The 284,496-nt window shown below is 45.1% G+C and overlaps 8 protein-coding genes, 1 long non-coding RNA gene and 2 pseudogenes across 22 annotated transcripts; 6 read left to right on the top strand and 5 right to left on the bottom strand.

Moving 5' to 3' along the window:
- Nucleotides 1–1,715: 1,715 nt before the first annotated feature.
- PLAAT5 (phospholipase A and acyltransferase 5) lies at nt 1,716–12,066 on the bottom strand. Of its 2 annotated transcripts, none has more exons than XM_059159019.1 (6): nt 11,878–12,066; nt 10,907–10,991; nt 8,819–8,927; nt 5,884–5,992; nt 4,594–4,856; nt 1,716–2,709 (listed from the first exon to the last, which is right to left on the bottom strand). In XM_059159019.1, the coding sequence occupies exons 1-6, from the start codon at nt 11,966–11,968 to the stop codon at nt 2,617–2,619; spliced, it is 750 nt and encodes a 249-aa protein (XP_059015002.1). In that variant the 5' UTR covers nt 11,969–12,066; the 3' UTR covers nt 1,716–2,616. The 2 variants fall into 2 exon arrangements, with proteins under 2 accessions (XP_059015002.1, XP_059015001.1); XM_059159018.1 differs by having other exon boundaries at nt 5,878–5,992.
- A 7,614-nt stretch (nt 12,067–19,680) lies between these two features.
- LGALS12 (galectin 12) lies at nt 19,681–29,560 on the top strand. Of its 7 annotated transcripts, XM_059145123.1 has the most exons (10): nt 19,681–20,210; nt 21,919–22,007; nt 22,134–22,347; nt 23,139–23,258; nt 23,773–23,811; nt 24,433–24,459; nt 24,989–25,077; nt 26,954–27,047; nt 28,310–28,460; nt 28,944–29,560. In XM_059145123.1, the coding sequence occupies exons 1-10, from the start codon at nt 20,142–20,144 to the stop codon at nt 29,144–29,146; spliced, it is 1,095 nt and encodes a 364-aa protein (XP_059001106.1). In that variant the 5' UTR covers nt 19,681–20,141; the 3' UTR covers nt 29,147–29,560. The 7 variants fall into 7 exon arrangements, with proteins under 7 accessions (XP_059001106.1, XP_059001116.1, XP_059001136.1 ...); XM_059145133.1 differs by lacking the exon at nt 23,773–23,811; XM_059145143.1 differs by lacking the exon at nt 26,954–27,047 and having other exon boundaries at nt 19,684–20,210.
- A 16,348-nt stretch (nt 29,561–45,908) lies between these two features.
- Nucleotides 45,909–53,172, top strand: LOC131814359 (phospholipase A and acyltransferase 3-like). Of its 2 annotated transcripts, none has more exons than XM_059145203.1 (4): nt 45,909–46,057; nt 49,347–49,455; nt 50,198–50,466; nt 52,905–53,172. In XM_059145203.1, exons 1-4 carry the CDS (start codon nt 46,049–46,051, stop codon nt 53,004–53,006), a joined length of 489 nt encoding a protein of 162 aa, XP_059001186.1. In that variant the 5' UTR covers nt 45,909–46,048; the 3' UTR covers nt 53,007–53,172. The 2 variants fall into 2 exon arrangements, with proteins under 2 accessions (XP_059001186.1, XP_059001178.1); XM_059145195.1 differs by lacking the exon at nt 45,909–46,057 and adding an exon at nt 49,159–49,239.
- A 14,972-nt stretch (nt 53,173–68,144) lies between these two features.
- LOC131814378 (phospholipase A and acyltransferase 3) lies at nt 68,145–96,897 on the bottom strand. 4 transcript variants are annotated; one of them, XM_059145240.1, is made up of 5 exons: nt 96,737–96,897; nt 96,209–96,286; nt 79,379–79,481; nt 73,491–73,759; nt 68,145–68,412 (listed from the first exon to the last, which is right to left on the bottom strand). In XM_059145240.1, exons 2-5 carry the CDS (start codon nt 96,221–96,223, stop codon nt 68,311–68,313), a joined length of 489 nt encoding a protein of 162 aa, XP_059001223.1. In that variant the 5' UTR covers nt 96,224–96,286; nt 96,737–96,897; the 3' UTR covers nt 68,145–68,310. The 4 variants fall into 4 exon arrangements, with proteins under 4 accessions (XP_059001223.1, XP_059001242.1, XP_059001232.1 ...); XM_059145259.1 differs by lacking the exon at nt 96,737–96,897 and adding an exon at nt 96,504–96,643; XM_059145249.1 differs by lacking the exon at nt 96,737–96,897 and adding an exon at nt 96,475–96,630.
- LOC131818853 (peroxiredoxin-1-like) lies at nt 75,771–76,449 on the top strand (annotated as a pseudogene).
- A 3,581-nt stretch (nt 96,898–100,478) lies between the features above and the next one.
- Nucleotides 100,479–152,337, bottom strand: ATL3 (atlastin GTPase 3). Of its 2 annotated transcripts, none has more exons than XM_059145215.1 (13): nt 152,059–152,337; nt 138,027–138,241; nt 137,753–137,896; nt 130,509–130,613; nt 129,978–130,028; nt 123,893–123,949; nt 122,193–122,285; nt 121,141–121,279; nt 109,151–109,278; nt 108,475–108,531; nt 106,685–106,756; nt 105,873–106,304; nt 100,479–104,893 (listed from the first exon to the last, which is right to left on the bottom strand). In XM_059145215.1, the coding sequence occupies exons 1-13, from the start codon at nt 152,150–152,152 to the stop codon at nt 104,807–104,809; spliced, it is 1,674 nt and encodes a 557-aa protein (XP_059001198.1). In that variant the 5' UTR covers nt 152,153–152,337; the 3' UTR covers nt 100,479–104,806. The 2 variants fall into 2 exon arrangements, with proteins under 2 accessions (XP_059001198.1, XP_059001209.1); XM_059145226.1 differs by lacking the exon at nt 152,059–152,337 and adding an exon at nt 151,702–152,011.
- On the top strand, nt 135,985–136,066 carry LOC131822793 (U4 spliceosomal RNA; annotated as a pseudogene).
- Nucleotides 152,338–157,803: 5,466 nt separating the features above from the next.
- LOC131814408 (uncharacterized) lies at nt 157,804–159,415 on the bottom strand. The gene is made up of 2 exons (XR_009347294.1): nt 159,300–159,415; nt 157,804–158,871 (listed from the first exon to the last, which is right to left on the bottom strand). It is a non-coding gene; the product is annotated as an uncharacterized LOC131814408 (long non-coding RNA).
- Nucleotides 159,416–159,557: 142 nt separating this feature from the next.
- On the top strand, nt 159,558–227,825 carry RTN3 (reticulon 3). Of its 2 annotated transcripts, XM_059145280.1 has the most exons (9): nt 159,558–159,862; nt 175,496–175,552; nt 185,719–188,082; nt 218,696–218,903; nt 221,722–221,860; nt 222,313–222,382; nt 223,163–223,209; nt 224,965–225,023; nt 226,925–227,825. In XM_059145280.1, the coding sequence occupies exons 1-9, from the start codon at nt 159,724–159,726 to the stop codon at nt 226,968–226,970; spliced, it is 3,129 nt and encodes a 1,042-aa protein (XP_059001263.1). In that variant the 5' UTR covers nt 159,558–159,723; the 3' UTR covers nt 226,971–227,825. The 2 variants fall into 2 exon arrangements, with proteins under 2 accessions (XP_059001263.1, XP_059001272.1); XM_059145289.1 differs by lacking the exons at nt 175,496–175,552; nt 185,719–188,082 and having other exon boundaries at nt 159,581–159,862.
- A 1,259-nt stretch (nt 227,826–229,084) lies between these two features.
- Nucleotides 229,085–237,855, bottom strand: ZFTA (zinc finger translocation associated). The gene is made up of 5 exons (XM_059145302.1): nt 237,629–237,855; nt 234,949–235,446; nt 234,023–234,409; nt 233,220–233,777; nt 229,085–232,981 (listed from the first exon to the last, which is right to left on the bottom strand). The coding sequence occupies exons 1-5, from the start codon at nt 237,765–237,767 to the stop codon at nt 232,518–232,520; spliced, it is 2,046 nt and encodes a 681-aa protein (XP_059001285.1). The 5' UTR covers nt 237,768–237,855; the 3' UTR covers nt 229,085–232,517.
- Nucleotides 237,856–242,456: 4,601 nt separating this feature from the next.
- On the top strand, nt 242,457–253,852 carry LOC131812229 (putative monooxygenase p33MONOX). The gene is made up of 2 exons (XM_059141472.1): nt 242,457–242,569; nt 253,295–253,852. Exons 1-2 carry the CDS (start codon nt 242,457–242,459, stop codon nt 253,797–253,799), a joined length of 618 nt encoding a protein of 205 aa, XP_058997455.1. The 3' UTR covers nt 253,800–253,852.
- Nucleotides 253,853–284,496: the final 30,644 nt, after the last annotated feature.

Consider the following 284,496-nt stretch of genomic DNA (forward strand, 5'->3'; position numbering starts at 1 on the left):
GTACCACAGCCTTGCACCCCGGCTCCTTCATCCCTCTTCTCAAGACAAGGCTCGAGAAGAACAAAAGGTGATTGTGAGCATTAGAAGACACTGGGAGCAGATTATCTCTGCTCCCCTCTGCTCATGTCTCCCCTTGGCCTCTGGCCTGATGCCCGAGAGGAGGGCTTCATTCTTTGACTCAGCTGGTATCCTTGACTGACATGTGTTCCACTCTCTCTCTCCCACTTGCAGCCAGTGATAACAAATCCTTTGACCCTCATAATAATCTTCACAGAGCTCATTTAGTGTTTCCTGATGTCGCCCTTTCAATCAGTAAGCCAAGCACCCAGATTGAGAACAGCCCCTGCTGGGTCATGTGTCATGACTACTGGGCCCCCTACTGTGAAGGGACGCAGCACAGTCAAGTTCTTTGACTTTCCCTTTGACGTGCCCAGTGGACCAACACCACCACTGAGCCCACTTCCTTATCCCCGCAAAGGGAAAAGCAATCAAAACACTAAAAAAAAAAAAAAAAAGAAAGAAAGAAAGAAAGAAAAAAGGCAGACAAACAAGAGATCTATGTGTAACATCTCGAAAACATTGGCATTCACATGGCTTTCCCGGAACAGCAGGTATGTGCCTTACAGCTCCAAGACGGGGAAGGCTCACCCGAGTGGTTCCACCCAAAGCAGAGAATGCAGTTATGACCCTAGAAGGCAGGAGCTGCCCCAGGTTTGTAAACAGCACTTTAAGAAACCCTCCTCCCTCCCACCCCACACCTACAAAGTGTAGGGCATGCGTTCCAGAGCTCGCAGCCTTACGCGCACCTGCGAGGCAGGAGGAAACGCTGTCCAGCAGGTGTTCTCCACCCCACGCCCCACACTATGTCTTGTGTCCTTCCAACCGATGCAACTTCTTGCTGCTGTCCCTAAGCGCTGCCGGTGGGTTCAGGCCAACGTGGGGAGAACCAGGATGTGGCACGTGCTAGACGCTCAAAAAGGTTTGTTGCATGAATGAATGAACATAAACCCTGATACACAACTGAGGCCCTCGGCCCCACTGGGTGCAAACTGAAAGAAACCCCAGAAGTGTCCTTCTGTCTCAGACCTAAGCAAGAGATAGATGAGCCCTTAGTTCACAAGTTACTAACCACTCTCTGGCATGGAGGAATTGTCTGTCTGTTTACCAAACAAATCTGTTTTTTTGGATGAGTGATAACTACGGTCTGGGAGGTCAGAGTCAGAATCAAGAAGTTCACTAATATACGACAGAGTTAATTCAAAACTAAAAGGAATATACTTTACAGGAGATGAATTCCTGGTGGTTGGGTTCTACTTCAAAGGAAGCCTCAATCTAGACCATAACGAAAAAGGAGCTGAAGGGAGTAGTATTGGGAGCTCAGGGGATTCTAGGGGGTGGGGAAGAGATGGTTGGAGGGACTCAGGGTAATAATGACTTTATCCTCCTCATAATTCACAGAAATGAGGGCATATGCTCCAGCAACCAACCCCTGGAACCCCCACGCAAAGCAGAGAGAGAGGTCATTGGAAAAGGCAGATGCAATACAGAGACACACATCCAGACAACAGGAGGATGCAGTCAAGTTCGGATTGCTAGGAAAAGAGTGGGAGGGGGAAGAAATGGAAGAGTTTCGCTGAGAGTCTACTTCGTCCAAATAGGAGAAAGGCTCACGGGCCATCCTAACAGATCTCATGTGAAATGCTCATGTGGCTTCTGTCCACATCACTCATGGATCCTAGCCATTCTGAGAGGCCCTGTCTAGCCTTCCTGGATCCCTTCGTCTCTCAGTGAGCACCAACAGGCCCTGGTCTTCATTCTAGATCTGCTTTCATGCCAACAGCAGTCAACACACACACAAAAATCACTCCTTCCTCTCCCTCGTGCTCACAGAAGTCCGCGGAGGAAATTATTTTAAGTATTTCTCTGAAATCAGTGAAAATAACTATTTCCAACTTTCCAGTAATTCTAAGGTAGAAAAGCAAAGTAAATGTTGATCATACTTTAAAGCACGGGGTGTTCAGCAATAGAGAATAAGGCTGGTGTATGATTTTGGATTAAGCACAGGGGACCCTGCATAGCAAGCCGCTGAGCTTCCTTCAAGCCCTCCTGCCCCCGCACAGCGCTGCGGGTCAGGAAGAGCTGGACGCGTGTGAGGGCAACAAGCTAGAGACATTCTAGTTCAAGAACAAGAACTTCTGAAAAAGAGCTCTCTGTTCCTGGGAATGTTCGAGCAGAGGTTTCCAGGATGGCATAGGTGGTATTCATACATCACAGACCAGAGTCAGCCTGAGAAACCAGCAAGACCCTTCCCACCGGGAGGGAGATGACACAAGCCTAGGAAATGCCTAGCACGATGCCTGGTGCCTAACAGAAGCATAATAATAAATATTACATAATAATAAATATTAGTTTCTTCTCACCCCGAGAGTCCACGGATCTAGGATCACATATATTGGATGTATTTCTGGAGGGGTCTTTGGATACATTCTAGATTCTTCCAGAAGTTCACAATTTACTCGAGTGGGGCTATGGAAAAAGAAGGCAAGGGGAGGCAAGGAGGCACGTCGTGCCTGCTGATGAGAGCAGCTCCTCCTCTGCTTGCAGTTCCGAGCTCCTTCAGGCCGTTATGGGCTTGGGCCTAATGCTCTCCACGACGGCTGAGATGACCGCTCCCGCAGCCTTCGCGCCTTCCATGAGTGCGTGCTCCACCTGCAAAGCAGACCAGTCCACAGGACACTCAGGGGTGATCCCAGGCTTGTGCCCTGCCCCATCACTCCCCTTCAGCACCCGGCCTGCCTGGAGGAGGAAGTAACCTGTGCTAGCCTCTATTTCCAAAGATCCTAGCATGGCAAGGGACCTAGAGAAGTCGGGATGGCCCAGAATGGGACATCCGAGGCAGTCGCACTCCCTGTCCCTCCAGGGCATCATCCATGGCTCCTGGCCTCCTTGGTCCCTCAGAGCCATTCACCCAGGGTCTGCCTCTGGAGTAGGGGCAGCGAGGCAAAGGATCTCAGCGTGCCTGAGCCACTGAGACCTTCATCTACATACAGGGAATCTGAGAGCCAGGGAGGGGAACTCACTTGAACAAAGTCATGGTAGGAATCAGTGTCTGAGCGTGGCCCACACTCCAGAGAAGGCTCCCTGGCTTCCATTTGGTTCCTAGGGTCTTGTCATATACAAATGTCGTGGGATGGGAGATCCCTGACACCGGAACCCCCAAGCCCCCCTACACTGGAGCGAGGCCTCTGAGAATGGAGTGCGGGCCGGGAGAGGACAGAAACAAAGGAGGAAGGTGCGCAAAGTGGAGGGGACGGGGGGGGGGGTGGGGGGGGAGTGTGTGTGACCTGCTCACGCTGACTCAGCAACCACAGAGAGACCAGCATTGGGATTTGAGCCCAGTACCCTGAGGGGACACAAGAGCCACAGAAAAAAAGCAGAAAAAAAAAAAAAAAAAAAGGTGTTCCTTCTTTAATTCTTCATGTCTCAATCTATCAAAAAGGGGATAATAAATGCACCTTCCACTCCGCTCATGGGGTTTAGTAAGGATCAAATAGGAAAGAGGGCCGCTCAGATTGTCACAGATCTTTTGAGCTATTTTTCAAAGCCCTTGAACACATGGACTGTGCCTCATTGGGATTATCCCCACCCTGTGTGGTGGGGGGTCACATACCCAAACACAGCACGGGCCAGGCCAGTAAGACAGGCGAAGCTCGCAGGTGGCACGTCGACCCCCACACGCCCCATCTAAAGAGACAGCCACTACTCGGCCAGCAGAACACGGGCCTCAGGGCCTGATCCATCAGTTGTTCTAGAATGGCTGTGAATCCAGATCTTTTTATATAAAATTTCTATATTTGGGGGGCACCTGGATGGCTCAGGGGGTTAAGCCGCTGCCTTTGGCTCAGGTCATGATCTCAGGGTCCTGGGATCGAGTCCCGCATCGGGCTCTCTGCTCAGCAGGGAGCCTGCTTCCCTCTCTCTCTCTCTGCCTCCCTCTCCGTCTACTTGTGATTTCTCTCTGTCAAATAAATAAATAAAATCTTTAAAAAAAAAAATTGTTAAAGCCTGTGCCTTTGGCTCAGGTCATGATCCCAGGGTCCTGGGATCAAGCCCCGTATCAGGCTCTCTGCTCAGCAGGGACCAGTTCCCCTCTCTCTGCCTGCCTCTCTGTCTACTTGTGATCTCTGTCAAATAAACAAATAAAATCTTTCTTAAAAATTTCTATATTTTTAAGTGTTGGTAAGACCTACAAATTAAAAAAACAAAACCCAACAACAACACTACCCAACCAAGCAAAACATGTCTGTGGGCCAGATGTAGCCCCAAACCTCACTTTACCCCCGTTTTGTGAAAGAACAAACAGGAAGAAGAGTCTGACCAAGGGTCCCAGCTCTACAGCCCAGAGCCTCTGCGCTCCTCCACGGGCTGACAGAGGGGAAACCACCTCCTGAACGGTGAAGTCCTGTGGACGGAGAAGGCCCCCGGCTCAGCAAAGAGCATGAAACCACTGACCCCCCGCTCGGATCACCGAGGAGATGACAAGCCCCAAGGAGGCTCAGCCAGAAGCCACTGTCCCAGCCAAAGTCGCCGCACCTGCTGGCTCCGAGGCACGCCGTATCTGAGGTCATTGACAAAGTGCTCGCAGTTCCCTTCGATCAGGCTGTACTGCACGATCTTGTTGATCATCTTTCTCGTGCGCTGGAGGATCTGGTCCACGGGCAGGGGCAGGTACGTCCCGTCCAGCTTGTTGTTGACCTTCCAGGAGCAGCCGTGCAGCACGTCCTCCAGGCGGCTGTACTTCACCACCGCGCGGTTGCTGAAGACGGAAGTGATGCTGCCCACCTCGAATTCCTCACCTGGGGACCAAGAGGAACAGAAGCTGGAAAACTGCGAGGGACTGTGGGGTTGGGGGCGGGGAGGCGGGTAGTGCACTGGCTCATCTAAGATGTGCGTCAAGCGGCTTCCCTCCAAGGCCTCGGCTTTAGCATGGCCGAGGACAGCAAGTGGATGACATGAACTGCGCCCCCGCCTTCGCCACCCCAGTGAGACACCTGTCACCTGGAGATCAGCCCATCAGCATTTTTTTTTTTTAATGACAGATGATGTTGAGCATCTTTTCCTGTAGCGGGGCACAGGAGAGGGCTTCGCCCTGCAGGGGGAGGCGGGACCTGAGGAGGAGGACTGAGCCTTGGGGGTGAGGGCCGTGAGCATGGTGTGGCCACAGGCCTTTGGTCCCAGGACCCTTCTGCAGTTTCATCCTGAGTGGACAGTACTAACACAGGATGCAAAATTCAGAAGGCATCAGAGCATACGCAGGGGTGTCCCCTAGCCTCCCCTTCTCCCAGCGCCTCCTAGTCCCTTCGCCCAAGGGGACCACTGTGACTAAGTGTGTCTCCTGTTCTATCTTCTTCCATCACCACATCCTCCCATCAAATCTCCACTAAATTTTAATTAGTCACCAGTTGAATCTCAGCCTTGTACTAGGCGACCTTGAGGAATGAAAGGAAAGCTGTGTGTCGGGGAACAGTCAGAAAGAGCAGGGCGACGAGCCAGGAAGCTGGAAGCAGCATCTAGGGGCCATCGGAACGTGCAGGCATCTGCACCCCTCCTGGGGAAGCCTCAGAAATAGGAGGAAGGACACCGAGGCTCAACGAACACAGGGCCACCAGGTGCACTGCATCTCCCTTGGGGCTGGACGCTCGGGGGCGTTGGGTGGACAGAGATCAAGCTCCGCACCCAGTCCACTGAGGGCCAGGAATGCGCTGAGTGTTTTTTTGGCGAATGAAGGGCAGCTGCTGAGGAACCCAATAACTAAATGCACTTGTTCTTACTCTGCTAACTTCACTGTGAATATCAATATGTCAATAGAGTATCCACCCTTACTCGGGGCAGCCAGATGCACCACGCAGTCGTCTTCCACGTAGATGGCCCAGTGCTCATAGCCAATTCGAAAAATCTCAATCAGGTCTCCGGGTCTGGGCCTTGGTTTGCCCTGTGAGGGGAGAAATAAGATAAAATAAAGAAGCTACACCTGCCCAAGGAACTCCGGAGACCCTGTCTGGGGGGGATTAGCTAGAGTCGGCCTGAAGACACAGGGTTTTATTGCTTTATAGAAATCCAGGCTGCCAGAAGCTCTCTTCCCATGGACGGTGGGTAGTGGGGGATGGGGGGCTGCTCCCCTCCTGCTGTCACTCGGGTTATTAAAGCCACAGGCTAACTGTGCCAGAGGCCGATGTATTGCCACTGGGCTCCAAATGTGCCCTCCAGATAAGCTCTGTGATATGTGCTGGAGCTCTTTTAAGCTTTTCTCCTTAAAAATGAGCACTTCATTAAGCATTGCAAAAGGGAAGGGTTCTCCTGCAGGTTCTACAGGTTCTAGCTTGCAGCAGGGCGGGGGAGAGGGATGGTCAGTGATGGGTGTGAGGACCTCCGGCGGAGCTCTACCTGAGCCAGAAGCCTCCGACAGTCATTTTCTCAGCCCTTCCACAGAGAAATCAGTGCCCAAACACCTCCAGCACCTGCTGGTGTCTTGACTCCCTCTGCACGGATCCCACATGGACTGATCCAGAGGGTCCCCCCAAGTCTGCATGCTCAAACCACCTGCTGAGAGCCCGCCACCACCACCGCCCCCTGTCCAAACCAAACTTCTCTGATCTCCTCTCTAATGAGGAGGTTAGGAAACCCCTTCCAAGTCTGTCCTTCCCTGAGAATTCTCCCTCAGGCCTGGGAGGCCATGTTGAGTTTCTTCATTTCTTATAGTTACTCTTATATAGTTTAACAATTTTTTAACCTTTCCCCTGTTTAATCTACTGGGTAGTTTCTATCTCTTGATTGGACCCAAAGTGCTGATACTCTATCCCTTCAAAGAGGCCTAGGGAAGAGACAGTGTGTGTGTGTGTGTGTGTGTGTGTGTGTGTGTGTGTGTGTTTGTGCCACACATGCCTGTATGTGGGCACAATGCAATAGTGTGTACTTAAAAATTTATTAAGAGGGTAAATCTCATGTAAAGTGCGCTGTCTTAGCACAATTAAAAAAAAAAAAGAAAAGAAAACCTAGAGCTTTGCAATTGCAAACCCAAACTAAAAAAAAGAAAAAGGAAAAAGAAAAAGAACTCTCTTATCCCCTCCTTCTGTACTATGCATCCCTCCCAAACTGTCCCTAAGTTTGTCGGAGGGGTCCTGGGAAGAAGTTCTGCTCACTGGTTACTCCCTGAGAAAGCACGCTGGGCAGTCAGAGCCCACAGAGACCTGGGGAGCCCTGGAGTGGATCATCTAGCTTCACATTGTGAAGCTAGATGGCCCCACCTACCCATCAGCTTCACAATGGCTTTGTCACTTATTCAACCATTTGCCCACTTTAGTCTAATTTCCTCAAGGTTGTATCTCACCTCCCAGGTGCCAGCTCTATTTTCCTGGTGGAGGACAGCCCTTTGCCTGGCAAAAATTCACAGAAGTAAAAGGGGGTACCTGTTTCTTTTCTGAACTACAATGTACAAAATTTACAAATTTACAAAACCATCACCACCATCCATTGGACTTCATCAAAATTTAAAAACTTTGTTCTTCGAGAGCTCTTGTTAAGAGAATGAAGACACAAGCCACAGACACTGAGAGGATCCTGCAAAGCATGTATCTGATGAAAGGCATGGACACAGAATTTCTGAAGAAACCAAGGGGGGAAACGGGCAAAAGGATTTGGAAGCTTCACCAAGGAAGATGGATATGGAAGATGTTCAACATCGTCAGTCCTTAGAGAAATGCAAATTAAAACCACAATGAGACCCTTACAGACCTGTGACGATACCAACAATTAAAGAGACAACCAAATGCCGATGGGGAGGCACTGGAACTTCCACACTCTGCTGGCGGGAATGTAAAACAACACCACCGGTTTGGAAAATAGGAGGTTAGAAATGCAACTACATATGGGGGAGCCTGGGTTGGCTCAATTAAGCATCTGCCTCTGGCTCAGGGTCCTGAGACTGAGCCCCGGGAGGGCTCTGTGCTCCAAGAGGGAGACTGCTTGAGATTCTCTCTCTCCCTATGCCCCTCCACCCCTTCTCTCTCAAATAAATAAATAAAATTAAAAAAAAAATACTTCTACCGTATGATCTAGCCATTTCATTCCTAGGTATTCACCCAAGAGAAAAGACAAGATCTGTCTGTACAACATCTGACGTGCACACAAATGTTCGTGGCAGTTTTATTTCTAATAGCCAAAAACCGGTAACAGCCCAAATGCCAATCAAGTGATGAATGGACAAACAATGGTGTATTCATACAATGCATTCCTACTCGGTAATAAAAAGGAATGAACTATTAATCACACACAACAATATGGATATAACTTTAATTACAAGAAATTATGTGAAAGGAGATGGACAAAAAGAGCCTAGACAATATGATTCCATTGAGGAATTCTCTAAAAAATGCAAATTAATGTATAGTGACAAGAAGCCAGTCAGGGGCTGCCTGGGGAGGAGGGAGGGGGGAGAAGAGGCGGGATTTACAAAAGAAAACGTTTCGGGAGTTATGGAGATATTCATTATCTTGACTGTGGTGATGGTTTCATGGGTGTACACACACCATACCAAACATATCCAACAGTATATTCTAAAAATGTATACCTTATGTAGTTATAGCTCAGTAAAGCTTAATAGAGTTCAACAAAGCTGTTTTCAAAAAAAATTTTAAGGCACAACCAATATCCCAAATCAATATGCACTTCAACCTGCCACACAATCTAAATAAAGCAAAGAGTCTGTAGAGAAGTCACGGGCATATTAAAGATACACTCAAAGAACTCCTGGGATTCCCACCTCAGCGGCTTGCTTTGCCAATTTCCCGGCGCTCTCAGGCTTCGGGGCTGAATTCAACTCTGCTCTTTTCTCCTGGGGTGTGGTCTCCAAGTTAACTACGGGCTTCTCCCTAGATGAATTTTGTGATCACAGAGTTAACGAATAACAACATTTCACCATTACTGGAAATTCTGTATTACTTCAGACTTGTGATTTTCAGATCTCTTTCAATTTCGAGACCCTAGGAAAGAAACAGTTTCCCCAAAGCGTGTTTCTGTGATCACGCTCTTAGCTGCCTTACAAAATAATTGCCGTTTCCTGCATTTCGAATGATCATTAAACTGCTAATGATAGCACTGAGTAGATTTCAGGATTTTTTTTTTTTTTTTTTACTGCTGATCATCTTTCTTACATTATCAAAATGACACCTGTACATAGGTTTAAAGAAATGGTAACGGTCCATAATGGCTTCTAATGAAATACAACAGGGCTCTATTCCCTCCCTTCCTTCTGCCCATCCTACTGGGAGAGGCAAACCCCTTGAGCTGTTTCTTCCAACAACTAGGTCCATAAATCTGAGAAATCTTATTATGCCTCAATACTGTAACTGCATATATCTTGAAATAAATCAGTATATTTTGTTTCTTGAACCAAAACGTTATTTTGAGAGGACTGAAACCAACGGCAGGAATAAGCTTTGGGATAATATAGTGAAATATAGTGGGGTCAAAAAGGCCTAGGTTTGGGGGGCCTGGCTGGCTCAGTCAGGAGAGTGTTCTAGTGTGTGTCTCTTGATCTCGGGTTTGTGAGTTCAAGCCCTATACTGGATGTGGAGATTACTTAAAAAAAAAAAAATCTTAAAAAAAAAAATACGGGGTTTGAATCCTGGCTCTGATCCTTGCTATCCAACTTTGAGCTAGTAAATGAATGTGTCTGAACATCAATTTGATTATCTATAAAACAGAGATGAGAGTATTTGCATCTCAGAGTTGTCCAGAGGGTCTAGAGGGTTAAAAGAGAGAGGGTCGCCTGGGTGGCTCAGTGGGTTAAAGCCTTTGCCTTCAGCTTGGGTCATGATCCCAGGGTCCTGGGATTAAGCCCCGCATGGGGCTCTCTTCTCGGGAAGCCTGCTTCCCCCCTCCCTCTCTGGATGCCTCTCTGCCTACTTGGGATCTTTGTCAAATAAATAAATAAAATCTTCTAAAAAAAAAGAGAGAGAGAGCATAATATATACACATCTGGTACATTATCAACCAAAAAATGGCATTTTATTTGCCGTTCCCCCATACTTTACTGCTTCTCCAAAGTATAGTGTGCGGGGATGGAGTATAGCTCTTTGGGGAACAGTCAGACCCTCACAATTTTAAAAAGAAGCAAACCATGCTTTATTATTATTATTATTAGGATTAACATATAATGTATTATTTGCCCCAGGGCTACAGGTCTGTGAATCACCAGGCTTAACACAATTCACAGCACTCACCATAGCACTCTCCTCCCCAACATCCACAACTCAGCCACCCTAATCCTCCGGGCTCCAACCCCACCCCTCAGCAAACCTCATTCTGTTTCCTGAGATTAAGAATCTCTTATCCTTTGTCTCCCTGCCCAGTCCCATCTGGTTTCATTTTTTCCCTCCCTAATTCTCACAACCCCCACCCCCGGCTCTCAAATTCCTCATATCAAAGAGATCAAATGATAATCATCTTTCTCTGATTGACTTATTTCGCTTAGCATAATACTCCCTAGTTCCATCCAGGTCCTTGCAAATTGAAGCAAACCTTGTTTTTAATGAAAGTGAACTGAGGCAATTTGCAAGATCACATAATTCATTAGTGAGACCACGTGGCCACGCGGTAAACCAGTTCTCAGGGTTCTGGAGGCCTTGCGGCTAGAAACTGCTGCCCAGCAGGTCCCACCAGCGGGTCCCAGGCCTGGTGGTCATCTATTACCCAGTGCACAGCAGCCCTCCCCTCGCTGGTTAGGGGGCAAGTAGGCTGGTTCCTATGGAAACCAGCTCGGGATTTGCTTTATAGGATTGTTACCAAAGTCGGTTCTCCAAAGTCTTCCCCACCGGAAGACCTAGTCCTTCCACACGGAGACTCTTACCCCTCCTGGCTGCTTCTGCTCAGCTCTGAGGTTCCCTGCTGTGGCTCCTTGGGCGAGAGCTGGACCAACGCTTGAGATGATTCTTCTGATAGGGGGTGGGGGGTGGGGAGGAGGAGGATGCTATTTAAACCACAACTGCCTGGACATCTGGGTGGCTCAGTCCTTAAGTGCCTTCAGACCCAGTCATGATCCCGGGGTCCTGGGATGAAGCCCCACATTAGGCTCCCAGCTCAACAGGGAGCCTGCTTCTCCCCCTCCCTCTGGCACTCCCCCTGCTTGTGCTTTCACGCTCTCCCTCTCTCTCTCTCTAATAAATAAATAAAATCCTTAAAAAAATAAATGAAAAACAAACCACAACTGCCACCTACAAGGAACAAAATCTATGGAAGGATTGTTGGAGCGAGCATCTTGACATCTCTGTGAAGGTGGGCTCAGAGCTCCAGTCGAGAACCGTGCCTGGCCCGGTCAGCCCTCAGATTTGGGGTGAGGAAGTGAGTGGATTGTGAGACTGGGTGCTGGAGAGGTCTCAGTTCCTCTGGAAAGAAGAGACTTTGGAACTCCCAGGGATAAGCTCGGGGAGGGGACGAAGTGAGATCCCAGACATCCGGGGGCTAAACCTGACAGCAGAAGCTTCAGCGGCCCTTGAGTCCTAGAGCCATCGTCAGCTGTCCTGGAGCTGCCAACTCTGCTTCCAGCTCTACCCCGAACAGAGTCAGAGGGGGGACACCCGAGGGAGGCGCTGGACGCCTGGCTCGCTTTGGTTGAATTACCAACGAAAGATCACTCCAAGTATGCGCTCATTCCGGTTAACCGGCATTTCGCACCGCCAGCACCTAGCTAGGAGAAGGAGCCTTGAAGGCATCTCTGGTGCCTTTTCTGGGGTCCGATGGAGGAGCCGGGTTCCTGCGGCCCGACGGAGGAGAGCACAGCGGACCCGCCGGGGGCTGGTGGCCGGTCCCCAAGCAGCGTACCTGCGGCTCCCGGGACGGGGCCGGGGCGGGGCCGGGGTAAGCGAGAGAGGCGACGCCTTCTCTCCCCGCGGGCGGCGGGGCCCAGGCCCATCCCGCTTCTGCGGCTCCGCACCGGCTGGGACCCCGTCGGCTCTGCGCGGGGCTGGCGGAGCCGGCGGGGTGGGGGGCGCTGGCGCGGCGCGGTGAGGACCTGCGGGGGGCAAGGGGGCAGGGGGGCGCCTGGCCGCGAAGCCGGGGCGCGCAGCAAACGGCGGGGGCGCGCGGGCGCCGTGCGCACGGCTGGGGGAACAGACAGGGCGCTCGTGGCGGGGGGCGCGCTTAGAGGCCCAGGAAAGGCGAGGAAAGTCGCGGCGGAGGTCACAGGGGGTGCGGTGGGTTAGGTGGAAGGCCGCGCAAACAGTGGGCACGAAGGCCGGAGGTGCCATCGGACGCGGCTGCAGAAGCGGATGGAGGAGCGACAAACGCACTGATGCCACCTTGGGCAGGCCTGGGGCGGCACGCTCGGGAATGGAGATCTTGAGGGAGTCACGGTTTTTTTTATTTGAATTATTTATATAACTTAAATTATATATTTTGTAACTAATTATATATCCTACGTAATATATACAAAAGAACACAGGGAGGGGCCCTGGGTGCCTCAGTCGGTTAGGCGTCGGACTCCCGATAATGGCTCAGGTCTTTATATCAGGGTGGTGAGTTCTAGACCAAGGATGGCTCCATGCTGGGCGCTGAGCTTACTTAAAAAAAGAAAGAAAGAAAGAAAGGAAGGAAGGAAGAAAGAAAGAAAGAAAGAACACGTGGAATACATGTAATTGTGAAATGTAATAAAATTATTCTCCAGGGACGCACCAGTCTACTTAAGAACGGGAATATACCTAGCACAGATGCTCCCACGGGTGCGCTAGTCCCTTATCCTATCTCCCTGCCTCCCTCTGCCTCAGGAGAGATAACCTCTCCCGACTCTTCTATTACGCCCTTGCTCTTTTTTCCTAAGGATTTTATTTATCTGGAAGAGAGCGAGCACGAGCCGAGGCAGAGGCAAAGGGAAAGGAAACAGCAGACTCCAGGCTGAGTGGGGAGCCCTTCCCGGCGCTCGATCCTGGGATCATGACCTGAATTGAAGGCAACGCTTAACCGGCTGAGCCACCCAGGCGCTCTTGTGCCCTTGCCTTTTTTAAAAGTAGCTTTGTAAAACCCCTTCTTTGTACTTCTCATCCATCCTTTCCTTCTGTATATTGGAAGCTTTATAGAAACGGTATGCTGTATGTTCCGCAACTTGCTTCTTTCGAAGCTGTTTCCATAATACCTACATCTTACTGTATAAATCTGTAAGTCATTTTCCCTGCTGGAAAACAGTCCATTCTGTGAATGTACCACAATTTATCCATCTGGTGCCAAAGCCACATGGTTACTTCTGAATTTGGAATTAGAAATTATTGAAAAGAACCCAAATTGTGCCCTGACGATGCTTGCAGGAGATTCTACAGAATTCAGTACCTGGGAAGGTATGCAAAGATTCAACTTTACGACAAAACATTAAAACATTTCTCCAAGTGATGGCGCCAATTCAATGTCTACCAGTAGCAAGTAAGAATTCCTGTGGACTGGGCTGCCTGGGTGGCTCAGGTGGGTTAAAGCCTCTGCCTTCCTTAGGATCTCAGGGTCCTGGGATTGAGCCCCACATGGGGCTCTCTGCTTGGCAGAGAGCCTGCTCCCCCTCCCCACCCCCTCTCTGCCTACTTGTGATCTCTGTCAAAGAAATAAATTTAAAAAATAAAAAAAATTTTAAAAAAAGAATTCCTGTGGATTTACATCTTCACCAACGCTTAGTACTGTCATATTTGCTTTTTCCAGGCAAATGGATATAAAATAGTATTTTACTAAGAAGTCTTACTGGAAGTTTTTATTTGCTTTTCACTGATCACTAAGATTGAAACATATATGTGTGTGTGTGTGTGTCTATATATATATATATATATATATATATATACACATACATATATGTATATATATAGACACATATATATGTAGATATAGAGAGAGAGATATATAATCAGCCAATTAAATTTCCTCTTGTAAAAAGTGACTTTTCATGTCTTTTGCCCAATTTTCTCTGGAGTCGTCAGTTTTATTTGTTTACACTTATTTTCTTCCAGGTAATGGCTTGTCTTCACTTTCTTTATGAGTCTCCAGTTAAAGAGAACTTTTTAACTTTAATGCGGTAGAGTTTATCAGTCCTCTCTTTTGTGGTTAGCACTCTGCATCTTGCCATGAAGTTCTTTCTTGCTCTGAAGTCAGAAAGATATTCTTCTACATTTTCTTGTAAAAGTTTTAAATGTTGTCGTTTTCATTTAATCTATGTGGACTTGATTTTTTTTCCCCATATGAATAATCCCCGTACTATTTAGCTCAACCTGGCTTATTTGTAGCTTCTTCTTCCCCCAGGAATGAGCAAGACGACCTGTGTTAGGTGTCAGACTTTAGAAAACAAGCAAGAATATCGTTGGCTCTATTCTACTCCACTGGTAAATGTGTCTGTCCTCGTGCTCCTATCAGGTGATCTTAATTATTAAATCTTTATAATAAGTCTCAATATATGGAATTCTGGAGACTCCCCCCCCCCACCTTTATTCTTTCACAGGAGTTTCTTAACTATTCTTGGGCTTTTGCCCTTACATAAAGATAGGTTGCTAAATTGCTCAAAATACTCTGTTGAGGGGCGCCTGGTGACTCAGTGGGTTAAGCCTCTGCCTTTGGCTCAGGTCATGGTCTCAGGGTCCTGGGTTCGAGCCCCACATCCGGCTCTCTCCTCAGCGGGGAGCCTGCTCCCCCCCCCCCAACCTGCCCGCCTCTCTGCCTACTTGTGATCTCTCTCTCTATCAAATAAACAAATAAAAATCTTTAAAAAAAATACTCTGTTGGCATCTTGATTGAAATTACCTTGAATCTGTATGTCAATTTGGCAATTTCGAATCTTTACAAAACAGAGTCTTCCAATCAATTACATAGTATCCCTGTTTGTGAGGTCTTCTTTAACATCTTCCAATGAAGTATTTTTTTATAATTTTTAAAAATTTTTTATAAACATATAATGTATTATTAGACCCAGGGGTATCTGTGAATCGCCAGATTTACACACTTCACAGCACTCACCATAGCATCTACCCTCCCCAGTGTCCATAACCCCACCACCCTCTCCCAACCCCCCCCACCCCCGGGTCACCCTCAGTTTATTTTGTGACATTAAGAGTCTCTTATGGTTTGTCTCCCTCCCAATCCCATCTTGTTTCATTTATTCTTTTCCTACCCCCCAAACCCCTCATGTTGCTTCTCGACTTCTTCATATCAGGGAGATCATATGATAGTTGTCTTTCCAGTGAAGTATTTTTTTGTAAAGACTTCATTTATCCATTTGAGAGAGAGAGAAAGAGAAAGCATGAGAGGGGAGAAGTTCAGAGGGAGAAGCAGACTCTCTGTGGAGCTGGGAGCCCGACGTGGGACTCGTTCCCGGGACTCCTGGGTCATGACCTGAGCTGAAGGCAGTTGCCCAACCAACTGAGCCACCCAGGCGTCCCCAATGAAGTTTTATATTATTCTTCATAAAGATCCGATCTTCAGTATATTGTGTTTTTCCCTCTTCTCGTTGGGAAGTTTACCCAGTATCTTTTCATTTATTGCACTTGAAATTTTAACATGCATGCTCAAAGTCCAAAATTAATATCTTAAACACCCCTCTGCAACAATGCAAGGATGTCAGAACATTCACCTCTGTCTTCCTCTCCCATGTTATTTTAGTTTTGCCCTTTTTTTTTTTAGCCTGAATTCACATAATTACCATTCATATATCACACAGACATTCGTTTAGATTTGCCAGTTGGCCACTACCACTCCTCAGCACTCCTTCTTGCATCGCAAACCTTCCCTCTGACGTCATCTTTCTTCTTCGTAAAACATAGTCCTTAGGAACTCCTACCATATATCTCTCCCGGCTCTCATGGTGCCCGGAGGAGACCCCACACACCCTTCCATCAGGAAGTAAATACGTCTGCTTCTGTTTCTTTCTGCAGTGTCACCAACATCGATGGCCAGTGCTAAACTATATTGGGTTTCAGTAACCGAAAATGATTGGAAAGTGACAGGAACCCAGCAGGAAAAAGAGAGTCAGCCTACATGGTCAAGAGCCATGGGCGAGGAAAAAATCACGCTACATCAAGTTTTTGGTTGAGATTCTTCCCCAAACTTATGTTCCATGGGGGAGGGAAGACTGTTCATAGGATAAACATCAAAGGAATGAAAAGTGTTGTGTTAGCCTACTGAATGAAGTTATGGGGGGTGTTTGTTCTTCCCATTTTACAACACTTCCATCTAGATGGTTCGACCTCTGTGTGGGGGGAGATGAATAAAAAGTGGCTGGCTTTGTCCTATTGGTTTTCTCCTCCAGGTGTATGTCGTCTCTCTTCAAGTCGAAGCTCCTTGAGAGCAAGACGACCTCCCTGTAACGACCACAGCACCTTGTTGCACAAAATGGCAGCAGATGCAAACATTCTCTCACAGGGCAGAGCAGCACCCAAATAAGTTGAAACTGTCTTCTCCAGAGTGTATTAACAAGCTTTCAGGCAATAGCACCTCCATTCCTTCAACAGATGCTGACTAAAATACAAACAATCATAAGAGAATATTATGGACAATTATAGGCCAACAAATTGGGCAATCTGAAAGACAGGGGTAAATTCCTAGAAACGTATAAACTAACAAATGTTCAGGGACTGAACATCCCCTGTCCAGGCCATTTCCTGCACCCTCCCCCTCCCCCAAAATGGTCCTGCCTGGAATTAGCCCACCTTCCAGATTGAACCCACAGCTTCTCTGTTTTTCCATCAGTTTACCAGACTCTTCCCAATCCTTTGGTTCAAGATGTTGGAGGCTTTTTTTTTTTTCTTTTCCCTTTGGTCCCTTTTCCTTATCTTTCTCACCAGCCTGCTGTCCAGTTCTGTCGATCCTTCCTGCCCAGGATTTCTATTCATTATCCTACTGTCTGTTCCAGGATGGTGCAGAACTGGTCCCGAGAGAAGGAGGATCTGTGAGACTCTCCAGGGACCTGGAAGGGAGCCAGAGAGACGGAGGCTCAGATGTAGACCAAAGTAGGTGAATCTGGGCGTTAGTTTCTCCCCAGGCCCAGAGCTATACCCATGCAAGAGCACGGATAGGGGAAGAAGTTGCGAGATCAAAGAATGGGGGAGAAAGTGGCACCCTGAGGTCCCGATTATGATTCCCCGGCTACTAACTGGTTCCTCATAGACAAATAGATAAATTTGCCTCGATGACAATCTGCAGCCGGTGAGAAGAGTAGCCGCCTCCCGTGGGCTTGTGCCAGGACTCCACGGCTGCTGGGGAGAGACAGAAGGTGCTGGTAGCCGGATAGGAGCCCGAAACCACAGCTCCAGGTAGTCAGTCATTCCTTTTTTTTTTTTTTTTTTTTTAAGATTTTATTTATTTGACAGAGATCACAAGCAGGCAGAGAGGCAGGCAGAGAGAGAGGAAGGGAAACAGGCTCCGCACTGAGCAGAGAGTCTGATGGGGGACTCCATCCCAGGACCCTGAGATCATGACCTGAGCCGAAGGCAGAGGCTTTAACCCACTGAGCCACCCAGGCGCCCAGTCATTCATTCTTTAAATACATTTGAGCACTTGGTTGGTGTCAGGCTTGCTTGGTGCTGAGGGTCTAAGTGTAAATTTGCCCTCATGGAATTTATAGCTGGGAAGTAGGGAGAGGGGGAGAAAAACATTAGACAATTCTTTGATATATAATGACCAGTTATGATAAGGGCTCAGAGGGACAAGCCCAGGTCTAGGGAGCTGGAGTGGAGGGGGGGGCACCAGCCTGGGGCAGGGAAACCCCTCCCCCCTCCCATCAAAGTCAGGGTCATTATCAGGCCTTTCCCCTCTCCCACAAGTTCCCCTCCCTCTGGCTCAAGAAAAAGGATTTGTCCTCTCCCACTCCTGGACAGACCCACAGACGCGAAGGCCCTCTCTCACTCTGTAGCCTCGCATGTTCCACAAGCTCTGGAGTCATGCTTTAAGCCCAGCCAGGTCCCTTGCAGCTGTCAAAACCCAAGGAAAGGAGAAATGAAATGCACCACCTTCTACCCTCTGCTTCGGGCCCTCATCTGCCCCCACTCCCAACCCCTGCAACGGTCTTGGCATTCCAGGGGGAGACCAGCTACAACCATTCCTCTGAATTGTGCTCTGCCCCCCAAAATCAGATATTGAAGTCCTCACCCCCAGGAAATAGAATGAGACTCTATTTGGACATAAGGCCCTTTTTAAAAGGGTAATTAAGGTAAAATGAGTTCATATGGGTAGAATTCCAGATGATTTGCCTACTTATAAGAGATTAGGACACACACCGATCAAGGGGCAACCCTCCACAAGCCTCAGTGGGAAAAAAAAAATCCTTGCGGACACCTTGATCTTGGGCTTCTAGCTTCCAGAGTCACGAGAAAATGAACATCTGTGTTTAAGCAGCCCAGTCTGTGTTATTTTGCTATGCTACCCTCCTTCCTCGATTCAGAGGGGGACTGAGGCCCCCCAGGAGGGTGGGGGAGGGCACTTTGCTTCAGGCTGAAAGGACCAAGACCCAGGCCTGCCTCCCAGCGGCAGGGCCCCCTGGCTTGCCCAACAGGATTCTCCACCTCGGTTTCTCCTCCACGGTATGCATCCGGATTATTCTGTCTTAATACACCTCTGATTGAATTTCCCCATACGAGAACCTCCTGCAGCCCAGCTCCTCCTACCCAGCAAGAGCCAAGCAAACTTCCTGGTTCCGCACCCCAGACCCTGCCAGTTAAGGCCCCAGTCAGTGAGGGCTTCTCCAACACCCACATGCATCAGAATCACCTGGGGAGCGGGTGAAAATGCAGATTCCTGGGCCCCCCACCACCAGAGAGATTCCCCTTCCATAGGTCTGGGGTGGGGCCCAGAAGGACACATTTCTAACAAGCTTCCAGGCCACGCTGATGCCACACTTGAGGAGCTCGGGCTCCGCTGTCTTTCCCCAGAACCGCCCCAGAGCCTGCTCTGCCATCAGAGCAGCTTTCTTCTTCCCTCAGCTCTCCAGGCCCTGGAGCCTCTGCCCAGCCTGGGCTGCCGCCAGGAATTCCCTGCCGCCAGGAGGGTCCCACAGGGGGCTCAGATCCTGGGACCTCCCAAATCAGGATAAAGTCGAGGGGTTGTGCCGCCTTTTAAAGGGAAGGCTTTATTGGAATTCGAACCAAAACTGGAGTGACTCCAGTCCAAAGACTGGGGGATCTCAATGAAAAGGCAGACAGCTGGGTCCACCCCCAGACCCCCAGACACAGACCTCCCGTGGAGACACTCTTCAGAAGTCACCGCCTCAATACACAGATGAGCAAAGGGAGTCACAGAGAGGGCAAGTGACTTGGCCCAGGGCACACAGCAGGCGCACGTTAAGCAGAGGCTGAGCTAGAACCCGGATCTCCTTGGGTGTGGAATATTCTGCCCACTGCATCTCACTGCCTCTTCTGAGCCTCCAGGGGGCGCTCCTCTCCTCCTGCCCCTTTCTCACCATCCTCCACCTCCTTTCTGACCACAGCTGGGCCCTGGCATTTGTAGCTAAAGATGAAATGGAGCCCCAGGGGATTATGAATCATGCAAAAGGGGAAAAATGGGGGAAAGGGCAGGGGAAGCTCTCCGCCGGGAGGGGGTCGGGCATGCAAAGCCACTCAGCCAAGTCCCAGAAGCTGGGGCGGGGCTTGTCCTGGGACCTGCCCACATGTGCCACCCACGGACCTCCGACTGGGGAGGGCTCCAAGGGGAGGCCGGGGAACCACAAACAGCAGGCCGGAAGAGAACCTGTCTCTGCCCTCCCTTTGCAACAGCTCGGCGCTTCAGAGCCCAGTGCAAGTGGGGGCAGGGGGCTGGTTAGTTAGCTGCTTAGTTCAAGCTTCTCGCTCCTGGACTCGGATTTCTGCTGACAGCCCCAATCCGGCTGGCGGGACTGGATCTGGGGTGTGCACCAGGGGTGGACCACTGCCCAGTGCTGCCCTCTCAGGCCTGCTGCGAGGGGCACCGGGACCCTGCTGGATCCAGGCTAACCGCCTGGGTTAACTGCTGAGGCTAACCGCTAAGGGAGTTGTCCTGGCACCTCAGATCCTGGCTGGGAAAGGCAAGTCCGGCCAGTGGGGGGCAGGGCCAGGGCTCCTGGAATCTGGATCTGCAGGCCGAGTTGGAGGTGCTCCATTCCCATGTCGCCTGGAGAAAAACTAGACCCACTTCCTGACCCTTTCATCCTGCAGCCGCCCATCTTCCACCCGGTGAGCAGCCACTCTGGTCTGGAATCTCCAGTCCCAGGGCTCCCCCCAACTCCAGCGGGACCCAGACTCCCAGGCGGTGGGTGGAGAGGCCTTTGGGTTTGGGCCATCCCCCCAGCACCTGCTCATAGACTCTGGAAGGCCCTCGTGAGCTTAGCGAAGTGGCCGACCAGCTAATTCCCACTTGGGTGGGAATGATGGGGCTCACCAGGTCCTTTCATTTTAAAAGTAATAGAGCCAGGAGTCAGGGCTGTGCTCCTGTCATGTGAAGGGGGCCAGGCTAGGAGGATCTGGGGCTCCTGGGGCACTGAGTACCTAGGGTGGTCTCATCTCCAGCCTGGAAGAGAGTTACGTTGGAACTTCCAACTCAAGGATGGGTGTAGGGGTCCTCATGTCCTCCTCCTGCTCAGTGCCCACATGGATTTGCTGAAGTCTGGTTTTGCTTTACAGAAGGCTGAACGCCCAGCACACTCCTTCCTCCCATTAATAATGCTAATTATTACTTTCTCTTGACTGCGCTTTCTCCCCCTGGGAGAGCTGGGGCAGCTCGGTAATTACTACAGGCCAGGCCTGGAGCCTGGGAAGTGGGAGGGGCGGCAGGACTGAGCCTGGCTAAGCCTTGGGCCCTCCGACAGCCAGCTGGGAGCTCCAGCACCTTCCCGGATGCCTGAGTAATGGGGTGAAGCAGCTCCCCAGGTTACAAGCTCCCTCCTTGCTCTGCAGGCTGCGAGCTCCTACCTAGAGGGCAGCACTGTTGGGGCTCAGGTCCTTCTAGGTGGTTCGGAGAACACGTGAAAGCCAGTCTTGGTTGTGCTGATGTGTCCCTGGGATATGTTCCCATTCATTCTGCAAACACATATTCACAGCCCACACTGTGCCAGGCGAGGCCCTGAGCACAGAAGGGAAAAACAGGGCTTCAGCTCCGGCTAGCCTGAGCCTCCAGCAGAAACAGCCAGCCCCCTGCTTTCCCTGTAAGCCCGCCAGTGGCCAGGCTGGCCATAGAATGAAGCATTCCGGGAACACAGGGGATGGAAGGAAAAACTCAGTCACCATAGTGGACAGTGCTTGGAGAAGGGTCAGAGAACCTCAAAAGACCAGTTGGATCTCGCAGGGCCAAGGTAGAGCAGAGGAAGCGGCTCTGAAAAGGCAGGGAGTTCTAAACTGTGTGTTGTGTTTTAGGAATTCTGCATAGCTTCTGTGTGGGGAGAGGTGAGCCTGGGAAGGTAGGCTGGGCGGTGGTTGGGTATCTCTGCTGGTATCCATATCAGGGTCCCAACTTGTCCAGCCTTCTGCCTGCTGCCCGTCTCTCCTGCCCCCCCGTTCCTGGGCTTGAGCCAGTAAACAGCCTCAGGACCTCGATGCCGGGTGCTGGAGGTCAGGGCAAGTCTCACTGAGGACCCTTCTGTGCCCAGGGACCTGGGAAGAGGGGCAGGGCTCTGCCACCATGGGTGCAAGGGGGGATGCTCCTAGGGGGGGATGGAGCTGAACTTGGCTTCCCTAGGGCAACGCGGCTTTGACATGTGAGGGTCCAGGAAAGAGGAAAAGGTGGAAGAGAACCCTAATTTTTCCCCCATAAGGACATTTTCTGTTGGGGGCAGGAGAATGGAGTTTTCTTGTTCTTCTCTCCCCCACCCTCTGCCCACCTGATGTGGGGATCCCTCGTAAGACCCATTCCCCAGCCCCATATGGCAAGCTCTCCCCCCTTGTTCAGGTGGTTCCTTATGTTGCGACAATTTTCGGTGGCCTGCGTGCGGGCAAGATGGTCATGCTACAGGGAGTGGTCCCTCTAGAGGCACGCAGGTAAGGGGGTACTCCACGGGGCTGCTGGAGCTCAGCCCCAGAGGCAGCGAGCTGGAGGTTCCTCTCTGCCTTTGGGGTCTCGGGGTTTCCGACCAGGGGTGCCCCTTCAAGAGCACCTCTCCCCAGGTTCCAGGTAGACTTCCAGTGCGGCTGCAGCGTGCACCCCCGGCCGGATATCGCCGTCCACTTCAACCCTCGCTTCCACACCACCAAGCCCCACGTCATCTGCAACACCCTGCACTCAGGGCGCTGGGAGGCCGAGGCCCGGTGGCCCCGCGTGCCCCTGCAGAGAGGAGCCCCTTTCCGCCTCCTCTTTCTCTTTGGAAATGAGGACATGAAGGTGACGGGAAGGGATGGGCTTTGGCATCTAGAACCTTCCTCCTTCTCCTCCTCCTTCCTTCCACCGAATTCTCCACGTCACTGTGAGGAGGAGCATCCCCAGGAGGGCTTAAGACCTGAGAGGACTGAGCAGCCGCCGAGCCTCGCTCCAAGCTGCCCTGGGCCCACGTGGCCTGGGACCCATGGCGGCAAGAAAGCTCTCTCGTGCCTGGCCCTGGCCCTGGGGAGGGCACCAGAGCCATAGTCCTAGCAAGTTCTTTAAGAGCCTGCAACGTGATGGGCCCTGTTCTAGCCCCTCAATATCCACTGGTTAGTGCGTCACAAGGTGGGTGACTCACACCCTGCCCATCTCATGACGGCAGCGGGGGCAGGGCGCAGGGAGCGAGGACTCCCCTTCAAGGCTTTCTCCATGGATGGGAACTCCTGCCAGAAAGATGGCAGGACCTTGACCTCTCTGGGGGAAAGGGGAGCTGATGGGAGCCAGCAGCAGAGGGAGGCCCCTGTGGGGGAGAAGTCTGGGGCTTCTGCTGCTGCTGAGGGATGGCCTAGGGAAGTGTTATGTCGGGGCAGAGGGACAATCAAAAGGGCCTTGGTTCCAAGGTCAGCTGTGCAACCTTGGGAAGGTCACAGAAGCTTCCCACACCTTGGGCACCTCGTCTGCCAAACGCGCCTGTCTCCCAGAGTGGGTGTGAAGTTAAACAAGGGATGGGCCAGGTAAGAGCACCCCACGAGGCCAGGCGGATTCAGTGCACACTAGGTGCTGCTGAGCTGTCTGTCTGTCTGTCTTTCCAGGTGAGTGTGAATGGACAACACTTTCTCCACTACCGCTACCGGCTCCCGCTGTCCCGTGTAGACACCCTGGGCATATTTGGTGACATCCTGGTGGAGGCTATTGGATTCCTGAACATCAGCGTGAGTTCCCTGAGTGGCGACGGCTCCTGCCTCCCCCTGGTGTCTGGGTGGGCCCGGGAGCCCCTGCTGCCCCGAGCAGGCCCTGTCACACCCATTACAACCATGGTAGAGGGGATCCATCAAGGTGTGGGATTCGAGCGGGGTTGAGAAGGTATCCACAGAAGGGGACCCGAGAGCAATGGCCAGGAGGCTATCTGCTTGGACACTTGGAGCCAGGGGACCCAAGCATCAGTAGCTCTGTCCTTCACCCTTGAGGAGCTTATGGAAAATGCAGATTTCTAGGACCCGCCACCAGACATGCCGACTCCCTAAGTCTGAGGTGGGGCCTAGGAATCAGCATGGGCAAGTGCCAGGTTTGAGAGCCCCGGACAAGGCCTGCAGGGAGAGTGAGGACCCACCTAAGCCAGCCTCGACCCACCCCAGGGCATCAGCAGGGTAGGCGGGAGCCCCGCAAATGACTCGCAGAGCTTGGCGGGGCTGAATCCCATGTGTTGCGTCTCCTCTTCCCTAACAGCCATTTGCGGAGGGCGGCAGCGAGTACCCAGTTGGATACGTGAGTTTCTGGGGAGCAAGGATGGCCCTCATGGTTCTGGCCACACTAGCTGAGCCACCACTGTTCCCAGCTCCCCTGGCTTGACCTGTTACTCACTGGACTTGCCCAATTCAACAAAAGCCAGCTGCCCCTTCCCTCACTGGGCAGTTGCCATGGATACTGGTCACCCCCCTCATTGCCCACAAGCCTGGATTTCCCTCTCCCAGCCCGAGCCAGGGTCTGCTTGGGAAGATGGATGGGGTGAGCTGGCTGTGCAGGGTGGGCAGAGCCCCAGGGCTCCTATCAGAAGATCCCGCCAAGTTGGAACTTTCTGTTGTGTCCACCGGGCGAGGGAGCTGGGATCGGCCTGCAGGACAGAGGGGGAGATGAGGTCCAAGGCCACACAATAAGTGAATAACAGGACCCTCTGTGCAGGTCTAACACATTCTTCCAGACCCAGTGTCCATCTGAATCCAAGAGGCCCCCCCCTCCAGCGCTCCCATTGTTCACCTGTGTTGTTTTTAAGAGAGACAAACCCAAGATACACCCAATTCTTCATAATAATATTGAAAAGCTCTCTTTCGCTGAGCAAACTTTGCATGGTTTCCATGTCTCCTTTCTCTTTCTTTCTCTCCTCGACAGCCCTTCCTGCTGAAGAGCCCCAGCCTGGTGAGTGACCTCCCTCCTGGGTCACCTTGAGGAGGTGTCGTCCTGAGGAAGCACGCCCCCCCCCCGGTGGGAAATGCCCCCAGCATCAAGGTTCCCCCTTCCTTTATAGAAACCTCCAGCTTCGTTTTCCCTTTGCTCCATTTATTCTGCATACCATTATCTGAGATTCTTCTGTGCCAGGCCCGGTGCCAGGCTCCAGAACAGAGGGACCAGCCAGTCCCAGCCGTCCAGTGGCTCACAGGCTGCTGGAGAGAAAGACCAACGAACAGGCCATGACAGTCCAAGATGCACCAACGGGGGACATATTGTCACTCATGGCCCCCGGGAAGAGGGGGCGACCACGGAGCTCAGCCCTGAAAGGCCAGGGAGAGCCGAGGCCTGCGGTAGATGTTCAATAAATGAGGATAGTTGAGTGTCCTCCTGGCAGCATGCCTAGAGACAGACACCTGCCGCAGGGCTCCCCTGGGGCAGCAGCTCTCCCCACACCTCTGCGCGCCTCCCTTGTCAATCATCTCCCATCTACCTACAGGAGGTGCCCTGCTCGCGTGCCCTTCCCCGGGGTCTCTGGCCCGGACAGGTCATCGTGCTGCGGGGGCTGGTCTTGCCGGAGCCCAAGGAGTACGTATCCACATGGAAGGGAGGGGGGGAAATCTCTGAGTCGATGAGCTCCACAAGTGTCCCCTCTTCCATCTCTAACACCACTGCCCCGTTGTGGAGCTTGTGGCTGCGAGTGTGCTCAGTGCTTAGTTCCAACCACTGAGCACTGGACGGTGCCCAGTGCTCAGGTTGCCCCCACGGCCCCGACAGCCCCAATTCTCGGAGAACCCTCCCCGCCTGTCCATCTGTTCAGACCAACCAGCCTCTCATCGTAGGTGCCAGCTGGGGCCTCTGGAAAAGTCCTTTAAGGGCTCACGCTGAGACCCAGATAGAGAATTCATCCTCGCAGGGTGACACGGCACAGGGTTTGGGAAACATGGCCAGGCAGCCCCAGAGAGAGGACCTGGTGCTGGGCAGTGGGAGCTTGGAGCCATACACCAACTACACGGGTGCTGCCTAATCTTTCCAACAGGGGGCGCTCCTGCTCCACTCCCGAAACCTACGCACTCCAAAGCCACTTTCGCTTTCTTTTTCCTTCTTTTGTTCCTTTCCTCCTTCCCTCCAGCTGGAACTGCGTTAGATTTCATGACCTTTCTGGGCCCGATCGCCTGGGTTTGACTTCTGCTGAGGGCACTTACTACCTGTGTGCCCCTTCAAGGCAGTTACTTTTCCTTTCTGTGCCTCAGTTTCCTCGTTTGTAAGAAGAGGTATTAATAATGCCAGCTTCAGGGGTGGCGTGCATGCTCAGAACTGGGCCGGGCACATAGTAAGCGCTCTACCAATGTGGGGTTCATCAAAATGATCTCCATGGAGGGGCAGGAAGGAAGGGAAGTGCCTTGTCTTCTCCCTTTCTGTTTCGGTTTTGTTTTCTGGAGTCCCTGACCTCAGTGAACTCTTGCCCTGCCTGCTCTTTCTTGGGCGGTCCTGTGAATTCTGGAGTGGGTGCTCACCATAGCCCCAGACAGCATGAACCTCCAGAGCCAGGCACAATAGGGTTGGAGTCCTGGTTGGAGTCCTGGCTTGGAGCCACACACCAACTATACAGATGCTGCCTAATGGCTCCAGTATGGGACCGTGTGGCCCCATGAACAGTGCAGTCTTGGGGCAAGTCACGACAGCCCTCTGAGCCTGGAGTCCTGAGTTTCCCCATCGGAATAAAAGGAGAGAGATCATCTCAGTCCTACAGGGAAAATGAAAAAGTTTCCAGGTTTACAAAGAATACCCTCCCCCCACAAAAACTTGGGAGACATGATATCAAGTTCATGTCCTAGTTCAAAGTCAAATGGCTAGTATCAGGGATGCAGCAAGTAATCAAACTGCTCTTTCTCAAGGGCCGGACAGGTGACAAAGAGCGAAGCCCTGGGTTGGGAAGGAAACATGGAAAGAGTTTTTCCACAGAACCACTCAGGCCCAGCCTTCTGATTATTTTTAAAGAAGAAGCAGCAACCCATCTTTCATATAAACTTTCCCAGTTTTGGAACATGGTATGACCTTGAAGTTGAAGAACACGTGGACCAGCCAAGACATTTTTCTTTTCTTTTCTTTTTTAATTTATTTTATGAAGTGGTGTGCTACTTATTTTTTTTTTAAGATTTTATTTATTTATTTGACAGACAGAGATCACAAGTAGGCAGAGAGGCAGGCAGAGAGAGAGGAAGGGAAGCAGGTTCCCTGCCGAGGAGAGAGCCTGATGCGGGGCTCGATTCCAGGACCCTGAGATCATGACCTGAGCCAAAGGCAGAGGCTTTAACCCACTGAGCCACCCAGGCGCCCCCAGCCAGGACATTTCTACAGGCCAATTGGACCATGGACCGCCAACAGGAAGACTTAGCAGTGCCTGGCGTTCAGCAAGCCCACAGTAAATGCTGTTACTCTTTTTTTCTGGAATCGACTGCAGCTTGAACTGGACAGAGGAAGTCGGAGTTGGAAGGCACAGAATTCGTCCGCATGAAAAATCTGTCCTTCTCTCTCCGTCCATCCCCATAGCACAGGTGTGCAGCTGCCCCAGGACTTCACTAGGTGTCTGAGGACAGTCCGTTACCATCCAGGGCTGTGCAGGACAGGGAGAAGAGAGGCAGGGAGACACTGAGGCCTCTGGGAGTTCTCAGGCCAATGGGAAGGGCTTGGGGCTGGGGGCTAGAGGCTCTGTGTGGTGCACTCTCCGGGACCCTGGCTTTCCAAGCTTCTTCCCAGTGGTGAGCCCTTGCTGGTTCCTTCCCAAAGCTGGAAATGTCTGGCGCATCCTCCTAGAACAGATCCAACGAAAGTCCCTGGAAGACCCGCCCAGGCTGCACCTTCCTCATCCCTCCGCTTCCATCCCCTCCCCTGCTTCGCTGCTCCACGCTATGCCTCCTGGTCTCCCTGGTCTCCGGCTCTCAGGCTACTATCAACCACTTCTTGACGCCCGAGGCATCAGCCACCAGTAACTTCAGAGGCGTTGTTTCAAAGGAAGCTCCCTGGACATGAAAAGGAATCTGGCTCCCCTCTGAGGGGGGCAGGTGCCAGGCAGCAGAAAGGTGCCAGATCTGGAGTCCTGCGTTGTGCCCAGCCCAGCCCAAAGCCTCGTAGCTATTACTAGTGACGTAGTGACAGACCCAGCCATGTGACTTCTTGTCCTTGTCACTTACACGGGCTGCTAAACCTCAAGGCACAGGATCTCCGGGAGGACTCTGTAAAAACACCTACCGTGTGCCAGGCACTCAATAACTTTCACATACCCTATCGCTTTGTTCCTGTCAATAGGAGGGATTGGACTGTAGAGTGATATTTGTTACACAGTGGGTGTGATATGTGCTGATTACAGGCCCGGTGCTGTTCTAGCACTTTAAGAGTTCTAGCACAGGAGAGCTGGTGAGGCAGGTACAGTGCCCTTCTCCCCACACTACAGAGCAGGAAACTGAGGCACAGGGACGTACAGTAACCTCCCCAAGCTCCCAGGACTAGGAAGCAGCAGAGCAGGATTGAACCCAGGTGGCTCACACCTCCACATGATTTGCAAAACACTTAAGACAACACAGCATGAAGCACCCAGTACGTGTTAGCTACTACTAATACGATTCTCCCCATCTCGACAGGGGAAAACAAGGCTCAGGCAAGGTCTTTTGCTCCCCTGTGGGTGGCTCCAGCCTGTGGGTGGCAACGTGGGGATTCCCACCCCCTCTCAGCTGCTCCCCCACATCCGTCCCTGCACTTAGGGTCTGGCAGCCTCGGCTCAAAGGAGTCACGGAGCGCCTCCTCCCTCCCCTTCTTGTAGCTTCACACTGAGCCTGCAGGACGAGGCCGCTCACGTGCCCGTGATGCTCCGGGCTTCCTTCGCAGACAGAACTCTGGCCTGGATCTCGCGCTGGGGGTGCAAGAAGCTGATCTCAGCCCCCTTCCTCTTCTATCCACAGCGATTCTTCGAGGTCAGTCGCGGAGCCAAGTGACCTGGTCCCTCCGGGGCTGGGCACAGAGCAGCATTCCCATGGGGAGACAGGGGTGCCTCCTAGGGCTGGGAAGCCAGAGCCTGCCAGGAGGAGCAGACATCCAGGCCACGGCTCTCAACCCTCCATGCACCCACCAGCGATCCCACACCCAAAACGTGGATTTAATCAATCAGAGCAGACCCTGGTTATTTAACACCCCCCCCCCCCCCACAATGACTCCAAAGTGCTACCAGGGTTGAGAGCCAGTACTCGCGGGAAGACAATGGGCACAGATGGTGGGACTGAGGCCCAGGGCTGGAAGGTCACAGCGGTCTGATGACAAGCTGGGCCCCCAGGCCTGTTCCTTCCCACAACCGGGTGTCCCACGGTCCAGTCTTTGTGACCTCCGAGGGGAGAGCTCCCTGGGTGGGGAGTCAGGCAGGCAGTGGAGGGTCAGTCTGTCCAGAAGCCTGTCTTTTCCAGGTGCTGCTCCTGTGCCAGGAGGGAGGGCTGAAGCTGGCGCTCAACGGGCAGGGCCTGGGCACCACCAGCCTCCAGCGGCAGACCCTGGAGCGACTGCGGGAGCTCCGGGTCAGTGGCAGTGTCCAGCTCTACTGCGTCCACTGCTGAGGAGTGAGCCGGGGACCCCGCCAGGGAAGGGGAGGGCCATGCCCGGCACCCCTTGATGTAGCTCCACTCTCCACCCTTCCTTGAACTGTGTGCCTGTCACCACCACCAGAGTCTGCAGGGGCTTTGGGTCCCACAGCAGAGGGAAGGCTCCTCCAACTCGGGGCCCCCTCCCCCAGGAGCCCGGGACTTGGTTCTCTCCTCCTGCAGGCCCTAGACAGGGGGGAGCGGGAGCAGCCTCATAAGGACACTCAAAGGTACGGTGGCTAAGGGGCACCCGGGTGGCTCCGTCAGTGAAGCATCCAACTCTTGATTTCAGTTCAGGTCAGGATCTCAAGGTCATGAGATCGAGCCCCACGACAGGCTCTGCACTCAGCAGGGAGCCTGAGAGTCTCTCTCTCCCTCTCCTTCTGCCTGCCCGCTCTGCCCTGCTCAAGCTCTCTCTCTCAAATAAATAAAATCTTTAAAAAGAAGACGATGACGATGACAGTGGCTTAAAGCATTGAGACATGTGTTTCCTTCTCATCTAATAGTTCTGGGGAAAACGGTCCCCAGTCAGTGGTGCAGCTCTGCTCCCCGTGGACCTTTAGGAGGGTCCCAGCCACGGTGCCCGCATTCCCAGGGCACCGGCACCATCTGGGGGGCTGAACCTCGGCTGCCGCCATCCCTAGGTTTCAGTCACTGAGAAAATAATTAGGGAATGTGGACACGGCCCACCAGCTTTCAGAAGCCCCAGCCTAGGCTTGGCCCACCCTGCGTAAATTAGCGTCTCCTCCACAAGCAATAGGTCACGGGGCCACGGGGGCTAGGAAGGCTGGAAACAAGCTCTAGCAGGAGGGCCACATGCCTGGCCACATGCCTTGCCACGGCTCCTCCGCTGTGATTCCTGGTATGTGGGGATCTGTGTGTACCGCCTTACTTTGTGTTTTCCACTGCCTGGGCTAGTTTTCCCTCGTATTTTCAACCTCCTTGCTTGCTGCTGGATAGATGAAATCTCTATCACTCTCCCCACCTTTTTTTTGTTGTTGTTAGAGTGTTTTGGAAGTTTGAAACTGCATTCTACACTTCTGGTGGTTTTATTAGTAATAAAAATCTTGGGCGCCTGGGTGGCTCAGTGGGTTAAAGCCTCTGCCTTCAGCTCAGGTCATGATTCCAGGGGCCTGGGATGGAGCCCCGCATCGGGCTCTCTGCTCAGCAGTGAGGCTGCTTCCTCCTTTCCTCTCTCTGCCTGCCTCTCTGCCTACTTGTGATCTCTGTCTGTCAAATAGATAAAATCTTTTTTTTTTTTTTAAAGATTTATTTATTTATTTATTTGACACAGAGAGATTACAAGTAGGCAGAGAGGCAGGCAGAGAGAGAGAGGAGGAAGCAGGCTCCCTGCCGAGCAGAGAGCCCGATGCGGGACTCGATCCCAGGACCCTGAGATCATGACCTGAGCCGAAGGCAGCGGCTTAACCCCCTGAGCCACCCAGGCGCCCTAGATAAATAAAATCTTAAAAAAAAAAAAAAAAAAAAAAAAAGACAAACTGCGGTTAAATTGGGTAAGCCCCAGTTTAGGAACTCTGTCTAACTGACACATTTTGGTTCCTTTTTAGCAACCTCAATAAACCCAACTTTAAAAAAATAAAAAAATAAAAAATAAAAAGCCTAGTCCATAGGGGCATCTGGCTGCTCACTCGGAAGAGCATATAGCTCTTGATCTTGGAGTCATGAGTTCGAGCCCCACATTGGGCGTAGAGATTACTTAAATAAATAAAGACTTAAAACAAAAATTAGTCCATGGAATGTAAGAACATGATAATCATTTAAAGTTCATTCAATTAATTAATTCATGAAAGGATGAGAGGAAGAACCTTGCTTTCTTTCCTTAAATATTTTTTTTAAAGATTTTATTTATTTTATTTGACAGACAGAGATTACAAGTAGGCAGAGAGGCAGGCAGAGAGAGAGGAAGGGAAGCAGGCTCCCTGCTGAGCAGAGAGTCCGATGCGGGACTCGATCCCAGGACCCTGAGATCATGACCTGAGCCGAAGGCAGCGGCTTAACCCACTGTGCCACCCAGGCGCCCTCTTTTCTTAAATATTAAAGACACTGATAAACATGAAGTTGAAGCTAAAATACACTCAAAAGCAATCTCCTGGGCCAAGACACGAACACTTTCAAAGTAAGATCAGCTACTTCCACCCATACCCTGACTGCACATTCCCAATGTCCAGGGAGTTCTTCAAACATGCTTGTTCCTGGTCCCCACCCCAGAGCGATGAAATCGGATTGTCTGGGTGTGGGCCCTGGACCTCAGAATATTTTTAAGATCTCCCAGGAGAATCTGACATGCAACCAGGATTGAGAGTAACTATTCAAGCCTTGAACACTCTGGAAATTTCCATAGCCTTTGACATATGAAATTTGTCCAGGAAAGAAGACGCCTCATGCCAGGCCAGCGGAGCCCTCGGTAGGGACTAGTGACCAGACCGATGAGAGCCAGGCTTGAGGGAAGGGACCCAGGCTATGGGAGGGCACGGTAGAGGGAAGGGAAAAGTAACGACGCCAGAGAAGGTGGGGACACCCAGAATTAGGGAGCCAAGACCCCAGTACATAGCAAGAGCAGGAGGGAAAGTGGAGAATGTGCCAGACTCAAGGAGACGGGATCTATGCTGCTGAGTCTCAGGGAGACTCTGGGACCCCTCTGAGCCACAGCTCCCTCCAGCATAGAATGGGGATGGTCCGTCATTGCTCTGATCACCCCACAGGGCTGTGAGCCTCACATGTGAGCAGCCGTGTCCGTTTTCCAGTACTTTCCCACACATTCCATGCCAGTAAAAACCCTGTGATGTAGACAGGATAAGAAGAAAGCCAGGCAGACTGGCCCAGTAACTTCTCAGAGATCATGGAGCTGGGCAGGGGCGTGCCAGAGCCAGAACCAGCTCTTCTGTTCTCCTGGTCCGTGCGGGCTCTCGGGGCTCTCCGCTGACTCTCCCCCGGAACGCGGCTCCCGAAGCATACAGCCTGAGTTCAAATCCTGCTGCCTCCGCAAGCTTAGACGTCATGGCTTTAGACAAATTCAGCGTGTTCACATGGAAAGGTATGGGCAGTCCCATTAATCCAGCAGGATGGTGGTGACTTTAGGAGTCACAGGCACTTAAAATGCCTCATACTGAGTTGGAACTCCAACTCCAGAATGGTGGCTGCTGGAAGTGTAAGAGATACTAATCCGCACCCACCCTCCCCGCCAAGGTTGCCAGCGCCCCTCCCCCAGCACGAGCAGAACCCTAGGAGTTGACATCTCCCCTGTGAGGACACATTTCAGATCGGTGATGAAGTCCTCACCATCACTTTCCAGACAGGTGGACGCCCTCCGTTCGAGGATCTTCTCCTTCACAGAACTAATGACCTTGTCTACACACGCCAGAGCTGGTGGTGGTCATGGGGTTGTTGACTCGGTTACTTTAGGATGTGCAGAACCTACTGGGAGTTGTAGACAGACACACTCTTCACTCTGGGGGGCATCGCTGTGGCACCAGGAGTCAGAAGCAGAACTCACAGATTCTGAAGGGCCCGGTGTCTCCATGGGGCCAGGCTGACGCTGTGTGGACCGTTTTGCAAACAAGTTCTGTTTGGGACCCACGCGAGGGCTTGCCTTAACAAACAAACAAACAAACAAATGCAATTCAGTTGATGTACACCAAATCTCATCCTGTAGAAAATAAAGGTCCAGAATTTTCTATTTCCAAAGAATCCAAGGGGTTTCATAGGAAAGAACAAATAGGCACTTGCTCATGCTTCTAAACCCAAGCATTGATGTCTAAAGAGAAAACATTTTCCCGCTTGCAGGGGCTACGTTCCCATCCCCCTTGTGGTTGGCCCCGTGCTCACAGCCAGTCTGAAAAATCTCCAGCCGGTCTCCGGGTCTGGCGTCTGGTCTGCTCCATCGGCGCATGGGGGAGAACAGTGAGGTGCGAGCGCTTGTCGCATGAGGGATGCTTGGCCCTGCTGCCTCCCTTTGCACAGGTGCCAGACACTGGAATCTGGCAAAAACAACCCACTCCCCCACCTCCGAGTCGTGGAAAAGGAGGGGGTGTTCCGGGAGTACACGTTCACTCGGATGTGGGTTCACACGCACGTGCGTGTGTGGCTGTGTTTCTGCCCGTATGTTGTCATGACAACGTACGTCCCAGCATCTTTCTGACCTATCCTAGCACCACAGCTGGCCAAGGCAACACTGGGAAGTCCCCGCTGAGCCCCTCCCTCCTTGCAGACCTGCCATGAGCCACCCCCCTGCACTACTCGTGGTGTCCACGCCCATGTCAAGGCCCTCCCTTCCATCCGCTCCTGGCCTTGGGATGCTTTTCTTTTGTCTTGGCGGAGGTCCTGACAGCCAGCTCGGCCAAGGAGCGGGATCTCGGGGGCCACAGAGCTGTAGGCAGGGGGTGGACCTCTGCCAACCAGACTTCCCACCTGCACAACCTGAGAAAGAAGCATTATGTCCTCTTGTTCAGAGGCAGGAACTGGGATCCTGGAGGATGGTGATTTGTTCAAGGTCACTTGTGTGAAAAGGCTGAGCTGGGTCCCTCCTCTGCCCACATCTCCCACTAGTGGCCCCATGGCCCTGTCTTCCAGACCCCGTTCCTTGATGTCAGTATTCGACCCAGGACACCCCAGTGGCAAGGATCAATATCTTTTCTGTTCCTCTTCTTCTATGTTCCTGATCTGGACAGTGACATCCTACACTCCAACCCCTCATTCCAGGCTTCCCAGTCCCAAAAGAGAGCCATCCGAAGGCCACCATCTTCCTCACACACCCCTTCCCTCCACCCCACCTCCACCCCTGCCACCTGTGTTCAGCCACTAAGTCCAGTCCATGCTAACTCTAGAAGTTTCTCCTGAATTCTCCTCCTCATCCCTTTCCCACCCTTTGACATGGTTCAGGGCAGCCCCTGTCCCTGCTTCCATGACCCCACAGCCTCTTGACCAGTCCCCCTGCCTCCTGTCCCTGCTACCCCACATCCAATCTCCCCAAGACCCACTGTGATTTTCCCAAAGAGCACATCTGGTCATGACCTTCCCATGGCCTACCAGTGCACACACTTTGGGCAGCTCAAAGGCCCCGCTGACCAGCCCTTCCTCAGCCCTCCTCACCCTCCCCGCCCTCTGTCCCCAGGTTGACTGGCTTGCCCTTCACCTCAACACAGAGCTGGCTCCTGTCTCTGGTCTTCTGCATATCCGTCTGTCTGAGTCACAGTCACCTCCTCACCCCCTCCCTTCCTCTTCTCCCCAACATCAAGCATCCTTCTGAGAAGCTGCCCTCAGGGCCCCAGACTGCCTCAGCTGCTACTCTCTGGGCCCCCAGGTCCCTGGGACCTGTACCTCCCTCTGCATGGATCGTGTCCTGCTGGGATTCCCTGTGTCTGTCTGCACCTCCTTCTGGGCTTTGAGCTCCCCTGGGGCAGGATACTGTATGTTGCCCCCAGGCTCCTTCCTCTCCAGGATCCAGTGAAGGGTCTGGCCTGGAATGGGGGGTGGCAGAGGGACTCTGCATGGAAAAGGCGCTGGAGGGGCCGCGGGGCAGGGACATGGGGCCCAGCGACTCCCTTCTCTCAGCTGGGACACGGCAGGCCTGGGAGTGCTGAACACAAGGCCTCAATTTACTTCATCTCTAAATACAGAAGGGCCCAGCCAGCTACTGTCATCACGAGCCAAATTCGGAGCTTGACCCCTATCTGGATGGGGACACAGGACAGTTCTTTCGAGTTTCCTTCCAGACAGCCTTTCTTTTTCCAGGTTATAAGACAAAAGGAATTGTTCCATTTCCTGGAATAAACGTACAGACGTATCTTGTGTCTTTCAGCAGTAAACCACAGAACAGAAACCGAGCCTGCCTGCAACTTCGATCACCCAATAGGTGAGACTGGTGCGGAACCGAAAGGAAGGACAGAAGAAGGAAGGGGAGCGACCCACGTGCTGTTGGGGGAAGGGCAGAGCTCCAAACCCTGGCCAGGAGCAGAGGCAGGCAGAGAGGGGATTAGTTCACCTCCCCAAGCCTTCCCCCGAATAGAGGCTTCTCTGTGAACTGAGTGTGAGCACGCTGGGCCCTCACGGCCCAGACAGGCACAGCTTCTAGAACAAGACCCAGCTTCCTTCACGTGTCACTCACCATGACTCCCCCTCCCTACAAGCCAGGCATGCGATGGAGCCCTGTGGACACAGACAGCACATAGCCCCTCGGCCAAGACCTCATAGCCCCCCAGAGAAAGCACGCTTTCTTATAAGAATGGAATATTCATACGAGTTTTCAAAATAGCAGCTGGTGCCCACTCTCCCCAAGACCAACAATGCAGACTGAGGGAGCCACTCACTGTAGATTTTCCTTTATAAGCAGGAGGACTCGGAGTAAACCTCCACTTCCAGGGAGTGGAGGTTAAGCAAGTGTGACACCTGCTGCTCTCCTGCCCCGCCTTCCAGATGAACTCTGAGAATCTCACTTTTGGTTTCATGCTGCCCTGCTCAGAGTCGATCACTCACTAACCAAGCAGCGAACAAAACTCTGAAGCCTAAAAAATGACCATGATGGACAATCACACAGGGACTCTCGACACACAGAAGTTTAAGAGAAATAGTGTCTCTGGGCAGCCACCCCTGACCCAGTCTTGAAGCTGGCACAACCTCCCCCACCTGAGGATTTCATCAGCTTTGCAGTGCCAAAAAACAACCCCAGGAGCTCAGAGGCTTAGCACAACAACCACTTCCTTCTTTCCGTCACCCGGGGGCTGGGGTCAGCTGAGAATCTTCTGGGCTCTGCTGAGTTTGCATCCTGGTATCCCAGTGGAAGGAGCAGCCTCTAGCTGGGACATGTCTTGTGACAAAGGACACAAGAGCCGAAGAAGCCGAGCCTAACCATGCACTCTCGTTTAAAACTTCTGCTCAGATGTGGGAATCGAAATGTATGCTTGTTTGCTCCCCTCGGCCAAAGCAAATCCCATGACCAAGCCCGAAGTCTGTGAGGAACATGGACAAGTCCCATGATAATGGCAGGGAGATATCATCTTTACGGTAAGGGAGCATAACAGGGGATCCTGTCTACCGCAAGGACATTCTTTCCATGGCCCTTCAGAAACTTAAATACCAGGAGGTATTTGGCTGGAAGGGACTGGAGAGTGATTTTTTTCCACAGCAAAAAGCACAGATGGGATCTAGGTTAGGTTCTCTTGGGCACAAAGTATACACTGCATTCACTGGAACATCTTCAGCTAAAAGTAACAGAATTAAACTACAACAGATTCGGCAGTGAGGAAATATCACTATCACTTGTATACCAAGAAGCCAAGAGATGGCGGGGCTTGTCAGAGGACCCATGATAACATCAAGCACACCCCTACCCTCCTCCTGTCATCAATCACGTTCTTCTCGGTGTCTACAGTATCAGCCCTCATGGGGACAAAATGGCTGCAGCAGCTCCATATGTCCCATTCTCACATGACTGTGTCCAAAGGCAGAATACAAGGTTATTTATCATGTGTCTCTTTTTACCAGGGAGCAAAATCTTTCCCAGAAACATTTCAGACAAACTGGCTATTTGTAGTCATCATCATTCTCTGAGGCAGGGGCCCATTTTGGTTTCCCAGACCAATCAGGATTCTAGCCATGAGAAGACTGGGAAGTCAGCATATCAGTGGGTCTTTTTTTTTTTTTTTAAATTATTATCCAGTCTGACAACATGTGTCTTCTGATTGGGACATTTAGCCCATTTACATCCAGGATAACTATTGAGAAATATGAATTTAGTGCCACTGTTTTGCCTGTAAGATGACTGTTACTGCATATTGTTTCTGTTCCTTTCTGGTCTATGTTACTTTTAAGCTCTCCCTGCTTAGAGGACCCCTTTCAATATTTCTTGTAGGGATGGTGTGGTGATTGCAAATTCTTTTCGTTTTTATTTGTCCTGGAAGCTTTTTATCTCCCCTTCTATTTTCAATGACAGCTGAGGTGGATAAAGTATTCTTAGCTGCATATTTTTCTCATTTGGTGCCCTGTATATATCATGCCAGCCCTTTCTGGCCTGCCAGGTCTCTGTGGATAGGTCTGTTGCCAATCTAGTGTTTCTGCCATTGTAGGTTACAGACCTCTTTTCCTGAACTGCTTTCAGGATTTTCTCTTTGTCTCTGAGATTTGTAAGTTTTACTATTAGACTGGTCAGAGTGTTGACCTATTTTTACCGATTTTGGCGGGGGGGGGGGGGTTCTCTGAGCCTCCTGAATTTTGATGCCTGTTTCCTTCCCCAAACTAAGGAAATTCTCCACTATAATTTGCTCCAATATACCTTCTACCCCCCACCCCCTGCCTCTCTTCCTTCTTCTTCTGGGATCCCAATTATTCTAATATTGTTCTGTCTTATGGTACCACTTATCTCTCAAATTCTCCCCTCATGATCCAGTAGTTATTTATCTCTCTTTTTCTCAGCTTCTTTATTCTCTATCATTTGGTCTTCTATATCTACTAATTCTGTCTCATTTATCTTAGCAGTAAGAGCCTCCATTTTTTTTATTACACCTCATTAATAGCCTTTTTGATTTCGACTTGGTTAGATTTTATTTCTCCAGAAATGGAATCTCTGGTATCTTCTATGCTTTTTTTTAAAGCCCATCCATTAATAATACAAGAATAGTAGGGGACTTTAACAGTCTTCTCACTGACATGAACAAATAATCTAAGCAAAAGATCAACAGGGCTTTAATTGACACACTGGACCACATGGACTTCATAAATATATTCAGAACATTCCATCCCAAAGCAACAGAATACACATTCTTCTCTAGTGCACAAGGAAACATTCTCCAGAATGGACCACATCCTGGGTCACAAATCAGGTCTCAATTGGTACCAAAAGATTGGGATCATTACCTGCATATTTTCAGACTCAATCACAAGAGGAAAATTGGAAAGAATTCAAATATATGAAGGCTAAAGAGCATCCTACTAAAGAATTAATGGGTCAACCAGGAAGTTAAAGAAGAATTGAAAAAATTCAATGGAAACAAATGAAAATGAAAACAAAACTGTTCAGAACATTTGGGATGCAGCAAAGGCTGTCCTAAGAGAAAAGGATATAGCAATACAAGCCTTTCTCAAGAAACAAGAAAGTTCTCAAATACACAACCTAACCTTAGAGCTAAAGGAGCTGGGAAAAGAACAGCAAATAAAACCTAAACCCAGGAGGAGAAGAGAAATAATAAAGATTAGAGCAGAAATCAATGAAATAGAAACCAAAAGAACAGTAGAACAGATCAACAAAACCAGGAGATAGCTCTTTGAAAGAATTAATAAGATTGATAAACCCCTGGGCAGACTCCTAAAAAAGAAAAGAGAAAGGACGCAAATAAGTAAAATCATGAATGAAAGAAGAGAGATCACAACCAACACCAAAGAAATACAAACAATTATAAGAACATATTATGAGCAACAATGTATCAACAAATTAGACAATCTGGAAGAAGTGGATGCATTTCTAGAGACGTGTAAACTACCAAAACTGAACCAGGAAGAAATAGAAAACCTAAACAGACCCCAAGGAGCAAAGATATTGAAGCAGTCATCAATTCTCCCAACAAAAAAGACCCCAGGGCCAGATGGCTTCCCAGGGGAATTCTACCAAACATTTAAAGAAGAATTAATACCTATTCTGAAATTGTTCCAAAAAATAGAAATGGAAGGAAAACTTCCAAACTCATTTGACGAAGCCAACATTACCTTGATCCCCAAACCAGACAAAGGCCCCATCAAAAAGGAGAATTACAGACCAATATCCCTGATTAACATGGATGCCAAAATTGTCACCAAGACACTGTCCAATAGGATCCAACAGTACCTTAAAAGGATTATTCACCACCACCAAATGGGATTTATTCCTAAGCTGCAAGGGTGATTCAGCATTTGCAAATCAATCAACATGATACATCACACTAATAAAAGAAAGGACAAGAACCATATGTTCCTCTCAATTGATGCAAAAAACATTTGACAAAATACAGCATTCTTTCTTGATTAAAACTCTTCACAGTGTAGGGATAAAGGGTACATACCTCAGTATCATAAAGCCATCTATGAAAAACCCACAGGAAATATCATTTTCAATGGGGGAAAATTGAGAGCTTGTCCCCTAGGGTTAGGAACACGGCAAAGATGTCCACTCTCTCTCACCACTGTTATTCAACATAGTACTAGAAGTCCTAGCCTCAGCAATCAGACAACAAAAAGAAATAAAATGCATCTGAATTGGCAAAAAAAAAGAAGTCAAACTCTCCCTCTTTGCAGAGGACATGATATATAATGTGGAAATCCCAAAAGACTCTACCCCAAAACTGCTAAAACTCATACAGGAATTCAGTAAATTGACAAGATATAAAATCAATGTACAGAAATCAGTTGCATTTCTATACATCAACAGCAAGACAGGAGAAAGAGAAATTAAGAAGCTGATCCCATTTACAATTACACCCACAAGATATCTAGGAATATATCTAACCAAAGAGGCAAAGAATCTGTACTCAGAAAACTATAGAATATTCATGAAAAATTGAGGAAGACACAAAGAAATAGAAAAACATGTTCATGGTTTGGAAGAACAAGTGTTGTGAAAATGTCTGTGCTACCTAGAGGAATCTACACATTTAATACAATTCCTATCAAAATACCATAAACTTTTTTCAAAGAAATGGAAACAATAATCCTAAAATTTGTATGGAACCAGAAAAAAACCTGAATAGCCAGAGGAATGTTGAAACAGAAAAGCAAACTGGTGGCATCACAGCTCTGGACTTCAAGCTCTATTACAAAGCTGTAATCATCAAGACAATCTGGTACTGGCACAAACAGACACATAGACCAATGGAACAGAAATAGAGAACCCACAAATGGACCCTCAACTCTAAGGTAATCTAATCTTCGACAAAGCAGGAAAGAATGTCCAAAGGAAAAAAAAGACATTATCTTCAACAAATGGTGTTGGGAAAATTGGACAGCCATATGCAGAAGAAGGAAACAACCATTCCTTACACCACACACAAAAATAGACTCAAAGTGGATGAAAGACTTAAATGTGGGACAGGAAACCATCAAAATCCTTGAGGAGAACATGGTCAGCAACCTCTTCGATCTCAGCCACAGCAACTTATTTCTAGAAGCATCACCAAAGACAAGGGAAGCAAGGGTAAAAATGAACTATTGGGACTTCATCAAGATGAAAAGCTTTTGCAGAGCCAAGGAAAGAGTCAACGAAACCAAAAGACAACTGACAGAATGAGAAAAGATATTTGCAAGTGACATATCATATAAAGGGCTAGTATACAAAAATCTATAAAGAACTTATCAAACTCAACACCCAAAGAACAAATAATCCAATCAAGAAATGGGCAGAAAACATGAACAGACACTTCTGCAAAGAAGACATCCAAATGGCCCGCAGACACATGAAAAAGTGTTCCACATCACTTGGTGTCAGGGAAATACAAATCAAAACCACAGTGAGATACCACCTTAGACCAATCAGAATGGCTAAAATGAACAAGTCAGGAAAAAACAGATGTTGGCAAGGATGCAGAGAAAGGGGAACCCTCCTTCAATGTTGGGAATGCAAGCTGGTGCGGCCACTCTGGAAAACAATATGGAGGCTCCTCAAAAAGTTGAAAATAGAGCTACCCTATGACCCAGATAAAAGATACAAAGATACAAAGATAGTATCTTTGTAAATATACAAAGATAGTGTACTGACAGGGCACGTGCACCCCAAAGTCTGTAGCAGCAATGTCCACAATAGGCAAACTATGGAAAGAGCCCAGATGCCTATTGACAAATGAATAGATAAAGAAGATGTGGTCTATATATACAATGGAACATTACGCAGCCATGAAAAAATGAAATCTTGCCATTTGCAATGACATGGATGGAACTAGAGGGTATTATGCTAAGCGAAATAAGGCAGTCAGAGAAAGACAATTATCATATGATTTCATTGATACGTGGAATTTGAGAAATGAGGCAGAAGAGGGTCACAGGGGAAGAGGAGAAAAAATGAAACAAGACAAGACCAGAGAGGGAGACAAACCGTAAGAGGCTCTTAATCTCTGGAAACAAAGGAGTGGAGGGGGTGGTGCGAGGGATGAGTGGCTGGGTGATGGACACTGGGGAGGGTATGTGCTATGGTGAGGCTATGGTGAGTTCTGTGAATTGTGTAAGACTGATGAATCACAGACCTGTACCCCTGAAACAAATAATACACTTTATGTTAGTAAAAATTAAAAAATTAAAATTAAAAAAATTAAAAGTGCAAAAAACAGGCATAAGAAGAGGAAGAAGAAGAAGAGGAGGGGGAGGAGGAGGCCTGGGAGGTGCAAGTAAGTGACTATTTGAGGAAACAATAGTGTGGGCCAGGGCTCTATACAAAAAAAGTGTTCAGTGGAAGAGTATCTACAGGCAATAACTACATTCAAACCAATCAGACGAGTTCCTTCTGAAATTCAGGTCAAGCAAGGCTGAATATGGTGCAGCCCTGTGCGCCGCGGGAGCCTCTCCCTTGTCTTCTCCTAAGGGACTGTTCTTTCCTTGTATCTGTTCTTTGCTGACCCAGTGTGGATTTTTCATGCTCTCTTTTGGTTCCCCCGCCCCAAAGCGAGGTCTGGAAAGTGCCATTTCATAGCAGTTTATAGACAAGGAGCCACTGGAACCCGGTACTCCTCCAAATTCTCTTGAGTGTACTCTCCACATGTCGATAGTCCCAACATTGTGGATCCTGCTTCCCAATTTAGAATTTAAAAACTGACCTTCCTCCCTAAGTGCAAAGAGGGATTTAAGTTCTGTTGGCACACGCACCCACAGGGGTCTTGGTGTGCAGTGAATCATACTGGGGAAACCGCTAGGTCCCCAGCATTTCTTTCATGGGTGGAATATTGCTTTTGGCTTCCTTCCAGTTGCTTTCTTTTGGCTCTTTCTGCATAAGAAAGGATCAAAGGATCAAAGACAATATAAGGGGATCTAACAACTGTTGCTACATCCCTCCCAATTACGCCTTGGGGAATAAGTGAAGAAACACAGGATATACAGGATGGGTTTATATTCTAAGATGGAAAATTCCACTTATAAACCTGGTAGTCTGCTGGATATAATCCAGGGATTTCCTTAGCTTTAAGCCAGTTTTTTTTGTTTTTTTTAATCTCTGAAAATTCTAGACATGTTCCTCTCCAGTCACAGTTTCCTGATACCTGCCATGGATCCCTAGGAGTAAAATCGGGAGGAATATGTACAGAACATACTTGCGATGTTTTCATAGGGCTTTTCTTCAAAGTAAGTTGGTGTCTGCTGTTCTGGAGGAGATCTGGGTCTGTGATCCGACTCAGGTCTGGCTACTGAGTAAGATGCCGTAATTCTGCATCAGGCTTCTGACTCCAGACATAAAGGATTCTCAGCTGTGCAACTCCAGTAAGAATGAGTTGACTCCTCAATTGTTTTCTGTTCTAGGGACCGACTGACCACATCCCTGCCACCGAAGATGCCTGTGAGCAAACAATTTTTATTCATACTCCAACGTTTTTTTGTCTCAGGGAACCTTGTCTGACGTGTTTAAATGTCCCTGGTTTGGGATCGCATCACCCCTATTGAAATCAGGAGTCTGTTTCCATGGACTCACCTCTCACTTATGTTGCTTGCTTGCAAAGTAGAGCCTCTCCTGTGCTTTTTAAGTGGCACATGGCTTGGGCCAGAGTCCCGCTCCAGATGGGGAGCCACAAGAGGAACAGCTGAGGGGGTCAGACCTCAGCTGCAAAATCCACCTAACCACTTTGAACCTGAAGACAGGCCTCAGAAACAGAAGTCCAATGTCAGAGGGGGCTCCGGCTGGGCCAGCGATGGCCAGAGCCACATCCCTTCTGAGACTCTAGGTCCACAGACTCATGGTAGAGTCCTCACTCTTAAAGAGGAGGTAACTGACACTAACCAAGAGAGGCAGTTGCCTCTTTCCTAAAAGAAAGAAGACCTTACTTGGCACTTATCTTTTTTCTTTTTCCATTTTGAACATGACCTCAATGCAGGGAGGTGAAAGGTCATGACTTGTCAGGGAGGAAGAATATCCTCTACCCTTTCAAGGTCCTTCTAGCTGACTAAGAATTAAATTGAGGGGGACCTGCGTGGCTCAGTTGGGTTAGGTGTCCAACTCCTGATTTCAGCTCAGGTCGTGATCTCAAGCCCCATGTTGGGCTCCCTGCTCAGCTTGGAATCTGCTTAAGACTCTCTCTCCTACTTCCTCTGTCTCATCCCCTACCCCACCCCTCAAATAAATAAATACACCTTTTTTTTTTTTTAAAGATTCCATTTACTTATTTGGCAAACAGAGATCACAAGTGGGCAGAGAGGCAGGCAGAGAGAAAGGGGGAAGCAGGCTCCCTGCTGAGCAGAGAGCCTGATGCGGGTCTCAATCCCAGGACCCTGGGATCACAACCTGAGCCGAAGGCAGAAGCTTCAACCCACTGAACCACCCTGGTGCCCCAATAAATACACCTTTTTAAAAAAAAATAATTAAATTGAGATGAGACAGATTAACAGGAGAAAAATAAAATTTAATTTTGTGCATGTGGGGAATCCACATAGACATGGAAATTCCAAAGACAGTCGGGCAACATGGGGTATATATGTCATTCTGAACTAAGGGGGAGAGGTCTGAAACTGAAAGAAGATATGCACTTCAACAGAAGATGAAAAAGTAAATGTTTGGTAAATATTTGCTGGACCACCCAGAGATGATGGGACATAGAGACTGTTGTTCAAACCTGCCTTACTAGGTCCCTCCCTGTTTACCATACTTAGTTCATAGTATAATGTACTTATCTATGGTGATAAGTACACTTCTATTCCTGGAGCAGGACTCCTAATAAATTCTTTTAGGCATTTATGGGAGAGGTAAAGACCACTTCCTGAACCTACTGCTAAATCTGATTGCCTTTAACAGGAAAATAATCTTCATGCCAAGGTGGCCCATCTTAGGAAAGCCTGCTTCGGTCCCTCCAGACTCTTAGGCTCCTTTCAGAAATAAAGCTCACTTGGAAGCAGATGGATAGTGCGGGCCTGGGGCCAAGACCAAAGGAACCAATAGATCTTGGACCATCAGGATCTTGGGTCCAAAGAACCTGAAGCCAGAGAATGACGTTAGTAGAGGGGGTGCCCTCCCTGAGCCCCCCAAGCATAAGCTCATTCTGATGGAGGTCCTGCTCACAGCAGCAAGCCTGCTTCATTCTCTGCCGGCCGCTAAGCCGACTGCCCCGGCTTCTCCCGCCAGACCCTGTGGGAAACCAGTGTGATTGTCTGAAAACCAGCTGCAGCCTCTTTGTAGCCTTATAATAAAGCCGTTATGACAGTGGATGGGAAGCAGGTAAGCGCATCTTAAGTGCTGGTGACCTAGCCAGGGGCCATCTCCCCATCCCGCCCCCACCACACACATGGTCGCTGGCCTTCTCCCAGGCTCACAGAGCCCTGCTGTTCACGGGGCAGCAGGAGCCCCTCTGCAGATCCAGGTGACGGGCTGGAAGCGTTCTGAGACTGCCCAGGAAGCCCTCGACTGGTTTAGGAGAAGAAAGGTGACCCAGTTCCAGGCAGTGAAGGGCGGGAATGAGACAGTCAGGGGGTGACGGGAAAGCTGTAACTCCCAGAAACCCAGAGGCACGTGATAGGTGATGCAGTCGGTTGGGCGTCGGACTCTTGGTTGCAGCTCAGGTCCTGATCTCAGGGTCATGGTCTCGAGTCCTGCGTCCGGCTCCAAGCTCAGCACAGAGCTGGCTTCGAAGTCTGTCTCCCTCTCCTACTGCCTCTCACCTGATGCTCACACGAACACATGCCCTCTCTCAAGATCAAACAAATAAATAAATCTTTTCTAAAAAGAGAGAGAGAGACACGTGATGAGAAACATCTCCCTTCACTGCCTTTGGACACTGCCAGGTCAACACGTGCCCCTCACGTCTGTTGCAGCCGCAGCGGACCAAGGCGGCTGGCCTCCAGGTAGCTTGAGACCGTAGCAGGACTAACTCCATCTTGAATTCACTTGGCTTTGAACGTTTCTCCCTCCCCTGTTACTCCACAGTAGACCCATTCGTAGGCTGTAAGCGCACTGGGGGAACTCGCTGACCTTGGGGTAAACCCGAATGTGGGAACTAGCTGACCTTTAGATTTTAATGAGAACACTGAATTAAGACCGGACACATTGCACAAAATAAACTAACCAGCACATTCTTTCACGTCACTCCCTAAGCCTTCATTACTATGAGCTTGTAATAATCAGTTCTGTTTAGAGTTTCTTAGGGAACTTGAAGAACCTGGCCCAGGTTTATTGAAGACATTTGATTGATGGCTCAAAGCCTGGGGAAGCTTTGGCAGATGTCTTTTTCATTCCTCTTCTCCTTTAGAAGACCTGCCTGCATGGAGTTGGGAGGGTGAATTTTGGGGCCATCAGTACGCCATCTTCTCTCTTAGCTAGCTTTCTTAACAAAAATCATTTTCCATGCCCCAACACTTGGTCTCTCTCCATTTACTGGCATGTCCTACAGTGAGCAGATCGGACCTGGTTTCAAGGACAAGCCACAGTGATTCCCTCTTCTGAGTTGGGTAATCACTGGCCCTTCCATATAGAGCAAATGTTAACTCTCCTTAAAAAAATAAAATAAAATAAAATAAGGAAGTTTATGATGGCTTTTGAGTGAATCTGCTGGTTATGTGTATGACTCTTGGCCTCAGATCAGGTCTGGATCTCAGGGTCAGCCATGTGAGTCCTGCTTTGGGCTCCAAGCTAGGTATGAGCCTACTTTCTTTCAAGTTTCAAGAAAACAGATTTTTATGCAGTACTTTTTAAAGAGTATCAAAAGGAAAAGTGAAAGGAAAACTCTCAAAGTTGCTATAAAAGTGGGTCCACACACAGCTGAATAGCAGACACCACCATGGCTGAGGTAAGCCTCCTGGGACTTTCTATCTGTGGCTCTCCAGCAGCAGGGCAGCCCCCTCCTCTAAGGGACTGAGTCTGGGTTCCTGGTCTTGGCACACTGAACTCCAGAGTTTGGAAAGGCTTTAGAAGGATGTTATGGAAAAGTCTTAGTTGTTTCAAAGTCCCTTTTCCTGCAGGACAGTGAGGGCTTCGGGCCCAGTGAGCCTCCTCCATCCTTTGGCTCAGCACGGGGCGCAGGGGCTCCTGGGGAAGGAGCTGTGGTGGGTTGGGGACTTCGCTCACCTGAGCTGGGAAGCACCTGGTGTGTGGGCCTGGGGGTGTGGGGGTGGTATTCCAGGACTTGGGAAGTGAGGAGATCCCCAATATGCTTATCTCCCTCAAGGGGGCTGGAGTTCAGTGCCTGCCCAGCTCTACCCGCCCCCCCCCCCTTGCTCTTCCCTCCTTGGCATCTGTCCTGCCTCGGTAGGTATGCTGCAATTCCAGCTTTCTGACTCCGGACCTCCCTTTCGTTTGTTTGTTTTTTTTTTTTAAGATTTTATTTATTTATTTGACACAGAGAGAAAGGGGAGCTACAGGCAGAGGGAGAGGGAAAAGCAGGCTCTCTGCTAAGCAGGGAGCCCAACTCGGGGCTCGATCCCAGGACTCTGGGATCAGACCTGAGTCTAAGAGAGTCTCTTGACTGACTGAGCCACCCAGGTGCCCCGACTGATCTCCCGTCTTGTCAGCCCTGATGTGCAGATCTACACAGGTCTAGGCAGGGGCAGGCCAGCTCCCCGGTTGGTGTGCACTGAAGGGGAAAGAGTTGAACTCAGGCAATTCCAGGAAATGAGGCCGTTCTCAGAAGAAGCAGCCCAGTCTGCACCCAGCTGATCATGGGGGTGGGCCAAGGGATGGACTGTTGTCAAAATAAATCTGGCCTTTGTTGCCCAGGCAACCTCTCCTTCTCCAAGCCAGCTGGTTTGACCATTTAACTGCCAGCAGCTCCTGTGCAGGAGCTAACTAAGCTAACTAAGGTCTGGGCTGACCTTAGTTAGACACAGAATCTCAGAGTGAAAAATCCCCTTTTGATTCCAATATGGGAACCATCCCTGGGCCTGCTGTGCCCTGGCTGAGAGAGAGGAGGAGCAGGGCCCCATGTCCCTGCCCCGCGGACCCTCCAGCGCCTTTTCCATGCAGAGTCCCTCTGCCCCCCCATTCCAGGCCAGACCCTTCACTGGATCCTGGGGGGCAACATACAGGATCCTGCCCCAGGGGAGCTCAAAGCCCAGAGGGAGGTGCAGACAAACATAGGGAATCCCAGCAGGACATGATGCATGCAGAGGGAGGTACAGGTCCCAGGGACCTGGGGGCCCAGAGAGTAGCAGCTGAGGCAGTCTGGGGCCCTGAGGGCAGCTTCTCAGAAGGATGCTGATGTGGGAAAGAAGAGGAAGGGAGGGGGTGAGGAGGTGACTGTGACTTAGACAGACAGATATGCAGAAAACCAGAGACAGGAGGCAGCTCTGTGTTGAGGTGAAGGGCAAGCCAGTCAACCTGGGGACAGAGGGCGGGGACGGTGAGGAAGGATGAGCTGCCCAAAGTGTGCGCACTGAGCCCTGAGGCCATGGGAAGGTCATAGTGAGATGTGCCCCTTGAGAAGGCCACAGTGGGTCTTGGGGAGACTGGATGTGGGGTTGCAGGGACAGGAGTCCAGGGTGGGCATAAGGGATACAGTCAAGAAGCTGTAGAGTTGAGGGACTGGCTGGCTAATCAGAAGAGCATGTGACTCTTGATCTCAGGGTCGTGAGTCGAACCCAGCTCCGTGTTGGATGTGGTGATTACTAGAATGAATAAAATTTAAAAACATAATACTCAAGGCTGTGAGGTTTTAGAGGCAGGCCCAGAGACTGTCCTGATGAGTTCAGAGGGTAGGAAGTGGACCAGGACATGAATTCAGGAGAAGCCCCCAGGGTTAGATTTGGTAGTTGGATATTGGCGTGACAAAGAGGACTGAGGAAAGCTGACCCTGGGTCCCTGATTAGCTGGCCTGGAATGAGGGACAGAGGGGTGTGGTTTGCTGAAAGCAGGCACAGAAGGAAGAGAAACTGAAACATTCTCCAATCTGATGCTGTGGAAGCCTGGGAGCTGGTGGGGGGAGGGGGGCAGGGGCACTGAGGAGCCGGAAAGTGGTGTGGATGCGGAGGGAGGCATGGGCAAATCAGGGGGAGAAGAGGCAGCTCAGCGCTGCCCAGCTGAGTGTTCTGGGCCAAGCCCCTGTCTCTCTGATCCTCAGTGGCCCACCTGAGCAATGGGGTGATGCTTCCTTCCCCCAGGACTGTAGAAAAAGTGCCTACAGAGGCCTGCTTTGTGCATGCTGGGTGCAGGCCCCCTCGGGGCCAGAAGTTGGCCAGCCCTACAGATCCTCAGGTCCCCTCAGGATGCTGTCAGCTCATGTCCCTTGGGTTGGCATCTCCAACAGCGGGTGTCCTGGGGCTGGAGGGGACAGAATCTGAGGAGAGCAAGTGCCTGGTGCAGCCATGGCCACTGAGGCTCAAGAGGTGTGCAGAGGGTCAAGAAGCTGCTGACTCGCCTCCCCGGCTACTGGGGAGGGGTCTGGGGCTCCCAGGCTCGGAAGGGGTTTTCACACAGGTGGTCATGTCCACACATACAGGGGCAGGTGTACAATGTACCTGCACATGCATGCTCACCAACTTGGTGTGCACACAAGTACACCAAGCACACACATGCAGACCAGACATACACACACACAGATGCGCCCATGAGTATGCCCAACACATACATGCAAACCCAACATACACACACACACTAGTGTGTGCATGACAATGCCCAACACACACACGAAAACCCCCATGCAACACAAAAGATGTATCCCACATACATGCACAATCCCAACATATACAGCACACGCTGATATGCAGGTACATGGAACACAACACAGAGAACACAAAAGCACCACATGTACATATACACATGTGTGCTCCCCCACATGCATGCCATACAACGCGAGCATGCACACACGTGCATACATCATAATATGCACGCACTGAATCAATCTCCACTCCCCTATTCCACAAGGACATTTTCTCCAAGCTTCCAGCACCCAGTTGTGTGGAACTCCGGAACATGACGGCAGGATCAGGACCCCACAGGGCCCAGGAGTTCCCTCCCACGCCAGGCTCCCACCAAGTGGTGAGCATCACCCAGTGGGGTCCCCAGGCCAAGCTGCAGGGCCCCAGTTGCGCTGTCTACTGTTGCCTGGAAGGCTGCTTACACCACCTTGGGTTTTTGTGTTACAGTTTGGTCAGGAACCCAAACCTGGAGACCTGATTGAGATTTTCCGCTTTGGCTACAAGCACTGGGCTGTCTATGTGGGAGATGGTTATGTGATCCACCTGGCTCCTCCAAGTAAGCGCTGTTGGAAGTATTATTTTGTTAATTTCTATAATCATTTGTTCTGTTTTTGAGATTCCGTATATGAGTGAAATCATACGGTATTTGTCTTTCTCTGTCTGATGTATTTCGCTGAACATAATACCCTGTAGGTCCGTTCACGGTGCCGCAAATGGCAAGATCTTTTTTCATGGCAGAATAGTACTCCATAGGGAGTTTAATTTCTGGAGCTTGGTTGCCCCTTCCAGCCTTTCAGCCTCAGTAAGGGCAGTGGCGGGTGTACCTACCGGGTCTCCCTGGGGACCCACCTCTAGCAGTTGCTTCGGGGCTTTGGTCCCTCTGCTCCAAGAAGGGTGGGAACTCCTCATCCATCCCCTTTTCTGCAGTCATCAGCTTTGTACTTGTCAAGGGACTATGACCTTGAGGGAATCACAGAGGGTTCATAATCTGTTCCCCCAGGGAGAAGGGGGTGCTCAGCCCATATATGCATAACCAAGAGGGCCGCAGAGGAGCCACAGGTGTAGAAGGTCCACTTCTCTAGAAACGTCACTGCTCCTCATTTCAGTTTAGGAAGCCAGGGCCCAGAGACCAGAGACCACAAGCACCTTCTCCAAAGCCACACAGCCTGTGACTGACCCTGCTCCCTTTTCCCTTCCCCTCTGCTCATGCTCTTGTGGATGGTGCCAAGGGCCTGTGGAAGGACTCCTACAGGCCTGCCCAGCATGGATCCCTCTGTTTCCTCTTTGTGAATCCTTAGGCGAAGTTGCGGGAGCTGGTGCGGCCAGCATCATGTCCACTCTGACCGAGAAGGCCATAGTGAAGAAGGAACTACTGTGTGATGTGGTTGGCAGAGACAAGTACCAGGTCAATAACAAACACGACGACAAGTACTCGCCGCTGCCTCCCAGCAAAATCGTCCAGCGGGCGGAGGAGCTGGTGGGGCAGGAGCTGCCCTATTCGCTGCGCTGTAAGAACTGCGAGCATTTCGTGAACGAGCTGCGCTACGGAGTCCCCCGCAGTGACCAGGTGCGTCCTCAGCCTCGTCCCCATCCCCAGGAGCCAGACCGTTCCGTCAGCCGGCGGGGGATGGGCATCGGGCACCTAGAAGGCCGAGGAGGCCACGCTCAGGGTAGGGACGAGGGTGGGGAGACGGGCAGGTCGGCCCCGTGGGCCGGCGCCGTTGTGCACCATGACCCACGATGTGAGTCACCGCCCGGGAAGAATCCTGTGTTTTGGACAGCACTGTTTGTCTTTTACCCACTTAAACATTGCTCAAAGTGAAGAAAGCACATGAGAAGTTTCCTTTTCCCAAAACAATTCTGAGGCTTTAACACGGAGAATAAACAGCTCATTCTCGGTAGTCTCGGAGAATTCCTGTTTATCCACATTTAAAAAAAAAAAAAAAGTAGATTTCTTAGCACTTCTAACGAAGGACAGCTTTCGTGTTTCATAATATTCTGCTTTATGACCTGTGCCACCCACCTGCGGCCCTTTTGGGGTCAGAGCTCCGGTAATCAGGCTCCCCCAGCAGCCAGGCCCTTGAGAAGTCAGTGTGTCCCCCCCCGCCCCCCGCAAAAATGTTCACTCTCGGACTAACCAGGGCCCCCTGTCTTGTGTTTGGTTTCTTTGCCTCCGCACCGAGTGCGCTCACAGCGAGCTGTTGTTGATTTCCTCGACAAAGTTCCTTTTGTGCGAAGTCGAAGTCGCTGTCTCCTGCATTCTCCCTCCATGAGGTTCTGTAAAGAACCAGGGGCACATTGTTCCTCCTCCCTTATCTGCGACTGTTTCTCCCACCCTGACAAATCATTTAGCAAGGAAAATGCTGGGAACGAGAGCTTTCATGTGGGTACCCCCCCCGCCCCGTCATGTGGGTACCCCCCCCCCCCGAAGCCGCTGCGGCTGCCACAAAGCCACGCCTGATGACCTCTACCGTGAAGGTTAAAGACTGACTCGCAGTCACATCTTGGGTCTGTAGCTTCGTCCAGACCTTGTCATCCTGGCCTCTGGCTGCTAGGAACCTCAGTTCTGGGTACTGTGTGATGTCAGGGACACTGGTGTGTTTCCTGTCATGGCACACAGCCCCATGGGGCCCACTTAGGAGCAGCGCCGAGATGTATTTATTTTTAGCCCGTGAAGACCTCCAAATTCTTCTCTCTAATGGTCATTAAGGGTTTGTGGCAGCCACATGCATACAATCTAGGCAAGTTCTGTGCTTAGGGGAGCAAGGGCAGTGCCGACCGTGTCAGGTAAGGGCGTTAGTTTTGCGTACAAAGTTCATATTTTCTTATTTTTTATTCCTGGGATTTGGGGTACATGGTCCTCACTGGACTTGTTGGCATAAAATCATGATTAAACATCTTTCTCTTTGCTTGTTCTTGATTCTGCTTAAACCCCTGGCTTGGCTCGTGGGTGAGATTTCTAGATCTATGTTGGTGACCGTCTTTCACGCCCTCGTGTGGGAAAAAGTACGGTTTTGCTGATTTGGGTCATTGGGCCTTCATTGGGGACAGTGGCCATGAGAGCAGACTCTCCATTTGCATTGTCACGGGGTCTGTGTCCACAGAGCTGTGCCCGGATAGTGCTGGAAATAGGAAGAGGCTGAACTTTCTCTCTGTTTCTTGCTGATCTGAACTGTTTCCACTGGGTTCTGTTCCCTTCAGTGTCGCTGCTGCACCTGATGGAACATGCAGGCGCTGGAAAGGGGGCCCTAAGGACATTGTGGCGCAGAGACTGGGAAAGAAGCAGGGGACAGGGCCGCGGGATACACTGGCCTTGCAGCCAGACTGCAAATTAGGGCAACAGACTAAAGTGTTGGGATGTTTTCTGAGTCACCTGCTCGTCTTCCTAAAACACCGTGGTCTTTGCCTCCCCTGTGGGATGGTTTCCTCATCATCTTCTTACCTTTCAAGTTTTTTTAGATGTGGCATTGGCATTTGAAGTTGGAGGGTGCAAAAAGATTTTGTATCAGGTTTCTGGGCTGACGAGGCAGGCTGCTATTTCTTTGTCCTTTTTTTTTTTTTTTTTTTTCTGGAATAGTTTTTAAAATTTAAGTTTTAGATTTTCAAAGTAATGCGAGCGTGGAAGTTGTAAAGATAGCCAATTCTCAAAAATCCCCTCTTTGCTCCTCCCCATCTCACCAGACCACCATTCTTTTCTCTTTTAGCTTGGCACAGGAGCTCCTCCTTTGCACAACCACCTTCTGGGGATTTAGGGGCTTAAAATACCCACAGAGTAGGTCGAGTTGGCCTTGGGCCCGTGCACAGCCCTGGCCAGCGGCCTCCACCCCGGGGTTCTGTCCCCATCCAGCTCTCTTTTCCCCATTTCCCTGCCAGTATGTGTTGACTCCTGAGTTGTCGGGTGGGCCAAGGGGCACATGAGTCTCCTGGAACTGAGTGTTCTTGTTGAACAGATCGCCCGTCCTCAGATCCCCGACAGCGTGTGACCTCCCCCTCCCTCTCTTGCAGGTCAGAGATGTCGCTATGGCGGCCGGCATCGCAGGAGTAGGCTTGGCAGCCATGGGCCTCATTGGAGTCATGTTCTCAAGAAACAAGCGGCAGAAGCAATAAGTTGAAGGGCCTGACCCATCGGCAGGGACGTTATCCACTGAGCGGGTCTGGTTGTGCCAGAGGTTTTGCGGTTGGGTTTGTGGGTTTCATTCTGTTTTATAGTGAGGCTTATTTTTACAGAATAAAATAAAGCCCAGCAAGGGAGCGCTTTACTGGAGAAACCGCAGCAGGAACTGGCTGGCGTCAAGTCTGTTGGGGGCGCAGCGGGGCTCGGGGCCTGGCCACGCCAGCGGGCGCCCTGGGCCTTGGGCGCTGTCCTCTCCCTTTGTCTCTGTGGCTGTGGCCTTTGTCCTGGAGGAGTCAGCCCAGCTCTGGCTGTCTCAAGGCTGGGGTAATTCTGGTAATTCTGGTTGTGGGGAGGCAGGGGAGCAGCAAGGGAGACCCGCAGCCCTGACTGACGGGCCACAACAGGACCCATCAGACAGCGAGGACCCTCGGCCTGGAACTAGAGCCAGCTCGGGTTCTCGGACTCTGCAGCTGGATCTGTGGGTGTTTGGCGGAGTCAAAGCCAAACCAAAGCCGACGTCTGCCACGAGGAAAGTCAGTAGAGGCTCTTGCCGATCTTGTGAAATCCTTTTCTATCTCCCTCTGTTCTCCACACCTGGAATCGTGGTTACATATAGGAGGTTGGGTAAGGGGCAGTATCCTACTTCAGGAGGCTACCACAAGGTCTTACAAGCAGTGGGGCACAAAATCAGAACCTTTAGAAGTCTGTTCTGGTGACAGATGTCCCTGGCTGAAAGCCACTCAGTTGGCAAAACAGGGCGGAATCCCAGGTGGTCTCGGGATGCCCTGGGTCACAGAAAGAATGGAGGTGCCCGAGTGCAGCAGAGTTCCTGATCATCTGAGCAGAGAAGCCATCTGCAAATAGCGAACCTCCACACTGTTTTTTTGCTCCAGGTTACCATAAATCACCAACAGGGTCAGGGGACTGCTTTCCCAGCAGGGCCCTGGCAAGCTGCAGAAATATGGGGAGACACACCCCCCCCCGGAGGAATGGGGAGGTGCGCACAAGAGTACTCAAAGTTTGCAGACTCCAAGCTGGGTGGCGGGCCAGAGATAACAACGCTGAGTCAGATGCTGGGTGAACACAGAGTGAGGAGGGAAACCATGGAGATAAGAGTGACTGCTTGTCTGTGAAGGTGCCCTGAAGATTTGGGGGGTGCAAGCATTCAGCCCTGGGGCTGGAAACCCCAGCGGGGACTTTTTCAGCCCTCCATTGGTTCTGAAAGCCTAAAGGGAGCAGAGGAGCGCCACCTACTGGATTCTGGAGCCACTTACACTTAGCCCAGTCCAATGACAAGGGAGGGCAATTCTAACCTGGGTAGAGCACCTGACCATCATTGCAATAGGGACCTCCCCCAGACGACCGGCAGGAACATCCCTCATGCGCGAAGTTTACTCATCATAGAGAACTGCAAAGTTTCAGCTCTTGGGGGAAACAGTATATAGTATTTGTTGGGTTTATTTTTTTATTCTTTAGTCCCTTGGCATTTTTTTCAGCTATTTCCTTCTTTCAATTCTTTTTTATTCTTTTTAAATTTTTATAATATAAACATATACATTCTATACATATAATTTTTTGTTTCCTTTCATTGTATTTTATTTCAGTTTTGGATATATGTAGGTTTTGCTTTCTTTCCTATTTCAAGATCTAGTTTCCTTTAACAAGCAAACCAAAACACAACCAAGATCTAGTTATTTGTTTTGTTTCTAGTTTGATTTTTTCTTCTTTCGTTCTGTGTCTGGTTTTTTTTTTTTTTTTCCTGTTTTGTTTTGTTTCTGTTGCTTTTGTTATTGTTGTCTTTTGTCTTTCTTTATTCTATTCCTTTCTGGACAAAATGACGAGACAGAGATATTCACCCTAAAAGACAGAACAGGAGGTAGTACTCACTGCCAGGGATTGAATCAATGTGGATATAACGTAGACGTTTGAAGTAGAATTTAAAACAATGATTATAAAGATACTAGCTGGGACTGAAAAGGCATAAAAGAAACTAGACAATCCCTACCTGTAGAATTCAAAGAATTTAAATCTAGTTAGGCCAAAGTTTAAAATGCTATTATGGAGATGCAGTCCCAAAGGGACACTCCAAAAGTGAGAATAAGTGAGGCAAAGAAAGAGTCAGTGATATAGACAATAAAATGATGGAAAATAAGGAAGCTGAAAAGAAAAGAAAAAGACCACTACTGAATCTCAAAGGGAGACATTGAGATCTTAGTAATTCCATAAGTGAAATAATATGCAGATAATAGAGGTCCCAGAAGACAAAGAGAAGGAGAGAGGCAGAAGGTTTCTTTGAACAAATTATAGCTGAGAACTTCCCTAACTGGAGAACAGAAACAGACATTCAAGTCCAGGAGGCCAGAAAAACCCCTCCCCCCAAAAATCAATAAAAATAGGTCAACACCTCCACATATACTAGTGAAACTTGCAGATTCCAAAGATAAAGATAAAATCCTCAAAGGGCTAAAGGTTAAGGACAAGAGGTCCTTAACCTACCAGTACAGAAACATAAGACTGGCAGCAGGGCTGTGCACAGAGACCTGGCAGGCCAGAAAGGACTGGAAGGATATATTCAGGGAATAATAAATGGGAAAAAACATGCAGCCAAGAATACTCTGTCCAGCAAGGCTGTTATTCAGAACACAAGGAGAGAGAGAGTTTTCAGGACAAACAAAAACTAAAGGAACTTGTGGACACTAAACCAGCCCTGCAAGGAATATTAAAGGGGATCCTTTGAGTAAAGACAGAGCCCCAAAATAACAAAGACCAGAAAGGAACAGAGACAATCTACAGGAACCACTACTTTACAGGTAATACAATGAAACCAAATTCATATCTTTCAATAGTTACTCTGAATGTAAATGGACTAAAGGCCCCAGTCAAAAGACATAAGGTAACAGACTGGATAAAAAAGCAAACCCATTGATATGCCGTCTGCAAGATACCTATTTTAGTCCCAAAGTCACCTCAAAATTGAAAAGGAGGCAATGGAAAACCATTTATCATGTGAGTGGATTGAAAGAAAGCTGGATCCTTATACCAGACAAATTAAATTTCAAACCAAAGACTGTAATAAGGAATGAGGAAAGACATTATATCATAATTAAAGGGTCTATCCAACAAGATCTAACAATTGTAAATATCTATGCCCCTTACTTGGGAGCAGCCAATTGTATAAGTCAATTTGTAACAAAATCAAAGAAACAGATCAATAATAACACAGTAATAGTAGGGGACTTTAACACCCCCCCCCTTAAATGGATAGATCATCTAAGCAGAAGATGAATAAAGAAACAAGGGCTTTGATTGACACACTGGACCAGATGGACTTCACAGATATACTCAGAACATTCTATCCCAAGCAACATAATACACATTCTTCTTGAGTGCACATGGAATATTCTCCAGAATAGATCAGATATGGGGTCACAAATCAGACTGGGATCATTCTCTGGAAAATTTCAGACCACAGTGCTTTGAAACTGGAACTCAACAACAAGAAGAAATTTGGAAACTCAAACTCCTCTTTTGGGAGGCCTGCATGCTTATGTTTACTTTTTGAGAGAGAGAGAGAGCAAACCTGTGCATGGAAGTGGGGAGAGCATGAACAAGAGAGAACCCTAAGCAGGCCCCACCCCAGCACAGAGTCCAACGTATGGATGGGCCTCGATCTCAGGACCCGGAGAGCATGACCTGAGGTGAAATCAAGACCAGGAGCCTAACCCCTGAACCACCCAGGGGCCCATGGAGGCCTGTATCCTTCTTCACGGTGTGAGGCTACACAAGGAGGAGGGGAGACACACATGTGATGCATAAGAACAGGAAACATGGGCCTGTCCCAACCTGGGCCTCAGTGAGTGGAATTGTGTGGGAGACTCTGGGCCGTGAACATGAGGACACCACCAGTGTCGGAAGATGCCCCATCCTCCAGTTATCCCTGCTCCTGTCTCGCTTCCACAAACGATGGGATCTCTCACCACGTCCTTCCTCTGCCTCATCACTTCCACACCCAGTGCTCCTGCTTCCTCTCCACTTGGGCTCGCTGGGACCCCCAAGTCTATGATCCCATACCCCTCCTGCAGCCCCTCTTCTCCCATCAGCTCAGCTCCATCTTTCCTGCTGAGGGGGGCCACTCTGGGTGTACCCTGACCAGTTCCCCAGAGTGTGGTGGGCTCAGCCTTCCGATTGGCTGCCGTGCATCAGGTGCTCTCATTCGATCAATCAGCTCTGCCCCATGAGGCGGGGTCACCCGGCTCAAACCTGAGATCCAGACCTTGAGGTCCAGACCTGATTCAAGGCGGAGAGTCAAACGCTGAACCAACCGAGCCATCCAGGTCAGTGCCCAGGGGCTGCTCCTCCAGCATCTCCATTCTGCTTTCACAGCAGGCTGGATGAAGGGCTCAGTACTTCTTTGGTGAACACACATTTGGCAAACGCCTAGGTGTGCCATGAAATTTGGTCTGAGGTTTGCTTCGTTATCAGCTGAGGGTGAGGCCCGGGGAAATGGCTCACAGGAAGGCAGTCGGACACTTCCATGGTTACCATTAGGTGCCCGTTGAAACCCGAGAGGTGCACGGTAATGTGACAGCCCAGCTGATTTCCTACCATGGGGGCCAGACCATGGCTCACAGAGATGGTTCTGGGGCCATAGCAAGCCCCTCGCAGGTGCCAGCCTCCTTCCTCTTCACAGGGTGGGCCCTCAGCACAGATGGGGCTTCTGGCCAGGTAAGGGGGTGGGAGCGGAGGGGCAGAGACCTCTTGTTTCTCCCCCACTGTTCCTGATGCCAATGAACAGACATTCCAGACATGAAAAAAAATAAATGCAAGAGTTGGAATCCAATTTTTTCTTTTCCAAATAGCAGCAATAGGTAGGGGAACCAGACCTCATGAGAGATGTGAGTCAAGGAATGTTCCACGGGTCAAGCCCCAGGCTCCCAGCAGCTCTTGAGATGCCAAGATTGGTGCTGGCTCTGCAGATCCCGGGTGGCTGGGTCGTCACGGGTGCCCATCAGGCATGGCTCACCTGCAAATCCCTCCCTGTGGAACTTATTCTGGGGCCAGGTTTTCATCCTTGTTCATCACAAACATTGGTCCATAATTCTCCTTTTTGGTGGGGTCTTTGTCTGGCTTGGCAATCAAGGTAATGCTGGCCTCAGAAAATGAGTTTGGAAGTTTTCCTTGCATTTCTATTATTTTAAACAGTTTCAGAAGAATATGTTTTAATTCTTCTTTAAATGTTAGAATTCCCCTGGGAAACCATCTGGCCCCGGGCTCTGTTTGTGGGGAGATTTTTGATGACTGCTTTAATTTCCTTGCTGGTTATGGTTCTGTTCGGGTTTTCTATTTCTTCCTAGCTTAGTTTTAGTAGTTTATTATCTCTAGGAATGCATCCATTTCTTCCAGATTGCTTATTTTATTAGCATGTAATTACTCATAATCTCCTATAATTATTTGTGACTGCATATTTTTCCCATTCAGCACCCTAAATATATCCTGCCAGTCCTTTCTGGCCTGCCGGGTCTGTGTAGACAGGTCTGCTGCCAGCCTTATGTTTCTACCCTAGTAGGTAATCACCTCTTGTCCCAAACTGCTTTCAGAATTTTTGTTATCTTTGAAATTTGCAAGTTTCACTAGTATATGTCCAGATAGTCACCTATTTTTATTGATTTTGAAGGGGGTTCTCTGGGCCTCCTGGACTTGAATGTCTTTTTCTGCTCTCCGGCTAGGGAAGTTCTCAGCTCTGATTTGTTCATATTGTTTCACTTATGGAATTGCTGAGTTCTCCATGTCTTCCTCCAAGATCCAGTAGTGATTTTTTCCTCTTCTTTTCAGCTTCCTTATTTTCCATCATTTTATTGTCTGTATCACTGACTCTCTCTCCTGCATCACTTATTCTCACTTTTGGAGCCTCCATCTGGGACTGCATCTCCGCAATAGCATTTTTAATTTTGGCCTGACTAGATTTAAGTTCTTTGAATTTTATAGGAAGGGATTCTCTAGAGTCGTCTATGCTTTTTTAAGCCCAGTTAGTATCTTTATAATCATTATTTTAAATTCTACTTCCAACATCTACGTTATATCCACATTGATTCAATCCCTGGCAGTGAGTACTACCTCCTGTTCTGTCTTTTAGGGTGAATATCTCTGTCTCATCATTTTGTCCAGAAAAGAATAAAAGAAAGTGAAAAGACAACAATAACAACAGAAAACAAAACAAGCCAGAGGGAAAAAAAAGCAAAAACAAAACAAACTAAGAAAAAAATCAAACAAGAAACAAAACCAAAAACTGATCACGGGTGTGTTTTCCTCTTTCGTGTTAAAAGAAACTAGATCCTGAAATAGGAAAGAAAGAAAGACTTAGATATATCCAAAACTGAAATAAAATACAATGAAAGGAAGCCAAAAATAATATAGACATAGTAAATATATATATGTGCTAAAAATTTAAGAATAAAAAAGAATTGGAAAAAATAAGAAAATAGCTGGAAAAAATAATACTTAAGGACTAAAAAATTAACAAAAAAAAATTTTTAAACCGTGAGTGTTATTTTCCCCAAGAGCTGAAACTAGGCAGTTCTCTATGATAGGTAAACTTCATGCCTGAGGGATATTCCTGCTGGTCCTCTGGGGGGCGCCCATGTTACAATGATTCTCAGGTGTCTTTCCCAGGTCTTTGCCCTCCCTTGTCATTGGACTGGGCTAAGTGTAAGTGGCTCCAGAATCCAGTAGGTGGCGCTCCTCTGCTCCCTTTAGGCTTTCAGAACCAATGGAGGGCTGAAAAAGACCCCGCTGGGGTTTCCAGCCCCAGAACTGAATGCTCGCACCCCCAACTCTTCAGGGCACCTCACAGACAAGCAGCCACTCTCGTCTCCATGGTTTTCCTCCTCACTCTGTGTTCACCCAGCCTCTGACTCAGCGTTGTTATCTCTGGCCCGCCACCCAACTTGGAGTCTGCAAACATTGAGGACTATTGTGCGCACCTCTCCACTCCTCCAGGGGGAGGGAGGGGGGTCTCCCCATGTTTCTGCAGCTTGCCGGGCCCCTGCTGGGAAAGCAGTCCCCTGACCCTGTTGGTGATTTATGGTAACCCTGAGCACAAAGCTGGCAGGGCCGGGGGGGGGGGGGGGGGGCGTGGCACTGTTTACAAATGGCTTCTCTGCTCAGATGGTCGGGAACTCTGCCGCACTCGGGCACCCCCATTCTTTCTGTGTCCCCGGGCATACTGAGACCAAGCTGTCCCACCTGGGAGTCCACACTCCTTGGCCACCTGGGCGCCTTTCAGCCAGGGACATCCCTCACCAGAGCAGACTTTGAAAAATTTCTGATTTTGTGCCCCGCCACTTATAAGACTTTGTGGTAGCTTCCCTGAGTGGGCTACTGCCCCTCGCTCTACCCTCCAATATGTCAGCCCGGATTCAAGTCTCTGCACCTCCTACCTTGCAAAAAGTGGTCACTTTTCTATTTGTAGGATTGCAACATTTCTTTTCTCAGATCCCCGATTGATTTTGCAGGTGTCCTGAATGATCTGATATCTAGCTGAATTTCGGGGACCGGATGAACTTAGGGTCCCCTCCTCCTCCACCATCTTTACTTCTCCCAGTCTTGGCATGGCTTTCGGATCTCATCGGTCCCTCTGACATTCGAGAAAACAGATCAGCATCCAAAGGAATGAGGATGTCACCTATTATGGGAATTACTTCAACTTTGGTCTAATTGCTATTCCTTTAAAAAGCAAAGAAAATAATTCCTCAACTTTGGCTTGTATTTTGTAACTGGTTGTTCCGCTCTGGGGGTTGGGAGCTGTTGTTCCTGAAACATTTCCAGCAAGACCCGAGTTGGACACCTTTTCACCTGACGCTTCTTTGTATTCTCCTTCGTTTTGCACACATTTTTGAACACTGAGCTTGTGTGCGGCAGTGGACTCGTGCCCCAGACACACTCATGTTTGAGGTGACGTAGTTCTTTATGGATCGTGCCATCAGTCGGTCAGAGGTCCTCATGAGTAAGCCCGGGTGATGTGTGAGGGCTGCTGTAACAAAATCCCACAGTTCTAGAGTCCGGTCGTCAGAACTCAAGCTGTGCACGGGACCGCACCCTCCTGAGCCTGTGGGGAAGAGTCCGTGCTTGACCTTCTGGTTCCTGCTGGTCTGCGGGCCGTCCTTGGCATTCTTGGACCTTCGCTGTAGACCTTCAGTCTCTGCTACTGCCTTCCCTCTGCGTGTCTCTGTCTTGACATTGCATTCTTCTCCCTGTGTCTGTGTGACTTTTTCTTTTTCTTTCTTTTTATTTATTTGACAGAGGTCACAAGTAGGCAGAGAGGCAGGCAGAGAGAGAGGAGGAAGCAGGCTCCCTGCAGAGCAGAGAGCCCAATGCGGGGCTCGATCCCAGGACCCTGAGATCATGACCCGAGCCGAAAGCACAGGCTTTAACCCACTGAGCCACCCAGGCGCCCCTGTGTGACTTTTTCTTATAAGGACATCAGTCATGTTGGCTTAGGGCTCACCCTAAATGACCTCGTCTTAATGTGATTACCTCTGTGAAGACCCTGTTTCCAGTAACCTGTCCTGGTGGAGATCTTCCTTCATTCTAAGCCTCTTCATAGAGGCTGGATTCAGTTCTATCACCCAGTAATAGGACATCTGTCACTCTCGTTTTTTCTGTATTTTTAAAAAGTTAATAGCATAATCATTGTGAAATTAGAAATGATGTTCTTGCAAAAAATTGGGACACCTTGGATAAAACTGAAGTCCCCCTTTCTGGTCCCCAGAGATAACCACACATCCGGTTTGAATATATACTTTCTGTTCTTCTTCTTTGTAAACAGGTAGGTATCCAGATAGGAAATATATAACATGTGGCAACAAGCCGTATGCAAACGCTTTGAAATTATATGTGTTTTGGGATTCAAAGTTTTTTGGATTTTAGATGGAAAATATTTTAATTGTGTATAAGCGTGTGATCGAGGACAGGAATAGGTATTCAGGTGATCCCTCCTGACCAATCATTTACTGTTTCTGCAGGGAGCGGCACGCCTGATTCATGAAATGGAATAAATAAAGCTTATAAGAAGCCTCACGTCCTTTCAAGACAGATTTTTCCTTCAAAGGAGTTTGCCACCTAACTTGGGTTTTTAGAGCTTTTTGGATTTCAGAATTACAGAGAAATCATGCATGTTGTAGTGTATTTGTATGTGTGTTTTGTTTAGTTTATATATAGTATTTTACATGTATTAGGTATTTTTTCTCAGGCCTCATTTTATTGTTTTAACAAAGTAATACATAGAGAGAGATACAGTTTGAAAGTCAGTAGTCTGGTAATGGTCATAATAAAACAGAACACCCTTTTGACCTCCTATTTCCTTTCTCCAGAGGTGATCGCTTGTCTTTGGGCTGTGTCTTCTGCTATTTACTTCTAATTTTTTCAACAACATACTTAGACTACTCCTTCTGTATTTTTTAAAAAAGATTTATTGATTTATTGATTTGACAGACAGGGATCACAAGTAGGCTGAGAGGCAGGCAGAGAGAGAGGAAGGGAAGCAGGCTCCCTGCTGAGCAGAGAGCCCGATGCGGGGCTCGATCCCAGGACCCTGGGATCACGACCTGAGCTGAAGGCAGAGGCTTTAACTCACTGAGCCACCCAAGTGCCCCTCCTTCTGGATTCTTACAATTGAAAAATTAATAACTTGTTGTATAAAATTAGGGTTTAACACCTTTACCACTCTCCTGCCCTCAGCCACACCTTCCTTCCCCTCATAGTTAGATCTATAACTGTAGATCTTCCAATAGTCAGATCACAATTTTTGGCTAAAAAAGTATTCAGTTGCCTTATTCTATGGATATATTTGTATGTTCTTCCTAAGGTTTCTTGTGAATTATGATTGCATTTCTTTTTTTTTTTTTTTAAGATTTTATTTATTTATTTATTTGACAGAGAAAGACACAGCAAGAGAGGGAACACAAGCAGAGGGAGTGGGAGAGGGTGAAGCAGGCTTCCCGCCCCAGAGCAGGAAACCCCACACGGGGCTCGATCCCAGGACTCTGGGATCATGACCTGAGCCGAAGGCAGACGCTTAATGACTGAGCCACCCAAGCATCCCTATGATTGCATTTCTTGTAATGAATTACCTGTATCATCTTCTTTGTTAGTTTAGTGTTCTCTGTGCTCATCACTAATGTATCCAGAAGGAAGTGGCTCCAAACACCTCAGTACGGTCTTCATAGTTCAGACTCTGGTTTATTTCCCCCCGGGGAAGCACCACGCGTGGGCACAGCGCTCTCCTTGTCCCCTCCTGGACTGCCTCTTCTCATCCTGGTGCACAGCTTTCCTCCTGGCAACTTCTACCTCCCACTTTTTCCCCTTGATGTAGACTTTCAAGACCGGCTCTTCTAGCAATTTTCAAATATACAGTGTCATATTTTAACTATGGTCAGCATGCTGTACATTACATCCCATGACTTACTTATGTTATAGCTAAAAGTTTGTACCTTTTCACTCCCTTCACCCATTTAGCCTGTTCCACACGACCTCTGGCAACCAACTACTTTGCTCTCTGTATCCATCACCCTGGTTTTTTGGTTTGTTTATTTGGGGTTTAGTTTGGTTTTAGAGTCCACATATCAGTGAGGTCATACAGTATGTGTCTTTCTCTGTCTGACTTATTTCACTTAGCATAGTACTCTCAAGGTCTACCCCTGTTGTTGGAAATAGTAAGATTTCCTTCCTTTTATGGCTGATGAATATTCCTCCGAATATATATGCCACGTCTTCTCTATCCATGCATCCCCTGCTGAACGCATAGGTTGCTTCCATACCTTGGCTATTGTAAATAATGCTGCAATGAACACGGGGGTGCATATGTCTTTTTCAGTTACCATTTTTTTTTCCCTTTGGATAAATGCCCAAAAGCAGAATTGCTGGAGATGGTAGTTTTATTTTTAATTTTTTGATGAATCTCCCTATTGTTTTCTGCCATGGCTGCACCAATGTGTATCCCCACCAAAAGTGCATGAGGATTTCCTTTTCTGCACATATTCACCAACACCTGCTATTTCTTTTCTTTCTGATACCAGCAATTCTAAAAGGTGGGGGGGGTATGTCATTGTGGGTTTGATTTGCATGTCCCTGATGATTCCTGATGTCGAGAGTTTTTTTCATGTTGGCCATCTGTATGTCTTCCATCTTCTTACATTGAATGACTAACTTGTTAACTGATACTTTTCTCTTTCCTAATATAAGGATTTGTGTTATGAAATTTCTCTAAGCAACTCTTCAGTTGCGTGGCCCAAAGATCAATATCTAATACTTTTGCTACCATTCAGTTCTGAATATTATCTAATTTCCGTTATGTTTCCATCTTTGTCTCATAACTTGTCTAACAATGTGCTCTAAGACTGCTCAAAGTAGAAGGGTTTTCTAGCTATCACTTTGTTATTGATTTATTAATTGATTTCATAATTGATAATTTAATGGCATTATGATTAGAGAAGATATTCTCTATGTTATCAGTCCCTTGACATTTGCTGAGACATGATTTAAGGCCCCACATATGGCCTGTTTTTATAAATGTTCCTTTGTGCATGGTCAGAAGTAATCTGTATGCCACAATCATACTATGTATATATATAGTGCCATATATATTAAATCAGCTTGGTGGTAAGTTTTTGTGAAATATTCTATATCTTCATTGATTTTTGCATCTCCTCGATTTATCAGTTCCTGATGGAGGTGTAATTCGATCTCCCACTATAATGGAGAATTTGTCAGTTTCTCCTTGCAATAGGCCAACATTCTCAGAATCTATGTTGAGATTTGTATTCGATGAATAATCTAGAATTATTGTATCTTTCTAGTGAGTTGGGACTTTCACGGAACCTCCTGGAGTGTTTTCCTACACCAACAACCAATCCTGTGATTCTCCAGACACCAACTGGGTGTTGAACAACTCATTTCAATTTTGACACTGACACCTGGGAAGTAGCGCGGACCCCACAGTAAGGCCTCAGTCCCACGAGACTGCATCTCACCCCCCTCCCACCTTCAGGCCCCATACTTCTGACCATGGGTTATAAATCAGGGTTCCCATGACCCCTACTAGGTTCAATGACTTGCTGGAACAGCTGACAAAACTTAAGAAGGCACATTCCTTATGTTTAGCAGTTGATTATAACGGGTAAAACCCAGGAAAAATGAATGGGAGACCTGCATAGGGCAAGACATGGGGGCAGAGGGAGGCAAGGCACCTTCATGCCCTCCTCAGGCACACCACTCTCCCTACAGCTCATGGGTTCACCAACCCAGCAGCTTATCAAGTCTCCCCGTTCAAGAGTTCTTATGGGGCTTCATCTTCAAACTCACTCCCTCTCACAGAGATCAGTGGGATTTGAGGGGGACACTCAAAGTTCCAGTCCTCTAATGACTTGGTCTTTCTGATGACCCGCCCCATCGTAAGGCTCTCTCTGGCATCGGCACCTGAGATCAGCTCATTAGCTCATTAGCACACACTTAGGTGTGATCAAAGGGGGTTCATGATGACCAACACCAAATACTCAGGAAATTCCAAGGAGCTCAGGCTAGGGACCAAGGAAAAGACCAAACATATTTCTTATTATGCCATAATTTTTAATGACCTTTGTGGCTAGTAACAATCTTTGCCTTAAAGCCTGTATTTTTTTTTATATCAATACAGTTATGCCAGCTTTTAGTTAGTATGTGTTCTTAGTCCTAGCATATCTTTTTTAATTTTTAAAAATTATTATATAATTCACCGAAATAGATCCAAAGGTCTTATTTTATTTAAATGTTCAGGTTCAAATTTCAGATATATTTTAAAGGTTTTTCTATGTAAATTTCTTAACATATAGAAAGTACTAGAAAGACCAGTACAATGACCACCTACATATCCACAGGCTAGACTAAATACTTTGCTGTTTTGTCATATTTGCTTTATCTGCCTCTATTTTTTTTTAATTTAGGTCATGTGTTTATATAAGCCTAATATCAAGTCACTTAATAAAATTAATAATTCTTTAAAATTTTTTAATGCCAGTCCACATTTGAATTTTCCCAATTGCCTCAAATTGCTTTCACGGTTGTTTTTCACATTTTGTTGTTTTGTCCCCAACATGCCTTTCAATCTAGACAGCCTTCACACACTCTGTATTTCTCCTTCACAGCATGACTTTTCTTTAAGACAACTGACCAGTTGTCATGTAAAATGTTCATCCTTTGAATTTACCTTTTTTTTAAGGTTTTTTTTTTTTAAGATTTTAAGGTTTGGGTTTTTTTATTATTATTTTTAAATAATCTCTCCACCCAATGTGGAACTCAACCTCACAACCCCAAGATCAAGAGTCACATACTCTGCCAACGATGCCAGCCAGGCGCCCCTGGATTTTAATTTTTTTATCTGTATGCTTTACGTGTATCTGCTATAAACCGTATTCCTTGAATCCAGTTTCTAACCCAGTAAAATGTTTATCTCTCACTTGACAAGTGTAGTCCATTTATATATATAGTGATTACCAACCAATATAGCTGCAATTCATTTTTCCATCTTATTTGGTTATTTCTACATATCCCACATTTTTGTACGTTAATTTTATTTTCTTTTTTTTTTAATCTTTTTTTTTAAAGATTTTATTTATTTATTTGACAGACAGAGATCACAAGTAGGCAGAGAGGCAGGCAGAGAGAGAGGGGGAAGCAGGTTCCCCGCTGAGCAGAGAGCTCCATGCGGAGCTCGATCCCAGGACCCCGAGATCATGACCTGAGCCAAAGGCAGAGGCTTAACCCACTGAGCCACCCAGGTGACCCCGTAATTTTTATTTTCAACTGAACTGGGATCTTGGTTTTGTTTTCTTGTGCTTATTTTTCCTCATTCCTTTTCTTATCTCTAATTAGCTTGGAGCTCTCCACTCTGCGTGGCTCTACCTCTTCTCCCCTTCTGCCATGTGAGACGGGGGCCTTCAGGAGACCCACCCTTAGACTTTGACCTGTGTCCCCTTCTTTTGGGAGCTTGAGAACTGGTAGGAGATCAACGGAGCTGAGACAAAAAAGAAAGAAAACTGCACCAGGAGAGAACTAGTCTATCAGCCCTGGGACGCGGATGGGCTTGCGTTTACCCTGGACCAGATTGGGGCTAAGCAGGAAAGGGCTGGCATGAAGCCATGTGTAAGTCCTGTCCGGGCTTCCCACAGGTCTCCAGACAACCAGGGCTGACAGAGGAAACATTTGCAACCAGTTGGAGAAGCCTTGCCCTGTGGAGGGAAGGCCAGCTGGCCCCAGCAGAGAATTTCTGAGGAAGAAATCCAGAAGAATTTCTGAGACATGCAAGTCTCCTCAGAGAAATGGCCCCTTTGACCATTGGCCATGTCCAGCGACCTATACCAGCAGAACTCAAGGGATCAGCAAGAAAGGTCTTGCCTCATCCCCAAGCCCTCCCAAGAGGGCGGCGCAGCAAGGAGGTCAGTCATGGGGGCGGCCATGCCAGGAAGGTCTGAGGTAACCGTGCCCCATGGGACCCAGCCACGGGGCAGAGCTGACTGGCTGAGGGGAGTGTGGAGCTGAGGGGACACGGGAAGAGGGGACACGGGAGGGGTGTGGGGTCCCAGAGTTGGGAGTCCACAAGCTAGCCCAAGTGGAGAGGAAGCAGGAGGGCGGGGAGTGGAAGCAACATGGCCGAGGAAAGGTGTGGAGAGCAGAGAGCAGAGGGACACAGGAGAAGATTTCACAAGATCGGCAAGAGCCTCTACTGACTTTCCTCATGGCAGACGTCGGCTTTGGTTTGGCTTTGACTCCGCCAAACACCCACAGATCCAGCTGCAGAGTCCGAGAACCCGAGCTGGCTCTAGTTCCAGGCCGAGGGTCCTCGCTGTCTGATGGGTCCTGTTGTGGCCCGTCAGTCAGGGCTGCGGGTCCCCCTTGCTGCTCCCCTGCCCCCCAACAACCAGAATTACCAGAATTACCCCAGCCTTGAGACAGCCAGAGCTGGGCTGACTCCTCCAGGACAAAGGCCACAGCCACAGAGACAAAGGGAGAGGACAGCGCCCAAGGCCCAGGGCGCCCGCTGGCGTGGCCAGGCCCCGAGCCCCGCTGCGCCCCCAACAGACTTGACGCCAGCCAGTTCCTGCTGCGGTTTCTCCAGTAAAGCGCTCCCTTGCTGGGCTTTATTTTATTCTATAAAAATAAGCCTCACTATAAAACAGAATGAAACCCACAAACCCAACCGCAAAACCTCTGGCACAACCAGACCCGCTCAGTGGATAACGTCCCTGCCGATGGGTCAGGCCCTTCAACTTATTGCTTCTGCCGCTTGTTTCTTGAGAACATGACTCCAATGAGGCCCATGGCTGCCAAGCCCACTCCTGCGATGCCGGCCGCCACAACGACATCTCTGACCTGCAAGAGAGGGAGGGGGAGGTCACACGCTGTCGGGGATCCGAGGACGGGCGGTCCGTTCAACAAGAACACTCAGTTCCAGGAGACTCACGTGCCCCTTGGCCCACCCGACAACTCAGGAGTCAACACATACTGGCAGGGAAATGGGGAAAAGAGAGCTGGATGGGGACAGAACCCCGGGGTGGAGGCCGCTGGCCCAAGGCCAACTCGACCTACTCTGTGGGTATTTTAAGTCCCTAAATCCCCAGAGGGTGGTTGTGCAGAGGTCGAGGAGATGAAGGCCGGATGGCTGAGCTCCTGGCGGCCACCAGGCAGCCCTTGTGGCCAGGGGGAGGCCGTGCAGGAACAGCTCTCGACGACTTACCATGTCACACCTGTGTCCCCCGAGGGAGCAAGGACCTCTCCTGTGTCACTTGTCTTGTTCCTCGCTGCCTCCCCCACACCCGGTTCCGCCAGGCACAAGAGTGCTCTTTACCAGTTCTCAAAGAAATGACCCAACTCGGAGTAGGAGTGACGCTCTACCTCACATTATTAGTATTTCTGACTGCATGGCTCATACCAGGAAAAAGAAGTGTTGCAAAAATATGAGTAGAGCGTGCCTGGGTGGCTCAGTGGGTTAAGCCTCTGCCTTCTGTTCAGGTCATAATCTCAGGGTCCTGGGATCGAGTCCCGCATCGGGCTCTCTGCTCAGCAGGGAGCCTGCTTCCCCCTCTCTCTGCCTGCCTCTCTGCCTACTTGTGATCTCTCTCTGTCAAATAAATAAATAAAATCTTAAAAAAAAAAAAAAAAGAGTAGATTTCAGGGTTAAAAAGTCCCAAGTCAAATTTCACTCCCCCGGAAACCTGACAAAGAGTAAAGTAAGGCATTTGTTTTCGGTGTCATTTCACAAGGACCCACAGAACTCTAAATTCTAAGGCAGCAGTGGGAAAAGTTGAGGATCAACCCAAATTATAATGGGATCTTCGGGGAAGGTCAGCTACTGGCAACACCAAGCAGCTCTGGAAACGGGAAGAGAAGGAGCTTCAGCTGGGTCCCTGGGGCCCCCTCCCCCCACCCACCCACCCAACTACAACAGAAGTTGGAAGTTGACTCCTGCAGAGGGAGAAACAGAAAACCTGGGGGCCTGGGAATTGAGAAACGCATGTGAGGATGTGGCCAACATATCAAAAACAATGCTAATTGTGACTCTTGGCACTCCTACCCATCTCTGCTTCCAGAACACTACCTACCACAGAAGAGTCAGGAAGACCTTCCTGGGCGATCTGACCTGTCCAAGTGGAAACAAAAGTTACTTGGGGCACCTGGCTGGCTCAGTCAAGGGAGTGTGTGATTCTTGATCTCAAGGTCATGAGTTTACACCCTTCCTTGGGTATAGAAATTACTCAAATAAATAAATAAAACTTAAAAGAAAGAAAGAAAGAAAGGAAAGATACCAATATCGAGGATTCCCAAACAAACTACCCACCTGTATCGCCCAAGTGAAACTTAAAGTCAACAAGCCACTTGTCCCCCCCCAGTTCACTCGAAGCTTCCATTCAGCAGCAAACCCCCTTCATCATGAGCATGTCACCAAGATGTGCCAGAAAAGCCAGAAAAGGCAAAAACACAGATTCTCCCCTAGAACCTCCAGAAAAGAACAGAGCCCGGGGCACCTTGATTTTAGCCCCGTGAAACCATTTTCAGACTTCCGACCTCTAGGACTATGAGAAAATCACGTTGGGTTGTTTTTAGCCACTAAGTTTGTGGTCGCTTCAAGAAAGAAAGAAACCCTTCCCCAGTCCCAAAAGGAAATTCATAATATACCACAACACTCGGCTGTGAGTAAAGTTTACATAAACATAAAACACTGAGTAGTAACTTAATAAAAATGTATAATATGGGCGCCTGGTAGCTTGGTTGGTTAAGCGTCTGCCTTTGGCTCAGGCCATGATCCCGGGGTCCTGGGATGGAGCCCCGCATCGGGCTCCCTGCTCAGCAGGGAGTCTGCTTCTCCCCTCCTCTGCCTCTTCCCCAGCTCTCTCTCTCACTCTCTCTCTCAAATAAAAAAATCTTTAGGGGCCCCTGGGTAGCTCAGTGGGTTAAAGACCCTGACTTCAGCTCGGGTCATGATCCCAGGGTCCTGGGATCAAGCCCCGCATCGGACGCTCTGCGAGGCAGGGAGCCTGCCTCCCTTCTCTTTCTCTGCCTCCCTCTCTGCCCACTTGTGATCTCTGTCTGTCAAATGAATAAATAAAAATCTTTAAAAATAAATGAATTTTTGGGCGCCTGGGTGGCTCAGTGGGTTAAGCCGCTGCCTTCGGCTCAGGTCATGATCTCAGGGTCCTGGGATCGAGTCCCGCATCTGGCTCTCTGCTCGGCAGGGAGCCTGCTTCCCTCTCTCTCTCTCTCTCTCTCTCTGCCTACTTGTAATCTCTCTCTGTCAAATAAATAAATAAAATCTTTAAAAAAATAAATAAATAAATAAATAAAAATAAATGAATTTTTAAAAATCTTTAAAAAGTGTACAATATAAAAATCGAGTGTGACTGGGGGAGGGGAGGGAATGATGGTTTAAGCAATTTAACCTTCACTTAGCATAAGGAGTGGTCAAAAGAGCATATCTAAATTTTTTGAATAAAATGATGGTAGTGGGGCGCCTGGGTGGTTCAGTCGGTGAAACATCTGACTTCAGCTCAGGTCACGATCCTGGGGTCCTGGGATGGGCCCTATGTTTAGAAATTCAGAAATAGGTAAATGCCAAGCTAAAAGAGAAAAGAATGGTGGCCTGGTGAGATGGGGAGGAGCAAAGAGGGGATTTTTGAGAACTGGCTGTCTTTACAACTTCCACGCTCGCATTACTTTGAAAATCTAAAACTTAGGGGCGCCTGGGTGGCTCAGTGGGTTAAGCCACTGCCTTCGGCTCAGGTCATGATCTCAGGGTCCTGGGATCGAGTCCCGCATCGGGCTCTCGGCTCAGCGGGGAGCCTGCTTCCCTCTCTCTCTCTCTGCCTGTTTCTCCATCTACTTGTGATTTCTCTCTGTCAAATAAATAAATAAAATCTTTAAAAAAAAAAAATCTAAAACTTAAATTTTAAAAACTATTCCAGAAAAAAAAAAACAACAACCACCACCAAAGGACAAAGAAATAGCAGCCTGCCTAGTCAGCCCAAAAACCTGATACAAAAACTTTTTGCACCTTCCAACTTCAAATGCCAATGCCACATCTAAAAAAACTTGAAAGGTAAGAAGATGATGAGGAAACCATCCCACAGGGGAGGCAAAGACCACGGTGTTTTAGGAAGACGAGCAGGTGACTCAGAAAACATCCCAACACTTTAGTCTGTTGCCCTAATTTGCAGTCTGGCTGCAAGGCCAGTGTATCCCGCGGCCCTGTCCCCTGCTTCTTTCCCAGTCTCTGCGCCACAATGTCCTTAGGGCCCCCTTTCCAGCGCCCGCATGTTCCATCAGGTGCAGCAGCGACACTGAAGGGAACAGAACCCAGTGGAAACAGTTCAGATCAGCAAGAAACAGAGAGAAAGTTCAGCCTCTTCCTATTTCCAGCACTATCCGGGCACAGCTCTGGGGACACAGACCCCGTGACAATGCAAATGGAGAGTCTGCTCTCATGGCCACTGTCCCCAATGAAGGCCCAATGACCCAAATCAGCAAAACCGTACTTTTTCCCACACGAGGGCGTGAAAGACGGTCACCAACATAGATCTAGAAATCTCACCCACGAGCCAAGCCAGGGGTTTAAGCAGAATCAAGAACAAGCAAAGAGAAAGATGTTTAATCATGATTTTATGCCAACAAGTCCAGTGAGGACCATGTACCCCAAATCCCAGGAATAAAAAATAAGAAAATATGAACTTTGTACGCAAAACTAACGCCCTTACCTGACACGGTCGGCACTGCCCTTGCTCTCCTAAGCCCAGAACTTGCCTAGATTGTATGCATGTGGCTGCCACAAACCCTTAATGACCATTATAGAGAAGAATTTGGAGGTCTTCACGGGCTAAAAATAAATACATCTCGGCGCTGCCCCTAAGTGGGCCCCCGTGGTGGTGTGCGGTGACAGGAAACACACCAGTGTCCCTGACATCACACAGTACCCAGAACTGAGGTTCCTAGCAGCCAGAGGCCAGGATGACAAGGTCTGGATGAAGTTACAGACCCAAGATGTGACTGCGAGTCAGTCTTTAACCTTCACAGTAGAGGTCATCAGGCGTGGCTTTGTGGCAGCCGCAGCAGTTGGGGGTGGGGGGTACCCACATGAAAGCTCTCGTTCCCAGCATTTTCCTTGCTAAATGATTTGTCAGGGTGGGAGAAACAGTCTGCAGATAAGGGAGGAGGAACAATGTGCCCCTGGTTCTTTACAGAACCTCATGGAGGGAGAATGCAGGAGACAGCGACTTTGACTTCGCACAAAAGGAACTTTGTCGAGGAAATCAACAACAGCTCACTGTGAGCGCGCTCGGTGCGGAGGCAAAGAGCACAATCAAACACAAGACAGGGGGCCCTGGTTAGTCCGAGAGTGAACATTTTACGGGCGGGGTGTGGGGGGGGTAACGCGCTGACTTCTCACGGGCCAGGCTGCTGGGGGAGCTGAATTACCGGAGCTCTGACCCCAAAAGGGCCGCAGGTGGGCGGCACAGGTCATAAAGCAGAATATTATGAAACACGAAAGCTGTCCTTCATTAGAAGTGCTAAGAAATCTGCCTTTTTTTTTTTTTTTTAATGTGGATAAACAGGAATTCTCCGAGACTACCGAGAATGAGCTGTTTATTCTCCGTGTTAAAGCCTCAGAATTGTTTTGGGAAAAGGAAACTTCTCATGTGCTTTCTTCACTTTGAGCAATGTTTAAGTGGGTAAAAGACAAACAGTGCTGTCCAAAACACAGGATTCTTCCCGGGCGGTGACTCACATCGTGGGTCATGGTGCACAACGGCGCCGGCCCACGGGGCCGACCTGCCCGTCTCCCCACCCTCGTCCCTACCCTGAGCGTGGCCTCCTCGGCCTTCTAGGTGCCCGATGCCCATCCCCCGCCGGCTGACGGAACGGTCTGGCTCCTGGGGATGGGGACGAGGCTGAGGACGCACCTGGTCACTGCGGGGGACTCCGTAGCGCAGCTCGTTCACGAAATGCTCGCAGTTCTCACAGCGCAGCGAATAGGGCAGCTCCTGCCCCACCAGCTCCTCCGCCCGCTGGACGATTTTGCTGGGAGGCAGCGGCGAGTACTTGTCGTCGTGTTTGTTATTGACCTGGTACTTGTCTCTGCCAACCACATCACACAGTAGTTCCTTCTTCACTATGGCCTTCTCGGTCAGAGTGGACATGATGCTGGCCGCACCAGCTCCCGCAACTTCGCCTAAGGATTCACAAAGAGGAAACAGAGGGATCCATGCTGGGCAGGCCTGTAGGAGTCCTTCCACAGGCCCTTGGCACCATCCACAAGAGCATGAGCAGAGGGGAAGGGAAAAGGGAGCAGGGTCAGTCACAGGCTGTGTGGCTTTGGAGAAGGTGCTTGTGGTCTCTGGTCTCTGGGCCCTGGCTTCCTAAACTGAAATGAGGAGCAGTGACGTTTCTAGAGAAGTGGACCTTCTACACCTGTGGCTCCTCTGCGGCCCTCTTGGTTATGCATATATGGGCTGAGCACCCCCTTCTCCCTGGGGGAACAGATTATGAACCCTCTGTGATTCCCTCAAGGTCATAGTCCCTTGACAAGTACAAAGCTGATGACTGCAGAAAAGGGGGTGGATGAGGAGTTCCCACCCTTCTTGGAGCAGAGGGACCCAAACCCCGCAGCAACTGCTAGAGGTGGGTCCCCAGGGAGACCCGGTAGGTACACACGGCTCTGCCCTTACTGAGGCTGAAAGGCTGGAAGGGGCAACCAAGCTCCAGAAATTAAACTCCCTATGGAGTACTATTCTGCCATGAAAAAAGATCTTGCCATTTGCGGCACCGTGAACGGACCTACAGGGTATTATGTTCAGCGAAATACATCAGACAGAGAAAGACAAATACCGTATGATTTCACTCATATACGGAATCTCAAAAACAGAACAAATGATCATAGAAATTAACAAAAGGCAGAAACAGAAAGAGAATGAACTGGTGGCTGGTTGCCAGAGGGGAAGGAGAGGGGAGATGGCCAAACGGGCGAGGGGAAGTGGGAGGTACAGGCTCCCAGGTACCCGGGCAGAAGTAAGTCACGATGATAAAGGGCACAAGCTCTGGGAATAGAGTCAGCGGGGTTGTACTACACTGTACAGGGACCGGTGGTAGCTACATTCGCGGTGAGAACAGCATACTGTACAGCCCTGTCCAGTCACGGCCCCGTACACCTGTAACTAATGGAACATTGTGTGTCAACTCCATTTCAAGTAAAAAAATAGAAAACTCAAAAGAAAGGGAGTCTAGGGTCCATCCAAGGACCAGGGTGGTGGGGAGGGGAGGCTGACATCAGCACCAGACCAGGCAGCCCTCCCAAGGCAGCCAACCTACACAGCTGCGGATGATGGCAAAAGAAGTGGGCCCCAGAGAGACCCACTGTCCCTCAAAGAGCCTCTGTGGCCCTGCTGGGATGGAATCTCCAAGGCCCTTTCCCACAGGGGAGGCGTCTTGTTAGGCGGGCCACCATGGGACAACAGAAGCAACGGCAGGAAGGGCTGCTCAGATTCCAGGTCTTTCCAAAGACGACTAGCCCCCTTTGCCCTGAGTAGATTTGTGAGATTTTGGAAGAGGAGTTCGGGGGAGTTCAGACTTGCTACCAGAGGGGCGGGAGGCATTTGAGGGAGCCACTGGAGTAAAGAATAGAGCTGGTAGCATGCAGCGCTCTGAGTCTGGGGAGGGGGTCAGCCTGGGAATGGGACCAGGTGAGTTTCAGCCCCCAGGCAGGGAGCACGGCAGGGCTGAGACAGGGATGGGGTAAGCAGGGTGCCTGCAGCACAAAATTTAAGGAGGCTCCAACTCTCAGGGCCAGGCCCGTACAAAGTCAATCCCTAAGAGGGAGGCTTCCTTAAGCTTTGTGCTGTGGGTGCCATTCTGGTGGGAAGTTCCGTAGGGGAACTCTGGGTTTAGATTCTGGCTGTATCACCAAGCGGTGCTAGGTAACCTGGCTGAGCCAACACTGGCCACAGTACAGACTTGGAAGCTTCCTCTAAGTGTGATGGAAAAGCCAGGCAAGAATTTTAAGGCATTTCTTCCTGACTGGTCTTGGGTGAGTTCTGTCTCAGAGCTGGTGAGAAACACCCCCACACCCTGGTCATTGCCTTTTCCTCATCCCCCAAGGAATCTGCCCTATCAGCTTGGGGTGCCACGATGGGAGAAATGGCCAGGCGAGATCTGGCGCTCCGGCGTGGTTAGGTACCAATAGCAAGATGTCTTCAGGAAATGCCAAAATTGAGCACCCTGCCCCCAAGTTCGAAGCCACAGCCATTAGGCTAGATGTCCAGTTCAAAGGCGTCAGCCTCTCGGATTACAAAAGAAAATACGTTGTGTTCTTCTTCTGCCCTCTTGATTTCTGTATTGTGTGCCCCATGGAGACCATTGCTGTCAGTGATTCAGAATTTAAGAAACTCAAGTGCCAAGTGGCTGCTTTGTCTGTGGATTCTCATTTCTGTCACCTGGCATGAATCGACACACCCAAGAAACAAGGAGGACTGGGACCCATGAACATTCCCCTGGTATCAGACCCCACGTGGACCCTCACTCAGGACTGCAGAGTCTTAAAAGCTGCTGAAGGCACCTTGTTCAGGCGCTTCTTTACTATTGATGATACAGTTTCCTTTGGCAGATGACTGAGGATGACCCCCCCCCCCCCCAATCGGCTGCTCTGTGAGTGAGACTCTGAGACTACCTCGGGCCTTCCAGTTTACTGAGAAGCCTGGGAGAAGGCCCCCGGCTAGCTGAAAGCCTGGTAATGATACCATCAAGCCTGCCACACAGAAAAGCAAAGAATAATTCTCCAAGCAGAAGCAAGCACTGGGCTGTTTTAGGACCAGGCTGCCATGGGCGGCCAGGAAAACAAAATCTCTTGTGCACATACTGTCACGCTGAAAACACGGGACTTTAGATCCAGTGCAGATGTGGTATGGGGCAGGACAGGCCTGTCCTGCAGGGACTGGGATGGCCAGCCTTCCTACCTCTGCAGAGAATGGCCTGAGCCGCGCTGTGGGGTAGATCAACTGATGTGAGAGAGCCAGTAGGGAGACACCAGTTTTGATCTTTTGTGGTTTCTGTTAAACTTGAGCAGAGGGGAAAAAGAAAAAAAAAAAAAAAAAGGAATTTAAAGGACAGAAGTAACATAATCCAATTCATACTTTAGAATGATCACGCTGGCTGCCCAGGGGAGGAGGGGCGGAGCACGGCCGGGCAAGAGGCAGACAGAACAGCCGCAAGCTGCAAAGCTTCGAATGGGCAAGACAGTGCAGATGGTGAGAAGTGATCAGACCTGGAGTCTCTCTTGGAGAGGGAGGCAACCCGATTTCCTGTTGCATTAGATACGGGTCGAAAAGATCAAGAATGACCCCTAAATTCTGGCCTCCAGCAGTTGGACAGCGTCATTCACAGGAGCCTTTCTTTCAGGGCACGTCAAGTTCAAGGCGCCAATCCAACACCCACGTGGAGATGCCAAGTAGTCAAGAGGTTATACAACTCTGAAGCTGAGTGGGGAGGTCTATGCTGAGGGGGCTTAGGAAACAGCCACCAATGGAAAGTACTAGAAGCCAGGGGCCTGAGGAGATTGCCTGAGTAGAGTAAGGATGAGGGATATAGAGGAAGAGGAGGAGCCCACACAGGAGACCGAGAAGGAAGGCCCCAAGTGAGAGAGGAAGAAAGACAGGCTTCCGATGAAGATCAGAGAGAGGTCACTCGTGTCAGATGCTACTGAGAAGCCAAGTCAGCCTTGACCGGAAGACCAACCTTCGGCTTTGCCAAGATGTGGAGGGTCTTTTGGTAGCCTTGATAAGTGCTCCTTTGCTTATCAGTTCAGAGGGCTGGTGGAGGGACCCAAAGACAGAATGACAAGAGGAAGTGGATGATGGAAGATTCGCTCTACAGGAAATTAGCTAGAGAAGACGTGAGACGTGAGGTCAAGAGGCTGTTCCTTCTGGAAGTTATTACAGCAGTTTCCATGCCAGTTGGGATAACCGAGCAGAGAGGGGGACCAAGAGAATATAAGAGGTGAGGAATTTGAGGAGCAAAGGCCTCACAAAAGTCAGAGAGGGGGTCCAGGACCCACATACAGAGGTACAGAGGCTGGCGTGTTTTTTTGTTTGTTTGTTTGTTTGTTTTTTAAGATTTTTATTTGACAGAGAGAGAGAGAAAGCACACAAGCAGGGGGAGCTACAGGCAGAGGAAGAGGGAGAAGCAGGGAGCCTGGATTCAGGGCTCAATCTCAGGGTCCCGGGATCATGACCTGAGCTGAAGGCAGATGCTTCCCCAACTGAGCCACCCAGGTGCCCCCAGAGGCTGGCTTTTTAAACAAGAACAGGGGCGATTTTTTTGTATCTTAAACAAAGAAAAGGCAGAGTAGGAGGGTGCAGACCGTGGTGTGGTTCATCGGGCTGGGGAAGGTGCCACACGCTCTGGTTCCTTCTGATTCCTCTGTATGTACAGGGTGAGGCCATCAGTTAGGGATAAAGGGGTGGGCAAAAGACAAAGAATGTTCAAGAATGTCACAGCTACCATGTCCACAGCAGCCAAACACGGGAACCAGTCAGTGTCCTTCAGCAGAAGCATGTATAACGGGCTGCGGTATTTTCATATAACAGAAAACACACAGAATGCAAGAGAACTCCTCCTACCACTCACAGACCGAGGACTCTCCGGGGAAAGGGAGGAAGCCAGACACAAAAAAAACTCAGGCTTTGCGGCTCCTCCCACATGAAGGTGTAGAACAGACAAAACTAGTTCACAGCAAAGGAAGCTCTCAGAGCAGTTGTCTGTCGGGAAGAGGAGGGTGGCTGCAGAGCCATGTGGGAGCCTCGTAGTGTAGTGGAAATGTTGTAGATCTTGATCTGGGTCACTGTCACATGGATGGAGGATTTATTTTTTAAATTCATTGACTATACACTTCACTATATTTTCACACTTTACTGTATTTATGTTATACCTCAGTTTAAGTTAAAAGTTTAAGAAAAGGGGGGCGCCTGGGTGGCTCAGTGGGTTGAGCGTCTGCCTTCGGCTCAGGTCATGATCTCAGGGTCCTGGGATTGAGCCCCGCATCGGGCTTCCTGCTCAAAAGGGAGGCTGCTTCTCCCTCTCTCTCTGCCTACTTGTGATCTCTGTCTGTCAAGTAAATAAATTAAAAAATCTTTAAAAGGAAAAAAAAGTTTAAGAAAAGGGGTGGGGGGATTCTCACAATGGTTCTCCTAGTGAAGCACTCTTAGCTTCAGTTTATAGATAAGGAAACCGAGACTAGAGAGTAGAAACTAGATTCCTCACCAAGCCCACATCCCAAAAGCCCATGCTCTCTCACAGAGTTTTACACTGAAGAGGTGAATAAGTTTAATTAAAACCCACAGTATCGGGGCGCCTGGGTAGCTCAGTGGGTTAAAGCCTCTGCCTTCGGCTCGGGTCATGATCCCAGGTTCCTGGGATCGAGTCCCGCATCGGGCTCTTTGCTCGGCGGGGAGCCTGCTTCCTCCTCTCTCTCTGCCTGCCTCTCTGCCTACTTGTGATCTCTGTCTGTCAAATAAATAAATAACATCTTAAAAAAAAAAAAAACAAAAACAACCCACAGTATTTAAAACAAGAGCCATCCCCTTGGAAGCCCACCTCAGCCCCTGTAGGGGACCCCTAGGGTTCCAAGGAGCAGAGTTTGAAAACTATTGCCCCATACCAACCTGCCTTCTTGCAGCACTCAGGAACCAGCCACCAGTGGGGGACCACCAGTCGGAGAGAGGCGGAGTTCCCTGTCACCCACAGCTGCCCCATCTCCCACTCCTCCCAGCCCCAGCACGGCGGAGGCCCTCAGTGCCCTTACTTGGTGGGGCCAGGTGGACGACATATCCATCGCCAACATAGATGGCCCAGTGTCTGTAGAAAGGGCGGAAGATCTCAATCAGGTCTCCAACCTTGGGCTCTGGCTGCAAAACCAAGAACAAGGCGGTTAGAGGGGGTGCGAGTGAGACCTTGGAACCAGGTGGCAGAGGCTGGGGTCCCTCGCCAGAGGCCGTCAGATTGGGAGGGTGTCTCCCCGACGTTCCCCAGCTGGCCTAGGGCCTGACCAAGAATTGGCCTATCTCTGGCCATAGTGTCCTCCTGGCTGCTTACCCGATGATGAGTGGCTGAGTGTGTGGATGTGCGTGTGCGTGTGAGTATATGAGTAAAGGACACTCCTTTCTCCTGTGCACTAGAATCACACCAACGTTTCCGACACCAGATCCGTGGTTTCTCCACACCACGCAATCTAGTCCTCGGTGGAAACGGACTGGATATCCTACAGTTTATCTCAATTCTGACATTAACTGCCCAGACCTCACACAGACCCCAGGGGTAAAGGGCTCAGTCCCACCAGACTGCCCCCCCACCCAAACTCAGCGGCAGCCACCTGTCCAGATTGTCCCCTGCACTTCTGACTTACTAGCTGTAAATCAGGGGCTTCCATAACCTCCTCCTCTGCTAGAATGGCTCACAGAACTCGGGAAAACAGTTTACTTAACTAGATCACCAGCTTGTTACAACGAGTACAACTCAGGAACAGCCAGAAGGCGGAGTGGCGGAGCGGCGGGGGAGGGGCACAGCCACCACGCCCTCTCCAGGGGACAGTCTCCCAGCACCTCTGTGTGTTCACCAACCCAGAAACTCCCCAACCCCTTCAGTTTTTATCAGGACTGTGTTACACAGGCAGGATTGATTACGTCATTGGTCCTAATGATTAACTCACCGTCCAGCCCCGGAGATAGGGCTGAAATTTCCAGCCCTCTAATAGGTGTGTTCCTCATCACCTCATTAGCATAAACTCAAGTAGGGTGAAGAGGGTTTATGATGAATAACAGAAGACCCTCATCTCTTATCGATCGGGAAATTACAAGGCTTGTAGAAGCCCAGTGCGGGGAATTGGGGAAAAAGACCAAAACTGTATCTCTCATTACTTCCCAAGCAGTGTGTGTAGGATGAGTGTTGTGTTAGGGGGAAGGTGAGGAGCAGCAGCTAGAAGCCCTGTCCTGCTGAGGATCGGGGAGTACGGAGCAGAGCTGGAGAAAACCTCCAGAGGTTCAAGATCACTTCCATTCAGCATTACTGAGGCGCCAAAACAACAGACACTGTGCTAAGAGCTGGGCGTGCGGGGCATTCCATTTGGACCAGAATCGGGGGTGACAAGCTTCTCTGGTCTAAGCCAATCTTAAATCTCTTTACTGAGCGAGGCAACTATCCCTTTAGAAGACCTAGAGAAGGATTCCCTCTGTCCTCTGGCCAAGTCTTCAGGAGTGGGCTCTGACCTGCTTGCTCCTCGTGGCCAGACCCGTAGGGATTTGCCTACATTCCACTGCCAAGCTCCGTGGACCTGACTGAGAAAGTCCATCAAGGATGCCCTGGGGAGGACTCACCCCTGCATGGCCTGCCTTAGGATAGAAACAAAGAAAGTGGGAAGAGCCAATCACAAGGTCAATGGCAGCGCAAGGTCAATGGCAAGCGCATTTCCATTTATACAAACAGTACAACTGAAAATCTGTATTACATGTGGCAGGAAAAGAATCCTTTCACAGAAATGTTATGTATAAATCAGGTTCTCTTATGCAGTGATTGTAATTAGTCTGCCAAAAAGAAGGCACCCAAACCTTACGGAGAACCTATTTCGGAACAAGAGACAATGGTCACAATTTACGGATCCCACTTGCTTTCCAGAAGAGAAGGAAAAAATATTGTTGGTAAGAATTAGGGAGCCTTCAGAAATGCCCCAAAGGGAATTTAACTGGTGGGGGAGGAGGGTTCCTCCATGAATAAGCAAGGACATAAAGACAAGGCAGGAATCCTGCCCTGGGGAAGGCCACAGATTCAACAGGAGACAGTGTGGGCGCCTGGGTGGCTCAGTTGGTGAAGCAACTACCTTCAGCTCAAGTTGCAATCCCAGAGTCCTGGGATCGAGTCCCACATCGGGATCCCGGCTCCACGGGGAGTCTCTCTTTCCCTCTGACCTTCTTGCCTCTCATGTACTTCCTCACTGTATCTCTCTCAAATAAATAAATAAAATCTTTAATAAAAACAAACAGGAGACAGTGTGAACATCAGTAATACAATGTCAAGGAATGAGCAGTCAGTGGTCCACAGGCCCGAGGAACTCACTGTGCTCCAGACAAATACCAGAAAAAGGTGGCCTACATGTAGAAAGTCGCCTGAAAAAAAAATTTTTTTGTATTACAATGACAAAAATATCTACAAAGAAATTCACCATAAACACCCCAAGATAATGGGGCAGCAAATGCATGGTGATGGGTAGAAGAAGCCATACCCCAAAAGCAAGTCAACGTCATATCCCATTTATGTCCTGTTCCAGAAAGGGTATCATTATAGGACAGAAAGTGATCGGTGATTGCCAGGTGCTGGGAGTGAGGTAGGGAGCGGACAACAAAGGGGCAGGAGGAAACTGGGTGGGGGAACTCAGCTTCCCCAACCGTTCTCTGTCTGACGGTGGTGACAGTTACGCAGTTGTATGTTTTGATGAAAACTCATAGAAACAAACACTAACAGGGGTCCTGGCTGGCTCAGTGGGTGGAGTGAGCGACTCTTGATTTCAAAGTTGTGAGTTCTAATCCCATGCTGGGGTAGAGATTGAAAAAAAAACAAATATAAACTTTTTAAAAATTATTTTTAAAAAGGAAATGAACACTAAAAGGAATAAATTAGACTTGGGTTTTTTCAACACAAATTTTTTTAATGTATTTAAATTTTTTTTTAAATTTTGGGGTACCTAGGTGGCTCAGTCAGCTAAGCGGCTGCCTTCGGTCGGGTCATGATCTCCAAGTCCTGAGATAGAGACCCCAGTCAGGCTCCCTGCTCCGCAGGGAGTCTGCTTCTTCCTCTCCCGCTGCCCCTCCCCCCCCCCCCACTGCTCATGCACTCTCTCACTCTCAAATAAATAAATAAAATCTTTAAAGATATTTGAGAGAGAGAGAGAGAGAAGGAGAAAGAGCACAAGCAGGAGGAGAGGAAGAAGCAGGCTCCCCACTGAGCAGGGAGCCCAATGTGGGGCTCAATCCCAGGACCCTGGGACCATGACCTGAGCCAAAGGCAGCTGCTTAACCGACTGAGCCACCCAGGGACCCCTAAAAATTTTTAAATTTTAATAGCTATCTACAGTTTGAGAGGAAAAAAGTGTTGATTTTTAAAATACACAATCAGGGGCACCTGGGTGGCTCAGTGGGTTAAGCCGCTGCCTTCGGCTCAGGTCATGATCTCAGGGTCCTGGCATCGAGTCCCACATCGGGCTCTCTGCTCAGCAGGGAGCCTGCTTCCCTCTCTCTCTCTCTGCCTGCCTCTCCATCTACTTGTGATCTCTCTCTGTCAAATAAATAAATAAAATCTTAAAAAAATAAAATAAAATAAAATACACAATCAAATTGCCTGCCCCTTTCAAGGGCAAAAGTACCTATTTCCAAATATGCACAAGGTCAAAACATAATACCACTCAAGGACACTTTTTTAAAACAAAGTGACAGTGTGCCTGTGTGGCTCAGCCATGGAGCATCTGCCTTTGGCTCGGGTCATGATCCCACGGTCCTGGGATTGAGCCTGGCATTGGGCTCCTTGCTCGGCAGGGAACCTGCTTCTCCCTCTGCCTACCGCTCCCCCTGCTTGCACTCTCTCTCTCTGTCAAATAAATAAATAAAATATTTTTAAAAAGATAAAAAATAAAAATGAAGTGAAAGAGAGTGCCTGGGTAGCTCAGATGGCTAAGTATCTGCCTTGAGCTCAGGTCATATCTCCAGGTCCTGGGATCGAGCCCCACGTGGGGCTTCCAGCTCAGCAGGGAGCCTGTCTCTGCCTCTCCTTCTGCCTCTCCCCACTACTCGTGCTCTCTGTCTCTCTCAAGGGAATAAATAAAACCTTTAAAAAATAAAGTGAAAGGTGGTGGGCTGATCTGCGGAGCCCTGCCCGCTAGTTTCTAACTAGTGCAAGGACTCCATGTTCACATGGCAACAGGGATAAGCTTTTAGACACAGAGCTAAGTGGAAACATGAGAATGAGCTCTGCAATGCAACCCCACTTGTATCAATTAAAGATACACACACGCAAACCAATGATACACATCTTAGAAGAAGCACACCTGAAAACATCATTTTAAAAAACCAACAAGAGGGGTGTGTGGGTGGCTCAGTGGGTTAAGCCGCTGCCTTCTGCTCAGGTCATGATCTCAGGGTCCTGGGATTTGAGTCCCACATCGGGCTCTCTGCTCAGTGGGGAGCCTGCTTCCTCCTCTCTCTCTGCCTGCCTGCCTCTCCATCTACTTGTGATCTCTCTCTGTCAAATAAATAAATAAAATCTTTTTAAAAAATAAAAATAAAAAACGAACAAGAACAGAAGCATATGGACTAAAGAACACACACTAAACACATCAGGATGCCGGCTACTGGGAAGATGGAGGAAGGTATGATAATATCAGGAAACCAAAGAAACCTAAGCCAAAAACCCACAAGACAGGGGTCACATAAGGGACCAGTGAGGACAGGGTGCCATGCACTGAGACGATGAATGGTGTCACCCTCTATCCTAAAATCCAGCTAGAGAAACAACTCCATTGAGTCAAAGCGAAGAACTCCAGGAACCAGGTTATAAAATTAGACCTATGAGAACAACAGCCCAGGTGTCATATTGGTTGCCTCTGCTTATTTTTGTATGCAAGCTCAGAACGGTTTTTACATTTTGAAAATGGTTGGGGGAAAGTCAAAAGAAGCATGTTCTGTGACATGTGCAATTACAGGACACTCAGACTTGAGCGGCGCACAAAGCTCTATTGGCACACGGCCACACCCCATTCATTTACATCTCGCCCTGGGCTGCTTTCTCTCTACAGCAGACGGGCTGAGGAGTGGCAATGGAGACCGTGTGACCTAAAATCTTCCACTCGCTGGCCCTTTACAGAGAAAGCTGGCCAGCTCCTGCTGTAAGAGAATCGACTGTGATGCCTCCCGCACTCATTCCACAATCTCGGGGGGATTCACTGCCAGGTGGTTCTTCCTAGGAAGAAGGGGGCTAGCAGGAGGCCCCAGGAAGAGAGCTCCCTCTCCAGCCCAGGGCTCAGGGGACCCCCCAGCCCGCACAGTAACCAGGGCTCAACTACGCAACTGCAGGCTCTAACAAGGGCAAAGCTGAGACTCTGCCTGTGCCCACGGGATTTCAGAACAAAAGGTCTTTATCCTTCCCACAAAAGCAGGATTACAAAGAACTGCATTAACAACCGTTTTCCTTAGCAAGCAAACTGAGGACCAATTTCTGGCCTCCGAAATTATCGGAAAAACAACCTAAATAATCATTAATAGGACCAATTAAATAAATGATCCTGCATTCATATGTCCATATGTACATATGTACATACTGTCGCTAGAGAAAACAAGATGGATTTATGTGAGCAGACATGGAACCGGTTGAGAAAAGCACATTGAAAAACATTAATATCCCATTTTTGCTTAGAATATATTTTTAAAAATTAAAATAAAATAAATACTTTTTTATATATTTATAAGCAGAGTCTACTATACATTAAGCATGATCTAAAGAAAATACACCAAAATGTTGTATATTTTATACAGTGGGGGTTTGGGATTCAGACTTTGACAAGTTATATTATTTCTTTTTTTTTTTAACCAATATGAGTTACTTTTATAATAAAAACTTTTTAAGATTTTTAGATGGAGAAAAAAGTTCCTCAGGGGGATGAGCCTGAAGTTTTCTCTCTTCATTTTTTAAAAAAGATTTTATTTACTTATTTGACAGAGAGAGAGATCACAAGTAGGCAGAGAGGCAGGCAGAGAGGGAAGCAGGATCCCCACTAAGCAGAGAAACCGATGTGGGGCTTGATCCCAGGACCCCGAGATCATGACCCAAGCTAAAGGCAGAGGCCCCAACCCACTGAGCCACCCAGGCACCCCAATCTCTCTTCTTTATTTTTTTTTAATTTTTTTTAAAGATTGTATTTATTTATTTGACAGACAGAGATCACAAGTAGGCAGAGAGGCATTCAGAGAGAGGAGGAAGCAGGCTCCCCGCTGAGCAGAGAGCCCGATGCGGGGCTCGATCCCAGGACCCTGGGATCATGACCTGAGCCGAAAGCAGAGGCTTTAACCCACTGAGCCACCCAGGCGCCCCCCTCTTCTTTATTTTTTTTAAATATTTTTAATAATCTATTTATTTTAGAGTGAGAGTAAGAGAGAGCATGGGGTTGGGGGAGAGGAACAGTGGGGGAGAGAGAGAATTTCAAGCAGACTCCTCTCTGAGCACAGAGCCTGGCACAGGACTCCATCTCAGCACCCCATATTCATGACCTGAGCCAAAATCAAGAGCCAGTTGCTTTACTGACTAACCCACCCAGGCGCCTGGTGCTTGAGGTGTTTTAACAGGAAAAGGTGAGTATCATCTATCACCAAAACCTCTTGAAAACATCTCCCACTTGGAACCTATAAATAAGATCATATTAATGATCCCTAAAAATCAATCACATTTAAATGTAGGTTATAAAACTATAAACAAATTTTAAAATAATATAGAGGCCTTTGTATCAGGTCTTAGAATAAAGACACTCGAAGGATAAAAGCCGAAGAAAAAGACACAAAGGAAAAGAGTAAAAGGTTTTACAATTTAAAAAATGTTAAAGGTCTTATTATTAGAAATTTCTATCACTGCCTCTTATGTCCATGCTCCCTTTTAAGGGAAAATGATGGCCCGCGGTCCCCGCTGCCCAGGCAGCTGCCATATTTCCTATCCTGTGACCACCGCCTCCCACACCAGCTGGCGGGACCTAAGAAGGCAAGTAGGTCCCATCCTCTGATCCTCCACACGTGTCCTTCAACTAAGACTTCTTTCCTCGACCTGGCTTACGTGGACTGCTGGCTACCAATAGCCAAATCAGCCAGACCAATACATTCTCCGCATTGAAAAAACAACAACAAAAACAAACACAAACTACCAAGATAAGCTAGAAGAAAATGACAGCAAATGTAATATCTTTAATATATGAAGAGTTTTTATGAATCAATAAAAATGATTTAAATTCTGGGACGCCTGGGTGGCTCAGTTGGTTAAGCAGCTGCCTTCGGCTCAGGTCATGATCCCAGCGTCCTGGGATCGAGTCCCACATCGGGCTCCTTGCTCCGCAGGGAGCCTGCTTCTCCCTCTGACTCTGCCTTCCACTCTGTCTGCCTGTGCTCGCTCTCGCTTGCTCTCTCTGACAAATAAATAAAATCTTTAAAAAAAAAAAAATGATTTAAATTCCAAAATCAAAAAGGGGACAAAGGGCATGCTAAATAACTTTAAAAGGAGAAATACGTTATTACCACTAATTTAACTAAACATATTCAACCTCACTTGTAATCAAATAAATGCAAATTAAAAACTGGTTTGGGGGGGAAATTAAAATACTAATATTAAAAATAAGAAAAGATACAAGTAAACACGCACTGTCAGCCATTGCTGATGGGAATAGAAATTAGTACAACTCTTCTGAAGGGCAAGTTGGCAATTTTTTTTTTTAAAGATTTTATTTATTTGACAGAGAGAAATCACAAGTAGATGGAGAGGCAGGCAGAGAGAGAGAGGGAAGCAGGCTCCCTGCTGAGCAGAGAGCCCGATGCGGGACTCGATCCCAGGACCCTGAGATCATGACCTGAGCCGAAGGCAGCGGCCTAACCCACTGAGCCACACAGGCGCCCCTTGGCAATTTTTTTTTTATAATAGTTAGTGACTACGATAGTAGCCAACATCTTTTTTTTTTTTTTTAAGATTTTATTTATTTATTTGACAGACAGAGACCACAAGTAGGCAGAGAGGCAGGCAGAGAGAGAGGAAGGGAAGCAGGCTCCCCGCTGAGGAGAGAGCCCGATGTGGGGCTCGATCCCAGGACCCTGAGATCCTGACCTGAGCTGAAGGCAGAGGATTAACCCACTGAGCCACTCAGGCACCCCAATTTGGCAGTCTGTATCACTAACCTTAAAAATAGTCATACTCTTTGACTCAATTTCTATTTATAGACCAAATCTTAAGAAAATAATCTGAAATGCCTACAAAAGCTGTCCACCAGAAAGTGACATCCAATGGTGAAACATCAGATACCTAAAAATCCTATGTAAAAAAATTATTTAATTCTTGCCATATTTAGGGTTGCCTGGGTGGCTCAGTCATTAAGCATCTGCTTTTGGCTCAGGTCATGGTCCCAGGGTCCTGGGATTGAGCCCCGCATCAGTTTCCCTGCTCAGTGGGAAGCCTGCTTCTCCCTCTCCCTCTCCCTGTCCCCCGGCTTGTGTTCCCTCTCTCGCCATCTCTCTGTCAAATAAATAAAATCTTAAAAATCTTAAAATACATATATATATTATATTTCTTGCCAAATTTATATACTAGGACACTCTATGTTTTAAAGTTCTATTTTAGAAAAATACCTAATGACAATAAATGGCCATTACATAATGGTTAATGAAAAAGCTTTATACAAAACAGTATATTTTTTTAAACTTTTTTAAAAAAAGAAAACACGTAAAGAAAAGCTGTGGAAATATACCAAAATGTAAACTGTTTATTGGCAGTCAGTGACATCTGGGGTATTTTTAATTCTTTTCTAGTTTTCCAAAATGCTTAAATACACATATATTCATTTTAGAAGCACATACACACACACCAAAAAAAAAAAAAAAAAACCTGACAAACATCAGAGTGTTCAGTTTGGGGTAAGCTATACGATGACTACTATGTAATAAAATAAATACACAACACAGAAAGACTAGAAAGATACACACCAACATCTTCACAGGGAATCCTTCTGGGTGCGGGGCTAGGGGCGGTTACTGGAATTATTTTGCTTCCTTCTCTCTTTCTGTATTTTCCAGCTCTCCTGCAATGAGCATTGTTAAGTTCATAGCATGCTTCCTGACGTTTTATTATGAAAAATTTTCAGACATAAAATTTCAAGTCTCAAGCGTTGAAAACCGAAAGCGCTGTTTGGTGAACATCTGTGTACCCAACCACCTACTAGCTACACTTGTATTACTGTAGTTGCGTTATTCTAAATACGCCCACCAGCTCAATCCGGCTGTTGAGTATCTTTAAACTCTTCTTTTAAACTCAAATGATCGTTGTTTGAGAAAAGCAGAGGTTAAGCGCTGAGGGGATCCAGGACAATGACAAGGGCAATAACGCTGTGTGTGACGTGCTCTAACTCTGCTCTTGAACCCACCGGGTTCCTGACTCTGAGCCTGCAGCCTTTATCCCCAGCTGTGGTTCTCGGACTCGAGTCTACACACAATTTGCTGCAGAGGGGGGTGTTGGCATGCTTCCAGGATCACCGTGCCCCTTTTTTTTTTTTTAAGATTTTATTTTTATTTATTTGACAGTCAGAGATCACAAGTAGGCAGAGAGGCAGGCAGAGAAAGAGAGAAAGGAGGAAGCAAGCTCCCCACTGCGCAGAAAGCCTGACGCTGGACTTGATCCCAGGACCCTGAGACCATGACCCAAGCTGAAGGCAGAGGCTTAACCCACAGAGCCACCCAGGCACCTCTCACCGTGCCTTTTTAACAAATATTCTCCTCTGCCTTAGGGCAGCTGTAAGCGGCCAAGGATGCCCACCTCTGCATGGGAAGGTCAAAAAAAACATTTATTTGCTCACTCAACAGATGCTCACAGAGCTAGATGCCAGGCACCAACCTGGCACCTGCCCCGTGTCTATGAAAAAAGTAAAAATCCCAACCTCCATGAGCTTTGGTTCAGTACCAGGGAGAGAGACAGAAATGTTTCCATTTCTTTTAAGCCTTAGTAAAGAACTAAATCATCTAGAATATTAGAAGAGATGCCAAATAAAAAAGAAAGAAAAGGGAGGGCAGTGTTACAGGAGCTGGAGGGGATGGGGTGGCAACAGAGGCTGCCGTATGAAATGAGGGGTCTGGAAGGCAGACAGAGGGCCCGACAGATGTCTGGAACATTCAGGCAGAAGGAGCTGTCCGAGCAATGGCCCCAGGTGTTTGAGGAGCAGCCCAGAGGCCAGTGTGGCTGGAGCGGAGGGGACAAAGGCGGAGAGAGGCGTGCAGGTGGTGGAGACGGCTCAGAGAGGCGGGGCCGGAGGGATGACAAGTGAAAGGTTCTGGATTGCTACCAAGGTCAAACCTACAGGGTTTGCTGACGGAATGTGGTGGGGCATGAAGGAAAGCGGGGTCAAGCTCACCCCAAGGTGATCTGGCCAGAGCAAGGGGGAGGCAGGAGGAGCAGGCTCGGGACAAGTGGGTGCCCCTGCTTGGGGTGCTGGCATGAATCACCCACCAGGTAGCCAAGTGGAGAAGCCAGGGAGGCAGCTGGAAACGGGCCTCTGGAGGCCAGGAGTGCGCTCTAGGGTGAGGGCCATGGGTGGCCTGCGTGAGCGCGGCTCCTCTCAGAGTTGGAGGCCAAAGTCCGGCTGAACGGGCCTAAGAGAGGAGGGGGAGAGGCGCTGCAGATGATGCTAGAAAAGGCGCCCCTGAGATTTTTGGTGAAGTCCTGAAGCAGGTGAGAGGGTCCGCATGTGGTATAGATGGAATTCCAACCCAAATCCTGCACTTACCCCCTCATATCCTCCGGCAATCTGAGAAGGTGGTGGGGAGGGAGTGGCCTTAAGGGGGATGATGGAGACAGGGAGGCAGGGGTGCGGGCAGCCTGAAGCAGAAGCACAGCTGTGAGGGGACAGCCAGCTGCCCGGCGGGGCATTTTTTTAAAGCTTCCGGGTGGTTCTACAGTGCAGCCCAGAGTGAGAACCGGAGGAGAGGGTATCTGAGGGGAGAGAGCTGTGACCCTGAACATCAAGCTGAGATGAGCAGACACACCTGATTTTGCACGCGGGGAAACTGAGGCTGAAGGAGAGCAGATCACTTACCCCCTCCCATCGATCTGAAAGTGGCAAAGGGGTGGCTGAAGCCCCAGCCTCTTCCCTCACAGGAGAAAGGACACAGCCAAGCCCTCCAGCAGACGACTCAGTCTGCAGCCCCTGCAGAGTCAGCCACATTCACCCCTGCAGAGTCACCCACATTTACCCCTGCGGCTCTGATCCAGTGTGAGACCCTCAGCTGTGCATCCCGCACAGCAACAGCACCTGGAGAATTTTCAACCCAAGCAGTGAAACAAAACAAAACAAAACAAAACAAAACAAAATGTGCTTCTTGAGGCACCTGACTGGCTCAGTCAGGGGAGTGTGTGACTCGGAGGTCGTGAGTTCAAGCCCCGTGTTGAGTGTGGAGCCTACTTAAAAAGTAAATAAATAAAATAGATACTTTTTTAAAAAAGAATGTTTTTAAAACATTCATTTAATTTAATTAGTTAATTTAATGTTTTTAAAGAATGTGCTCCAATTCACACACATCCGGTCCCATTTAGACTCATTGGTCAGAGCTTTGCGATTTTTTTTTTTTTAATGAAATATTTCAGATGTTCCCAAAAATACAGAAAGTAGGCTACTGAACATGACTCATGAGCATGTCTAAATCCAGATGGATTTCGTTTTCAGAAAAAGCATACTGACTACAGCCTCGGGGCTCCAGAGTCAGACAGTCTGGGTTCAAATTTAGGCTCTGCTCCTTCCTCAATGGACAGCCTTGGACAAGTTACCCAACTTCTCGCAGCCTCAGTTTCCCCAGCTGTAAAGTGGGAAGAACTTACGGGGTTATCCTGAGGATCAAACGAGGTAACACATACAAAACACTCAGCAAACACCACAAATACATAGGAACACTTCAGTAAATGGCAGTTTTTGCTGCCACTGTCACTGGGTGTGTTTTCATTATGTTTGATTTGGAAAGTTCTCAGTTCCAGGACCAGCTGGAGATGCCGTGGAGGTTGTGAAACCCAGCCTGAGAGCAGGTTCTCCTTGTTCTCAAAACCACATGCTGTGGCAAGTGTGGAAATTCTGATCTCCCTTCAGATCCCCTTCATTCCTGATGTTCTGGGGAAACTCCTGGAAAATTACAAGAAAGACCGAAGTCCAACGTGGGTGCTTAGAGGGGATTTTCCAGCAAAGTGCTGGTTCAAGGAGAAAAGGAAACCTGTGAGGGGCTGGCATCAATACTGACTATCGAAGTCTGCCTTTTCAGAAGCAGAGCCCATGTCCACCCAAGATTCAGCCCCTCTCTGCTCTACTGCTGTGTGACCTTTAGGAATCACAGAGCCTCTCTGGGCTTCTCTGGTACAGTGCAGCCATACAGACCCATCCAGCAGTTTGTGTGAGGAATAACTGAGATCATGGGGCAAAAGCTGTAAAACCAAATACTTGGGAGAGGGTAGAGACCCTGTGCCCCTGGGTGGGTGGGTGCAGGAAGCATGTGAGGGAGGGAGGTCTGACCACCCACACTCTCCAGCCTCAGCCCTAAAGAGAGGGTAGAGGAGGGGCTGGGTTGACATATCACCTCTTCCCTTGCCAGCTGCTGAGAGAGGACCGGGGGCAGCTCTAGTGGGTACCGGGTCCAGCCCCTGTGAGGATCCTAGAAAAAGGAGGCAAAATTTCCAGGGCCTTCCAGGCTCTTGGCCTCCAGGCCTGAGGCCGGGGTGATGCATGAATCAGGACTGCCTCCTAACTCCTCTGGAAACCATGATGGCCACCGCTGCTATCAGGCACTGCGTGCACACGAGTTATCTGGAATTCTTAACAGCCGCCCTATTTTATGGGTCAGGAAACAGCTCAGAGATGGGAAGTAACTTGCCCAAGTTCTCAGAGCTCCCCAAGAAGCAGTGGGAGGATTCTACTGTAGGTTTTCCTGAATCCAAGGGCCAAATTCTTTCCACTATACCAAGGAGTTTGCACGAAGGTACTGACTTCCAGTAAAAGTCACATGGTGAGCTTTGCCTCTACATCACGCTCATTCTAAGCAACTTTGGAACACAGAGAGGAGAGAAATGGTCAGCGCTGGCCCCGACCAGGAGGTGTCACAGGCTGGACTAACAGGCTCAGAGAAAAGGGGAACCCTCCTACACTACTGGTGGGAATGCAAGCTGGTGCAGCCATTCTGGAAAACAGCATGGAGGTTCTTCAAAGTTCAAAATAGAGCTACCCTATGACCCAGCAATTACACTACTGGGTATTTACCCCAAAGACACAAAGGTAGTGATCCGAAGGGGCACGCGCACCCCAATGTTTATAGTACCAATGTCCACAATAGCCAAACTATGGAAACAGTCCAGATGTCCATCAGCAGATGAATGGATGAAGAAGATGTGGTTCATATCTACAGTGGAATATTATGCAGCCATCAAAAAAGAAATCTTGCCATTTTCAACAATGAGGATGGAACTAGAGAGGATTATCCTAAGCGAAATAAGTCAACCAGAGAAAAATAATTATCATATGATCTCACTGATATGTGGAATTCAAGCAACAAAACAGGATCATGGGGAAGAGAGGGAAAAATAAAACAAGACGAAATCAGAGAGGGAGACAAACCATAAGAGACTCTTAATCATAGGAGACAAACTGAGGGTTGCTGGAGGGGGGGCGGGGAATGGACATAAAGGAGAGCACGTGTTGTAATGAACACTGAGTATTATCTAAGACTGATGAGTCTCATAAATCTACCTTAAAACCAATAATATGTTAATTAACTGAATTTAAATAAAAACAAAAGGCTCAGAGAAACACTGGCTGAACAGGAGACAGGCAGTCTCTCCATCCCAGGGAGGTCCAGACAGCTGCTCTAACAACAAATGACATTCGACAAGCCCAAAGAGGCAGGCAGCCGCACACTCAAAAGAGCAGGAAGGTGGGAGCTGTATTCCTTGGGTGTAAATAGGGATAAGCTGTCCATAGAAATTTTTAAAACAATAAGAACACACCTTAAGCGGGGGCGCCTGGGTGGCTCAGTGGGTTAAGCCTCTCCCTTTGGCTCAGGTCATGATCTCAGGGTCCTGGGATCAAGTTCCACATCAGGCTCTCTGCTCAGTGCAGCGCCTGCTTCCCCCTCTTTCTCTGCCTGCCTCTCTGCCTACTTGTGATTTCTCTCTCTGTGTCTCAAATAAATAAAATCTTAAAAATAATAATAAAAAAAAAAGAACACACTTTGGGGTGCCTGGACATCTCAGTCGGGTAAGTGGCTGACTTTAGCTCAGGTCATGATCTCAGGGTCCTGGGATCAGGCCCTGCATCAGGGTCCCTGCTCAGTTGGGAGTCAACTTGTCCCTCTCCCTCTGCCCCTACCCCTGCTCATTATCTCTCTCTCCTTCTCTTTCAAATAAAAATATTTAAAAATCTTAAAAAAAAAAAAAAAAAAAGCCTGGGTGGCTTAGTGTGTTGAGCCTCTGCCTTCGGTTTGGGTCATGGTCTCAGGGTCCTGGGATGGAGACCCGCATCAGAATCCCTACTCGGTGGGGAGCCTGCTCCCTCCTCTCTCTTTCTGCCTCTCTGCCTACTTGTGATCTCTCTCTCAAATACATAAATAAAATCTTTTAAAAAAACAACAATAAAAACATACCAAAAGTTGGTCTGCTGTGTATCAGGTACCAATTTTAAAGAATATTGATGACAAAATACTAGTGACTTAATTTTAGTGATAAAATACTACTCACCCCTCCCCCAAAGCTATCTCCTTGAAGTTCTAATTGCTGCCATTACTATTAAGATTTAAGATTTAATTACATCCATGAGCCTCAAATAAGCACATTTTTATTTCTTTTTCTTTAAAAAACTTCATCTTCTACATGGAAGTTCGATCAGAGAACACTCATTTGTTTAGTCTGCGGACACACAGACTTAGCTACTGTTCCAACAGTAAGTTCCAAGTGGCTCAGTGGTTCGAGCTCACGCTAGGCACAGTTTGTGCGCCGACTCTCAAGGTCCTGCGTTTTCCTGTGTTTCAATGCAGAAGACAGAAGAGTTGGCTCTCCCAGTGCCAGAAGAAACTAAAAGAGAAGCGGATCTCTTTTACTGAGAACTAGACTCATTCTAAAACAATGGATTAAATAAATGTCAGTACCCACTATCACTCAACAGTTTCCTCTGATCTTTTGCAGAAGAAGGAAAATGGAAGAATTTTGCCAAATAAGATAAAAACATATGATGAATTTTCTGGTGATGATATTTCAGTGAAAATATTTCGTATGTGGAGATATTTAAAAGCCACTAGATTGATTTTTTTTTTAGAGACATAGGCAGTATTGAAATTTCTGGAATTTACTCCGAAATGTGATTTTTAGGAATCTCTGACAAACCTACCCTCACATTTAAGACTTTTCCTAGTTGTATATTTGTGATTTCATGTGAGAGGAGCTTTTGAAATTAAAATTAATAAAAAGTGCCCTTCAGTCAGCTTTGAGCAAAGACAGACGACAAAGCGAGCTCAGCTGAATACGGAACATGGACATGCAAAGATCAATCCTGACAAAGTCACAGACAACTTTCCAGAAGTAAAAGTTCTAAAACAGAAACTGTCTTGTTGCTATTATTCATGACCATAACTAATCTACATGCAAGAGTAAGCTTTCTTTCAAAACTACATTCATGCAATTAAAAACTTCTTTAAAAGATTTTATTTTTAAGCAATCTCCACACCCAACATGGGGTCAAACCCACAACCATGGGATCAAGAGTCACGGGCTCACCAGATGCCCCAAATTAAAAACTCCTAAACTCCTCATCCATGACTTTTTCCTATTTTTCTCCATAATATTTACCTTATTTTTCTTTTTCTTACTTTTTTTTTTAACTTTTGCACTGGCATGATTCCACATACAAACCTCCATAAATAAGAAAATTTTCAGTTTCTTTCCTGGATACCCTTAACTATCTGCTTCATGATTATTATTGAAAACAGTGCTGTCAGACCGAGGAAAGGGATGCTTAAAATGACCACTAGAGGCATCATCTACGCCAGGTCCACCCTGTTTCCGGTCCTGGCAGCATCTTTTTGTGGACTAAAATAGTAATACCAGTGAATTACAGGGGAGCACTAGCTCTGCGTGGGGAGCACTCTTCCCAGCACGTCCCGTGTATTAAGTCTTATACACTCTGGGGAACCGACTGGCTTTGAGACAAGAAGTGCTCAGAACAGCGCCCCCGCAGGCCTGTGCCCCGCCAAGGGAACACGACCCCAGATGGGTCTACATCCGAGGCCGGTGCCCTGAATCCCTCCATCACAAGTTCTGGTAGGTCGAAGGGAAGCATTTGCTAAGCCCCTTTATGATTTCTGAACCAGATCACAGGGTAGAAAAAGGAAAAGTGAAAGCCGAGAAATTGCTGTCGGGGCTGATCATGGGGTGAGTCAGCCGAGACCGGAAAAGCCCGGAGAAAAGGTTAGACCCAGGCAGGGCCTGGAGCAGCAGGTGCAGCCCCAAACACCTGGCGCTAGAGCCAGTCCAGATGTTCTGGTCTGACAGGCGGGAGGTTTGGGGGGGGGGGGGGGATAGGACAGGGCCATCTGGGAGCAAGTCGTGCCTTGCTGCCTCCCTGCTCCCTGATGTCCTCCCTGCTGTGGCATTTGTTTCAAGAGGAGGACTGAGACATCTGGACCAGGAGAAGGCTAACCCACATGGGACACCTGATGGCCCGCGGCTGCGGGAGGTGTGGTCCCACATCCTCCAGGATCCTTACCCGCAGCAACAACTCAGGCTCCAGGACAGTGAGTCCCACTAAAACTCAGCCCTCCCGCAGCCCACAACGCCCCACACTTACCATGGACGCGCGCATCTTTTTCCGTCCTGTGGACCCTCAATTCCAGGCTGGAGTTGGGTGTATCCGCTGTGTAAAGGCCTGAGGCAGGGGAAGCAGGAATTCATTATGTCATTAATCGGGAACTGTGTTCCCAGGACCCCCAAGATACCGCGGATTCTGGCAGAGACCGTGCGCGGTTCTCCTCTGACCCTTCCCAAGGCCACCAGCTTACTCTTGGCGTTCCTCACTGGCCCCCTCCCTGTCCCTGAACTTGGCTGTGAACTTACGAATCCCTTGAAGAGTCGGGGAGGCTCACCAGACACCTGAGAGGCGGCGGCGCAGCCCGGGGAGGACGATCATTGTCGCCTACCCATGGTGGCGCTCGCGGCCCGGGGTGCCAGGGGGCGCGGCTGCTGGCAGGCTGCCCCCTCACTTGTTTACGCCCGCCTCCCCCACCTTCTCCGTCTCCCACGCAGCGGTCCGGGGGCTAGAGAGCCACCCCGAGCGCCTCATCCTTCCTTAAGTTCGGGGAAGGGCCGCTCCACCCACCTCTCGAAATTGGGAGGCAGCGCACCGCCAAGGGACCGGGTTTAATGGCCGCAGAGGCTCCAGCCGGCGTAAGGTCACCCGGCTCCTCCCCGCGCGGCTGACTAATGAGAGCCTCGCTGAGCTCCCGGCCCCCGCGGCAGGGACAGCCTGCTCCTGCCCCTGGGGCAGACCCGCAGGGATGCCTCCCACTCACCGCCACTCCCTACGCTCTCCGCCACCTAGAGGCGCCCCTGAACCCAGTTCCAGCGCCACCACCTCCTCGCAGATTCCACATACGGGCCTCGGGCCGCCCATCTTCTATTACACGCCGCGCTGGACTGTCCTCCGTTGACTTATCTCCTCCATTCAAGTGGGCTTACAGTTTAAAACTATTATTAAATTTGAAAACCATGTGAAGGCTTTCAGAGGTCCGGCAGAAAGAAAGCCCTTTTCACGATTGGGTCTTAAGCCATCAGATATCCCCCAAACCAGGTCCACAGCTCGAATTCCATGAATGAATGACCAGACACAGGCCCTTCTGGCACCAGGCTCTGGCTGGACTCTGACTCCCTAAGAGTGGAACGAGCTCCTGTTCATCCCTCTTGTCCCCACTCCCAGCCAGCCCTGCCCCTTGCCTTCGAGATGCTTGGGCCACATCCTGACCCAGTCACTTGCTGGCTGTAGGGTCCAGGACACCCGTCCCCCTCTGAGCCTGGTCTATTCATCTCGTAAACAGAGCAATGGTGATGCTGGACAATATGTAAGATCACAGGTGAAAATACATTCCCCGAAGGGAGAGCCGCAGATGAAATGATGCTTACAAAGCACGGAGCCTGGTGCGTGGCACGTGGTAAATCCTCGTGGGGACACGTCAGCTGTTAACAGGAGGAAAAGCACAGACTCGTCAATGACATCACACGTCAGTCACCAGCTTCCCAATGGGAGAGTCAGAGGCAACACAAATACATACCAGAGCTTTATGGGCATTGCTACTCACCCAACAAATCGTTTTGCATATTAAACAAGTGACTACCCGTAATGTACTCCAAACCCAAGGTGCAGAGGTTGGGGTTGGAGAACACCAGACTGACTCCTGCTTCTCCGGACTCTCTGCTTTCAGAACTGCCCAGAGGTGACTGCCCAATTCCTGAGTGTTGTGCCAGGGAAAGCAAAACAAAAAGCATCCTGATGAATGAGGGTGTCAGGAAAGTGATTTTCATCTTCCACACAGCGCTACAAAGTGGAGCTCTGTAAGATCCCAGGCCAAGAAGCTACCACTCGATGTTGGTGCCGCCACCAGCGAGAGCGTCCCCAGGCCCCTCGCCAAGTCCACCACCAATGTTCGCATGGGAAGCCATGCCAGGATCAAACCAAGCGCGGACTCCAAAGCCTCTGGTCTTTTCTGCAACCGCAGCCATGGAGCCCTGCTCTTGGTGTGGCAGGGGATGGGGTGATGGTGGGCCGAGGCGGGGTCATGGTCATTATTTGCAATGTCCCCATTCTCTGCCTTCTAATGAGGACAGTGGCTCCCCCAGGAGAATCTAGTGTTTTGGAGTCTCTGAGAAAGTTAAGGAAAAAATGGCTCAAATTTATGCTGAAGACATGAGACCCTCTGGGGATTCTGAGCAGGTGGGGTAGGAGGGGTAGCAAGGCCAGGGCAGGAGAAGGAAAGGGGGAAGGGGAGAGAGGAGAGAAAGAAAGAAGAGGCCAGCCAACCACATTTAAAGGAGCAGAATCCATTAGGAACACTTTGTGAGAACACGAGGGTTTCTGTTACTTGACATTAACTCTCAACACCTGAACACTCATCTGGGGAAAACTCCCATCAAGGTCAACTGAATATAGTCTTTCTTCTTTTTTTTGAGTAGGCTCTGTGCCCGATGTGGGGCCTGAACTCAAGACCCTGAGATTAAGAGTCCCTGCTGACTGAAAACAGGTTTTTTAACACTCACCCGGGCTACTCTGGTGTGGCTTTGTGACCGTTGGACCAGAAAAACCAGGTTTTCATGAAAGAAAAGGAAGGTGAAGTGTAATTTCCTCCTGGAACCGATTTCTGAAACCCCTTAAGTCCACTAATGAGAACAAATCTGAGAGGCTCTGAAGAGCTTCCCCTACATAAATGTGCAGCATAATCACCTACTTCCCTTTGAAAGAACATTCCTGAAATGTTCCAGGCTTTCTCATTCTCCCATTTGTTAAATGGAGCAACAGTCTGGGGCACTGGGGACTGTGATGGGCATTTGTTTTTTGTCTGTCCAGCAGTCTTTCACTTGGTGACTCTGTTTCCGGTGGACCTGCCAAATCACCGTGCCACGTCACCCTGAACTAGGAACACATGTGACCTTGGTCCGGCTATCAGGCCCCAGCCCCCAGGCTATAGCAACTGACCCTGAAGGAACATATGACCCAAGCCAGACCAATCAGAAGCCTTCTCTAAGTTGGAGCTATGTACACACACATTTTTAAATAGGCAGTGGGTTAAAAAAAAAAAAAAAAAAAAAAAGGGCTCTTCCCCCTGGAGACATTAAAGAGGTATGATGTAAGCCTGGAACCATCTGTCCCTTACCTCCCCTGCAGCACAGAAGAAATCCATCTGCAAACACAGATAATACAGCCGCCACAGACATGAGGTAATTGCCCTGTTGACACATGAGTTCTTCCAGTGCCTGATGTCAATTTTGCTCCCAGACATCCAGTTACCATCAGTTCTTCTTTGATTCTGCTAGAGTTGAACTCATCTTTGCAAACTGATAGATGGTAATCAAAGGCAAGAATGTCAATGCCCCAAAGACAAACCATAGTTTGCTTGGCTTCTCCCATCCACACACGCCCACTTTCCCCACCTGTCTTTCCTTCTCCCCGGCTTGTGCTATGGGGGGCATCGCCACTCTGATGGTAGCCCTCCGGTGTGCTCCATACCTTCCCTATCCTACCAGTTTGTCAGTTTGCACTTTCCCTAACTATACTGCGATGAACACAAGTGCAACAGCTAGCCTGGCACCTTCCATATGACCACCATGAGAGAGAGACAGAGGGAGAGAGGGAGGGATGGATGGCTACTGACCACACCAAGTATATGTTTGTTTAAGATTTTGTTTATTTCTTTGACAGAGAGACAGATCACAGGTAGGCAGAGAGGCAGGCAGAGAGAGAGAGGGAAGCAGGCTCCCTGCTGAGCAGAGAGCCCAATGCAGGACTCGATCCCAGGACCCTGGGATCATGACCTGAGCCAAAGGCGGAGGCTTCAACCCACTGAGCCACCCAGGTGCCCCCCAAGTATATGTTTTGAACTATAAACATACTAGAAGTCTTACTGCAGGGCCAAATGGGCTATGTATAGCAATTAGCTAGTATTTGGGAAGTCCAGTGCCATTTCTCCACTGGCTCCAAGGTCACCAGTGATAGATAGAGCTTCCTCCCCTCCCAAAGAGGAAGCATTCAACCAGACGGGGCAACCAAAGGAAAGTGCTGCAAGTTCAAGGGTCCTCACGAGTCCGTGTTACTGTAAATAAAATTTGTGTTTGATTTTAAGCAATACGTCCAAGTCCTCAGCCTTCTCCAGCACTAAGCTAGCAACACTGTTCGGTACGGTTTCACGGATGGAGAAAGGGGACACACCCGAACCACGTTACCACTAACCACCCCAGACATGGAGTTATTATCCCTCCCCTCAGATATCCTGTTCACTTGGCCAAGCCCAAATCTATCTCACAGACCTGCCTGTATTAAAGAACGGAGAAAGAAACAAAATAAAACACAAGACTTGGTGCTATAATCTTTATTCAATTAAATGACCTTACAACTAAGAAACAGAAAACATGCTTTTAAAACTAATAGCATAATCTCAGCCCATTGCACTTTTAAAAACGGGTATTAAATTTTAAAGCCATTCAAAGGCAAGGGTCTGGGAGAAAGAAAGTATTTTCAACAAATCATTTTATAAAGAAAAGAAAAAGAAAACTTGTAGACGCTCAGGATTAATATGGGTCCCTTTAAAGCTTAAGTCCATGGCAGCATTTAGCCAACTAAATTAGGAAGCTTCAGGAATCAAATGCAACCTTTCCTCGGTCAGAAGAGCACTACAGTTAAATTTTAGTTCCGGCACATGAAAATTCCTTCCAAGGAGGAACATTTTCTTTTGAAATCTTTCTGCTCCTAGACCTGTTCTGGAAAGTTCCTGTTATGGGGGTACTTCTGTCACGAATTTTTAGTTATTTTCTCCTTCCTTTCTGTTTTTATTAGCTTAAGGTGTTCTGTGCACGAAAGTTGAGGGGTTCAAGTCACAGTGCTAAATTTTCCTTTTTAAAAAACACCCTTCAAAAAGTGTTTTTTTTTTTTTTAATCCTAATTACATCCGTTAGTAAACAGGACACTTGTACATTCATTTTTCAGAGAAGGCACTAGGATATCTTAATTTAGAAAAACAGCTTTAACAAGCTTAGCTAATTCTCTAGATGAAAGACATCGCCCCTATGACTCTGAACACGGTGAGCCATCGGTTATAGTCCTGGCAGCAGAGAACCTATCTGGAGCCGCAGGCAGCACCTGTCCGTCCGCTCGGCTCTCTCGCCGGTCTCTGAGCCACCTCCAATACTGATATCAAAGGGATGATTCCAGGGCCAAAATCCAGACCCACGGAGGCAATCCCTGACATAAAGCTAGTGATCGGAATGGTTTTAAACAAGTCTCCCAAATACGTCTCAGGCACTCTAACATAGATGAGAGCCAAAACATAACTACAACACGATGTAAGTAAGAAAAACTAACCCATCGCAGCAAATGGGCTCTTACAATGGGAAAAAACCACTTAAACAAACAGCTTGTACTTTCATGACTGAAGCTTGTCTTCATTATGCCATACTCCTTGACTAAAATTTTGTCAGATCTAAATGTAAACCAGGAAGATGTAGCCCACGCTGGCTTCCTTGGATGGTAGCCATCCTAAATCCTCCTAAATTACATTTCAATATTTCTTTGGGGGAAAAAGTCCGATGAAGACTTCTATATAAACTACTTAAAAAAAGAAAGAAAACTCCAGGAAAAAAATAGAACTTTTTTTTTTTTTTTTTAAATCACTTTTGCCTGGGCTTAGGTCAACCTACTTATCTGTAACTCATCCATAGTACATAGGGACCCATCCAAACTCACCCTATCCAAGACACCACTTTTATAAGGCAGGTAAAACACTGGCTATGGCCTGCTAACGGAACGCTCGGCCAGTAACGAGGCAGTTTGCCTGTTTATTTGCCTAAAGCCTTTCATCTCATGTTAAGAGACAAGAGAAAGAATGGATACAGCAAAATGATATTCATAGGCAATTCTACCAAGTACGAAGACAGCGTTAATAGGTAGCCCCCCGCGGAACAGATCTCTTGGTATATCGCTAAAACGGTACAGCTCTGAAGACACTGGGTCATCACACATGATCACTTCCCCCCACTGTATCTACAAACCAATCCAGAAAGATTTCTCATGAAAGAATTGAAATTTTGATTCTATTATTTTAACTATAAAGAGCTAACTGGATTTTTAAAAAAAATTTTTCCTGAAATGAACACTTCCTGTAGACATTCTAAAAACCTCCTTTTATACGTTAATAGGACAATGCCCCCATATAACTGCTGGAAACATGCAAACCATAAATGCTTCTGTGAAAAGGCTGGTCAGGAGTGGCAGAGCTACACACACCAGGCAAACATTTGCAGTGTGAATGCCTAAGCAATGTCTCTGACCCACAAACTAAAGGCTAAGGGAAGTTTAGAGGTATAAGACATGCTTTTCAACCTGGTTATAAATCTCCCTGGACTATTCAAAGCCAGCAATGAGAATGCATCTTTTATTGAAAAAGTTGATATAAAACTACCAATTTACTGGAAAAATAGAGAAAAGAAAGCTAAAGAAAACTCATTAAGGATCATCATTGAGAAAACTTGATCCAATGCTTTCCAGAGCCAGAATAAGTTAACCTAGAAAGACAAAAATAATAAGGCTTCCCCAGGGAATTAACCAAATTATTTAAGATCAAAAGAGAAATGGTGAATTTGAACAGTAACTAAATCCTAAGAAAGGCATACATTACAGTATGTGGTAATGTATGCCTTTCTTAGGATTTAGTTTACTGGTTTGCTTTAAAAATTCTAATACTTTAGTATTAAAATACGTTTTAGACACATCATCATTTTCTCACCATTAAAAGCATCACTCTAGACAACATTTGAAATCCATAAATGTGCCTCTACAATGCATTAAAAGCCAAGTACCTCAACATCTGCAAGGCCTTTAGCAAATATTATGAACCTTCAGGAAGATGTGAGGCCACCTGAAAATGCACCACAATTTCAAAGAGAAGTTTCCAATTTAACAGTCAACACTAAGCAAAAAAAAAAAAACAAAAAAAAAAAAAAACAGTCAACACTAAGCATCACTGATATGCAAGTAAACAGTTTTTAGAACAAGCTGGAACTTTCCTAAAATTTAATGGCAATTGAATAAACTAGCAAGAACTTCAGGGCAAGATGGTATGTAGACATGAAAAAATATATAAAATGCTTGGAATTAATTCAGACCCATAAAAATACTTCAGTGGTGAAGTGTTTAAAGTAGTAAGAAGAAAATTCTTTGATAAAGAGATTACACGCTTCTTTCTTCTGCCTTCCATTCAGACTTCTTCACGTATGTAGAATCTACACTTGGGTTTCACCTTAGCCTATCTCCCTCCCACAATAAAAATTATCTTAAGAATTAAGGCTCTCCTACCTGAAAGTTTATGTAAATACTTATAGGCAAGTTTTATGGAGTTTAAAAATCCACAATTCACCATTATATTATAATCAAAGGAAAAGGCAATTCATAGATAAAATGTTATCACCCGGTCAAGGTAAATAAAAAGATTTCTTAGACACTTCTAGACCATGTCCACATTTGGGTGTGACTTCAGTCCTCACTAAGCCAAAGCTATTTTAAAGCTACCAGACTAGTCAAGTGAGGTTAAAGAAAGGAAGATTCACTGAACAAAAGTGACAAATTTTAGCTTTATTATTAAAAAGATTAGTGGCCAGGAGAACATAAGTAAATGTTTTGGATAAAGACCTGATTTACTCCTAGGCCACATGAAACAGGACAACTGAAGGCAGTGATGTCTGGTCATGTCTTTCCTTTCGTCCTCAATAAAGTTCTGTTCTTATGTAGAACTCTTGAAACAAGACCTCTTAAATGACAACCGTGAGATATATAGAATACATGTGTGTATATAAACCTGCAAACAGTGAATCTGACCAAGGCACAAGTTCAAGTGACTTATCAGAGGTCACACAGTTCATTTAAACTCAAGCTTTTTTGTTTAAAGTATCGCACTTACTCTTTTCATTATGAGCCATTCTGGCTCTTCAAGGCATGTTTGCCTCTTTTCTAAAAAGAAGCTAGAGGAATGAAGGCAAAAATAAAATAAGAGTATGTTCCAACAAAACTGTCAGCCTGTCAGTAAAAGACCATAAATTTCAGTGTATGGTGGATTTAAATAGGCTGTGGTTTTTCCACACTCTCTGGCAAGCAGGATTTTTTGACATTATAAGATTTTAAAAGTGTAATGGCATCATTTTCAGTCTTTTGTTCTGAAGCTTTTGCAAGTTTTGTAAACATTTTTAAATAGTAAGGTATAAAAGAACAGACCGGTTTCACCCCAAAACAGCATCTTTCATGAGGTTATTCTTGATTCCCTCCCTATTGTGTCCTCAAAAGCCTGGATACAATCTTAAAAGGCACTAAGTGGTACATACAGGATTTAAAACCACATTTGCAGTTTTTCCTTTAGCTTTCTCCCCCATAAAGTGCACAAAGCAGAGAGTAATAAGAAAACAGACACAGGCGTGGATCTATATCAGCAAGGAAAAGAAATGCTTCCAATAGCAATGGAAGTAGGTTTAAGAATGTGAAGCCACGGGAAAGGTCTGTCTATTAATTTATTACTGCTGAGTTTCAGCTCTTCCCAGGTGATCCCAGATCTGCGTTCCTCTGGACTTGGACCTGGCGTGGCAGAAATCCAGACATCAGGAAGGGCTGGCGGCGTTCTCCTTGGATCCCCTCGTCAAGATGCTATTGAGCTTTTTTATCCACAGGGGGCCTCCCAACAACGGCATCCCTCATGGCAGCCTGAGTGGAATTCCCCATATGAGAAGTAGCCTGCAAGAGTCCATGGATTCAACATGTCAGTTAATAAAAGACAACCCAGCACCAAGAGAAAGACTTCGGAGGGAAACCTTCAGAAATCTCTGTCTACATCATGGGTTAGGTTCTCAGAAAATAGGGAAATGGGGGCGCCTGGGTGGCTCAGTGGGTTAAGCCGCTGCCTTGGGCTCAGGTCATGATCTCGGGGTCCTGGGATCGAGTCCCGCATAGGGCTCTCTGCTCAGCAGGGAGCCTGCTTCCCTCTATCTCTCTGCCTGCCTCTCTGTCTACTGGTGATCTCTCTCTGTCAAATAAATAAATAAACAAATCTTTAAAAAAAAAAAAAAAGAAAGAAAGAAAAAGAAAATCGGGAAAAGAAAATGCAGGTGTCAGGGGAGCCTGCGGCAGCAGAGACTTAGGTAAGCCTCTGCTCTGCTAGCCTAGTTGTGTGGGAAGCCATCTTGGCTCCTCAAAAGCTTTTGACTTAACGGATCCGTTCACAGTACTCAGAGAAAAGAATCAGGCTCAAAGATCCCTGCACCTGGAAAACACGTCAATGTCAACAGCCATTGGCTTTGTGAAAGGTTTAAAGCAAAAGAGATGCCACCCGTTAGCAGAACTCAAAACAGAGAAATTTCCCAAGCTCCTGATTTTCAATGAAGCAAATTAACCTCGGAGGAGGGGAGAATCACACAGGAAATGTGTCTGAAGAGCATGTGGTTAGAAGCTCCCCAAGAGTAACACAGTATGTCTAAGTCGGAACTTTCTTGCATTAGAGGGCAGTTTTTAGGCATAAAAACAAACTATGAGGAATAAATATTCACATTCTAAAGAAGGATGATACAACGTAGTGCCCATCAAAAAACAAAAACCGGCCAGGGGAAGTTTCTCATGCCTTCTTTCACTGTGAAGCTCTCCCAAGTGGCAACACTCTACGATAAAGGCACAAGCATCTGTGGTTGTCACCCGCAGCCTGGTCAGTGGCCCCACTCACCTGCTCTAGTACGTATGCGGCGCCAGAATCAATTGCTCCTCCCAGCTCGCGATACTGACCAGAGTACCTGATATAGCCCCAAGTAAGAAGTGCTATTAACAGCAGCCCAACCACGCAGTTGAACAGCTGGGCCACAATCTCAAGACCAACAAAGCCAGTGAGGCCTGAGGCTATGTACAAAATCACGATGCCCGTGAAAAGCACCGCGGGGGTTCGGAAGGTGCTGAAGACGTTCTTGCTGGCATTGTGCTTGCAGAAGTTCTCATAGAGCTCCCTGATCTCCTCCTCCAGCTCCTGCTGGTAATGAAGGCTAAAATCCTGCCCACCCATCTTCTTGGTCTTCCTAAAATGGTCCAGAGCAAGCTGCTTGAATTCACAGTGCTTCTCCTCTAGAATGTCTGGAGACAAATAAGGTTTCTCTCCCCCACAAACCTAAAAAGAATAAAGACATAACATGTTGAAGATCCCTTTGAAAACAAGTGCCCAAGGAAACAAGTGAAAAAACTGAAAAAGTCAGAACATTTTAAGACATGAGAAATTAACTTTAAAATGATGACCAAGACCGATAAAAGTCTGGGTTCGCTTCCTCTGAAAAGTACACTGAAATAAGCAGGGTGACATTAACAGAAAGCCTGCTTTCTTCTTGCTTAGTAATGGAAAGAACTAGAAGACCCCAATTACCAGGGGGACCTGAACACAGCTTTGTTGTCTCGTCGACTTCAGATACATTAAACAGGATCAGTTTGAGCTTCCGAAGTCAGCCACAGGCCCAGGTGACAGATATGTTAGAATAAGACACGTGCCCAACATACCTCCTCCATGTTGTTATAATAAATGTCTTTGGCGGACGCTGCAGCTGCTAAATTGTTGGCTTCAGCAGTGGCCTTTTAAGAAAGGAAAGCATAAACTCTGAATCCCCTCTTTCAACATTCTTCCACAAACAACCAAGTGCCAGTGTCCTCTCACCCTGCGCCATTCTTCCTTTTTTTTTAGGATACTTCTGCCATTTTTTAGGTTTCTACATTGCCCAATTTATGAAAGAAAATATTCCTTTTCTGCCAAAAAACATCCTTATAACATAGAGTCTTTATCATCAATTAACCTCTAGAAATACCATTAAGAAATAGATGTGGGTTGGGACGCCTGGGTGGCTCAGTTGGTTAAGCAGCTGCCTTCGGCTCAGGTCATGATCCCAGCGTCCTGGGATCGAGTCCCACATCGGGCTCCTTGCTCCGCAGGGAGCCTGCTTCTCCCTCTGACTCTGCCTGCCACTCTGCCTGTGCTCGCTCTTGCTCTCTCCCTCTCTGACAAATAAATAAATAAAATCTTTAAAAAAAAAAAAAAAAAAAAAAAAGAAATAGATGTGGGTTAAGAAATAGATGTGGGTCAAAAAAGAAGGGAAAAAATTTGTCTTTCTGTGAACTTCAAACTCTAGCTTTCTTTTTGAAAATATTTTGTTACAAAAGAAATAAACATGGGGTACCGGGGTGGCTCAGTCAGTTAAGTGTCTGCCTTCGGCTTGAGTCATGATCCCAGGGGCCTGGGATGGAGCCCCACATCAGGCTCCTTGCTTAGTGGAAAACCTGCTTCTCCCTCTGCCCTTCCCACTGCTTGTGTTCCCTCTCTCGCTGTCTCTCTCTCTGTCCAAGAAATAAATAAATTTTTTTTTTTAAAAGAAACATTTGACAGTAAACAGCCTTATGTTCTGCACATGAAAGTCAGAAATTGTGTTAACAAAATGACATCTTGAAAATAGCAAAATGTTGTAAATAAAAGTGGCTGAAAATAAAAAATCTGACCAGTAAGCAGTAAATAGGTATGCCAGGACGTGTTCTACTAAAGCAGACAGCAGGTAACAGGACAATAATTTGTCTAAGATAACTGGGCCTGTTCTACCTGGGTATAATAAAACAGTGCTCTCCACAGTACGTTTGGTGGGAAGACCAGGCCCAGTGAGGGGCCGTTCTGCTTTAACTGTATCCCCATGAATATACACAAAAAACCAGGTGGCTTTTTAATTTACTGGGTGGCTCAGTAAATTAGCATCTGCCTTTGGTTCCCTTGTGATCCCAAAGTCCTGGGACAGAGCCCCATGTCAGGCTCCCTGCTCAGTGGGAAGCCTGTTTCCCCCCTCCCTCTGCCTCTCCCCTGCTTGGCTCCCTCCCTCCCTCTCTGTCAAATAAATAAATAAAATCTTGTAAAAAAAAAATAATAAAAATAAAAAATAAACCAGGAACAGTCACCATGAAGAATGTGCTAAAAATTAACATACTTCAGCATAAACAGGCAAGGAAAGCAACAGTATTCCTTTTTAAGTCTTATTTATTTTAGAGATACAGCACGTGCCCAAGCGGTGGGGAGGGGGGGGTTCAGGGAAAGGGAGACAGAGAATTCTCAAGTAGACCACCCCACTGAGCACACAGCCCTCCATGGGGCTTAGTCGCAGGACCCTGAGATCATGACCTGAGCCCAAATCAGAGTTGGACACCTAACTGCCTGAGCCACCCAGGCACCCACATTCTCAAAGGCTTGTGAATAGTGGCTTGTGTGTAGGTCAACAAGTATCAAACAGTATCATTTAGGACGTCAAAGAACTGCTTACCTGAAGCATAGATTTGGGATGAGGCAGATCTTCTCCTTGGTAAATTTTAATATATGCCTTAGAATATAAACATAGAAATGACTGTGAAAAATGTGATTCTGTCACATTTAATACTATTTTAATGTTTAGAAAGTGACCAAACTGCATTTTCCTAAAGACCTAGATCAACACCCAGGAATTAGCAAAAACACAACACACCTTTGAGTGCATGTTAGCATTTTTTAGTTAACTAAAACTGTTCTCAAGCAGCACGAGCCTAGCAAGACTAGGAGTCCCACCAGATTCCCCATGCACACTGGCCTCACCACTACCTGTGGGCACAGTGACCGTCCGCCTTGAAGAAGCCATGTCACATCTAGGTGCCGTCTCCTCCTACTCACGGCAACTTCCTAACCACCTCCTGTCCACACCATCTTCCTTGAGGAACAATCTTCCTTTAGCCACAGTAATTACTCCTCTAAGAAAGTGCAAAGAACATCCATTTGGTTCTTAGACCGATACTGCCACCCAGTGGCCCACTCCTGGAAGGACACTGGAGGCTCTGAAAATGCCTCTCCCCATCTCCCCCATGAGAAACTTGTCCCTAAGCTTTCAAATAGTAAAATTCAAGTTAGTTTATGACCGAGATCAGTTTTACCAAAAGTCAAATATTTTGATAATTAAAACCCATATTTACCTTAAAATACTCCAAGAGCCCCCGACAGGTGACTTTTGAGCCATTGATCTCCTTTTCCATTAAGTTCGCAGGGTTTAACACAAATGGGATCAGGACCTGTAACTGCTCTTTGAATTCACTGGCAATATCTGTTCACAAGACCACGAAGAAGAAAACAGTAAGCCAAATGGGTTTATTCAACCAAGATGGGCAGAAAATGCAATCTTCAGTCTACCTATTTTAACATTTGCTAAAATGAGGGGAGGCAGGGGCGCCTGGGTGGCTCATTCGGTTAAGTGTCTGCCTTTGGTTCAGACCATGATCCCAGAGTCCGGGGATGGAACCTGACATCTGGCTCCCTTCACAACAGAGAGTCCACTTCTCCCTCGCTCATGTTCACTCTCTCTCGCTGACAAATAAAATCTTTAAAAAAAAAAAAAGGAAAGAAAAAGTGAGAAAAGTGAGGGGAGGGAGTCGCAACCATGTCTGACACTTTCTGCCCACGGCCACATCGCTGATGGACCCCTGTGAGAGTACCTGTACCGTCTTGTTCCTTCCCTTCTCGAGATTAAGGGCTGCCTCGTCCACAACAGAACACGCAGAATATCCTTCCCCTGGTTTTCGTTCTGCGGGAGGTAGTCTACTCCGTAGCATTTCACGAAATCTCACTTTTTAAAGAATTTTACTAACACAGTCTTCAAAAAAATCAATTATCAACCCTTCCAGTCCTCTCCCTTACCACACATTCACGTTCCCCTTGGATCCATGAGAAATCACTATTCATCATCCACTTGCTTTTCTGTTGTTCATTTTTACACTAAAAGAAGCAGGAGCGCCTATTCCTCATGGCATTTTTAAAAAATATTTTATTTATTTATTTGACAGAGATCACAAGTAGGCAGAGAGGCAGGCAGAGAGAGAGAGAGAGAGAGAGAGAGAAAGAGAGGGCAGGCTCCCCACTGAGCAGAGAGCCCGATGTGGGGCTCGATCCCAGGACCACGGGATCATGACCTGAGCCTAACTAAGGCAGAGGTTTTAACCCACTGAGCCACCCAGGCGGCCATCATGGCATTTATTTTCTATTATCTCAAGATCTTCTGGGCCATCCTGAAAGAAAAAGGCTACTATCTCAGGAAAGAGGACAGCTCCTTTGCAGCTTCTACAAAACTCCCACTGAGGGTTCAGGAGAGCCATTAATGAGAGCTTCTTCCTCAAAGTGAGAACAGGCTGGTCCATCTCTGACACAAGGGAATCAAAACACAAGGAATCTTCTTAGGTTCCCAACTAATTCAAACATCAGCTGAAAAGAAAGTAACCCTAATATATAAAACTGATAAATCTGACTTCAAATTTTATTCATTCAACAGTTTTTCAGAACCTTTCCGTGGCAGACATTGTTGTAAGAGTTGGGGGCAGAGCAGGGAATAAAATAAAGTGGCTTCTAAATTTTTCCAATTACAAATTAAGACTCTCTGTAGAAAAATCTTCAGGTTACTTTTATTTCCTTAGATTCTTTCCTTGGAATATATGGTCCTCTAAAAGCAATTACTAGATAATACAATGACAATGTACACTCCTGGAAGACATTCAAAATGAATTTTTAGGGGCGCCTGGGTGGCTCGGTGGTTTGGGCCGCTGCCTTCGGCTCGGGTCATGATCTCAGGGTCCTGGGATCGAGCCCCGCATCGGGCTCTCTGCTCCGCAGGAAGCCTGCTTCTCTCTCTCTCTCTCTCTCTCTCTCTCTCTGCCTGCCTCTCTGCCTACTTGTGATCTCTGTCTGTCAAATAAATAAATAAAAATCTTTAAAAAAAAAAATGAATTTTTAAAAATCCATAAAGCCAGACGATGATTAACATTTGAAATATACCCCTTGGGGCGCCTGGGTGGCTCAGTGGGTTAAGCCGCTGCCTTCAGCTCAGGTCATGATCTCAGGGTCCTGGGATCGAGCCCCGCATCGGGCTCTTTGCTCAGCAGGGGGCCTGCTTCCTCCTCTCTCTCTGCCTGTCTCTCTGCCTGCTTGTCATCTCTCTCTGTCAAATAAATAAATAAAATCTTTAAAAAAAAAAAAAAAAAAAAAAAAAAAAAGAAATATACCCCTTCCTTTCCACGGTGCCTATATATTGCTGTCATTTTTGTGAAAGACTGTACCAATTTATACCTCTCCCACCAACATATAAGAAGGTTGTTTATAACTCTCAACACACTAGAGATTTTTTTTTTAATTTTATTTTTAAGCAATCCCTATACCCAATATGGGACTCAAATTCCTAACCCCGAGATCAAGTGTCAGACTCTATTGACTGAGCCGGCCAAGGGTTTCAACACACTAGAGTTTTCTTGTTTTTAAAATCGTTACTGACTTGGGCCTTCTGCTTGACAGTACTCCGGACTGGAGAATCTGAGGAGGCCTTCTCCCTGACAAGAACCTGCATACAATCTGTTCCGTTGCGTTGCTGGACCCGGACGTGCAGGTGGCAGCAAGGTGCTGAGCAGGGGAAGGAGGGAACTGGACCAGAGTGGCGCACTAAGTTCGTGTGATGCTGCAGCTTATCTGAGGCCGTTCCCTGCGACGGGGGAGCTAAACTTTGGGCAAAATTAACTCCTAAATTAAGCTGAAACCCGAAAGGGGTCTGGAATTGTCCAGGTCAGTAGCCTCTAGCTCCCTGAAGAGGCACTTATCGCTCTGCAGGAAAAATCAAGAGCAAGTTAAAGATGTCCATTATTGTTGCTTCTATCCAACATTGCACTAGGATCCTCATCTTCCTACAGGTCCACAACAAACTTTAAAAATATAAAATGTGATGTGGAAAAAAAGCAAAAACTCCATTCTTCATTAAGTGTCATAGACAGTACCTACTATCTACACATATAAATTACTAGAAATAATGGGAGTTTAGAAAGTTGCACAAATGAAAAGCATTGCCTTTTTAAAAAACATTTTATTTATTTATTTGGACAGAGAGAGAGCACAAGTAGGCAGAGCAGCAGGCAGAGGGAGAGAGAAGCAGACTCCCTGCTGAGCAGAGAACCCAATGAGGGACTCAATCCCAGGGTCATGACCTGAGCCAAAGGCAGATGCTTAAGCAACTGAGCCACCGAGGCACCCCAATGAAAAGCATTTTTAAAAAACCTAACAAATTATAAATAATCGGAAGACAATGGGAGTATTCAATAAATAATGTTAAAGTATTGGTATCTATAGAAAAATAGAAAATGGATCTCTACTTCATACATACACAAAAATTAGTTCCCAGTGGATTAAACACAAATATGAGACAATATGCCTAAGAGAGAGAGACAGCAAGGTGTGTGTGCAGGTGTTAGTGTATGGAGAAAGGAAAGGATTTTCTAAAACAAGACTTAAAAAGCACTCCCTACTCAGCGCAAGGCCTGCTTCTCCCTCCCCACTCCCCCTGCTTGTGTTCCCTCTCTAGCTGTCTCTCTCTGTCAGGTAGATAAATAAAATCTTAAGAAAAAAGAAAAAAGCACTACATAAATCAAAGGTGAATGAATTCAACCACATTAAAACTAAGACACCATAAAAAAAAATAAAGACAAGACAGAAAATGGGAGAAGATATGTGCAACATATAACTAACAAAGTTTCATATCTTACAGTACACACAAAGGGTCTATGCATTGCCGAGAAAGACAAATCCAATTTAAAACTGAACAGGCATGAACAGGAACCACAGAAGAAAGGAAGCACAAATGTACATAAACACATGAAAAGATATTCAATCCCATTAGTAACCAGAGAAATGCAATTCAAGGCCACAATGACATACTGTTTTATATCACTAATTTGGCAAAAGCTCGTATCTGGTAACACTAAGCATTGCCTAGGAGATGGGTCAACGGGAATCTCTACATACACTGATGAAGGCAGCGGAACGGGAGCCACCACTCTGGAACATACTCTGACATTAGCCAGGAAAGGTGAAAATATACAAACTCTACCCTCCAGGAATCCTGCTTTTAAAGCACATATACTTGGAGGACCCCCATACATGCACATATACTAAAATGTCTGTGGCACTATTCATAATAGCAAGAAACTAGAAAAGCTCATGTTTCCATTGAGAATAAACTGTGCTATATTTGCAGAAGGCACAATTATACTACAATGAAAGTGAATGAACTAAACTACATGCAGTAACAGATAATATCAGAAATGAAACACTCGGGGGCACCTGGCTGGTTTAGTCCACTGAGTATCCGACTCCGATTTCAGCTCAAGTCACAGTCTCAGGGTAGTGGGATCGAGCACCGTGTCAGGTTCCGCACCAAAGGGTAGAATCTGCTTGAGACTCTCTCTCTCCCTTTCCCTCGGCCCCTCCTCTCACTCTAAGCTAAATAAATAAAATTTTTAAAGATTTTATTTATTTATTTATTTGAGAGAGAGAGCATGAGACACAGAGAGAGGAAGTATGAGTAGGAGGAGGAGGGCAGAGAGAGAAGCAGATTCCCCACTGAGCAGGGAGCGAGCCCAACGTGAAACCAGATCCCAGGTCCCTGGGATGATCCGATCGACCCGAAGGTAGACGCTTAACCGACTGAGCCAACCAGACACCCTAAAAATTTTTAATTAAAAAAAAAAGAGAGAGAGATAAAACACTCATTGAAGGGGCACCTGGGTGGTTCAGTGGGTTAAAGCCTCCACCTTCGGCTCAGGTCATGATCCCAGGGTCCTGGGATAGAGCCCTGCATTGGGCTCTCTGCTCGACAGGAAGCCTGCTTCCTCCTATTTCTCTCTGCCTGCTTCTCTGCCTACTTGTAATCTCTGTCTGTCAAATAAATAAATAAATAATCTTTTAAAAAAAAAAACACTCAATGAAAATACAAGTTAGCCACATACTATTTTTTATAAGATTCAAAAATTAAAGAAACTTAGCAACAGACTACATGTTTCAAACACAAATAATGATTTTTTTAAAAATTCGAGAGCAAAATAACCAAAATTGAGAATAGTGGTAATTTCTACGGGGAGACAGGGAGGTGGGCTAGGGAAGCAGCACACAGGAATAGGAAAACAGCAGCACACTGGGAATGCTGACTGGCAAACCACAGCCCTGGAGCCAAATACGGCCGGCTAAGTGTAACTGTCCATACAGTTTTCTGAAAACACACCATGTCTTCATATATGCATTGTCTATGCATTGTTATAAAAGCAAAGACAAGTAATTGGCCCACAAAACTTAAAATATTTACTATCTAGTCCATTACAGAAAAAATTTGCCAATTTTGATGTTCATTATATGAGGTTTTGTATCTTACATATGTAAGTTCTATGTATCCTTTTACATACGTAGTACTTTTTTGCTTTCTTTTAGATACCTAATAGTACATTTTAAAATTTAATGGTAGCTCTTTATTTTAATTTGCTTTCATTTCTATTGCTGCTAGTTAGACCAAACTTTCTACCATATTGGTTCATCAATTGATTTCCTCTTCCCCTACCAGGTGATACAGATATATTAGAATATAGTCTTCACAAAATAAACAAATATGCTATCTTCTATCCTTATGTATACTATAATCACTGAAATATTTTCTCCAATTTGTTTGCCTTTTTTAAAAATATGCATAATATTAGGTATTCAAACCAATACCATTTTTCCTTGACAATTTCTTTTGTTCTTCCTAAGTTTAAAGAGTCCTTCCCCAATTCCAGAGGTCTAATAAAATTAAATTTTCCATGCTTTAATTTTTACAATTTAATTTTGTAATCTACGTAGACTTTACTTATGCCTCATAAATTAAAATCTGCATGACAGGGTGCCTGGGTGGCTCAGTGGGTTGGGCCACTGCCTTCGGCTCCAGTCATGATCTCAGGGTCCTGGGATTGAGTCCTGCATCGGGCTCTCTGCTCAGCGGGGAACCTGCTTCCCTCTCACTCTCTGCCTGCCTCTCTGTCTCCTGTGATCTCTCTCTGTCAAATAAATAAATAAAAATCTTAAAAAAAAAAAATCTGCATGACATTTCTCTCTAAATAGGAACATGCACTTCTCATCTCGACCGATTCCCACCCCATCTTAAATAACTGATCAATTATAAGAGCTCATGACATCAAGAAAATTTTTTGGTTTTTTTAATCTGTCCCACCTAAGTAAATGGGTACCAACCTTCCATCAAAATACTCTTAATTCCACAGTCTCCTCAGGATGGCGCCAAAGTACGGCCTTTACCAATTTTAAAAAGGGATTAACCCCCATATTACACATCGATTAGTGGCTTAATACATGATAAAGGGGACATTTCAGTGGGGGTGGGAGGGTGAGTTGGACTATTCAGTAAATATTTCTGGGACAAATGGGGAGCCATTCAGAAAATAAGATGCATCTAAACTGGATCATAAATTATAACAAAAATAAAACTAAAATATTTCAAGGAAAAAAGTGGGACAAATTCTTTATAACATGGAGTGGAAAACCATAAAATAGCGTACAGCCTATGCTAGTCTGTGTAGATTCATATTTGCTTGCACATACTGAAGAAACCCTGGAAGCTTGGAAAAGGAAGAGACTTTTCACTGAAAACTTTGTAATTCTTTTGGGGATTTTAGACATGTCAATGTATTACCTATTCCAAAAAAAAACCCAACCAAACAAAAACCACCCTTTTTTTATGGTTTCAACTTTTATCATACTAAAAGACTAAGAATTTCAAAAACATTTCACTCAAGAAACTAGCACAATCTAGCAGCAGACTGTTCCTATATTCGATTTTACCCAGATTTAATAGGTCCTCAGCTATTAATGCTTCTACAAAGGCTGTACCAAAACACTAGTTTTAGACTCAGAACAGACAAGAACTACTTCCTGACAGACGATCTCAAAATCTCATGGTGCTAAAGAAGATCGGGCCCTACAAACTCTTGTGTTTAATTTCTAACTAAACAACTCAGGGCTACTGCATTAGGTCTCTCTGCTCTAGAAAACAGAGAGATGACAGCTTTCTTTATGATGATGACAGAGTCATCTGTGTCTGTTGAAGGGGTCTCAAAAGTGAGCTAATCTAGCTAACAGGAAGCAGCAGATGAGCAGTGATTAAACCAAAACTAGGACTGTGTTCGGCAAGTTGTTCCCCTCTGAACAAATGGTCCTTCTTTGGGGGACAAAAAAAAAAAAAAACAGCAAAATAAAATCACTAAAATAATCCCTCAAGTACTTAAGAGAACATTTGCGGAAAATCTAACTCTTACTAAATGTAGCAATGACATTAAGGTCCCTCTATGGATTAGCCCCAACTGCTCTCAAGCAAATGATGTCTTCCAGGCTATACGGAATGGGGCTTGCAGGATCTCAACCGAGTCATCATACAAGTATATACTTGAAAAAGACAACACGTAGGCATTTTCTTTAACTCTGAAAACCACATCAGCTCCAGTGACAGGTCCCTACAATAAAGTTTATGTGGTTCTCAGTCAAGCACTTGCCAAATACTCCAAGCCACTGTGCCCAATTTATGCTTCACTCAAAACGCTTCAAACCTTGTTAAAAAGGTTCCCTAAAATTACAAAAAATTCCATCTGCAAAGCCCCTAAAAAGTACACAAACCTTTGCAGAGCTAATAAGAATTCTTTATAAACAATCCTAATGACTACAGTTCCTGAAACAGACACATAAGGCAGACTATAAATACATATATTTTTTTAAAAAGATTTTATTTATTTGACTGAGAGAGAGAGTACGTGAGGACACAAGCAGGGGGACGAGCAGGCAGGGGGAGAGGGAGGAGAAGGAGAAGCAAGTCCCCTCTAAGCAACAGCCCGACATGGGGCTTAATCCCAGGACCCCAGAATCATGACCTGAGGTGAAGGCAGACACTTAAGCAACTGAGCCACGCAGGTACCCCTAAATATTTTTAAAGTAAAGCAAAAAAGGAAATTTTTATTTTTCATATCTTTTCTTTTAAAAACATAATTATAAATGTACATTTTTAAATGAATACAATCATACAACATATGCTATTATGCAATCTTTTGACATTTAATAATATGTCGTAGACATCTGTGTAAACACAGATTCATCTATACCTTAATCTTTTAAAGGACTTTGAATAGGGGCATCTGGGTGGCTCAGTTGGTTAAGCATCAGACTCTTGATTTTGGCTCAGGTCATAATCTCAGGGTCATGAGATGGAACCCCACGTCAGGCTCTACAATGTGTGTGGAGACTGCTTAAGATTCTCTATCCCTCCTTCTTCCTTGCTCTCTTAAAAAAAAAAAAAAAAAAAAGGACTTTAAATAACTTTTAAAATAAACTTTGAAAAGTGCAAATGTATCATAACTTAACCAGTTTCTCAAGAACACCCATTTGTTTCTAATTATTCCCTATTATAATTACAGTGATATATGCCCTTGTCCATGTATTTTTATCTACTTATTGGATAGTTCCTTAAGATACTTTCCTAAAAGTGAAATACAGGATCAAAGGATGTAAACATTTTAAGTTTTGAGACTGACCCATAAAGACTATGAATTTGTACCAATACATTTGCACTTTCTCAATTACTGTGATGCTAGCTGTATTTTCATGAGCACATACTGACCATCTGTACTTCTTCCTTTGGACTTGCCTTTTCATGTAAGAGTAAGATTTTAACCCATCCATAAATGTTTTTTTTTTTTAAAGATTTTATTTATTTATTTGACAGACAGAGATCACAAGTAGGCAGAGAGGCAGGCAGAGAGAGAGAGGAGGAAGCAGGCTCTCACTGAGCAGAGAGCCCGATGCGGGGCTCGATCCCAGGACCCTGAGATCATGACCTGCGCTGAAGGCAGAGGCTCAACCCTCTGAGCCACCCAGGAACCCCCATAAATGTGTTTTAAAGTTCAATGATGAATGAGGGAAACAGTACATAATTACAACACTAACAACTACTTGTACATAATTTGCTATTTTATAAATATAATAGGAAAATCAGTACACTGAATATTTAGTGAAAAGCTGTACATATTTATTTATTTGTTTGTTTATTTATTTTTTAAAGATTTTATTTACTTATTTGACAGAGATCACAAGTAGGCAGAGAGGCAGACAGTGAGAGGAGGAAGCAGGCTCCCTGCAGAGTAGAGAGCCCGATGCGGGGCTCGATCACAGGACCCTGAGACCATGACCTGAGCCGAAGGCAGAGGCCTTAACCAACTGAGCCACCCAGGCGCCCCAAGCTGTACATATTTAAATACATACAGGGTTGAACAGTATCCCCCAAAATGCATGTCATCCTGGAATCTCAGGACATGACCTTGCAAATTTACAGATGTAACTAGTTGAGATCATACTGGATTGGGGACAGCCTAAATCCAAACAGTGGTGTCCTTATAAGAGGAGAGAACACACAGAGACACAGAAAGGCAGTGGCCATATGATGACAGAGACCAGAGCGACACACACAGCTCCAAGCCAAAGGACGCCAAGGCCCACCAGCAAACCCCAAAAGCTAGGAGAGAAGCTGGGAGCAGATTTTCCCTCAAAGCCCCCAGAAGGAATCACTATGGACGCCCTGATTTCCAAATTCCAGTCTCCTAAACCTGTTAGGCAGTAAATTTCTGCTGTTCTCAGCCACCCAGTTTGTGGTACTTTGTTGGCAGTCCTAGGAAACAGATATAAATGCACACCCAACAGTATAAAAAACTTCAAAAGTCGGGGTTTGAAAATGTTAAAAAGCTCTTCCTATCTCCTGGGATAACATAAAAGTGAATTTTTTTTTTTTTTTAAGATTTTATTTATTGACAGAGAGATCACAAGCAGGCAGAGAAGCAGACCGAGAGGGGGAGGAAGCAGACTCCCTGCTGAGCAGAGAGCCCGATGCGAGGCTCGATCCCAGGACCCTGAGATCATGACCTGAGCCGAAGGCAGAGGCTTTAACCCACTGAGGCACCCAGGCGCCCCTAAAAGTGAATTTTAAAACAATGTTTTGAAACATTATTTGTTTGAAAATATGGAGAAACGCCTTTGTGTATATCTCTACCTGATGACCTGAGAGTATGCTGAGGCTCAACTGCACGAGGGAGTCACTGAAGCCACCCCCTCCCCTGCAGCCTCATTTAGGAACGCCCCAGACACCTCCCCTCCCAGTGATGAACAAACCTGACGTTAGGTTTGGTAAAGGTATGTCTAATGGTCTAATAAGAGTGTTAAAAGCCTAAGGGAACACATCACCTACATGCTCAACTTTCTCTAGACTCCACTCAGAAAAGTCGCTTGCAACTGCTTTAAGGTAAAAGGTTCCAGCTCCAGTGTTGCCTGAGCAGACTTCTCTCTAAAGCTAGACCCCAAATTCCGATTTCTGAATTGCCATCTAACAGGCTCTAGACGTCTCCTGCTCAGGAAAGCTGCCAACCACATAAAAACACAACACAGTGACAAACAGAAGACAAAACTAAGTCTCTCAAACTCCGTTTCTTCTGCACTATGAAGACCAGCTGGAATGTAAATCTTAGACTGAACAAGTACGTTAATGTTCTTGGATCAAATCAGTCAAGTAAGCTGAAAATGATATAGTTTATGTTTATTACGAGACTATGAAAAACTCCCATTTCAAAAGCCACGTTCTCCTGGAAACTAAACATTATATACCTTTAAATTATTTCCCCCAAAGTAACAGAACTTCTATTTTAGTCCAATATGACTTTGGGGCAAAAAGAATCTAGATGTGGGATGCCTGGATGGCTCAGTGGGTTAAAGCCTCTGCCTTCAGCTCGGGTCGTGATCCCAGAGTCCTGGGATCGAGCCCCGCATTGGGCTCTCTGCTCAGCGGGGAGCCTGCTTCCCCCGCCTCTCTCTGCCTGCCTCTCTGCCTACTTGTGATCTCTTTCAAATAAATAAATAAAATCTTAAAAAAAAAATCTAGATGTGCATCTCTACCCCGCCCCCCACCCCCCACCCCCACTTACTATTGGAGTACTCTGAGCAAGTTCCTTAACTTTCCTAAGCCAGTTTCTCCATCTGTGAGATAAAGGAGACAGTATCAGCTGATGGAATCACTGGGAACATAAAGCAGGAAAGAAAACTAGCCCAGCACTGCTGCTGTGGCCTGAATGTTTGTGGCCCCACCAAATTTGTATGTGGAGATCCTAACCCCTACAGGGGATGGTGCTGGCAGGTGGGGCAGATATGAGCGGTGATTAGGTCATAGGGCAGAACCCTTGTGAATGGCACTTGCATGTTTATAAGAGACTCCACGGAGCTCCCTAGCCCTTCCACGCATGAGGGTACAACCAGAAGTCTGAGAACAGCAAGACAGCCTTCACATAACCGTGCTGGCACCCTGACCTTGGACTTTCAGCCTCCAGAACCATGAGAAATAAATGTCTGTTGTTGGTAAGCCACCCAGTGTAAGGCATTTTGTTATAGCAGCCCAAAGAGAAGCGGCGGGAGATCCGGCGGAGCCTTGAGAAATGGCAGCTATTTTTATTGCTACTTTCCTGGTACCTGAGAAGCTCAGGTAAGTTCATAAACACACGTAAACTGAAGGCTGGGCATTACATGACTCAAGGCCTTAATGAATAAGGAACAAAAATAAGAGAATGGAATCCAAGAGTCCCGACTCTAATTTCTCTAAGCTGCTACCTAGTCAACACTTCCTGACATGCACATATGACCCAGCACCAGGCTCTGCACGAATCACAAAGATGAAAACACGCAGCCATGCCACGCATCACATTACCTTCCTTTTGGAGACTTAATTGTACTTGCTAAGTATCAGGTAACCAATGTTTAGTGTTCCTTTCTTTAGTGCTTTTATCTCTTGTAAGCCAGTAATTACAACAGGCCTCTTACACAGATCATTAATGAATCTGACCACCACCATGTCAGATGGAAAAGTTAAGGTGAACTCTAATGGTCACACCAAGGCAGAGGCAGAAACCGAAGCCGACTCTTAGTACCAGTCTCTCTAAGCTAACGTGCTGTCCCTCTGCAGCACTCGCTGGATCCATGCCTGACAATCTCTGGTCACTACTTAATTCCAAAAACTGAATCTAAAGTAACATAATTTGTAACACACCTTTCAATTTCCCATCAAAGTCAGGGCTTGTGGCCACCTGGAGTCCAGGGTGTGGTAGGAGAAAACAGGTGACGTTGGAGAAACACGAGTGAATGTGATTTCGGACATTCTGAATTTCCTCATGTTGATGTTCTTTTACCTGCCAATGAAGACCAACAATTTACAAAAGACCATTTGTTTTTCTTCACTAGGAACCACTAGTATAGGACAAAGAAAAGATTTCCCAACTCAGATGGATCATAGCAGCCTACGTTTTGTCCAGTAAGAAACCTCAGAACCCTAGAAGCAATAAATGCATACATTTGATTAACCACAGTTTGGCTCCCACAGCAACCAAAGAACAGGGACTGAAGAGTTTCTTAATAAACAGTATTGCACAACACTTCCGAAGAATGAGAGATGGTTGTGGGCATGAAGGAGGATCTGACTAGTTAGTAGTAATGGACAAACGACTCCTGTATTTTACTTTTCGGAGAGCAAGCTAAGCCTGTTTATATCTACCCCAAAACAGAATTTTGAAGAACAACAGAACAAAAGTTCTGAATATGACATTCTTTTTTTTTTAAAGATTTTATTTATTTATTTGACAGAGATCACAAGTAGGCAGAGAGGCAGGCAGAGAGAGAGGAGGAAGCAGGCCCCCTGCTTCCCTGATGTAGGGCTCGATCCCAGGACCCTGAGATCATGACCTGAGCCAAGGGCAGAGGCTTTAACCCATGGAGCCACCCAGGCACCCCTGAATATGACATTCTAAAGGCACATATAGAACCTGGTGCAAAATGTGCAACAGAAACTACGATCAAAGCTTGGACCAGAGTCCAGAGACCTTCAAAATTCCTTCAAAGCCAGAGTCTTTGCTGTAATCCCTGTTGCTCCATACCCAGGTTCTTCACTCCTACACGAATACCATTATGCACCAATATTCGTAAATATTTAATACACTTAACAGAATTTTCCATATTCTGCTTTAACTACTACAGTTAGAGGCAAATGAGAAAGTTACCACTACTTTCTTTATAGGTAATTCCTCAGAAGATTATATTTCTACTCACCTGTAGACGTTTATCCAAAAAGGACATCCCTCCCTCTAGTCCATAGCTGTATTCGTAAGGGAAACTCCAGTCTCGAACCAAAAACATCAGCGTCTATTTAGGAAAAGAACAGAACATATTATTAGGCTGCATACATTCATTTTCTTTTTCTTTTTTTTTTTTAATATTTTATTTATTTATTTGACAGGCAGAGATCACAAGTAGGCAGAGAGGCAGGAAGAGAGAGAAGAGGAAGCAGGTTCCCCGCTGAGCAGAGAGCCCGATGTGGGGCTCGATCCCAGGACCCTGAGATCATGACCTGAGCCGAAGGCAGAGGATTTAACCACTGAGCCACCCAGGTGCCCCTGCATACATTCATTTTCAATATGACTGAAATACTTCTTTGCAAAGAGCCAGCTTTTTCAAAGGCGGCAAGAAATTATGAAGGATTTATTTCTTCTGTAAAGTCTTAGAAACTTTATAAGCACTAGGAGGACATGTAGAAGTCAAATGTGAGGTGAATATATCCTATTGGCTGTTTTTGTTCCCATGGGTTGACCAGAGTAGAAGGAAGAGATGGAGGAGAAGATGTTAAATTCAGGCTCTGCTCTACAGGCAAGCATGAGGAATGTAGTAAAGGACAAGAAAGGACATGGTACCAGCTAATCATGAAATCAGATCTACTTTTAACATTAGAAAGAAAACTAAATAATAAATAATAGTACTTAATGCTCCCCTAATCACATTGAGGTTACTATGCATTCTCATCCTTGTGAAACAACTGGCTAAAGCAGGGGCCAGAAAACCTTTTCGTAAAGGATCTAAGAGCAAATATCTTAAACTGCTGTAACAAACAGCAGCTATGGAGGACCCCTGGGTGGCTCAGTCGGTTAAGTGTCTGCCTTCAGCTCAAGTCATGATCACAGGGTGTTGGGATTGAATCCCACATCAGGCTCCCTGCTCAGTTGGGAAAGCCACTTCTCCCTCTGCCCCTGTTTGCACATGCTCTCTGTCTCTCAAATTAAGTAAATAAAATCTTTAAAAAAAAAGAAAGAAAAGAATAGCAGCAGCTATAGACAAATGAGTGTAACTGTGTTCTAATAAAATTTTATCTGCAACTTAAAAGTCAGTGTCTACAGCTAATTTATACATGTCATGAAATAGTACTTTCTTTCTTTTTTTTTTTTTTAAGATACTATTTATTTGAGGGAGCAAGCAAGCTAGAGAGAGAAAGCTTGAGCAGCAGGGAGGCAGAGGGAGAAGCAGGTTCCCTGCTGAGCAGGAAGTCAGATGCAGGACTCAATCCCAGGACCCTGGGAGGATCGTGACCAGAGCCGAAGGACACCCAGGTGGCCCAATAGTATTACTTTTTTATTTCAACCATTTAAAAATATAAAAACTATTCTTAACTCATAGGTCACATAAAAACAGACAGCTAGCCTGATGTGGCCTGTGGGCTACAGTTTGCTGATCTCTGAACTAAAACAAAGACATGAGGGCAGCTGGGTGGCTCAGTCAGTTAAGCATTCAACTCTTGGTTTTGGCTCAGGTCATGAGATCAAACCCGATGTGAGGCTCAGCGCTCAGCAGTGAGTCTGCTTGAGATTCTCTCTCGACCTCTACCCTCCCCCAACTCGCAGGCACACCCTCTAAAATAAATAAATCTTAAAAAAAATAAAATAAAACAAAGACATGAATTACATTTACAGTTAGCATTCTACCTGGAAGGGCTTTTGGAAAATTTCATCCATTGCCAGACGACCGTATTCTGTGAAGAGCTTTAAAAAAGAAGAGTTAACGGTTTGTTAGGCAAATTATTTAAAGTATTTCTATGGCTATTATTTAGCGAAGATTCCATTTAACGACTCAATGCTACTATGAGACCAAAGTTCTACAGTTTCAAAAGCCTGGAGAGCCATGAACCTTAAAATAATCTGTTATTCTTCTGTCTCACATTCCATGTCCCAATTCATTAGCAAACCCAGAATCCAACCACTCACAGCTCCCAAGGGGCTTGGAATATCACAACAGCTTCCTAACTGGTCTCCCTGCCTCAGTCCTTGCTCCATCCCCAGACTATCCCCAGGACAGCAGCCACAATGGCTCTGCTATAAGGTCAGTTAAATCACATCATGTCTCTGCTTAAAACCCTCCAACCTCACAGTAGAAAAGCCAGTCCCATCCAGTGAGATCACTCTTCCTCAGATACGCTGTGCACACTGCTGCCTTAGAGCCTTTGTTCCAACTCCTCCTTCTGCTGTAAGGTTCTCCCCCAGATAACTGCACAGTCCACTTCTTCACCCTTTGCCGTCTTCACTCAAATGGCTCCTTCTCACAGAAGCCTTCCCGACCATCCGTCTCAAAGATTACAAGTTTCCCCACAATTCTTCTTACTCCATGTCTCTTTTAAATATCTTTCCTTAACCCGTCTCACTGTCTAATATACTATATCTTTACTTATTTTGATTAGTTTCTGTCTTCACTACTAGAATTTGCACTCCAGGAGGGCAAGATGTTGGTCTGTTCCCTGCACTACTGCATCTCTGGCAGCAGGAAGAGCACTGGGCCCAGAGCATGTACGCCAGGCAAAGGACCAAATGACCACATTCCCTAAGGTCAGGGCTTACACAGACATTCATCTCTATGTCCTCATGAAGCCTCTGACTAAAAATATAGCAAAATGAAGTTCAAAAGTTATAAACTCACAGGACAAAGGGGATGAGAAATGATATGGCAACAAAGAAGAGTTGTCCTAAACACTCCGGGAGGAAAACGGACCAATGAAAACTATCTCAGGTTTTGGCTTTCTCTGCCTTATCTGTGACAGACAGGCCAACAAGAAAGAAGGAGATTCTCTCAGTAGAATCCCTGACAGGCTCAGAAATTAGAAGCACCAGCCACCATGAAGGAGGGGCTGAGGGAGCAGGGCTAACAACTAAAGAAACATTAAAAGTCTTCGGAGAGAGGACCTACACTCCCAGATCCTGCTCCCTCCCTGTGCTCCAAATCCTCTTCCTGCCCCCACAGAAGATGGGCATTGTGCTGTCTGGAGGGGATAAACCAGAAAGAACTTACACTTTGATACCAAACTCATACTTTGATACTTCAGCCGAAAGGAGTAAGGTTAAGTACCCTACTTTACTGGAAACGGGCACTTAGGTCAAGGTCTACATACCCCAAATAGTGAGACTCAGCCTCCCAACGTGGGGGAACCACACCAAGCTTCTACCCACCCAGGCAGGAGTTTCAAGAATTCTCTGGGGAAAATGACAGCCCCAGAACATGTTACAAACAGACATTCAGGGGTTGCAACAAAATACAGTCACCTCACTGTGATCCGAAGCAGTCACAAGGTCAGCCCTCTTGCCAAAGGTCCCGGTCAGATTTTTAACAGTTCACTCTTAAATACACATGCCCAAGGACACCAGACCTTTGAGAAAAGCTATTAGCAAGAAAGACGAAAACCTGTATCCTTCAATTCCAGAATATCGTCTTATATTATTCCTTTTATAATTTCTTTCCCTCCATTTTCTCTGTTATGTTTTACTAAAACATCTCTCATCATTAACAGACACAACCTCTCCCGAACTGGTGCTCCAAGTTCCCTCATCTGTTGTGCCCTCCCATTCTCCCTCTCCTCCACTCGCGCCCCCCCCTTCCCTTTTCCCCTCTTCTCGCCCCCCCACCCTGCCCTTCTCTCTCTGCTTCGCTCCCTCTGGTGGGACTTCTGCTCTGTCCTTTCATTCAGCCCGCAAGGGAGATTTTCTCCAATTTAGCTTCCATCTCCTTCTCTACTGAAGTTTCCAATTTTACTGACACAGTGTTCATTTCCAAGTTTTTGTTTGTTTTCTGAATGTTGCTTTTTAATAGCATCCTGTTTTTTCTTGGTGCAACAGCTGCAACATTTTATCTTGGTGAACATATGCATTTACAAAGACTGAAGAAAAGGCCCACACCAAGGTACATTACCATGAAAATTCATGCCAAGAATAAGATCTTAAAAGCTTCAGATAGAAAAAGGTCACATACAAAGGATCAGATGGTGTGGGACTTCAGCAGCAACACTGGAAGCTGGAAGGCAATGAAGCAATGCCCTCAATTCTAAAAGAAAATTAATTCTATCCTGCAATTCTACAATAAAATTAAAATATTCTCAGACTTAACAGAACTCAAAAAATGTATGTATCCTATGTATCCATTCTATTCTTTCTCAGAAAGCCAGTGAAGAATGTTTAGAATTGAGAATAAACCTACCCCCAAAAGGGGGAGGATAAACAAAAGATTCAATAGGATCCAACTGCAAAAGGAACTGAAAAGAATTCCCAGGCCCTGATTTCAAGCTGTATTACAAAGGCATAGTAATCAAAACAGTATGATATTGGAACAAGAACAGACACAAAGATCAATGGAACAGATTAACTTTCTAGTCTCCAAAAAATAAACCCCTGCATGTATGATCCATTGACTTTATGAAAAGGAAGCCAAGAACATACAACAAGTCAAGGACAGTCTCATCAACAAATGGTGCTGGGAAAACTGGACAGCTACACGCAAAAGAATGAAACTGGACCATCTTCTTACACCACAAACAAAAAGTAACTCAAAATGGATCAACAACTTGGACATAAAACCTGAAACCATAACACTCTTAGAAGAAAACATAGGTGGTGGGGCGCCTGGGTGGCTCAAAACCCAGGTGGGGCACCTGGGTTAAAGCCTCTGCCTTCGGCTCAGGTCATGATCCCAGGGTCCTGGGGTCAAGCCCCTCATCAAGCTCTCTGCTCAGCAGGGAGCCTGCTTCCTCCTCTCTCTCTGCCGGCCTCTCTGCCTACTTGTGATTTCTGTCTGTTGAATAAATAAATACAACCTTTAAAAAAAAAAAAGGGAAGAAGAAGAAAACATAGGTGGTAAGCTTTCTGATGTTAAGTCTCAACGATTTTTTGGATTTGGCAACAAAAGCAAAGGCAGCAAAAGCCACAATACACAAGTGGAACACATGAAACTAAAAAGCTGCACAGCAAAGAAAACCACCAACAAAATGAAAAAGCAACCTACCAAGTGAGAGAAAATATTTGAAAATCATTTTTCAGATAAGGTTAATAGCCACAGTATATAAAGAATTAGTACACCTCAACAGGAAAAAAAAAAAAAAAAAAAACCCACAATCCAATTTAAAAATGGGCAGAGGGTCTAAGCAGACATTTTGCAAGGAAGATATACCCATCTGGTACTTCATGGCCAATGGGTACATTAAAAAATGCTCACCATCAATAATCTCAGGGAAATGAAAATAAAACCATAATGAGAAACCTCCTCACACCTATTAGAATGAATATTTACCAAAAAGAAAAATATTAAGTGTTGGTGAGAATGTGGCAAAAAGGGAACCCTTGGGCGCCTGGGTAGTTCAGCTGGTTCAGCGACTGCCTTCGGCTCAGGTCATGATGCCAGGGTCCCAGGACTGAGTCCCACATCAGGCTCCAAGCTCAGCAGGAAGTCTCCTTCTCCCTCTGACCTCCTCCCCTCTCATGCTCTCTCTCATTCTCTCTCAAATAAATAAATCTTAAAAACAAAAACAGGGGCGCCTGGGTGGTTCAGTGGGTTGGGCCTCTGCCTTCAGCTCAGGTCATGGTCTCAGGGTCCTGGGATCAAGCCCTATATCGGGCTCTCTGCTCAGCAGGGAGCCTGCTTCCCTTCCTCTCCCTCTCTGCCTGCCTCTCTGCCTACTTGTGATTTCTGTCAAATAAATAAACATAATCTTAAAAAAAAAATACAGAAACGACTAGAGTGACAGGTGTCCTATTACTAATTGATAGAGCTAAATTCAGCCTCTATGAAGAAGGGTTAGAATGAAGGAGGATCTCCACCAGGACACGTTATTGGCAACAGGGTCTTCAAAGAGGTAGTCACATTAAGATGAGGTCATCAGGGTGAGCCTGATGACCCAACATGACCGGTGCCCTTATAAGAAAAAGTCACACAGACACAGGGAGAAGAATGCAATGTAAAGACAAAGAGACACGCAGAGGGATGGTAGAAGCAGAGACTGAAGACCTACAGCAAAGGCCAAAGAATGCCAAGGACGGCCCGCAGACCAGCAGGAACCAGAAGGTCAAGCACGAACTCTGCCCCACAGGCTCGGGAGGGTGCGGCCCATGCACAGCTTGAGTTCTGACGATCAGACTCTAGAACTGTGGGATTTTGTTACAGCGGCCCTCACACATCACCTGGGCCTACTCATGAGGACCTCTGACCGACTGATGACACGATCCATGAAGAACTACGTCACCTCAAATATGAGTGTGTCTGGGGCACGGGGTCCACTGCCACACACAAGCTCGGTGTCCAAAAACGTGTGCGAAACGAAGGAGAATACAAAGAAGTGTCAGGTGAAAAGGTGTCCAACTCGGGTCTTGCTGGAAATGTTTCAGGAACAACAGCTCCCAGCCCCCAGAGCGGAACCACCAGTTATAAAGTACAAGCCAAAGTTGAGGAATTATTTTCTTTGCTTTTTAAAGGACTATAAATTAGAGCTAACTCAAAGTGATCCCCATAATAAATGACACCCTTACTACTCTGCATGTCGATATGTTTTCTTGAATGTCAAAGGGACAAGTGCGATCAGAAAAACAGGCCAAGAATTGCATTCAACTCTGGAATACCCCTGGAAGAGTATTTTACAGGAATAACATGTAAGAAGGGCTGCATGGAGAACAAAAGACAATGACTAATAGTAGTAGTAGTAACAGTAATAATAAATAACGGCTCACAGTTATTAAGACATACTCTTTTCTAAGCACGTAATGCTATGCATTTTATAAATGACCATTCCTAGCCTCACCTGGATTTTTGCAACAGCGTCACTGAATGCACACCTGTCCCTATATATCTAAACAGCCAGAGTGATCCTCTGCTTAAATATCGCTCCTCTCCTCAAAACATGCCTCCTACACCCATTCCCTGTGACGAAAAGCCCAAGCCCTTGGCAAAGGTCAAGCATCAGCAGGACCTAAATGCCTCCCTGACTTTATCACTAAGCCTCCTCCTGTCACAGGGCACCTGGGTGGCTCAGTGGTGAAGAGCCTGACTCTTGATTTTTGCCTCAGGTCATGATCTCAGGGTTGTGAGATCAGGCCCACATCAGGCTCCGCACTCAGCAGGGAGTCTGCTTAAGATTCTCCCTCTCCTGGGGCGCCTGGGTGGCTCAGTGGGTTAAAGCCTCTGCCTTCGGCTCAGGTCATGATCCCAGGGTCCTGGGATCGAGCCCCGCATCGGGCTGTCCGCTCCGCGGAGAGCCTGCTTCCTCCTCTCTCTCTCTCTGCCTGCCTCTCTGCCTACTTGTGATCTCTGTCTGTCAAATAAATAAATAAAATCTTAAAAAAAAAAAAAAAGATTCTCCCTCTCCTGTCCCTCCACATCGTGTACACACACACACACACACACACACACACACATGCCTCCTCCTATCACACCTCCTAGTCCTAACCACTGGCCTCCTTGCTGTTCCTCAATCCTGCCAAGCACCCTCCAGTTCAGGTGTTTCTTCTTGCTGCCCCCTGTCCTATATCACTTCCTCCCCAGATATACAGCAGGACTTACTCTCTCACTTTCTTGGGTTCTGTGCTCAACTCAGTAAGGCCTACCCTGATTATCCCGCAGTAACAGGGTGCAGGACCACTGTGAGCCAAAAACCTCCTCCCCATAGTTCAATCCATTACTAAACCTATTCAGCTTTAAAATTTCCCTTAGTCTTAAAACTTTCAAATGATACATTATGACGTTAAAGTTTTTATGATGAATACATACCTGTAGCTGCTGAAGATCGTCTTCCTGAATGTTCTGGGACAAATTATAAATCTAGAAAAGAAAAATCCAGATTGATAACCACTCTAGCTTCACTTCAAAGGAATCCCAAATAAGCCTAGAGCATTGAAAAGAAGCTTTGTACAACTAAAGGTTTACCCCTAAGAACATGAGTTCTGCTCAAACAATATTACCTGTCTTTTGGAAAACTATGCATATAATGTTGAAACCACCTAATTCTTCCTTTACAGCTTAAAATCAGTTTTCCTAAGTTCTTACCAAATCTCTATTTCCTATGTAATTAAAATAATTTCAATTTCCACTTTTCAGACTCTTCTTGGAGTATTTTATACATACTTATAACCGAACTGGAAAAACAGGTAAGCTCTTTCTTGAGCTTAATTTATAGCTATAGCCCAAAAAGAACATTTACACATCACCTAGGCATTGTGATAACAGAACAATTGAAAACAGATGTACTCTCCCTCTGCCTTATTTCCTCTGCAAACTTTTATCTTAATCAAGTGGTGATACCTGAACAGAACTAGTCATGGTGCTTAGAGCGAAGATGGTGGCACAGTCCTTCACAGTAGACTGGCTGTCAAACGCCCCCTGGGTATCCATCAGAACAACTGCAACCTAAGAGAAAGGGAAATACCAACAAGATATGCTAGCGTGAGAAGGGGAAAAACATAGAGAAGAAACTGAGAAATACAGGTAACAATTAAATGAGGCTTTGGCACCTGTTTGTAATTCTACAGAAAAGTAGTTATTGAAGTGCCCTGTCTTGATCAGAGAATTTTCCTGGAGATTATCTGCTCTGACCTGATGAGATGGTATGAAACAGGGACCCACAGAGCTCCATCAATTAAAAGAGTCAAATGTTGAGACAGATTAACCCACTTACCAAGCCAGTCATTCACAAAAGTAATTCACAAAAGTATTCACAAAAGTAATAATATGATTATCACTTTTCTGTTACTTATATATCAGGTCCCATTAATCTCATTTTATATTTTTGAGTTTATTTTCATACTCCTAATCCCCACTGTGGTAGTACAAATGTAAAAATCCATGCAAAAGAAAGCATTATGCCAAATAGAAAGATAAGATCAAACCAAATAAAGTTTCTAGCCAGCCTCAAACAAAATTTAAAAATTTTTAATTAAAAAAAAAAGCTTTTATATAGCAAAGTTAATGATCAACAAAACAAAAAGGCACTACAGAATAGGAGAAAATATCTGCAAATGATGTATCTGGTAAGGGGTTAATACCTAAATATATAAAGAACTTCTACAACTCAACACCAAAAAGGAAACATTCTTTTTTTTTTTTTTTTTTTTAAATATTTAATTTATTTATTTGAGAGAGAGACAGTGAGAGAGAGCATGATCGAGAAGGTCAGAGAGCGAAGCAGACTCCCCATGGAGCTGGGAGCCTGATATGGGACTCGATCCCGGGACTCCGGGATCATGACCTGAGCCGAAGGCAGTCGTCCAACCAACTGAGCCACCCAGGCGTCCCAAAAGGAAACATTCTGATTAAAAAGTAGGCAGAGGAGGGCGCCTGAGTGGTTCAGTGGGTTAAGCTGCTGCCTTTGGCTCAGGTCATGATCTCAGGGTCCTGGGATAGAGTCCCACATCGGGCTCTCTGCTCAGCAGGGAGCCTGCTTCCCTCTCTCTCTCTCTGCCTGCCTCTCTGTCTACCTGTGATCTCTCTCTGTAAAATAAATAAATAAAATCTTTTAAATAAATAAATAAATAAAAATAAAAAGTAGGCAGAGGATCTGAGTAGACATTTTTCCCAAAAAGACATACAAATGGCCAACGGACACATGAAAAGATGCTCAACCTCATTAATAATCATCAGGGAAATACAAATTGAAACCACAATGAGATATCAGTCAGAATGGACAGTATCAAAAAGAAATAACCTGGGGTGCCTGGCTGGCTGAGTGGGCAGAGCATGCAACTCTTGATCTCAGGGTCATGAGTTCAAGCCCCACACTGGTATAGGGATTAATAATAAAAAATAAAATTATAAAATAAGTGTTGGTGACATTGTGAAGAAAACAGAACCCTCATACACTGTTGGTGAAAATCTAAACTGGTGTAACCACTGTGGAAAAGAGTATGGAATTTCCTCAAAAAATTAAAAATAAATAACAAGTATTGATGAGGACGTGGAGAATAAAGAACACTCAACCACCACTGGCAGGAATACAAACTGGTACAGCTACCTTAGAAAACAGTAGGGAGGTTCCTCAAAAAAAACTAAAAATAGAAATACCATATGATCCAATTAGTTCCACCACTGGGTATTTACACGAAGAAAACGAAAACACTAATATGAAAAGGTACATGCACCCCCCCGTGTCTACTGGGGCCTTATTTACAAGAGCCAAGATATGGAAGCAGCCCAAGTGTCCACCAATACATAACTGGATAGAGAAGACGTGGTATACATCTTTGAATATTACTCAGCCATTAAAAAAAAAAAAGAGAAAGAGAAATCTTGCCATTTGCAACAACATGGATGGACCCAGTTAGTATTAAGCTAAGTGAAATAAGTGAGACTTAGAAAGACATACAATTTCACTTATATGTAGAATCTAAAAAACAAAAGTACTCTTGAATACAGAGAACTAGTGGTTGCCAGAGGGAGGTGGATAGGAGGACAGATGAAATAAGTGAAGGGGACTCAGAGGTACAAACTTCCAGTAATAAAAGAAGTTAAAAAGATGAAAAGTACAGCATGCGGAATATAATCAACGATATTGTAGTAACACTGTGTGGCAACAGATGAGGACTACACTACCACAGTGAGCAATGAATAATGTACAGAACTATCAAATCAAGAGGTTGAAAGTAATCTAACAGTTAAGTTATAGGTATCTCAACTATACTTCAAGAATTAAAAAAGAATTTTGGGGTGCCTGGGAGGCTCAGTGGGTTAAGCCTCTGCCTTCAGCTCAGGTCATGACCTCAGGGTCCTGGGATCAAGTCCCAAGCAGGGAGCCTGCTTTGCCCTCTCCCTCTGCCTGCCTGTCTGCCTACTTGTGATCTCTCTCTCTATCAAATAAATAAATAAAATCTTTTAAAAAACAAAAAAATTAAAAACAAATTTTTAATTAGAAAAATAAAACCACCATGAGATACAACTTCCCACCTACTAGACTATAATCAAAAAGACCAACAAGATCAGGTGTGGCAAGCATATGGCAAGCCTGGGAGCTTCCTGCATTTCCAGTGAGAATGCAGGGTGCTACAGCTGCTTTGGGAAGCATTTCTGCAGTTTTTCGAAGGTTAGCTATGGAGTTCCCATACAACCCAGAAACTCTACTCCCACATATATTCCCAGAAGTAATGAAAACATGTTTAATCCTACAACTCATCAGGAAGGAAAGATCATTCTAATTAGAATAATCTAATTAAATAAAGGACTTGAATAGACATTTCTCCAAAGATGACATACGAATGGCCAACAGGTATGTGAAAAGGTACTCAATATCACTCATCATCAGGAAAACACAAATCAGGGATGTTGGGTGGCTCAGTCCATTAAGCAATTGCCCTCAGGTCATGATCCCAGGATTCTGGGATCGAGCCCATCATCCGGCTCCCTGCTCAGTGGGAAACCTGCTTCTCCCTCTCCCCTTGCTCATGCTCTCTCACTACCTCTCTCTCAAATAAAAATAAATAAAATCTAAAAAAAAAAAAGGAAAAAAGAAATCAAAATCACAATGAGATACCCTTTCACACCTACTAAAATGGGTATTATCAAAAAACAAGAGAAATAGGGGCACCTGGCTGGCTCAGTCGGTAGAGCAGGTGACTCTTGATCTCAAGGTCATGAGTTCAAGCCCCAGGCTGGGCACAGAGATTACTTTGAAAAAAAGAGAGAAATAATAAGTGTTGGTGAGGATGTGGAGAAATCAGAGCCTCTGATCATACAGCTGCTGTGGAAAATAGAATGGAGCTTCCTCAAAAAATTAAAAATAGAACTACTTGGGGCGCCTGCATGGCTCAGTCAAGTGAAGCATCTGCCTTCGCCTCAGGTCATGATCCCACATACTGCGATCAGGCCCCACACTGGGCTCCCTGCTCAGTGGGAAGCCTGTTTCTCCCGCTCCCATTCCATCTGCTTGTGTTCCCTCTCTTGCTGTGTGTCTGTCAAATAAAAAAATAAAATCTTTTAAAATAATAATAATAAAATTTTAAAAATAAAAATAGAACTACTTTATGATCCAGCAAATCCTCCTTGGGTATATACCCAAAAGAATTCAGACCAGTATCTCGAGATACCTCCATTCCCAGGTTCGCTGCCGCATGATTCACAAGAGCCCAGACATGGAAACAACGTAAATGCCCATCAGCTGATGAAGGAACAGAGAAATGTGGTATCTACCTACAATGGAATACCACTGAGCCTTAAAGAGGAAGGAATCCCGCCATGTGCGACGACACGAATGAACCCGAAGGATATTAGCTGAGATAAGCCAGTCACAGAAGGACAAATACTTCTTGATTCCACTTATGTGAGGTATCTGAATAGTCAAACTCAGAGAAATAGAGAGAAGAATGGTGGTTGGCAGGGGAGAAGGGGAAACGGGACTTGTTTAATGGGTATAAAGTTTCTGTGATGCAAGATGAATGGGTTCTTGAAATCTGCTACACAACACGGTGCCCATAGCTGACAATATTACACCGCATACTAATGTTATTAAAAGGGTAGAACTCATGTTAAGTGCTTTTACCACAGTAAAAACAAGGAAAAAGAAAGGATATGTTCACACCAATACTGGTACATGAATGTTCATGGTAGCATGATTCGTAATAACCACAACGTAAAAATAACCCAAGCATCCTTCAAATGATGAAAAGATAAAGTGTGACACGTCCACACAATACAGCATTATGCAGCCACAAGAAGAAATGAAGTACTGATGCATTCTACATCATGGATGGGTCTTGAGGGCACTGGGCTGGAATCACCAGCACCAGGCTGGTTGGGTAGAGGGGTCAGGGAGGCCAAACACAGAGACCGCAGATTGTATGACTCTGTTTGTATGAAATGCCCAGAGGAGGCAAACAGATCCGTGGAGAAGGAAAGTAGATCAGCAGTGGCCAGGGACTGGGATAGGAGGGAAATGGGGAGTGACTGCTAATGAGAAGTGAGTTTCTTTCTGGGGTGATGAAAATCTTCCAGAAGTAGATGGTGGTGATACTTGCTCAGCCTCATGACTATACTAAAAACTGCTGAATTATGTACTTTTAAAGCATAAATTTTATGATATATGACTTAGATCTCAATGAAAAAGAGCTCAAACTGGCATATACTTACTAACTAGAAAAATAAGCCTGTATCAGGGAAATAAGAAGACTAAAGACAGGCTCTGGAGGAACAGGAGTCATACATACACTCAGATACTAAGTGCTGGATATTTGGGGGAAATGGTATTCTTTCATGCAGTGAAATGGTAAACTCTCATAAATACTGTCAAGAACAATTTGGCAGAAGCTAGAAAAAGGCGGAATGGGCCTCTTGGACCTAGCAATTCCACTTCCAAGTGGCTTTCTAATGTTCTGAACCAGAACAAAGAGAAAGAAAAGTATACTTAACATTCTGACTAAATATACACATACATAAGGCTAAAACTAAATTTATCTGTGTACTGCACTCTACCACTTTTCTACTGTTCTAGTTCTTTTTTTAATGTTTTACTTATTTATTTGACAGACAGAGATCACAAGTAGGCAGAGCAGCAGACAGAGGTAGAGGAGGAAGCAGGCTAGAGCCCGATGCGGAGTTCGATCCCAGGACCCCAAGATCATGGCCTGAGCCAAAGGCAGACGCTTAATCCAATGAGCCACCCAGGCATCCCTCTAGTTTTTTCTTTTTAAATACTGGTCATGAGCCAATAAATTGATTTCTCTACCATTAACGGGTCATGGTCAGAGTTCACAGAACCTGGAGTCAACGCTTGCACATTTACTCAAGGAGACATTTAAGCTTTGCGCAGTGGCAGTATCGTAGCCAATGAGGTTTATCCGAGGCGCGATTATTGCTAATTGAAAACTCAAGGAGACATTTAACAGATCATTCACTGTAGCAAGGATTATAAAAATTAAAAAAAAGAAAGAAAGAAAGAAAGAAACAATCTACATGTTCACCAGTGGGTAAATGGGCAAATAAAAAAAGATATATTCATATGAAGACAACCACATAACAGTTAAAAAGAATAAACTGGAGCCACATATTTAAGAATGTAGATTTTCAATTAAAAAGTAAAAACAAATAATCTACTTTTTTAAAAGATTTTATTTATTTAGGAGAGGAAGAAAGAATGCACAAGCAGAGGCTTGACATCATCATCCTGAGGTCACGACCCGAGCCAGAATTAAGAGTCGATACTTGACCAACTGAGCCACCACCCAGGTGCCCCCCCAAATTATCTATTTCTTTAGCCAGATAAATTGTAAGCTAAAATCTCACCAGCTATATTAAAAAACAAGAAAACCACGCAAAACTGTTATTTGGGTAACTTCTAAAGAACTGCTTATTCGTATGACATTTACCCAATATTATATTGATTTTTAAAAGCTCTCCTGATCCTGCTGAATGTCTGAACATAATATTTTTTAAAAGAGTAGAAATGCAACAATGAGCTATCCCTACACCTCTACTGGAATGGCAAAAATCAAGAAGACTGACAACATCAAATGCTGACAAGGATACAGAACAAGAGAACTTTCACATTCGTTGCTGGAAAAAATGCAAAATGATACAGGTACTCTTTGGAAGACAGTTTGACAGTTTCTCCCAAAACTAAAAATCACCTTGCCATACAATCCGACAATGTCCTTGGTATTTACCCAAATTAGTTGAAACTTATGTTTCAACATAAATGCTTACACAGCAGCTTTATTCATAATTGTCAAAACTGGAAGCAAACAAGAAGTATTTCAGAAAAAAAAAAAAGAAGTATTTCAGAAGGTGAATGGATACACCGTGGTATGTTCAGACGATGGAATATTATTCAACGATAAAAAGAAAAGAGCTATCAAGTTATAAAAAAACTGAGGAACCATGAAAGCACACTGCTAAATGAAAGAAGGCAATCAGAAAAGACTACACATTGTATGATTCCAACTACATGACATTCTAGAAAATGCAGATTTCTGGAGACAGTGTGAAGATCAGTGGTCGCCAGGAGTTGAGGAGGAGGCGGGAGCAAACAGGCAGAGCACAGGGTTTTCCGGCAGTGTTCCTACTGTCTGAGACAGCAATGGCGGCTGCACACTATTACACACTTATCGAAACCCAGAGACCATAAACACAAAGAGGGAACCCTAATGCAAAGCATGGGCTTTAGTTAATAATAGTATATCAATATTAGTTCATTGGGGTGCCTGGGTGGCTCAGTGGGTTAAAGCCTCTGCTTTCGGCTCAGGTCATGATCTCAGGGTCCTGGGATTGAGCCCCACATCGGGCTCTCTGCTCAGCAGGGAGCCTGCTTCCTCCTCTCTCTCTGCCTGTTTCTCTGCCTACTTGTGATCTCTGTTTATCAAATAAATGAATAAAATATTTTTTAAGAAAGTTAAAAAAAAAAAACTTAAATAAAAAAAAGAAACCTATTACTATTTAACCTTTTAAAATATACTCGTGCTATTTTTAAACCATGCACTTACATTATTTTCAGATGAATTATCAGAGTACACATTAAAGTTCTTGTCCTGTTGCTGTTTTTGTTAATTAACAAGTCTTTTCTTCCTTACCTTCTTCCCACCCGGCTTCTCCACAGTAAAAACTTCACTCCAGATCTGAATCCCTGTTGTTTCTGGGTCAGAGCCCCCTCTCCATGAAAACCCTGTTAATGGTTCTTCTGAGTCACCCAACCAATTTGAATGGCCACCTTCCTTCTATAGGAAAAAAAAAGAAATTTCCATTAAGTCTTAAATTTTGAGTAATTTTACATATCAAGGATAATTGACGAGCTTATTTTGCTCTTTTGGATATTTTCCAATCTGAAATGAAACAATTCAAATTTACCTGGAAATATAAATATCGTAGCATGAAGTCCAGGAAGAAGGACTTGCCCTTTCGGAAGGCACCAGCCACCGACACCACCACCACATCAAGGTCTCGGATGTGGTCCTGCAAGAGAATGCTGGCCAAGGCTTTCTCTTCTAGCTCATAGGAATGCTGGTCTTTCTGAACCAAAACAACCTGCACTGGGCCAGGCTTTCCACTCTCCATGGCATCACCTAGATTGTTGTAGAGAAAAAGAAAATTAGTTTCAAATCTTTTTTAAATTTGTATTTTTGAACATGGGAAAAGCAAAAACTTTTTAAATGACACAAAAGCACAAACAATAAAAGAAAAAATGACAAATTAGACTCCATTAAAATTAAGAGTTTTTGTTCATTAAAAGACATCATTAATAGGAGGATCGGGTAACTGGGTGATAGACATTAAGGAGGGCCCGTGATGTAATGAGCCCTGGGTGTTACATAAAACTGATGAATCACTGACCTCTACCTCTGAAACCAATAATACATTATATGTTAATTAACTGAATTTAAATTTTAAAAAAGACATCATGAAGAGAAAGTAAAAATGAAAGCCACAGACTAGGAGAAAACACCTATATCCAAAAGACTCACATCCACAGTCAATATAGAATTTCTTTTTTTTTTTTTTTAAGATTTTATTTATTTATTTGACAGAGAGAGATCACAAATAGGCAGAGAGACAGACAGAGAGAGAGATGAGGAGAAGCAGGCTCCCTGCTGAGCAGAGAGCCCAATGCGGGACTCGATCCCAGGCCCCTGGGATCATGACCTGAGCCGAAGGCAGAGGCTTAACCCACTGAGCCACCCAGGCGCCCCTCAATATAGAATTTCTTAAGAAAAGGACAAATATTCCAATTTTAAAACAGTAATAAGCAGGGCACCTAGGTAAGCTCAGCCAGTTAAGCGTCTGCCTTTTGGGTCAGGTCATGATCCCAGGATCCTTGGATCAAGTCCCAGGTCAGGCTCCCTGCCTCTCCTTCTCCCTTGGCCCCTCCTCCCTGCTCGTGCCCTCTTTTCTTCTTACTCTCTCTCCCTCAAATAAATAAAATCTTTAAAGATGAGCAGAGAGCCTGAGGCAGGGCTCAATCCCAGGATCCTAAGATCATGACCTGAACCGAAGGCAGATGCTTAACCCTCTGAGCCACCCAGGTACCCCAATAAATAAAATCTTAAAAAAAAGAAAAAAAAAAGATTCACATCAACTTTATTCAAAATAGTCCCAAAGCAGAAACAATCCAAATGTCCATCAACAGTAGATAAGGGTGCCTGCCACTGCTAAGCCTTTTAACATACATTTTATTTAATCTTCAGAATAACCCCATGTGGTAAATAATACAGCCTCATCTTTAAAAATAAGGAAACTAGGGCTACAAAATTTAAATGTCTTATCCAACATGTTCCGGAGAAAAGCTCAAAACGCTCTTTATGTGCTAGGACTTGCAGATCACTTTTTTTTTTTAAGATTTGATTTATTTATTTGACAGAGATCACAAGTAGGCAGAGAGGCAGGCAGAGAGAGAAGAGGAATCCGGCTCCCTGCTGAGTAGAGAGCCCGATGGGGCTTGATCCCAGGACCCTGAAATCATGACCTGAGCCGAAGGTAGAGGCTTAACCCACTAAGCCACCCAGGCGCCCCTTGCAGATCACTCTTAACAACCTAGTCAACATTTTAGGGGCAATTAATTCTTTACCTCACAATTAAGCACTAACTAGTAGTTTCCCTACCAAAGTTGAAAGCAGAAAGATATCAATTCCTTGAAATTCACAGAGCCACTCAGCAGCTATGGATTTACAGAAAGTTTACAAAAAACTACCAGTGTGGCCTCAGGGATGAAGCAAAGCACTATTTCCCGAAGTATAAGTATGCAGCACTGGTATAAAAGATGTTTTCATGTAGTTAAAAGGACATTGTTTTAATAATTACGTATTTTCATGTGTATAAGGAAACAAAACCATGTTTTAATGGTTTACTACTTAGAAGAATGCTAAGTTTAAAAGATGAATCAATTCAAAGTAAATTGAAAAACAAATATTAAGCAAAGCACAGTACAGGCAAACAGATATGGCCAAAATCACAAATACGGTCCCCAAATTGCTTTTGTCTGGGAAACACTGAAGGCTGTGTGATCACAGTAAAAAAGTCAACAAAACAGCTTGCCTGCCAGATTCTACCCATTGAGCTATGGGAATTACTACTCACTTTTTATACTTAAAATATCAGAAAGTAACAAAAGGCTCTTCCCACTTTTATATTTTTATCAAACTAGTGGAAAACAAGTTATAAATATACTTAAACTGCCACGATGTCCTTGTAATAAATGTGTATTACTATCTTTCTTTCCCATTACTGCCTGGGTAAGAAGGAAACATTTCTGTGAATAATAATAATCTCTTGCAGTCTTTTTTACTGCCACAATAGGAGGTGAATCCAAGACCTAAAGACCTTCAATCTTTCATATGAAAGAACTATCGAGGGCACCTGGTGGCTCAGTTGGCTAAGCGTCCACCTTCGTCTGCTGTCCGCTCAGGTCAGGATCTTGGGGTCCTGGGATCGAGTCCCGCATGGAGCCCCCTATTCAGTGGGGAGTCTGCTTCTCACTCTCACTCTGCTCCCCCTGCTTGTGCTCGCTCCCTTTCTCTGTCAAATAAATAAAAATAAAATCTTAAAAAAGAAAAAAGAACTAACAAGAACTCACTCAGATCTTATGGATAAACCAGTGTTACGTACTGCACAAGACTCAGAGCAGGTCCAAACCAAGTCCCTGGGTGGCTGGTTGCTCCCCCAGTAAGTCATTTTCCCCTCCTGCTATGGCAACTGATTTTTAGCTGGGCATCAAACTGCCCAAAAGAAATCTTCAACCCAACCTTGCAGCGGGGGTTATCACTGTGTGACTCAGTTCAGACTGGAAATGATACAGCAAATTCTGGGGCAGGCACTTTCCCCTTTCCTGCTCTTTGGATGTATTTGGGCGCATGAGGGCAACGCCCCAGAAATACTGGAGCTACAAGAGAGGTAGGGCCTCGGACTTCGTGTAGCAGAACTGCCCTGCTGGCTCACTTTTATGTGAAATAAATAAGTAAATAAATGTCTACCTCGTTTAGATTAACTAATTTGAAGGCTCTATCGGATACAGCCAAACCCAGGAACCAGTTTAAGAGTCCCCCAGGATCTCACAATTAAGTTCATGATACTGGCTCTTTCCATTTCATCTATTAAACCATTAAAGTCTACAGAACAAAGCAGACACACAACAGATGATCACAGGAAGAATGAATCTGTCGGGCTGTAATATAGCGGAAGGCCACAACCCTGAGAATGCAGGTGGTTTTGCCAGAGCAACAGACACAGAAGGTAAGGTTCCCTGGGCTACTGACAAGACGGAATAACCCAATGACAGGAACGTATGCAGTTATGCACAATGAGCTGTACTTCAAGAGAATCTGAAGACCATTGAGGACAGTTGCGGGGGGAAAAGGTGATGAAGCCCTTCACTCAACTCTTCCTCTCCTTCTGCCCAGAGAACAGTGAAAAGGAAGAGAAAACCAGACTATTTTAGTTGGAGGAGCGGAGCTGATCTTGCATTTCTCTTCGAATGGTTTACTGGACACACTGGATTTAGAAAGATCTTGCTCCTTTGGTTTCCATCCACTTAAGGGAAAAATCATTGTGAACCGCACACGTCACCAATAATCCAATTTAAACAAATAGAGTTGCTTACTTTTCACCATATCATCTTTCTCTCTCATTTTCTAAGACAAGACAGTACCTTTTTTTCTAAAAGATTTATTTATTTTGAGAGAGAGCAAAAGGGAAGCGAGGGGGAGAGGAAGAGGGAATCTCTAGCAGACACGGCACTGAGCATAGAGCCTGACACAGGGCTCACTCTCGCGACCCTGAGATCATAACTGGAGCCAAATCCAAGAGTCAGATACTCAACCGACTGAGCCAGCCAGCTGCCCCCAAGACAGTATCATTGATCTTCCAAGTAAAAACTTTACTTTTACTCACCCCTTTCCAGGTGTCATCTAAATGCCATTTATTCTTTTAAAAAATTGCTAAAAGGGGTGCCTGGCTGGCACAGTTGGAAGAGTATGCAACTCTTGATCTTGAGGTCATGAGTTCAGGCCTCACATGGGAGGCAGAAATTACTTAAATGAGTAAAACTATAAAAACTTTAACAAAAAAATAAATGTCCTTTGCCGATTTATCCCCATATCTCAGGCTCCCCAATCCCTTACGATGTCTTAATCAAAACCTCAGGACCTTCTCCCTTAGATCTTACCACCACCTCCTGATCTTTCTCGCCTGTTAGGTACTATCCCCAAGTGTTGCTTTAATGATGCGATCCCATCCATTAGGGCTGACCTCCTTCAATATAGTACATAAATACATCACGATAGCAACTACATAAGGGCTCCCCAAACACTTTATGGATCAAGGACTCAAAGCTAAATCTCCATCCTCTAAGTCAAACCCTTTCACCATTCTCCCCACTTATTCCTCACCCTCCCTCGTCCTCTCAGACAAATTTACTTTCACTGGTCTTTCTACTGAAGAAACAGGATTCTGGTCCTGTCCTGCCTTGATTCCAAAATTTCAAATGTATAACTTATTCAACCACTTGTTCCCATGGCCTCAAAAACACATCCCTCCCCCCCAACTCCAGGCAAAGACTGACCCTTCAACACCCACCTTCTCCTCCCTCTGGCCCTATCCTTTGCCTATCACTTTACATGGTATACTTAAAAAAAAAAAAAAAGAAAAGAAAAAGAAAGAAAAAAAAAAAAAACACGTTCTGGAGTCTAGATACAGCAGGGCTTGAATGCTTCCTTTCTGCCCTCTAGAATGTAAGCTCCATTAGGGTAAGAACTTTTGTCTCTGCTGTTCAATGCTATATCCCCCAAGACCCCAGAACCGTGCCCATACATAGTAGATATCCAAAAAATATTTCTGGAATAACTGAATAAACTCCACCACTTAGTCTCAATGTAACTATGGATAAATTTCTAACCACTTTCAGGTCCATTTATTTAGAAACTGAATACTCATCTCAAAGCCCAGAGTCCAATACATACTAGAAACTCATAAAGTGGTCCCACTTTCCTATTTCTACTAAAACCTCATACATACTGTATTATCCCACCCATTCCAATATTAATATTAATCATGACTTATCACTCACGTGGGAACTTCTGGGGAGTAGGGAAACTGTTATACTCAGCCCCAGTATCTAAAAGGAAGAATAGGGGCGCCTGGGTGGCTCAGTGGGTTAAGCCGCTGCCTTCCGCTCGGGTCATGATCTCGGGGTCCTGGGATCGAGTCCCGCATCGGGCTCTCTGCTCAGCGGGGAGCCTGCTTCCCTCTCTCTCTCTCTGCCTGCCTCTCCATCTACTTGTGATTTCTGTCAAATAAATACATAAAATCTTTAAAAAAAAAAAATAAAAATAATAAATAAAAGGAAGAATAACAGTCTCCTAGTATTGTGAGCACTAAACCCAGTAATACTTGCCAAGCACCTCAATAAAAACCAGTTTCTTCCCTTCCCCCACTGCGGTCTCCTTTCTTTCTGGGCCAAATTCCTTGAAGGTGTGTCTTCATTCATGTACCTGCCCATTCCCTTCTCATTACCTTGCAACCTGACCTTCCTCTCAACCTCCTTGCTGAAACTCTTCGTTTATCAATGACCTGTCTTGCCAAATCCAATGGCCCTTCCTTGATTCTCACTTCACCCTCTTTGCATAACAAAACACAACTGGCATCTGCTTCTAGAACTCCTGAAAACCTTTGGTCTCAGAGACAGTGCCCATTTCTAGCTCCCTTCCAACCTCTTCACCATCTTTTGCTACTTCTTTTTCTCTTCAGGCTCCTCTGAGCGCCACGGGTGCTCTGCTTCCGTCTCGAAGTTCTCCTTCACTCCCTCACTGAGCTCTTTTATTAGTTCACTATACCCTCTTTTGGTGATGCAACGTCATTAATTCCCAACCTGCATTCAGGTCCAATACACAACTGCCTCAGGGACAGACGCACCTGGATACTCCACTGTCACCTCCTTCTCAGGAGTAGTGTGTAGAAATATATGGGCACAAGAGTCAAGAGACGAGTTCCTATTCCAGTTCTACCACTAACAACCTATGTGACTCTGGGCATGTCTAGTTTGTGGTCTCAAGAGTGAAATGAGTCAAGATTTAACTTCTAGAAACCCTGCAGGACTAACACTCTCTGTATCTATTTATGGTATTGTCGCAATGAATCCTCAGTTACTCCACTTCTTTCAAATCTCTACTTCTCAGCCTCCACAGCTTCCCTGACTCCATCTTCCTATATACCATATAGCTCCAAATCCATTTATTTCCTTTTTTATATGTATATTTATGTGAGAGAGCGAGTGAGCACGGGGGAATGGGGGGGGGGGCGGGCACAGAGGGAGAAGGAGAGAGCATCTTAAGCAGACCCCACACTGAACGTGGAGCCTGACACAGGGCTCAATCCCATGATCCTGAGACCACAACCTGAGCTGAAACCAAGAGTTGGACACTTAACCGACTGCATCACCCAGGCTCATTTCTCCCTCCTAGGACTAAAGCTTGTTTTGGCAAAGGTTGTTATTCTCCGGTGAGGCAGAATGTACAGGAGAAAGGCCTTCCCCAACACTTAGGGCCCAGCTGTAGAATGACTGTACAAACCACATGATTAAATCGTTTTACTTCTCTGGGTCTCAGTTTCCTCTACAAAATCAGGCAGTTAGGTGAAGCTATTGTTTTTCTAGCTCTAAGAGTCAGTGACTCTTCAACAACTGAAAATTTCCTGAATGTCTAAACTGGCCAAACTTGCTAGGTAACCTATACATCCCTTGGGTTAAATTTAAATTGTACAGGCCTGGCTAAAGAACAGATCAAAATTTATAATGATAAAAACATTAAAGCAACTTGCTCAGTAAGGACTCACACAAAAGTTTCTGAGGTTTGGGGTTTTTGTTTTGAGGGTTTTTGGGGGGAGGGAGGAAGGGCTTCCCCTAATTGCAATGAAATTACTCCCACTTCTCAGGAATCTTAAACTCTGGAGATCTTACCTCCAGGAATGTTATTAAAAAAACCTTTAGGGTGCCTGAGTGGCTCAGAGGGTTAAGCCTCTGCTTTCCGCTCAGGTCGTGATCTCAGGGTCCTGGAATCATGCCCCGCATCAGGCTCTCTGCTCAGCAGGGATCCTGCTTCCCTCTCTCTCTGCCTGCTTCTCTGCCTACTTGTGATCTCTCTCTCTCTCTGTCAAATAAATAAATAAATAAATAAAATCTTAAAAAAAAAAGAAATAAGATATTTTAAAAAAAGAGAAAAAGAAAAACCTTTAGGGGACAACCTTTTATGCCTTTTCCCTTTAGTAAAGCAATTATTTCCCAAGATCTAGATAACCACTCTGAGACAACAGTAATCCTCACTTATATGAACAGTTAATGCTTATTTAGATGAAGAGTTGATGCTGTATTATGTTCATTTATATGAATAACAGAAGAGACATTTTGTACACACAGATATGGCCTGACTATAGCCACATCTGTCATCCATTTACACATAAGTGAACTGAAAACCAATGTTTAAAAAAAAAGAAAAAAAAAGACGAATAGACCAAATACTGTATCATATTGCCAATTCTGATTATTGCTGTAAATAGTACATGGTAATACTGAATCAGTCATCATTTCAGTTATATAAGAAGTGCTGAAAATTCTTGGATAATTAAAAAGACTTTCGGGGCGCCTGGGTGGCTCAGTGGGTTAAAGCCTCTGCCTTCGGCTCAGGTCATGATCTCAGGTCCTGGGATCGAGTCCCGTATCGGGCTCTCTGCTCAGCAGGGAGCCTGCTTCCTCCTCTCTCTCCGCCTGCCTCTCTGCCTACTTGCGATCTCTATCTGTCAAATAAATAAATAAACAAAATCTTTTTTAAAATAAATAAATAAAAAGCCTTTCAACAGTCCATGTGGAAGCTACAAACTTTTTTCTAATTACTTTTCAAGTACTGATTTAGCCTTTACTTCTGGCACAATACACCTTAACCCAGACTAACCAGTAGGTTTAAATGTGCCTGTTCAAATAATCTCTGTAATAACAGCATTCAACAGCCTGGCTCTGCACTAAAATGAGAAGAACAGACAACCCAAATAGAAAGAAGCTGAAAGACTAACAAGTGAAACTAATTCTCGTAAGGAAAACTGTAGAGATCTGAGCAAATGACAGCATTAACTCTTCTAGAATGATCTAACTCTGAATGTTTGTCTTAAAGATGTTTTATTTGAGAGAGAAAGAGAGAAGGCACACGGAGGGGCAGAGGGACAGAGAGAGAATCTCAAACAGACCCCCTCACTGAGCGAAGAACCCAATAGGGCTCCATCTCATGACCCCAAGATCACAACATGAGCTGAATCCAAGAATCAGATGCTCAACTAACTGTACCTCCCAGGAGCCCCTGCAGCTACTTTTTAAAAAGTCTTTTAGATTGGGGTGCCTGGGTGGCTCAGTGGGTTGGGCCTCTGCCTTCAGCTCAAGTCCTGATCTCAGGGTCCTGGGATCAAGCCCTGCACTGGGCTCTCTGCTCGGCGGGGAGCCTGCTTCCTCCTCTCTCTCTGCCTGCCTCTCTGCCTTCTTGTGATCTCTCTCTCTGTTAAATAAATAAAATCTTTTTAAAAAATGAATAAATAAAAATAAAAAGTCTTTTAGGGGCACCTGGGTGGTGCAGTCTGTTGAGCATCCATCTCTTGTTTTGGCTCAGGTCACAATCTCAGGGTGCCGGGATCAAGCCCCACGTCAGGCTCTGCACTAGATGTGGAGTCTGCTTAAGATTCTCTCTCCCTCTGCTCCTCCCACTTATGTCACCTCCTTCACTCAAATAAATGAATAAAATCTTAAAAAAATAAGTCATGGGGCGCCTGGGTGGCTCAATGGGTTAAAGCCTCTGCCTTTGGCTCACGTCATGGTGTCAGGGTCCTGGGATCGAGCCCCGCATCAGACTCTCTGCTCAGCGGGGAGCCTGCTTCCTCCTCTCTCTCTGCCTGCCTCTCTGCCTACTTGTGATCTCTCTCTCTCTGTGCCAAATAAATAAACAAAACCTTAAAAAAAAAAAAGTCATTTTAAAAATGCAAAAGTAGCTGCAGAGGCTAAATAAAAGTCACTGAGACTACTGAATCATCATCAGCCTTTCCAGTCCTATGGAAAACATACATTCTGGGGGCGCCTGGGTGGCCCAGTGGGTTGAGCCTCTGCCTTCGGCTCGGGTCATGATCCCAGAGTCCTGGGATCGAGCCCCACATCGGGCTCTCTGCTGGGCAGGGAGCCTGTGTCCCTCTCTCTCTCTGCCTGCCTCTCTGCCTACTTCTGATCTCTGTCTGTCAAATAAATAAATTAAATATTAAAATATATATATATGTGTATATATATGTATATATATACATTCTAAGAAATAAGTTCTATTAAAAAACATTATAGGGAAAAAAGTTTAAATTCCCCTCAAATATTTGAAAAGACCATCTGAACAGTGATAAACTCAAGGAAACTAGTTAACTGTAAGCAAGTACAACTGCTTTTTCAGAAAATTCATACAGAATTAAGTTAATCAATTCAACAATGCACACCAGGTTCCTCAAGCTCAGCACTACTGCTATCTTGGGCTGGGTAACTCTTCGTTATGGGGAGCTAGTCTGTTAATTGTAGGATATTTGGCAGCAACTCTGGCCTCTACCCACTAGATACCAGTAGTGCTACCCCTGGTTCTCAGACCCAAAAATGTCTGCAGATATTGCTAGATGTCCCATAGCTGCAAAATCCCCCCAGGTGAAGAACCACTACGGCAAAGCCGGCCCCAGTGCTCATCTTTACTATTCAGAGTTCCAAAGAGCAGATTAACTACAGTTTCAGAAACATTTCACTGAGTAGAGTGTATGACTCAGGGCAAAGTTATGACCTGAGTTTTCCACTTTCCTTTTGAAACACATTTACTAAAGGGCAAGAGGAACACACCCAAAACCAGAAGCACACTATTTCATGCCTTGTTCTCGATGGCAGTCTTTAAAGTCCCTAACTCAGGCAAGGCCAGAGAGAACGTATCATCATGTATGATGGTAAACCCTCAGCCAACTCAAACTGCTGGGTGTGGTTCCATTTTGCTGATGGTTGGGAGTGCTTTTTTTTTTTTTTTTTTAATTTGACAGAGAGAGATGACAAGCAGGCAGAGAGGCAGGCAGAGAGAGGGGAGGAGGCAGGCTCCCTGCTGAGCAGAAAGCCCAATGCGGGGCTCCATCCCAGGACCCTAGGATCATGACCTGAGCCGAAGGCAGCGGCTTAACCCACTGAGCCACCCAGGCGCCCTGGGAGTGCTTTTATACAGTCTATTTTGTCTTAAGGCACTAAGTATGCTGGTAGATACATGTACATTTTTTTAAAAAAAGATTTTATTTATTTATTTGACAGAGAGAGATCACAAGTAGGCAAAGAGGTAGGCAGAGAGAGAGAGAGAGAGAAGGAAGCAGGTGCTGAGCAGAGAGCCCGAAGTGGGACTCGATCCCAGGACCCTGAGATCATGACCTGAGCCAAAGGCAGCAGCATAACCCACTGAGCCACCCAGGCGCCCCGATAGATGTACATTTGTAAAGCTGTTTCAATGAAAAAACTACCTATACCCAACAGAAGAGAATATGGAGAAAATTTACACTGGAATCAATTAAAGGGTTTAAGAGGAAACTTATTCTCAATGCATGTGTTACAACAAATCTTTATACTTGAGCACAGAATGCTGAACAAAACCACATTTTGTCAATTTTGTAGTGGTTTATGGATTTATAAAGACCAATTATGACTATACAGTACTTAAGATTCAGAAATGCAGAGACTAGGTTAAATCTAAAAATGATGCCAGGCTATGCTATAGAAAAAAATTATTTTTTTAGTAGACTGAGTTCAATATTCATCTCATTTGACACTTCCCTAAAAATAAAAAATCACCAAAATCAGGGTGCCTGGGTGGCTCAGTTGGTTAAGCATCTGCCTTTGGATCAGGTCCTGATCCCAGGGTCCTGGGATCCAGCCCTGAAATGGCTCCCAGCTCACCAGGGAGACTGCTTCTCCTTCTCCTTCTGCCCCTCCCCACTGCTTGTGTGCACAAGCGTGCCTGTCCAGGCTCCCTCTGTCTCTATCTCAAATAAATAAAAACTTAAAAAAAAAAAAAATCACCAAAATTCATTTGGTTACCTGAGGGTTTTGTGTTCCAGATGAATAAGGTTTTCTTAATTGTCAATATTTGACTTGGATTCCTTATGATTTCAAGACATAAAAAGTTAATCTTATTTTTTTTCCACTGACTATACCAGCAAAGGCTATTTTCTAACTTTTAATATGCTTTAGCATATTAAATCCACAAGTTCATAAATACATCAACAAGTTCTCTCGATATACATACTAATAAAAAGCATCCTTTACAAATTTCCAAAGAGCATCAACTTCTCAATACACTGATATTATAAATCAAACTTCCTATTAAGTAAACAAATCAATTGAAATGTAAGCAACCACCTATAGGGAAATTTTATTCTCTATTAGTATGCAAATTAGAATTACTCAAAGTTCTTTTTTTAACGTTGCCTGGCCACACAATGAATTAAATCACAATCTGTGGGTCCCATGCACTGTCAGGTTTAAAATACCGCAGGTTATTCTAATCATGCAGCAGAATGCAGATCCAAAAGCCCAACTAAAGGTTTTTTTCTTTTAATTAAAGCTTTCCCCTCATTTTCCCCCCTTTGATGTTTTTTAAAGAATATACTCCCAGGGGCGCCTGGGTGGCTCAGTAGGTTAAGCCTCTGCCTTCGGCTCAGGTCATGATCTCAGGGTCCCAGGCTCTCTGCTCAGCAGCGAGCCTGCTTCCCTTCCTCTCTCACTGCCTGCCTCTCTGCCTACTTGTGATCTCTGTCAAATGAATAAATAAAAATCTTAAAAAAAAAAAAAAGAATATACTCCCAAAACCTCAAAGACAACTTGCAAAAATGTTTTAAAATTTAGATTAACTTTAAAATGCAGCTGTGTTATTCGAACAATTTCTCAGTTCACAAGGCCATAGAAACTTTAACAGGTATGCCTTATAGGCAAATTCTAGTTCCCAACAAGTTCACACAACCTGGGGTTCCCTATTTCACTGGAATCTTAATATGGAGCCAAACTGTTAAGTGACCTAGCACTGGGGATTGGGGGAGGTAGAGAGAATTTTATATTAATTTACTGCTTTTTATAATTCTCTATTATCTCATTTTAAATTAGTGTGCATTTATCCTTTATTCTAAGATTTAGAAATCATAAAAATGAAAAACACACGAGCTCCACCACAGAACACCAAGTTAACAAACCCTATTCTAAACAACTTCTATTGAGTGAAAGCTACAGAAAGTATGCTGGTATAGGTATCTATCTTGTTGTCATTTTTCCTAATTTCACGGTTACTCCAATGAGAGAGTAAACGATAGCTAATAAAACAACGTGCTGTCCTGTTAATTCCTCATTACATAGAACTCCTTTTCATCCACGCCTTTCCTTTACAGGTGGTAAAACAGAAACAGGGATTTCTAGACTTCAAGCTAGTTTCTATGGAAAGTGGGGGGGAAAAGCACTAATTTGAATTTCAGTTCACTGCACTACTGAATCCTGACATGGATTTAAAACCACGTAGGTTTCGCTTCTCCAAAAGCAAGACAAAATGTGAAACTGCGTTTTTCGTCCGTTAGTTCTTTTCTCCCTTTCACAAATCATTCCACCCAGCTTCGTATTCAACTTTGAGGGCTGAGATTTATTAAGATTCTTTAGTGTTTTCATTGCTTTTAGATTTCGCAAGTGAAACTTCTGGCGATTTCAATAGCACACACATTAAGCAAGAATAAAGCCAGGTAAAATGACAGGTGAAGTATCCCTCAATCTTTGATGACTTTCCACTTGGTTTTTCTTTTACTATTCTTTCTGTCTTCAGGAAAGCAAGAGAACAACGTACGATCCCGAACGTACTAAAAGAACTTCCTAAAAAGCCATTAAGGCCACATTCTTTTATTTCGTTTATGGAAAGAAGTGCGGGTTTAAAATCAACTTTCCTAATGCTTGCCAGCGCCTCGAGGTCGTTAGGATAAAAATAAAGCTTCCAACTCCAAGACACTTCGGAGCTGTCAAGCGCTTTGTCAAAGACAAAGTAAAGCATCTGCCTTTCCGCTGGGACCGGGACCCCGGTTGCGGGCCCGCGAGCCTGCGGAGCGCCAGGCGGGAGGGAGCCGCAGCCCCGGAGCGCGCGGCTCCGCCAGGGCGGTGCCGCAACTGCGGGGCGCCGCCCGCCAGTCCCCCGGCCCTAGAGCACCGCGGGCCTCCCCCTAGCGCTGGGCCCAAGCGCCCGGCCCGACCTCCGACGGCTGCCGCTCCCACCGGGGGCCGAAGGAAGCGCCGCCCGCGCCCCGCCGGCCGGGCCTCGCTAGCAGCCCCCGGCCCCGAATTCGCGGGCCGAGAGTACCCCGGCGAGGGGCACGGGGTCCCAGCCCCGGGACAAGGAACGGGCGGCGGTGCGGGCGGGCGTTCCCCTCGGAAGGAGTCGGGAGCGCGGCGGAGGGGCCACGGAGCGGGCCCGGGGACAACTGGGCGCCTCACCTGCTCCTCCCGAGGCAGCCGCTACCGCTCGCTGAGGGGACAACATGGAGCCTCCGCCTTCAGCAGAAGCAGCAGGGGCGCAGAGAGGGGCGGGCTGAGTCGGGAACGACCGGGCCCAGGAGGCGGGAAACGGGCGGGGCCTGGACTCCAGAAGAAACTGGGCAGAAGGAGGGGCACGCAGAGCTTCGAGGGAACGAACACAGGGCGGGTCTACGAGGCCCGACGGACCGCGCTCCCCGCGACCGGCAGTGGGCTTGCCGGAACGGGAAGGCGGGGGCGAGAAGGGGAGGTGCACCCGGTCAAATCCCGCCACCGCCCGACGCGTACGCTGGAGCGCGCGAGCGGGCCGCGGGCTACCTGGGAGTGCGCCTTGGGTGCGATGGTCCGTTGGGAATTGTAGTTCCACGCTCTCTGGGTGCCCCGCCTGCGGGTCCCTATTCTGCGCACTCATCTGGGGCGGGGAGGAAGCGGAAGAAAGGGAAGGGGCTTGGCGCGTCTGTTCGACGACTGAACTACAACTCCCAGCAGGCCATCCGGGGAGGGGAGGGGAGGGGCGGGTCGGCTCAGGCCGGGGATCGCCCGCCCACCCCGCCGAGATCTTAGCGTTGAGACCCGCCCGGGGGGCGGAGGACTTGGGATGACCGGCCGCAACCCCCACCTGCCGCGTTTGACGGTTCGGTGTTTAAGGACTAAAGGACCAAAAGGAGGCCTTAAACCTGGATGACGTGAGCGTCACTGGTTTTTGTTTTCTTTTTTTAATAACGATTTTGACTTCACAAGGAGAGGAGGACGTGACTTCATCATCATCATCGTCAGTTTCACCCCATAATCGCATGCCTGGCCAAGCCTGGTGATGGACCATCAGCTAAAACTTCCAGTAAAACTCCTTCCACAGGCTCTATCCAGCCTAAGCCATGGCCATGTTTTGTAAACGTCAGGTTTACAGGGGCTTGCTTTAGAGGTACTTTTGCAAGCACACCCTACTTAAACTGTGTGTTAGGTCCATAAAAACAAGGTTCTCCGAAAATGATTTTATTCACACGTCACATGTGATTAAGAAAATGTAAGTTGTAAATGTAAGTTGAAAATGTAAGAATCTTGTTTGGGTTTGCTGGGGTAGGGGCGGTTATCGGAGATTAGTAGCTGGTGGATCTTACGGGAGGCTAAAACAGCCATCCCATTACCACCCCCTCTTGGCATCACCATATCCTCATTCATTAGACAAATTATTATAATTTCTTCTGCCTCTAACTTTTTAAATTTTTGCTTGCTTGTTTGTTTTTTTTAAGTAATCTGTACACCAGACCTGCGGCTTGAATTCACCACTAAGAAATCAAGAGCCGCATGCTCCTCTGACTGAGCCAGAAAGGTGCCTGCCTCTGCCTTAACTAATACTATAATCTACCCAGAACCTCCTTCCAGTTACCTTCCCGCCCTGCCAAGCCTTTGAGCTGTTTTTTTTTGTTTGTTTCTTCCTACTTCCCAAGTGATTAGGACAGAGGTGAAGAGTGAGAGATAATTCTGCCTAATCTTATCTAAAATCCTATTTTGATTTCTTTCACTCTGCCTTCCTATTTTCCCCCAAACTTGAGATTACTTGAATACCCGCCTCTAGGCTAGAGATTTAAGAGTCTCCGATTAGATCTAGCCCACTCAGGCCGGCAAGAAACTAGCCAGTAGTGGTTATTGGGGTTTCACACTACTTGTGCAGAAGGCAGGACCTACAGGATATGACACAAGTCCAGGCCATTATGTGGCATGCTCAGGAAGAGAGAGGGGCTAAAGGCCAATGTCTTGTCACAATTGCAACACACAGTGTAAGAATTTAAAACTGCACACATATCCCAGAATTCTCCAGTACCCTTCCCTGTCCAACTTCGTTAGACTTCTTACCATCTGACTTGTGTTTTATTTTTATTTATTTGAGGGAGAGAGCACGAGTGGGCGTGCTCTGAGGGGCAAAAGGAAAAGCAGACTCCCCACTGAGAAAGGACCCCCCCCCCCAACCGCCCAGTGATGCAGTGCTTGATCCCAGGACCCTAGGATCATTATCTGAGCTGAAGGCAGACACTTAACTGACAGAGCCACCCCAGATACCCCAGACTTATGTTTTAAGTAAAACATAATCTTTATGTTTCTCTTCCCACTAGAAGAGGAATTTTGTCCGTTTACTTTCTTTACTGCTATATCCACAGTGCTTCATACAATGCCAAGCAAATAATAGAAACTAATATTTATTGAACGGATGAGTAAAGAGGGGATATGGAACATTTAACACTGCTCACTCACTTTTATTGCTCCCTTAATATACGCCCCTAACTTTTGCTTTCGAACAAAATACCCTGCTCTATTTTAAGGGCTCCAAATAGAGATCCACTGAAATCCATCCTGTTAGGAGGTCACCAGCAAACATGGGCAGACACAAATCTGTCTCAATTAATTTCATCCAAGTCAGTGTGAGCACATCAGCCTTCCCCATACCTTGTAGAAGTTTTTGGGATTTAGAACACAGTCCAATAAATAAAATCTTTAAAAAAAAAAAAAAAAAAGGGGTGCCTGGGTGGCTCAGTGGGTTAAAGCCTCTGCCTTTGGCTCGGGTCATGATCCCGGGGTCCTGGGATCGAGCCCCACATTGGGCTCTCTGCTCAGTGAGAAGCCTGCTTCCTCCTCTCTCTCTCTCTGCCTGCCTCTCTGCCTGATTGTGATCTCTCTGTCAAATAAATAAATAAAATCTTTAAAAAAAAAAAATAAAAAAAAAATAAAAAAAAAAATAAAATAAAAAAAAAGAACACAGTCCAAATTATGGATAGATTTTAGGATTAGTCACAGCTTAGAAAGCTACTCCTGTAAACGAGAACTACATTTTATTGTTAGTGTTGTTTCTTTCTCAAATAACCAGGGTCATCAAAACAGTGGACATTCAAAATGCTAAATATTGATGTTACTGATTACAGCCTGTCCTCAGCCATCTTACTCTGGATTGAGTCATCATGTATTATGATCAGAGCCTAAGCTTTCCTTGTGGTTTTCCAGAAGCAGGTGACAATGCAGACATGTTTGAGTGGTTAAGACCACAGTATTCAGGGTCAGACTCACCTGGGCTTTGCATTTTGGCTTCAATACTTACTAGCTGTGCAAAGTTGGGTGATTTATTTAAACTCTTTGAACTTATTACCTATTGCCAAATGATTTGAGTTGTTGTGGGTTAAATGAGATGTAAGTATTTGGCAATTATGACTGATGTATAGTTAGTGCTCAAAAACTGGTAATCATATTTCATTCTGGAAAGCCAAAACAAAGTCATAAGTATCCAAAACAATCAAGTATTTATGAAGCACAGAAATAACAAAATTGTTTTCTGCAGTGACATCCACCATGACTCAGGTCCCAAAGCTTTCCAAAAATAGCTTTCCAAAATTGTTATGTGCCAGGCATAGTGCTAGGCAGTATTGCTGATATATACATAAGACATACTCCTGTCCTCCAGAGACTCAGTCTTGTGGGGTAAACAGCCAAGTAAATAATAACTCACTGGGACTGTGCAGGGCCTTAGTTCAGCCTTTTCTCCTATCGCCTACATGTAGGATCCATGTTTAAGCAACAGTCTGAGGCCTCAGAAGGGACAGATTGGACTACTGACATCCCTGGGCATCATTTAAAAAAATAAAAAAAAGATTATTTTAGGGAGGAGGGGTAGAGGAAGTGGGGAGAGAATCCTCAGCCTCCCTGCTAAGCGGAGAGCTCCACGTGGGGACCCTGAGATCCCAGAACCCTGGGATCATGACCTGAGCCTAAATCAAGAGTCAGATGCTTGGGGCTCCTGGGTGGCTCAGTCAGTTAAGCATCTGCCTTCGGCTGAGGTCATGATCTTGGGGTCCTGGGATCAAGCCCAGCATCAGGTTACCCACTCAGCAGAAAGCCTGCTTCTCCCTCTCCCTGCCACTCCCCCTGCTTGTGCTCACGCTCACTCGCTCTCTCTCTGATAAATGAAAAAATGAAATCTTAAAAAAAAAAAAAAGAGTCAGATGCTTAACTGACTGAGCCACCCAGGCAGCCCGACTATTTTCTTTTTATAAACTATGACACCAAGTAAATAGCTCATTCTATACACGGAACAGAAATATATTAAATATTTAATATACAAATATTTAAATGATGCCCAGCTGGGCACCTGGAGTCTTGGGGTCCGTGAGACTAAGTCCTGAGTCAGGTCAGGCTCCGCACTGGGCATGGAGCCTGCTCAAGATTCTCTCCCTCTCCCTTTGCCTCTCCCCTGCCTCTCTCTGAAAAACAAAAAAGAAAGAAAGAAAAGAAAAAAATAGTCAATCCAAACTCACAGACTGTTATAAAGTTGGAATATCAGGCCCTCAACATGGAGGTAACACACTAAGACTCCAAGACCTATGAGCTCCTTCATTATTGTTCTTGTTAACAGCGTGTCTCTCTGCCTCTTTAAAAGGATACTAGAAAAGATCACTAGAATTTACTATTAAGGAAAGGAAGCAACATATCTAACTATGTATAGCATGCTATCATTTCTGTTAAAAAGAGTAAATGAGGGGGCACCTGGGTGGCTCAGTTGGTTAAATGTCTGCCTTTGGCTCAAGTCATGATCCCAGGGTCCTGGGATTGAGACACGTATGAGGGAGGTGGGCTGGTGTCCCTGCTCAACAGAGTCTGCTTCTCTCTCTTGTTCTCTCTCAAATAAATAAAATCTTTTTAAAAATTTTTAAGAAAGAGTGAATGAGGATAAAGATTTGTTATATTCACCTTTGCATTTGCCACAAAAAGCTCCTAACAGTACTTACCTATGTGTGTGCAGAGGGGGAGACTAGGAGCTGGAGAGGGGTTAATAACAGAAGAAAACTTCAAGGTATATATACACTCATCTGTGAGTAGAAATTGCTCCACAGAACTGAGAAGTTGCTATGCTCCAGTGAGCACTTTAAAAATCCCATCTGAAAAAAAATAAATAAATAAGTAAAAAATAAAAATCCCATCTGAGCCCTTCCCTACCTGTAAACATTCACTGAATCCCCATTAGCCTTAAAAGGAAGCCTCAAGGGGGACCTGGGTAGCTCGGTGGATTAAGCCGCTGTCTTCAGCTCAGGTCATGATCTCGGGGTCCTGGGATTGAGTCCCACATCGGGCTCTCTGCTCGGCAGGGAGCCTGCTTCTCTCTCTCTCTCTCTCTGCCTACTTGTGATCTCTCTCTCTGTCAAATAAAATCTTTAAAGAAAAAAAAAAAAAAAGGAAGCCTCAAGCAGCAGCTCCTTCTGCCCATGGGTCCTGTCCCCGTGCTTTAATAAAATCACCTTTTTGCACCAAAAAGAAAAAAAAAAAAAAAAAAAAGGAAGCCTCAGTTCCTTAGTGCTCTATTACTGCTTTTCCACACTGTGGCCCCAAGGCATCTTCCCCATTTTCTCTCCCTCTTGTTAGCCCTTGGCTCTAGCCAACCTGGGCTAACCACACCCCAAACACCTTACACGGGGTCATGCTGCAGATCCTCCAGCCACCACAGATGGCTGTGCAGTCTATGTGTAGGTCTAAGGCAGCCCATGGAGGGGAGGGGCAAGAGGGGATCAAATCTAGGCCAAGTTCTGCTAAACAAGCCAGCATTGATTGAAGTGCATCATGGGTTGGGCTGGGAGAAAGGGGTGCTCTTCTGTGACTGGTCTGCCCAGAAGGTCTTATTGTACACTTGCAAAAAAGCAGCCCCTGGCATTTGCTTCATACCATTCTCCTCTGCCTATAGTGACCTCCTAACATTCCAAACTCCCATCTGACTTCGTGCTCCTTCATAAAACCTCCCCAAGCCACTACAACTCCATAGTGATTCCCTCTCCCTTTAAATTCATACAATTCACTTGCCATCTAAAACAACAACATAGCTTTGTGTTGCTGGGGGTTGTTTTGGTTGTTATAATTTTTATTTTTATGTGAGTATGTTCTAAGCCCCAACTAGCTTGTAAGCTTATTGAAGACAGGACAAACATTTTTTGGATTCCTCCAAATTTCCCAGCAGAGTGTCATTCACTCAGCATGTGACCAGTAAACATTTGTGGAACAAACCATACATACAAATAACATCTCAAGCAAGAGTCAGTCTCAGGGAAGTTTACTGGTATAGCAAGAGGGAGCAGGAAGGAAAGGTAGCTTCAGGAATTGGACCTACACAAGGCCTCTGATGTAAAAAATCTTGAGTATGAAAGGACCACCAAGACAACATCAGTGTCTTGATTTTTAGCTCTTTTCTTTGCTTCTAGTTACCATGAAAACAGGTTTCCTTTCCGAGGAGGGTCTTGAGATCCTAGCAATTGCTGTCAGGGCTAGGGAGCAGCACTGTTAATTTCCTTATCCAGCTCCTAATAACATACGTTTTTTAAGCTTTTGCATTTATTAGAATGGCTAGATAACTAGCTTGGTTATCAGATTGGTTTGTATTTCCCTTTGTCATCCAAAGGACAGATTGCTGCGTTGTCAATGGATGCTGTTAAGTGTCAGAGTAAGATATTTGCCACGAAGTTATTTTGGGAAAGATCTTCTGTGCCTTTTTTTTTTTTTCTTCAGAGCCCTGTGATGGCTAGTTTTTTTCCTATCTGAGCTTTATCTGATCTTAAAAACTGTCAAGGGCAGATGTCATCCACTTCCTGTTCTAGAAGATTTCCACTGGTCAGATCGCTTTTTCTCTGGGTTGCTGCCTGGCTCACCACCTCCCCCTTCACTGCATCTCTACATGTCTGCCAATCTTGGATTTGCCCTTCAGGTCATTGATTGATTGCTGCTTTAGCAATAATAAGGCTTATAGTTTTGATTGTGGTCATTTCCAGTTTATGCTCCCCTTTCTAAAAGAATTATGCATATTCAGATATTTTAACCAGGTGTATAGAGAAGACTTCCTATTTCACACTCCAACCAAAAACAAAAACAAAAACAAAATGAACAAAATTCAGTATAAGCTAGATATCTGGTTCAACTAAATTCCCTGTTAGGACTCCATCTAGGCCCTAAATAAAATTCAATTATGTGTATTTTGTGCCATATTCTCAAATTTTAATACCTCATTTACCGTCCTCCATAACTGCAGCCAGGATGTGATCTCTTGGCTCTTCTTTTTCTCAGTGGCTCAGCTATTTTTTCCTTCAAAATATATCTTCTTTACCTGATAGCCTATTTGGAGGAAAGGACAACCTTAAGACCCAAGATGGACCCCTCTCTGGGAATAGAAACAACCTAAGAATATGAAGCAGGTTCTGCGGCTGCATTGCAATGTGACTGGAATGAGTAATAGTTTTTCATTCTGTATAGCATCTTGCTCCACCTACCAAATAGGAAACAGTGCCATCTCTGCCTCAGGGTGATATTACGACACACCCAGAAAAATGCACAAGGCACCCTGCAGAGTGGGCCTATCCACATTATGGTTTTCACTTTTCATTGGCGTCACAGGCAGAAACGCAACAGACAATAGACATCTGCTCTGGAATTTATGGGAAAGACATACTCCAGGTAGTGGAAGCAAAAGAAACTAATATCGTTAAAACACATAATCCGCCGACCCTAAAACATTCACAAAAGACGTGTAAATAGACACTAACCTGCAGGGCCCCCTCCCACTTTGGCCGCAGTGGTGGGCGGAACTTGGCACTTGGCCACGCCCCTTGCGTCTAGTTCCCGGAGGGGCGCGGCCCAGCCCGGCCTCTCGCGCGGACGCAGCGTGAGGCCAGTTTTGCCCCTCCTTCCCCGCAGGAGCGCGGAGGGACAGTTCTTGCGCTTGCGCCCTGCGTCGCTGGGCGCCTAGGCGCGACCGCCGCCCGCCCGAGAGCCCTTTGTGCGCCTGCGCGCTCGCGCTCCCGCCCTCTCGCTGCGCTCGGCTGAGTCAGTCAGTCTGTTGGAGTCTGTCCTCGGAGCAGCAGGAGCGAAGGGACTTCTGAGAGCCAGCTGCTTGGTTATTTTCTTTCCCCTCCCTCTCTCCCGCCCCGCATCTCTCTTCATCCCTTTCCTGCCCTTGCTCGCGCAGCCATGGCGGAGCCGTCGGCGGCCACTCAATCCCCGTCCGTCTCCTCGTCGTCCTCCGGGGCCGAACCCTCGGCGCCCGGTGGCGGGAGCCCTGGATCCTGCCCCGCCCTGGGGGCGAAGAGCTGCGGCTCCTCCTGTGCGGGTGAGGCGCGCCGGGGGAACCCCGCCCTCGAAGGGGTTGTTTTTGGGGTCGGGGAAGGTAAATCACCCTCGCCTGCTGGAGGCTTCAGCCCCCGGGAACGAGCGTCTGGAAAATGGGCTGAGGGGGAGGGGAGCGTAAGGTGGTGCAGGCGGTGAGGAAATAACGGGGTGTGAGACAAACAGGTTGGGGGCGGGGAGATATTCTAGGGAGTGGGCGTTAAAACCGAGGCAGGGCAGGTGGGGAAAAACACCAGTCCGGGGGAGCCGTCCGCTGAACAGGGGTGATTTAGTGGAGGATTAGAGAGATTGAGAGGATTGGGGCAGGTTGGTTGTGGGAGAAAGCACCAGCTACGATTTTGAAGGGATGATGGTGAAAGGGTTGCATTGCAGGTTTACAGACAGATGTTGACATAATCGGAAATTCATGGTAGTCTTACAAAAAAATTTTTTTTTCGTTTTCCGTGGGGAGGATAGGAAGTTTGATGGAAACATTGTAGCCGTTTTCTATACTTTTTTATCTGCTTATACTGGTTTTTTTGTTTTGTTGTGTTTTTTTTTTTTTTTTTTTTTTTTTTTGTGGCTAGACTCTAAATGTCCGCTTTTCTGAGGCTACGAGGTAAGAGGAGGCGTGATGAGAATAGCTCAGGGAAGATTTGGGAGGGAGCAGCTGATGGTCCAAGATGGATCCGTGGCTGCATCTGCAACACAGCCTGCTCTTCACTGGCGCGGCGTGGGGGTGGGGACAAGCAATCAGTTGCTTATATTCCCGAAGATAATAGAGTCATGCCACGCCATCAACACATTTTGATTTCATGCTCTCTCTGGGCTGTTATTGATCGCAGTGTAACAAAAGGGGGTGTTTAGCGCAGAGAGGGGGGAGGGGGGGAAAATTAGACAAAGCAGGAGCTGGTTGAACCCCATTCTCCTATCCGTGTGAAAGACTAGGAGCGAAGCTGCAGGCCGCTTTTAGTTTCCATTGTAAACGCGTTAGCCTGCTGGTGCTGGCAGGCCCCAACTCCCCTCGTGCAGAGATCTGCAGTGCAGATGCCTTCTTGAGGGGGGAGAAATATGCACCATGAGCAGGTGGTGGTTCTTAAAGGAACTCAATCTTTGAAGAAAAGAAAAAAACCTTTTTGTCAAAGTGGGCCATGAGCCTGGGAGAGTACAGATAATTCTGCCTTGTATTTAGTTACCTTAAAGGATTTTGAGGGATTTTAAAATACTTCACTGTCTCCTTTGCCAGAATCTTAGGTTGATGTAAGGAATGTAGAATTTCTGATCTTTGCTTTAAATACATTCTCTAAGTGTTTGGGTTTTGTTTTGTTTTTTGTTTGTTTTTTTAAGTAATCATATCCAAGGTGGGGCTCAGACTCACAACCCCAAGATCAAGAGTTGGATGCTCCACCAACTGAACCAGGCAGGCACCCCTTATTCTCTAGGTGTTTTTGAACAGTGGATTTCTACAAAGAAGCTTTGGTACCCTGCTGGATTTTCCACTGTGGTTTTGGCCATTTCAGTAGAAACAGTATCAAAGGAAGCTTCTGCAAGGTCAAGATTAGCTGCCCAGATAAAGGAATGAGGCAGCAAATTTAGAACTCTTGTTCCCTTTAAACCACCAGCGTTTCTCCTCCAAATTTTCATGTTCTCTGGGCAAAGGTCCAGATGAACAGCAGCTTCCCTATAACTTAGCAACTTGGTGTTTTGGATTTAATCACTTGTCGTTGCTTACCGTTTGGTTGTTGGCCCTTTGGTACACAGCTTTTGATTCTTCCTGATTATAAGTTTTTGGTTCACCTGCAAAATGGATACTATGTCTTAAATTCTTACCTATTGCAGATGTGTATTAATATTATTTACAAAGCATTAATACAGTTTTGGTGGGCCTCACTTGTCACTACTTGAAAACTTTAGCTTAAGATCCTGCAGTGTGTAGTTGCCATTCATTGGAGAAGCTCTTCTTCCCTGCAGAATATTTTCTCCATACCTCAGAAAATGTCCTAGGCTTCTGCACTATGAAGATAAGTTGAAATTTGTCACTCCACAGTTTAACCTATTTAAAATGGATATTTGAGAATCTACTTGATTGTTTAAAAAATCTGCTAGTGTTGATTCGACCTTCACCTTCACATTCTTTCACCAAGCTCCTCTTGGTTTTAGAGACTTTGAAAAAGTAAAAGAAGTGGTTGCTTGATGTCCTGAAGGAAAAGCTTTGTCTTGATTAACCTGTCCAGTAAAGCTTTTAGAAATACTAGTTCCTACTAAAGGTCATAGGTTATGTGGCACACTCTGGTCTAGTGCCTCAGGTACTGGCACAGGAGCATTGTAATATGCTTAAGGAAGTTAAGGTCCAGAATTGGCTTTCCAGATTTCTACCTTAGAAGAATATAAAAAAGATCTCAAAGGCAGAAAAATGGAGATTAAGGTAAAAGATTTAAATATTTGGTGTACTTTTCAGGAGGAGAATTGCCTTTATTAGACGTCATGTATAGGTACATGTCTGTTGTGTGGACTTTAAAGTTGAATCTTTTTTTTTTTTTTTAGATTTTATTTATTTATTTGGCAGAGATCACAAGGAGGCAGAGAGTCAGGCAGAGAGAGAGGAGGAAGCAGGCTCCCTGCTGAGCAGAGAGCCCGATGCAGGGCTTGATCCCAGGTCCCTGAGACTATGACCTGAGCTAAAGGCAGAGGCTTAACCCACTGAGCCACCCAGGTCCCCCTAAAGTTGAATCTTTATAGCATTCGAAATTCTGTAACTTGCCAGAGACTGTTCTTTATTATTGCTGTGAAAATCATGGTGCCAGAATAAAGCTGCATTTCTTTTTTCTATTCATGGAAATTAACTCAAAGCTAGAACAGCTTGGACAATTTTAAGAAAAAAGGTTTTTGTTTTAAATACTTATTTTCCTTACTCATGAAATTTAGTTGTTCTATGTAGTTTTTATGGCACCATTTCACATTTGTCCTATCATGTCAATCAAATATGAGTATGTAATTTGCATTTTCCGTCTTAACCCTTAGACATCTACTTGTTCAGCACTGACATTAGCTGTATTTTATTCATGTCAGATTTTCAGTGGCAGTATAACATTGGTGATTTGAGCTTCAGAGGCACAAAATTTCAAGCCTAATTCTGTCCTAATAATTGTGCATATTATGAGTCTCTGCAATATGACCTAGGCAAATTTACTTTGTGCCCTAGAATCTGAACTCTTACTAAGTAAAAATAACTAATATTTGATACATCTGTTTGCAGGTTGCAAACTGTTTGCACATACATACAAAATAGCGATTGAATTATAAGCAAGAAATCATAATCTTCATGATGATGTAAGATCTGAGATGAAGTAAGATTTGATAGGACTTCTTTTTAAAACTGAATCTGTTTTGGGTGCCTGGGTGGCTTAGTTGGTTAGGCTACTGCCTTCGGCTCAGGTCATGATCCTGGAGTCCTGGGATGGAGTCCTGCATCAGTCTCTCTGCTCCACAGGGAGTCTGCTTCTCCCTCTGACCCTCCCCTTCTCTTGCTCTCTCTCTCATTCTCTCTCTCAAATAATAAAATCTTTAAAAATAAATAAATAAAAGTGAATCTGTTTCAGGTTTTGACCTTTCATATTAATGTCATAAAGCTACCACCCCTTTCATTCACCTTGTCTGTTAGAAGGGAAGTGGAAGACAGCCATAGCGTTTTGTAGATAGCTTGACATGACACCAACATGCTTAAGTATTGAAGCGCCTGGCTGGCTCAGTCGAAAAAGCACATGACTCTTGATCTCAGGGTGGTGAATTCAAGCACTACGTGGGGTGTAGAGATTATTTAATAGCTTTAAAAAATACATGCTTAAGTATTGTTTGCGGTATTCTGACCATAAGTTTAGTTCTGATGCACTATAAACCTACTGTCACTGGAGGCAAGAGTACAGAAGACAGCAAGAATGGTCATGTCGATATGGTTTACATTTGCCTGTTGAGTTGGGTGAGTTTTTATTTGCCAGGAATAAAAGGTTTCTTTTAAAGCTTTTTTCCTCTTACAGTCACATTCACAAATAATTTAACCACTCTGATGAAACAAACCAGTCTCATACATTTGACAGGTGTACCTTAACCCTAAATTGAAATCTCTAGAGGATTGTTCATTAAATTGCTGGTAAGTGTATCATGTTTTTAATTTTTATGATTTTAGAGATGGTCTGAAAACAAAATAAAATAAATATCATTGCTTTTATTTTGTTCTATGGCAAGGAAATTACATATTTGTCCTAATACAGGACTCACTGTTTTGTTTTGGTGGGGGAAGGTCGATTCCTGTTCATGTTTCAAGTGCTTGTCAATGAAGTTTGGTAGTGAAGGAATTGGTGACATGTCACTGAAGTTTAGGGAAAGTTAAAGTTTCCAGTTTTGTTTGAGATTGTTTGTTGTGTAGAAAAGCACTTCTCTTTAGTAGTAATCCTGGAATTTATGGTTTTTGTAATTCCAAGTGGAATTATAAAGGCTCCAAATAAATGAATAACTATGCATATTGTATGTACTTAGCTTATAGTTTGTGTTTGACTTTATTGTTAATGATGAATTTATAAGTACCTCCTAAACTGTATAAACTTGTGAAAAATATATAAATTTTATAATAAAACTTTTCAGATAAAAATTACCAAGTTGGCCTTATGTTCCTATAATTATCTCATTCAGAAATTGCCCAGGAAACTGGTTTAACCTTTTATTCAGTTCACTCATAACAGCTGTTAACTCTAGAATTATTTTTGGTCATTGGGTATGCTAAAGATGTTTTGAAAAATTGTGTATGCTAGGTAATTTTAGCTATAATCAGTTTGGCTTGTTGAAGTCTTCTGCTGCATTTCCATGACGTATGTATATAAGACATGTTACTCTGTGATGCTGCAATTTCTCAGACAGAATCCCTTCAAATAGGATTTGTGTTTTTATTTTGTTAGGAAGGAGTATGGTATAATTGTCAATAGGTAGCCCTCTCATTTTTTTTAAATTTCAAAGAAATATACTTCCCTGTTTTCTCCAGCTGTTTTATTTCTCCCTGTAACCACGTTGTCATGACCAGGAGAAGTGTGATCTTTCTGACACGTTCCTCATTGGCTACTTGCCCTTGGGATGTATTTAAGGGTATTTGGGGAACATTTTTTTTTTTTTTAAGATTTTTTTTATTTATTTATTTGATAGACAGAGATCACAAGCAGGCAGAGAGACAGGCAGAGAGAGAGGAGGAAGCAGGCTCCCCACTGAGCAGAGAGCCCGATGCGGGGCTCGATCCCAGGACCCTGGGACCATGACCTGAGCCGAAAGCAGAGGCTTTAACCCACTGAGCCACCCAGGCGCCCCTTTGGGGAACATTTTTTAAGCAAAACCGATACGGATCCCCTTTTGTCTTGTTACCTGAAGGCATTTCAGCAGTGAGAAAAAGTGTCTTCATTTTATATAGGAAGTAAAATATTTGGTTTTTATGTCTTACTTTTATTTGTGTACTGCTTTATGGTTTAAGTTTTGCCCGTACATTAACTTAATAAATGTTTGAGCATACAGTAAAGCTTTTTGGAAGATAGGCAAACAAAACAGATCACTAGAGGCTGTATTTAATAGGAGAAAGCCTTATGTTATGTTAATCTGTGACATATGCAGTGATATAAGCCTCATTTTACAGATGAGGAATCAGGCTCAGAGAGATTAAGTTACATGTCTAAAGGTTTGTTGCTCTAACATTGAAGGTAGGATAAAACTAAGGGATTGAGGGCCCAATTCAGTTCTCTTTTAAATGATACTCACTGCCTGTCTTTAACATTTGAAACAACATGTGCTAAAAATCATCCAGTCACCCTCTTTACTTCAGTTTCTGGTTGAAGTTAAAATTTTGATTTCTGGTCCCGTGCTTCCTAAGCCAGCTGCCTTTTTGCTCCACTTGTCTACAGAATCTTCTCTTGTCACCTTCACTAGTTATTTTCCACATTGTTAAATCCGACGGCTCTCAGACCGCATCCTAAGTGCCCTATCAGCAGCTTTTGGTAAAATTGATCACTTGCTTCCTCATTGAAATACCTTTATCTTTGGTCTTCCATGACACCACATATGCTCATTGGCTGCTCCTGTATCCTTTGCTAGTTTTTCTTCTTTTTTTAAATTTAAGATAGAGTTCACATAACCTAAAAAGCACCAGCCACGTTATAAAGTGGCTTTTTGTATATATACAAGGTTGTGCCACGATTGCCGTTGTCTAGTTCCAGAACATTTTCATCCCTCCCAAAAGAAACTCTATACCTGTGGCAATCACTCTCCATTCCTTGGCAACCACTAATCTTTCTGACACTGTGGATTTTCATAATATTGGTCTTTCATATTGCTAATTCTTTTCTTGTCTCTACTTGTAACATGTGTAGTACTCCAGGACTCAATTCTCAGAACTTTTCTCTTTGCACTGATCTCATTTATGATATCCATCTTGTGGTTTGAAATACCATCTGTAAAGTGGTGACTTGTAAATCTTTATCTTCAGTCTTCATGTCTGATGGACATCTCAAACTTACTGTGTCTAGACCTGAACTCCTGATCTTTCCTTGTATAAATCTGTTCTCAAAGTCTTCTGCATCTCAATAAGTGGCCATTCGTCATCCATCTTTTGCCCAAATCAGAAATCTTGAAGTCACCCTTGACTCCTCTCTTCCCTTCACACAGTATCAGCAAATCCTACCGATTCTACCTTCAGAATCTATCTAGCGTCTAACGATTTTTCTCCACCTTCATTGTTATCACCCTGGCCCAGGCTGCTATCCTGGCTCTCCTGGATTATTGTGCTTCTTCCTAACTGTTCTTGCCTCTTTTCAGTCTGCTTTCCGTACAACAGCTGGTGTAAACCTGCGAAAAAATAAGTCCGATCATGTCACTTATAGGCAAATGCTCCAGTAGCTTTCGATCACATCACAGTCAGTGCCACAGTCCTTAGAGGGCTGTTGAAGCCTTATGATATCTGGCCTCAACCTCCCTCTTACTCACCCAGCTTTATATACTGGCTCCCTTGCTCTTTTCCACTTCAGGAATACTCCTCTACCTCAGAGTCTTACTTGCTGTTCTCTCTGCTTAGAATGTTCTTCCCCATATATCCTCCTCACAGCTTTTCTCTCCCTCACCTTTCTTAAGTCTTTGACTACCTTATGTAAATTGCACACAAAAAAATACCTTATAGGCCTCCTCTGCTTTATTTTTCTTACCATCTGTCATATTCTTCTGTTTACATATATATGGTATATAATCTGATTTACTTTATTGTCTGTCTTCCACATTAGATACAAGATCCACCAGAGCAGGGGTTTTTGCTGTTTTATTCACTGCTCTATTTCTAATGTCTGAGCAGGACCAGGCTCTCAGATATCTTTGAATGAGCAACTAGTTATTTTTGTTCAGCTACTAAAATTACAGGTATTCAGTAAATATGGAATGAATGGAGAAATTCTATACCCAGAAGAACATGCATATAAGCAAAGTATTGCATAGGCTTTCACAAGGTCCATCGTTCATGGACTACTATGAAATTGTTCATGGAGCACAGGTTAAGAATGTTTGGTTTTTGAAAATTAGAATACGAGTTTTGCAAAAACTTAACCCCTGTGGAAATTGACATATCCATGAGAGTATTTATGTAAGCCCATAAAACTATATCTGTAATAAATATATCTTGTGTTTAAGATTGGTTTCTTTTATTACTCTCTTTACCTCTGGACTCATGGTATTTTTCACTAATGGCTTTAATCCACAGAAGTTTCTTTTCATAACCACTTGAATGCCAAGTTTTGGAATGTTATGAAGAGACTCCATTTCCAATACTCAGTGGTAGGCTAGTCTGATGTGTCAGAATTAGTAAGTTTAGGGACGCCTGGGTAGTTCAGTGGGTTAAGCCTTTGCCTTCGGCTCAGGTCATGATCTCAGGGTCCTGAGATCGAGCCCCACATCAGGCTCTCTGCTCAGCAGGGAACCTGCTTCCCCCATTCCTCTGCCTGCTTTTCTGCCTACTTATGATCTCTCTCTCTCTCTCTCAAATAAATAAATCTTTTAAAAAAAGAATTGAATATGTTGTGTTTTTTTTTTTTAATTTTAATTTTTTTTACTCCTTTTTTTTAAATTGTTGGGTGTCTGGGTTGAGGCACCTCAACATTTGGTTGAGCATCCTACTCTTTTTTTTTTTTTTTTTTTTTAAGATTTATTTCTTTATTTGGCAGAGATCACAAGTAGGCAGAGAGGCAAGCAGAGAGAGAGAGAGGAGGAAGCAGGCTCCCTGCCGAGCAGAGAGCCCAATGCAGATCTCGATCCCAGGACCCTGAGATCATGACCTGAGCCGAAGGCAGAGGCTTAACCCACTGAGCCACCCAGGTGCCCCTAATCTTTGTTTTACTCCTAACAAAATCTGAAGTTTTGATTCAGTGCATTGATCTTGAACATTATTTGGAAAAGGTTAAGACATTTCCAAAAGTACATGTAGTGTTTTAGAAGTTGGGTTATTGAGGGGCTCCTGGGTGGCTCAGTCAGTTGAGCAGTGGGTGGTTGGCTCAGTTCATGATCCCAGGCGGCCTAGGATTGAGCAGCTTCAAGCTTCCTGCTCAGTAGGAAACCTGCTTATCTCTCTCCTCCCCTCTCGTGCTTTCTGTTGCTATCTCTGTCTCTCTCAAATAAATAAATAAAATCTTTAAAAAAAAAAAAAAAAAAAAGAAAGCCTAACAGAAATAAATAAAATGGACTGTGTAAGTAAGAAATTGGTCACAAGTATTTGAATGACACAGATTCTTTTTTTTTTTTTTTTTTTTTTTAATTTTATTTATTTGAGAGAGAGCATGAGAGGTGGGGAGGATCAGAGGGAGAAGCAGACTCCCTGCAGAGCAGGGAGCCCCATGCAGGACTTGATCCTGGGACTCCAGGATCATGACCTGAACCGAAAGCAGTCACTTAACCAGCTGAGCCACGCAGGTGCCCCTCTGTTAGACTTTCTGATTGTGTTTCTTTTGCACCAAGAATTCTGCTTGTTCTTCCTCTTGGACTGCATACACATTTACTCCATAAATGTACAAAGAAAGCCTTTCAACTTTGGGATGCACAAGAGTTAAAGTGGAAGGTGCTTAGTGACTTGCATCTAGAGAACACAGTGTGGAAGGACAGTGGAGCAGTACTGCCTGGAGAAACCAGGCAAACCATCTCAGCCAGGGGATCAAGGTTAACATCTTCAGTGATAAGTCATATTGATAGCATGTACCCTTGATCTGTTATGACAAGGATGCCCTTTACCTAAGTGGTAATCTTCTCTAAAACTCCATTCTGACCATGAGACAAACTCAAAGTGAGGGACATTCTGACCAGTATTCCCCGTATATCTGACCAAAACTCCTCTAAATTATCAAGATCACTAAAAGCAAGGAAAGTCTAAGAAATTGTCATAGGCCAAAAGAGGCTAAGGAGACATAGTGACGAAAACGAGGTATGGGGCGCCTGGGTGGCTCAGTGGGTTGGGCCGCTGCCTTCAGCTCAGGTCATGATCTCAGGGTCCTGGGATCGAGTCCCACATCGGGCTCTCTGCTCAGCAGGGGCCTGCTTCCCTCTCTCTCTCTCTGCCTGCCTCTCCATCTACTTGTGATTTCTCTCTGTCAAATAAATAAATAAAATCTTTTAAAAAAAAAAAAAAAAAAGAAAACGAGGTATGGTATCCTGAATGGGATTTTGGGGCAGAAAAAAGGCATTAGGAAAAATCAATGAAATAAAAATAAACTATGGAGTTTACTTATTAGTGATGTGTCAGTGTTGGTTAAATATGACAAATGTACTGCCATATTAGTGTAATTTGTTAACAGTGGGAGAAACTGAGTGCTTTATATAAAGTAACACTCTACTACATCTGGGCCTTTTCCATAAATCTAAAACTATTCTAAAAGTAAAAGCTTCATTTTTTTTTAAAGAAAGCCTTAATCATGAAAAAGAACTGCTTTGGACAGGACACCTGGGTGGCTCAGTTGGTTGAGCTGCTGCCTTTGGCTCAGGTCATAATCCCGGCGTCCTGGGATCGAGTCCTATATTGGGCTCCTTGCTCAGTGGGAGCCTGCTTCTCCGTCTGCCTCTGCCTGCCACTCTGTCTGCCTGTGCTCACTCTGACAAATAAATAAATAAAATCTTAAAAAAAAAAAAAAAACTGCTTTGGCTAAGGCAAGGAGGTCCACTTTCATCATTAATATTCAGTAATACAGTGGAGGTCCTAACAAAAATATAAAGGAAGAAAATATATATAGATAAAGGAAAAAATGGTATAAAGTTTGGGGGGAAGAGTTGGTCTGCCTATCCCTGCAATTCTGGTAGGACAGGGGGTATGAATTGGCTCAGTGAAGCAGCTTCTACGGAAATGATGAGTTGCCATCAGGAATTGTGGTCTTGAGAGAGTGGAAATACCCTTTTCAGAGAGCCTAGGTCTATAGACAAACAAAAACTGTAACCCAAATCTTAGTTTTTTGGGTTGTTTTTGTTTGTTTGTTTGTTTGTTTGTTTTCTTTTGAGAGTAAGCAAGGGAGAGCACAAGCGGCAGGGTTGAGCAGAGGGAGAGGAAGAAGCAGGCTGCCTGCTGAGCCAGGAGTTAGATGGGGCTCCATCCCAGGACCTTGACTTGAGTCAAGGCAGATACTTAACTGACTAAGCCACCCAGCGGCCCCATGACAAAAATCTTTTAAAGGTAGAAAGAAAAGATGTTTGAAAGAGCTAATGAATTTCTAATTTTCATTGTATTAATCTTAGATAAAATTTCAGACACTACATTTCCTTATGTATTGGAAGATGCTTTAATAATCTGTGGAAACTAACAAAAAGGCAGACATTTTGAGGTTAAATATGGAAGTCATTCATTGAAGTTGTTCCTGAAAGTCACCTTGCTGCTTTTCTAAAAATACAGTTTGTGTTCTGTTGGTGTTAAAGGGCAGTTTTCACCAAAATGAACAGTTCATTGGAACAATGTTTTTACTGGGGGTTAGAAAACTCAAACAGATTTATTTGGTTTATTTTCCCCCCATCTCAGTAAAACTGGAGTCTCATGTCCAGTCCAACACACCTCTCTTTCTCTCCCCCTAACAATATCTAGCACAGGCTTGACCCAAATTTGAAAACCTACACCAGTGTGCCATTTGGTCTTTTTCCTCCTGTTTTCCATTTCTTACCCACTCCATATGCTGCTGGAGAGAAGGGTTAAGAGGTAAGGGGACAAGGTCTTATCTTACTGGTCTGATGGAGTTTTAAAATATAAACTAGTAAATTTTTAGGTCAGTAGCATACGCATGTCAGATCAGCAATATCAGGACAGGTGATGTGACTGGTGGATAGGATCATAGAGAAAGAAAGCCACAGATTTTCAAGAAAAGTGCAGGTTTAAGTACTGATAAAAGCTTCAGGGGTGTGTGTGTGTGTGTGTGTTTTAAATCTTAAATGAGTTTTGTAAGGATTTCATTTAATATGTATATAAATATTTAGGTTAGTGTCTATCGCAGATATTCAGGACTCAGTAAATGGAAGGACCTGTTTTCAAAGAGGCAGGATTTTGGGGGGTAGTTTTGACAGTTTGTTGCAGATTGAAGACTTAGTACAATTTGAAAATCTAGTGGTGTGAACACTGAAAAGATAATTTACTCAAGTTTTATTGAAAGACCTGGTAAGAGATCCCATTTTAGGTGTCCTTTTTCTTCTCTAAGGTTGCTAATATGTTCCTTGAAGAAGGGAATAGATACGTGTTAGGGATTTATCTTTTTTTTTTTTTTTTAAGATTTTGTTTGTTTATTTGACAGCATGAGCACAAGCAGGGGGAGCAGGAGAAGGAGAAGCAGGTTCCCTGCTGAGCAAGGAGCCTGATGTGGGACTCGATCCCAGGATCCTGGGATCATGACCCAAGCTGAAAGCAGAGGCTTAACTGACTGAGCCACCCAGATGTCCAGGAATTTATAATTCTTTTTTTTTTTTTTTTTAATATCTATTTATTTATTTATTTGACAGATCACAAGTAGACAGAGGCAGGCAGAGAGAGGTGGGGGGAGCAGGGTCCCTGCTGAGTAGAGAGCTCTATGCAGGGCTTGATCCCAGGACTCTGCAATCATGATCTGAGCTGAAGGCAGAGGCTTAACCCACTGAACCACCCAGGCACCCCAGAATTTATAATTCTTTTTTTTTTTTTTTTTTTTTTTTTTTTTAAAGATTTTATTTATTTATTCGACAGAGAGAGATCACAAGTAGGCAGAGAGGAAGGCAGAGAGAGAGGAGGAAGCAGGCTCCCTGCTGAGCAGAGAGCCCGATGCGGGACTTGATCCCAGGACCCTGAGATCATGACCTGAGCTGAAGGCAGCAGCTTAACCCACTGAGCCACCCAGGCGCCCAGAATTTATAATTCTTGAAAAATGTATGTCCATAGCAAAATTCAGGAAAATTAAAAATACAAAGAAAATTAAAAATCAGTGAGTAGTACCACCCAGTTAACATTTTCGTGTCTATCCTTTCATTTGTAACAAACTGATAAACTTTTTTGAAATAAGAATATGTGTTCATTCTTTTCAAAATCTCAAACACAGAAGAAAATATACTTTTTTAAATTTTCATAATCACTCTACTCAGTGAATATCATTTACTTTTTTTTCTTACATGAATTTGTATTTTTTACCAAAATGGGGTCATGTTGTTGAAATTTTTCAGTGTTCTTTATTCAGTGTGCTATCAACATCATTTAGTGTCGGTAAATTCCTGTCTACAGCAATTTTTAATGAATGGTGTACCGTTGTATGGATATATTGAAATTTATTTAACCAGTCTCTAATAGACCTTTTACTAAGTCTACTAAACAAAAAAAACTGATGCCAAGATTATACTGTAGCTTTTCAATTAAGTCTAGGGCTCTACCTGCTGCCATGGTTCTTTTTAAAACACATGTGATATTGTCAGTCCCTTACCTTAAAATTCTCAGTGATTCCTTATCCCATATAGGATATAATCCAGATTTCATAACATGACATTAGAGTCATTTAGAATTTGGCCAGTTATTCCTTCTTTCCAGAATGCCTTCCTCTGCCATGGTCACTTGACCATGAAGACCAAGTTTACCATCTCTTCTGCAGTGTACCCTAGTGACCTGACTTCACAGCAGTCCCACAACTCAGCAGTTTTACTGGTTTGTATTTCTCTTTCAGTTACTTGTGGGCTTAGCTGTCATCTTGGTATTCCAGTGCCGATACAATGCCTGGACCCGCAAATGGTTACTGTTGTTACTGAATGATAATGTTTGATTTAAGTAATAGCATATGAGAATTAAGATCACCATTTTTTTTTTTTTTTTTTTTTTTTTTTTAAGATTTTATTTGACAGAGCGAGACAGGGAGAGAGAGGGAACACAAGCAGTGGGAGGGGGAGAAGCAGGCCTCCTCCTGAGCAGGAAGCCCTATGCGGGGCATGATCCCGGGACCCCAGGACCATGACCCCAGTCAAATGACTGAGCCACCCAGGCGCCCCTAGATTACCATTCTTGAGATTAGTTTCCTATGGCATAAATACGGAATATGAATACAGTATGGTTTTGTAAGTTAGAAGATTTCATGCAATATTGTCAGAAACTGTCACTGGTTATCTGTGTTTTGTATTAGAATAGATGCTATGTATAAGATTTTTTTTTTTTTTTAAAGCATGATTCATAGTTTATTTATTTATTTATTAAGATTTTATTTATTTATTTGACGGATGGAGATCACAATTAGGCAGAGAAGCAGGCAGAGAGAGAGGAGGAAGCAGGCTCCCCGCTGAGCAGAGAGGGAGCCTGATGTGGGGCTCGATCCCAGGACCCTGAGATCATGACCTGAGCCGAAGGCAGAGGCTTTAACCCACTGAGCCAGCCAGGTATCCCTATAAGAATTTTTATGTTGAAATTTTCCGTTATGAGAGGGTGTTAGGTGGAGGTGGATAGTCAAGTTCGTAGGATCCTTTTTGGCTGTGGGCTAAACTTATTAGCATTTTTTTTTTAGGTTTATTCAGACTTAAACTCATCATCTGAGAGAGATTTAATGTTGAAGGTAAATATAGGGATGAACCCATCCGGAAACACTGAAGAAACAGAGGAACACTTGCTTTAGAAAAGGAAAGGAGAAAAAAAAAGAAAGAAAGAAAGAAAGAAAAGGAAAGGAGAATGGGGCACCTGGCTGGTTCAGAGTATGCGACCCTTGATCTCAGGAGGAGAGATTGAGCCCCACGTTGGGTGTAGAGATTACTAAAAGCAAACAAGACAAAAACAACCAAAAAACGATTTTTCATTTGTGGTGGTAAATGAGATGCTTCAGCTTGATATAATTAAAAAGCAATGAATTTTAAAATTCTGGTCCTGAGTTATTGAATTGTGCCTGTGCTCCACTAAGCTCTCCATTGCTGTGCCTGTGCTCCGTTGTTTCACGAAATAAATTCGTACTTATTGATGGAAGTTATAGCCCAGTCCTTTAAAGTAATCAACCTCCCTATTTTGAATATTTGTGAAAGCATTTATAATTGCAAGGAAAAAGGAGTAAAGGCCAGTATATTTAGGGACACTTTGTTGGGGGGCTGCTTTTCACATTCTATTTTTATTAATTTTTTTCCATTTTTGATGAAAAGGTAATGTATATGCTTTGTAATGTATACAGCCAAAGGTCGTAGTGAAAAGCAGATCTCCCCCACTTCAGACCTCAAAGTCCCTCTTGTTAGCAACCAAGGGGGGGCACATGTTGTACACTTCAATGCTTTGCTTTTTAATTTCTTCAACTATATCAACATACATAGCTGTTATTTACTCTTTCTCGTAGCAGCTTTTCATAGCGTACTTTTTCAAACAATATTCCTTTGTTTGGATGTAACTAGTCTCCTATTGGTGGTCACTTAGAGTATCCTAATACTTGTAACCAGTGCTGTTACGAATATTCCCATATACATGTGTTTGAATTCTATGCTAATATTGTAGGTTAAATTTCTCGAGGCGTAACCAGCCAAATTAAAAGGGTGACTATTACTGGTGGGGACAGTACATGCATTTATAATTTTGATAAATGTTGCCAAATTGAGAGGAGTATAATTTTAGAAGGTGGGATATTTCTCATGCAGTCCTGTTTTCCTAGTGGATTATTTGTGATTTTTTTTTTTTTAAGTATTCAGGGTCTACTTTGCATATTTGCCAAGTATATACCTTTAAATGCTTGTATTAGTGACTAACTCTTCAAAATGCAGTTGAGAATGATTAAAAGCAAATATCCGTTAGTACTCAGGTACCTCTTTTTTCTTTCCCACAAAGAGTCAAAGAGTTGCAGGATAGTATCATCTTTCTTGAGGTTATACTTGTTTAAAAATGCTAGAGGTTCCTCTTTTTTCTTTGAAGGTGAGAATATATGACTAAAACATTTGAATTGATTAACTTATAGAAATGCATCTTGAAAATGAAATAAGGTTTTGCTGCCAGGTGAGTGAAAGCAGTAAATGGAAATAAAGATATGAGTTTTCCCCTCTTGTTTAAACCCAATGAAATTATGATGCTTGCCCCCCCCCAAAAAGTTGGAGAGTTAAAGTTAAAATTCCTGTGTGAGGTTGTCAAATTCTCACGCTCTATATTTTCTTTCAGATTCCTTTGTTTCTTCCTCTTCCTCTCAGCCTGTATCTCTATTTCCGACCTCACAAGGCAAGTCTGTCATTTTTTTGTGTGCATTAATAAAAGAAAAATGTTGAGAAAGAGGCTGTAACTGGGGACATGAGGCACAAGTTTCCTATTGCTCCCAAATCCCTTGAGATACAAACTACAAGGCAGACCTTCATATTTAGTAGTTGCATTGGATTTCCTATAACGGTTAATAAAATAGGGTAAGACTAGTTAGGTGAACCCTTTAAAGGACATAAACTTTAGGTATAGTTTTCAGCATTTCTTAAAAATTATAAACTCACCCACAGAATTTAGAGCAGACAGAATTGTAGCTCATAAAACAACCCACTGTAGGATGCATTTAACCTCCTGATTTGCAGTTATGTAACTGGTTTGGAGTGGTAGTGGATTTGGGGGGGGGAACAGTATTAAAGTGTGCTTCCACTGAACTACCAATGCACTAACTGAGCTGGAGTACTTTAGTGTGAATTTATCTGAGATTTGTCCCAAGAGCTAGGCTGGTTCCAAATTGCCTGGGAACACTGAACCAGTCAGTTGACTTTTTGGCAAGCAAGGCTTGTTTTCCTAGAGATTAAGCTGTAGCTTTGTGGGATTGTTTGTTTACTCTGCTGGCCAGTGAAAAAGGGAATCAAGTGTGATAGCTATATGTTTGTTGGGGTAGCACTACCAAGAATCTGCAAGAGAGAGCACTGTGCTCTGTTACACTAATAATAAAGCAGTTTCATTTGTGTGGTTGTAGTCAACCTAAAATATAGGTCAATGGGAAATGCTTATTTTTAAAAAAGGTAGTTAAACTCACTAGATAGGTCTGAAAAGCCCTGTGCAAACAGATTATTGTCCCAGCTGGAATTCTCTAGATGTAAAGTCTGGATGCTGGTTTGATAGGAAGGCTTTGACCTTCTAAGAATGAAAACGAAATGGGTTAAAGTGAATGTAGTATATTTTTTATGAAACATGGTAGATAATTTGTTGCTTTTAAATCAGGCTTATAATATTAGGTTCCCCGGCCCCTTTGTAATGTATCTCATTGTATGAATTTGGGTAACTTGTGGGTCAAATCATGACCTTTGAAATTAAGTGTTTACATTAAAAGTAGATATTTTGTGAATATTAGAAAAATAACTCAAACCTCCAAAGTGACTGGACATCTGAAATCCAACCAGATTGATTTTAAGAGTTTTTTTCCTTATGAGTAATTTAATAATTTAGGCAAGTGGGTATTATATTCCAGTTTATCTGGAATTTTTCCCCCAAATCTGGAAGATAAACTGGTAAAAACATCATAACGTAACAAATGATTACATTTTCTCTATTGTAAATATTTCAGATCTTTTAAAATACATTCTTCATGGTTATAACCTTCAGCCACTTTTTTCATACAGAAAGGGGATAATTGATATCCTAAATAGTGTAATAATGCAAGCCAAGTACAACATACCTAATGTATGGAATGTTGACAAGATAAGTGTCATAGCTTAAAAAATTATACACACATTCAAGTAGAATAGAGTAAATAAAAAGGATTTTGCTAATTAAAAACTAACATTTAAGTAGGCTTCAGTGTCACAGTGAATATGAAAGTTTGTAAAGGAAAATAGATTTGCCATTTTTCCTTTTTGCTTAAAAAGTTATTTTGAGCAGTGTAGATTCAGGATAATGTTATTGTTAAACGAGTATTATAAAGAGGCAGTTAAAAAAAGCCATATCCCTGAAGGTGTTCCAGTCTAGCCATTATTACCACGAGCTTTTTTCTCCTGCAAAAAAAACACGTAATGGAAAAGTGACCCAGGAGGTGCTCTACTTCGCTGGCAGGTCTAGAGATCAGCCTGTTGTTTGAGGAAACACCTTGGCAAGTGATTAGATGCATTCCAGAGTAGCCAAGAATGGTAGCTTCTAGTGTGCCTTATAAAAATAAGGAAAGAGGATGTTGGTGTCCTTGTTTCACTGGATTAAAACCCTTGGGGAGATAGCTGGGACCAGTCTGGCCCAATGCAGAGCTTTCAGAGTGGCTGCTGCCACCAAGAGGAACCTTGAGTCCATCACTGGCATTAACCCAACTAACTCATCCGTCTCTGGCTTCCTTAACTCTCAGGCACTTACCTTGCCTTTGAGACTGGTGTCTTGCTTTTAGATCTCTAAGCCATAGTAACAATTAAAAAAAAAAAAAAAAAAAGATTATTTATTTAATTATTTATTTGACAGAGATCACAAGTAGGCAGGGAGGCAGGCAGAGAGAGAGAGGAGGAAGCAGGCTCCCCGCTGAGCAGAGAGCCCAATGTGGGGCTCCATCCCAGAACCCTGGGATCATGACCTGAGCTGAAGGCAGAGCTTTAACCCACTGAGTCACCCAGGCGCCCCCATAGTAACAATTATTAAGTATGACATTTTCATGTTTGAGAATGACCTCTTCGATCCTGAAATAGTTGTTGTTGGCCTCCAGGGAGATGAATGTACAAAAAACTGCCACTAATTTGTGGGCTGGATAAAGGAAGGGCAGTTAAATTTTCAAGAGAGAATTATGTAATATTTATTAAATTGTAGTCCTTTGAAGTAGACAGCTATTTAAGGTAGCAAAGCAAACTTTTTGACAGCCATTAAATACATTTGTAATGACGTATTAGAATAATCAGTTTCTTTTTAAATAAGTTGTATTCCTAACTAGGTCCTTTGTAGTCTTTTCTCATTGATTACTTTTTTCTTATCAAGCAGAATTTAATTTCAGCCTAATTCCTAAGTGTTTCAAAATAGGGGAATAAATTTAAGTGGTGTTTTCCAATAATGTAAAATAAAGATATTAACAGATGTATACATATAGGCTCGTTTTTATTGAGCTTTTACTGTGTTCCGTACTTTATGAGAATCGTTTCATTTAATCCAGCCAGTTTCATAGAGGAAAGGTTACTAGCTCATTTACCAGTTGACATGGGTTTAAAATGGTGCAGTAACTTACTCAAGATCACAGAGTGAATAAATGACAGATGAAGGACTCCAAAGTCCATGCTCATAAGCACTGCCTTATGGTAAAGATGATAAAGTATATTAGTTGTATTTTAGGGTTTGCAGATATTGTTAGAGATGTCATTTTGAGGTTAATGCTACAGTCATAAGAGCGGGGGAAGAGGCAGAAATTACTATTTTAGCCATATCGTTGCTGTTAGTGATGTAATTTAGTATTGTGGGGGGGCTGTGCTCCCTCCATGAGCACAAAATCAAACTGCAATTTGGTTTCTACTTCTGAAACCTTTGATAAGAGTGGAGGCTGAAACATACACTGATTTTCTTCAGAAAACATGGAGAAAAAGTAGATAAAAATAAGATGGGAAAGAGGGGAAGCTGAGGAACTGGAAGCACATTTGCAGTAATGAACATTTGCATTCAGTTTGAGTAATGCAGTAGGCATCTGGAATAGGAAGTTAAACACTGAACTTTGGGGCAAGCATTTGAGGAAAAAAATTTGCCAGTTACAGCCTTTTTTTTAACAAAAGCAAAACATTTTTCTTTGTACAGAAGAGACTTTTTGTTTAGGATCTAGCTTGGCTGCAAAGTGTCTGCTGGCTAACTTCCTATTTTGATGCTGTGGCTGAAAGTTGCTGATACTGTTTTGCACGAGAATTTGTCTTTCCTTCCTGTTTTGTGAACATGAGAAATTTCAAGTGTAGGAAAACCTATACCTGAATATTTCAAGCCTCCCTTGTATGAATATGCATAGTATTTCTTCGCTGATGTGTATGGCTTTTCCATGGTGCAACTATCCTTTTAATTAAAAGTAATGAATTTCCTTAGTGAGGAGGGAGGGGAAATAACCAAATAGTATCTAATAGTATCTAAAACAGAATTCCTTTTTTTTTTTTTTTTTTTTTTTTTTTTTGGTTATGATTTTATTTATTTATTATTTGAGAGAGAGACAGAGCATGAGAGACAGGGTCAGGGAGAAGCAGATTCCTTGCAGAGCAGGGAGCCTGATGCGGGACTTGATCCTGGGAGTCCAGGATCACAGCCTGAGCAGAAGACAGTCGCTTAACCAACTGAGCCACCCAGGCGCTCCCTAAAACAGAATTCTAAGCTATTCCCTTTTTTAGGGAGAACTCTGATAATAGGATATGACATTCATTATTTACTATTTCTAGATCACATTATTTTTAGTAATTAAGTTACCAACACCTGAATAAAAATATTAAATCTTTTTTGAAAAGTCCGTTTGGGGAATAAGAAAGTAAAAGGAAACTTATGAAGGATAGAGTAAACAGTATTATGAAAAGGGTTTTTTTTTTGTTTTTTTTTTGTTTTTTTTTGTTTTTTTTTCATTTTGGTGTATTTACTTGAAGTGAACACAGTATTCACTTGGAAGTTGATTTTTTTCATCGTGTCCTTTTTTTTTTTTTTTTTTTTAAGATTTTATTTATTTATTTGACAGAGATCACAAGTAGGCAGAGAGAAAGGAGGAAACAGGCTCCCTGCTGAGCAGAGAGCCCGATACAAGGCTCGATCCTATGACCCCCAAGACCCTGGAATCATGACCTGAGCCGAAGGCAGAGGCTTTAACCCACTGAGCCACCCAGACGCCCCTCTTCACGTCCTTTTTAAGTCCCCACCTTGTTCTGAGATAAAATACTGCAGGCATAGAAGAGGGAACATTGTTCCTGAATTCCCACACCTTAGTCTCCAGTCAAATGGGGCTTTTGCTTTATTCCAATCAAAATTTCGTGTGAGTCACTATACTTTAAAATGAGTAGATTGAAGTATTTAAAGCAGGCACAAAAGGACTGCCCATTCCCTACTAACCTGTAAGCTGTGCATCTGGACAAGGACAGGGACAAGAGTGAGAGTCAAAAGCATCAGGCTCATCTCCTGTGGGATTTTTACGGGACTGGAGTTCTGAAGTACAGCTTAATTTTTTTTACCTTTATAAAATTCATAAAGTGTAGTACAGCTCTGGTTTTCAACCAGGTTCATTACCTAGGAAACTTGTAATGCAGATTGCATCGCGCTCAGGAAATTCTGAGTCACCTAATGCAGAGATCATACATGAAGTACTAGTAGTTCTAAAGTTTGAAAGGGAGTGTCAAAGATGGCATCCAAGACTGGTTTTGTGCCATGTTGTCATATTATTCAGCTAGTTGACATCGAACTAAAATCTACTTTGACCTTGGTGGTAAAATGAAACCTTTTGTTCAGGAACAGTTCTTTTTTCTTTTAACATTGCCTTCGAATTTTTTTATGTGTTGGGCTGCCTTAAATGTCTTTACCTACACAGAACCCAGCATAATTCTTGGAATGCCACAGGCATTCGTTTTGTAATAACTGGTTCAGAAGTTGCATCACCCAAACTTTTGAAATAGGTAAAAGCTCTTTAAATTACTTTAAATTACTTTTTATTTGAGAAAGTGTCTGAATCTCTGAATGAGGATTTATATACTCTCCCCTTATCAAAAAAGCGTATGATCTGGAGTTTCTGTGTCAGGAGAAAAAAGAATTATTATTTTATTATTATTATTATTTATTTATTTATTTTGAGAATGTGGTGTCTGTGGACATTGACTGAGGATTTACCAAGTGCCAGATAGCACTCTAAGCACTTTTCACGTATTAACTCATTTAATCCTCACAGCAGTTCTCAAGTTAGGTTTTTTAGTATCACTGTTTTTTTAGAGAGATTAAGCAACTTGTCAAGGCCACATGATTAATAAGTATTGATCAAATGATTTTGCATCTTTTTTTTTTTTAAAGATTTTTATTTATTTATTTGACAGAGACACGACAAGAGAGAACACAAGCAGGGGGAATGGGAGAGGGAGAAGCAGGCTTCCCACTGAGTAGGGAGCCCGATGTGGGGTTCAACCCCAGGACCCCGGGATTATGACCTGAGCCAAAGGCAGACTCTTTTTTTTTTTTTTTTTTTTAATATTTTATTTATTTGACAGAGATCACAAGTAGGCAGAGAGGGAGGAGGAGGTAGGCTCCCCGCCCAGCAGAGAGCCCGATGCAGGGCTCTATCCCAGGACCCTGAGATCATGACCTAAGCCAAAGGCAGAGGCCTTAACCCACTGAGCCACCCAGATGCCTCCGAAGGCAGACTCTTAACGACTGAGCCACCCAGGCGCCCCTGTTTTGCATTTTGAATTTTTTGATGTGGGAGCGGTCTAGAAATTTAGACTGCCAACTTAGTTTTCTTATCTTATTTTGAATAGTACACTTCACTTAAGTGGGGACTTACAAGTATTTAGAGTTTAGGAAGATACAGGTAAGCAAGAAGCTCAGTACTGGATAAATTTGGGAACATTCTCAGGTTATGACATTTTTCACCTCTTACCGTGTGTAATTCCCTTTTTAAACAAACCTATTAGGTGTATAGATCCATACCAGATTTTTAAGTAATTAGAATTCTTGAAAATGAATATGCACATTAAATCCTATTAAAGCAAATACCTGAACTAGAAAATACTAGAATATTTTGACAGACATTGATTTTGAGTGATATTGAAAGTCCCTTGTAGTGCATGTGAAGGGTTGAATCCTTTGAAAAGGGAAAGGGAATGGGCATTTTCTGAGATGTAAGATGATTCAGAGTCATTCTGTCAGGCACTTTTACAGTGTACACGGTGTTGTAAAAACTAACAGCCTTCGAACTCCTGGCGTTTTCTGCTGTTTTGCAGTCTTGGACAACACCAATGACTATTAAGTGCCATATTCACTAATTGGAGGAGTCTTTGCTTATGGGAGCCGTTCTAGAAAAGGCTTAGTAGATTCTGGTCTCGTTCTATTTAATGTTTTCATGCCTTTATAAACTCTTTACTTCCAGCCCAGTTTTTTCCATTGTCTGGGTACAAGTCAGCTCTGTCCAAGTTTGTTAGGGCTTCATCTAGCCAAAGAAACTTCTTTTCATTTGCTGAAATTCTAAACATGATGATTAAAGTTGAAGCACAGATGCGAATGCTAACTTAACTTTGTTACACATGGGAAAGCTTGATTGACAGTGGTGAGGGCTGGCACCTGTATCTCACAGTCTAAGAGGAGTTAGAGCAGCATTAAGCTCTTTTTGCCCCCAGGCCAACCCCCTCCCCGCAAAAGCACTATCTACTCCATATAAATTCACAAATTATAAATATCACAAAATTATTATTAGGAATATGACTGAAGTTTTTTTGTGTGCATAATAGTGACATCATATTAAAGAATTAATTAGAGAATGTTATAAGTTTTATTTATTGCAGAACTTGCTGATTTCTAACCTAATCTTCTAGCTTTACCTCAGATTATTATATACCTAACTTAAAACTTCTGGAGTATTAAGAGTTCAAGGGGAAAAAAAAAAGAGTTCAAGGAATAAAGGAGAGAAACAAGGCTTGGAAAACTGACAAGTTTGTGTCTGACAAAGCATGTTAGAAGGGTTCCACCATGCTTTTTCCCCCTGGTAATAAGCGCATTCTTCTGTTAGCTTTCAGGGTAGGTTGCTTCCTTTTTCCTTTCTTCCAGCCCACCACCATCACCACCACATCATCATCATCATTGTACTCACTGATTCTGCTCATTGTCTGTCTCCTGCTCTGGGCGCAGGTGCTCTTACAGCACCACAAACACAAGGGATCTTTTGTTTTGTTCACTGCTTTTAATCTAGTTTCTAAGGCAGTGTCTGGCACATGATAGGCACTAATATTTGTGGAATTACTACTAATTCATTTTGTCCACTTCTGTCTAGAAGATGATTGGTCTGAGTCCTCTGATACCTTAGTCTCTAAAAACATTATTATAAGCCTTGCATTCCCTATAAAGTGGGAGTCAGTTTTGATCGTGTCAAGAGTTCCATTCATGTTTGAAGGGAGGGGCTCCCAAACAGTTTTAATCTTTAATCCAGATTTAATCTTTAGTCCTTAATCCAGATTTAATCCACTGAACATTTCCTGGTAGAAACAGTAACCAGTAAGTTCAGTAATAATACATAGCTCATATCATGGAATATTTCATATTTAAATGTAGCCTATAAATGAACTACTAAAAATGTAGCTCTTTAAATTTCAGGGTTTGTGTTTTTTTTTTAAGATTTTATTTATTTATTTGACAGATAGATATCACAGGCAGGCAGAGAGAGAGGAGGAAGCAGCTCCCTGCTAAGCAGAGAGCCCAATGTGGGGCTCGATCCCAGGACCAAAGGCAGAGGCTTAAACCTACTGAGCCACTCAGGCGCCCCAATAGTTAAACTGTTCTTTTTTTTTTTTTTTTTTTTTTAAAGATTTATTTATTTATTTATTTGACACAGAGAGATTACAAGTAGGCAGAGAGGCAGGCAGAGAGAGAGAGGAGGAAGCAGGCTCCCTGCCGAGCAGAGAGCCCGATGCGGGACTCGATCCCAGGACCCTGAGATCATGACCTGAGCCGAAGGCAGCGGCTTAACCCACTGAGCCACCCAGGCGCCCATAGTTAAACTGTTCTAAAGGTCGGATTCTATTATGTGAAATTTCAGTGATGTGTTGAAATAGAGGAACTTCATCTGGCATTTGGAAACATTTTTTATAATAGTTAATTCTATTTTTTGGAGTAAGATATTTAATTTTTATTTCTTTTCAGCCTTATAAAATGATTTTTAATAAAGTCACAATTTTGCTTCTGTTATTCAGCTTCTCACATGAAAAAGAGCATAAGCTGAATAAAAGTCATCCCATATGTTTTTCTCTTCCACAAATTCACAGTCCCTCATTCACACTCAGCGCTGTGCTGTCCAGAGCCTGTTCAGGTCTCATCTGACCAGACTGAATCTTTGATGCACTCATTTGGAACTATGTATTTAAGACCTACTTGTTCTAACTCCAGAGATAGCAACAATGTGCAAGAAAGATTTACTACCCTTGGGACAGTCTTGATCTTTTCTTCAGTAAAAACTTGCTAGATTGGAAAGTTGGAAAACAATGTGATAAATCATTGGCTGCTGTAGTATTAATAATTGATAAGATTTAATTAATCTATTACTTTTAGAGGGATATTTTCTGTTTTAAAAGGATCTCTGGTGTTAACTCTTTTATTTTTAAGATTTTATTTATTTGAGAGAGAGAGAGCACGAGAGGGGGCAGGGTTAGAGGGAGAAGCAGGCTCCTCACTGATCAGGGAGCCCAATATGGGGCTCCATCCCAGGACTTCAGGGTCATGACCTGAGCCAAAGGCAGTCACGTAACCATCTGAGCCACCCAGGCGCCATGGGGTTAACTCTTCTTAATCACAGAATAAACCTTACCAGTTTGCACAGTTTTGTGTTGGTTAGATTGTCACATTGGTGCAAGAAATTTTGGAGCAGGCCAATCATTTCATACTCTTTTTAGTTTAAAATGAGGCCGTCTAGGGGTCCCTGCGTGGCAGTCATTAAGCGTCTGCCTTCCGCTCAGGTCATTATCCCAGGGTCCTGGGATGGAGTCCCACATTGGGCTCCCTGCTTGGTGGAAAATCTGCTTCTCCTTCTCCCACTCCCCCTGCTTGTGTTCCCTCTCTTGCTGTCTGTCTCTCTCTCTCTCTCTCTGTCAAATAAGTAAATAAAATTTTTTAAAAATAAAAATAAATAAATAAAATGAGGCCGTCTATACCTGAGACCAATCTTCCCTGTGGGTAGAGTAGAGTAATTCTAGTCTGATTTTTAGGCTCAGGAGGGGATCCACTGTATCTCCTGAGAATCAAAAAGAACAGTGGTCACTTTTTTTTTCCTTCTCAAACTGTCAGACTATAACAGTGGGTTTGTGGAAGCTCTGTGTACTGAAATGTGCAGCTTACAGATGAGAACATATCAGTACTTCATAATATTAAGTTGTTTTATATTGATTACACTGAATAGCTCTACCAAAAAAACAGGGGGAAAAAACTTCGCCAGATTTCCCAATCTCATTACATTTCTTTATGCTTTACCTTTACAATGGAAAAAGTAGACGGAAATATATTTGTCATGAAAATCTTTTGTCATCTGCAATTTGTAGCATGATACAGCTTTTCTGTTTCACTCTTGGCACTTTTTATGCATGTTTTATAGGATAGCTGTTGATCGTTGTTTTGTTATATATTTTGTGTGTGTGTGTGTGTGTGTGTGTGTGTGTGTGTGTGTACATCCTGTGTGTATGTAACTTGGAAAATGAAAAGCATGCTGCTTGGCCTCACTAGTTAATGTGTGATTGTACCTGGTAAACAAACTTTTTTCTTTCAAATTCTGACCATAGAGGGATTGAGCTCTCTTTGCTCTGATGAGCCACCTTCAGAAATTATGACTTCCTCCCTTTTTTCGTCTTCTGAAATGCGTAACACTGACCTTACTATACCACACGGAGAAAAAAGCAGTGTGTTAGGCAGCCAGCCTATTTTAGCCAAAGAAGGAAAAGACTGTTTGACCCTCCTAGATGCGAAAAAAATGGAAAAGCCTCAAGGGACCAATAAAGGCATAGCATGCTCCCCAGTTTCTGTTGCAGAAGGCGTTGAGTATAACCGTCCTTCCATTCCAGCCAGTTTCCCAGAGCGTCCTGCTTTTCTCTCAAAGGAAGTTGGTCTAATGGAACAGCAAATAAATAAAGATCAAGAGTCCAAGAACCCAAATGAGGTAGCAGGAACCGATGATAAAACCGGCTTGGAGGTTGCTGACAAGTTCACTTTGCCTCCAGCCCAGAAACCACTCACCCAGGAGCCTAAGGCACAAGGCGTTTGTACATATTCCTTATCCCCATCTGAACTTTCAGGAGGTGATATTACTGAAAAGGATTCCCCCGAGTCACCATTTGAAGTAATTATTGACAAAGAAGCATTTGACAAAGAATTTAAAGATGCATATAAGGAGAGCACAAATGATTTTGGTAGTTGGGCAGTGCACGTTGATAAAGAATCGTCTGCAGACATTTTGTTGGAGTCTAATGACAAATTATTTCCGCTGAGAAGTAAAGAGGCAGGGCGCTACCCAACTTCTGCGTTACTCACTAGACAGTTTTCGCACACAACTGCAGCGCTGGAAGAAGTGTCTAGATGTGTGAATGATATACATAACTTTACTAATGAAATACTGACTTGGGATTTGGTTCCCCAAGCAAAAGAAGAGAGCAAGAAATCTGATTACATCACAAAAACTATAGGACTTGATAGGAGTGAATATAATTCAGAAATCCCAGTTGTAAATCTTAAAACTAACGCTCACCAGAAATTTCCCATTTGTTCTATTAATGGGAGCGCTCCCATCAAATCAGCAAGTGACTGGGCACCGACCTCTCTCCCACAAGAAAATGCTGTCATTGAAAAACCTATGCCAGACTGTCTCCATTCCGCAAAGGAAATTAGTATCAAAGGCGTGGGAGGCAGTGTGCAGAAAGAAGATAATACGCTTTCAGAGTTACCTAGATCGCCTCTTGAGAAAGGTGTCTCTTTGGGTTCTGGAGTGGCCACTGTGAAAGTGGTCTTACCTGACGGCCACCTAAAAGGTGACGTGAACTGGCAGAGCTCTATGTTAGCAGAAGCCACAGAGGCTGATAGTTCTGGTGAGTCTGATGACACAGTAATAGAGGACGTCCCAACCAATATTTCATTTGAAAGTAACAAAGTTCAGGCTGAAAAACCTGTTTCCGTTGCAAGCACTATTGTAAAAAGAGATGAAAGAGAAATCGAAGAGGTTGTCGGTGGCAGCAGGGAAAGTAAAACATGTGAAACCTTTGAAGGGCCAGTCAGTGGCTCTGAGGCAGCACAAGTTCAGCCTGATAGTCTTGAAAGGAGTGCAACTGGGGAGGCGGTACGTTCCCAAGTACCTGATCGGAATGGCATGTCGGGAGACGTGGGGCAGTCAGGCAGCATAAGCGAAGTTGCTCCTGAAAAGCCCGTTGCAACTGAGAAGCCCAAACTTCCTTCAGTTCTGTCTCCAAGTGTTCTTAAGGAGAGAGAATTCTCATTACATGTGACAACGTCTGCCTGTTTGGAGTCAGTACATGAAAAAAGTGTTAAAAATGCAGATGATTCTTCCCCAGAGGACCTGATAGCAGCCTTTACAGAAACCAGAGTGGAAGGAATTGCAGATAAACATGCAGGAAATGCCTTTCAGGCAACATCAGAAAAGACTTCGGACTTTAAAGCAACTCTTGCTTTGGAAGCCTTGCATGAAACTGAATCAGGTGATTCTGAAATTAAAGACGTAACAAGCAAACACCCTAAACAAAGCAGAGAGACTAACGACGGAAGTACGGTTCTGGATGTTTTCCCTGCCCAAGGTACTCCAGCAGCATCTCTTGACTTAGAACAGGAACAGCTCACAATCAAAGCTCTTAAGGAGCTGAGTGAAAGGAAGGTTGAGAAGTCAGCTTCTGTACCGGGTAGTGCAGAATCTCCTCCTGAAGAAGTATCCAAGCAGATTTTCACATGTGATCCAGAATCTTCTTGGCTTCAGAGATCGTCTGATGTCCTAGAACACACAGAAGTTAATGCTGGATCTGATCTTGGGATTTCCAAGAAGCCCACAATTAGCAAAGAAACCACTAGGGTAGATACTATTTCGAGCCTTAGTATGACTGAAGTGGTAAACAAGCAAGTCCTAGCAAGACTTCTCACAGACTTCTCAGGTAATCATTTACATTAGAAATACTGCATGTGATTAATTCTGCTGTGGTTGATTACTTATTAGAGTGTCATCTGATTTTATGTCACCAAAATTATGGCTAGAATAAAAACAACACTGCATAATGGGGAAAGGTAGAATTTTTTGTGTGGTTGCCTTGATTGGTCTCTCTTATACAAAAATTTCCCAAAGCAGTAGACCACTTTTTAATACTCTCCTTAAAACATTTTTTATGTTCCAGTTTTTTTCCCCCCCTCAAGGTTCTCCTTTCCTTACAGGTTGGCCCTAGAGCAGTTGCTGCGTTAAGAATATCCTTAGACATTTATTTATTTAGAAAGCTTGCTTTTAAATCTCCATAATAGTAGAACTGCTTGTTACCACTTGGGTTTTTGGCTGTGGACCTTGTGAAATCTATTTAGCAATCAAAGATCAAGGAATTCCAGCTGGGAACGACAGCAAATGAAACTTTTAATTAATGTGATCTTATACTACAGAGATTTTACACTCTGAAAGTAGGTAACCAGTAATGTATTATAGTACTGTTTCATGAGTATTGCATAAGAGAAGTCATGCATTCTTCTACTTTGGACCTTACTGAATACCCTTTAGGCCAAATTTATTGTGTGGTACTGGAAGCCCTTCCCGTTGTCTTGTCTGTTTATTTGAATGATTCCTTTTCTTGAAATCAGCATTTAGTTAAATTACTGCAAATGCTGTCTGTTCTGGGATCTTGGAAGGTGTAAGCAGAAAAGGATATGTAAAGGCTTCCAAAAGGGACCCGCAACCTCTATGTTGTGCAGTCACTCTTAGGTGCTACGTAGGGATCTGTGGTTTTGCAGGCTTCTCTGACAGTGGATCCCTCTTTTCGAATGAAATGATATACAGAGTTATACTATTTAAAATAAAAATAAGATTTTTTTGTTGGCATAAACTTATAAAAGTGATTATACCACCCCCACCCCCCCGCATAAACATTGTATTTTGCATAGAATGGGGAGGAGGTCCAGCCCTTAGCGACCACTGACTGTTCTATCCTGGTGGCAGCCAGAGCACTGCTCAGCTCCCCCTACTGGGGTGTCTGTCAAGAGCTTGTCCTTCGCCAGTGTGATGTGCCTCATTAGGTGCCCATGCCCTCAGCGTTGCCTTGGCTTGCTCATGTTCTCTGTCACCTGTGGCCCTGGTTGAGGTACATGACTGGGGGGGGTCTCCAGAGCCATGGCCGCTGCCCTTCAGCTGCGGCACCTTTACCTTTTATTTCCTTACTGAAGACCACAGGCAGATTACTTAGTCTTTCTAAATTTTAATCTTTAAAATAGAGATAATCGTGCTTACCTTATGATATTGTGGGGATCACATGTGGACATGCAAGTGATGCAGTGCTTAGCACATAATAAATACTCATTTAACACAAAGTACAGGACCTGGCATGTGGTAGGTACTGGGTAATTATTTGTTAATTGTGAGTGAATTGTTCAGTATCAGTGAAAACATTGAGACTGTTTTATAAACTGAAAAATTTGAAGAAGCAGTGAAGGATGACTGTTACTCTTCTAGTAATTGAAGATCGCTGAGCTTGGATAGAGGAGTGCTGAGTTTTCATTGTTGCTTTATAGCTTCTAGAAGGCTTTGAGCAGTTAAGTGTATTACCTTTTGGGGCCTCAGTTTCCTTCTCCATAAAGTGAGGATGTTTCAGGAAATGATCTTCAATATAATTTTCATAATGTGACTCTGACTCTGGTATATTCTAGGTTTCTTTGTAAATTGTTGTCATAATTCTCACAGGTTGTTCTTTTGAGTGATAAGGCATATGGGAATTAGGCTACAAGAATTTCAGTGTCTAATTTTGGCAAATTCCTGCTTTAGCGTGACCTCAGATAACTCACCTAACTGGTTTGGCATCTTCCTTTGTTAATATGGTAATAATTATTTTGCTCTGCTTTATGATGTTGTAGTAAACAAAGTACTGTGTAAATACTAATTATTAGTAATTCTTAACCGAGTTATTTAATCTATTGTGAGAGGTGAAAAGGGCTATGGAAGCTTAGGATATTTGTCGCTGGCCAAATTCTATCATTAGTAGACATTTTTAGATGCTAATTAAACACCAGTATAATTAGACCAAGAAGCTAAAGACTTCAAAATAGAAAACCTTTTTAAGTTGTCTGTCTTTATGACTAAATCTTTTAAAATATAACTACTTCAGCAAAATACATCAGTCTCTAGTTCTGAGTAGTAAATCTGAATAGTCTTGCCTTTAAAGTAAAACCTGTTCTGTAATTATGTTCTGCCTGAAATTATGGGGAAAATAGGCAAAAGAAACAATGAAAAATAATAATGGGGGGTTTTTTTGCTGTCTTATGGGATATTGTGTACAAGTTTGTAATGAAGCATACACTTCATTTCCTTTATGATGCTACTATATATATATATAATTCAATAATTATGGTATGATCTATGGTATAACGAATCATTTGGGGAAAATTTAGATCCTTGCTCATATACCTAACTTGATGAAGACAGGTTTTTGGATTTTAGTATCCAGATTGGCAAGAATACAAGGAAATAGGCAGGTAGATATTTTGGTGATAGGTAGATGTAAGTTTTTACAACTTTTCTGGAAGGCATTTTGGCAGTATGTAACAGAGTCCTAGAACTGATCTAGCAGTTTTGTTTCTAGGAATTTATTCTAGGGGAAAAAAAATTATGTACAAAAACAACTGCAAAGTTGTGGAAGTTTTTGTTTTTTGGGAGGTTTGGGGGCTTATTTATTTATTTATTTATTTTAGACTTTATTTATTTTGGGGCACCTGGGTGCTTCAGTCATTAAGCCTTTGCCTTTGGCTTGTGTCATGGTTCCAGGGTCTTGGGATCAAGCCCTGCATCAGGCTCTCTGCACAGTGGGAGGCCCACTCCTGCTTGTGTTCCCTGTCTCGCTCTCTTTCCAAATAAATAAATAAATAAATAAATTTTTTAAAAAGATTATATTTACTTAGAGAGCTCTAGCAGAGGAAGAGGGAGAGAGAGAATCTTTTCTTTTTTTTTACTTTTTAAAATTTTTTAAATTTTATTAACAATGTATTTTTATTAACATATAATTTTATTAACATGTATTATATGTATTATACATTACATATAATGTAATATAATATCTGATTAAAATATAATGTATTATGCATATATACATATAATGTATAATGTGCTTTTTAAATTTTTATTTTTATTAACATATATAATATTTATTTTTATTAGCATATAATATATAGCCCCAGGGTACAGGTCTGTGAATTGCCAGTTTTACACACTTCACAGCACTCATTATAGCACATACCATCCCCAGTGTCCATAACCCAACCACCCTCTCCCTACCCCTGGCAGCCCTCAGTTTGTTTTGTGAGATTAAGAGTCTCTTATGGTTTGTCTCCCTCCTGATCCCATCCTGTTTCATTTATTCTTTTCCTACCCCCCAAACCTCCCACATTGCCTCTCAACTTCCTCATATCAGGGAGATCATATGATAGTTGTCTTTCTCTGATTGACTTTTCGCTAAGCATAATACCATCTAGTTCCATCCACATCGTCACAAATGGCAAGATTTCATTTCTTTTGATAGCTGCATAGTATTCCATTGTGTGTGTGTATACATATATATGTGTGTGTGTGTGTATGTATACACATACCACTTCTTCTCTATCCATTCACCTGTTGATAGACAACTAGGTTCTTTCCATCGTTTGGCTGTTGTGGACATTGCTGCTATAAACATTCAGGTGCACATGCCCCTTTGGATCACTACATTTGTATCTTTAGGGTAAATACCCAGTAGTGCCATTGCTGGGTTGTAGGGTGGCTCTATTTTCAACTTTTTGAGGGACTTCCATGCTGTTTTCCAGACCAGTTGCCCCAGGTTGCATTCCAACCAACAATGTAGGAGGGTTCCCCTTGGGAGAGAGAGAATCTTTTTTTTTTTTTAAAGATTTTATTTATTTATTTGACAGACAGAGATCACAAGTAGGCAGAGGCAGGCAGAGAGAGAGGAGGAAGCAGGCTCCCTGTTGAGCAGAGAGCCCGATGCAGGACTCGATCCCAAGACCCTGAGATCATGACCTGAGCCGAAGGCAGCGGCTTAACCCACTGAGCCACCCAGGCGCCCCGGGAGAGAGAATCTTAAGCAGGCTCCACACCTGGCATGGAGCCAGTATTGGGGCTAGATCTCATGAGCCTGAGATCACAACCTGAGCCAAAATAGGGTCAGATGCTTGGGATGCCTGGGTGGCTCAGTCAGTTAAACGTCTGCCTTCCGCTCAGGTAATGATATCAGGTCGTGGGATCAAGCCACACATCGGGCTCTGTGCTCAGCAGGGAATCTGCTTCTACTCCTATATTCTCCCCCTCTCTCTCTTTCTCAAATAAATAAATAAAATCTTTAAAAAAAAAAGATGCTTAACCACCTGAACCACTCAGGCACCCTTCAAAGATGTTTTTATAGTGCTCCTTAAAATATTGGCAGGTTTATTGGTCAGTGTCTTACGACCTATCTGTGCAAATATTATGCAGCCATTGGAGTTGTTAAAGGTTGGTTTTTTTTTTTTTTAAGAAATGGAAAAAATTTTAAAGGTATGGAAAGATACACACTAATATTTCTATATGTATAGTTAACTTCTGTGAATTAACATTAATGGTCATATTTGCTTCCAAACTAAAGAACACTTTGATTACCACCTGACCCACTTAATTCCCTCTTCCCTTCCCCAGAGGTAACCACCATCATGGAGCTGATAAATCCTTCTAGCTTGTTGTAAATGTATGTGAATGGAGTATTGTTTAGTGTTTTCAGACCTTTATTAATATCATCTCTTTTTTTAAAAAAATATTTATTTGACAGATAGAGATCACAAATAGGCAGAGAGGCAGGCGGTGGGAGGGGGGGACAGGCAGGCTCCCTGCTGAGCAGAGAGCCCGATGTAGTGTTTGAATCCAGGACCCTGAGATCATGACCTGAGCCGAAGGCAGAGGCTCAAGCCACTGAGCAACCCAGGCGCCCCTAATATTACCATCTTTGTTATGCAACTTGTTTCATTTGACATTAGGGTATTTTCTTAACTCTTTCATATTGAAATATATAAAATTTGAATGAAGTGAATAATTTATTCATTTTAACAGCTATGTGTAGTAATCATTTTATCTATGTTATTTCCCTTTTGATTAGGATGTGGGTTATTTTCCATTTTTTACACTTAGACACAGAGATGAAATTAACATCTTTATAATTGTCTGATTTTACACATACACAGATATTTCTCTAGGGTCAGAGTGCCACCACTTACTAATTTAACTTCTAGGTATGTGCGTTATTTTTTTTTTCTTAAAGATTTTATTTATTTATTTGACAGACAGAGATCACAATTAGGCAGGGAGAGAGGTGGGGGAAACAGGTTCCCCGCTGACCAGGGAGTCCAGTGTGAGGCTTGATCTCAGGACCCTGAGATCATGACCCGAGCCGAAGGCAGAGGCTTAACCCACTGAGCCACCCAGGCGCCCCTCACAATTTTTTGTTTTTAAGTCCTCTCTACACCCAGTGTGGGTTCAAACTTACAACCCCAGGATCAAGTCACACACTGTACTGACTGAGCCAGCCAGGTATCACCTGATGTTCATAATTTATTAATAAAAATTGTATTATTGAACACCTAGCAGAACTTTTATCATATATATGATGAATGATTACAGTAAGAAGACACATGTTAGAAAAGAAAGTATTCAGAATAATTATTAAAAGTGAATATAGGGGCGCCTGGGTTGCTCAGTGGATTAAGCCGCTGCCTTCGGCTCGGGTCATGATCTCAGGGTCCTTGGATCGAGTCCCACATCGGGCTCTCTGCTCAGCGGGGAGCCTGCTTCCTCCTCTCTCTCTCTGCCTGCCTCTCAGCCTACTTGTGATCTCTCTCTGTCAAATAAATAAAATCTTAAAAAAAAAAAAAAGTGAATCTAGGGGTACCTGTGTGGCTCAGTCGTTAAAGTGTCTGCCTTCCACTCAGGTCATGATCTCAGCATCCTGGGATCCGAGCTCTTCATCAAGCTCCCCTCTTCAGCAGGAAGCCTACTTTTCCCTCTCCAGCTCCCCCTTGCTCGTGTTCCCTCTCTCATTGTCTCTCTGTCTGTCAAATAAATAAATAAAATCTTTAAAAAAAAAAAAATGAATCTAGGGGTGCCTGGGTGGCTCCGTCAGTTAGTTAATTGACTCTTGATTTTAGCTCAGGTCACGATTTCAGGGTCATGAGATTAAACCCTTCATGGGCTCCATGCTGAGCGGGGAGTCTGCTTAAGATCTCTCTCTTCCTCTCTGTCTGCTCCTTTCCCCACTCACACATGCACACATGCTCTCTTTTTACTTATATTTATTTTTATTTTTTTATTTAAGATTTCATTTACTTGACAGAGAACAAGTAAGCACGAGCAAGGGGAGCAGCATGCAGAGGGGGAGGGAGAAGCAGGCTCTCTGCAGAGCAGGGGGCCCGACCGGGGTTCAGACCCAAGATCCTGGGATCATGACGTGAGCCGAAGGCACATACTTAACCGACTGAGCCACGCAGGTGCCCCCTCTCTCTTTTTGAAAAAGAAAAGTGAACCTATACTGGCGTGCTTGGCTGCTTAGAAGAAGCACGTGACTTTTTTGATTTTGGAGACATAAGCTTGAGCCCCATGTTGGGTGTAGAGATTATTGAAGAAAACTTTTAAAAACTTTTATTTTAGATTTATTTATATATCCACACACAGTGAAGCTGAAGGAAATTTGTAGAACAGTCACATCACAATGGGTTTTCTTGCAGTATGGTCAAGTAAACTTTGCTGGAACTGACCTTTCTTGCATATAACTATACATTTTGGACAAAATTGGAAGAGAAAAAAAGACCTGAAGGCACTGGAAAATGAACAAAAGCAGGCAGCTTCTGAAAAGGAACTGACCCTTTTAAGAAGAAACAGCATGGAATGTGTTTTCCATTTTAACTGCTTTTAGCCAGACAACAGGCTGAATTGAAGTTCGCACCTGGCAGGTTGGTTAAAACTTTCATAGAAAACTTGTAAGAGGACAGAATTTGGGTCAGCCACAACCATTCAGCCACTGGAAAGGTTTGGAGGAGTGCTGGAAAGGAGAGATCTAGAGAGTGAGAACCTAAAATTCTGTATACATATTCTCTATACACCTCTGTTTAACCCTTGAACTATACACGCGCATGGAAGACTACAAGCAGCTCAGCTAAAGAGAAAAGAAGGGAACTAAGTGATGCCCAAGAGGCAAGAGTTTGCAGTTTGAGTCCAGCCAAATTTAACTGCATGCTGAGAGATATATAAGCACTTTCCAGAAGAATATAACAGAGCCCATTATGTACAACATAATATTCACAGTGTCCAAGATAAGTGCAAAACCACACCTTTTAAAAACTAGGAAGATACGACCCAAACTGAAGAAAAAAGACAAGCAACAGAAACCAGCTTCATTTGTTGGGATTCGGAAATGGGTTTTGTTTTTGTTTTTGTTTTTGTTTTTTTAAAGATTTTATTTATTCATTTGAGAGAGAGACAGTGAGAGAGAACATGAGCGAGGAGAAGGTCAGAGGGAGAAGCAGACTCCCCGTGGAGCTGGGAGCCCGATGCGGGACTCGATCCCAGGACTCCGGGATCATGACCTGAGCCGAAGGCAGTCGTCCAACCAACTGAGCCACCCAGGCGTCCCACGGAAATGGGTTTTAAGGCAGCTATTCTGATGAAATAAAGGAAGGTACACTTGTACTGAAGGAAAAGAAAGGAAATCTCAGTTGAGAAATAGCGCCAAGAAGGAGCCAAGTGGGAACTGTAGAAGTGTAAAGTACGGCAGCTAAAATTAAAATTCACCAAGTGGTCTAATACAAACAAAATGGAGACCACAAAGGGAAAAGTCAGTGAATTGTTGATAAATGAGCTGAAAATCATCCAACCTGAAGAACAGAAAGAAAAATCCATTACTGAACCTCAGGGACCTTTGGGACATTATTTATAAGATCTAACTCACAACTGGAAGTTTCAGAAGGAGAGGAAAATTGAGAGACACAGAAACATATTTGTTGATAGAATACTTTAAAAACTCTCAGGTTTATAAAAAAAACACATTTGCTGTCTAAAGAAGCTTAGTGACACCTACTGGGATAAGGACAAAGGAAAAAACATACCTTGGTACATATGTCAGGGGTCCCCAAGACCACTTCAGGCTCAGTTATTTGCTATAAGGACTTAGAGGATTCAGAAACTGTTAGGCTTAGAGTTACCAGGTTATTGCAACAAAAGGACATATTAGAATTGGCAAAGGGAAAGGCATGGGATACAGTCCAGGAGAAACCAGGTGCAGGCTTCCAGGTGTCCACAGTGGATTCACACAGAGATGCCTTTAATTTTCCCATCAGTGATGTGACAGCATGTGTGGCGTTGCCAATATGGGAAGCTCACTCGGTGTTTGGTGTCCAGAATGCCATGCAGTGCCCACATGACTGACCTCGGCTACTCAGACCCCCCAGAGCAAAAACAGATGTTTGCCATAAATCATATTGTTAGGGCAGACTTACCTGATCACACTGGTGCAGCATGGCTCAAGTCCTCAGGCGTACAAAAACACTTAGCAGCCAGAATATCTCAAGGGCTCAGAGTTCATGTCCCAGCTACCAGCCAGGGGCCAGTCCTAAAGACAGACCTTGGCCTGTGCAGGGTTTGAGCATTTCTGGCCTATTGAGTTAACCCTTTCCTACACGGTATTGTTTTTAAATTACTGAAGCCAAAGGTAAGGAGAAAATACTAGAAGTAGCTAGACAACGATGATACGTAAAAGGGAGACAATAATTAGAGTTAGCTTCTTACCAGCAACCACAAGTGCCAGAAGACAGGGAAATAACGTAAAGTGCCAAACAGGGGAAAAAAATTGTTGACCCAGATCTCTCTGTTGGACAAAAATACCCTGCAAGAATGAAGGCAAAAGAAAGACATTATAAGATGAAAGAAAACTAAGTTGTCACTGCACTGTAAGAAACACTAAAGTTCTTCAGATTAAAGCTAATTGACGCCAAATAGAAACTCAGACCATCAGGAAGAAAGAGCATTAGAAATGCTAAGTATCTGAAACAATATTAAATTTTTATTTTCTCAGGGTGCCTGCTGGCTCAGGCCGTAGAGCATGACTCTTGAGCTTGGGGTTGGGAGTTCGAGCCCCACATTGGGTGTAGAACTTACCTTAAAAGAGGCGGGGACCTGTGTGGCTCAGTGGGTTAAGCTCCTGACTCCTGGTTTTTGGGTCAGGTCATGATCTCGGTCCTGAGATTGAGCCCCACCCTTATCGGGCCCCACACTGAGCATGGAGCTTGCTTAATTAAGATTCTCTCCCTTTCACCCTCCCTCAGCCTTGCTGCTCAGGCACACACTCTTTCTCAAAAAAGGGGGCAGGGGAGACCTAAGTCAATTCTGTCATTATGTTAGTAGACTAAAACACTACAATCAGTAGAGTGGCAGACTACCTAAAACTGCTAGACCCAACATATCCTGACTATAAAAGGTGCACGATAAAGACACTGATAGGTAAAAAATAAACAAATGGAAAAATATATACCAAAAATATATATAAATGAATACCATGCAAAAGTTAAGCGTAACAACAAAGGGTGTTACCAGAAATTTAAAGTGATATGTTGTCATGATGAAAGGTCTCAAGAAATCTTATAGTCATAAAGGTGTATGTGCCTAGTAACAGCTTCAAAATACGTGAAGCAAAAATTTACGGAATTAAACAGGCACTTCTAAAATCATAATTGGAGGGACGCCTGGGTGGCTCAGTTGGTTAAGCAGCTGCCTTCGGCTCGGGTCATGATCCCAGCATCCTGGGATCGAGTCCCGCATCGGGCTCCTTGCTCGGCAGGGAGCCTGCTTCTCCCTCTGCCTCTGCCTGCCATTCTGTCTGCCTGTGCTTGCTCTCTCACCCTCTCTCTCTCTGATAAATAAATAAAATCTTTAAAAAAAAAAAAATAAAATAAAATAAAATCATAATTGGAGATTGTAATACCTTTGTCAGCAGTTGATAGACCCACCCACACATGTGCGTACACACACTGAGCACAAAATCAACCACTTTGACCTAGATGGTATTTATAGAGGACTATCCTACAATGGCAGGATACACACTCTTTTGCAATTAGACAAGAAATACATTTACCATATGCTAGACCATTAAAAAAAAAAAGTAAATTTAAAAGATTAAAAACATTTAAAAGATTAAAAACCCAGGGCGCCTGGGTGGCTCACTGGGTTAAAGCCTCTGCCTTCGGCTTGGGTTGTGATCCTGGGGTCCTGGGATCGAGCCCCACATCGGGCTCTCTGCTCAGCGGGGAGCCTGCTTCCTCCTCTCTCTCTCTCTGCCTGTCTCTCTGCCTACTTGTGATCTCTCTCTGTCAAATAAATAAATAAAATCTTAAAAAGAAAAGAAAAGAAAAAATCTACATTCAGTGGTCTAGGGTTTCAACTTAAGAACTTAGAAAAAGGGGCCCCTGGCTGGCTCAGTCTGTAGAGCGTGCAGCTCTTAGATCTCAGGGCTTTAAGTTGGAGCTCCCTGTTGGGTATAGAGATTCCTTAAAAATAGTGTTTCAAAAGAAAAAGTCTTTTCAAAAACTAGAAAAAGAAGTGCAAAGTAAATCCACAGTAATAGAACGATATTAAAAATAAGCACAGAAATCAAGGGAATAAAGAACAATTAACAAGGCCAAAATTTGATGCCTAGAAAAGATAAGCAAAATTGATTTCTTGATTAATCAAGAAGAGAACCAGAATACCAATATCAAGCATGAAAAAGGGGTTACTACTTCAGATACTATGGATATTAAGAGGATAATAGAATATTATGAACAACTTCATGCCAATAAACTTATCAACTTTGATGAAATGAACAAACTCCTTGAAAATACAACTTATTGAAACTTAACACAATTTCTGTTAAATTAATTTTCAAAAATCTCTCACACAAAAACGTTCAAGTCCAGGGTTTTACTGGCACTCTAAGGAAAAAAGAGGAGAGAACACTTTGTAACTCTTAGACAAGAATGTAGTAATACTGAAACTGGATGAAGACAATGCAAAGAAAATTATAGACTAATACCCCCATGAGCATAAGATGAGAAATCCTTCACAAAATATTAGCAAATCAAATCAGCCATGTATCTAAAGGTTAATGCCCCTTGGCTAAGTACAGTTTGTTCCAGGAATACAAGCTTAAGACCGTAGAATCAATCAGTGTAATTCACCACATTAATATAATAGAAAAACTGATTATTTCAGTCACTACAGAGAAGGCATTTGAAAACGCTCAACATCCTTTTTCTGATTAAAAAAAAAATTTTTTTTCAGCCAGCTAGGAATAGAAGGTAATCTCCTCAGTCTAATACATGATATTTATTTAAAACTCGGCTGACATCTGGGGCGCCTGGGTGGCTCTTGACTCTCATGGTACAGAGGTTGCCAAGAAGATGGCGCTAGAGCTAAGGGAGATGAGAAAATGAAACTTTCAAACAGTAGCATCAAAAGCATAAGATAGGAATAAATTTAACAAAATAATGTGTAAGTCAGTCCTCTGTACTCAAAACTGCAGAGAGAAGCTTAACTGTCTGAAAGGAAAGCTCTGCTATGCTTATGGATTGGAAGCCTCATTATTGTTAAGATGTCAGTCCTACCCAGATTTATCAATGGATTCAATTGAAAATCCCAGAAGAATTTTTTTCTGTAGAAATTGATAGGCTCATTCCAAAATGTCTTTGGAAATACACACAACCTAGAAAATCCAAATCGATTTTGAAAAAGAACAGTTGAGGACTTGGAATACTCACTTCAAGACTTAAAATTCCAGTAATAAAGACATTGTGGTACTTGCAAAGGAGTCAACAAATAGATCTAAGAAACAGAGGATTCAGAAGTAACTTACCACAAATTCAGTAACTTGTTTAAATCAGCACTTCAGTTACCTTGGAATATTCATGGATCAGAAGGCTGGGCACAGGTTAGCTGAAATTAAGTGTGCTCTGAAAATACCAGGTGTGAACAGGATTGTGATCTAATCGGAGACTTGGGGTTCTCTTCATGGATTATTGGCAGAGTTCAATGCCTGGAGGCTGTAGGACCAGTCCCCCATTTTCTTGCTTGCTGGCTGTGGGCTGGGATTGTATTCCGCCTATAGTCTCATAAGCCTTTCCTAACATGGTAGTGTGCTTCTTCAAAGCTATCAGGAGAATTTCTCTCAAGTCTACTACCAGATCTTACATAACAGGACAAGTGACTACTGTCCTATCAGATTCACAAGCCCTGCTCACTTTGGAGGCAGGAGGACCTGCACACCAGTCAGCAGGGGTCTCGGGAGCCATCTTCGCATTCTGCCTTCCGCAGTCCCTACTTCACATGATATGCAAAAATAAATTTAAAATGCATCAGAGACCTGAATACAAAAACTAAAACCACAAAACTTTCAGAAGAAAGCATAGAATATCTTCATGAATTGGGGGCTTAGGCAAAAGTTTTTTACACCATAGAACGCACTAGCCATAAAAAAAAACCTCATTTAAAAAACTCGATAAATTGGACTTTGTCAAAATTAAAATCTGCTAATTAAATGATGCCACTAATAGGCAAAGCATTGACTAGGAGAAAGTATTTACAGAACGTGTCTGATGAAGGACTAGCATCTAGGAAATATTAAAAACTACATTTCAACAGTAAAAGGACAAACAACACAAACTGAGCAGAAAAGATTCTGACATCTCACAGAAGAAGAACAAATGACCAGTAATCCAATAAAAATGTGTTCAACAATGGAGTCTTCCCAGAATTAAAATCAAAATAACATATTGCTGTACATCCATCCAAATGGCTGAATAAAAGACTGACAACACCTAATGTTAAGTTGTGGAACAACTTAAATGCTCATGAATTACTGGTAAGAAGGTAAAATACTCCTGAGAAAGGTTGGTCAGTTTCTTAGAGGATTAAACATGCCCTATGACCTTGTAACTCCACTATGGAGAGATGGAAATGTGTTCGTACAACAACTTGTTATGTTCATAGTTTTAATCGTCATAGCTCAAAACTGGAAATAGTGAGTTGTCCATCAGCATGGGAGTATAGAACCTGTGATATAGCCTGCAGCAGTATTCATGATTCTCAGAAATTATGCCCAGTGAAAGAAGCAATACAAGAAATTCATACTGCAGGATTTCATTTAGGTGAAACTATAGAAAAAGCACACTGGGGCACCTAGGTGGCTCAGTGGGTTAAAGTGTCTGCCTTTGGCTCAGGTCATGATCCCAGGGTCCTGGGATCAAGCCCCATTATCCGGCTCTCTGCTCAGTGGGGAGCCTGCTTCCTGCCTCTCTGCCTACTTGTGATATCTGTCAAATAAATAAATAAAATCTTCTTTTTTTTTTTTTTTTAGATTTTTTATTTATTTATTTGACAGAGAGAGATCACAAGCAGGCAGAGAGAGAGAGAGGAGGAAGCAGGCTCCCTGCTGAGCAGAGAGCCCGATGCAGGACTCGATCCCAGGACCCTGAGATCATGACCTGAGCCGAAGGCAGCGGCTTAACCCACTGAGCCACCCAGGCGCCCAATAAATAAAATCTTCTAAAAAAAAAAAAAAAAGAAAAAACTGCTCTATGTAGGAAAAAAAACCAATTACTTCTTGGGATGTTGGCTAGGAAGGAACATGAGGAAACTTTTGGGGGTAATGATGATAATCTGTATTTTGATGGAGTTACATAGGTGTATTGTCTTCAGAGTCAGTGAGTGTATTGTGTATTTCCATGTATACAGATTTTAACGTCAAAAGGAAAAGAGTAAACATTGCACTTCAGTTGAAACTGGAGTAGATTTCCTCTTGGTGATTTACTTTTAAATACATTTCTGAAAAATGAAATGGACTCATGGACAGATACGAGGGATAGTATGTAATTGCATACAGGTTTCCCCTACTATCCAAAAGTAGGGCATTCCTATGAAACCTTTGATGAGAAAAACGAAAAGTGAAGATTATCCCCCCCCTTTTCCAAGAGTTCACATTAAGCCACTTTGCTCTTATGAAAGACTACGTTAGTACCAATTTTTGCCTACTGAAAGAATCCAAAGAGGATTTTTGCTTTTATGAAAAAAGCCATGAGCATGCCAGTGTAGGTTTTTTTTTTTTAAAGCAAAGTGGCTTAATGTGAACCTTGGGGAAGCAAGGGATACCTGTGTCGTAAAACATCAGGAAATACTGGTGATGGTTGCACAGCAATGCGCATGTGCTTAACATCACTGAATTGAATACTTGAAAATGGCTAGATGGTAAATTTTATGTTACATGTATTTTACCATGATTTTAAAAAAAGAATATGGTAAATGTAAGTAGTGTTTATATGGGGTGTTCACTCTGAAGTCATCACCTTTGCAATATGGTGGGGGGAAATAAAGCAGAGGGAAGAGACAAGCTTTTCCAGTTATTAAATAGATTTGTATTATTTCCGTGGGGGAAACACTCAGTAGAGCTGCTGGGGAAATGGAGAGAATGAGATCTCAAAAGTCAGGGGTATGTGTATGACCTAACACTTTATTTTATTTTTTAAATTTCTTTTGCTTATTACTGATAAAGATTTTAGAGATTGCCAGCTTTTTAAAAATATTTTATTTATTTATTTGACAGAGATCACAAGTAGGCAGAGAGGCAGGCAGAGAGAGAGGAAGGGAAGCAGGCTCCCTGCTGAGCAGAGAGCCCGATGCAGGGCTCGATCCCAGGACCCTGAGATCAGGACCTGAGCCGAAGGCAGTGGCTTTAACCCACTGAGCCACCCAGGTGCCCCGATTGCCAGCTTTTATAGAAGATAATTGTATGTCCTATAGAAGTCTGAAGCTACAGCACTTAATCTCTATTGCTTACCTGATTACCAAAGACATGTACAAGTATACCAGTAACTACAGCAGAAATAGAGTACCATGACCTGATTAGCATGGAAGGCAGAATTAGAAATAAATGTGTGCAGAAGGCATAAAATTACTTTTTAAATTTGATTTGGCTTTCACCATTATTAGTAATTAACTAATGCTTTGTTCAGTTTTAGATTGGGTCTGGTGTTTTTTGCAGGCTTAAGTTCAGACTTTTCTTAATTGGAGAATTTAGGAATTGTCTAACATGTGGGAAGAACCAGCCACATCTGAAAGGAAGGAAAAAAGGACAAAACACTAAAATCAGAGTTCTGTGTCTGTTCCATTGTGATTCATCACTACATTTTTTTTAAGATTTTATTTATTTTATTTATTTATTTATTTATTTTTATTATTATTATTATTTTTTTTTTATTTGACAGACAGAGATCACAAGTAGGCAGATAGGCAGGCAGAGAGAGGAGGGAAACCAGGCTCCTTGCTGAGCAGAGAGCCCGATGTGGGGCTCGATCCCAGGACCCTGGGATCATGGCCTGAGCCGAAAGCAGTGGCTTTAACCCACTGAGCCACCCAGGCGCCCCTTATTTATTTATTTGACAGAGATCACAAGTAGGCAAAGAGGCAGGCAGAGAGAGTGGGAGAGTGAGCAGAGAGCCCGATGCGGGGCTTGATCCCAGGACGCTGGGATTATGACCTGAGCTGAAGGCAGAGGCTTAACCCACTGAGCCACCCAGGCACCCCAACCACTACATTTATTATTTTTATTTTTTATTTTTTTATTTTTTTAAAGATTTTATTTATTTATTTGACAGAGAGATCACAAGTAGGCAGAGAGGCAGGTAGAGAGAGAAAGGAGGAAGCAGGCTCCCTGCTGAGCAGAGAGCCCGATGCGGGACTCGATCCCAGGACCCTGAGTTCTCGTGACCTGAGCTGAAGGCAGCGGCTTAACCCACTGAGCCACCCAGGCACCCCATTTATTATTTTTAATTATATTCTTTAGATAAGTTCAAAAGTTACATTTTCAGATCCACCTAGCGATTTTGGGTGGAGAGGTAGTCAATGCCGTTTTGTGCTGTGTGCTTTATAAATCTGAAATCAAGGGCAAAGGGAATGTTAGGTTATTTTAATAAAGGAAAAACTCTTTTTTCTTGACAGTCTAAGAGGAGTGCTAGTTTGAAAGGGATTCCTACAGATTTCTTTGGCCTGTTGTCAGGTGTGTTCATGGCCGAAAGCATATATGTCTATCTTTTACAGGAACAGCTTCATGTTTGGTATGATCCTTCTGTGCCTTTTTGAAGGGAATGTCTTGAGTTAAGGATAAATCTGTAGCAGAGCAGTCTATTAACCCATTTCAGCAGTCACAAAATTTGGATCTAAATATGTAAACACATTATCCAATGTCTTTTACAACTCAAAAAGTGGCTTCATTTATTATGAGCTATTAATGTAAAAGTCATCAAAATCAATGTGAAAATACATATCTTTCTTCATGTAAATAATTGTTCATTGGGCGCCTGGGTGGCTCAGTGGGTTAAGCCGCTGCCTTCGGCTCGGGTCATGATCTCAGAGTCCTGAGATCGAGTCCCGCGTCGGGCTCTCTGCTCAGCAGGGAGCCTGCTTCCCTCTCTCTCTCTCTGCCTGCCTCTCCATCTACTTGTGATTTCTCTCTATCAAATAAATAAATAAAATCTTTAAAAAAAAAAAAAAAAAAAGGAAAAAAAAAATAATTGTTCATATAAAAAAAAGTAACTGCCCATTTCCCCTTTATTAATGAATAGTTTCTCTTCTGTCATAAAGCCTGGCTTTTTTTTTTTTTTCTTTTTGTTATTTCACCTTTAAATTTTCTTAGAGATGTATATTACAAATTTTGAAAAACTAATGAATATAGAACGAGTTGAACAGACTCTTGAGTTGTAGATATATATATATATTTTTTAAGATTTTATTTATTTATTTGAGAGAGCACAAATGGTGGGGAAGGGTGGGGTGAGAGGGATAAGCAGACGCCCACCCCGCTGAGCTTGGACACCCCCTCCCCCCCGTCCCCAGCCCCAGGCCCCATGACCTGAACCAAAGGCAGACACTTAATCAACTGAGCCACCCAGATACCCCGAGGTGGAGATTTAGTTAAAGTTGATTAACTGCTAAAACCTAAAATTTCTTAACATATTTCTTTCTTTTCAGAATAAGCATTTCAACAGCCTTTTCTTCCTTTGGAGAGTAAAATCATTTGACTTATGGGAAAGGCTGAATGAAGTTAGAGTTAAACCAGGAGCTTTCCCCAAACTTAGTAATAAAAATCAATAGGTAGGGACTCAACAAGATTTGCTCACCTTCTCACTCAGATGGACAGGTACCATTTTCTTTTTCATTAGCCTTGAGCTCACCATTGGATGTGTTAGTGCCCTCTTTTGGCATAAAGCGGGTACTGCAGTTGGCATTCTTAATATGGGCAAGAGCTAAACATCCTTTTTTCTTTTAAAAATTTTTTAAAATTTAAATTCAATTAATTAATAAAATATGTATTATTAGTTTCAGAGATAGAGTTCAGTGATTCATAACTCCCAGTGCTCATTATATCACATGCCCTCCTTAATATCCATCACCCAGTTCCCCATCCCATTACCCCCTTCCCCTCCAGCAGTGCTCAGTTTGTTTCCTATGATTAAGAAGCTCTTACAGTGTGTCTTCCTCTCTGATTTCATCTTGTTTTATTTTTTCCTCTCTTCCCCATAATCCTGTTTTGTTTCTTAAATGTCCATATATGAGTGAGATCATAGATAATTATCTTTCTCTGATTGACTTACTTCGCTTAGCATATTATCCTCCAGTTCCATCCACACTGTTGCAGATGGCAAGATTTCATTTTTTTTATTGGCTGAGTAGTATTTCCGTGTGTGTGCGCGCACGCACATGTGATACTAGATACAAGTCAAGTACATTCTTTGCAAATACTTTCTCCAGTCTGACTTATTTTTTATTCTTTTAAGTGTCTTTCAAAAAAGCCAAATTTTTAATTTTGATAAAGTATAATTTATCAGTTTTTTCTATTACATGCCAGATGTTTATTTTCTTCTAGTAGTTATATAGTACTAGGTTTTACATTTAAGTCTTTGATCCTTTTGTGTTCATTTTTGCATATCACATGAGGTGTATAGATCAGAGTTCGGGTTTTCTTGCATATGGATGTCCAGTTCAGACACAATTTGTTGAAAGACTTCTTTCTCCACTGAACTGGTTCTGCAATTTTGTACAAAAATAATTTGTTCATATATGCATGGATTTATTTTGGGACTTTGTATACCATTTCATTGCTCTTGTCTTTCTTTAAGCCATTGCTGTACCATCTTGATAATGGTAGCTTTATAGAAGTCTTGAAATTACATAGTGTTAGTCTTCCAACTTCATTCTTTTTCAAAGTCAGTTTGGCTTTTTTCGGTGCTTTGATTTCCTTAGGAATTTTAGAATCACTTTGTCCATTCCTACAAAAATACTTCCTGGAATTTTTGTTGTAACATCAAATTGTAGATAAACTTGGGGACAATTAGCACTTGTTAAAAACTGATTTTTCAGTTTTGAGCCTTTGAACCCATAAAAACAGTATAGCTTTCAATTAATGTAGGCCTTCATTAGTTTCTCTCAGCTATGTTACACAGTTCAGTGTACGGATTTTGTCAGAGGGTGTAGCTCAGTGGGTAGAGCATTTTGACTGCATCTTTTGTCGGATTTATGCCTAAGCATCTTATATTTTGATGCTATTTTAAATGGTATTTTCAGCTCAATTTCTGGGTAATACTAATACATGGAAATAGAACTGATTGTATATATTGACCCTATATCTTGCAGCTTTGCTAAACTCACTGGTTCTTTCAGCTGTTCTGTCGATTGCATCACGTTTTCTAAATAGACAGTCAAGCCATCTGTAAATAATAGTTTTACTTCTTTTCCAATTTGGATGTGTTTTATTCCCTCTGCTTGACTTGCTACACTGGCTAGAACTCTCCATACAGTGTTCAATAGAAGTAGTGAGAGAGAACATCCTTTCCTCTTTTCATTAAATAGGATATTAGCTCTAGGTTTCTTGGAGATTCCCTATGCCAAGTTGAGGAAATTTTATAACCTAGCAGCTTGCTACTTTTGAAAGGTTGCTGAAACCTTGCTAAAAGATTTTATCAGAGGGGCTATTAGATTTTCTTAAATGCCTTTTCCCGGGGCGCCTGGGTGGCTCAGTGGGTTAAAGCCTCTGCCTTCTACTCAGGTCATGTTCCCAGTGTCCTGGAATAGAGCCCCATATCGGGCTCTCTGCTCAACAGGGAGCCTGCTTCCTCCTCTCTCTCTCTCTCTCTCTGCCTGCCTCGCTGCCTACTTGTGATCTCTGTCAAATAAATAAATAAAAATCTTTTTAAAAAATGCCTTTTCTGTATCTTTTTTGAGATGATCATATGATATTTTTTAGTTTTAGTATATCAATATGGTGAGTTAATAGTGAATGATTATGAATGTTAAACCAATTTTGCATGTTTGTGGAAAAACCCCACTTGGTCACAGTGTATTCTTTTTATATATTGTTGGGTTTGATTTACTGAAATTGTGTTAAGGAATTTTTGCATCTCGGGGGTGCCTGGATGGTTCAGTTGGTTAAGTGTCGCCTTCGGCTCAGGTCATGATCCCAAGGGTCTTGGGATCGAGCCCCACATCAGGCTCCCTACTCAGTCGGGAGTCTGCTTCTACCTCTGCCCCTCCCCTTCCTTCTGCTCATGCTCTCTTGCACACATGCGTGCACGCTCTTTCTCTCAAATAAAATCTTAAAGAAAAAAGAAATTTTTGCATCTGTGTTCATGAACAATATTGCTTGGTATAGATTTGGAGTCCAGGTAATGCTGGCCTTCTAAAATGTGTTGAAAGACATTACCTTTTCATTTTATTGGATGAGTTTTTGTAGAATTGGAATTATTTCTTGTTAATGTTTGGCTGAATTCCCCAGTGATGCCATCTGGACCTGGAATTTTCAGAGTGGGAAGCATTTTATTTGTTTTATTTCTTCAATAGATAGGGGACTAGTCAGTTTATTTTTAGAATGAACTTTGGTAGTTTGTGTCTTTGGAAGAATTTGTACACTTTATCTAAATTATCTAATTTAGGGGTGCCTCGGTGGTTCAGTGGGTTAAAGCCTTGCCTTTGGCTCAGGTTATGATCCCAGGGTCCTGGGATCGAGCCCCACATCAGGCTCTCTGCTCAAAGAGGAGCCTGCTTCCCCCTCTCTTTCTCTGCCTGCCTCTCTGCCTACTTGTGATCTGTCAAATAAAAAAAAGTAATAAATAAATAAATAATCTAATTTATGCATACTGTTGTTCATAATACTCCTCTTTTTTTTTAAAGATTTTATTTATTTATTTGACACACCATAGAGAGAGCACAAGCAGGGGAGCATCAGGTAAAGGGAGAAGGAGAAGCAGGCTCCCTGCTTGGCAGGGAGCCTGATGCAGGACTGGATCCCAGGTTCCTGGGATAATGACCTGAGCCAAAGGCAGACGCTTAACCAACTGAGCCACCCAGGTGCCCCCTTTATTATCCTTTTAATGTCTGTAGAATCTGTAGTGATGTCACCTCTCTTATTCTTGGTACTAGCAGTTTTTTTACTCTTTCACCTTTTCTTGATCAATCTAGTTAGAGTTTTATCTGTTTTACTGATACTCTCAAAGAACTGTGGCTTCATTAATTTTGTTATTTTTTTTTTTTTTTTAAAGATTTTATTTATTTATTTGACAGAGAGAAATCACAAGTAGATGGAGAGGCAGGCAGAGAGAGAGAGAGAGAGAGAGAGGGAAGCAGGCTCCCTGCTGAGCAGAGAGCCCGATGCGGGACTCGATCCCAGGACCCTGAGATCATGACCTGAGCCGAAGGCAGCGGCTTAACGCACTGAGCCACCCAGGCGCCCAATTTTGTTATTTTTGTTACTTGTTTCACTGATGTCTGCTCTGATTTTTTAAAAAAGATTTTATTTACTTATTTGAGAGAGAGAGACCATGAGCTGGGGGAAGGGCAGAGAAACAAGCAGACTCCCCGCTGAACAGGAATCCTGACAGGGGGCTCAATCCCAGGACCCTGAGATCCTGACCTAAGCTGAAGTCACTCAGCTGACTGAGCTACCCCAGTTTCCTGATGTCTGCTCTGATTTTTACTATTTACTTTCTTCTGTTTCTTAGGGTTCAGGCTCTTTTTCTAGTTTTTTTAGGGTTGCAGCTAAGATTGTTCATTTGCTATCTTCTTTGTTAACACAGACACTTTCGTACTCTATATTACTTTAGTTGGATCCCACAAATTTTGTTGGTGGTGGGTTTTTTTTTAAGAACCCACAAGTTTTTATTTTCATTCAGTTAAAAACACTTTCTAATTTCCCTGTTGATTTCCTCAGAAGTGTGTTTAGTTTACAAATAATGGTTTCCCCAAGCTTTCTTTCCGAATATCTTTTGTTAGAGTTTCTAATACAAATACCTTGTAGTCAGAAAACATAAAAGTGACTTGAATCCTTTAAAATGTTTTGGGGGTGCCTGGTGGCTCAGTAGGCTATATGCCTGGCTCTTGATTTCGGCTCAGGTCATGATCTCAGGGTCATGCGATCAAGCCCCATGTCAGGTTCCACGCTTGGCATGGAGTCTGCTTGAGGTTCTCTTTTCTCCTGCCTCTCTCCCTCCCCCACATCACGCGTGTGCATGTGCGCTCTCCCTCTCTCTCAAAATAAATCTTTAAATGTATCAGGACTGTTTCATGGCCCAGGATTTGGTTTGACTTGGTTAATGTTCTGCATATCCTTGAATGTGTATATTCTGCTGCTGTTATTGCTGTTATGCAGTGTTCTATAAATGTCAAGGTCAGATTGGTTAATAGTGTTTTTCTTCTGTATTTTTATTGATTTTTCTATCTACTTTCTGTCTTAGAGAGAGGGATATTGAAATTCCTTTTTTTTTTTTTTTTTTTAAGATTTTATTTATTTGACCGAGATCCCAAGTAGGCAGAGAAGCAGGCAGAGAGAGAGGAGGAAGCAGGCTCTCCGCCGAGCAGAGAGCCTGATGCGGGGCTCAATCCCAGGAACCTGGGATCATGACCTGAGCTGAAGGCAGAGGCTTTAACCCACTGAGCCACCCAGGCGCCCCGATATTGAAATTCCTAACTATATATATTATGCCTTTATTGAGGTATAATCACATATACTATATATACAAATGGGTTTATATAATATATATTAAATGTATATAATATATAAATGGATTTATATATAAAATCCATTTAAAATGTACAACTGAATGTTTTTTATCATCACTATCCAGTTTTAGAACATTTTAGTCCCCCTACAGAAAAGAAACCCCATACTCATTAGCACTTACTCCGCATTTCCCACCACCACAGCCCTAAACAACAACTAACTGTATTGCCTGTGCCTATAGATTTGCTTATACCAGATATTTTACATAAGTGGAATCATGCAATATATGGTCTTTTATAATTGGCTTCTTTCACTTAGCCTGATGTTTTCAAATTTTAGCCATGTCTAGCAGGTAGTGCTAGAACCTTTTTATTACTGTGTAATAATTACATTGTATTGATATATACTGCATTTTATTCTGTTCATCAGTTGATGGACATTTGAATTGTTTTCCCTTTTTGGCTATTGAGAATAATGTTTCCGATAAATATTAGTGTACACAAATTTCTGTGTTGTATGTTTTTATTTCTTGAGCATTTGCCTTAGAGTGGAAATGCTGGGTCATATAATAACTATGTTTAGCTTTTTGAGGAACCGCCAAACTGTTCTCCCAAGTGGCTGCACCATTCTTCATTCCCACTAAGAATGTAGGAGGGTTCCAGTTTCTCCATGTCTTTGCCAGTCATTGTTACTGTGTTCTTTATGGTAACTCTCCTGGTGGGTTCATTGTGGTTTTGATTTGTACTTCCCTAATGACCAATGATGTGGAGCATCTTTTTATGTGCTTATTGGGCATTTGTAGTCTTCAGAGAATTGTCTATTTACATCCCTTGTTTATTTTGCAGTTGGGCTATTTTTTAATTATTGAGTTTTGTAATTCTTTACGTATTCTCATTATTATATTTTGGACACAAATACCTTATCAGATACATAATTTGCAAATATATTCTGTCACTTTCTGACTTGTGTCACTTTCTTGGGACCATTTACAGCATAAAGTAATTTTGATGTAGTGCTGCTTCTCTGGTGTTTCTTTGTCACTTGTTCTTTTGGTTGATTCATCACTGCCTAACCCAATGTCACAAAGATTTACCCTGTTTTCTTTTCTTTTTTTTTTAAGATTTTATATATTTATTTAACATAGAAAGAGCACACAAGTAGGGGGGAGGGGCAGAGGCAGAGAGAGAAGCAGGCTCCCCACTGAGCAGGGAGCCCAAGGCGAGATCATGACCTGAACTGAAGGCAGGCACTTAACGAACTGAGCCACGCAAGCACCCCTTCTGTTTTATTTTTTAAGTTTTCAATTTCGGTTCGTTAACATACAGTACAATACAGTGTTATATATTAGTTTCAGGTGTACGGTACAGTGATTCAGCAGTTTCGTGCATCTCCGGTGCCCATCACGAGTGCATTCCTTCATTTCCATCACCTATTTAACTCCTGTTTTCTTCTAAGAGTTTTGAGATAGCTTCTCACTTTTCTGAAACAACTATTTATCTTTTTCTTTTTCTGTAAATCTTCTTCACCACCTTGCCCCCACCTCAGCTGGTAACCTCAACACTTTTTCATTGAGAAACTAGAAGCATTCAGAAAGAAATCCCTCTTCCTGCAGTCTTCACATCTGTGAACTGGCCTGTGCCTCTCATCTTCGCTGCTCTAACAAGGGTCAGCCCCTTCATCTGGGCTCTGGATCTCTATCCTGCCTTTCTCCTAACTACTTCTGCTGCCCCCTTCAGCCTCTTTGTGTTTGTATCCTCATATAAGCATGCTTTAGTGTTTCCCATCTTTGAAAAGCTTTCCCTTGGCCCAAATGTCCCTTCTCCCCTTCACAGCCAGACTTCATAGGCATTTCTTCTCACACGGCCTCCACATCTCACCATTGATTGCTCTTCCGCTCCCTCCAATTCCTTGTGCTCGTATCACTCCACTGAACAGCTTTTTTTTTTTTTTTTTCTTAAGATACTATTTTATTTTGACAGCATGAATGAGGAGGGGCAGAGGGAGAGAGAATCCCAGTCTCAGGACCCTGACTGAGATCATGACCTGAGCCTAAGTCAAGAGTTGGGCGCCCAGCTCACTGAGCCACCCAGGTGTCTCTGCACTGAATAGTTTTAATCAGAGCATCAGCTTCTCTCCATGTTGCCAAGTCCATGGTTACCTTTTTCCTTATTCAAGCTCAGCAGAATTTGCCGGTTTCCACACCTTCTCCTCAAAGTACTTCTCTCTCCACTTCTATGATACCATACTCTCCTAGTTCTCTCCTGCCTCCCTGGTGATTGCTTCTGTTTCCTTCCACTAGCTCCTCTAGTTTTACTCCATTATTAAATATCAGAGTGCCATTGAATTAAGACCTGGGCTGCCTTCCCTATCAATCGTAGGTAACCTCGTCCATTTTTTATGACTTCTAAATATTATTTGTGTGCTGGTGAAGTCCAAATGTATATTTCCTGCTCAGACTTGTCCTGTGTGCTGTGCACTGGTGGATCTGCTTTCTTTAATTATGGATATCTCGAACATCCATCCCAAAATTAAAATGCTCTGTCCTCTGCCCTTCCTTAGCCCACCTCATTAAATGACACCACAGCCATCTATTGTGTCCCACATTTAGTCCACCACCAGGTTCTACCTGTTCTACCTCCAAAATATAGCTCTGATCTGTCCACTCTTTTCCATCCTGACTGCCCCCATCCTAACCTGAATGACCATCATCTTGCACTTGAACCTCCATGTTAGCCTCCTTACGGTCTCCCTGCCTATACTGTTGCCCACCCCAACCCATTTTCTATGCAGTAGAAGTGTTCCCTCTTTTAAAAATACAGTGTACCGTGTTACTCTCCTGCTTGACCTTCAGCGGCTTCCCATTTCACCTGAAGTTAAAATCCAAGCTCCTTACCTTGCTCTTTGAAAGTACTCCATGATCTAGCTCCTGCCAGTCTCCAGCCTTGTCCATCCTCTGGCTTCTTGCATGACCAGCTCCTTCTCATTTTTCATATCTCACTTTTCATGTCAGTCTTCCAAAGAGCCTTTTTCTGACCGCTAGATTCGGTTGTTCCTGTGGACTCACACATTACTCTCCTCGTGGCACAATGGATTCATATCCTTGTGGGCCTCTGGGACAGGTGACACTTAGCTTGTTGCTATTCATGCCTCTCTTTCCGCCTGGGAAGTAAGTAAGGATCTTGTTCACCTTGCTCACTGTTGTATTATATTCCCAGTGCCTAGTACTTGCCTAGCACGTGGCAGGCACTTAAGCTTGCTGAGAGAGGCGGTGGGTGGCTCAGTTAGTTGAGCAGCTAACTCTCAATTTCAGTTCAGGTCATGATCTCAGGGTCATGAGATCAAGCCCTGCCTCAGGCTCTATGCTCAGTATGGAGCCTGCTTAAGATTCTCTCTCTTCCTTTGCCCACAACCCTCCCCCTCCTGCACACACACTCTTTCTCTCAAAAAATAAAAATAAAAAATCAAGTTTGCTGAGAGAAGAGGGGGCTGGGAAAGGAAGGAAAAGAACACATTGAAAATAAGGAATTTCCGGGGCGCCTGGGTGGCTCAGTGGTTAAGCCGCTGCCTTCGGCTCGGGTCATGATCTCAGGGTCCTGGGATCGAGTCCCGCATCGGGCTCTCTGCTCAGCGGGGAGCCTGCTTCCTCCTCCTCTCTCTCTCTCTCTCTGCCTGCCTCTCTGCCTACTTGTGATTTCTCTCTGTCAAGTAAATAAATAAAATCTTTAAAAAAAAAAAAAAGAAAAGAAGGAATTTCCTATTTTTAAAAAATTCTGTACTGAAGTAGGAGGAGCAGATAAATGAAAGTAGAAGAGAGAAAAAAAACATTTTATGGAACCAAACCATTGCAGTGTCTTGGTGCTTTTCTGGTTGTGAAGCAAACACTAAAACCAAGTCTAGAGGCTTCACCATTTTAAACTTTCAGCAGCTGCCTCTTTTATTGCCTTTTTCTTTCTTTCCTTCTTTCTTCCTTTCTTTCTTTCTTTCTTTTTTAAGATTTTTGTTTATTTATTTGAGAGAGAGAGAGAAGGAGAAGCATCAGCTCCTGCTGATCAGGGAGCCTGATGTGGGGCTCCTTCCCAGACCCTGGGATTATGACCTGATCCAAAGGAGACACTTAACTGACTGAGCCATCAGGTGCCCCTTGCCATTTTCTTCATGTGTTTTGTCCTACTAACTTGCCCTTGACAATCAGAGGACAGCACTTCCAGACTGTGCCACGTTCCTTTATTTGGTATCGTATCGTATTGTGTACTCAGATCCTTGGTCCACTGTACTTGATGTGCTCCAGGTGCAGAACCTTGGCCTCTGTGAGAGGAAACAAATGCAGACTGTGGTTAATTAGCCCATGCTTTAAGCACTTAACAGCAGATCTGAAGAAAAATAAAACAGAATAAGGAGATGGAGCGTGATCAAAGGAGGGGTATGTTCAGTGGGATGGGCAGTCTGGGGGCAGTATCCCATGAACCAGGACCCAAATGAGGTGAAGGAACAAGTCATGTGACATTGTGGAGGAAAAGCATCTCAGCCCGAGGTTTGAGGGATTAATCAGCCTGTTCTTTCCCTCTGTTATAGCCCCTTTAATCAGTGTGCCCCTTTTCTAGAGACCATAATTCTACCATTGAGTTTTGTTTGTTTTCTTTTTTTAAGATTTTATTTATTTATTTGACAGACAGAGATCACAAGTAGGCAGAGAGGCAGGCAAGGAGAGAGGAAGAAACAGGCTCCCTGCCGAGCAGAGAGCCCGATGCGGGGCTTGATCCCAGAACCCCAGGATCATGACCTGAGCCGAAGGCAGAGGCTTTAACCCACTGAGCCACCCAGGCACCCCTACCATTGAGTTTTTTTAAAAAGATTTTATTTACTTGACAGAGAGATCACAAGTAGGCAGAGAGGCAGGCAGAGAGAGAGGAGAAAGCAGGCTCCCCGCTGAGCAGGGATTCCCATCCCAGGACCCCAAGATCATGACCTGAACTGAAGGCAGAGGCTTCACCCACTGAGCCACCCAGGTGCCCCTCTGCCATTGATTTTTAAGGCCTAGCCTAGGGACTTCTGTACTGTTGTGCAGGTTGTCTGTACTGTTGTGCAGGTTGTGTACTGCACACCTCTATGGGACACGATTCACGTATGTTATCCCTGTAGGTTTCACTATTCTTCCGATGGTCTTCCAGCAGATGGCAGTAAGGTTCATGAATATAGGGTGGCTTTTGCTAATCTAGATTTGGGTGTACACTGGTGTCATTACCTCTCTTAGATACATTGAGCCCCAGTCTTTTTTCTCTCTGGGCCCCAGTCTTACTTGTAAGCTTTTCTTTTTTCTTTTTCTGTGTTTCTTTCAAATATTTTAAACTTAAAGAATTCCAAGTACATTACAAAAAACTCCCACGTAAACTTCATTCTAGTTCACCAGTTGTTAACATTTGCCTACTTTTGCTTTATTTCTCCCACCTCCGCTCCATAGGTACATGTTTTTTTCTTTCTTTTCTTTTTTTTTTTTAAGATTTCATTTATTTGAGAGAAAGAAGAGAGCACAAGCAGGGCAGAGGGAGAGGGACAGGCAGACTCCTGGCTGAATAGGGAGCCCAACATGGGGCCTGAAGCCAGGACGCTGAGATCATGACCCAAGCTGAAGGCAGAAATTTAACTGACTGAGCCATCCAGGCACCTGATACATGTTTTTTCCGGAACTGTTTAAGAGCTGATTGCAAACATCCTGCCCCTTCACACCCCTTTCCACTTTAGAGTGTTTGTGTTTGTCTTCGTTTGTGGGGGGGGTTATGATTTTATTTATTTATTTGACAGAGATCACAAGTAGGCAGAGGCAGGCAGAGAGAGAAGCGGGGAAGCAGACTCTCCACTGAGCAGAGAGCCCGATGCGGGACTCGATCCCAGGACCCTGAGATCAGGACCTGAGCCGAAGGCAGAGGCTTAACCCACTGAGCCACCCAGGCGCCCCTATCTTCGTTTTTGAGCAAGAATTTTTTCAGGAATGTACATAGCCACAGTACACTTACTATATTTAGGAAGTTTAATATTGGTACCATATAGTTGACTCTTGAACATCATGGTAACAAGCAGTGAGTGCCATGTAGTCAAAAATTCACCTATAAATTTGATTCTCCAAAAATGTAACTACTAATTGCATACCATTAACCAGAAGCCTTACTGCTAACGTGAACGGTCAGCTAACACACATTGTGTATGTTCTGTGCACTGTATAATATATGCTCAAGAGTAAGCCAGAGAAAAGAAAACGTCATTATGAAAGTCAAAAGGAAGAAAAACTACATTTACAAGTACTATACTGTATTTATTGGGAAAAAATCCACGAGAATGAGCGTGGATTCAAGCACCTGTTGTTGAAGGATCACCTGTGCTTTTATTGGTTACGTAGTCCGCGTTCAGATTTTGTCTCTGTCCCAGTGGTGTCCTTTACAGCCATTTTTACCCCTTGATCCAATGTTCAGTCTGTAGTCCTCACACATGGCATTTATGTGTTCTCAAATCTTATCTCCTTTATTTTTTGCTGTTTTTTTTATTGAGGAATAATTAAGTACAGTGTTGCACATACGGGGTGTGCAGAGTAATGGTTCAGCAGTACTGTGCATTACTCGGCGCTGTAAGTGTACCCGCTCCAAATCCCCTTCACCTTTTCACCCCCCTCCCACCTCCCCTCTGGCAAGCAGCAGTGTATTCCCTGTAGTTAAGAGTCGGGTTTGTCTCTTTCCTTTGTTCACTTGTTTATTACTTTCCACGTGTGGACGAAATCATAGGGTATTTGTCTCTGTTTGACTTAGTTCACCTAGGGTTATACCCTCTACGTCCATCCATGTTGTGAATTTCTCAGTCTGGGTTTTCTGGTGTTTTATTAGATCTTGGTTGTTATTGGCAACAATACCACAGAAGTGATGTTGTGTTCTTGGTGCAGTACACCAAAGAGGCACATGGTTAATCTGTTCCACTCGGAAGCATTCTGTGTTGAAACTGTGCTTGTGGTCTTAGGAGCAGAGACGTCTATATACTTAAACTCTCTGACTGTAGGAATCCTGCTTAGTATTTGCTCTCCTAAGAAGGCAGCACTCTGTTCAGCTTTCTGTCCCATCAGGTGAGCCTGATTTGCCTCCCAGCTCTCTTCCTTTGCATTTCCGTCAGGAATCCTAATGCCTGTTACTTCTCCTAGTGCCACATCCCTTGTCTGGACTCCCCAGCCAGGGATTGTTTCTTCTGTACAGCCAGCATACCTTCAGGGTAAAAGTTTCAAGTTAGGATATGTTGGTTTTAGCAAGGTTAGGCTTCAGAGGTAAATATTGTAGCTGGACCATGGGGAAGATCTAGGTGCCAGGGGGTCCCCTTGAACAGAATCAAGTTCATTTTACCCTCAATCACAGTCTTACAGACCTGTCCTGTTTTGATTATAGTTAAAATGAGAGTGTTTACTGCAGGTCACTAACAATGCTAAGCATTCTACTGCATTGGTGTCCTATAAAAACAGCTCTAGGAAATAGGTGTTATTTTCTTTTACAAAAGAAAAAACAAAGCTTTAGAATAGTCATGTAAGACAGTATGGCTAAAAATTAACCAGGATCCGAACTCCTATCTCTCCAGCTCTAAAGCCCTTGCCCTTCTTCATGAACAGAAGAACACAGCAAAAGGACCATTTGTGTTGAAGTTAATAACCTTCACAGGTTGAAATTCAAATACAGGGTCCTTGCTAGATTGATGGTAATCACTAGCAACTTTTATACACACTTCTTGAGTCTTTTTAAGTAGAAGAACTTAGATCTTTCCAGTCTGGCTGTCCCTCACCACAAGACCCACTTGTCTGAGACAGTCTTGATTTATACCTATTTCCTAACAATTAGTAAGAGTGTCCCCATTCATTTTCACAGGTATTGCGGTTTAGATAATAATGTAGTTCCCCACCCACTGTCCTTCCTGAGTTCTCTTCGGGTTAACAGAGAGACTGGGGTTCCCTTGTGGCCAACACGAATAGAGTTGGGTTTCATTTTATCCACCTCTCTCTCCTACTCCCACCCCATTTATTATCCATACCTTAGCTTTGGTTTTATAGTGACCAGATGAATTTGTCGCCATGGTTTGCTTCATTCAGTCAGCCATTAAAGAGTTTATCACACTTCTTCTACCCTTTCTGTTGAAACATTTCAAGACGTTGGTATTTTATCCCATTGTACTTCAGTAGCCATCTCTAAAAAAAAGAAGTTTCTAAGTTTCTGTGAACCTGTACAGAAACCGCAGGAACCGTTTGCAGTATGAGTCCTCACTCCTGACCTACAGTTTGATTTTCATTTATCAGATTCTCTTAAGGAGCGGTGCGTCTGAACTGCGTGTTGTGTAATTACATTAGCGTCATGCTTCTCCGATGTGCAGGATACAGCCCAAGAGCAGGCCTGGCCATGTGCTCCCGGGTAACCTGTGTTCCCTTTTCTTTTGGCAGTGCACGATCTGATTTTCTGGCGAGATGTGAAGAAGACGGGTTTTGTCTTTGGCACCACACTGGTCATGCTGCTCTCCCTGGCAGCGTTCAGTGTCATCAGCGTGATTTCTTACCTCATCCTGGCCCTTCTCTCTGTCACCATCAGCTTCAGGGTCTACAAGTCTGTCATCCAAGCTGTACAGAAATCAGAAGAGGGCCATCCGTTCAAGTGAGTAGAAGTATCACAAGTAACACTCACCAGTTTAGAGAAGGGGTTTGCTGAGGATGGCGGGACCGGACTAAGGGAAGAATTAGCCCAAAGCAGCTGATCCCTCGCAGGAACCGTCAGCTAGAAACCTTGTCTCTTCAGAAGGGACCAAGTTAGGAGCCAAGTAACTTTTGGACAAACGAGGGGCTCACACTTTAATATCAAAGACGACTGCCTGAACTCCTGAGTGGGGCCTCCAGGACCCCCAGTTAGATGGGGTCCCAAGGACATGCTTAAGTTCCCTATTATATAGTTAACTATTTTTGATTTGGTTTGGTTTTGGCTTTGATTTTTTAAACATTTTTAATTTAAATTCAGTTAATTAACATACAGTGTATTATTAGTTTCAGAGACAGAGTTCATTGATTCATCAGTCTTATTTATATAAGACCCAGTGCTCACTACATCACATGCCCTCTTTAATATCCAACACCCAGTACCCCTGGGGATAAAAATATATGTTTATAAAAAATTAAAAATTTAAAAAAAATTAAAAATTAAAAAATATATATATCCAACACCCAGCTACCCCATCCCCTAGCCCCCGCCCCCATATAGTTAAACCTTAGAACAACTTTGAAATCTCAGTATTGAGGCTGTGCTCTTGGCAATATCAGAATTTGACATGCTCACTCTTCGTTGTATTACTGAATTACTCATCTCCTTCTCTCTCCCTTAGTTTTCTAACCCTCCCCTGCCCCCCACCCTTTAGTTCTCTTACTACCAGGAACAAGTCTTGAGGTCAGTAGGTCATGCATTTCTAGAATCCACTTGCTAGCTTTTCTGTGTTGTAACTTTATTTTTTTTTTTTTAAGATTTTATTTGTTTATTTGACAGAGAAGGATCACAAGTAGGCAGAGAGGCAGACAGAAAGAGAGAGAGAGAGAAACAGGCTCCCTGCTGAGCAAAGAGCCCAATGCAGGGCTCAATCCCAGGACCCTGAGATCATGACCTGAGCCAAAGGCAGCAGTTTAACCCACTGAGCCACCCAGGTGCCCTTGTGTTGTAACTTTTTTTTTTTTTTTTTTTTTTTTTTAAGATTTTATTTATTTATTACACAGAGAGAGATCACATGTAGACAGAGAGGCAGGCAGAGAGAGAGGGAAGCAGGCTCCCTGCTGATCAGAGAGCCTGATGCGGGACTCGATCTCAGGTCCCTGAGATCATGACCTGAGCCAGAGGCAGCAGCCTAACCCACTGAGCCACCCAGGCTCCCCTGTGTTGTAACTCTTAACAAATGTTTTCCTCACACTTTTCCTCTTGGAAATCTTCGCCCATGAACAATTTTAATATTCGCAAATGGCAGTTTTTTTAAAGCCTTTTTCTTATAGGGAGAGAAACTCTTCTGTGACCTCTCAAGACTATGACAGAATCGGTGTCTGGCTGCAGCTCTGGTCCTTTTTAATTTTCTCTTGGTGAAAATAGAAGACAGTTTAAACTATATGTGGCATTTAAAAAGTTATTGCCGGGGTACCTGGGTGGCTCAGTGGGTTAAGTCTCTGCCTTCGGCTGGGGTCATGATCCCAGGGTCCTGGGATCGAGCCCCGCATCAGGCTCTCTGCTCAGCAGGGAGTCTGCTTCCTCCTCTCTCTCTGCCTGCCTCTCTGCCTGCTTGTGATCTCTCTCTGCCAGATAAATAAATAAAATCTTAAAAAAAAACAAAAGTTATCGCCAGTTAATTTTAACAAATCAGTAGCTGTTCACTGAGTGAATAAATATGACTTTTGCCACAAGCTCAGGGGTCTTAGGATTTTTCCTCTTTTGCAGGATACTGTTGTGGATCATGAAATGTATCATGTCAAGTTGTATAAGTTATGGCATCTATTTTTTATAACTTTTGTATTAGGTAGTAAATACTTTCTTAATAAATAGAAAAGGAAAGCTTATCTGTTCCTTTTGTTTTTCCCGCAAGACTGTAGGCTCTTTAAGGCAAAAGCAGTCTTTTTTCTCTTGAACGCCAGCACATGGCAGAGGGTCTGATACCCAGTAGGCACTCACTGAGTACTGAGTGAATGAAACTGGTTATGAGCGCATGCTTACATCTCAGTTCTCTGGCGCATCTGTGAACAGAACCCAAGTCTTTGTCTTTTTCTATAGTTGTGAACCCTATCAGACTCAGTATCTCCACCGTCTTTTTTCTTTTGTTAACAAATATTTTATAATGCCTCTTTTAATGTTTTGAAATGAAATTCATAGATAGCTATAAGCAAAATTTCAAAAATAGACTATACTTGTAATAGAAAGGAATGAGAAGATGGAAGGTCTTCTCATATCCCAGTCAATATTTAACTGCTTGGACATGACTATACACCCACAAAAAACAATAGAGACATTATATACTTACACTTAGATGTGTAATCTCCAATACAGATGTGACTTTCCAAAGTGGTCTAAAATATCTTATTAAAGTTCAGAATACACAAAATACAGTCTTTTTAGAAAATTCAGGGTATGTTAAAACTGGGGGAAATACCTTGTTTTTATATGTCCTGCGCTTTTGATCATTACAAATGAATATCCTATGAGGCCATAAAAGTTTATGCACGGCATAGGACACTACTTTATTGTGTATGACTGCCCCACACTTTGCAGACATCTGGCATCTTTGCCTCTGTCTGCTGAAAGACGATGGGGCCCTCTCCCCAGCCCATGACAGAAAAATGCTCCTACAGATTTCTAAAATGTGCCCTTGGGGGAATTTCACACCCTAAATAACTGCTCTACTAGCAAAGATGTTCTTCTGTGTCAAATGTATGACTGTTGTTTCTTCTTCTGGAAGAGCCTACCTGGATGTAGACATTACTCTGTCCTCAGAAGCTTTCCATAATTACGTGAATGCTGCCATGGTGCACATCAACAGAGCCCTGAAACTCATTATTCGTCTCTTTCTGGTGGAAGATTTGGTTGACTCCTTGAAGGTCAGTTGCTTCTACAGCTTTTGGTGGTGAGGCTGAGGACAGCCAGGGACTAAGTTATAAATCAGAGGAAAACCAGTAAATAGGGTTTTATCACACAAAACCAAGTGTATGCTTATCTCAACCAGCCTGTGAAAAATGGAGGTAGGAGTCAGGAGAGGAGGAGACATCTCCTGCCCCCGTGGAACTAAGTGCCCTCCCAACAAGGGCAGCATCACTGACCAAAACACAGTCACAGTTTGTCTCGGAGCTTCAGAGAACTACGGAATTCTCTGATGCACCCTGCAAGTGTGTGGTGCGGACGAGGTAGAACCTTCATTGTGCCATTATAATTGTGTGTGGCATACGTCCCTAAGTTTATGCAGACTTAATTGGCAAGGGGAGAATGACATCAGTTAACCTAAATTTTGCATTATGATGCCTCCTGCGTAATCCTCTGATGTTGGCTTTCACAGCTGGCTGTCTTCATGTGGCTGATGACCTATGTTGGTGCCGTTTTCAATGGAATCACCCTTCTGATTCTCGGTAAGGCGACAAGGAAAATGTCTCCATGCTCTTTGAAGTACAGCTAGCCCTTGAACAACACAGCTTTGAACTGTGGGATCCCACTTATACGCAGATTTTTTGCAGTACAGTATTGTAAATGTATTTTCTCTCGGGATTTTCTGACTAGCATTTTCTTTTCTCTAGCTTACTTTACTGTAAGAATACAGCATATAATATACATACAAAATAATATGTTGATCGACTGTTTGTGTTCTCAGTAACGCTTCTGGCCAAGTTTTAGGGGAGTCAAAAGTTCTGTGCAGATTTTTGACTGTGTAGGGTATCCATGCTCCTAATCCCCATGATGTTCAGTGGTCATTTGTAATTGGTAAAAAGTAGGAGCCAAGAGAATGCCTGGCATGTCTCCACTCCTTCCATGTGGCCCAGCCTTTAACATCTATAAACCTTGAATTAGACGTTGGAAGAACCTGTGTTTGTGGCCATAGGGTTTTTGAAAGGGCCTAACTGTAAAGGTCCTAACTATGAAGTGAAAATAGAAGTAAAGGAGAGTTGCCTACATTTGTGTTAAATATAGGGATCTTACAGAAATCATTTTCATAATTTAGAAATTATTTGTGATACAAAGAAAGCCTGTGTACCTATAGCTAACCGTCCTTAATTGCGAGCCCTAAGTAGGATTTCTCATATTTAAGATCTGTGTTTCCCCGTATTTCATGAGGAAAATGTATGTTCCTTGAATCTTGGGTCTTTTTGACTGTCTCACATGTACACTTGCTGTGTCCTATGATTCTCTTACAGCCGAACTGCTCGTTTTCAGTGTCCCCATTGTCTATGAGAAGTACAAGGTAAGCACTTGCCTGTTTTGAATCATATATGCCTGTTGATGTATGACTAGCTTTAGTCCCTTTTTTAGTTATTGAAAATTTGGAGCGATCATTTTCTTTCTTTTCCTTTCCTCTCCCTCCCTCCCGCCCGCCTGCCTTCCTTCCTTCCTTCCTTGACTTATTTTAGAGAGAAAGTGCACAAGCAGGAGGGGGCAGGGGGAAGAGGAGAGAGCATCTCAAGCAGGCTCCACACCCGGCTTGATCTCACGACCCTGAGATCACAGCCTGAGCTGAAACCAAGTGTAGGACACTTAACTGACTGAGCCACCCAGGCACCCCATGAACGATCATTTTGTAACCATTTCTGCAGTCTGAGTTTTAAGTCAGGAGCCTGTGAGAAGTAGTGGCTTCCTCTACCAAGAGAAACTGAAGTGTAGGAGAGAGAAGGGTAAGAAGGTACCTTTTTATGACTTGTTGTATGTCTTTTAAATTTTTCATGGGGATGCATTATCCGTTCAAAAAAATAAGTTGAAAAAATGCTTAAATAAATAAAAGCTGATGTCTGAAAAGAAATTTAAACTGTCAAGGCTATTATGGGACTCCATCTGTGTGAAGAGATGATTGCTTTGTAGAATGGTACAGCCTTGCCAGATGCTCTGAGGTTGTTCCTTATAGATTAAGTCCTCAATCAACAGACTTTTATTTATACCTTTTGATATTAAATGAATTAGTCTTACCTAGGAGCCAAAACAACATTTGTGATTACAGAATATAGGTTAGATAATTTTTAGTATTTACAAAATGCTTTACTCCAGTTTCTATAAAGGAAATACCTAGCAAGTAAGACCTTAGCAAAAGAAACAAGAGATTTTTACTTCAACAGACTATTATAAGGCGTTTATGGCATAATTTAAAGTCTGAAACCTGAAAGGTTTTGGGGGTGGGGTTGTTTTGTTTTGTTTATGGGCTCCATGCCCAGTGTGGAGCCCACCATAGAGCTTGAACTCACAACCCTGAGATCAAGACCTGAGCTGAGATCAGGACTCGACTGAGCCACCCAGGCACCCCTAATACCTGAAATGGGGAGGAGGCTTTTTGGTTTTCTAAGATTTTATTTATTAGATAACTAGAGAGCACAAACGGTGGTGGGGGGAGAGAGAAGTGGGCTTCCTGCTGAGCAGTGAGCCTAATGTGTGGGGCTCGGTCCCAGGGTCCTGGGATCATGACTCGAGCCGAAGGCAGATGCTTTACCAACTGAACCATCCAGATGCCCCAATACCTGAAGTTTTTAAATACTCTTAAAAACTGGGCATTAGGGGCGCCTGGGTGGCTCAGTGGGTTAAGCCGCTGCCTTCGGCTCAGGTCATGATCTCAGGGTCCTTGGATCGAGTCCCACATCGGGCTCTCTGCTCAGCAGGGAGCCTGCTTCCTCCTCTCTCTCTGCCTGCCTCTCTGCCTACTTGTGATCTCTGTCAAATAAATAAATAAAATCTTTAAAAAAAAAAAAAAACTGGGCATTATTGGGGCGGTTGGCTGGCTCAGTTGATAGAGCATCTGACTCTTGATATCATCAGGGTTGTGAGTTCAAGCCCTGCACTGGGTGTGGAGCCTACTTAAAATAAAAAATAATAATAAATTTTAAAAACTGATGTTATTCTCATTTCCCAGAATATGCAATAGTGTTTTTAAGAAATGGTTAAACTAGGTAACATTATTTTCAGGAAAATTGTTAATCTGTGTGTTGCCATAACTTGAGTCTCTTCCCTTTCCTTAAAGACCCAGATTGATCACTATGTTGGCATCGCCCGTGATCAGACCAAGTCAATTGTTGAAAAGTAAGTATACTTTAATTCCACGTTTTATCAGAATGTGTGCTTTTCTTCCCCAATTATTTTTGGCCTCTTCTATAAATACTGACTCAAAGAAAGAAATCTTGATCCTGAAGAAAAATGTTGGTTAATAGTTTGGTTTTTACTACAAATTATTTCATCCTACTTTCTTAGAAAACATTCTTTGTATCTTAGATTAAAAGGGAACCATAGAATTAGAACCTTTTGCCTTTCTGACTTGGCCTTTTAAGTGTCTGAAGCTACCCCCCCCACACACATTAATCAATTTTAAGCCAAACTCTTCCCTCCTTTTTCAGAAATAAGAGGTTTGGGGGGGCTTTTTGTTTGGTTGGTTAGTTTTTTAGATTTTATTTATTTATTTGACAGGGACACAGTGAGAGAGGGAGCACAAGCAGGGGGAGTGGGAGAGGGAGAAGCAGGCTTTCCACTGAACAGGGAGCCTGATGTGGGGCTTGATCCCAGGCCCTGGGATCACGACCTGAGCCAAAGGCAGACACTTAAGAACTTAAGACACTTAAGCCACCCAGACATCCCCAGAAATAAGAGCTTTACTAAATAAATGACTCAAAACCAATGCTACTTTTCCTCAACTACCAAATCCCTGTTTTCTCTCCTTTTTTTTGAACCAATTTAGTATTGAAATCAACTAATAAACTATTGGTAGACATTTTTATGACTCCCTCTACCAGGGAGCCATTGGGGTTTCTTTGTTTAGTTTTTTTGTTTTGTGCTTTTTTTTTTTCCTCCCAATCATGTCAAACACTAAGGAACCCACACTTCTAACTAAAATGTTGACATTTAAGAAATAGAACACAAGCAGCTAAACCTCTTTTGTGCACCCTCTTCCCCGCCCCAGTCCCTTTCACGCCTCCAATTTTAGTGCTTTTCCCAATTTTGATAAGGGGGAACTACAAGTATATGTACACAGTTCTGGCTGGATGCCAGGGTCTTTACTTGCTATTTTGCTTTTACACGTATGCATTAGAGCTAACACCAGGCAAGGACAGTTAGCACAAATATGTATCTGGTTGCTGTTTACTTCTGATTGTGAAATATAGATGTCGCTTAGCTTTAAGTCTCAAGTCTTGGTCAGTCCCTGTTGTGGGATCTAATTGTGAAGAGTGGCTTTGACATTGGCTGAGAGGTATGTGAATGCCCTTAGTGAAGAGTAACCTATTAATGCACAAAATAAAGGGTGGCTTTGGTGTCCGGCGAGGGGCCAGGAACTGTTGCCAGCTCCTATAGTCTTTTTATCTGTCACCTTGACCCTTGACTCCTGGTTCCTTTTGGAGCGCTAGTGGGTCACCCAGCCTTCCCGGAGAAATGGGTTCTTGCGCTGCCAGTGTGTGGAACACAGCAGGTGTTAGGCCCAGATCCCCTTAATTCTTCTCTGGAACCCCAAGTGAAGGACCCAGGAGGTGCAGGCAGTACAAGAGGACAGGCCACAGGCTGCCAGTGGCATTGCAAGGGCATGAATCTTTGCAGACCCCTCAGCTCATCCCAGACCAGACTCGGCCCCGCATTTTTCATCCAGAGTAAACCCTGATGGGAGATTGTACCACAATCTCCAGCAAGCCCATGGCCGTCTTTCGGTGTCACAAAAGTAAAAACCTAGGGGTGCCTGGGTGGCTCAATAGGTTAAACCTCTCTGCCTTTGGCTCAGGTCATGATCTCAGGGTCCTGGGATCGAGCCCCGCATGGGGCTCTCTGCTCAGCAGGGAGCCTGCTTCCCCTTCCTCCTCTCTGTCTGCCTACCTCTCTGTCTACTTGTGACCTCTTTGTCAAATAAATAAATAAAAATCTTTTAAGGAAAAAAAAAAGTAAAAACCTACCTCTAATGTCCTTTCTCACCTTTTTCTTTCTTTTTTTTTTTTTTCCTTCAATAGGATACAAGCAAAACTCCCTGGAATCGCAAAAAAAAAGGCAGAATAAGTACATGGAAACCAGAAATGCAACAGTTACTAAAACACCACTTAATAGTCATAACGTTCTTACCTGTGCTATGAAGGAACGTGCTCAGTGTCAGCTCGAGCCTGCATTCCAAGCTGCTTTTTCTTAATTTGTTTTCACCCCTCCTTTCCCGTTACCCTCAGTATCAAGCACAAGAATTGTTGGACTAAAAAAAGAACTGATACCTTAGGATCCAAAAGAATAAAGAAAGAGTCAAATTCCTAGGATAAATCGTATCTTAATGGTGGCGGAGCTTTTACTTGTAGCTTGAAAGGGGAGAGGTTGGAGGTCAAGGAAAAAATAAAAGAAAGCACTGCTCTTGGACTCTGCTCTCCAGGTCTCAAGGACTAGTCTTCCCCAGCTTCCCATCGGAGTTTTACCCTTATTTTTATGTTAAGAAATAATGATTAACTTATGAGGAAATTATCTGGGGACAGGAGTGGGATTCCTTCCTGTGGGTTTTGGCGAACCTCTGATCCCATCTTCCGGCCCCACAATGTGAGCAGCTACTCCTAATACTCCTCTTCGTTGCGTAATGCTAGAGCCTCCAACTCTGTGAATAACCTGTAGGTCATAGTGAGAGTTCCTGATTCCCAGAATGCCGCCTGGGAACCAAGAACGGAAATGGGAGGTGGGGCTGGGACGACCCTCCCCTCCCGCTCCCCGCAGGAAAGGAAAGTCTCTGCCATTTGGGAGGGTGGCGTCTGTGTCTGTTCTCGTGGGCACCAGTGCTGGGCTTGCGCTTGAGAACTCCTTCCTGGATGTGCTTTCCACCCTCTTCCCTGCCCACCTCACCTCAAGTTGAATAAATATGGTTGTACTTTTCTTATTATGAAATACATGTCTGTAACTGCTGTACACTGCTGTAAACTTGGTAGAGAAAAAGTATAATCCGCATGTGGGCTCCTCAGTTGTTGAGTTCTTGTAATCCTGTCTCAGTCCATGGGGGGGAAGCATTCTCAAGAGGCGACTATAGAAACGTAAAAGGTCTTTTTTGCTTTTTGTCCTTTCTCCACAGCTTCCTCCTTCACATGCTACATCTTTAACCTGTGCTCATCACTGTACCCTAAGGACCAAAGCCAAGCTGGCTTGAGAGGAGACTGTGTGTGTCTGTGGTTAAGAGACCACAAATTAGTGTAAGAAAGTGTGTTCTGTGGTTCATACGGAGTTTTCACTTTGAGGCTAGCTTCTGGGTGTGTGTCCCGTGTTGAGGGTTCCTTTCATCTTCAGGCACATGAAATGTCTCAGCACCTGTCTTGGCCCAAGGTGCTTCTTTTGAGAGAGTTTTCCAAGAAGTTTTAGGTGAGGGCGACCAGGCAGGAGCAGATTGTGTCGATGGGGCTCTGTGTACGATTGAAAGATCCACAGAACAACCCAGACGGACATCAGATGGAGGGCCGTCAGGAATCTGATTCCTGCTGAGGCTTCTTCCAAAGTGAAAATTCAGTCAACTTGAAAGAAGTCATCTGTGAGAGTTCCTTCAGGTTGTAAAACTCCTAGTCCTGATAGTCCAGAGGGAACGTGCGTTGGTGACTTTAAAGTAAGGGCTACAGTCTTTGACGGTCCCAAAGCACTACAACTCTCTAGAAGGTAGTGGAAGTTTTCTTTCTACTGTTTTGGAAAAGTTACTTCAGCATTTAGATGGGTAAAAGGTACCCTTGCCTTACTCCATTTTCCTATTTACTTAGCCCCCTTTCCTTTTTCAGTTTTAAGCTGATTTCAGTTGGAAACACATTCTGCATCCTGTCTTATGCCCTCCCAGAAAGACAGTGCTCTGATCAGCTTTTTGGGCTTCCCCTCCAGAGGACCCTTTTCTGCACTGGAAGCCTCCACACCTAGCTCTTCTGTTGTTTTACTGCTGTGTTTAGGTAATTGGACAGATCTTTGTGCCACACAGGAGTTTCGTGGGTTTTTTTTTTTTGTTTTTTTTTTTTTAAGGAAAACCTATAGATGAACTATTACTAATGAAAATGTGCGTGTATGTACGTGCAACATGAAAATACAGTAGCACCTAAGGAACTTGAATCTTGGTTCCTGTAAACTGCAAATTGATGTGGTATTAATAAAAAAGAAAAAAGAAAAAAAAACACAGTGACTGTGGTGTCGTTCTGCTACCTTTATTCTTTATACATACAGTTTGGGTAAAGTAAGAACCAGGCTTCCACCAGCCTCCATCCCCACTCCACTTGTGAGGCTTTAAAAATTAGCTCATAGTTGAGGCTGGTAATGATTCCCAAGATTGCCGAATTTCCATAGTAGAGCAAAGCTGTTGTGTTTGGTTTCTGAAAGATCCCAGAGACCCTCTTAAGAGGTGACCTTAGGAGAAAGAGGGTGAGGAGTGGAAGGGGCCGGCGGGTCTGCTGTCCCAGTTCAGCCTCACACCAACCTCAGAGGGTCGCCCGCCCGCAGCGTGAAGCAGCCTAGACGTCAGAGTCCGTCACCATGGAAAGTGGAGACCACATACATCAGAACCTTATTCCTTCAGATTTAGTCTTCCCCAAAACTAAGGCTGCCATGACCCTTAAGCTGGATTTTAAAAATTTATTCAACATACCTCTTAGAAAACTTAGGCTGAAATTTTTCTTTAAAAAATAACTGAAGCCAACAACTTCACAAATACACATACAAGCAATGTTCGAGTAATGTCACTAACGTGGCGTATAAATATGGATTCAGAGTAACATTTACATATTGGCCATAATAGCAAGCATACCATTAACAAAAAATTCATGAAGAAACTTCACCTGTTCATGTCAGACTCCCGAGGCAAGGAGGAGGCACAGAGAGAGGACGACCTGACCCCCCCACTCCCACCCCAAGAGGCGGTAGGGTCTAAGCAGGAACCCCTACAGTGGCACTGGGCCCACACCTGCTCAGATCTTCAGCTTCGTGAGCACTGGAGGGCTTATCCAAAAGGACTGCTGGGTGCTGCCATTTCTGATTCAAGACGGGGCCCAAGGATATGTGTTTCTAGTAGGTTCATAATGTGATGCTACGGGTCCAATGGCCACACTTGGAGAAGCCCCTGGGGTGCCTGGGGCTGCCTCTCAATGAAGACCCTCATTCCTGTCTTAAGGCTTCCGTCCCTGCCTGTCCAGCGGAAAAGCCCTTCCTGACCAGCTCTCTGTCCTGGCTTACCTGAACGTTGGTGGGCTTGGGTAACCAGAAGAGGTCACCCCAATCTGCCTCCTGTTTTGGAACAGGCAGAGTCGCAAAAGTGGTAAAATACTCATTCTGGATCTGAAAACAACATGCATGAGGAAAAAGAAAAGAATGGCAGTGCCCCGCCCGGTGCCATCTGTAATCCCTGCTCTCAAGCTCTTAATACTGACTCACAACCCCTGGAGGTTCAAACACGGAATTCACTTCTCAGCCAACTGACAGCTCGCGCAGTACTTCCTGAGTCCCTGGGGCACCTAGAACAGAACACAACGCCAGAGCCCTTGCCCTCCTGGGGAGGCCGCAGGACAGGGGCCGTCAGCCGCGCTCCTGGACTTCCGAGGGAGGAGGCGGCTGCCGGAAACCTGGAGCTTAAGTCGGAGGCGGCCAGAGCTGCCCTAGACGACACCGGTCCCAGGGAGCCATGCATGTCTTCGCCATCCCCGGAGGCCACCCCGCTCTAACGGCCTGTGGCTCCCGGTCCCACCCTTTGGCAGGCCCCATGGGAAAAGAAACCTTAATTGACCAGAGATTGGAAGGCCGAGGGGTGTAGTGCAAACAACACTGAGTTGGGAGTTGAGCTTTTTATTCTATTTCTATACTGTTCCTACCTGGCTGTGTGTGATCATTTCACTTTCCGAACTTCACTACCTGTCTGCGGAAGGGGTCGAGGGGGCGGGGACTGGTGGATCTCCAAGGTCATTCAGACTCTGACAATCTTGAATTATATAAAAATGCTATAAAATCCATGGTATAAAATCCAATTCCCAATCAGGACGAGTCAAGGGGACTGGGCCTGAGGCACTTGAACCTTGGGCTCTGGCCCGGGGGTGCTGGATGAGGAAGGGCTTCCTCTTTGCTGTCCTGCGGTCCCACCCACAGAGGGAGACCCTGGCCCCGGGTGCCGGGGCCCCTCTGCCTCCAGGCCTCCCCGGCAAGTCCCACGTTCCCACTTTCAGGCTGTAAGACCAAAAGAACCGGCCTGGCCATGTGAAGAGCAGACACAGGCCCAGAGACTCCAAGAAAGGCCTGGAGAGTCACACATTAGTGCGGGATGTTTGGGGTCCCCCATCCCCACCTCGGTCCTCACTCTTTCCTCCTTTCTCCACCACCTCACAGCTTATCTCTGATACACGTATAATAAATAAGACATTTGCACGTAAGGGTGACTGGGACAGCTCTCTCCCCGCCCCTCTCCCTTTCATATAAAAGCATTAAATACAGTTTCAAAATAAAATACAAAGAGCAAAAAGGGCCTGATCTCGGGGCCACCTGTTCTCCACAGGAGAATGAATCTACACGCCCCACTCGGACCTGCCTGGGAGATCGCGGGGCCCCTTCCCGGCCCCACCGGGCCTGGCGCTGCCGCGGGGAAGAGAAAGGAAGGCCGAGGCCCGGCCCCAGGCCCTTGGGGACTGAGAATGGGTGGCACGTCCACCGTGTACGAAGGGGGACAAGGAAGGGACGGGAATAAAACGCCAGCTGCCGGGACCTCCAGTGCCCCGGGCTCGGACCAACGGGGACCCTAGAGCAGGAGCGCCCGACTGGGTTTAGGGGAAAACGGAGGTCTTCGGAGCAGGAGAGGAGCAAAGGAGAAAAGTGCTAATCCCTTTACGACATCGGGGGCCAGGAGGACGCGGCAGGAGCGGGGGAGCCGGAAGGGGCCGCGGGGCGCGCTGTCCCCAGAGCCCCCCCCCCCCCCCCGTAAGGCTGGCGCAGCTGCCGGGGCCCCGGCCCAGCTCCGCCCCCGCCTCTGGCCGCCCGCCCGCCGGCGGTCCAAGCGTCCTCCCCGCCCCGAGCGGGCTCCCGAGCCCCGCCGCCCCGCCCTCCGCTGGAGGCCCTCGTCCGCAGTCCCGGCCTACGAGCGGCCGCGAATACCAATGAGGGCCGGGGAGTGGCCGCCCCCGACCCGGGGGCCGTGCCTGCCGGCGTGCAACGCTACAGGGAGCTGGGCCCCGGCCAGCGGACGCGGCCGGCGCGGCCCTCCTGCCCCCCACCAACCCCCACCCAGCCCTCGGGGCCCTAATACTGACAGTCGGCAGCCCCCACCCCACCCCCACCCCCGCCACGGGCCTGGCGCGGGCTGGGGCTGCAGGCCCTCCGTGCACACGCTTGGCGGCCGCGCTGGCCTCTCGGGAAACGTGGGGCCCCGCGCTTTCCTCGGCGCACCGACGGGCCCGGGGGGGGGGCTCCCGGGCTGCGAGCGGAACCCGCGACCCCACCCAAGTCCTATCTCCGCCCGGCCCGGCCAGCGGGGCGGGGGCAGCGGCGCCGGCTGCTAGGGTCGCGGGAAGCAGGGTGTCCGGGCCCGCGGGCCGGCGGAGCACAGGACGGAGCCGCCCCGCCAGCCCCGCCCGCCCCGCGAGCCCGCTACGCCCGGCAGACGGCGCCCGCTTTGAGGTCCGCGCCGCCGTCGCGCGGCGCCGGGGCCGGCGGCCCGAAGCCCTCGTGGCCGTAGCAGCGCAGCGCCGCCTCCTCGTAGGCCTCCAGGATGGTCTGGCGCTCCTCGGGCGTGAAGTCCATGGAGAAGGGGTGCACCTGCAGGATGTGCCGCTTGATGGTGCTGACCTTGAGCGTGGCCAGCGCGCCCCCGCACACCATGCACACCAGGCCGCGCCGGCTGCCGTCGTAGTCCATCAGGTACTCGCCCCGCCAGCGCGGCTGGTAGTTCCGCCGCTGCTCTCGGCTGCGGGGCGGGGGCGGCGGCGGCGGCGGGGGCGGCGGCGGGGGCAGCGGCGGGAAGGCGAGTCCTCCGGGCTCTTGGCCGTCCTCGTCATCCTCGTCGTCCTCGGTGGGCCGGTCCGACGGCTCCCCTGGGGAAAGGGGGACATCGCCTAGGAAGGGACAAAGGAGCGCATTGGAGCCAGCAGAGGGCCAGCCGCCCGCGTCTCGCGCCTCAGCCCCGCCGCCGCCCACCTGGGCCCACCGTTCCCGTCCTCCCCGATATGCCCTTCAGCCTTCCGCTCTCCCCACCCGCTTCCACCCAAGCACTCCCAGCCCTCGGCCCCCGCCGGGCCCGGGTCCCTGCGCCCACTCTCCCGCGCCACCTGCTCTGGCCCTGCGCCAGCTCACCCCACCACTCCTCCTCCTCTGGCTCCTCCTCCTCTTCCCCACCCCCCTCCTCGGAGGCTGCGGCTGTGCGGGGGGCGGCAGGGTCCCTGGGGGGCTCGGGGCGGGGCAGCCCCAGGGCCAGCAGGTGAGCTGCCTTCTCGCTCCACTCCTGGGCGATGAGGGCCCTGACCGGCCCGCTGAGGCGCGTGGAGCCCGGGTGGCGCTGGCGGATGTGCCGCTTGATGGTGCTCATCTTGAGCGAGGCCAGCGCGCCCCCGCACACCATGCACACCAGGCCGCGGCGGCCGCCGTCCAGCTCCATGAGGTACTCCAGCCGCCAGCGCTCCTGGTAGCGGCGACGGTGGTCCCGGCCCCGCGGCGACCGGCCCCGGACCCCCACCCTCTCGCCCTCGCCCTCCTCCTCCTCCTCCTCCTCTGCGGGCCCGGGCCTCTCAGGGACCCAGCCAGCCTCTTCCTTTTTTACGTCTGGGGGACTGAGGTCCTGAGAGGAGAGGGCTCCAGCAGTGGGGGCGGGGTCCCGGCTCTTTCTGGTCAGGTCCTGGGGGACGAGGTCATCGTCTGTTGGGGAAGGGGTGAGGGAGACGGGCTCAGCCTGGTGGCAGGGTTGCCCTTACCCACGCAGAGGGGTCCTCACCCCAGCCCCAATCTAGAGGCCCCAGCTGGTGTGGGGTGTATGTATGTGTCTGTGTCTGGGGGTGGGTGGGTGTAGACAGGAGTCCCTCCCGGTTTTGGTCACAGACCCCCACTTTGCAGCCCTAATATGGGGGGGGGGGGAGGTCTCGGCCCTGGGAGGGGCCTCGCACCTGGTGGGGACCGAGGGAGCTCAGACAGTGTCTTGGGCTGGCCACCCCAGGCTTGCAGCAGGGCGCTGCGCTGCGGGCCGCTGAGCCCCAAGGAGCTGGGGTGCACCTCCAGCACGTGGGCTCGGATGTCGTCCAGGTGCAGGCTGGGCAGTGCCTGGCCACAGGCCATGCACACCAGCCGGTTCCCCCGAGGGTCATAGTCCATGAGACACTCTGCCCGGAACCAGTTCTGCAGGGACTCCTTCAGCCTCCGCTCCAGCCGCCGGGCCCCCAGCCCCCTGCTGCCCCCGGCCCTCCGGGAGGCTGAGAGGCGCCGACGCCGAGCCCGGGGTGCCACTGGGCCCCCTCGCCGCTGGCATCGGCTGCCCTCACCAGCTGGGGCTTTGCCTGAAAGGGTTGGAGGGAGGGAAGGAACTGAGATGCTGGCCCTCCAGGGAGTGCCCCACCCCCCACCGCCACAGCCAGGTCCTCCACTAGCCTGTCCCTCACTCTAGACTCTGAGCCCCCAGCCTGACCTTGGCCCTGCTCTTCCTCTCTCCTGAGGCCTGAACTCCTCCAGCTCCTGCCTTGCACACAGACCGGAAACTCTACCCGCTCTGCCCTGACACCCAGATTCTAGCCCCTTCCCCGGACTTCACTGTCAAGCCATACCTTTCCAGCACCCTCTACTCCCAGCCTTCCCCCCCAGCCCCACGAATGCCCCCACCTCCACTCTCCTTGCTCCTTCTAAAACCACAGAAGGCCAAGACCATCAGAGATGCTGCAGACCCCTTCCTCTCACTGCCCCGCCCCCAATACTGTACAAGAAGGACAGACCCCCACTGACACTCACTCCAGAAAGTGAGTTAGCTGCCTGAGAAGCCAGGGCTGGCCCTAGGGGGCCCCGCCCACCACCCAGGCCCCTGCCTCTCCAGGTCCTGTGTTACCTGGGCCCTTGGGTGGGCAAGCTTGCAGGCTAGCCCCTTCCTCCTCCTCTTCCTCTTCCTCTTCCTCCTCCTCCTCGGCCCCCTGGGCCCCCAGGCCCTCGGACTCTCCACAGGCCCCCAGCCCCAAGTGGGCATCCCAGCTGTTGCTGATGACTTCCTTCTCCCGGGGACTCCAATGCAGGGAGTAGGGGTGCTTCTGGCGGATGTGCCGTTTGATGGTGCTGAGCTTGAGCGTGGCCAGGGAGCTGCCGCACACCATGCACACCATGCCGTGCCGGGCAGGGTTGAAGTCCATCAGGTACTCCAGCCGCCAGTGGTCGTGGTAGTAGCGCCGGTGGTCACGGCCGGGGATGCGGCTCTTTCCAGGCCTCGAGGCCCGGGCCTCACAGTGGTCTGAGTATTTCCTGCCTGAAGATGCCGGGCCCCTGGCCCTGGAGGAGGGCAGGGGGGCGCTCCCCCAGGACCCCAAGGCACCCCCATCCAGCTGAAGATCTTGCCCTAAAGGAGAGGGGGGAAAGGGAGACAGTTTTTCAATGCCTGATATCCAGGAAATGAACCCAGGGCGGGGATTCTGCAGAGAAAGGGGGGTGGGGGAGGGGTCGTTTGGTGAGGGGGGGCAGGAAAAGGATGGCAGCAGCAATAAGAGGGATATGGGAGAGCCCCGGAGTCAAAACATTGGCCCTTTACAAAGCGTGAGGACCCTTTAAAAGAGGACCAAGAACAAAAGGATGCAGGGCACTGCCAAGGGTCTAGCTCTGACTTTTTAAAAAATAAAGTGAAGGCCAAGGCGGCAGCCAGCTCTGTATGGCCCCCTTTCTGGCGGCAGGCTGTGAGGGAAAAGCCAGGAGAGCAGCAGGCCGGGGCGGTTATGGAGCAGAGCGGGCAGTGGCAGAACAAAGGGGGCATCTGTCTGCATCCAGGGCTGCACACAGGACCCACCCGTCTGAGGCCCCAGCCAGGAGGGCCCCACCCAAACATCTTCTCCCTTTTTCCAATAATGCCTCAAAGGCAGCCTTCTGAGAGTTCCCTTTGGGGGGGCTAAGCATGGCCAGTTTCCCAAATACAGGCACCCCTGAGAGGGGAGGGATCCCCAAGACAAAGCTGTCAACACCTCCAGGGACAGGAGTTTCTAGGACCCTGGCGTCCCTAGACTCTAGGGAGAGCCAATGACCCTGCAAGGGGATGGCTCAACGGAAGGGAGTGGCCACCACCCACCGAAGCCCATTAAGTCTTTCTGGGGATTTATTTTTTGCTCTTGCAGAGAACCAGCCACTGCCCAGCAATCAGGGGGCAGGCACTGGAGAGGCCCAAGCACAGCACACTAAGCCAGCGGTGTGCCCTTTTGCCAAACAGGCAGACACCCCCAAGCAGTCCCGACCTTCCCTGCAGTTTGGACTCTGTTTTATTTAGAAAAGGGTTTCCTGGCCACATAAGCTGAATGGACAAGTGTGGTCATGCTCCCACTGGAGAATCTCAGGGTCAGAGAAACAAAAGACAGGACCAGAGAGGACTCCTGTCACCATTGTGGGTTTTTTGTTTGTTTTGATTTAAGTAGATCCAAAGAAAAAAGCACTGGCTTCAAAGTCAGAGACCTCGGTTCCAGTATGGTTTCACTGGTAACTTGCTCTGTGATCTTTGATAGGTCATGTGGCTCTCTGGGCCTCAGCCTCTTTGTCTGAAAAGGCACCGGAGAGCTAGCTGGTCTCCAAGCATCCTTCCAGCGCCGGATCTAAGCCTGTCTAAGGTGGATTGGCCCTTTAAGAGCCCAAAAAAAGGGGAGGAGCTGAGATTCTTTAAAAACAAAAGAGGATGGGGAGTTTCTGGGAGGGGAGCTTCGAGATTAGGGCAGTCTCCCTAGCCCGGACTGAACCGTCACGGGTCTTCAGGCGGGGACCCGGCAGCAGGGGAATGAAGAACCACAGCGTCCTCGGAGGGCGAGCGGGGAGGACGGGCTGGTCCTACTATAGCTGACAAATTGTGGCAAAATTTTCTTTAAAAAAGGGAGGCGATAACGCGCGGACAGGAGGGGGTATCTGCCTTTGTGAGGGAGCCCATCCCTTTAAAAACTACCCGCGGTGGGTTAAGGTAGCGGTGGGCCCCCCGAGGCTCCAGCCAGCGCTTTCCTAGAAAGAACGTTGGGGCGGGGTGGGGGGTGTTGGAGAAAAAGGTTTCCTGTCTGTAAGCAAGGCCACGGGAGGGGAGGAGCAGCCCGACTTAAAGCAGCGGAGTTCCCAGCTCAGCTCCTCTGGGGGAAGCCTCCCGAAAGGGACCCCCCAGTCTGGGCAGACTTTTAAGAGACAAGCCGGATAAGGGAGACCACCTGGGAGTCTGAAAGAGAAAGGGGCGGGGGCGCAAGTCCAACATCCCAGAGCGCGCGCCCGGTGGCGCCGGGCCGGGCCCTTTGGAGACCCCTAGGCCTGGCCTTGAAGGCGGGGGCCGCGGGGCCCTTTAAAGGGGAGGGAATCCGCCCGAGCCCCGCAGGCGGACCCCGGTAGCTGGGCGGGGGGCTCCCCTGCTGGCCCTGCAGGCGCGATCCGCGCCCGCCAGGTGGCGCCCCCGGCCGCCCTGCCCGCGTCCCCCCCTTTGTTCGGCGGCGGAGAGGGGCCCGGAGCCCGGAGCCGCAGCCCTCCCCTCCCCCCATGCCGGGGCCCCCGCCCGAGCCGCCGGCCCCAGCTCTTACCGCCGTCGTCCTCCTCGGGTTCCGCGCCGCCGCTCGATCCGGCGGGCGGCAGCCGTCGGCCCCGTGCGGAGGCCGCTGTTGGCCCGGGGCCGCCCCTGCCGCCGCCGCTCCGGCTCCGGTGGTCCCCGCCGGGCTCCATGCGCTGCGCTGCGGAGCGGGGCCCCGGGGCGGCGGGGCGCGGGGCCGCGGGGCCGGCGGCGGCCCGCGCGGGGCGCTCGGTGCTCGGGGCCCCGGGGCGCGGGGCGCATGCACCGGGCGGCTGGCCGCACGGACGGCTGGCTGCTCGCTCGGCGGCGCGGGCTGGACCGGGGTGGGGACTCCTGTCTGGGGCCCCTGGGGCTCCTTTAAGGGCTCCTGGGTAAATTTAAAGGGGCCGCGCGCTATTTCCTCCTGCCAGCTCGCGGGGGGCTGGAGGGGAGAGGCGGGAGGCGACGAGCTGGCCCGAGGCTTCGCAGCCGGCGCCCGCCCGGGACGTTGGGAGCACAGACCTCGCCGCCCTCGCGGGCCCGTACCGCCGCCTCCGGGGCTCCGGTCCCGGCTCCTGAAGGGTCACTGAAGTGGCGAGGGGCGCCCGCGTCCGCTGCGACGCGCTTCCACCCGGGCTCGGCTCGCAGCCACTGCCCCCTCGGGGCATCTCAGCGCCTGGCTCCCCGCACCCGTGCCGGCCGGAGACCGCCCGGTGGGAGGCCCAGGGTCTCCGCCGGGGCTGCCTCCTCCCGCGCGAGCTCGGCGCGGGCCCCAGAACGGACGCGACTGGCAGGGGCCCCAGATGGCCGCGGCCCCGCCGAGAGGGTGGAGCCGCGGGGGCGGCCGCGCCCCCTCCCGCGGGAGCCGCCCGGGAGCGCCGGGAGTTCGGGCTCCTCCATGGGAGGGGCGGACGGGCGAAGCTCGCCGAGAGCCGGCGGGGGCGGGGGCCGCAGCTGCACAGACTCGGGCCGGGAAGAGGGGGCGCGCTGTAGACTCGGGGAAAGCCGGCTGCGCCGGGGCTCGACGCTGCGGAACCGAGGGGGCCCCAGACTGAAAGCCGGGAAGAGAGGGCGTGCGCCGAGGTGACTCAGGCTCCGGCCCCCGGAGGCCTGGGGGTGCCAGACGAAGCCCTTGACGCGCCCCCCAAACCCCCGCCCGGCCCGAGGAGGCGAAGAACGCTGACCCCGGGCGGGGTGTCGAGCACCTCGGGACGCGCGCCACCGCGGCTGCGAAGCGCTGGGACGCACCCTGGCCGCAAGCCCCGGGATGCCTTGGGGCCCCCAGCTCCCAGGAAGCGGAGAGAAGGGATCCCGAGAAGCAGCGGGGGGCGCGGGTCTTTCCGCGAGGACCGGCTGGAGGAGCAGGTGCTCGCTTTGCCTGTGGTTGGTCGCCCACAACAAAGGCGATTCCTAGAGATCCAAATTACAGGGTGCGGAGGCCATGCAGGGTCTTATTATCTCGAGGTGGGTTTTATGCTTTTCCCTGGGGAGGTACCCAGAGATCCGTCAAAGAAGTCACCCTGGACAGACTCGTTCGCCCATCCAGCACCTACTGTGTGCCAACACGCTTGTAGACGCTGGGCGGTGAAGGAGACAGACAAGACTGATACTGTTTATGACTTAACAGGCACCAACGGCTTATAAAAAGGAAACAATTCCAGCCCTTCGGGAGCCATGGGAAATATTAAATTACTTGGAACACAGGAAGCCTATCCCCTAAGCGTTCGTGAAGAGTGGCCCAGAGCTAAAATTTCTTAAGTACTTGAAGGTGTCTGTCACCACTTGGAGATGTTGTCCCCATGATGACCCGCGAGATACCTCCTTGGGTAAACTGAGTCCCGGCCCTCCAGCTCTGTTCTCTGCACCGCTGGCCTTGCTTTCAGGTTGCAGCTGCGCTGTTTGCAGCCTCTTGGAACTCTGGGACCCTGATGGTGATGACAGACAGTGCTATGAGATGGGGGATTCCTTGGTTCATTATGTCCTTCACTTGTGCCGATCCCGGGCCATAAAGGGAAAATGAGATACAGACCTGACCTTCAAATGCTCCTAAGTCTGGGTTTAAAAAAAAAAAAAAAAAATCACAAAGGTAACCCATGACCAGGACTGGCCATTGTGCAACACTCTGGCTATGTGTCCTGCTGGTTCTCTATCAGTATAAATAGGATATTTTTTTAAAGATTTTATTTTTAAGTAATCTCCACACCCAACGTGGGGCTCGAACTCACATCCCCCACATCAAGAGCTGCTCTACCCATGAGCCAGCCAGGCGCCCTTAAGTAGGATCATTTTATTTGTCACCAAAAAAAAGTATCAAAGCCACCCGGAGCCATTTTTTTAATGCGTGGTGCTTCTCTCCTTGTCTACATCCAGCTCGGCTCCAGAAATGGCTCCCAGCTCTGTAGTCCTGAAGCATTCTCGCCAACTGATGCTCACAGCCACCCTGTGAAGATAAAGCTTTGTTCTCATCACCGAAAAAAATTACCTAACACAGCCTGGGAGGGGGTGGGAATGTTTCATCCGCCCTTTGGAGCAGATCTTCCCTTGTGGGGTCTCCTGCAAGATGGGCAAGCAGTAGTAACCACGACCACACTGCGACTTTTCATGGGACCTATGGACTTTGGGCTCCATGTGTATCTTCCTCTAGTTTAAAAAAAAAAAAAAAAAAAAAAAAGATTTAATAGATTTTTGTGGGCCCTTCAAACTTCTTTATTTTCTCTGATGTGAGGAAAGATAATGCCTCTTCTTTAAGCCTCGAATGTCACTTTTTTCTCTTCTGATTTTAAAGTAAATTCAAATGTTTCCATGAGCCCCTATAGCTATCGTAGGTTCTAGGCACTATGTCCTCAGTGCCTGATGGTTAGCCAGGCTCGACTGCAGTACAGTGTGATAAGAGCCGAGAGGGAGGCCACCCAATCGGAGGAGATTTCTAGGGAAGATGCTAAGACAAGTCTTGAAGGGCTTCGACCAGGTTGCCGGGAGGAGAAAGGAGCTAGGGCTTTCCTAGCCAAGGCCAGGGAAGTGCCTGGGGTGGAGGGTTTCCAGTGGGAGAGACAGAAGAGGAAATAGGAATGAGCAGGGCCAGGGCCTTGGGTGGGAAGCTGAGAGTCTGCATTTGTCCTGAAGGCATGAGGAGTGCCTGGAGCCTGTGTGCAAGGCGTTCTGGAGGCAGCCTGAGAACACGAGGGAGGGAGCGAGGAGGGAAAGATGGGGACACTGGCAAGCAGTCCACAGAGGGGACACTGGCAAGCAGTCCACAGACCGCAGTGCAAGTAACATGAAGGCAGCGGAGGAGAAGCAAAAGGTTCAAGTGGGGCCGCAGGATGTGTGTGCCATCTTCCCAGCACACAGGGGGCAATCTGGGGGCGAAATGTCACCTGTGCCCGGGGCTGAGTCATGCACCCCGCTGTCTCCCAAGAGGAGTGGATACCTCTTCTCACCAAGGAGCAATGCGTAAAGCAATCATGCACCTGAAAGCTGCTTCCGCTCAGAGGGGGCATCCTTCCCTAATTCACAAGCCCCAAAGGGGCCCTTTTCACTAATTTTTAACAAAGACCCCCTTCGAAGCTAGCCACAGTCCTAGATTGAGCCAACGAGAGGGTAGAATCCACAGGACATGGAGCAGGGTTCAATGTGCTGATCAGAGAAAGACCAGGCTCACTCCCAAGCCTCGGGTTGAGGGGGGGCAGGAATATAAAAGACGACATAGATTTGGAGGGTGGAGACACAATGAAGTCTGGGAAAAGATAAACTGAGGCATATTAAAATTTTAGGAATTTGTTTACACAAAATCGATTCAAGCGGGGCAGCGCCAAACCAGAGTGGTTAGAAGCACTCTGTCAACGGGAGCTGGAGAAAGACTAATAGAGAAGAGTCGGAAGCAAAGTAAGGAAGGTATTGATTGGCTATAGCTTGAACTCCTGGTGGCTGATGGCAATTGGTTGCCTTTAGGTCACACTTTGGTGACCTTGAGGTAGTTACAGGCTTAGATCTGGGTTTGCTTATATAGGTGCCAAGGGCGAGAGGCACCTCTGTCTAATGGCCTCCTTGTTGAATTAATTTAACAATTACTTCCATTCGGTCATCCTTGCATGGTAATAGATGGACCGCAAATTCAGTACCGGTACCACTCTCGGTCACCATCAGAGTTAAATTGTTCTACCGTAATGTGAGATTCGTGGTTAGGATGTCAAATCCATCGGAGAATTGCTTTGGCCATTTGTCTGTTGTGCGTCTTTTCTTATTTTAATTTATTTATTTGGAAAAAAAAATTTATTTATTTGGGAGAGAGAGACAGCAACAGAGATAGCAAGAGAGCGCACTAGCATGGAGGAGAGGGAGAAGCAGGCTCCCTGCTGAGCGGGGAACATTACCTGAACCAAAGGAAGACACACTGAGCCACCCAGGTGTCCCTGTTGTGCGTCTTGTTTCTTGTTCCTCCAAGCGTAGGGAGACTATCCAAGGTGCTGATGGCTGCAAACATGCATGGACGATCTCGGAGAGAACTCAGTGCCCCCAGAGAGATGATAATGCTGACTGTGAATAGAATAATGCCAAGAGGCTGACATCAACTCTTAGCCAGGGTCCCCATGAGCCAATCCAACCAGAACCTTCTAAGTCAAAGCATGTAACTGATGAGGTACCAAACTGTTCTAGCCAGTAGCCTGTTTGCTAATCTCTCATATTTGAGTTTCTACACAATGGGAAGTTGATCCAGGGGCAGTAGAAGGCTTTTTATTGCGGTACAAACATCTCCTTTTTCAGCCAGCAAGTAACTGAAAGCAATTCCGTTGCCAAAAATCATGTTAACGAGAGACTTTAGGGACATCTGTTGTCCAACCATGGCCTGAGTAGTAGACTCAGCGATGGTTGCCAAGGTCAAGGACAAGTTTTTAACCACATATTTGTTTGTGCTCATTGGAGGGGAAGGAAGAAGGGACCGTCCCAATGACACCTATCCAGAGGGATACATCTGCTGGTAAACTTCTTCTTAGTCATAGTATAAATTCAAAGGAGCAGACCAATGTTGAGTTTCTGAGGTATGATGAAGGGTCAGTGAAATGGTAAATACAGCAACCACACATTCACACAGCCCTTGCACCCTCCAGCTGTCAAGACAACGAGTGGGCCAAGCTTAGAGGCCATTGCCAAAACCTCCACATGTGAGTAGTAGCTAGGAGATATGCCTAGGACTCCTTCATAATTATTAGCATGTATGGTGGGCCCATTGGTGTTAGCATCATTCATAAATTCTGAAATGACTCAGTATTGTAAAGTTTTAATTCATTATGCCAAAGTGTATTTCCACCAGGTAAAGGAAGCTTTCTGTGATCCTTCTACAGATGGTCAAACCTTCCATGAGTTAGAAACTTCTGGGAGCAATACTTAAGAAAGATTGCCCTTGAACCTCATTGGAAGGGGCCACACCAGGTTCTCCTGGTGGGACGCCTGGGTGGCTCAGTTGGTTAAGCAGCTGCCTTCGGCTCAGGTCATGATCCCAGCGTCCTGGGATAGAGTCCCGCATCAGGCTCCTTGCTCCGCAGAGAGCCTGCTTCTCCCTCTGCCTCTGCCTGCCATTCTGTCTGCCTGTGCTTGCTCTCTCGCCCTCTCTCTCTCTGATTAAAAAAAAAAAAAAAAAAAAAAAAAAAAAAAGTTAAAAAAAAATACTGTATTATCGCATATTGAAAGACCACCTGAACATAGAGGCCCAAACGTAAGCCTAAAGATGGTCTGATAAACACAGACTGCTCTGTAATGTCTTTCATATATTTTCCTCCGACCCCCGCCAACAGATCTCATTTTCCCATCCCAGGGTTAGGTAAAATTGAGGCAAAGAATGAGGGTCTGTGGATTTAGCATTTTAGCTTTATAAAAGGGGCCTGTGGGAAATTTAGGCATACAGTGGCATGTGGGATGTCAGTGAAATTACTTGTAGGGTGAACTAAGGGGGTCTCTATCGTAAAATCCTGATGTTGGTATGGCATGACCAACCGAGCAATTAGCCAAGTTTCCTGTAGTAGTATTATTTGTGAAATTCTAATTATAGTGCTGCCTTCCCGTGCTTTAATAGAGAGAAAAGCAAATAGCAAATAGATAAAAGGGATAAAGATTTCATATTGGAGATGAAGATCTTGATCCAGTATCTTGGGAGAGCTGTCCGCCTCAAGATGTTGATGGCTTCTGGGGAGGAATCTCCCCAGCCTGTTTTAATTTTAGATCTCTGCCTGGAATGCAGTCCCAAGAGTCTGGAGGAGCCCTTTTCAATTGGGAGATGGGCGCCTAAGGTTCAAGTACCTCAAATTTGGCTGCCACCTGCGTAGTGAGGAGAACCTGGTGTGGCCCCTTCCAATGAGGTTCAAGGGCAATCTTTCTTAAGTATTGTTCCCAGAAGTTTCTAACTCATGGAAGGTTTGACCATCTGTAGAAGGATCACAGAAAGCTTCCTTTACCTGGTGGAAATACACTTTGGCATAATGAATTAAAACTTTACAATACTGAGTCATTTCAGAATTTATGAGTACGAGGGGCGCCTGGGTGGCTCAGTGGGTTAAGCCTCTGCCTTCGGCTCAGGTCATGATCTCAGGGACCTGGGATCGAGCCCCCTATCGGGCTCTCTGCTGAGCAGGGAGCCTGTTTCCCCCTCTTTCTCTGCCTGCCTCTCTGCCTACTTGTGATCTCTATCTGTTGAATAAACAAATTAAAAGTCTTTAAAAAAAAAAAAAAGAATTTATGAGTACGGGAGACACATGAGTTTCTTTTTCTTTAACACTTTATTTTTTAAGATTTTATTTATTGATTTGACAAACAGAGATTACAAGTAGGCAGAGAGGCAGGCAGAGAGAGAGAGGAGGAAGCAGGCTCCCTGCTGGGCAGAGAGGCCAATGTGGGGCTCGCTCTCAGGACCCTGGGATCATGACCTGAGCCGAAGGCAGAGGCTTTAACCCACTGAGCCACCCAGGCGCCCCGACACATGAGTTTTTATCAGCCAAAGACATGGGTCTTTCTGTTACCATTTCCTTTATAACGCATTACTTTATGCCTTCCCAAAGGTATTGATCTAATTGCCATCAACGCCAATGGTAGAACTTTTAGCCGTGGCAATCTAGTTGACTTTGTTAATTTAGGTAGCTTTGGGAGAAATGGGTTCCCCTGTCACTGGCGATCTCTCCTAGGATACCCCATAAGGAAATATATTTTCTAAAATTTCTTAGTCATGATTATGGTGTCATCCATCCTGCATGGGAAGTTTTCAATCCATCCCAAAAACATACAGCCGCAAGAACATACTGATAACCCATTGCAGGGAACAACTGAATGAAATCCATTTGTAAGTCTTCACGTGCCCCAATAGGTGGTGGGGATGCTCCATCTAACTTAATGGTCTTTCCAGGGCTATGGGTTGGACAAATCAGTCCCCAAGACTGGCTAACCAATTTGGTAGCCAAAATTGGTAAACCAGTTATGAGACCTCAGAGCAGTTACCCACGCACCATAGTTTTTTGTAATTTGGATCATTTCATCTGTCCCACAGTGAGTTGCAGAATGTAGGGCTTTCAGTAATGGCATTTAGAAAGAACCCCAACCTGGGCCCTCAGTGAGTCATCTAGTTTTGCACTTGCACCCTCATTCATTCAAGTTGCCTACTGGAATAATTTTAGTGCTGGTCAATTTAGCATAGAAGTCCGCTAGAGTACTTCTTGATACTCAGCTTCTGTATTCTAGTAGGATCTTCAATGTTAATCGTTGCAAGTTGTTAGGGAATAGAATAGCAGGGAGTGGTTCATTTATTTCTTGGGGCCCATTTTTGATGGGGGTTTCTTTAGAAGTGAGGAACCCTCTCTGTTTCCATAACATGCCCAAGTCATGGGCCATCCCATAGGTATGCATGCTATCAGCATAAATGCTTATTGATTTTACTGTGCGTAGCTGACAAGCCTGGGGTCGGGCATGTGGCTTTGCTTCATCACACAGACTTGAGTTGGGAAAGATTTCCCCTTCCAATAGTTTTAAGATTTTATGTATTTGACAGAGAGAGAGAGAGAGAGAGAGAGCTAGCACAGACAAGGGGAACTGCAGAGGAAGAGGGAGAAGCAGACTCCCCTGTTGAAAAGGGAGCCCAATTCGGGGCTCAATCCCAGGACCCAGGGATCATGACCTGAGCTGAAGGCAGACTCTTAACCGTCTGAACCATCCGGGCACCCCCCCCTTTCCAAAAGTTTATGTTGAGTTGTAACAGCATATCATGCTCAATATTTCCCTAATGAACTCTTAGCATAGGACCCATGAGCCAAGAATATCACCTCTGGGTTTTCCACTGTGTCCTATGAGTCAGTGCAAGCCACCTCACACCCACCCAGGTATGGTGGTCCATCCCGTTGTCAGGCAGGGAAAGTAGAGTAGCAGAGCTGGCTGAGCAAGGTGCCAACCACTTAAGGTGGAGGTCAGAAGATGAGAGGAGAAGGTTCTCATAAGGCATAAGTCTACCTGCTGAGAAACGTTGAGCCTGATCAGAGAGCATGGGGTACTTGGAAGTGTCAGACATGTACTAATACCAGTTCTGCCAATCTAGCTGCTGTAGCCAGAGCTTTCCAACAGTTTGGATATGGTCTGGCTACTGGGTTTAACTGTAAGCTATAGTAAGCAACCAGTCCATGTTTTCCTCCATGCTGCTATGTTAGAATTCCTAGAGTCTGCTTATCATGCTTGTGGACAAATAAGATAAAAGATTTAGTATAATTTAGGAGCCCTAGGGCGAGATTTTGTTGTAGAGCTAATGTTAGTTGGCTAAAGCCTTGCTCATGATTATCTTCCCAGGGTAAGGGCACTGGAATTGGGACCCTTGTAAGCCCATACAGGGGAGTTGCAATGAGAGAAAACTTTGGAACCCAAGATCCACAATATCCTACAAATCCAAGGAAACCCCTTAACTGTGAGTCTGGGGAAGTCTGGGATAATCTCTATTCTTTCAGATGAGAGACAGAGACTGCTTTTGCAATCAAACAATGTCCTAGGTTGGGGGCCTTGCCTTTGGAGAAGAGTTTTTCATTGGAGGCTTATGGGTTTTGCAAGCTAAGTGCTGTAATAGATGAACCAAAATCTATTTCTTAGGCCTCCCTCCTGGCGGGGATGTACCAGTAGATCATCTCCATATGGAATGACTGTAGAGTTGTTAGGGAACTGTAAGTTTGCCAAGCCTTGATGTTAATAAAACCTGTGAAAAACAATAAGGACAGGCCTTCAGCAATCCAGGTATACTGTTGGTTTTTCCAAGCCAAGGTGGATAAATATTGATTCTTCTTGTCAGCTGGGCTCCTACAGAAAGTGGAGCTGAGAGCCACCACTGTGAACCATTTTAAGTTTGTAGGTATATTAGACAGCAAGGTGTTGGGGATTTGGAACTCCAGGGAACCTTGGTATCACAATTTTACTGACTGTACGCAGATCTTGTACAAAACTCCAACCTCATCCATTTGATTTTTTTTTAAGATTTTATTTATTTATTTGAGAGAGAGAGTGAGTGAGAGAGAGAGAGTGGGCAAGATCGAGAGCACATGAGCAGGGACAGAAGGAGAGGGAGAAGCAGGCTTCCCTGCTGAGTGGAGAGCCGGACCTGGTGCTGGATCCCAGGACCCTGAGATCATGACCTGAGCTGAAGGCAGACGCTTAACTGACTGAGCCACCCAGGTGCCCCTATTTGATTTTTTAATGGGTAAAATGGGAGCATTGCAGGAGTCAGCCCTTGCTTCATTTAGTCTTCTCCAACTGTCTCCAACTGTGAGCGCCCTCAGATACCTTCTGGTTTTAGTGGACATTAAGTCAACTTAGGCAGGGATTTGAAATATTTTTATGGGTTCAGCTCTCTTAATTTTGCCTTTGTTGGTTGAAGAAAAAGCCCATAGGCATTCAGGCACTTCTGAGAGATCAGGGCTTTCATGCTTTCTTTTTTATTTTATTTTTTAAATTGTTCTTATTTGTTAAGAATTTAAAATTTTTAAAATTTTTATTTATTTATTTAGAGATAATGAGAGCAGCAGGAGGGGCAGAGATAGAGAGAGAGAGAGAATCCCAAGCTGATTCCATAATCAGCAGGGAACCCGACACGGGACACTGAGATCAGGATCCCAGCTGAGATCAAGAGCCGAACGTTTAACTGCACCACCTGGGCTCCCCAGAGGTCATTTCTCCTGAGTTAAATTTTACATGTCTCCTCAATTTGGAAAGCAGATCTCATCCTCACAGTTTTACTAGGGCAGGGCCACACAGGACGAGAGTATGGGTCCCCAAAAATGGTCCTAGTGCCATCTGGACTGGTTTAGATAGAAGTACCCTTTGAGCTTACTTAGAAACTCTCACTACAGAAATACACCCTTTACTCCAAGGGGTTTTCCCCTTTATGAAAGCAGGGTCTCACGTGGATACAGTGGCTCTGGACTTCACCGACATTAAACAGGCTCCTCTGTGAATGTTTACCTTAGTGCCCCCTTGCTCATTTAGAGGCATCGTAGGGAGTGATTTACCTGACGAGCCCTCATAGCCCATCTATCCTTATGATTATTTTGGTAATCTGATTTTGCAAGACTTCCCCCAGAGGGGAAACAATCTGGATTCCTAGGTGGAAGTCCATGAAAAGATGGGTTCAGGGGACACCTGGGTGGCTCAGTTGTTAAGCTTCTGCCTTCAGCTCAGGTCATGATCCCAGGGTCCTGGGATTAAGCCCCACATTGAGCTCCCTGCTCAGCCCCCCTGCTTGTGCTCCCTCTCTCGGTGTGTCTCTCTGTCAAATAAACAAATAAATACATTTTTAAATTAATATATAATGTATTATTTGCCCCAGGGGTACAGGTCTGTGAATCATCAGGCTTACACATTTCACAGAACTCACCACAGCACATATCCTCCCCAATGTCCATAACCCAGCCACCCTATCCCTACCCCCCACCCACCACCCAGCAAACCTTGGTTTGTTTCTTGAGATTAAAAGCCTCTTAAGGTTTGTCTCCTTCCCCATCCCATCTTGTTTCATCTTTTCCCTCCCTACCCCCATGACCCCCAACCCTGCCTCTCAAATTCCTCATATCAGAGAGATCGTATTATAATTGTCTTTCTCTGATTGACTTATTTCGCTCAGCATAACACCCTCTAGTTCCATCCAGGTCATTGCAAATGACAAGATTTCATTTCTTTTGATGGCTGCATAATATTCCATTCGTTGTATAGCTGTACCACATCTTCTTTATCCATTCATCTGCTGATAGACATCTAGACTCTTTCCATAGTTTGGCAATGTCCATAGTGGACATTACTGCTATAAACATTCAGGTGCACGTGCCCCTTCAGATCCCTACATTTGTATCTTTAGGGTAAATACCCAGTAGTGTGATTTCTGGGTTGTAGGGTAGCTCTATTTTCAACTTTTTGAGGAAACTCCATGCTGTTTCCCAGAGTGGCTGCACCAGCTTACATTCCCACCAACAGTGTAAGAGGGTTCCCCTTTCTCCACATGCTCACCAGCACCTGTTGTGTCCTGACTTGTTAGTTTTAGCCATTCTGACTGGTGTGGGGTGGTATCTCATTGTGGTTTTGATTCGTATTTCTCTGTTCCCTAGTGATGTTGAGCACTTTTTTATGTGTCTATTGGCCATCTGGATATCTTCTTTGCAGAACTGTCTGTTCATGTCTTCTGCCCATTTCTTGATTGGATTATTTGTTCTTTGAGTATTGAGTTTGATAAGTTCTTTATAGATTTTGGATTCTAGCCCTTTATCTGATATGTCATTTGTGAATATCTTCTCCCATTCTGTCAGTTGTCTTTTGGTTTTTTTTTTTACTGTTTCCTTTGATGTGCAAAAGCTTTTGATGTTAATGAAGTCCCAGCAGTTCATTTTTGCCCTTGCTTCCAATGCCTTTGGCAATGTTTCTAGGAAGAATTTGCAGTGTCTGAGGCCAAAGAGGTTGCTGCCTGTGTTCTCCTCAAGGATTTTAATGAATTCCTACCTCACATTGAGGTCTTTCATCCATTTTGAGTCTATTTTTGTATGTGGTGTAAGGAAGTGGTCCAGTTTTATCCTTCTGCATGTGGTTGTCCAATTTTTCCAACACCATTTGTTGAAGAGACTGTCTTTTTTTTTTTTTTTTAAAGATTTTATTTATTTATTTGACAGAGAGAAATCACAAGTAGATGGAGAGGCAGGCAGAGAGAGAGAGGGAACAGGCTCCCTGCTGAGCAGAGAGCCCGATGCGGGACTCGATCCCAAGACCCTGAGATCATGACCCGAGCCAAAGGCAGCGGCCCAACCCACTGAGCCACCCAGGCGCCCCGAGACTGTCTTTTTTCTATTGGACATTCTTTCCTGCTTTGTCGAACATTAGTTGACCATAGAGTTGAGGGTCCATTTCTGGGTTCTCAATTCTGTTATATGGAGCTATGTGTCTGTTTTAGTGCCAGTACTGTACTATCTTGATGATTACAGTTTTGTAATAGAGCTTGGCGACTGGAATTGTGATGCCACTAACTTTGACTTTCTTTTTCAACATTCCTCTGGTTATTCGGGGTCTTTTCTGGGTCCATAAAAATTTTAGGATTATTTTTTCCATTTCTTTGAAAAAATTGATGGTATTTTGATAAGTAGTGCATTAAATGGGTAGATTGCTTTAGGTACTTTAGACAGTTTCATAATATGTGTTCTTCCAGTCCATGAGCATGGAACATTTTTCCATTTCTTTGTGTCTTTCTCAATTTCTTTCATAAGTACTTTATAGTTTTCTGAGTGCAGATTCTTTGACTCTTTGGTTAGGTTTATTCCTAGGTATCTTATGGTTTTGGGTGCCGTTGTAAATGGGATCAACTCCTTAATTTCTCTTTCTTCTGCCTTGTTGTTGGTGTATAGAAATGCAGCTGATTTTTGTGCATTGATTTCATATCCTGACACTTTACTGAATTCCTGTATGAGTTCTAGCAGTTTTGGGGTGGAGTCTTTTGGGTTTTCCACATAAAGTACCATATCATCTGTAAAGAGTGAGAGTTTGACTTCTTCTTTGCCGATTCAGATGCCATATATTTCTTTTTGTTGTCTGATTGCTGAGGCTGGACTTCTAATACTATGTTGAATAGCAGTGGTGATAGTGGACATCCTACTATGTTCCTGACATTAGGGGAAAAGCTCCCATTTTTTTCTCCATTGAGAATGATATTTGCTGTGTGTTTTTCATAGGTGGCTTTGATGATATTAAAGTATGTTCCCTCTATGCCTACACTGTGAAGGGTTTGCTTAAGAAAGGATGCTGTACTTTGTCAAGTGCTTTTTAAACATCTATTGAGAGTATCATATGGTTCTTGTTCTTTCTTTTATTAATGTATTGTATCACATTGATTGATTTGCGGATGTTGAACCAACCTTGTAGCCCAGGAATAAATCCCACTTGATCGTGGTGAATAATCCTTTTAATGTACTGTTAGATCATGTTGGCTAATATTTTGGTGTAAATTTTTGCATCCATGTTCATCAAGGATATCGGTCTGTAATTCTCCATTTTTTTTCATCTTTTTTAAAAGGGTTTGTTTATTTATTTGAGAGAGAGAGAGAGACATAGTGAGAGGGAGGGAACACAAGCAAGGGGATCTGCAAAGGGAGAGGGAGAAGCAGGCTCCCTGGGGAGCCCAACATGGAGCTCTATCCCAGGACCCCGGAATTATGACTCAAGCCGAAGGCAGGCACTTAACTACTGAGCCACCCAGGCGCCCCTAGGGTTAGGTTTTATACTTGAGACCTTTCTTGTTTCTTTCTTTTTTTTTTTTAATTTATTTTTTCTCTTTTCAGTGTTCCAGAATTCATTGTTTATGCACCACACCCAGTGCTCCATGCAATACATCCCCTCCATAATACCTAACACCAAGCTCACCCAACTTCCTACTGCCCTCCCCTCCAAAACCCTCAGTTTGTTTCTCAGAGTCCACAGTCTCTCACAGTTTGTCTCCCCCTTTCTTGTTTCTTGAGAAAGGCTTATATTGCTATATACTTTCCTCTCAGGATCGCCTTTACTGTCCCAAAGATTTTGAACAGTTGTGTTTTCATTTTCATTTGTTTCCATGAATTTTTTCAATTCTTCTTTAATTTCCTGGTTGACCCATTCATTCTTTAGAAGGATGCTCTTTAGTCTCCATGTATTTGAGTTCTTTCCAACTTTCCTCTTGTGGTTGAGTTCTAGCTTCAGAGCATTGTGGTCTGAAAATATGCAGGGAATGATCCCAATCTTTTGGTAGCAGTTGAGACCTGATTTGTGACCAGGATGTGATCTATTCTGGAGAATGTTCTATGTACACTAGAGAAGAATGTGTATGCTGTTGCTTTGGGATGGAATGTTCTAAATATATCTGTGATATCCATCTGGTCCAGTGTGTCATTTAAAGCCTTTATTTCCTTGTTGATCTTTTGCTCGGATGATCTGTCCAATTCAGTGAGGGGGGTGTTAAAGTCCCCTACTATTATTGTATTATTGTCTATGTGTTTCTTTGATTTTGTTATTAATTGGCTTATATAACTGGTTGCTCCCATATTAGGGGCATAGATATTTAAAATTATTAGATCTTCTTGTTGGACAGACCCTTTAAGTATGATATAGTGTCCTTCCTCGTGTCTTAGTATGGTCTTTGGCTTAAAATCTAATTTATCTGATAAAAGCATTACCACTCCAGCTTTCTTTTGATGTCTGTTAGCATGGTAAATTGTTTTCCACCCCCTCACTCTAAATCTGGAAGTGTCTTTGGGTCTAAAATGAGTTTCTTGTAAACAGCATATTAATGGGTTTTGGTTTTTTATCCATTCTGATACCTGCATCTTTTGATTAGGGTATTTAGCCCATTTACATTCAGGATAACTATTGAGAGATATGAATTTAGTGCCATTTTATTGCCTGTAAGGTGACTGTTACTGTATATTGTCTTCATTCCTTTCTGCTCTGTGACTTTTAGGCTCTCTCTTTGCTAGAGGACCCCATTCAATATTCCCTGTAGGCTGGTTTGGTGTTTGCAAATTCTTTCACTTTTTATTTGTCCTGGAAGCTTTTTATCTCTCCTTCTATTTTCAAAGACAGCCTAGCTGGATATGGTATTCTTGGCTGCATATTTTTCTCGTTTATTGCTCTGAATATATCATGCCAGTCTTTTCTGGCCTCCTAGGTCTCTGTGGATAAGTCTGCTGCCAATCTAATATTTCTACCATTGTATGTTACAGACCTCTTGTCCTGAGCTGCTTTCAGGATTTTCTCTTGTGTATTTTGGTCTGTTAGAAGAAACTACCTTCCAAAATTTTAAAGAAAGAGAAACTCATATATATATATATATATATATATATATATATATATATGAGTTTATGTAAACATGATTGAAGGGATGGAATATGACTATAAAGATGAAAATTAAAAAGATTCTAAAAAAGAAATAAGAAGTTGGTTGGAAAAAGAAAAAGGAAAAGGAAAGACTGTTCTCAGGCTGGAGACTAGAACAAAGCCATGTGCTACGTTTAGGGTATATTTTGATCTACTAGAATAAATTGTATCCCAAATTTTTAAACAAAAAAAAACACCTATATATATATACAAATAACAAGGTTAAATACAATGAAGGGATAAAATATGACTATAGCATGAAATTTTAATATATTTTTAAAGGGTATTGATAAGATAAAATAGTTAAAAGTTAAAATAGCCTTACCTCCAAGGAGACCAAGTATCTTCAAGTGACAGAAGTGCTCCACAAACTAAAGCTACAGAGTAGAGGGATACTGAGAGAAGAGAAGCAGCCAGCCTCGGCCCAGTCCACCCCAAGCAACAGCCCCCACTCTTCCCTTAAGCACAAGTCCAGAGGCTGGTTCACTTCTGGTCCTTCCACAGCCTTACCTGGCCCATATCCTGGCACCATGGATTCTGCAAGTGGGGACAAGGACAAAAACTTGGTGGATAAATGGAGACTTTTTGGACCAAGATCCCTCCAGAAGTCTGATTCAGGAGGTTTTGCCATCCAGACTTACAGAGGAGCCCAGAAGCCTCCAATGGAACTGATTCATGTCCAGGCCACCCAAATGGCCAAAGATCCAGCAACCTTCAAGCCACCCAAGATGGACATCCTATTGATGGAAGGGAAGAAACCACTGCCGCAGACCCATAATCTCAAACCCCTTGACTTAAATGTGCTCACACCCACTGGCTTCTAGAGCTCTTTGTATTCCAGGGACTCTGGATAGAGGGTATCTTGTACCCAACTCCCCTTTTACCTTGGCTTTGACATAGGAGAGGTTTTCTTGTTTGTTTGCTTTTTAAAGATTTTGTTTATTTATTTGACAGAGAGAGATCACAAGTAGGCAGAGGCAGGCAGAGAGAGAGGGGAAAACAGGCTCCCTACTGAGCAGAGCACTGGATGTGGGGCTCGATTCCAGGACCCTGGGATCATGACCTGAGCCAAAGTCAGAGGCTTTAACCCACTGAGCCACCCAGGCACCCCCAACCCTTTTTTTTTTTTTTTTTTTTTTGCTTTTAAAACCTCTTAAACTGAAGCTAGAGCTGGAGATACACTTGGTTTTTGAGAAATGTTAGTGGAAAAAAAAAAGAAATGTTAGTGCAAAGCTTGTCCTTGCGTGTGTGAAAGAAACCATTTTGTATGGTTTAAAGTTAAATAATCCTGGTGGTGACGTATGGGGGACCTCATTAGTCATTTTTGTATCATTTACCTTAGACGAGAACTTTGATCATTGCTTACTACGTAAATAATATTTCTGTTGTTCTGGAACTGAGGCTTCTTGACTTCTTTACCACTGTAAACATGTGCGTGACCTAGCCACGGAGTAGAGGTGTGCCCCAACTAGTTGAGACTTTGATCCTCTTGACTGTACACTTCCATGTGCTCCAGGCTTGTCAGCTGGGGGGCCTGAGATCTGTTTGGCAGCCAGGGCAGCAGGGTCCCCCACTTCCTGGGCTGAAACCGGAGCATTCCTCTGTTTGGTAGCCTTCCAGGTCACTTTGTCCTGCAGCCACTTCTTACCAGAACACTTCTGGCCAGTGCTGTTGGAGGGATGCTTCGCTTTTTTGTGTCTCAGAACAAACACTAGTCTTGCATATCCTATTTTGCACTTTTAAAGATTTTATTTACTTATTTATTTGACAGACAGAGATCACAAGTAGGCAGAGAGGCAGGCAGAGAGAGAGGAAGGGAAGCAGGCTCTCTGCTGAACAGAGAGCCCGATGCAGGGCTGGATCTCAGGACCCTGGGATCATGACCTGAGCCAAAGGCAAAGGCTTTAGCCCACTGAACCACCCAGGCGCCCCTCCTATTTTGCACTTTTAAAATGAAATTAATTTACCTCCAATCTGATTGAAAACTTCCTAAGGGAGAAAATTCAGGCTACTGGCTTGGTATAGATAAACGGATGTTAAACTTTTTTCAGGTATGCGCAAAGTGTACCTATGTTTAGATGGTAGTCTTGAGGTTCACGTGAAACTAGTGTCATCCTATTTTGATTTTTGTTTCTATTTTAATTTTCTTGTTCAGGCCAGGCATAAAATTTTTTTTTTTTCTGAGAAGTGCAAGAATTTAAAATTTTTCTGTATGAAATCATTGCCCCCAAGAAAGAGCTACATACTTTTATAAATAAGTTGCAAAGGAAAAGAACTAAGGAAGCCACTTTATTTGTCCTCACCATGTATGTGTTCATTGTCTTAAATGCAGTCTCAAATTCCCACTGGTTTTTTTTTTTCTAATATTTTATTTATTTATTTGACAGACAAAGATTCCAGGTAGGCAGAGAGACAGGAGAGGGCAGGGAGCAGACTCTCTGCTGAGCAGAGAGCCCTATGCGGGGCTGGATCCCAGGACCCCGAGATCATGACATGAGCGGAAGGCAGAGGCTTAATCCACTGAGCCACCCAGGCGCCGCCCCCCATTTTTTGTTTTGGATTCTATCATGTCTACATAAGGAGCTGAGCCGACCTTCCCATAGAGAAGCCCTGGAGTCTAAAATGATCAGAATAATTAATTTATTTGTTTCTTCTGTTATGCTTGTATCTCTTATTTGTTTTGACAACAAACTTCTTTTTTTTTTTTAAGGTTTTCTTTATTTGTTTGACAGACAGAGATCACAAGTAGGTGGAGAGGCAGGCAGAGAGAGAGAGAGAGGAGGAAGCAGACTCCCCACTGAGCAGAGAGCCCGATGCAGGGCTCCATCCCAGGACCCTCATGACATGAGCGGAAGGCAGAGGCTTTAACACACTGAGCCACCCAGGCACCCCCAATAAACAAACTTCTTAAACTGCTTTCTCAAAAAAAAAAAAAAAAAAAAGTTAAAATACGAAAGAGAAAAAATTTTAAAACAGAATAAGAAAAAAGTAAAAATTTTAAAAAATCTAACTTTGGAAGACTAAAGGATCATGGGGGAAAATCCATGAATGCTATATGTTGCTTTCCCCTAGCTCTGAAGCTCCTTAATTTTCATTGGTCGGTCAACTCTGTTTTGGCTGGATGTTCTTGCTGATCTTCTGGGGAAGGGCCTGTTGCCGTGATTGTGATTCTCAGATGTCTTTGCTTGAGGCGGAATTGCACCGCCATTGCCAAGGGCCAGGCTGAGTGATCTGCGCGGGTTTGCTCTTGGAGCTTTTGTTCCCTGAGCGCATTCCGTACTGCTTTGGAGGATGGGAATGAAAATGGCCGCCTCCCAATCTCCGGCCCAGAGGAGCCGAGAGCTCGGGCCCCACTCCTCAGTGGGCCCTTGGAGAAAAGCGCTCAATCCCTCCCATGTCCCTGGTCTCCGGCCACACTCCAAGCTCACCCGCCTATGACCAAGCGTTTCTGTCTCTGGCACACGGCCCTGTTTGGAGTCTCCAAACCCAGCAGATTCCTGCCACGCACTCCTGCACCACTCTCCCTGAAGGTGAGTCTCCCCAGATCTGCCACTTCTGGGGTCCCTGCTTGAAGAATAGTGGTCTGACTGTGCCACGGATCATGGCCTAAGGTAACCCTGAGCTGAGAGCGCACTCCTCAGCCTCGTTTCTGCAGCAGCTTCCCTGCTCCAATACCTGTGAGCTCTGCCACACTCAGACACTCCCAATCCTTCTGTGACCCTGCGTCCCTGAGACCACACTGTCCCTGCGAGGGCTCCACCTCCTGCTTAGCCTCTGGAGTGATGTCTCTGAGTGGAAAAGACTTCTAAAAGTCTGGATTCTGTGCTCCACTGCCCCACCGCTTGCTGGGAGCCGGCCCCTCCCCCCCACCACGGTCTATCTTCCTGTCGCTTTGGATTCACTTCTCTGCTCATCATACCTTCAGGAAAGTGGTCGATTTTCTGTTCCTAGAATTGCAACTCTTCTTCTCTTCTATCTTTTGTGGAGTTTGTAGGTGTTCGAAATAGTTTGATAACTATCTAGCTAAACTCCTGAGACCTAATGAGAGATATCACAGTCTCCTACTCCTCCACCCTAAAGATCTTTAAAAAGAAAAAGAAAGAAAGGAAAGGAAAGATGGGTTTAGCAGGGGGCGTTCCTTTGGTTCCCATGCCCCTGGTCGTTTACAACACAGGCCAGCATTCCGGGGTGCAGTATTCCTGTCTGGAGGAGTTCTAGGTTTCTGTCTTGCCATGTGTGCGTGGAGGTCCTCTCTGACCCTGGAGCTGTTGTATGTCCTCTGTGTCATAAGTGTATTGGCTTTTGCATTGTACCTGGCTTTGTGTTTTTTTTTTTTCAAAATGCTCAGCAAGGGGGATGGCTTTCCAGCCTAGCTTCTGTTCCTTTGTCAGGCTACCTAGTTTGGACCTGGGCCTTCTAACGAATAAGGAAGTCAGGACACTTTTCTGTGCCTGGGTGTCATAAAGCCAAGAGCATTTCGCCAAAAGTGTTTCCAATCTTGTCTTATAGTGTGAGACTGGCTCAGATTTCCTTTGTTTGCAAGATGGGATGATAGACCAGTCAGTGTTTTTTTTTTTTTTTTTTAAAGATTTTATTTATTTATTTGACAGACAGAGATCACAAGAGGCAGGCAGAGAGAGAGAGAGAGGGAAGCAGGCTCCCCGCTGAGCAAAGAGCCCGACGCGGGGCTCGATCCCAGGACCCTGAGATCACGACCCGAGCCGAAGGCAGCGGCCCAACCCACTGAGCCACCCAGGTGCCCCGACCAGTCAGTGTTTTGAGGAAGTCCTCTCAGCTAGGTCTTGGGCTATTTTTCTAGTACATTTTGGCCCATCCCTGGCAGAGCAAGTAGTACATGGGTCTTTAATATTGCTCTCAGTATCTTCCCATTTGGCTTCAGCCATCCATTTTTGGGTGATACTGGGTCCTAATGTCATATTAATAAATTGGAAGAGATCTGGGAGCACCAGACATAAGTTCCAATTAAATTCTAAATTCCTGGGGCACCAGGCTAACTCAGCTGGTAGTCATATAGGGTCATGATCTTGGGGTCATGAGTTTGAACCCCATATTGAGGGTAGAGTTTACTTCCAAAATAAATAGATAGGGGCACTGGGGTGGTTCAGTCAGTTAAGCATCTGCCTTTGGCTCAGGTCATGGTCTCAGGGTCCAGCCACATCGGGCTCCCTGCTCAGTGGGGAGTCTGCTTTTCCCTCTCCCTCTACACTTCCCCCGGCTTGTGCTCTCTCTTGCACAAGCTTTCTGTCTATCTCAATCAAATAAATACATAAAATCTTTAAAAAGATGTATAAAAAGTACTCTAGGTATCTTCTGAGTGAAAAGGCAATTGAGTAAAGGGATTCATAGGTTCAGAATATTTAGAGAGGGGGTAAAGAGAAAGGGCAATCAGACAAGTTAGTCAGTGTGCCTTATAGATTGACTATCAACTTGTTGCGTAAGGTTTTCATTTGCCTTTTGTAAAGAATCTTTTAAAGAGCCAATTTTTTATTCACTTAGCTTTTTAAAAAAGATTTTATTTATTTATTTGAGAGAGAGAGAGAGGGTGTGAGCATAGGGAGGGAAGAGATAGAGGGGGGTGGACAAGAAAACTCCCCACTGAGCAGAGAGCCCGATGCGAGGCTCGATCTCAGGACCCTGAGATCATGACCTGAGCTGAAAGCAGCCGCTTAACCGACTGAGCCACCCAGGAGCCCTTATTCACCTAGTTTCTTAGAAGCTTCCTCATATCAATAAAAAACGCATTCTGTTGTTTTGGAAAAATTTGGGATACTTTCTTTCTAGAGGAATTTTCAGATTATCTTTAGTAAGGTTAGCCCGCTGGTTCAAAAAATGCAGGTTCTGTGACCATAATTTTTATACTTATAGGTAGCTGGGGTCCTAGATGGAGGAGGCCCCAGATTGTTTGGATTCAAAGGAATGTATTTTTTTCTTTCTTTTTTTTTTTTCCCCTTGTTACCCGAGGCTTTGTCCTGGACTCGGTCCAACTTAAGTCAGACCCTGTCTGACCTTGGGCTCAGTCCAGTTTCTAAGTTGGACCTCGTCTGATCCTGGACTCAGTCCAGGTGTTTTTACATGAGCTGATCTTGGACCCAGTCTGGAGAAAGAAACATGAGGAAATTCAGAGAGGTCTTTTAAATGCAAAAACCGAAGGAGGTGGAATCAGAGAGGGACCCACCAACTTCAGGGGCAGTGAGAAAGCAAAGAGCTCCATGGCCCTGTGAGAGCTGGCAGCTGGCTGCTTGCTGCTCCCGGGCCTTTGGGGGTCTTCTTCCTCTCCCCCTGCTGACCAGAACTATGAACCCATAAACTGAGGCATATTACAATTTTAGGTGTTCATTTGAGCAAAAATCAGTTTGAATTGGGTAGTGCCGAAGTGAAGGTGGTAATGATGTGAAACACTGGAGTTGGGGAGCAAATGGTTGAGCAAGAATTCTTGAGATGTCTTCAATGCCAGAAAAAAAGGGGGGGGTGATTTTATTAAACCATAGGGACAGGACCTGTGGGAGGAAGAACTGCTGCGGGGTTGTGAGGAGTGGCTTGCAAGTTGGGAGGGGTTTAGGGAGAGTGTAAATCTCTAAGGTGTGTAGGACCTTGAGGGGTCATTTACTACTGTCTAATAAAACCTTAGTCATGAGACATTTCAGATGGAGATCAGTGGCCGACATGCTTGGAGGATGATTGCTAACATGTATCTTGGTGGTGGTGGGGGGCATGGCATGTAGAGATGAAGGACTTTTCCAAAGGGATTTTCATATGTTAAAGGAAGCTTCAAGGATCCTGGAGGTCGGGCTAAGGTTGGTTTTCAGCTTCAGCCAAGTGTTAACGTGGAAGCAGTTGAGTTCATAGAGGAAAGTCACTAGGTCACTTTGCCTGCCCCAGGTACTTGCCAACTGGCTGTCAGTTGTAAGGAAGTTTAATTTTTTTCTGTATTTCTCTTAGCTTTGTTCTCCACATGAGTTAGAAGCACTCCATCAGGGGGAGCTTAGAGAAACTTTATTTATGGGGAAAAGGTGGAAGCAAAGTGAAGAAATTATTGATCAGGGTGCCTGGGTGGCTCAGTGGGTTAAGCCGCTGCCTTCGGCTCAGGTCATGATCTCAGGGTCCTGGGATCGAGTCCCACATCGGGCTCTCTGCTCAGCAGGGGGCCTGCTTCCCTTCCTCTCTCTCTCTGCCTGCCTCTCTGCCTACTTGTGATCTCTGTCAAATAAATAAATAAAATCTTAAAAAAAAAAAAGAAATTATTGATCAGCTATTGCTTCCATTCTTTTGGCTATTATGAGTGGTGGTTCTTAGGTTTTGCTTTCATAACCTTGAGGGACTTACAGTCTCAGGTTTAGGTTTGCTCAGGCAGGCGTCCTGCCCATAGAGCCACTTCCATCTAATGGCCACCATGATTAATTCACTGAAGGTTCTCAGAACCGACCTCAGATGCTGGCCTGCTGCTGAGTCCCCTGCTCCTGGTTGCAGGGATGTCTCCAAAATGGCCCCAGTGTCCTACTCTTCCTGATCTGGCATAAACATTTGAGGATTTTAGTCTTCCCACTGCTTCTCCAGACTACTTAGGACAAATTCCACAACAGTCCAACTCCTTGATTTGGCCATAAGCAGAAATGTAGAAGAGCAAGGAGAGATTAACTAGCAAGTCTTTCATTCCTGTCCATCTTTAAATGTGTCAAAACTGGCCGTGTGGGATTCCTCTGTCCCTTTTCTATAACCTGTCACCCAACACAGAGCATTCCAGTGGTTGCTTAATGCCTCATTAATCCTAACTGTTAGTTTGAGTCAGAACACTTTTGTGGTAAATGACAGAAAACCCATCTCAAACTGGTTTTAAAAACATTTTTTCAGGGGGAGAGGGTGTATTGTTTTTGTTCTTGCTGCTGTGGGAGAACTAGCAGGCCACTGGGTTTGAAGGCTTGGGTTAATACAAGCAGAGTAGCAAGATTGTTCCAGAAAGGAAAGATCTCAGGAGTTGAGGGCAGTTCTGACAGGATTCCAGGGGAGGCATAGAAGAGATGCCTTTGGACACTTCCAAGGTCTTGGGAGCAGTAGGGAAGGTCTCTGTGGATTGTACTCAAGGAGAAATTTGCTGAGCTCTGAAAAACTGGGTCTAGCAATGAGTTTAGGTGATCAGAAAAAGAGTCACCAGAGAAAGTCAGAGTAATGAGGAGATCTAAAGCAGGGCAGGAGGGGCTCAGGTAAGTGCAAGTGGGGATGATCATTCCAGGCATTCTAACACGTGCAAAGGGAACAGACTCCTATTAAGAAGGAAGTACTGGGGTGCCTGGGTGGCTAGGTGGGTTAAGCTTCTGCCTTCAGCTCATGTCATGATCTCAGGGTCATGAGATCGAGCCTTGCATCGGGATCTCTGCTCAGCGGGGAGCCTGCTTCCTCCTCTCTCTGCCTGCCTCGACGCCTACTTGTGACCTCTCTCTCTGTCAAATAAATAAATAAAATCTTTAAAAAAAAAAAAAAAGGAAGGAAGTACTGAGGGTGCCTGGGTGGTTCAGTCAGTAGATCATGCAACTCTTGATGTCAAAGTTGTGTTTGAGTCCCACATTAGGTGGAGAGATTACTTCAAAATAAAATCTTTAAAAACAAAACAAAAGTAAAGTAGCATGGATGAGGTATGGTGTGAGGTAGGGCCAAGCATGCAGGATTTTAAAGGCTCTGTTAAGAAGTTTGCTCTTTTTTCTAAGTGTAAGGGGAGGAAACTGAAGGGTTTGTAAACACTGTGTGTGTGTGTGTGTGTGTGTGTGTGTGTGATTATCAGATTTATAATTTGCAAAGATAACTGTGGAAATATATTACAGGAGAAAAAGAGTAGAGGCAGGAAGACTGGATAGAAGTCTATGGACTTGGTCCAGGACAGAAATGAGGAGCCACTAGGAATATAGCCACAGTGGTGGGAAATGCAGAAAGGAGGCAGATTCCAGAGTTCCTGCAGGAGGGAGTTCGACAAAACAGGGGGACAAACAGGAGATGGAGAGGGAGGTTCCAGGGGTAAAGGAGCTAAGGAAGGGCTAACGGGTTGCTATGAGCTAGATGTGCACGAAGAGCAAGGACAAATATCATTTATGCAACCTACATCCATGCTTCTTTCTGGAAACAGCACTGCCATTTTCCCTTTTGAAATTCTTCCTCTTCTCACACTCCAACCAAGTGGTTTGGGTGTGACTGGTCTCATCCCCCTCATTGAAGAGTTGGTGTAAGTCCGATATGGTTGCCAAATAAAGTAGAGGAAGCTTAGGACATACTGATCTTCAGACTTTGTTCATTGTTTATCTGAAATTAAAATGTAACTGAATGTCTTGTATTTCTGTTTACTACATCTGGCAGCTCTAGACCCAGGCCTACTAAGAGGACACAGGTTGGTTTGGGAAAGGTCATGAGTCCTAAGCCAGGCTGATGATGGCTCCCCCCATTGACAATTGATGGAGCTCTCAGCAAAGAGGCTCTTATTTTGGGGTGCCTGGGTGGCTCAGTGGGTTAAGCCTCTGCCTTCAGCTCAGGACATGATCCCAGGGTCCTGGGATCGAGCCCCATATCGGACTCTCTGCTCAGCAAGGAGCCAGCTTCCTCCTCTCTCTCTGCCTGCTTCTCTGCCTACTTGTGATCTCTGTCAAATAAATAAATAAAATCTTAAAAAAAAAAAAAAAGAAGAGGCTCTTATTTTCCACCAGGTTGGAAAGCGAACAGAACATAACATCAGCTGCAGGAGAGTGCCCAAGACCCAGATCTGGCCCATCTGAATATTCCTTCATATTACAATGCTGGGTTCACAGCTGGACACAAAACCCAAGCAAAGTCAGCAAGCGTCAAGCATGGGGCTAGTGATGGAATTATCGGGAAGAGAGATCTCTGTGTTGCTGAGCTGGAAGAATGTAAGCCTAGGGCTCCTGCTAACCGTGTGAGGCATATAGGCCTGAAAGTGAAGCCAGCAGAAGTAAGAGGTAGAAGCATGGATACTGAGTCTTGTCAGTATCATGTGAGACCCTAAAATCAGCCAGGGCCTGAAGTCACCCTGAACTTTTCACTTAACTGAGCCAATAACTTTCCTTTATGGCTTGAACCAGTTTGACTTGGAATTCTGCCACTTGCCTCCAAGAGACTCCTGATTAGATGAAGACCCCTGGTTCAGTTTTGTACATTGTTGAGTTTGAGATACCTACTGATGTCAAGTAGGCTGTTGTCTCTACAGGTCTGAGCTGGAAGTTTAAACTAGCAATTCTCCTTTTCTAGATGGTAATTAAATTCCTCATGCCTAGAACCCAGCCTGGCATGAGGTAAGGATTCAATAAACATGTGAATGAATGAGTTAGCAGTCTGATTATTCTTTAGTAGCCCTTTAAAACCCAAAGTTCTTTTTCTTTAAGACTTTATTTATTTATTTTTATTTGAGAAAGAGTGTGTGAGTGTGGGGAGAGGCAAAGGGAGATGGAGAGAGAGAATCCCAAGCAGACTCCCTGGCGATCATGGAGCATAACAGGGGGCTCAATCCCAAGATTGTGTGTGTGTGTGTGTGTGTGTGTATGTGTGTGTTTTGTATGTATTTTTTTTAATTTTTATGTTTATATATGGCAATGTATAATGGAATATTACTTAGCCATCAAAAAGAATGAAATCTTGCCACTTGCAACAACATGGATGGAGCTAGAGTGTATTATGCTAAGTGAAATAAGTCAGTCAGAGAAAGACAAATATCATATGATTTCACTCATGTGGGATTTAAGAAACAAAACAGATGAACATATGGGAAGAGGGGGGAAAAAGAGAGGGGGAAATAAACCATGAGAGTCTCTTAATGATAGAGAACAAACTGAGAGTTGATGGAGAGAGGTGGGTAGGAGATAGGCTAGATGGGTGATGGGCATTAAGGAGGGCACCTCCTGGGAGGAGCACTGGGTATTGTCTGAAATTGATGAATCACTGAATTCTACTCCTACAATCAATATTGTACTCTATGTTAACCAACTAGAATTTAAATTAAAAAAAAATTTTTTTTTAAAAAGCTCTTTTTCCAACGAAGATATAGAGTTTTCAGCATGTCAGTGCTCCCACTGCAAGAATTAAAAGGAAAAAGAAAAAAAACAAAGATTGCAAAAATCGTCTTTTTAAAGATAGCAGAGAGCTATAAATGCAGTGCTCTGAATGATTGAGATGAACTAAAATTTCAGAGAGTGAAGAGGTTTTCCTCCCTGGATGAACTGAGGATCACTGCCCAGGTCTTCTTTTCTGGGGCAATTGTCAATTCTGGGCACAAAAGTTTAGCTCAGGCAAAGGGACTCTACAGGGAGAAAGAGAAACCAGTGGAGCTTTGGATGGCTCTGAGAAGCTGCAGGCTTCTACATGCTCCTAAACAAAAGAGCGAAATCCTCCACAGTCTCATAGCAGTGAGAAGACCAGATCCAATTCGAGAAAGAGAGTCTACTGGAAAGAAAGGATATTTGCCAGATTTTCAGGATGTGTGGGGCAAGAGGCAGGAGAGTTAAGCTCAAAACTTCCAATACTCAGAATAAAATCTCCCGCAGCCCATAGGCTGAGATGGAGAGCTTCCAGACCTGAGGAAGGACCATGCCTGGAGAATGAGGATGAATCAACAGTAGACAGAGTCTTTGTAAAACTGGGTCTCATCCCCATTCCAACTCCACCATTTACTGAATGGATGTGATCAGTGTTTTGGTGCATGAGCCTTAAAGAGTACAGGTAGGACATTCTCTGGTGGGAGATAAAATCATCTGTATAAAAGACAATGGTTCTTGGGGTCCAGTATGTACAAAGCTTGGAAGTTACCTCTCTGTCATAACAAGTAAAAAAGTAAACCACCTGAAAAATCAACAATTCTTAGATTTGTAAGAGAAGTGAGGTCACAGCAAGAGATAGAAGGTCTCAGAGTGATAGGGACATGGGCAGGGAGTCCCAGAAGTGAGGGCAGCAGTTTGCTGGAGAAACTGGAGAAACAGGTACAAACAGAGAATCACAACCTCCCAGAGCAGAAACCCAAAGCTGAAAGCTCCATGGGAAGCAGTGCTGGGGTAGAGAAAACTGGACTATAAGGGACAAAATGCTGGAGGCTCAGCGTGGACAGCTCTGAGAGATAAAATTGCTGGGTGGACTCAGTCATAAAGGGACCCTACACTTTTGTAAGTTTTATCTCTAGGAACGTGACCTGGTTTTCGCAGTGAGTATCAGAGAAAAATCCCCTCATGCTTCTGGCAGGGAGAGGGGGAAAGTAACCATTTTGAAGTATGCCAAGTAGGGGCTCCTGGGTGGCTCAGTTGTTAAGCATCTGCCTTCAGCTCGAGTCATGATTCCAGGGTCCTGAGATCGGGCCCCATATCAGGCTCCCTGCTCAGCAGGAAGCCTGCTTCACCCTTTCCCATTCCCCCTCCTTGTGTTCCTGCTCTTGCTGTGTCTCTCTATGTGAAATAAATAAATAAAATTGTTTTAAAAAGAAAAAGAGAAGGAAATATGCCAAGTATTCTGTCCTTCTTAACAAGATCTGCCTTCAAGTAAAACTGTTCAGAGGCACCTCTGGCTCATGTGGTAGAGCATGTGACTCTTGATCTTGGGATCATGAGTTCAAGCCCCATATGGGGCCTGAAGTCTACTTAAAAAAGCAAACAAAGTGAAAAACAACAACAACAAAGCTATTTAACTAGAGCCTAACTTTTTGGGGGGTTTTCAGAGCCTAACTGACCTGGGGGAAGGAAAATACCCAACTTCAGAGAGCTCTAGCCATGCTATCCTGCCTAAGGGAGGAGGAAACAACAGCAATGGCTCAAGAAGCATATGTGAAGTTTACAGTCTAGAGGTAAAGGGTAACTAAAAGACTGTGACCTAATCATGAGACTATAGCATGCCTCTTCCTCCCTACCCTACCTCCACATTACTACAGGCTAATCTACAGCAGTTCCTTATACCCAGTACCTCATGTCTCATTGTTAGGAAAAAATTATAAGACAGGGTGACTCAGTCTGTTAGGTGTCTGCCTTTGGCTCAATACATGATCCTGGGGTCCTGAGATCCAGCCCTGTGACGGGCTCCCTGCTCAGCAGGGAGTCTGCTTCTCCCTGTCGCTCTGCCTCTTTCCTCCACCTGTGCTCTGTCTCTCCCTTTCTCTCTCTTTCAAATAAATACAATCTTAAAAAAAAATTTACAAGACACACTAAAAGCCAAAAAAACAAAAACATGGTTTGAAGAGACAGAGCAAGCACCAGAAGCAGACTTAGCAGGGATGTTGGAATTTTCAAACCAGGAACTTATTTATATATTTTTTAAGAGTGTAGTTTTTTATTTAAGAGAGAGAGGGAATGAGTGGGGGTGGGGGGAGATGGGCAGAGGGAGAGGGAGAAGCAGACTCTTTGCTGAGCTGGGAACCTGGCATGGAGTTCAATCCCACAACCCTGAGATCATGACCTGAGCTGAAATCAAGAGTCAGATGCTTAACTGAGTCATCCAGGCACCCTCAGACCAGAAATTTAAAACAACTATGATTAATATGCTAAAATTATATCCACTAAGGGCTCTAATGGATAGAGAAGACAGAATGAAAGAACAGATGGGCGATCTGAACAGAGATGGAAATCCTATGGAAGAACTGAAAGAAATGCTAGAGCTCAAAAGCCCTGTAGCAGAAATGAAGAACACCTTTGGTAGGTTTATCTGTGGACTTGAAACAACTGAGGAAAAAAATCTCTGGGCTTCAGGACACATCAAGAGAAACCTCCAAAATAGAAAAGCAAAGAGAACCAAGATGGAAAATGACAAAACAAATCGTCTAAAGTCCTTTGGACAGCTATAAAATGTGAAGCATACTCATAATGGGAAAATGGAAGGAGAAGAGAGACAGGAACAGAAGAAATATGAGAATTTCACCAAATTAATATCAGATGCCAAATCACAGATCCATGAAGTTCAGAGAACACCTAGCAGGATAAATGCAAAAACAAAAACCTATAACCTGGCATATCACCTTTATGCTACAGAAAATCAAAATAAGTTAAAAATTCTGAAATACCTGGAGGAGGGGGAAAAAACTCCTTACTTATAAAGAAACAAAGGTAAGAATCACATCCAACTGCTCAGAAACCATACAAGCAAGAGAAGAGAGTAGAATGAGATATTTAAAGCATTGACAGAAAAAAACCAACCAACCTAGTATTTTGTACCCTGTGAAATTATCCTTCAAAAGTGAAGGAGAGGGGCACCTGGGTGGCTCAGTGGGTTAAAGCCTCTGTCTTCAGCTCAGGTCATAGTCCCAGGGTCCTGGGATTGAGCCCCGCATTGGGCTCTCTGCTTGGCAGGGAGCCCGCTTCTTTCTCTCTCTCTGCCTGCCTCTCTGCCTACTCGTGATCTTTGTCTGTCAAACAAATAAATAAAATCTTAAAAAAAAAAAGTGAAGGAGAAATAAAGACTTCCTCAAACAAAAATCTATAAGAGACAAAGTAGAATGGTGGTTTCCAAGGACTAGGGGGATGGGGAAATAAAGAGTTATTGTTTAATAGGTATGGAGTTTCAGTTTTATAAGGTGAAAAGGGCTATAGCAATGCATGGTGTTGATAGTTACATGACATTATGAAGAATGTATTTAATATCACTGAACTTTACATGTAGAATATTTAAGATGAAAAAAATAAGATGGGGTGCCTGGGTGGCTCAATTAGTTAAGCAAATGCCTTTGGCTCAGGTCATGATCCTGTTGTCCTGGAATTGAGTCCTGCATTGGGCTCCCTGCTTAGTTCTGCTTCTCCCACTGACCTTCCTCCTCTCACATGCTCTCTCTCTCTCTCTCTCTCTCTCTCTCATATTCTCTCTCTCTAAAATAAATAAATAAAGTCTTTTAAAAAAGAAAAAAGAGGGATGCCTGGTGGCTTAGTTGTTAAGCATCTGCCTTCAGCTCAGGTCATGATCCCAGGGTCCTGGGATCGAGCCCCACATGGGGCTCCCTGCTCAGTGGGAAGCTTGCTTCTCCCTCTCCAACTTCCCCTGCTTGTGCTCCCTCTCTCGGTGTCTCTCTCTCTCTGTGTCAAATAAACAAAGTCTTTTTTAAAAAATAAGATGATGGGGCACTTGGGTGGCTCAGTGGGTTAAGGCCTCTGCCTTCAGCTCGGGTCGTGATCCCAGAGTCCTGGCGTTGAGCCCTGCATCGGGCTCTCTGCTCGGCAGGGAGCCTGCTTCCTCCTCTCTCTCCGCCTGCCTCTCTGCCTCCTTGTGATCTCCATCTTTCAAATAAATAAATAAAATCTTTAAAAAAAAGATGATAAAGATGATAGGTAAATTTTAAGTTATATGTGTTTTACCACAATAAAATAATGAAAAATCTGTAGGAGGAGAACTATAAACTGATGGAAGATATCAAAGAAATAAATGGAAAGGCAGTCCATGTTCATGGATAGGAAGAATTAATATTTTCAAGATGTTAGTTTTTACCCAACTTGATGTATAGATTCAACGCTATCGTAATCAAAATCTCAGCAAGTTACTTTATGCATACCAGCAAACTAATTCTAAAGTTTATATGGGGAGGCAGTATACCCAGAATAGCCAATATAATATTGAAGGAGAACGAAGTTAGAGGACTGACACTCCCCAACTTCAAGACTTACTACACACTAGGATGCCTGGGTGGCTCAGTTGGTTAAGTGTCTGCCTTTGGCTCAGTTCATGTTAGAATCCCACATCAGGCTCCTTGCTGAGCAGGGAGCCTGCCTCTCCCTCTGCCTGCTGTTCCCTCTGCTTGTGCTCTCTCTCTCTGACAAATAAATAAATAAAATCTTTTTAAAAAGTAAAAAATTAAAAAAAAAGACTTACTACACACTAATCAAGACAGTGTAGTTTTGGTGGAAAAGTAGACAATTAGATCAATATATTCTATTGATATAGAATATATATCAACATATCAATATATTCTATTGATATATATTCTATATATTCTACTCTCTCTATTTCAATATATTCTATATATATTGAATATATATTGAATATACAGAATATATATTTCAATATATATTCAATATATTTTAATAATATATATTGAATATATATTCAATATATATAGAATATATTGAAATATATATAGAATATATTGAAATATATATGAATATTCATATATATGAATATATATAATATATTCTATATATTGAAATAGAGAGTCCAGAAAAGACCCACATAAATATAATCAATTCATCTTTGACAAAGATGCAAAGACAATACAATGGATAGAAGATAGTCTTATCAATAAATGGTGCTGGAACAACAGGACATCCACATAACAAAAAATAAATCTAGACACAGACCTTCTGCTCTTCACAAAAATTAACTCAGAATGGATCACAGACCACAGACCTTAAAATGCAAAACTATACAACTCCTAGAAGATAACATAGGAGAAAATCTAGATGGCCTTTGGTTTGGCAATGACTTTTTAGATATATCATCAAAGGCACAAATCATGAAAGAAAGAATTGAAAAGCTGGACATCATTAAAATTAAAATGTTCTCACTGGGTGTAGAGATTACTTTAAAAAAATAAAAGAAAATCTTTTTTAAAAGCTAAAAATTTCTTCTCTGTGAAAGAACTCTCAAGAGAATGAAAAGACAAGCCACAAACTGTGAAAAAATATTTGCAAAATATTTTGGACTGTTACCCAACATAGACAAATAACTCTTAAAATTCAACAATAAGAGAACAACCTGATTAAAATATGGGTCTTAGTCCATTTGGTCTGCTATAACGGAATACAATAGATTAGGTGGTTTATAAACAACAGAAATTTATTTCTCAACAGTTCTGGAGACTGGATGTCTAAGGTCAAGGTGCAAGCATGGTCAGGTTCTGGTAAGGGTTTGATTCCCAGCATTATGAGACATCTCACTGTAACCTCATGTGGTGGAAGGGGTTAGGAGGCTCTCAGGTCTCTTTTATGAAGGTACTAATCCCATTCAGGAGGACTCTGTTCTTATGACTTAAGCATATCCCAAAGGCCCCACCTTCTGATACCCTCACATTAGGGATTAGGATTTCAACATATGAATTTTGAGGGGACACAAACATCCAGTCCATAGTAGGGCCAAATACTTAAACAGACACCAAAGAAGATGTATATATGGCAAATAAACACATGAAAATATGCTTCACATCATATGTAATCAATTTTTAAAATTAAATTAAATGGAAATCTCATCCTAAAAGGAAAAATATTAGAATTATTGCCCCGGAAATCATGGGTATCTTAGTCAGCTAGAGCTGCCATACAAAAATGCCACAGACTGGGAGACTTAAACAACAGAAATTTATCTTCTCACTGTTCTGGAGGCTGGAAATCCAAGATCAAGGTATCAGCTGATATAGCTCCTGGGTGAAGACCCTTTTCCTGGTTTGCAGACAGCTGCCTTCTCACTGTGTTTTTGCAAATAGGTGGGGGGAAGAGAATTCTTGTTTTTCTTATTCTTCTTAAAGGACAAGATCCCATCATGGGGGTCCCATCCTCACTTCATCTTTTTTTTTTTTTTTAAGGTTTTATTTATTTATTTGACAGAGAGAGTGATCACAAGTAGCCAGAGAGGCAGGCAGAGAGAGTGGGGAAGCAGTCTCCCTGCTGAGCAAGAGGAGAAAGCAGAGGATTAACCCACTGAGCCACCCAGGCGCCCCCCATCCTCACCTCATCTAATCCTAATTTCCTCTCAAAGGCATCAAGCCCAAGTCCCTTACGTTGGGAGTTAGGGCTTCAACATGAATTTCTGGAGGGGGACACATTCAGTTCATAACAGAACCCAACTAATGTAGAATCCACATTACATTACATTGCATTTCCCTAAATAAAATCTTTCTGTGCTTTTATATAGCTCCCTTAAAATAAGCCTAAGTGACCACAAAACAGAGTGAAATCAATAAACTGAATTCCACACCAGCTGGCTAAGCAAGATTTCTCCACAGTAAATGGTTGCTCCCAGGACAATTCCTTGGACCTACTGCTTTGCCTGCTTCCTTCTGGTTCCTGGTGAGGGCTACGGCAGCTGGGCCACTCCCAGGACACCTGCTGACATATCTACTGTGACTGCAGCAAAACAGAAGGGAAGTGGGTCACACTCAACATCAGGAGTCTAACATGTACCCTAAAATTCATGTGGCATCTCAAGGAGCTCCAAATAACCAAATCAATATGGAAAAAGAACAAAGTTGTAGAACTCATACTTTCTGATTTCAAAACTTAATATAAAATGATCATTACCAAAACAGTATGGTGCTGGGCTTTAAAATATAAATAAAATAAAAAATAAATTAAAACAGTAAAATAAAATCTTTTTAAAAAATAGACATAGGGGGGCACCTGGGTGGCTCAGTGGGTTAAAGCCTCTGCCTCCGGCTCAGGTCATGATCTCAGAGTGCTGGGATCGAGCCCCACATTGGGCTCTCTGCTCAGTGGGGAGCCTGCTTCCTCCTCTCTCTCTGCCTGCCTCTCTGCCTACTTGTAATCTCTGTCTGTCAAATAAATAAATTAAATCTCAATTTAAAAAATTTTTTAAAAATAGACAAATGTGTTGAATAGATATTTCTCCAAAGAAATACATACAAATGGCCAAACAACACATGAAATGAGACTCAATGTCATTAGGTAAGTAAAAACCAAAACCATAATGAACTACTTCATACCCATGAGAATGGCTATAATCACAAAAGCAGAAAAGAGCCAAGTGTTGGTGGGGATATAGAGAAATTAGAACCCTCCTATAATGCTGGTGGGAATACAGAATGAAGCAGCCACTTTGGAAAACGGTTTGGCAATTGCTCAATAATTAAATATGGTAGTAGCACATCATGTGACGATTCCACTCCTAGGCATATCCTCAGAAGTGAAAGCGTTCAAACAAAAATTTGTATATGAATGTTCACAGAAGCACTATTCATGATAGCCAAAAGGTGGAAAGAACCTAAAAGTCCGTCACTGATGAACAGATAAATAAAGTGGGGTAAGTCCACACAATGTAAAATTGTTCAGCCTTAAAAAAAGAATGAAGTGGGGCACCTGGGTGGCTCAGTGGGTTAAAGCCTCTGCCTTCTGCTCAGGTCATGATCCCAGGGTCCTGGGATCAAGCCCCGCATCAGGCTCTCTGCTCCTCTGGGAGCCTGCTCCCTCCTCTCTCTGTCTGCCTGTCTCTCTGCCTACTTGTGATCTGTCAAATAAATAAATAAAATCTTTAAAAAAAAAAAAAAAAAGAATGAAGTACTGGGGTGCCTGGGTGGCTCAGTCAGTTAAGATCCCGGCTCTTGAGCTAGGCTCAGGTCTTGATCTCAGGATTGTGAGTTCATGCCCTGCACTGGGCTCCACTTTGGGCTCCTCCCTGGGTGTGGATCCTACTTAAAAAAAAAAAAAAGAAAGAAAGAAAAGAAAAGAAAGAAAGAAACAAAGGAAGAAGTAATGGTAGATATGCTACAACATGGATGAATCTTGAAAACATCATGCCGAATGAGAGAAGCCAGCCAGAAAAGGCCATGTATGGTATGATTCCATTCATATGAAATATTCAGAATAGGCAGATGCAGAGAGACCGAAAATAGAGCAGTGGTTGCCAAAGGCTGGGACAAGGAGAATTGGGAGTGATTGCTTGATGGGTACAAGGGTTTCCTTTTGGGGTGATGAAAATATTCTGGAACTAGATTGTGCTGATGAATTCATACATTGTGAATGTTCCAAATACCACCAAATTATAGGCTTTAAAGTGGTTAAGATGGTGAATTTAATGTTCTGTATATTTTAGCACAGTTTTTTTTTTAAATTTATTTAAAAGAAAGTCTTAAAGGGAGCACTAAGGTTGGATAATTCAGTTTCTCACCAAAAAGCAGATTGGCGGGTTAGCTTTTCTGGGGATCTCTGTTTGTTCTTAATGGTTCCAAGATGGCTGCCACAGCTTTCAAGTTTCCCATGCCCACGTGACAATATCCTCTTCTTAGAGAGGAAAACCCTTCCAAGAGCCCTCCAGCAGACTGTTCCTTAGAATCTCATGGGCTAGAGCCCCATCACATGCAGACCCAGAAACCAGAAACCAAAGGAAATGGGATTCTGTGCTTGGGTTAGACCAATTACACTCCGCCTGAGGCTGAGCATAAGGCTTTCCTTCCTTCAGCACGTTGCTGCTGAAAAAAATTTGGACTCTATTAGCAAGGAAAAAGAAGGACGTAACTATTTCATAAGCAGGTGGTGGTGTATGCCACATCGCTCTTCTATGGTAATGCCATCCCATACACACTTTGGAAACTCCCATACATCACTCTCAAAAAAGTAGTTCAGACGGGATGACCCCACCCTCAAGCATCAGGAGGGAACAACAAAAGTCACAGTGTTGTTTCAAGGACGGGCATATGACCTAGTCTCATTCTTAGGAGGTATCCTCTGAACTTTTCTGGAATTTCCTGGACAAGATGCATTTACTCTCTGTTGAGCTTAATAAAATGCCAGATTGTAAACTTGAGATGGCTATTGATGTGAAATGTTAGGGTGTGAAACGAACTGTCAAGAAAGAATTCTTGAGACACCTTCGGTGCCAAAAGGGTGGTTTTCATTAAAGCACAGGGACAGCAGCAGGAGGCAGGAAGAGCAGCCCTGGCGTTGTGAGGAGTCACTGATTATATACTTTCAAGTTGGGAGGGAGTTAGGGATAGCATAAGCCTTGAAGAATTTGGAAGCAAGCTTTCCAGGTTTCCAGGACTTTGAGGGACTAGCTGTCGTTAGGAAAAGGTCATGTACTACTGCCTAGTAAAACCTCAGTCATGAGACCCTACAGATGTGTATCAGTGGGACATATGTTTAGAGGGTGGTGATGATCGCTAATGTGTATATTGGGGAGTTGGGGTAGTATAAAGGTAAAGGAAGTTTCCAAAGGGGTTTTTTATGGGATCCTGGAAGTTGACTAATGTCAAGCTAAGGTTGCCTTTTGCCTCTAGCAAAGTGTTAACACTGAGGCAGCTGAACTCCTTTTGTCCTTAAGTAGGCTCCACACCTGGTATAGAGCCCCATGTGGGGACTGAACTCAGGCCCCTGATATCAAGGATCAAGAGCTTGGGACACCTGGGTGGCTCAGTCAGTTAAGCATCTAACCTCAGCTGAGGTCATGATCCCAGGGTCCTGGATTCTAGTCCCACACTGGGGTGCTTGCCTGCTTCTCCCACTGCCCCTCCCCCTGCTTGTGCTCATGCATGCTCTCTCTCTCTCTCTCTCTCTGACAAATAAATAAATAAATAAAATCTTAAAAAAAAAAAAAAAAGAGTGGAAAGCTTAATTGGCTGAGCCACCCAGGCACCCCTAGGCAGCTAAGTTCCTTGAGGAAGGTCACTCTGCCTGTCTCAAGTACTTATCAATGGCTATAAGATTTTTTTTTTTTAGATTTTTATTTATTTATTTGACGTAGAGAGAGAGATCACAAGTAGGCAGAGAGGCAGGCAGAGAGGGGGGGGGGGGAAGTAGGCTCACCGCCGAGCGGAGAACCCAATGCGGGGCTCGATCCCAGGATTCTCAGATCATGACCCGAGCCGAAGGCAGAGACCCAGCCCAGTGAACCACCCAGGCGCCCCTCAATGGCTATAAGTTTTAAGGAAGTTTAATTTTTCTTTTGCCTTCATTCTCCACTTCAGCTACAGTGTTCATTTTTGCCACCATATACTAGATTTTGCCTGAAAACAAACTCAATGCAAAAGACTGAGCCTGGAGTTGGAGAGAAAGGACATTCCTGAAACTATTCTGCGTGCTCCTGAATCCAGCCATGTCTGAAGTCAGGCTTTGTGATCCATGGGCCAGTACATTTTGGTTGGCCTTTGGTTTCTGTCATCTGCTGTGGGAGAGTCCTAAGTGATACAGGAAACAAGCAGGGGCCAGATCATGTAGGACTGGAATGTGAGGCTAATAAGTCTGGACTTTATCCTGGAGTAGCTGGGAACCAGGGAGGGGTTTTAAGCAGGAGAAAAACATGGTCCCTGTTGACAGAAATTGCAGAGTCCTTCCCTCTGGCCCAGACCAAAACCAGATCTGCTCCGTTACACTGGTCCTCAAATCCCAAATCCCACCACTATCAACTTTATCTGAGGTAGACCCTAAATCAAAAAATCTTTAATGAGTGTTGGCATCGCCCCCTGGGTAGTAAACCAGTCAGCCATTAAAAAGTATTATGGATTTATAACACCAAGACCCAGGCAGTGCAGGAAGGAACAGTATCTGAAAAGGTAAGTTGAGAGCTGTGCAAATGGGCAAGAAGATGACTTTTTAGATATATTTTTACATTTATTGCTTCCAGAAACTTTGGGGGTGGGGCTAAAAGATGTGCTTACTTAAGAAGAAACCTAATAAGGGAATCAGCAGGCTTTGCAAGTTTGACGCTTTCCACTGAGTTAAAATTGGTGGGTTCACCTCGTTCATCTTTACTCTTGGTGCTAGAGGCCATTCATCACCCAGAGCTTGCTGGCCTGGCAGGAAGTGAACATCAGTGGCCTTCCAGCTCAAGCCCAGGACCCACTCTAGACAACAGGATGCAGGAAGGAACACAGAAGCAAAATCTCCTCCTGTGGAAAGGGGTGGAGTCTTCCTTAGGAAGAGAAGAGTTGTCTTATTTAGAGGCTAAGAAGGAAGTTCACGTTCACATGCAGGGTGAACCTGAGGACCAGAAAGCAGTCGGAGGAAGAGAAGCATCCATGAGGATGAAGATGGAAAGAAGCCTCAAGTCCTCTGATGCTTTTCTACGTGACACCAGGGAATGTGCAGGGGAGTCAGAATTATAATCATTGCTCCTTTTATAATGTAAATTCCTTCTGAAAACAGCCTAATTCAGTGTTTTGCAAATTTTTTAGCATGCGTAGGAATCACCTGTAGGGCTTGTTACAAATATAGATTCCTGGAATCCTTCTATAGATTCTGATTTTGTAGAGAGAGTAGAAGCTGTTATTTATACCTGTTCAGCATCCTTCAAACTGCCTTTTGGTACCCTTTGGGGAAACACATTCATTCATTGGTAAACTCTGGTCCCTATTGGTTCATGACAGCTCCACAGGCCACTCACTTTTAGGATGCACGTGTGTGAGTGCTAAGTAGGTTCCCACAGGCTCCCTGTGCTGAGCTGTCGGAGAAACCCTAGAACAAAAAGTGAAAGGTACAAAGTGTGAAAGCTACAAGGTGTGGAAGAGGGACCATGGGGTTGTACCTACACAAAGTTGGCAAAGCCCACAGAGAACTTGAAAAAGAAAAAATAGTAATGATAGTAATAATAAATTTTTTAAATAAAAGTAAATTTTTTAAAAAAACGGAAAAAGAGACATGGTTGAGAGGACTTGAAGTAGCGCACAGAGAGAGCTCCTGGAAAGTCAGCTTCTGGAAGTCTCAGAAAAATTCCATTAAGTCCAATCCATTACAAGAGGATTCGTGGAATCAGCTGTGTGACTGATAGACCCCTGAGCCTCTAGCAGGACGGCTGTAACAGAAACAATGGGCCACGACCAGGGTGGGCAAGGTTATGGAGAAGCTGGGCCCTTCTTGCATTGCTGCTGGCAATGCTGGATACAGCCGCTGTGGAAGACCATGTTGGCAATTTCTCAAAAAGCTGAACGTAGAACTAGCCTGTGACCCAGCAGTTCCACTCCTAGGTATACACCCTGAAGAACCAAAGACAGGTGTCCAAAGACTTGTACATATATGTTCACAGCAGCGCTATTCACAATAACCAAAAGATGGAAGCGACCCGAATGTCCATTGCTGATGAATGGATAAATAAAATGTGGTGTGTGTGTACAATTGATTATCATCCAGCAATAAAAAGAAATGAAGTACCAATACATGTTGCCAGAGTGAACTTGGGAGGTACTATGGTCATTAAAAGCCAATAACAAAAGGCCATACTGTATGACTCCATTTATATGAAAAGCCCAGAATATGCAAATGTATAGAGACAGAAGGTAGACGGGCAAGTGGTTGCTATAGGATGGAAGTGGTGCTGGGGAAAATGAGTTGGGTCCGCTAATGGGTACGGGGTTTCCATTAGGAGGAAAAAAATTATTCCAAAATCACATTGTAGTGATGTGGATTGCACAAGGAACTGGACGCTTTACATGAGTGAATTGTATGGAATATAAATTCGATCTCAATAAAGCTGTTGTTATTTATTTATTGCTTTTTGAGAGAGAGGTTGGGAGAGGCAGAAGGAGACTCTTAAGCAGAATTCATGCCCAGCATGGACCCCAATGTGTGGAGGCGGTGGTGCTTGACATCCCTACCCCCAGATCATGGCCCCAGCCCAAATCAGCACTCCGTTACTCAACAGGCTGAGCCACTTAGGCACCCTTGCCTTTCAGGTTATTAAAAAATAGCTTTATTGAGGGGTGCCTGGCGGCTCAGTTGGGTAGAGTATGTGGTTCTTGATCTCAGGGGTGTGAGTTCAAGCCTCACTTTGAGCATGGAGTCTACTTAAAAAAAATTGGGGGCACTTGGGTGGCTCAGTCGTTACGTGTCTGCCTTCCGCTCAGTTTAGGATCCCTGGGTTCTGGGATCGAGCCCCGCATCGGGCTCCCTGCTTGGTGGGGAGCCTGCTTCTCCCTCTCCCACTCCCCCTGCTTGTGTTCCCTCTCACTGTCTCTCTCTGTCAAATAAATGAATAGAATCTTTTTAAAAAAATTAGTTTTATTGCGGGGCACCTGGGTGGCTCAGTCAGTTGAGCAAGGGACTCTTGATTTCGACTCAGGTCATGATCCTGGGATCCTGGGATTGGGCCCAGGAGTGGCTCCCCTAGTAAATAAACCTTTTTAAAAAATAAATAAATAGGGGCGCCTGGGTGGCTCAGTGGGTTAAGTCGCTGCCTTCGGCTCAGGTCATGATCTCAGGGTCCTGGGATCGAGTCCCGCATCAGGCTCTCTGCTCAGCAGGGAGCCTGCTTCCTCCTCTCTCTCTCTGCTTGCCTCTCTGCCTACTTGTGATCTCTGTCTGTCAAATAAATAAATAAATCTTTAATAAATAAATAAATAAATAAATAACCTGAAAACCCCATGTCCCAGGAAACCCCTCTGTCACTCGGGCCAACCAGGAGGGATTGTCCCCCTCACACCACTGGCAGCCATATAACATTAAAAAAATAGGGGCGCCTGGGTGGCTTAGTGGGTTAAAGCCTCTGCCTTCAGCTCAGGTCATGATCCCGGGGTCCTGGGATCAAGCCCCCCATCAGTCTCTCTGCTCAGCGGGGAGCTTGCTTTCCCCTCTCTCTCTGCCTGCCTCTCTGCCTATTGTGATCTCTGTCTGTCAAATAAATAAATAAAATCTTTGGGGAAAAAAGAAGAAGAAGAAGAACAAGGAGGTTGGGGAGAGAACACAGGGCCTGGACTATAGGCTTGTTGTGACCATGCTGTGTAGGGAGGCAAACCTTTATTTCTTGCTTACCCATCTGTGGGTGGACTGTAGGCCAGCTGGGCTCAGATAGACTTGAGTGTCTCCCATGGACGGACCCAGGCTGAAGGACCTGCATCACCCTGGGGCAAGCTCTTGTCATGTTGGACAGCACAATGAAAGGCCAAGCCACACCATGTAAATATCCACAAAGTCTCATCCAGGATACAGCCTACTTCACCCCTGCTCATGCTCTATCGGCCAACACAAGTCACACTGCCTAGCCCAAAGTCAGTGGGATGGGAAAATATTCAATGCCTAGTAAGAGGCACTGAAAATTCTCAAGGTAATGGGGCTGGATGTGTAATCTTATTACAGGGGGAGTGGAATAGTTGAAAACAAGCCAATCTACCACAGCTACTGGGCCACATACTTGCCATTCCTGTCTTATGAGACATTTGTCTAATGTTGTGGCATGGGGATCATTTTTTCTTTAATAGAAATTACTATATTTAAAATTATGATTATAAAAGTAAAAATGTCAGACAATACAGAAAACTTGTAAAAATGTAAAATGAAAAATGTAAAAATTAGCCAGAATCCCACCATTCAGGGTTAGACAATGTTAATAGCTTCATGTTCATTCTTTTTTTTTTTTTTTTTTAGATTTTATTTATTTATTTGACAGAGATCACAAGTAGGCCGAGAGGCAGGCAGAGAGAGAGGAAGGGAAGCAGGCTCCCTGCTGAGCAGAGAGCCCAATGCAGGGCTAGATCCCAGGACCCCAGGATCTTGACCTGAACCAAAGGCAGAGGCTTAACCTACTGAGCCACCCAGGCGCCCCTTCGTGTTCATTCTTATATAATTTCTTACATATAAATTAATCACACTGATGCTGTATTTAACATAATCAGGATCATGACATACATACTGTTTTGTAATCTCTATTGTCAGTTAAAATTTCAAGAATAGGGCGCCTGGGTGGCTCAGTGGGTTAAGCCGCTGCCTTTGGCTCAGGTCATGATCTCAGGGTCCTGGGATCGAGTCCCACATCGGGCTCTCTGCTCAGCGGGGAGCCTGCTTCCTTCTCTCTCTCTCTGCCTGCCTCTCAGTGTACTTGTAATTTCTCTCTGTCAAATAAATAAATAAAATCTTTAAAAAAAAAAAAATAAAAAAAAATAAAAAAAAATAAAAAATAAAAAAAAAAAATTTCAAGAATACCATTCTATACAAAAACAAAGAAAGAGATCACCAGGCTCCTGGGTGGCTCAGTCATTAAGCACCTGCCTTCAGCTCAGGTCATGATCCCGGGGTTCTGGGATCGGGCCCCATATCTGGCACCCTGTTCAGCAGGAAGTCTGCTTCTCCCTCTCCCACTCCCCCTACTTGTGTTCCTTCTCTCTCTCTGTTAAATAAATGAAATGGTTTTTTAAAAATAGATCATTTTTTAAAAAATTTTTGAGAGCGAGAGAGAGCAAGCGACCAGGGGTGGAGAGAGGCAGAGAGAGAGACTCTTAAGCAGACTCTGTGCCCAGGATAGAGCCCAACCTGGGGCTCGATCCCACAACCCTGTGTGAAATCATGACCTGAGCTGAGATCAAGAGCTAGACACTTAACTGACTGAGCCACTCAGGCGCCCTAGATCATTATTTCTAATGTTCCTATGATTCTTATGGTACTTACACATTTTGTAATGTGTAATGTGTAAATGTTTATGTTCATGAACATTTTTCACCAATAATTCTGTTATCATGACACATTGATTTCCATTTCTCATGTTTACTTTCGATCTGTATCAACGTTATTCAATTTTTTTGCTTCGGCATAAGCATCACATACTTGTTTGTGGGTTTGCACACTTAGCAGTATTTCATAAATGCTTTCCCATGTTGTTACAATCTGGATATTCTTTATGGTGATAACACACCATCATTTGTCAGCCAGGTCCTGTTAGCGCTAGGGTTAGTGCTAGGATCTTACTGTTACATTTATTCATCCCAGAAATTCTTATGGCATTGATTGGCTGGGGCTTTTGATTGTTTTTTTGGTTTTGCCTTCTTTTCCACCATTCTTCCCTTCCTATGGAGCGGAGGTGGGCCAGGTGCTGGCATTTTCCAGCTGCTGAGTTCAGTAGTAATTAAGTGGTTCAGTAAGAGAAGTTTACGTGGTTTTATGTAGATTACGTAGTTTTATTTGGAGCAGTTTATGTAAATTTACATCGTTTGGAGCCAATTCTCAGATACAGGGATCGATAGTTGTCCTCAGTAGGAATGGTTTCCAGATTCTCCTGCTGCCCACTAAGCTGTTTCAGCTCATTTTCTGGCACCAAAGCGCAGGGCCAGATGTCACTTGGTGATACGAGTGTGCCATACAGAGCCCAGCCCCAGAAGCTGGGCTTCATCCTCGCAGGCAGTGGAGGAGAAACAATGTTCAAAGTATACAGAGCTAGAAGCTAGTCTAGGGAAGGAGCGGCCACATCGCCTGCTGTGTGGGAAAAGCCCATTGACATGGAGAAAATAAGGCTTCTATGCAGAAAGAGGCAGAGACCACAGATGAAAAGAATGTCCTCGTGGCATTCGTGCCTTGGGTCCCGTTATTCCCAGAGTCTGCCTGGGTCCCTGGGCGTTCAGTGCTTCCTTGAAATCCACAAGTCAACAAATCCCCCATTTTGCCTGAGCTACGTTGAGCTGACATTTTTTGCAATGAGAGCCCTGAAGTGCAGGGACCAAGCCCGTGCTAACAGCCCAGCCGCTGAGCCAATGCTGGAACTAGAAAGATAGACAGAAAAAACGGACCTGCCCTCTAGGAGCCCAGAGACCACAGGGAACTGGGACACGCAAACAAATCATCAGAGTGTGCTATGCCCGGGGTCCTGGGATAGCTGTCCCAACTGAGTCATGAGCCAAGAGAAGGGGACATCTGACTACATGCAAGAACTGAGTAACATTTCACCCAGCACCTAGGAGTGAAAGTATACTAAGTTTCAGGGAATGAGTAGTTCAAGCGGCAAACATTGCTCTGATATCCATGTTGGGTCATTATTTTTCTCCTTTTGGATGACTTCAGATGACTTCAGGGTAACTCTTTTTTTTTTTTTTTTTCTTTTTATCAGGTTCTACACTGGGAGCCCAATCCAGGGCTTGAACTCATGACCCTGAGATCAAAACCTAAGCTGAGATCAAGAATCAGACACTTAACTGACTGAGCCCTTCGGGTGCCCTGTTGGCAATCAGATTACTGAGCCAAAGAGCATGGATATTTATTATGGCTTTTGCTGAAGATCACTACAAAATGACAAGCAAGTTAGAAGCAAAGCCACACATTCACCCTCTTTTATTTTTTTAAGATTTTATTTATTTATTTGACAGAGCGAGAGAGATCACAAGTAGGCAGAGAGGCAGGCTGGGGGCAGGGAGCAGGCTCCCCGCCAAGCAGAGAGCCCGATGCGGGGCTCGATCCCAGGACCCTGAGACCATGACCTGAGCTGAAGACAGAGGCTAACCCACTGAGCCATCCAGGTGCCCCCCCATCCATCCTCTTACGTCGCCTTCAACAACCCTCTCCACGTGTAGAGCTTCATACGGCTTTATTTCCTGCAGCACTTCACTGACTGCCGGAGTCATCACTGAGACCCTAAAACGCCACCAAAAGTAAAAGCTGTACCAAGAGGAAATGCTTCATCCCAGCCTGAGCCTCCAGCCCAGGGGACACTACGGAGAGTGGCCTGGAGCAGCCCATTGCTGGAGCAGGCCATCTGTTCCCCCCCTCTCTCGTCTCCAGGCTGTCCTTCCTGTTTCAGGAATCTCATACTCCAAAGCCAGATTTACAGAGGGAAAAGATGAGTTAGGACGTACTTGTTTAGGAAACCTACCCTCTCTCCTCCACAGGGGGCTGTCTCAACAATTAAGATTCCACTTCCATAGAGGGGCTTGGGTGACTCAGTCGGTTAAGCGTCTGCTTTCAACTCAGGTTATGATCCCCGAGTCCTGGGATCGAGCCCCGCGTCAGGTTCCGTGCTCGACCCGGAGTCTGTTTCTCCTTCTGCACCCTGCTCCTTCTTCTTTCTCAAATAAATAAATCTTTAAAAAAGGAAAATATTCCACTTCCTTCGGCAAGGTACTATGTAGTCAGTGGGTGGGAATTCCCCGTAAGATGGTCTGGAGCTTTCCGTCGGGTCCTCCGTGCGGAGAAGGCTAGCTCAGCAGTTGGGGTGATGGAATAGAGCCCAGCTTTTGCAGCGGGACAGAATTACACTGTCATTTGCAAGGCGTTCCATTCAAAGGACTGATTTCTCTCAGACTGGATTGCTTCATGTATATACTGGAGCTAATAGTAACTACCCTTTTGTTCATTTAAGGAGGACTTCAAGTTCACAGAGAAGCAGAACAGTAATGGAACGAGCCAGGACAGGGCACAGGCAGAGCCAGACCAGAGTACTGCTTTTGCAACTAACCATATTCCATTAAACCTGAGATATCACAGATTGCAAGAGAAGCCATGATCTTATGTACCCTTAAGAAAAACCCTGCCAGGGGCTCCTGGGTGGCTCAGTGGTGTGAAGGCTCTGCCTTCAGCTCAGATCATGATCCCAGGGTCCTGGGATGGAACCCCACATCGGGCTCTCTGCTCGGTGGGGAGCCTGCTTCCCTTCCTCTCTCTCTGCCTACTTGTGATCTCTGTCTGTCAAATAAATAAATAAAATCTTTAAAAAAATAAAATAAAATAAAAACCCTGCCAAGGGGCACCTGCCTGACACAGTCAGTAGAGCATGTGGCTCAAGCCCATGTTGGGTGTGGAGCTTACTTTAAAAAAAAAAAAAAAAAAAAAAAAAAGACAACTGCCAAATTCTGATACAATTTCTTATCCTTTGCACCTGGTTTTACTCTCTCCATCAGGTGGCTGACCTGGGGAGCTCCCTTTGCATTTCATTTTTAGTTAAAGATCTCTTCCAAACTTACGGATATTTTGACAGGCTTTTATTTTTTTTAAGATTTTATTTCTTCATCTGACACACAAGCAGAGGGAGCAGCAGAGGAAGCGGGAGAAGCAGACCCCCCACTGGGCAGGGATCCTGACTCAGGGCTCCATCCCAGGACCCCGGGATCACAACCTGAGCTGAAGGCAGGTTCTTAACTGACTGAGCCCCCCAGGTGCCCCTTGACATAGACTTTTATTATTATTCAGTCTTTTTTTTTTTCCACTTCAAAGATTGAATTTTAATTCTTTTTTTACCTTTTCAAATTTTTATTAAATTCTACTTAGTTAGCATATAGTTGGATATTGGTTTCCGGAGTAGAATTTAGTGATTCATCACTTACATATAACACCCAGTGCTCATCACAACTGCCCTCCCTAATGCCCTTCACCCATTTAGCCCATCCCCCACTTCCTTCCATCAACCTTCAGTTTGGCTCCATATAGTTAAGAGTCTCTTATGGTTTGCTTACCTCTTTTTTTCCCCCATCCTCCATGTTCATCTGTTTTGTTCCTTAAATTCCACACATGAGTAAAATCATACGGTATTTGTCTTTCTTTGACTGACTTATTTCCCTTAGCATAATACATTCTAGCTCCATCCACATTGCTGCAAATGGCAAGGTTTCATTCTTTTTGATGGCTGAGTAGTATTCCACTATGTATATTTGTACACACGTGCGCACACACACACACACACCCCAGATCTTTTTTTTAAAAGATTTTATTTATTTATTTATTTGACAGAGATCACAAGTAGGCGGAGAGGTTAGCAGAGAGAGAGAAGGCAGGCTTCCTGCTGAGCAGAGAGCCTGATGTGGGGTTTGATCCCAGGACTCTGGGATCATGACCTGAGCCGAAGGCAGAGGCTTTAACCCACTGAGCCACCCAGGTGCCCTGCAGATTTTCTTTATCCATTCATCGGTCAATGGACATTTGGACTCTACGTAATTTGACTACTGTTGACAATGTTGTTATAAACATTGGAGTGCATGTGCCCCATTGAATCTGAATTTTTATACCCTTTGGCAAATACCTAGAATTGCAATTGCTGGGTCCCACGGTAGTTCTATTTTTAATTTTTTGAGGAACCTTCTGTTTTCCAGAGTGGCTGCACCATTTTGCATTCCCACCAACAGTGCAAGAGGTTTCCCCTTTCTCTGCATCCTCGCCA

The sequence above is a fragment of the Mustela lutreola genome, chromosome 1 (assembly GCF_030435805.1).
Source record: "Mustela lutreola isolate mMusLut2 chromosome 1, mMusLut2.pri, whole genome shotgun sequence".
Taxonomy (NCBI): Eukaryota; Metazoa; Chordata; class Mammalia; order Carnivora; family Mustelidae; genus Mustela; species Mustela lutreola.

Bases quoted from the DNA above. Each gene is read 5' to 3' on its own strand.
- PLAAT5 (XM_059159018.1), bottom strand. From the start codon at position 11,968: ATGGGCCTGGGCCCCGCCGCCCGCGGGGAGAGAAGGCGTCGCCTCTCT. The intron at 5,993-8,818 runs GTGGGAATCCCA...CTCCCCTCACAG, and splicing joins TGGCAAAGCAAGCCGCTGAG to GGCAAACCAAGGCCCAGACC. The intron at 2,710-4,593 runs GTGCGGCGACTT...TCTGCTTTGCAG, and splicing joins GCGTGCCTCGGAGCCAGCAG to GTGGAGCACGCACTCATGGA.
- LGALS12 (XM_059145123.1), top strand. From the start codon at position 20,142: ATGTCGCCTGGAGAAAAACTAGACCCACTTCCTGACCCTTTCATCCTG. The intron at 23,259-23,772 runs GTGAGTTCCCTG...CTTCCCTAACAG, and splicing joins TTGGATTCCTGAACATCAGC to CCATTTGCGGAGGGCGGCAG. The intron at 28,461-28,943 runs GTCAGTCGCGGA...TGTCTTTTCCAG, and splicing joins ATCCACAGCGATTCTTCGAG to GTGCTGCTCCTGTGCCAGGA.
- LOC131814359 (XM_059145195.1), top strand. From the start codon at position 49,174: ATGACGGCAGGATCAGGACCCCACAGGGCCCAGGAGTTCCCTCCCACG. The intron at 49,240-49,346 runs GTGAGCATCACC...TTTGTGTTACAG, and splicing joins CGCCAGGCTCCCACCAAGTG to TTTGGTCAGGAACCCAAACC. The intron at 49,456-50,197 runs GTAAGCGCTGTT...GTGAATCCTTAG, and splicing joins GATCCACCTGGCTCCTCCAA to GCGAAGTTGCGGGAGCTGGT.
- LOC131814378 (XM_059145240.1), bottom strand. The intron at 73,760-79,378 runs GTAAGGGCACTG...GTGAATCCTTAG, and splicing joins CGTCCACCTGGCCCCACCAA to GCGAAGTTGCGGGAGCTGGT. The intron at 68,413-73,490 runs GTGCGTCCTCAG...CCTCTCTTGCAG, and splicing joins GAGTCCCCCGCAGTGACCAG to GTCAGAGATGTCGTTGTGGC.
- ATL3 (XM_059145215.1), bottom strand. From the start codon at position 152,152: ATGAGTGCGCAGAATAGGGACCCGCAGGCGGGGCACCCAGAGAGCGTG. The intron at 137,897-138,026 runs GTAAATTTGAAT...TTTTTCCTATAG, and splicing joins TACGATATTTATATTTCCAG to AAGGAAGGTGGCCATTCAAA. The intron at 130,029-130,508 runs GTATCACCACTT...TTTCTTTTCTAG, and splicing joins CCATGACTAGTTCTGTTCAG to ATTTATAATTTGTCCCAGAA.
- RTN3 (XM_059145280.1), top strand. From the start codon at position 159,724: ATGGCGGAGCCGTCGGCGGCCACTCAATCCCCGTCCGTCTCCTCGTCG. The intron at 159,863-175,495 runs GTGAGGCGCGCC...ATTTTCTTTCAG, and splicing joins CTGCGGCTCCTCCTGTGCGG to ATTCCTTTGTTTCTTCCTCT. The intron at 223,210-224,964 runs GTAAGCACTTGC...CTTTCCTTAAAG, and splicing joins TTGTCTATGAGAAGTACAAG to ACCCAGATTGATCACTATGT.
- ZFTA (XM_059145302.1), bottom strand. From the start codon at position 237,767: ATGGAGCCCGGCGGGGACCACCGGAGCCGGAGCGGCGGCGGCAGGGGC. The intron at 235,447-237,628 runs GTAAGAGCTGGG...CCTCTCCTTTAG, and splicing joins ACCCGAGGAGGACGACGGCG to GGCAAGATCTTCAGCTGGAT. The intron at 234,410-234,948 runs GTAACACAGGAC...CAACCCTTTCAG, and splicing joins TTGCCCACCCAAGGGCCCAG to GCAAAGCCCCAGCTGGTGAG.
- LOC131812229 (XM_059141472.1), top strand. From the start codon at position 242,457: ATGGTTGCCAAGGTCAAGGACAAGTTTTTAACCACATATTTGTTTGTG. The intron at 242,570-253,294 runs GTAAACTTCTTC...AAGTTAAAATAG, and splicing joins CCAGAGGGATACATCTGCTG to CCTTACCTCCAAGGAGACCA.